Source organism: Dromiciops gliroides, chromosome 1 (genome assembly GCF_019393635.1).
Source record: "Dromiciops gliroides isolate mDroGli1 chromosome 1, mDroGli1.pri, whole genome shotgun sequence".
Taxonomy (NCBI): Eukaryota; Metazoa; Chordata; class Mammalia; order Microbiotheria; family Microbiotheriidae; genus Dromiciops; species Dromiciops gliroides.
The window spans coordinates 326,065,419-326,353,776 of NC_057861.1; the positions used below are offsets into that span (position 1 = coordinate 326,065,419).

The following is a 288,358-nucleotide window of genomic DNA, read 5'->3' on the forward strand; positions in this document are numbered from 1 at the left end:
GCTTTTGAGTTTAACATATTGTAGTGGTATTAGTATTATTTTCCATCTTTAAGTAAATGGTTATATTTGAAATCAAAAGCATTATTGTGAGTTCCTAGCTATGTAAATAGAAATGCATTAATGAACCCTCAAGAACTAAGATGGTAAAGGAGGGGAGTATGTTGCTCCTCAACAAAGTTACCTCCTGAGAGAATTTTAGTGTGGCGGGGCTTTCTCTGGGAAGCTAAACCTGCCAGTGTCACATACAGCAGGTTGGAGTGAACAAGTCAATCCAGAGAGTAGGTGGGTGTCTACAAGTCCCAGGCACAGAGGTGGAAGACAGAACATCATGTAGGGGAAACAGAAGTAATCTCATTTTCCCTCGAATGTAGAGTGCATGAGAGTATATGAAATTAGTATGGAAAGAAGGGTTGGAGGCAGGAATGATAGAGACTTCATAAAGCTTTCTGGGAAAGAATCTTGCTCTTCTGACACCTACTAGTGAAAGGCTGCATCCCAGGGGCCTATTTAGAGTGGCCATTCTTCCTCCTTGGCAATTCACATTACAAACTCAACAGTCTCTGACCAGACAGTAGTAGATTAAGCCATGTCCATTTGAAACTGAGTCCAGTCCCCCTGTCTCAAATGGTTTCTCCCCCTACCCCTTGTCCTGCTTCTAACTGACTTCTCAAAGTTTCTTTAGAACTGTAATCCAGCACTTACTTCCAGACAGAGAAATTTAAATATAAAGATCATAGAGCTAGAGCTAGACTGGAAGATAAAGGTCACGGAGTCCAGCCCCTCAGTTTACAGAGGAGGAGAAACCAAGGTCTCAGTTTTTTCAATGATTTGGCCCAAAGTCATACAGGTAATAAGTAGCAGCAGGCCAGGATTCAAAAGCAGGTCCCCTGACTCCAAATCTCAATGTTCTTTCCTCTGTACCACACTTCTCTAACCTTGTAGCAAAGGAGGCACTAAGCTTCTTGAGAGGAAGAGTAACATGGTCAGGCTTGTGCCTTGGGAAGCATTAATTTGTAAATCTGTTTGGATGATGGATTGAAGAATGGAGAGACTATTGGCGAGAAAACATTGGGAGGCTATTGTAATAGTCTGAGTAAGATGAGATGAGAGTGCTAAGAAGAGGGTTCTGTGAATTGAGAGGAGGAGATGATGTGAAAATGTTGTGGAAGAAGAATCAATAGGATTGGCAACAATTTAAATAGGGGTAGGGGATGAAAAAGAGAGTAGAGTTGGGCTTGACTCCAAAGTTGTAAACCTTGGTGAGCTGGAAGGACAGAGTGCCCTGAGTGAGTGATTTATGGACTCTGCACAGAGGTCCTCACATGGCTACCTGTCCTAGCTGATCCCTCATCTGGTCTACAGCCATTTGTTTAAGGCAATATATTACAAAAAAGTCAGCATTCATTAAGCCTTTATCATATGGCAAGCAAAGTGCTAAATGTTGGAGATAAAATGACAAAGAATGAAATAACCTCTACTCTTAAACACTTATATTCTTTTTTGAAAAAAGTATTTTGTTTAATCTGCTAAGATCTACTATCTCATCACAAAACAAAAACAATTGAATGTAGAAAACAGATCAAGGAGAAAAACAAAAACAATTGAATGTAGAAAACAGATCAAGGAAAAAAACAAAAAACAAACACCCCCCTCCCAAGTGGGAACATACACACACTAAATAAATGAAAAATAAAAACAATTTCAAACAAACTATAGTCAATTTCCACATTGATTATATATATTAAAAAATTGTCTCATTCTGTACTATGATTTGCTCATCTCTCTACCAATGATAGTGTGTTTCATCGTTGACTATCTGGAATATGTTGGTTATTACACTGGTAATGATGTAGGAGGCAAAAAAAGGGTTATAGAAAACCTAAGACCTAAACTCTGATTCAGATATTAGACTCTAAAAGGGAGTCAGACCCCAGTTAATGGATAACTTACAAGTCAAATATGCTAGGTTCTCATGCCCACAGTGATCAGCACTCCATAACGCACAAAAACGGGTCAGTGTCAAAGAAACAATAAGGGATAAAGACAGGGCTATAGAAATTATAATGAAAAATGATTATATTTTGAAACTAACCATGGGAATCAGAGACATGTGCAGAAAAGGCCAAATTTGTCCCCAGATTCACCTTATGATGTGTAAACCCCCAAAACACACTTCCACTGAAAAAGGTACCCACCTTGAGGGTTGGCTTAGGACCCCAGGAACTCCAAATTAGGATAAGCCCTCCCCTGAAACACCCCTAGGTGGAGAATATTATAATGAGAAGGACAGGCCCTCCCCTGTTACCATCCCTAAGGTGGAGGATTATTATAATGAGAGCTGATAATCAATTTATCTATACTATAATATAACTGTCTTTCCTTTCCTAATTTTGAGAGATACCTTTCCACTATTCTGGTTCTCTCCCTGTGGTCACCCACAGTATTGCAATAAAACTTGGGAAACTGAGTCACCACTGAGTCTTGTAAATTCTTTTGGGACGACTCACTATTATTTGACCCAAATTCCATCCACATCAGTAAGAGCTCAGTACAATAGTATTTCATTCATATTTATATACCATAATTTGTTCATCCATTCCCCAGTTTATGAGCACTCCTTCAGATTCCCATTCTTTGGCAATAAAAAAAAAGTAATTAATATTTTTGTACATTTTTAGAAGCGGTTTTCTTTAGAACTATCCCTCCCTTGATCTACACTCCCTCTAATTCCTACTCCTCCTTTCTCTCCAACTCCTATTTTCCTGTTCAGTGAAATATATTTCTGTACCCAACACTATGTGTGCTTAATCTTCCTTCTTTTGGCAGATTCAGATGATAGAGGTTCAAGTGTTAGCTATTCTCTCCCATTCCTTCCTCCTTGTTTGTAGAGATGGCTACTTGTACACTATCATGTGAAATTCTTTTCCTAACCTTCCTTGCCTCCCCATCCTGTAAATCCACCCCCTCACAGTGAATTTCCTCTTCCTTTCTCTTTCTGTTCTTAATATCTTCAAGACACACAGAACCACTCCCAGGCTTTGTCTGACTGGACAAAGGGAATTTTGAAGGAAGGGCATGTTGGGGTGTGGGGATAAAATTATGAGTTCAGTTTTGGACAATCATGAATTTCTATATTCTCTTTAACATCCATTTTGAAATGTCCAGTAGACAGTTGGCAATATGGAAGAGAAGCTAAGGGGAGAAACCCAAGATGGATATATAAGTTTTTGAATCATATAAAAAAAGATGATAATTATACAGGACAGAGCTTTCAGAAACACCCACTACTATGTATAAAATGGGTTTGTGTTCTCCAGTATATAAGTAGTCAAAAGATATAAACATCTAGTTTTCAAAAGAATTAACTCTCAAGCACTGGCCCTGGACTCAGGAGGACCTGAGTTCAAATCTGACCTCAGACACTTGACACTTACTAGCTGTGTGACCCTGGGTAAGTCACTTAACTAACCTTCTTTGTCCTGCCCCCCCCAAAAAAGAATTAACTCTCTATAACCATATGAAAAAATGTTCCAAATCACTAAGAAGAGAAATACAACTTAAAACAATTCTGATGTTTCACTTCACACCTATCAAATTGGTAAATATAAAGTCAGTCTTAGATTGTGAGAAAATAGATAAAATTACATTTTTAAGCAAGCTATGAATTAATCCAACCATGTTTTGACCCAAGGAGACCATTCCTAGGCACATACCCATATGAAGCCAAAGAAAAATACCATATATAGCAAAATATTAACAGAGAACACTTTTCACAGAAGAAAAAAAGACAGAAACAAAATGGAAGCCAATTAATTATAGAATAAAAGCTGTGAAATAGAAAAAATAGTGAAATATTAACATCCATGAAAAAGAATAAGTCATGAATTCAAAGAGAGGAGGATGTATATGAACTGATACAGATTGAATAAGAAAAAACAAAGTAAGCTAACAAGGAGAACAACAGAACATTATGACTGATAATATTAACAAAAATACTCTAAGGAAGCCAAAATTAAAGCAATTATAAAATTAATTTTTCTCATCACTGGGAACAGAGAGCTAAACATACTCCCCTCCTCTCTTTAGAAAAGTGAGGAGACAACAGATATGAAATAGTACTCTGTCAGATGTGGTCATTGTGTACTGATTTTGTGCCTAATTGTTTTAGTTTTTGACAAGGGAGGAGCCAGTGGCATCAGGGTTTTATCTGAAAATATAATGTAAAAAGAAATTATGTCAAATAACTTTTAAAAAATAAAAACCGGGCTTGGGGAATACATTTTGACCACATGCCAAATGTTCAATATGGACCTTTTAGTTTGACTTGCGTGAGGGGTCACCTTTAATGAAAATGTTTATAGGTGGGCCAACAGTTCTCAACCTGGGAATTAGGCTACCCAGGGTTTTGCCAATCTTTGCAAGGGGGTTTGCAGAACTCTAATAATTTCTTTAAAAAGAAACATAAATATCTGACAACTGTCATTTTAGAAAGGGAGCATGTGCTGAAAATACTGACAATCTCTAGGATTGTCAAGTATCTTGACATTCTCTGCCACCACTTACTGTCACTAAGCAAATCCTAGTAATCCAAGCAAAATACCTCATCCTCTGGAAAAGTTTAGGAAAATATCTCAAACCAAGATAGGAATGCTTTAAATCAAGGATTGTTAACCTTTTAGGGGTAGGATGGGGACATCATGGACTCTTTTGGAAGTCGATAAAATCTATCTAATGATCCCTTCTTAGTACCATGTTTTTAAATGAAAATAAAATAGGGTTATGAAGGAAATAAGTTATATTGGAAATCATCAAAAGAAATTCACAGATCACAAGCTACAAACCCCTACCTAAAAGGTATTTAATAGTTTATAAATCTGGTACTATGCAGAAGAGCTACTTTCTTTTTTTTTCTTTTTTTTTTGCAGGGCAATGGGGTTTAAGTGACTTGCCCAGGGTCACACAGCTAGTAAGTGTCTGAGGCTGGGTTTGAACTTGGGTCCTCCTGAATCCAAGGCTAGTGCCTTATCCATTGCGCCACCTAGCTGCCCCCGAAGAGCTACTTTCTAAACACTTGCTGAGTATAATAGAACTGGCTGCTCTGGATAATCACAGAATTAAAGGTTTAGGTCTGGAAGGAGCCTTAGATAGATAGACAGCCAACCCAATAATGCATTTATTAAGTGCTCACTATGTACCAGACAGTGTCTTCAGTGCTGGGTATATGAATAAAAAAGTGAAACCATTCTTGCCCCCAAGAAGCTTAAGTGTTAATGGGAAATGTCAGTGCATAAAGGAAAAACAGAAAGGGAAAGGTCCCAACACTTTCAGAAAGGATGACAGATTCGGAATGAAAGGACCAGGTTTCAAATCCCTTCTCTGTCACATAGCTTTCATTGTGTCACACTACTTGTGTGAAGTAGTAAGTGACAGAGAAGGAACTTGAACCCACGTCCTTTGATTCCAAATCTATCAGCCTCTGAAAGTCAGACTTTGCAAAAGAGAATAAAGCTCTCAGGACCAAGCAATGCTTAGTTAGAGACTTGGCTGCACAGAGTTTGACATTACTTATAGAAGTGATGAATCAACTCAGTGTTGTCTGAAAGCTATAATCCCTGTAATTTATGTTAATATGAGTCTATGTGGATTTCCTAATTAGCAGTATTTTGTGCCTGGGGTAATGGATATGGAACATCTCTTCAATCAGACCCTTTATGATCCCTCTTTCCAGGTCTGAATAGCTAATTTCCTACTGCAGGACTATAAGTCACCTTAAAGCTACAGGCATTAAAAAAAAATTAATACTAAGGGCAGCTGTCTAACAACTGTGGAACTCTCAACTGTTGGGTATGTACACTGAATGGAAAATTTTACAAATAAATTTAAAACTTCCTTATCTAAAGGTGACTGGAAAGCAAAGTTATATAGGTGCCTTTGTTTACTCCAAAAGCCAAAAGGAAAAATAATGCAACAGATAAAAAAAAAAAATTGCAACAGAAGAAAATGCTATCCAGTCCATTTGAGAACCCTACTATGTCATAGCTTGTGAGGACCTCAGAGATAATTTAATCTAAAGCCCCATTTTACAAATGAGGAAACTGAGATCCAAAGTGTAATGATTGGAATGACGCCACCTGCTGGAGAGCTACTGTAGGAAAGCTCCGCCATGAGAAAGCGTCTGAGGGCAAGCCATACGGTTTTCCTTGGCGTCAGGAAGTGACATTTGCTCATGGGTACTGTCTATAAAAGAGGCAAGGCTTGCTCTCTCGGGCTTTTTCTGGAGGACCTCAGGGGGGAGAGGAGCTGGAGACATTGGCTCCCTAAGATAGACAGCTGAATCTAGGCTTCTCTCTCTCTTCACCAAATTCTTATTCTCCTTAATAAATGCTTAAAAGTCTAACTCTTGCTAAAGCTTATAATTTATTAGCGACCACTCATTAGATATTTTAGACAGACTAGCTAGAATTTTAGCCCCTTACAAAAGAGAGAAAAGACTAGCCCCACATCTCACTTCAAAATAATGGTAGAAGCAAGACTTTAACTCAGGTGTTTCAACTACCATTCCACTTCCTGTGGAAAGTGGTCTTCCCACTGAATCAGCTTGGCTGCCCCACTGCTCATCCTACTGATCCTATTAAAGGATGTTCCATTCTGAGACAAAGAAATAAATCTGTGGAGGGAACTCATAAAATACAGAAATACCATACCAAATACAGGAAGTATACATACTTCTCAACAAGGCCCTCCACAATCTGGAGCCACCTTGCCTTCCCAGACATTTCTTGGTATGACCTCATTCTATATTCTTTTTATTCCTAGATCAAACACTTCCAAGATATGCAGCTCTGAGTGTACTCATCTGTAAGAAGGAATAAGAATACCTGTATGTATAATGCCTGTCATTAGGATATGCCATTGGAATTCTATTTTGTAAGGTGAATATTTATTGAATACTCTATCACAAAAACATTATTTTTATTCAAACTAAAGAAGCTAAAACTTAGCTAACTTATATTTAAATTAATAACTACACCGTACTTTAAAAATAAAAAGGTTAAAATAAGACAAAACACTAATTTTTAAGAGATGTGGTGCTGTTTCTGGACACACTTAACATGACCTGTACCTACCATCCTTTTAAGGGGTTGTGATGAAAGTGCTTTCTAAGCCTTAAATTTCTTTAGAAATAAGATCAATTCCTTTCCAGCTACACTGTAAAACTCCATCATTCCTTATAAACATACTGCCCTTGTTTGTTAGTCTGGCCTCATCCCCAACTTTCCAGTTGCAATCCTAAACTTCTTCAAAAATCAGCTCAAAGTTGTTTGTTGTTGTTTTTTTCCACCCCCTCTGAAGTCTGCCTTTGTGTTCCACCAGTCAGATGTTTCCCTCAAATTTTTCTTAGAACTTTCAATCAATTAACAAGTCACTGTCTTACACCCTACTGTGTACAAGGGACTTGTGCTGACTGGAGATACAAAGACAAAAAAAAATCATATCCTTGCCTCAGGCAAGTTTTATATTCCACTGGCTTTGTAAGGATAGGGAATTATTTATCTAAGTAAATGAAGAAGATAAGGAAATGATTTACTGGGATGGGTAAAATGAAAGAAAATTTGATGAAAGATATTGAGATTTATTGACTGAGTAAGATCAGAGAAAGTTTTATGGAGAAGGTAGCCACTCGCGAGCTAAGTCTTGAAAAAAGATAAGGAAAAGGCTGAGATGGAAAGAACAGCTAGAGGGGTTTAGTGAATAGAGAGTTGTTCTTGGAGTCAGAAGACTTGAGTTCGAATCCTGACTTATTATCTTACTAGTTGACTTAAGTCCCATAAATGGGCAAGTCACTTAATCTCTCAAAGCACCCGTTACAGAAAGCTGCTTGGTTCCAATTTAGAGTGCATGAAAGAGAATAATAGAAAATAGATCCAGGAAAATAAGGTATAGGGATCTAAATGCTGAGCTGAGGAGTTTATTGGGGGGGGGGGGGAGGGGTGCAGTGAAGGTTAAGTGATTTGCCCAGAGTCACACAGCTAGTAAGTGTCAAGTGTCTGAGGCTGGATTTGAACTCAGGTCCTCCTGAATCTAGGGCTGGTGCTTTATCCACAGTGCCACCTAGCTGCTCCCTAAGGAGTTTAATTTTAATGTAAAGGAAAGATGAAGTCATTAAAAATTCTTAAGCAAGAGGAGTACATAATCAATGAAGAGTATTCTTTAAGCCCTTACTATGTGCCAGCAGTTATGTTCTCTTGGTCAACTTTTTTTTTTTTTTTTTTATATTAGGATCATGAATGGAGAGTTCTAAGGGACCTCAGAAGTAATATTGATCTCCAACCTCATATTTGCAAATGAGGAGGTTGTGACTTAACCAAAGTCAGTACAGGGTATCCAGAGGTGGAACTCTTGTATATCACCTCTCATCCCTAGGGCCAGGTGTGACTTTGGGTAATTTTTTTGTCAGGGGAGGGGGGGAAAGGGGGATGGAGAGGGTGAGGGGTGCTGCCCATTTAAAACAATTTGATTACAAAAAATAAAAACAGGTAAGTGTAATAGATAACATACTGGACCTGGAGTCAGGAACTCCCAAGTTCAAATCCAGCTTCAGATACTTAGTAGTCATAGGATTATATTATGTGAAAAGTCACTCAATCTGTACTGCCTTGGTATCTTCATCTATAAAATGGGAGATAATAGCACCCTACCTCCCAGGGTTATGAAGATTAAATGAAAAAATATTTGTAAAGGTACTTTAGAAACCTTAAAGCACAATAAAACCTCTAGTATTATTATAAAATTCTTAGGCCCTTTTGAGGTAAATTGATTTATCAGTGTTAAGACTAAAATTCTAGCTAGTCTGTCTAAAATCTAATGAGTGGTCGCCAATAAATGATAAGATTTAGCAAGAGCTAGACTTTTAAGCATTTATTAAGGAGAATAAGAATTTGGTAAAAAGAGAGAGAAAGGCCTACATTCATCTATCTATTAAAGGGAGAGCGCATTTCTAGCTCCCTTCTCTACTGGAGTCCTCAGGAAAGAGTGAGAGTCAGAGTGCCAGGCTACCCCTTCTTCTCCCACCAGCAAACATCACTTCCTGATGCCAAAGAAAAGACACATGGTCTTGCCCTCAGAGGACCTTCACCTCATGGCGGAGCTTTTCTACAGTAAGTCTCCAGCAGGTGGCGTCATTCCAATCGTTACATCAGTTCCTGAGAGTTAAAGAGTAAATCCCCCTACTTACCTATTTCCCTTTCTGTAATTCGTCAGATATTTCAGGAAAAACTGGATTATATACCTGAATGGGCTACCTTCCTCCTATGCAGCTCTCAGTCCCTTCAAACATGCCAGAAAATCCATACCTTCATTTTCAGAAAGTGTTTTCAATAACATTTGATACCTGATATTTGAAAGCTGATACATCAAACAGCTCCCTCCTCAATAATACACATTCTGAGAAAAACTTTAAATGTTTTCCATTTTATAATAGCATATGTCAAAGAATAAAACAGTGAATAAAACCTTATCATAGATCAGAAATCTGTTTCCACACCTTTCACATGAAAAAAGACCCTTCATAGAAGGACCTCATGATATTCATTTTTATGAAATAGATAATTTTAAAGATAAATTTTATATCTTACACTAAAGTTTAATTTTTTAAGTATTATTCTTTGGATTGACAAATAAATGAGAATGGAATATTGGCACTGTATACCTTATACTGCCCTGTTTTTTTGAAACCTGAGATACAATAACAATTTTTCTTTACATTAAAAAATAATTTTCCTTTAAATATACAAAACACATCAAAATTGTAATTTATTGTTGAAACCAAGTGGAACTTACATTTCAATTGTTGATACAAATATGTAACACAACGAGAGTTTGTGGGAATTGAGGAAATCATATTAAGTCCATTTTGTAACTCAATTCTGCATCTAGTTCAGTTCCCTTTCTTTTCAACTATGGGTCTAGCCCACCTTCTGATTGTGAGAAATACTAATTCAATATGTTACTTTGAGACCCTTAAGTAAGGACCTAGATTATGTTGACCAGAAACCAAGTGAGATCTGAAGATTGATGCAAGGAGTTAATCACAATTATACATCTCAAGCAACCCATTTGTCTTATCAGAAAACCAGCTCTTTATTGATCAATTGGTTACTGCTTCTTTGACTGAAAACAAACACTTGAGAGGAATGGGACACCTTTTTTTCTGATTTCAGGGAATTAGCCTGCTCAATCTTCCCTTCCCCTCCCCTTCCCAACTTGGAAAGTCCCTAATCTGTCCTCCAATTAGAAATCAAATTACCTAATTGTGTATCCTGGTTTATACCCTTTTAATTATTTTCTTTTAGTTAATTGGTCTTATTTGATTGCTTTTAATGCATAAAGTCTGTCCCCACCCCCATTTGGGGTCCAGCACCAAGGCTGAGGAGGCCTGGTCCATAGTTATTATGCAATTAGCATGTATTGCTTAATAAATAGATATGCACAGAAGCTCAAACCATTGTTTCCTTAGTCATTTTCATCTTTTACCCATAACACATATTAAAAATTTCACTACAGCTCATTTTTGCACAGTTGCTTACAATAATTTAAACACATACAAATATGAAAAGTAAAACTGAAAATATTCCAATCTATACAAAAAAGTATCTAGTCTCAAAATATACCACAGCTTACAGAAGATATCATCCTATGCAATATGATGAGCTAGTGCATATAGAGGACATCAAAATCAGCTATCTGCTCAGAACATAAAGAGTATGCTACTAATATCAATATTTAAAGATTAAAAATTAATATTTCAGTGAGAAGAAAAAGGTTTCTGAATCATTAATAAAATAAAATTTTAAAAATCATTTCTTTGACCTTTATCTCCTTTTTGATGTCTTTTTGAGTATGTTTCATAATGTAACATACAAATAAGGTGGTATCTGAATAAAATTTGGAAAAAAATTTAACTAATGGGATTCACTGTCAAAATACTTTGGAGAACCAAGAGTTTGGGTGACTTACCTATCATTTAGAGTATGTGTTAGGAGCCAGTCTGCTCTAAGCCAAGTTGCCTCAACTTCTTACATTGAGCTGAAATCTGCCTCATTGCAGATTATATCTGCTATTTTTAATTGCCTCTATCCCTCAAAAATCAAAAGAGAAAGAAAAATGTATTCACAAATTTAAATTTAATCTGGAGAAACAAAAGGTCAAGAATATCAAAGGAATCAATGGGGAAAAAATGAGAAAGAAGAGTGGTATTGTATAGTAGTCCCAGATATAAAACAAAACTACAAATCTGTAATCATCAAAACAATTTGGCCCTGGATGAGAAATACAATGGTTTATCAACTGAATAGATAAAGGACTAAATGAGCACAGTAATCTAGTGTTTGATAAACCCCAAAATCCCAGAAAACCTGGTAAAACTTCTATGAACTGATGCGAATTGAAGTAAGTAAAACCAGGAGAATGACATATAGTAATAGCAATATTTTAATCAATTGTGAAAACCTTACTAATTCTGATCAAAATAATGACTAACCACAATTCTAATGGATTCATGATGAAAAATACTATATACCTCGAGACAGAGAACTAATAGAATCAGAGTATAGATTGAAACATTTTTTCCTCTTTGTTTTTCTTGCTTTTTACTTTTTTTCAGAAAATGACTAGGGGTGGCTAGGTGGTGCAGTGGATAAAGCACCGGTCCTGGATTCAGGAGTACCTGAGTTCAAATCCGGCCTCAGACACTTAACACTTACTAGCTGTGTGACCCTGGGCAAGTCACTTAATCCCAATTGCCTCACTAAAAAAAAAAAAAAAGAAAAAAAAAAGAAAATGACTAAATCAGAAATTTATTTTGCAAGCTTTTTCAATGACTGAAGAGAAGGAGAAAATTTGGAACTGACCATTTAAAAATAAAATAAACTGAATTAATAAAAAAATAAAATAAAAAGTCAGAATTCATCCCAAAAAAGATAAAATAAAAAGTACAACTACAAATTAATTCTTTCCCAGATTTCAAAGATAGTATGGAAATGTCTAGTCTAGGTAATATAGTAGAGAGAACACAAGCCTTCAGGTCAGGAAGACTTAAATTGATTTTTGTTTCAGGCTAGACAAGTCACTTAACCTTTCTCTCATAAGTAAAAATGGGGGCAGTGATAGCACCTACCTCCCAGGGTTGTCAATGAGGATTAAGTGAGATAACATGAATATGTAAATGATATGTAGTGATTAAAATTTTTATGGGATGCCCTATCTATGTGTCAAGTATTAGGGAAATTAGCTGTGATTTCTGATATATTGTTGCTTAGAAATTAGAGGCTATAGCACCAGTTTGGGGCATTAAGCATTAAAGCATATTAAATATCAGTAAAGATAGAGCACATGGCCCCAAAAGTTTAGAAGGCCTATGTAGGATTGAGAGGGAGAAAAAAATAGAAAGTCTTGTCCTGCCCCTTTGAGCGTACCCGCCAAGAGTGTGAGAGTAGGCTGCGTGGCTCAGAAAGGAGTGAGAACTCAGCATGGCTGTCTCCTCTGACTTCCAGTGGGAAGAGAGAGCCTGTGAGCATACTCACTGTGGTCAGGAGAGCAGCCCTTCCACACTGCTCAAAGCTAATTGGCTAGCATCATTCAAATCCATTGGTTTATTGGACTTGAGGATGGTTTAGAGCAGTACTTGCTGATGTCAGAGTACAGAGGGAGAAGGCTTTCAGGTAGATGTGGTTTGAATCTCTAATTGTCTCTATCCACAATCCAAGGTCCAACTACATTTCCTTTGGAATTCTCCAGACTTTCAGCTGGCCCCAAGAAGTCAGGCAAGGCTCTTTGGGTTTGGCCCTCCAGTGGTGGCCTCTGGGAGACCCAAAAGCCCATTATTTTCTCCCAAATACCTGACATGTTCTTATTGTTTTTGTCATTATTGTTGTTTCAATAATGAGGATGATGATCTTGTCTCCACTATACACTTAATTTTAGTCCCATCCCATTGCATTTGGGGGTAGGAAGGAAAGAAGTACTTAGAACAGTAGCATGACATTGATGAGTCATTCCTTCACTTATCTACCTCATTATTCTGATAGAAGATCCCATATTCCTTTGCCCTCTTGACTTTACTCTGCCACACAGAGGACTTTGTGAATCCCATGAAAGGGTACCTCTAGAGCAAGGCTTTTTAAACTTTTTCCACTTGTGACCCTTTTTTGCCCTAGAAATTCTTATGCAATCCTAGGTATATAGGTATATGTAATAGGTACACATAATCTTTTGCTGTCGTCAAATTTTTTGTGACCCCACCACATTCAGTTATGTGACCCTGTGTGGGATCTCAACCCACAGTTTAAGAATCAAAGCTCTATAGCATCCTGGAATGGGATTGGGAGGGGGTGAGGATAACTCCTTTTTTTTGGGGGGGGGGCAAAGTAATGAGGGTTAAGTGACTTGCCCAAGGTCACACAGCTAGTAAGTGTCACATGTCTGAAGCTGGATTTGAACTCAAGTCCTCCTGAATCCAGGGCCAGTACTTTATCCACTGCACCACCTGGCTGCCCCCAAGGATAACTCTTTAGTCAAGACAGTCTTTCCTCCCTCAACCAAGTCACCATGCATAGTCCTTCTCCTTGGCCAAGTGCTTCCCATAATACTGATTTTTTTTTTCCCCAAGCCAGGATGATGGTACTCCCTCCAGTGATGCAGGTCACTCTGGTGTAACTTTCTATTTACTAAAAATACTAATTAAATACTTTAATGTTAAAAGCCTTTTGCCAGATTCTAGGCTTCAAGAATCGGCAAGCAGAAAATCAGTGAATCAACAATTATCTAATAACATGCATATGCTTGGTTTTTGTCCTAGACACTGTTAGGATAAACAAAGTTTTAAAAGGTCCCCACTCCCAAAATGCTAATAGTCTAAATGAGAACCTGAGAGTAATCAGTGTGAACCCACACTGTTCCTCAATCATAAAATCATAGATTTAGCAAGCTAGCAGGAACTTTTAGGAGTCTTTTAGTTAAATCCCCTGGCTATACAGGTGATGAAAGAGAAGCTAGAACAGAGAAGTGGTACACCATAGATCGTGAATATAGTATCTGGTATTAAATTGTGTGGTGCAGATTATAACTTCACAGGGGTTACAAGAAGATGAGAACAATGACGGTCAAGAAAGGATTAAGGGGGGCAGCTAGGTGGCGCAGTGGATAGAGCACCAGCCCTGGATTCAGGAGGACCTGAGTTCAAATCCAGCCTTAGACACTTAATACTTACTAGCTGTGTGACCCTGGGCAAGTCACTTAAACCCAATTGCCTAAAAAAAATAAAAATTAAAAAAAAAAAAAAGAAAGGATTAAGGGGAAAAAGTGAAACTTGCCGAACTTCTTAAGCAGAAGAATAATATTGGTTCCCAATCTATATATAAACCAAGACCTCAGCAAAAGATCGAGCTGCCCTATTTGTTGAAAAATTCAGCCCAGGCCTTTGGCACACAGGGAAAGAAGAGAGGCAGAGAGTTTGTCAGGCCAGAAGTCTACCTCTCTGATAACTGAGACAACACTGTAATTCTGCACCCCCAACCCCAACAAACACAGACACACATATTTACCAGTGATGTGAACTTGCACCTGCTTGCCCCGCTTGATTTCAACTCCAAAGGAGAGATCCCTCCCAGGGATACCTACATTTACCATCAGGCTGCTAATTCAAGCTTTGATTGACACCACCTGCCTCAGCCTCTGCTCCCCTCAGCTTCTCCAAGTGCCTGCTTTTATAGAGGGCTAGAATTGGACTCTAAACTCCCTCATTCCACTTTGCAGCTGCTTTCCTGTTTGGTTTCAATTCCACAGAACAAGATGTCCCTTGGTGCCCCCCACCCTCTGCTTTCCTGCCCCTTCAGACTATAAGCTCCTTGAAGGCAAGAACTGTCTTTTTTTATTAGTTGTATCCCCAGTGCTTAGCACAGTACCTGGCACATAATATGGATAGAATAGGCTTATTGGATTGGATTAGATTTGTATTCTTTCCCCCAAATTCCTTTCTCCCTTCTTCCCATTATCCCAAGAGGATTTTGTTTTAGTCCTGAGCCTTGAGTGAATCAAAGCAGTTAAAATAAAAAACTTTAATCATTTTTAAAAGAAAAGGTGGCGAATCATACCAACAAAAGAATTGTTATGGATGATGCTTCCTTATGTTGCCATGAATTGAAAAGATTTGCCACAAGTATGACAAATTAGGGTCTGACATCTTGCATTCTCAATCACATGTGATGATTTTGTTGGTCAATTTTGCTTAGCTGCATTTATTTTTACAAGGGGGAATCCAATGGAGATGGATAAGTACAAGGCAATTACTTTTAGGTAAAAAACAAAACAAAACAAAAATTTCAATAAACTTAAGTCTTCTGACTCCAGTAACAGCATTAGTAATACCTTATTTATTTATTTTACAGAATCTTGAAGTTTATAAACATACTTATCATAACAACTCTAAGTCAGTAATGCTTATGTGATATGTCACACATGGTTCTTTTGGGGGAAAAACAGGTTGTGTGATGACTTTTCTTCTCATTGAAGTTTGTATAAAAAACAATCAACTATGCAGATCTATCTCCTGTATGGAATCTACCAATAATTATAAAGAAGACTTAATTGGAAATTAGTACTATTAATGATCTTTTGAAGTGCTTAATAAATGCGTTTTAATTTGTTCATTCCATTGGAAATACAGAACTGGGAACTCTGGGGTGAGATCAGAGATTCATATATAATTTTGTTCCTAATCTACATAGAAGGGATAACTAAAGTCACAAGAGTGGATAGATCACCAAAGAAGAAAGAGTTAAAGAGGACCAAGGGCATAATATTGGGGAAGGTCCTCATTTAAGGGGTTTGAAAATAATAATAGCTAACATTACATAGTACTCACTGTGTGCTGAGCAATATGCTAAGTGCTTTATAATTTATTATCTCATTTGATCCTCTCAACAATCCTGAGAAGCATGTGCTATTATTATTCCTATTTCAGAAATGAGGAAAACAAGGCAAACAGAAGTTTGAGTGACATGCCAAGGTCACACAGTTGAAGTATCTGAGCACAGGTCTTCTGACTACAGGTCCTTTACTCTATCCATTGAGCTATCTAGCTGCCTAATGACGAGAAGCCAGCAAAAATAGATAGAAGGAAGAGTCAGACAGGTAGGAGATGCAGTAACATGGAAGAGAAGTTGAACCACATCATTAAATACCACAAGAATTCAAGGAGAGGGCAGTGCCAAAATGGTGGATCACAGGTAGCCACCCAGCAGAACTCTCTAAACATTTTCCTCCAACTTTAAAACAATGCCTCAAATCACATTTTGGAGCAACAGAGCCAAAAAAAAGGGGGGCAGGGTTGGCTGAGATATTTTTCTGACCTAAGAAAACTTAAGAGGTGGGCAAGAAAAGTCTATGCACCTGGGTAGAGGCTTGGCCAGCATTGCCCACAACCTACCTGGATAGTGAAAATCCTACCCAGCTAAAGGTGAGATGAAATAAAGTGGTTGCAAAAATCATTGTCCTTCCCTGCCATCACTCAGAAAAGGGTTCAATTGCATTTCAAATCTAGTTTTTATTTTCTCTCTGTAGAATTCAAAGAACTAAATGCCTCCATTGTTTTCTGATTCTGGCCTCTTATAAATATACATTTTCATCTCTCTGAAGGGCCTCTTCTCCCTGCTAACTTCAATGTAAAATTCAGGTGGACTCTGTCCACTCTTGGGGAACTTTGTAGCATCTTTAGAACAAGGTTTACTCAATCACTGACTGCAAAGGAAATTGATTCAAAGGCTGTTCCAATTGTTTTTTTTTTATCTCCCATGGAGAACTTGCTTGCCAAGACTTCAATTAAGCCTTCTGTCATCTGATTTCCCCTATTCCCCCCACTCCAGCTACCCTTGTTCAGATTCACTCCACAGAAACTCATCACTTCCACTTTCTCTTTCTTCTGTTTGAAACTCAAAAGTTGCAAGCTTGAGACATCTCTTCTTGTCTAGGCTTTTTTTTTTCCTATTCAGCACCATTAAGCTGCTTATTTAGATTCATACAATCTCCCTTAGCCCTTTGCTTTTTGATCCATTCCATCAGTCATATTAAAAGAGAAAAGCATCATCTCCAATAATCCTACTCATTTGTTTCAGTCTCTCCCTGAGATCTGTGAATTGATATCTGGTCTCCAAATGAATCTGTCGGCAGCCCTCTTCCCCCCTCCCCTGTCTCTTTCACTGCCACCCTCTGTTTTTTCTCCCCCTCTCATTATGGAGGCTGCCTTTCAAATTGCCACTCTGCTTTGCATTTTCTCAAAGTCGAGGAAAGCGTGATAAAAGCATCAGACCTGCCTGTTTTGAGAGATAAAACAATTCTGCCTGTGTTCATGAAACCCAAGCTCTCCTCCTCCAGGCTTGATTAAAATTTCAAGTCTCCCCTCCAAATATGCTGACCCTACCCAATAGTTATGAGGTGAAAAGCCACCTTGTATTTCCATCTAATGCTTGGTAGAGGTTAAGAAAAAGGAAAAGATAAAACTCTAATTTCAACCCAAGCTTTTCAACTATTTTCTCTCTCTAGACTAAGGCAGTTATCTTTCTTCTGATTTGGCCCTGTTTGTACTTTCCTTTCAAAATAGAGTTTGCTTTACTGTTAAAGTAAAGGAACATCAACATAGTTAGAATTAGAAAAAGTGTGTTTCCCCTGAATCCCCCCAATATGCCATGTGTTTTTGTTTGATCTTTTACTGGAAAGACCTTTTCCTCTCCACTCCACAATCCAGTTTCTTACTTTTTCCTGGTCTGTCTCAAGTCTAACCTTCTCCATAAAGCCATTCTTAATTTTCTCCAGGGCCACTCTGAAGTCCCACTTCTATCTCTACATGCTACTCATTTGAGCTTTGTGTTATTACTTGGGTCAGTATGTTTTGTTTCCCCCACCTAAACCTGTAAACACCTGGAGAAGAAGGCTACATTTCTTCAGTATCATATCCCAAGTACAGGGCTATGTATAGACAACCACTTCAAGTATTTTTTGAATGAATTGGTTATATTCCTTTTTTTTTTTGAAGTTTAGCCAAATCCACAGAAGTCTACTACAACTATTAGAGTCTTAACTAGGAATTCTGTTTGCTGGTTGAGATTGATCAACCAATCAACAAACACTAAATATCTGCCAAGGTCCCAAGTATTATGCTAAGAATTGAAGATATAATGAAAGAACATAAAGGAAGAAAAGTCCTTAGCCTCAAGTAGAGTACATTATAATAAGGAAGACCAAACATACATATCTTGAATATATGTAAAAGTAATACTAGGTAGTTTGGAAGAAAATGCGTTAGCAGGTAGGAAGATCAGGGCGAGTCTTCATGTAAAATGTGGTTTGTCAACTGAATCATGAAGGAAACCAGGGATTCCAAGGCAGAGGTGAGGACAGAGAGGATTGCAACACAGGGTAGGGGGGACAATGAAAAGCCACAGAGACAAAGAGATGGAGTATCTTGTTTATGGAGTAGGCAATTTGGCCAATGTGACTAGATCACATAGTGCATGGAAGAGAGTAATAGTGTAAGATTAGGAGAGGTAGAAAAAGATAAATTTGAAGTCCTTTATTGCCAGAGTTTATGTTTGATTCTAGAGGTAAAAAGGAAACACCAGAGTTTTGTCAGGTAGGTAGACGACATGGCTCTGTACCAACACTTTAGGGAAAATGATTTTGGCAGCTATGTGAAGGTAAATTTGGAGAGAACGCTTCCAATTGAATGATGAGATGAAAAGGCCAGATTGCAGATTTTTTTCCATTAACTCAGTTTGTTTAGTTTTCAGTTTTAAATTCTCTCTCTTCCCCCTCTCCCTCATCCATTGAGAAGGCAAAGAAGGACAAAGTCCATCACAGATAGTAAAGTCTTGCAAAACATTCCCACATTAGTCATGTCCAGAAAAAACAAAGAAAGAGGAAAAAAATATGCTTCAATCTGCACTTGAGTCCATCTGTTCTCTATCTGGAAGTGGATAGCATATTTTAGCATGAGTCCTTTGGAATTGTGGTGAGTAATTATATTGACCAGACTTACTAATTCTTTCAAAGTTGATTATCTTTACAATTTTGCTGTTATGGAATAAAATTGCTATGGTTCTGCTCACTTTACTTTGCATCAGTTCATATAAGTCTTTTCATTTTTTTCTGAACCCTTCTCTTCATCATTTCTTGCAGCATAATAGTATTCCATCTCATTCATATAGCATATTTGTTCAGTCATTCCCCAATTGATGGGCAGGCCCTGTAGTTTCAATTCTTTGTCACCACAAAAAAAAGCTGCTATAAATACTTTGTACATACGGATCTTTTTTGATCTCTTAGGGATACTGACCTAGTAATGGTATTGCTGGGTTAAAGGATATGCACAGTGTAATAGCTTTTTGGACATAGTTCCAAATATTGCAGAAGATTAGAAGAGAGTAAGAGGAGAAGAAATAGAGGCTTAGAATGTTGCTGGCTTTTTTAAAAGGAGTTTGACTGAGAAAGGGTAGAGAGATATAGGATTAGCTATCAGGCATAGTAGGATCTAGTGAGAATTTTTTTAAGGATGGATGAGACATAAGGGAAGGAAGGTAGTGTATAGGAAAAACTGAAAATTAGAGAGAGGGAGAGATAATCAGGTCAGCATACTGAAGAAGATGGGCATGAATGTAATCACTGGTACACTGATGGCCTCTGTAAGGAGAGGGGTCACTTCATTAAAAACTAAAGTAAATCCTTTTGAAGGGTTGAAATTGTGATTTAAGGTTAAGGGATTTTCCTACCAATCTGTCTATGTCATTCCCTTTCCCAATAAATTCAATGGCTCCCTATTGATTCTGGGATCAAACACAAACTTCTCTGTCGTTGCTAGCCCTTCACAATGCAGATCCAACCCATCTTCCCAGCCTTATTATATTTACTGCATGTTATGGACCAGTCAGACTTATGTTTTGCAAATGTGAATGAGAAAATATGGCCATTACTGGGTAAAGAAGAATGAGTGAATTTATACTGAAAACTTATAATGAGCTGAAATCAAATAAAATTAACCTTTGTTTATTTTTTCACCATTGTATAATGGTATCTATCTATACCAAAAGAAACAGGATTTCCCGAAAATCTGTTGTTTGCTAATTGTTAATGAGTTGATTGTTGTATATCTTTCAATAAAAATGTTAAAAAACAAAATTCACCTGCTTGGCTACCCACAGTGATTCAAATGAAATTGAATAATTAATTGTTAACAGTCAATTACTATTTAAGTCTGGAAATAATGAAGCATGTTTTTGTTGAGTCATTTAAGTGATGTCCAACTCTTTGCGACCCTATTTTTGGGTATTCTTAGCAAAGATATTAGAGTGGTTTGCCATTTCCTTCTCCAGCTCGATTTATGGATGAGGTACTGAGGCAAAGAGGGTTGAGTGATTTGATCAGGGTCACACAACTAGTAAGTGTTTAGATCAGATTTGAACTCATGAAGATGAGTCTTCCTGATTCTAAACCTATTGCTCTATCCACTGTGCCGTCTAGCTGTCCATTAATGTTTCATTAAACTAATATTATTAAAAATAATACTCTTGAGAGTAAAAGGGTTTTGTAATATGAATAAAACTAAGGATATTATTTATTTTATATTTATCTTTTAAATTTTCATTTTTACATTTAAAATGCTCATGATGTAGTAGTAAAATAGTACATTTTGTAATATGCCTATATTAGGATTTGTGCTCAAAATTTTTTTTACTGATGGGGTATCTGATTTAAAATTTTGGAAACTATTGGTTCAGGGGATTCCTAGCTCACTGTTTATCCTGGGCAACCCAAGATCTGTGTTACCCATCCCCAATCCTGTACAAAATATGGTACAGAAAAAGTACATATCCCACTCCCGAAAAATCTCAAACTTTTTCTTTTGATGGACCAGGACCCTGAAATGCTCCTTAATTCTAGGCAGCATATAAGTTTCCTGAAGTATATTCCCTCCCCCAGAGCCTGTAGGTCCCTGAAAAAAGTCCCCTTTATTTTGTCTACTACCACTACCATTCCCTACACCTTTGTCCATGGTCCCACAACCCTGAGCTGTGCAGGAACTTTGTCATCCCTCTGCCTGAAGCCATAAAACCTTATCTAAAGGAAAAGCATCTTTCATCAAATTCTAGCCCCATCAGCTTTTTATCAGGACTGATCCACTGGGAACCTAAAGTCTCCCTTCTCTTTTCTATGTTAAAACCCTCAGGGGGCAGCTAGGTGGCGCAGGGGATAGAGCACCGGCCTTGGAGTCAGGAGTACCTGAGTTCAAATCCGGCCTCAGACACTTAACACTTACTAGCTGTGTGACCCTGGGCAAGTCACTTAACCCCAATTGCCTCACTAAAAAAACAGAAAAAAAAAACCCTTGGGGAAAAGCCCAGAATGTCCTGTCCTAGCTGTGAATGGCTGTTACAATTTTTAAGTAATCTAGAGCATCCCCATTGGGAGTTAGAAAGGAGAGGAAACAGGTAGTTCTGCTGTGGGCATAAGGCAGTTTTCAATCCCTTGGGAGTAATCCTGACGTGCCCATGAGAGTGACAAGGCATGCATCAGGAATAAGAAAGTGATTGTTCCTGAGGAAAAAAGGTCATGGGCGAACCCTATAGATTGTCTACCCTAATGCATGGGATGCTGGGCAAAATACATTACTCATTCACTAAGTCTTTCTTATATGAATGGTTGTCAGACCAAACTCTTTTAGTGGTTATCATACTTCTAAATCACCTAAATTGTCTTCATATTCATTACAATGTTAATTCCCCTAATATTCTTATGAGGAAAGGTGGATCTAATTTTGGCAGCTAGGGAGTGCAGTGGATAGAGTGCCAGTCCTGAATTTAGAAAAATATGAGTTCAAATCTAGCTTCAGGCACTTACTAGCTATGTAAGCCTGATTGCCTCAATTTCCTCCACTTTAAAAGGGGGATCATAATAACACCTACCTTCTAGGCTTATTGTGACGATCAAATGAGATACTATTTGTAAAGAGCTTGGCACATAGTAGGTGCTTTATAAATATCATCTGTGATGATGATGATATTTGGAGGCAGCATGGTGTAGCAGCTCTGAAAGGAGGGAGGGGACCTGGAGAGGAAAGTAGTGGACTGTTAGAATAGAAAGAACTCTGCTCAGAGTATCTGGGTTCAAGTTCTGGCTGTGATACTAGCTGTATGACCCTGGGTATGTCAGTTAACCTTCCTTGGAACCTCAGCTTCCTCATTTGCAAAATAGAGATGACAATATTTGTACTAGCAATCGCACAGGGTTGTTGTGAGAGAGAGAGCACTATAAATGGGAGTTATTATTGATAAGAGAAGTATCTCTTGTCTTGATGTGTATCCATGGTCTGCTCAAAGCAGAAGAACAACATTCTACCAAGTCAGTGAAAGTGCCCTGGAGTCTCCAAATAATAGAGACATAGAATGCAGGAGTTGAAAGGGACCTTAGAGACAATCAAGTTCAACCCAGTGTCTTTCACATCTGAGGAAACATCAGCTTTGAGGTGGAACAACTTGTCCAAACCAGTCAATAGAAGAGCTGGAACTAGTGCTGAGATCTCCAGACTCCATAATCCAAAGCTCTTCCCACTGTCCCATGTTGCCTCTGGAAGCCATGCCACTAAATCACACTACAGTTAGAGAAAACTTTCTAATAGGAATTTTCTCACACACACACACAGACACACAGACACACACATGAGTGAGTGTCCCTGATTATACAGATGCAACCTCAACTTCTAAGGGAGTTTGCTTGACCTTCTGCCGGCTTTTATCACCAATGTTCTTAAAAAATCAGAGTGCCTGGCTAAAAAAAAAAAAAAAAAAAAGAGCCTTTTTTTTTGGTCTGGATATAATGTTTTCCATTCACCTTATAGTAAACAGCAGGATCTCCAGTTTTCCTATTTTTTTTACTGCAACATTTACTCTAGCTTTTGCTTTTAATCTCCTTCACTGAACTGTTGTGACTCCAAAAGACCTAGAATTCCACTGAGGCACCTGCTGATGCCACATAAGCCCTGAGTAGCAATATACCTGGAGACAATTTAAAAATGTGATACACTTCAGTGTTGGCTTTCATCCATGTGACTGCTGCCCAGCCATCTTCTTATTCTGCTAATGCCAGAGATGGATTTAATACAGCATAATGTAGGGGATGAATTTAAAGACTTAAGAGTCTTGACTCAAATTCCACCTCCACACTTAATAGTTGTGTGGCCACAGGTAAATCATTGAACCCATCTTAACCTCAGTTGGCTGAAGTGAGAGTCAAATGATAACATTTGTACACTGCTTTGCAAAACTTAAAACACTATACAAAAGCTAGCTATTATTAATATAATGATTATGATAGATATAGTAATGAGATAACATATCAAGCACTTTGCAAACATACACAATGTAGAGATCTTAAGTGTGGGACTTAAAAGATCTTTTGTCACTGGCATTAGGGGTACTATAGTGTAATGGAGCACTGAATTTGGGTCAGGAAGAGCTGGATTTAAATCTTGCCTCAGGGAGTTAGTGTGCTGGCCTTGGGAGTAAATCACTTAATCTCTTTGCCCTCAGTTTCTTCATCCATAAAATGAGGGGCTGGGGTGATATTACCTTCTAGCTCTAAATCTATGATAAAAGCCTTTCTATAGAAGTTATCTAACTAAAAGCCTTTCAAACATGGCTGGATTTAACAGAAATTGCAGCAGAACCTTTAAGAATGTAGGGTCACCTCCATGACACAGTGAGGCCTCATAATAGGACATCATTCCTAGAGGAATAATGGTGATAGCTCATATTTTAGTACCATTTTATAGCTTAACCAGCACTTTCCTCATGAAAACCCTGTGAGTTAGATAGTACACATATTATTGTCCCTTTATAAAGACTAGGAGCTAAATGTCAAGCCTATTAAGACACAGATCAGACCATGTTCCTTTCTTACTCAATAATCTTGAGTGGTTAAGGAAGGTAGGTGGGACAGTGGATAGAATGCTGGGTCTGAACTCAGGAAGGCTCATTGTCTTGTATTCAAATCTGGCCTTAGACACTTCCTAACTGTGTGAACCTGGGCAAGTCACTTGACCCTGCTTGCCTCAGTTTCATCATCTGTAAAATGATCTGGAGCAGGTAATGGCAAACCACTCCAGTATCTTTGCCAAGAAAATTTCAAATGGGGTCATGAAGAGTTGGACACAACTGAAATGACTAAACAACAACAATAAACCTGAGTGGTTCCCTATTGCCCCTGGGATTAAATAGAAACTCTTCAGGCTGGCATTTAAAGCGTTTAAGAGTCTAGCTCCAGACTATGGTTCCAGTACTGTTTGACATCCCTCCCTTTCATGCACTTAAAGGTTCAGCCAATTGAGCTTCCTTAGCAGTCTTGAAATTGGCATTGCATTTCCTGCCTCCTAAATGTCTGGAATGTAAATATCCTCCCTTCTTTCCAACACTTCCAATCACCACAAAACCTTTTCTGATGTTCTTCCATTCTCTCCGCCACCATAAGTTGTTTACAGCTAGTATTTATATACCTTTTTACAATTGGCAAAGCATTTTACAAATGTCATCTTATTTAATTCCAACAAAAAATCTGTGAAGCAGATGCTATTATTATCTCTAATATACAGATGAGGAAACTGAGGCTTGGAGCCATTGACATGCCCAAGGTCACACAACTAGTAAACACCTCTTGGCAACTCGCTAAGATTATACATTAATAAGAAGGTGCTGAATACATTGGCAGGGAGGATTTCTTTATTAGTTCTTTATACCTTTAAAAACACAGGTTAGATCCAATTTTTATGCCTAAGACCTGGATACACAGTGAATTTTGTAAAATGTTCAAGCATGTTTGTAACCCACAAAGGGAAAAAATAAACATGTTTTTCTGTTTCTAGTTCTGTTTTTACACTCATAGATGTAAATCTAAAAAAAGACCTCTGGAGGTTGTCTAGAGAGCAGGTGGGAACAATTCTTTCCAGTTGCTCTCCAAACTTGCTTCCCTAAAAGCCTCCCAACCTAGCTTTCAAGTAAAACAAACAGCTTCAACCTGTACTTTGTTACCTTTCTGAAATGCTTATAATAGCCATGAATACTTATCATCTTGAAATTTACACTTAAATCTTCTCAAGGATGACAAACATCTTCTTCCCAGAGAACTACAAAGTTCAGGAGAAAAAATAAAACAATTAAGGCAGAGTAAGAAAAAAAGTCTAACTTTGGCTCATCTCAAGAGAGTCCAAGAAAATATAGAAAACTCCTTAGAGTATTTTTTATGCAAAGGGAACTGTAAAGTATTTGAAGGGTTGCAATTAAGAGGGATTAGCTTTATTCTGTATATCTTAAGAAAACAGAACTGGAACCTACAGAGCATTAGAATTTGTTGTTGTTGAGTCATTTCAGTTGTGTCCAACTCTCTGTGACCCCATTTGGGATTTTCTTGGCAAAGATACTCCAGTGGTTTGCCATTTCCTTCTCCAGTTTATTTTACAGATGAGGAAAAATGAGGCAAATAGGATTAAGTAATTTCCTTAGAGTCACAGAGCTAGTGTCTATGGTTGGATTTGAACTTAGGTCCTCCTCACTCCAGGGGTGGTGCCCTATTCACTGTATCACCTAGCTGCCTGTAGCATTAAAAATAGACAAATATAATCAATTGTCTATTAGTAATATTTTTCTTCTTCTTCTTCTTCTTCTTCTTCTTCTTCTTCTTCTTCTTCTTCTTCTTCTTCTTCTTCTTCTTCTTCTTCTTCTTCTTCTTCTTCTTCTTCTTCTTCTTCTTCTTTGTCCAGACCATCAATTTGAGGAGCTCTACCCATATAAAATCCCACAAGACATACTCTGGTACAATTTAAGGTGTTGGAGAATAATCCAGGGTGCTAAAAACCAACTCGCCTTAAGTATATGGTGATAATAAAGTTAAGCCAGAAATTTTCTTATCATACAAGCTATTGATCATAGGGAACAAGAACAGAGCCTTTTGGCATTCCAACAAAAAATTTGTCTTCACACTGAAATCAATTAATTAACAATCATTTGGTCCAGTCATCTGACCTAACCCACATCTCTCCATCTTGTCCTTAAGAATATTATGGGGGGCAGCTAGGTGGTACAGTGGATAAAGCACTGGCCCTGGATTCAGGAGGACCTGAGTTCAAATCCAGCCTCAGACACTTGACACTTACTAGCTGTGTGATCCTGGGCAAGTCACTTAACCTTCATTACCCTAAAAAAATTGGGGCAGCTAGGTGGCGCAGTGGATAGAGCACTGGCCCTGGAGTCAGGAGTACTTGAGTTCAAATCCAGCCTCAGACACTTAACACTTACTAGCTGTGTGACCCTGGGCAAGTCACTTAACCCCAATTGCCTCACTAAAAAAAAAGAAAAAAAAAGAATATTATGAGTGGGGCAGCTAGGTGGCACAGTGGATAAAGCACCGTTCCTGGATTCAGGAGGACCTGAGTTTAAATCCAGCCTCAGACACTTGACACTTACTAGCTGTGTGACCCTGGGCAAGTCACTTAACCCTCATTGCCCTGAAAAAAAACCAAACAAACAATATTATGAGAGATTTTGTCAGATACTTTAATGAAGTCCAGGCAATTTATTTATATCATTCTATAATCTAGTTATGATATAACAGCAGCTCACATTTCCATAGTTACTTAAGGTTTGTAAATTTGTTCATTTTCCTTGAAATGTCTCTGTAAAGTATGTAGCTTGTACAAGTATTATTATTATTGTTGTCTCTTTATACATGGGAGGAAAGGCTATTAAAGGTTGTGATTGAACCAAAATCACAAGCAAGGGTTCCTGACTCCAAATTCAATAGGCTTTCTGTGCCACCATTCTACTTTTATAAGGTGCGTGCTACTAATATTGTAAATAACTTTGTCAAATAAGGAAAGGAGGTTATTATCATTTGACTTGCTCTTTGTTGACTTACAAGAAAATCATGCAGGTTAATAACAATCCCTGTGTTCTAAGTATCAACAAGCCTTTCCTATAATAATTTATTCTGAAATTTTATTGGGAATCACAAAGCAGTTGTTCATATAGAAACTTTATATCTATATCTGAAAAACACCTTAGAAGTCATCTAGTCCAGGGCTTTTTAAATTTTTTCCACTTGTGACCCCCTTTTGCCTGAGAAATGTTTATACAACCCCAGGTATATAAAATAGGTATACATAATCTTTTATTGTTACCAATTTTTTCACAACCCCCACATTCAATTATGTGACCCCATATAGGGTTTCAATCCACAGTTTAAGAAGCTTTGATCTATTCCAACCTCCTTATTTTATTTTATTTTGTTTTTTGTTTTTTGCAGGGCAGTGAGAATTAAGTGACTTGCCCAGGGTCACACAGCTAGTACGTGTCAAGTGTCTGCGGTCGGATTTCAACTCAGGTCCTCCTGAATCCAGGGCCAGTGCTTTATCCACTGTGCCACCAAAGCTTCCCCCCTCCTTATTTTACAGATAAGAAAACTGAGGCCCAGTGAATTTAAGTGATTTTCCCAAGGTATAAGTACTAAGTACCACACCCAGAAATCAAAATAAGGTCACCTGACTGGCTAATTATAAGTTGGCCATTGCACACCCTACCTTCTTACTCTTTTTGCAAATCAGGACACCTGCCAGATGTCAAATTCCTAACAATTAGAGCTATCCAAAAACAAATAAATTTATCTTGGGTTTCAGTTCTGCTTTCCATCATCAACCTTTTGTCATTTCCAGGTAGCAGACTAAGACTTCTTCTTCCTACTTCCAACACAGCTAAGAAGCCCCTTTTATTATCCTTAACATTTTTAATGGTAAATCTCAGCTGATTTTTTTTTTTTACTTTGTTGATTATTGTGGAACTTTAGTACCCTTTAGCATTTTACCTGTGATTAAATGCCGTATCACTCACCTTTTGTACATGCACTTGTAAAATCTGATTTCGGCAGAGAACTCTCTGTACCATCACATCATTCTCTTTAAATGTCTTTCCCCTTTTTCTTCCTCATTAGGATTATTCATGATTTTGTCATCAGGTGTCTGTCTTTGAAAGGTTCCATTGACTCTTGAGCAAGTATCTTTTCTATTCATTTTGAAAGCAACTTTCTAAAAGTCTAGGGTACATGTCAAACATACATGCAACAACATTTCTTACCTTAATCTTCCAACATAAGATAATAATCATATACATTTCAACATAGCACATTCAATTCAATTAAACAGTGCTATACTAAATAGCTACTATGTGCAAAGGTATAGGATAGGAATTGGGTATACAAAGATTTAATAAAAACAAACAAACAAACAAAAGAAATCCTTGACCCTGAACTAACTAGTCTCCCCTAGGGTCACATAGCATGTAGATGAATAAGTATAATACAAGGTAGAAAGTGAATGAGCCAAGGGAGAAAGTGTGCTGGGGATATCTGAGGAGTGAGAACATCATAATTAGAGAAGGAAAGACTTTACTAAAGAGGTAACACTTAAACTAAGGTTTAGGTAAGAGATTTAAAAGGTGATTAAATGGGAATTTATGCCAGATATGGGAGACAGGCTTATGTGTACTCATTAGAATGTAAGCTTCTTGAAGGCAAGGTCTATTTTATTTTTGTCTTTGTTTCCCTAAGGCTTACATGCCTTGGCACATAGTAGGCACTTTGAAATATTAGGATGGTGAAGGGTCTTTTAATCCATGTTATATAAGGATCCAGTAACAGCATGTTTAGCCTGGAATAAAGAAATCTCAAGTAGGACATGTTAGATTTCTTTCCTTCCTTCCTTCCTTCCTTCTTTCTTTCTTTTTCAGGACACTGAGGGTTAAGTGACTTCCCCAAAGTCACACAGATAGTAAGTGTCAAGTGTTTGAGGTAGGATTTGAACTCAGGTCCTTCTGAATGCAGGGCTGATGCTTTATCCATTGCACCACCTAGCTGCCCCTTAGATTTCTTTACCTATCTAAAGGTTGTCATATGGAAGTGGGATTAGATGTGTTCTGTTTGACTTAGAGGACAAAACCAACAACAATGGCTGGAAATTGTAAAAATTACAATTAAGGCTAAATGTGAGGGGGGGTAATTTCTAACAATAAGAGCTATCCAAAAACACATAGGTGGGCCCAAGAAGTGGTAAATTCTCCTTCCTTAGATGTCTTCAGGCAGAGACTGGAGGACCACTTGTTTTGTCTGTCATAGTGAGAATTCCTTTCTAATAGGTTTCTAGTTCTAGATTGCTATGAAGGTGCCTTTCAATTATCAAATTCTGTGATACTGTGAAATAAGGCAGCAGACCAGGTTTGGGGTGCATTGTACATTTAGCTGAACCAGTAAAAAACCTGAGGCACAGATAGAGAAAGGACAAGGATCTAAGCTGTTTTTGTAGACATGTAGCTAAGGCTTTTAGTGCCCTAGACTTGAGGACACTTAAGGAACTTCATTCAGTCTAATATTTACTGAGCACTTACATGAGAGACCCTATACTATGAGCTGAAGAGAATACTATTCCATCAATATCTTCTTACCAGCTACCTTGCCCACCCTGAATTAAAGACATTTACCCTTTCAACTCCCACCCTATTCCTACCTCCCTCATGATTGATGAATGCCTCATCTCACTCGGTATTTCAGCCATGTTTCATTTTACTCACTCTTCCCCAGACATCTTGCTGCCTACCCAACAGAGGGGCACACCTTCACTGGCATATACAAATATACACATACACACATATACACTTTCAGTCCTGGAATCATTTTCAAAACAGTCCTGCCATTTTTCTGGAAAGGATTTCTCATTCTACTCTTGTAGCGCTCCACTCACAATCCCTGTAACTTTCCAAATCAAAATGCCTTTCTTTGCCACTGTCTCATTACTGGTTTAGGGAAGGTTCAAGATGCCAATAGCCCAGTACAAAGAAACATGGGAGCACACAACAAGATACTACAACAAACTGAATTTTGAGGAAACAAACTTACAATAAAAAATGTCATCAGAAAGCAGTCCCAGTAGGAGAATTAGGTGTGCAAAGCCAGCAACCTCTTGTAGATTTTTATAGGGACCTTAATGTGATGAAACAAAACATGGAATTTGAGCGAGGAAGTGAGGAACCTAGACTTAGATACTGATGTTCATTCATGCTGGCAAGAGATTTCTGGAAGGTTGGAGCCTAAATGATATTCAAACCCCATGAGAGCAGGAAAGGGGATGTTAATGCTGACATCCTCTGACAAGATGACTTGGATTTTTAAGTCATCTGGGCCTCTTTATGTACCTGGGGAGAGAGGCTAGTAGAGTCATTATAGTATTCCTCTTTAGGGGTTGTCTCCCCCATTGAAATGTAAGTATCTTTAGACAGTTGGAACTCAGACAAGTAAGACAATTTTGAAAATAACAAATGAATTTGCTCTGTACATGGAGGGAGAATATGCATATGGTGCTAATGTGGGCAGTTATTTTCTGCTTTGCTTTGTATATGAAAGGGCTCATAATATTTTGTGGTTTTTTAGGTTCTGAATTTTAAAAATTAAATAAAAATGTTTAAAAGGATGTATAACATCTCGTTTTAATTTAATAACAACAAACATTTTTATTTTGAGTTCCAAATTCTATCCCTTCCCTCCTTCCTCTCCCCACTCCCCGAGGCAGTAAGCAATCAGATATGGATTACACATGTGCAATTATGTAAAACATAAGCATGTTGGTCATTTTGTATAAGAAAACTTGAATAAAAGAAAAATGAAAGAGAGCGAAAAACAGCATGTTTCAGTCTGTGTTCAATCGATATCATTTCTTTCTTTGGAGGTAGATAGTATACTTTATCATTAGTCCTTTGGGATTGTCTTGGATCATTGCGTTGCTGAAAATAGTTGTCGTTCACAGTTCTTCATCAAACAATATTGTTGTCACTGTGCACAATGTTCTCCTGGTTGTGCTCACTGTACTATACATTAATTCATACAGGTCTTTCTAGACCTTTCTGAAATCATCCTTTGTCATGTCCTATAGCACAATAATATTCCATCACAATCATATACCACAGCTTGTTTAGCTATTTCCCAAGTAGTGGGTATTCCTTTGATTTCCAATTCTTAGCCACTGCAAAAAGAGCTGCTTTAAATATTTTTGTACAGATAGATCTTTTTCTCTTTTTGGGGATGTCTTTGGGATATAAACCTAGCAGTGATATTGCTGGACCAATGGGTATGCACCATTATATAACCCTTTGGGCATAGTTCTAAATTGTTCTCCAGGATGGTTGAATCCATTCACAACTCCACCAACAGTGTATTAGCATCCTAGTTTTCCCACATCCCCTTCAAGGATGTTAAACATCTTGAAGGCACAGATTATCTTTGTAGTTGTATTTGTATCCAAAGCAGTTAGCTCAGTGTTTTGACACATAGGAAATCACAGATTCATAGAAAGATAGCTAGCTAGGGCTAGCTAGATGCTTAATAGATGCTTTTTAATTGATTAATTAAAAATCATTAATTCATTAATTAAATATATTTAAGCCTTTTTAATCTAAAGGGAGAGATAAGACACAAATAATGAAGCAACAAAGTTTAATATCAGAAAAAATACCAGTTTAATACACTGATAATGACATATACATTCTGTTGCCAAATGAATGGTTCAAAACAAAATTGATGTGTTTTTGTGGTTTATTCAAAGGACAGGTCAGGATGACATAGGAAGGCTTTTTGGAGAAAAGAAAAAATTATGTGTTGAAGGATGGGTAGGATTTAGAACATCAAAATGAAGTTGTTTAGGGGCCTTTAGAATTATAGGATTTAATTGGGAAAGGACCTCAAAGCTTATCTACTTCAACCTCTACCAGAAAAAGGATCCTCTCTATGATACTGCCAAGAAGTAACCATGCTGTTTCTGCTTAAAAACTTTCAGTCATGGAGAACTTATTCCCTATGGAGATAGTGTATCAGATTCTTGCATAGTTCTAATTATTAGGATGGTTTTCTTTACATTTTCATTGAGATGAAATCTGCCTTTCTGCAACTTCTGTGTATCATTCCTGGTTCTGCCTTCTGAACCAGGTAGGAATTCTATGAGCAAAGGCACTCAAGTTGGAAAACTCAAGAAATTGTTTTAAAAATCAATGAGTTTGGGGGGGGGGCAGCTAGGTGGCGCAGTGGATAAAGCACTGGCCCTGGATTCAGGAGTACCTTAGTTCAAATCCGACCTCAGACACTTGACACTTACTAGCTGTGTGAACCTGGGCAAGTCACTTAACCCCCATTGCCCCGCAGAAAGAAAGAAAGAAAGAAAGAAAGAAAGAAAGAAAGAAAGAAAGAAAGAAAGAAAGAAAGAAAGAAAGAAAGAAAGAAAGAAAGAAAGAAAGAAAGAAAGAAAGAAAGAAAGAAAGGAAGGAAGAAAGAAAGAAAGGAAGAAAGAAAGAAAGAAAGAAAGAAAAAGAAAAATCAATGAGTTTGGCTAGAGCAAAGGGTTTAGGAAAGTGAATACGAGGATAAATTTCATAAATATTAGTTGATGAAGCCAATAAGCTAGTCCAGGGACAGATCACACAAGGTAATGCCAAACTAAGGAGTTTTGACTATGCTAAGAGCAATAGGAAACCATTAAAGGTTTTGGATTAGGAGACTGACATCATCAAAGTTTTGTTTGGGTGAGGTGACTGGACGTATTGGTGTGTCAAAGAGCTCAAGGGGAGAGAAAATAGAAGGTTGTGACTACTTAGGAGAATATCACGGAAACTGAGGCAATACAGACTTTACTGAGTGTGTTAACAGAGAAAGTGAAAAACATGAATATGTGAAAATGGGAAGGATGAAACACTGTGGGGGATCAGCAAGATAAATGGGAAGGGATAAAGTACAAGAAGGATGTGGCAAGGGTCAGACACACACAAATAGTCCATCATTTAGGATGTGATTATGTATGTAACAAAGCCTGTGGTATTTTCTCCTTCCCTTTCCCATTTGAGTTTTTTAAAGAAATGAATGGTATCCATCTAATGGAATGCATAGTGAAGTGTGGCTTGGCAATTGGTGGAGATTAGAGAGAAAAAAAAAAGAGGAGAAAAAAATAATAATAACCTGAGAAAGTGACTTGCTGTAGTTCAGTGCAAAAGGAGGACTCTAGAGGCTATGTCCTTATTTTTCATGGGGAAGACAGTACTGAGAAATGGAGAAGACAAGAGACTGATATTTGCCTTGCCTAAGAAATTTTATGGACTTGGCAGCTGTACTGTTGAGCCAGGAAGAACAGAAAAATTAAACACAGATAAGAAAATTCACCTCTGGATGGTAGAAGGTAATAGGCAAAGGAAGGATTTGTAAGGGTGGAGGTCTCCAAAAGAGGAAATCTTATTCTAGGACTATAAGTGACTGAGCATTTAGATACATCTTTGGGGCTAATGGCTTCCCATTCCCATTCCCTTTTAGAGGTCTCTTTTTTCCTTCTAGGGCAAAATGTTCCCCATTCCAATATTGCAGTATATTCTCCCCAAAGTTCTATGTCCCTTGAGGGACAGTACATTATAACATATAGAGCCCAGACAGTTCATCCTCCCAGAGCTGTGTACTCACTGGAACATCCCATAGTACCATAAGTTTAAAGGTAAACTTTAGAGCTTAGCTAGGTCAACTTACTTGACAAATGAGATTTAAGGAGGTTCAGTAATGTTGCACAACATTACTTGGTAATAGTGGAAATTAATAAGTGGAAGATCTAGTATATGAACCGGGGTCCTCTGACTCACCATTAATTCTCTTCCTTACTACACCATGTTGCCTCCTCTACTTCTGAAGTTCATGCTGGATGTTTCCCTGATGAGCTGCTACCCTCTATTAGGATGCTTTCTGAAAGGACCATATGCTGATTTTCTGATGAGATCCTACTGCCATCTGCTGATTCTCTGCAGAAATGAAGCTGTTCTGTTAACTTCATATGGGGAATATTCAAAGTTCTTCTGAGTATAGTCAATAGCCTCGGGGCTATTTCAACTCTTTTGTGAAACAAACCCACTGTAACACCCACCCAGCCTGCATAAAAGGAGTCTCAGTTCAAATCTGTATTTCAAACTGCTTTGCTTACATTTCCTTGGTAATTCCCACAAACTCATCTGATATTTGTATTGTAGTGAGTAAATTCTTTCTAACTGTACATCCTGTCCCTGGCCTATACACTAGAAGACCAGAATGGAGTTGTTGACCTTTGTTCTGCATTCTTTTTTTTCTTTTTTTTTTTTTTAGTGAGGCAATTGGGGTTAAGTGACTTGCCCAGGGTCACACAGCTAGTAAGTGTCAAGTGTCTGAGGCTGGATTTGAACTCAGGTCCTCCTGACTCCAGGGCTGGTGCTCTATCCACTGTGCCACCTAGCTGCCCCTCTTTGTTTGTTTATTTATTTATTTGGTTTTTTTTGTGGGGCAATGAGGGTTAAGTGACTTGCCCAGGGTCACACAGCTAGTAAGTGTCAAGTGTTTGAGGCTGGATTTGAACTCAGGTCCTCCTGAATACAAGGCCAGTGTTTTAATCCACTGTGCCACCTAGCTGCCCTGTTCTGCATTCTTAAAACCAAATCCAAATTGTGGTTCTCCCTACATAATAAGACATTTTCATGTTGGAAAAAAAAATTTCATTGAATAATACCTGAAGTCTCTGCCTGATGGAAATCAGTATTCAGTGATAATGCTTTGCACTCTAACTTTGTTGTTGGGTGTTTGATCATTTACATTCTCCTTATTTATTTGTTTGTTTGTTTATCTATTCATTTATTTATTCATTTGTTTATTATTTATTTGCTTATTTACTCATTCATCTATTTATTCGCTTGCTTATTTATTTATCTTTTTATCTCTTTGTCTATTTATTTCTTTGCTCATTTATTTCTTTATTTATTCATTCATCATTTGTCCCTTCATTCTGTTTATTCATTCATTCATTCATTCATTTATCTATTTGTTTGCTTGTGGGGCAATGAGGGTTAAGTGACTTGTCCAAGGTCACACAGCTAGTAAGTGTCAAGTGTCTGAGTCTGGATTTGAACTGAGGTCCTCCTGAATCCAGGGCCAGTGCTTTATCTACTGCACTACCTAGCTGCCCCCTACATTCTCCTTCTTGCTGGGTAATACTACATCTCCTTTTCTTGATGAGTGAAGCATAGCTGACATGATAGGAGTTGAGTTCCCTATCATAGGAGGGATTTGTTAAGGGGAAAATAGGATAGGGGTTTGGGGTAAGAGATAGGGGTTTGGGGTAGGGGTCCTTAGGAATTCCTCTTTAAAGAATTATACCCTCTGGTACACAAAACCAATAGAATAAGATAATAGTTTATTTAGGGGCTGGGGAAGGGAAACCAAGAGAGAAATCCTTGGACTTCTTCTCATGGGAAGAAGGCATGGCACAGAGCTGGCTCTGAGATACCAAACTCCTTGAGCAGGAGACAGGCAGATACTTTTATAGAGGTCGGATGGTGGTCCATCTGACTGTGGAAAGTTCCCCTATTGAGAGAGGACCATCCTCCACTGGTGGTGTCTGGGGGAATTGGGTGAGGGGCGGCTGTGGATCTCTCAAGCCATCTCTCTCCTCCTCCCACCAAAAAGGCAGCAGCCATACCTAATCTAATCTCCCCAGGGGTGAGGGAGAATGGAATGAAGGGTGGTAGTCCCAGAGCTAGCTCAGTCCTTCTCTCTTTAGGTGTGTCTGTCCTTTGGTTTAGTTTCTTAAGGAGAAGGCTCTTTGATGTACCCCAGCGAACTTCTGGGGTGCTAGGCCCTATAACAGATTCAAACAGAAATATAATGGCTATCCAAGAGGAACATTATATATAGGATTCCTAAACTATAGGGAATATAGATTCAATGATTTCTAAGGTCTTTCAACCTAGATTTAACATATACAAGATTTCTGTTATTTCATTCAGTAAGCTTTATCTTACCTTAATAAGGTATCTCGAATTTCATTTAGTATATAAGTTGGTAAGCTGTATACTGAAGTTCACTTATAGAATTTTGGTTAATGGTAAGTGCTCTGTAACTCAAATTGTTCATTTAAAGGCTAGATGACTGCTTGTTGGGGGATATTGTCATGTCTGAGGTAGAGGCCTGTTGATCCTTCCAATGTTAAGATCTTATAGTCAATCATGATTTAACATTCATACTTGTTCAGTTTCTCTTACAGCACTCATGATGACCATAAGCAAAAAGAGTTCTAGGCAGGTCTTTAAAGTTTATGTACAAACATTTGTTGCACAGGGTGGAAAGATGGAGACACACTATAAGAAACCTGGGTCCTCCAAATCAATGGCAATTTTGATAGTTGGTGACTTCATTTCAAAGGTAGACACAGGAGATAATGATAAAAAGCATCATATAAAATATTGTTCTAGTTTAAGAAATAAAAAAGGCCAAAATCTTGTAGACTGCTCAGAAATCCCATAGCTACATATCACGAATAGTTCCTTTAAGAAAACAGACAGTATTGTATACTGTGAGCACTAAACATTATCAAAAAATGAAACTGACCATTTCTTAATTGGTAGGAAATGATCACTTACTAATGGAGGTAATTACATAATTCAATGTCTTTACAATTAGATCACTGATTAGTTATAATGAAAGTTAAAATTATATCAAAGAAAACATAAGAATGAGAAAAAGATACTGCTTCAACCTGACCTATTCACACAAGCTTTCAAAGTGGAAAAAAAAAAAGAAATAGAAAAAGACATAGATATGGGTCATGATTATGAACACATTCTATGAAAGATTAAGTGATATAAAGTAGTTGTCATAATGAGGAGACAAAAAAAGTCTCCAAACCACAATAACCAAGGAATCCTTGATCATATTACCCAATTGAAAGACATGGAAAGCAAAGGCAAAACCAGTTTAAAATACAAACTTATGTGCAAAACATAAAAGAAGATTGTGGTAGATTATGAGTACTAGCTACTTCATAAAACAGTAAAAAAAAAAAAAAATAGGGTGCCCGACCTGGAGTCAAGGAGGACCTGAGTTCAAATCTGACCTCAGACAGGACACTTACTAGCTGGGTGACCCTGGGCAAGTCACTTAACCCTGATTGCCTCACAAAAACAAAAACCAAAAAAGTTAAAAATAGTGGAGAAATAAACCAATCTGGAGACCACTAGGCATGGGACTCATGTAAGTCATTTCATTCCAAGAACATTCATAGATGAACCTGACAAAGCAGTGAATAAATATTTGCAAATGGAGCACATTTAAAAGCATTTCTATAATAGTCTTTTATCATCAATGACAATGAAGCTACTGAATTCAGACTCTGGCATCTCAGTCCCTAATGTGCTAAATTAATTAGGAAGTTAAAACAGTATTTAAGAACATGTTCAAAGAGTAATGGCTAGGCCAGACTAAGTACTCTGAAGAATTCTGGGCTGGATATAACTTAATGTTGTAAGTAACAAGGGATCATTTTATAAGATATCTCAAAAAGAGAAAATGCTAAAACAATGGGGAAAATCTAAGATAATATTAGTAGTAGGCCTCCACCAGTCGCGGACGACCATGGATCAGCGCCTTGAAGAGCCACAGGCCACAGTGTGGCTGTGCAGTCTGATACGGGAGCTGCAGCTCCTGAGTGACTTATAACCGGTAACTGCCACATCTCGTGTTGTATCTACTCCATAAGGAGTAGCTGGAGTGTCCTCTCCAGGGTGCTGGCCTGGGTGGATCAATATGGAGAACAAGCTGTTGCCCATGCAGCAGGTTTTCCCTCTCCACGACATTGATGGATCCAAAGGAGAGGCAGAGCCAGTACAGTTTGGCACCAGTGCTGCCACAGGAGTTGCCAGAGGAATGTGATGTCCAACATCCAACTGCCTAAGGGACTCCAACTCCTGATTTTTCCTCGGGGTTAACTCACGAAGCCTTTCCCATATATGGGTATAGCCGCAAGGCAGTGGAGGTTTAAAATCAGGGTTTCCTTCCCCTAGGCGGGTTGCCTGCCAAGGCTAACAAGCCCTAGTTGCGCCAGTGACTCGCCTTTGCCCCTTCTCCTGTTAGTGGAAACAGTTCCGCCAAGAGTAGGCCAGTAGTTGGGCTTCGATTGTCAGAGGCTATTTGAGATGCACGCTATTGGAGCATTTTATAGAGAGTGGGAACTTATCCCCACTTCCATCCCGGCATGACAAACTTTTGTAACCAAGATAATATTAATATCATCAAAAAGTGATTGAGAGATCCTCAATAACTTCTGATCCATATATGTACTTTTTCATCTTTATAAAATCTTTACAAGAATGATCTCTCTATATATTGAGAGTATCCTTCCAGGCAATATAAGAAGTGAATAGGAAAGCTCTTAAAAATGATTTTCTATAGCTAACTACATCTTTATAGTCATACAATTGACTCAAAAGTGCAAGGAATACAATAGCCTTCTGTGTTTATTGTTTTCTTTCTTTTTAAAAAATATTGGCACCAGAGAGCAAAATATACAGCCTTATCTCCTCTCCTACAGCCAATTTCTCCTGCATATGTTAAGATCTTGGAAAATGCTACTATACAGATGACTATTCAACAAACCACTGATTATTATCCTAAAAAGAGGCATCAAACATACAGATATATATGTACACCAAAGGCATATGCTATTGAGAATCCTGAGAAAGATATAAATGTGAAAAGAATTTTGTCTAGATGGTAAGATCCTCCTGATTTTTCTATTTGCAGATGATACTGTAATAATTACATTAAACATCCCAGAATATTACAGGGTCTACTCTATAAGATCCAAGATTGCTTAAAAGAAATTAACTTAACAATTCATACAGGAAAAATTCAATGGATAAAAATGCCTATTACCTAGACCACATTGGAATGGCCAGTCTCTTGAGTGAAACCATTAGTACATATATCTGGGACAAGCATTGCTGGTAAACAGAAGTTGAGCAAAGAATTGATTAAGAAAAAGAGAGTGGACTGGCTTTCATTTGATAAATTGAATAGGATTTTTAATGATCCCAAACTTCTCACGGTACAGACTCATTTTTAAAAATCATTGATATTTTTTGCTTTTTCTATCATCTTCATTTTCAATTGTAACTCTTGCCTCTCTCCTACACAGTAAGTCATCCCTTGATGGGAAACATGATTGCTATTTTCTAGTATTTGAAGGACCTTTCCACTCCAGGCCTCAGTTCTCTCATCTGTGAAATAAGTGGATAGGACAAGATGAGCTTTACCGTCCCTTCTAGCTTTAAATCCCATGATCCTATGGCTGTCAAGTGGAAGAAGGATTGGACTTAGTCTGCATAGTTCCAGAGGGCAGAATCAGGACCAAGGGGAGAAAATTACAGTGAAGTTATTTGGACTCAGTAAAGAGAAATTCAATATTCTACCACATGGATGTGATACAATGATCATTAGTATTTATTATTCATTCACCATTCAAAACATCATTATGAAAACAATGCAATTTCTATCTAATCTCCCTGCAGCAACAATTTCATGTATGCCACAAAACCCAATGTAAGACAGGACAGAATTCAGTTCTATTTTACCTCATTATATATTAACTCTCTTCTGCTAGCCAACTCACATGTTTTCCCTTTATTATACTATCAACTGCTCATTATTCAGGGCCTAAATATTTAGTGTATCATTATCATTGCCTCTTATTTTAGAGGTTTCACTGATATCTCCCCTTCCATGGGAGAGAAGTGTTATACTGAGAAAGTGACAGCCATATCAAAATCTAGTAAGAAACCTATTGAGGTGGGCGTAAGGGTCAAAAGGGGGCTTTCCTAAAGGCTTAAAACTTAAAATGAAGGTAGGGGCTTCTGTAGATTTCCATTAAAGTTAGTCTTGTTCCTACTTTACAGAACTCATCTTTACTCCCAACACCAACTTCTGAACTTTGTTATTCCTATTAAGGGAACCACTATGCTTTCATTCATCCAGTCGATCAATATTTATTTATTAAGTACCTACTATGTGCCGGGCACTGTGTTAAGTGTTGGGGATACAAAAAGAGGCAAAAGATCTTACAATCTAATGAAGGAGACAACCTGCAAACAAATATGTACAAAACAAGCTACATACAGAATAAATATGAAATAATTAAACGGGGTGGGGGGGCACACTAGAATGGTGGGAAAGGGTTCCTGTAAAAGACTGAATTTTAGATTACAACCTTGTTGTTATTTTCAACTCTTCACTTTTTCCCCTCTACATTCACATTGGTTGCCAAATTTCATATCTTCCTATATAGCATTTCTTAAATATGCCCCTTTTCCTCCACTCACATAGTTATCACCTTAGTACAGACCCACATCATCTCTCACCTGAACTATGTCAATAGCCTCACCTGGATTGCTTCAAGTGCCTCCTCTCTTCAATTTATACTCTGCATAATTGCAAAGTTATTTTCCTAAAACACAAGTCTGCCTATCACCTAAGAGATTCCAATGACCCACTAATACTTTTAGGATCAAATATAAACTCCTCTGTTTGGCATTTAAAGCTCCATCCTACCTTCCAGTTTTCTTGCCCATTTTCCTCCTTTGAGCACTCTTGGTTCTAGCAAGCTGGCTTATTTGTTCATCACACAGGATGCTTTCTCTTTTGTCTTTATGATTGAACTTGTTACCCCCCACGACTGGAATGTTATCTCTCCTCTGAGATTTTCTGGCTTCCTTTAAGACTAAGCTCAAGCACCATCTCCTGAAGGAGGCCTTTCATAGTCCCCTAGTTGCCAGTGCTCTCCCCTTAAAGGTTATACTTCTATCTGCTCTGTATCTTGTATGTCAAATTTTATGAATATGTTTCCACTTCAATTAGAATATAAGTTTGTTGAAGTCTGGGAGTGAGTGGGCTTTTTGTTTTGTATCACCTGAACTTAGTACATTATTGTTCACTCGCTTAGTCATTTCCAACTCTTCAGTAACCCTGTGCAGCATACTGCCCATGGGGTTTTCTTGGCAAAGATTTTGGAAAGGTTTGCCCTTTCCTTCTCCAGTGGATTAAGGCAAACAGAAGTTAAGTGACTCTTCTAAGGTCACACAGTTAGTAAGTGTCTGAGGCTGGATCTGAACTCAGGTCTTCCTGACTCCAGGCCCAGTGCTCTATCCACTGAGTGATGTAGGTGTCCTTAGCACTTAGCACAGTGCCTAACCATAGCAAGAGCTTCCCATCTTCTACAAGAAGTTTTCCCCAACTCTTCCAGTGCCTTCTCTCTGTTAATTCTTTCCTATTTATCCTGTCTATAGCTTGCTTTGCATGTATTTGTTTGCATGTTGTCTCCCCCATTAGATTGTAAGTTATTTGAGGGCAGGGACTGTCTTTTGCCTCTTTTTGTATCCCCAGCACTTAGCACAGTGACGGGCACATAGTAGGTGCTTAATAAATGTTTATTGATTAATCAATTGATTAAATGCCTGTTGATTTACTGACTGATTAAAAACTAAGAGGTACTTAAGCATATTCTTTTTTTCTCCTTATCAGATATGATTACCTACATGTGTTTATTCACTTCTTCCTGACGCCAATATATTTTTTTTTGCAGGGCAATGGGGGTTAAGTGACTTGCCCAAGGTCACACAGCTAGTAAGTATCAAGTGTCTGAGGCCGGATTTGAACGCAGGAACTCCTGAATCCAGGGCCGGTGCTTTATCCACTGTGCCACCTAGCCGCCCCAATGCCAATATTTTTAAAGAAGATTGTCTCAATACTCCAGGCACCAAGAGAGGCGATATATTCCATCTCTGAATAGCTGAGGACTCAAAAGTTCTGAAAAATTGCATTTTCTAACTGACAGAGCAAGAAATAATTTAGTGTAGCAGATAAAGAACCAGCCTGAGTTAAAAAGACTGAGGTTCAAATCCTGCTTCAAATATATAGTAACTGCATGACCTTTGGTAAGTCATTTAACCTCTGCAAGAAGATCTTGAACACTAAGTTACAGAGTAGTTGCTGATCGGCATTAATACAGAGAGTAAAATCACAAGTCCCGACAAACCTGAGCCTTAGTTTTCTCATCTGGAAAATGAAGACAGTGAACTAGAAGATTTCTGACATGTCTTCCAGTTCTAACTGCACATGACTATAGCTAAATAGGTGGATGTGACCAAAGTCCAGAAGCAGATAACTGAAAAAATAACTGCAATCCTGTATCCAGCCGCAACCAGAAGAAACAAGAAACTCAGGTGGAACCACTATAAGGCATACCCTTACACATCAATCATTCCAAACTCCCACCACAATTATGAAGCTATGATTGGCAGTAAGCCCCCTGTGTTTTGAACTGCCCAACAATTGAATATCTTATTTTTTTTTCTGTTGCTAACAATTGATCATACTTAGATAATGCCTTTAAGTTGACAATGTAACTTTCTCACAATAATCACAATAGGGAAATATATCCATTTTATCAGAGAGGTTCATGGTCACAGAGCAAAAACATGTTGGAGATGGAATTTGACCCCAGATCTCCTGACTCTCCAAGGGCAATGCTTTTTTTACAGCTACCCTGTACTAGTAAATAAAGCACATTATTTTTTTCTCTCATGTGAGAGTGAGAATTTAAGCAAAGTATCAGTATAGCTTCAATATGTGTTTAACTATGTTGATTATATCAAATAAACCTATGAAGGATTAGTATTGCCCCACAGGGAGAGCTAACATTTATCTAGTGACCTATGAAACAGCATATAACATTTATATAGTGCCTTAAGTTTTGCAAAGTACTTTACATATGTTATACCATTTGATCTTCACAAAAACCCTGAGAGGTACAGACTACTATTAACTCCATTTTACTTCTAAAGAAACTGAAGCTGGGAGAGGTTATGTGATTTGTCTAGTTTCACACAGTTAAGTAAACCAGGGGGGATTTGAACATGTCTTCTTCCTAACTCGTAATTCCTAACTTCCTAAGCATAGCATTACGTCTATTATCACATTGCTTCCACTTTTTGTATCTTTCTGGGGAGTGTTGTTTTGCTATGGCCAGATAATCTGCCTGAGAGCCTATATGCCTAGAACCTAGATCTGTCTGGTCAAAAAGTGATGCTTGCTCCATTTTGCCTATCATTCAATGCTTACTTCATTCAATATTTCAAGGATCCATAATTTATCATGGATACTTCATCCACTGATTTCAACCCCTTCATGCCTTAACAGACAGACTTGGTGAGTTACCAAGGCTAGAAAAATCAGTATCTAATGGCTAACCTTCAGCCATTCCAAATGCTGACTCTTTGATAATGAAGAGTCCATCACTGGACCTGTACTAAAAACCTTTGCAGATTAAAAGGCCCTGTTGGAGTTTGCACTGTCAGCATGACCCAGTAACCTCCATACTATGAAGAAGCACCGGAATGGGATTTTGGTGAATATGTCACGTAATATATGTTCTTCACACATAGCTAGAAAAATTAATATATCACAAAATAAGAAATTCAGAAGTGGAAAGAACCTCAGAGACCAGCTAGTCAACTTTGAGCTGAGTAAGAGTCCTTCTGACACCATCTCTGGCAAATAGTAATCTATAAAACCTCCTTCAACATGATAATCATTCATTGAAAAATTATAGAAGACAGCCCGCTATAGGAGAAAGATCCCTGGGCTTGGATTTGATCCTGGTTCTATCACTTTGCTGTGTGATATCTGGCAAGTCACTAATTCTCTCTGGGCATTATCTGTAAAATGAGGAAGTTGGATGAGATTATCTCTAAATCATCTTCTAGCCCCAAAGCCTATGATGCTAAAATAAGATACATTTTTTAAAAATTGTAAACTTCTGTGATGCAGCTTACAAACTTCAAAGTATACACAATTGAATCCCACAAAACAGTTAAGCTAAATAGGATAAGAGAATTGTTGTGACTCTAAAGAAGGTATATGCTAATAAATCAGATCTGATTTCATAGTAAGCATTGATTATGTGCCATGGACTTGACTATGCCATAGAGGAAAAATAGGGAAACAATCCTTACCCTCAGTGAGCTTATACTCTGTTGGGGGAAACAATATGTATACATATAAGAATACACAAATCTGTCTTTAAAATATAAAGGAATTTTGATGAGGTTGGCACTGAGCTATAGGATTCAAGGATTCTTGTAGAAGGTGAGATTTTGAAAGGAGCTTTAAAGGTAACTAGGCGGGGGCAACTAGGTGGCGCAGTGGATAAAGCACCGGTCCTGGATTCAGGAGTACCTGAGTTCAAATCCGGCCTCAGACACTTGACATTTACTAGCTGTGTGACCCTGGGGAAGTCACTTAACCCCCCATTACCCCGCCAAAAAAGAAAAAAAAAGGTAACTGGGGTGCTAAGTGGGAAGGACAGCCTGAGCAAAGGCATAGAGAGCAAAGATTGACTGTCAGCTGTGAAAAGTAGAAGAAAAAAGTCAGTTTGGAGCACAGGATGTATGAAGGAACAGGCACGATATGAGGGCTTTATATTACCAAACAAAGGAGTCTATATTTGATCTTAGAAGTACTGGGGAAAGGCAGCAGCTAGGTGGTGGAGTGGATAAAGCACCGGCCCTGGATTCAGAAGGACCTGAGTTTAAATCTGGCCTCAGACACTTGACACTAGCTGTGTGACACTGGGCAAGTCATTTAATCCTCATTGCTCCGCAAAAAGAAAAAAAAAAGAAGAAGAAGAAGAACTACTGGGGAGCTACTGGAATTTTTGGAACAGTGCAGTGATATGTTCAGACCTGTGATCTAGGAATACCTCTTTGGCAGCTGTATGGAGGATGGATCTGTTGGAGAGAGGCTTGAAGCAGGGAGACCAATTAGAAGCCCATTGTAATAATCCAGGAGAGGACTTGAACTTGGTGGTAACCATGTGAGTAAAGAGAACAGGCTGTGTGTGACAGATAATGTTGAGGAAAAATATCTCAAGATTTGGGAAATGATTGCAAATGTGGGGTGAGGGAGAGTGAGGAATCAAGAATGATTCTGAGGGGGCAGCTAGGTGGTGCAGTGGATAGAGCACCAGCCCTGGAGTCAGGAGTATCTGAGTTCAAATCCAGCCTCAGACAATTAACACTTACTAGCTGTGTGACCCTGGGCTAGTCACTTAACCCTAATTGCCTCACTAAAAAAAAAAGAAAAGAAAAGAATGATTCTGAGGTTGCAAATGTTAGTGAATATTAAAATTGTGGAGTCCTTGAAAAGAACAGGGAAGTTTGAAGGAGAAAAATAATGAGTTCCATTTTGGACATGTTGACTTTGAGATGCCTACAGGATAGCCAAGGTGAAATTCCCAATAGTCAATTGGTGTTGTGGAACTAGATTGATCTCAAGAGAATGATGAGGATTCGCTATTTAGACCTCAGCATCGTTTGCATGTAAATGAAATTGGAACTCATGAGAGCTGATGAAATTGCCAAGAACAGGATAGAGAAGAGGACCTAGGACACAGAACCCTGCAGTGCACCCTTGGTTAAGGGAATGAATGTATGGAAGATACTACAGAAAGGGAGATTGAAAAAGAACACTTAGATTAGAAGAGTCCCAAGCAAGAACAGAGTCACTGAACATAGGGGAGAGAATTCAGGAGAGGAGGGTTGTTAGGGCAAAAGGGGAAGAGTTCTTTCTTTAGAGTGGCACTGCCACAGAAGAAGGGCATTTAGGGGAGGAGATACCAATGGGAAACAACATAGGTGTGTATAGTATGACATTGTCCTTAACTCTGCGGACAGGCTGTTGGTTTAAACATGCTATGGGGTATATGCTCTGTTCCCAGGCCCACTCAAGACTCAAATTTATATTGAGTTTTAAGAGTTGATGTGGCACTAATAGGAGACTTCTTGTCACCAGTGAGTCAAAGTATTGGGGTGGTATGAACCACTGAAATGAGGGTATGCTCTGAACTGCCTAATAAAGAATGCAAAATGAGGGGCAAGAGGACAGGAAACACAACTCTAATTATGCTACAGCATAACAACATCTGGGACAGGGGAGAAGCTTGGTCTCCAAGATTAGTTAAGCCTTAGCATACATGCATGCATCCTGAGGGCTGAGGCTGAACAAGTCAAATCTGATAGGAAGGTGCTATTATTATGTCCACTTTTGAGGAAACTGACAGGGACAGAGGTTAAGTGACTTGCCCAGGGTCATACAGCAAGTCAATATCTGAGGCTGGATTTGAACTCAGGTCTTCCTGACTTGAGACTTAGCATTTCAGCCACTTTGATGTACCCAGTAAAGAGCAGAGTCATGATGCTTATGGAATAGCATGACACCATCATTAAAGAAGATTTACCACCTCACTAATTCTATTTTTTATATTTATTTTTTCCTGATTTTAGATGAATAAACACCCGGAGATGGGAGCGCCCAGGTGTTGTTCAGTGAGTTCATTAAAGCTGTCAGAGATCCCACTAGCAATTAGAGTCAACAGCAGCTTCTGCTGTAGGAGTTCTGGCAAACAACAGAGGAAGCACCTGAAGATGGAGATGAAAGACATTTCTCTGAGAATTACAAGAGCTTCAGGGATTATGACCCCTAGGATGGAGAGAAATGCTAAGGTACCAGTTCTCAGATCCCAGCACAGAACTATATCTCTGGGGAACTTCACGAGGACTTCATGGAAGGATAAAGGTGTTTTTATGGCTAAGAGTAGAAGGTATCCTTTATATACACATGTGCTTCACTCTCATTGTATTTATTTTTTTGATGGGGCAATGAGGGTTAAGTGACTTGCCCAGGGTCACACAGCTAGTAAGTGTGTCAAGTGTCTGAGGCTGGATGTGAACTCAGGTCCTCCTGAATCCAGGGCTGGTGCTTTATCCACTGTGACAACTAGCTGACCCCCACTCTCATTGTATTTTAAGCTTAAGTCCACTCTCCTGAGAGACCTCATGTGTACAAAGGGAGATATGCAACTGGGTTGGTAGTGGGAGTATTTTGTAAAAATTGTCCTTACTATGCCTCCTCAGCAAATTACCTTTTCTAGAAACCAATAGATTTCTACATATTGATTGACATTGGGGAGCACACTGGATGGGAATTTATGAATGACTATTAGATTCTATCACCCTTTAGTGTTGTTCCCTAGAACCCTAAGGGGAGAAGTATTAGTCTCCCCTCTGGAAATCTAACTTGTCAGTGCTACTGTGAGTTCCTTCCTTCCTTCTTCTTTCCTTCCTTCCTTTCTTTCATTTTCATTCTTCCTTTCTCTTTTTCTCCTTTCTTTCTCTGTCCTTCTTTATCTCTTTCTTCTTCCTTGTTCTCTCTTTTTCCCTTTCTCTCCTTCCTTCCTTTCTTCTTTCCTTCTCTTTCTTTCTCTCTCTTTCATTCTTCCTTTCTCTTTCTATCCCTCTCTGTCTTTATCTCTCTTCCTTGCTCTCTTTCTTTTTCCCTTTCTTTCTTTCCTTCTTCCCTTTCTCATTCCTTCCTTCCTTCTTTTCATCTTGTCACTGGACCCAAATGGCTCTGAAGGAGAGAGTGAGGCTAGTGACTTTGCACAGGCCTCGCTCACTTAAATCCAATTCACTGCAAGTCGTGTCATCCTGACCTACAGATGTCATGGACAAAACAACAGCTAATGTGAGTCATGGGAGTGAGCCCAGACAGGTTTTTACATCGTCTTTTACTCCTGGCCCCTAGCATAATGTTGGAAAAAATAATAGGTACTTTCTAAATGTTTGTTGGTTGATTTAAGAAGATTGGGGCATTTGTAATTTTGTTTGTTTTAAAAAAACATATGGATAGACTGCATCTGTGTAGTGCATACACACACATATACATATACACATACTGTTCTTGCTCAGATTCATCTACATGCTAATTAGAGACAATTCTCAGAGATCTTAGGAGCATAGTTAGCTTTGTACCCTTATAAACTACACAGAATTTCTAGGGGATTTTTTTGGACAGATAACCAAAACAGATGGGGGGGGGTGGTCAAGATATGTCACAGGGTACTCATAGGAGTTATAAGGAATTTTTAACCCTAAGGAAATAAATTAACCAACGAGTATTTATTAAGTACCTGCTAAGCTAGTCACTGGGGATACAAAGACAGGAATAGCTGTTCCTGTTTTTAGGGAGCTCATATTCTAATCCCACTTGTTCATTGTTAGGGTTTTGATGGCTCAGAGTGAGTGCAAACAGCAATTGTTTTCTATTATGTCCAGACACTCTGAGGATCTTCTCCTCTCAGACTGATTCTTTTATGAAGACAAACTAGGCCACCTTTTGTCTCAATTCTTACATAACCTTTAATCACTGAGTGGGCATTGCCTCAGACGAAGTGAGACCTGGGAAAGACCTTAGGTCAAAAAGGCCGAGGTCTCCCACTGGCCAGTCCTCTTGGCTTATGTCTTGCCACTGGACTCCGATGACCCTGGAGGAGAGACTGAGGCTGATGACTTTGCACACCTCTGCCTCACTTAAATCCAATTCCCTTGCAAGTCAAGACATCACTTTCCTGATGTCATTGGCCCTCTTCCAGAAGTTACATGCAGTGGTTCCACATTCATAATCTTTGTCTTCTGAGAAAAAAGGAAAGTGACTTCTCATATCTCTCCTGTGAGGTCAAGCTTGATCATAATAATTTCTCAGCTTTTAGCTATTCTGCTGTTCTGTTGTAATTTTATTTTCCTGGTCTACTCATGTAAGGGTTGGGGAATGATTGAAAAAATCAAATCACCCCATCTCGTTTGAAGCAATTGATAAGATGCTAAGCCCTATTCTCTTACCTGAGCTGGAAGACCTGCCTTGAATCAATCAGTCAACAGCTTTAGCCTAAGTGTCATTGATCAATTAAGAATACCTTGATAATCACTGGATGAAATGGAGTGAGGTCACTCAGAAAGTCTGTTAGGATTTGTTGACAGACTTGGTGATGGCCTATAAAGCTTTTATAAAATCAAGAAGCTAGTTTAGAATAGAGGATGTGTGTGTCTGTCAGCAAAAAGGAGAATCCTTCTGAATAAGCCTTTAAGACAGAATTGCTGGAGGATGGGGAGGTGGGGGAAAGGAGATGGAGAGGATAAAAACCTCAGCCTCAGCCTTGGTCTCTTCCACAATCCACTGGACCAGAAGAGTATCTTATGAATTTCAGATGATTATGAGTTTGGGGGCTTCCCATTATAGTCCTGGCAGCATCCCTGAAAAAGCTAACATGGTGTCTGATTTGAGAATTGAGGACAAACTAAGCATACTGAATACAGATTGTTGTTTTGTGGTGGTGGTTGTTGTTTGTCCTTCATTCTTGATGAGAACCATGAGAGATGTCTTGTCTTGAAATGAATTGGATTTAAGTGAGGAAGGGTTGTGCAGTCAACAGCCTTACTCTCTCCTCCAGAGCCATTTGGGTCCAGTGGCAAGATATATCTCAGGACAACTGGAGATGGCCTGGATCCAGTGGGAGACCTTGGCCTTTTAAACTAAGGCCTTTCACAGGTTTCAATTTGCCTGGGGCAAGACCCACTCAGTAACTAAGGCTAGGTAAGAAATGAGACAAAGAAAGGCTTTTTTTTTTTTTTTTTTACCGACTTCAACTCTATAAGGTGCCCAACAGAGAAGAGAGGTTAGGCCTAAGAGGAACTTCACAAACAGTCCAAAAGGGACTTCTAGTATCCAGAACTTGACATATAATGTTCTCTTAGCCCACCTTCCCCTGGACTCATTATGTACTGGCAAGAAAGTGTGTCACAGACTTTTCGGGGATTTTTTTTAGGGAGGGTGGAATGAGGGTTAAGTAACTTGCCCAGGGTCACACAGCTAGTACGTGTTAAGTGTCTGAGGCTGGATTTGAACTCAGGTCCTCCTGAATCCAGGGCCAGTGCTTCACCCACTGAACCACCTAGCTGTCACTGTAGGGGGGAGGTTTTATATTAACTCTTCTTTACCACCACAGTTTAAGCTACCACCTCAGCAAATCCCCCCTTTCTAAAAGATAATTAAATCCAGCTAATTGATACTAACATAATCAGTAGAGAAACAAATTGTTGGAGGTCCATGAACTTAAAAAGACAACCCTAGTACATGATTTAGACATAAAAGTTGATACCATAGGCAAATCACGAGAGGAAGGAAAAGCTTATCTGTCAGATCTATGGAGAGGGGAAGGATTTATGACCAAAGAAGAGATAGAGAACATTATGAAATGCAAAATGGATCATTTTGATTGCATTAAATTAAAAAATTTTTGCAAAACCCAAACCAGTGCAACCAAGGTTAGAAAGAAAGCAGAAAGCTGGGAAACAATTTTTACAGCCAGTGTTTCCAATAAAGGCCTCATTTCTCAAACATATAGAGAACTGAATAAAATTTATAAGAATACAAATCATTCCCCGATTGAGAAATTAAAGCTATCTATAGTCATGTGAAAAAATGTTCTCAATCACTATTGATTAGAGAATGCAAATTAAAACTACTCAGAGGTACCACCTCACACCTGTCAGATTGGCTAATATGACAAAAAAGGAAAACAATTAATGTTGGAGAGGATGTGGGAAAATTGGCACTAAGGTTTGTTAGCACTAATGTATTGTTGGTGGAGTTGTGAACTGATCTAACCATTCTGGAGAGCAACTTGGAACTATGCCCAAAAGGCTATGAAACTTTGACCCAGCAATACCACTAGTAGGTCTATATCCCAAAGAAATCATAGAAAAGAAAAAAAGGACCCACATGTACAAAAATATTTATAGCAGCTCTGTCTGTGGTGGCAAAGAATTGGAAATTGAGGAGATGCACATCAATTGGGGAATGGCTGAATAAGTTGTGGTATATGAATGTAGTGGAATACTACAATGATGAGCAGGCAGATTTCAGAAAAACCTGGAAAGACTTACATGAACTGATGCTGAGTGAAGTGAGCAGAAGCAGGAGAACATTATATAGTAACAACATTGTGCCATGATCAACTGTGATAGATTCAATTCTTCTCCGCAGTAGAATGATCCAGAGCTCTCCATTTCCAGAAAAAAGAACTATGGAGTCTGAATGCAGATTGAAGCATACTATTTTCACTTCTGTTGTATTTTGTTTGTTTCTTCTTTCTTCTGTTTTCCCCCTTTTCTGATTCTTCCCTTACGACATGGCTAATGTGGAAATATGTTTAACATGATTGTACTTTATAACCTATATAAGATTGTTTGCTGTCCTTGGGTAGTGGGGAGGGGAAGGAGAAAAATTTGATGCTCAAAATCTTACAAAAATGAATGTTGAAAACTATCTTTACATGTAATTGGAAAAAATAAAATAGAATATTATTTCAAAAAAGAGACAACTCCAGAGTCCCAAAGGGAGATTTGGCAGCCAGGCTCTGGGGACCCAGCCAGCTGAGAGGGTCCAAGTGTGGAGAGTAATTTCAGAGCATTTTAGCTTATTTGGGTCTTTCTAGTCTCTTCTTTATTCATCATATGTGTCATTTCTGACAGTATGGTACTATTCCACAACTTATTTAATGACAGTCAATTGGCACATAGTATGTTTATTCTTCCTTGCTACTATAAAAAGTGTTTCTACAAATATTTTTGATGTGTATGGGGCCTTTTAAAAATTATTGATCTCGGGGCGACTAGATAGCACAGTGGATAAAGCACCGGCCCTGGATTCAGGAGTACCTGAGTTCAAATCCGGCCTCAGACACTTGACACTTACTAGCTGTGTGACCCTGGGCAAGTCACTTAACCCCTGTTGCCCCGCAAAAAAAAAAAAAATTATTGATCTCTCTGGGATATGCCTTGAATTCTAAGGTTTATTAGAATATAACTGTATGTAGAAAGTTGTGGCAACCATATCCTTGATCCCATTATGAACAACCAGAAGGTCCAAGCCAAAGCTGGTATCAATCAGGACATCCTTCTTCCTCACTGTAGGACACCATAGACTCTATGAGGGATGTTTGGAAGATCTAGCCCTAGCTAAAACCAAGCAAGACTGCCTTTTCCCTCATCTACCCCCTTAGACCACTCCCAGTTTTCCTGTTTATCATCCCTTTCCTGATCTTGGCCAGACACTCACCCTCCCCCCACCCCATTTCCACACTTGCCAAAAGGAACTCAGAACCCTTTCTATGGTGGGCTCATTTTTATGAGGTACACACTAGAATAAACCCTCAGGAACTCAACCTTTCTGTTATTCCAGCAGCTGAATTTATGAAGACATGTATTGCCTTCCCCAGCTAAATTGTGTCTTCATTTTCTATTTGTATCCCGAGTGCTTAGCACATTCTTTCTCACTTTATTAAGGGACAAAAGACAATGCTTTTTCATTCATTCCTTCATCATTCAGGGCCTTAGTATTCCCCTTCAATATGAAGAATAATTTTTTAACAAATTTTTCGGGGCAGCCAGGTGGCGCAGTGGATAAAGCACTGGCCCTGGATTCAGGAGTACTTGAGTTCAAATCCGGCCTCTGACACTTGACACTTACTAACCCCCATTGCCCCATAAACCAAACCAAAACCAAAACAAACAAAATTTTTTTTTCTCTTCTAGTATGGAAATACAAGTTTTAGAGAAGTACATCAGAAATAGGATCATAAGCCTTTAGAGTTGAAAGGGTACCTGGAGAACATCTAAGCTGAGTAGCTGATAATTACTTGATTTGTCTTAACAAAAATTTCATGTTTCAAAAGTTAGAGAAATTTCCTCCAAGAGGAAATTTGATTTGATTTTCACTGACTAGGAGACACTGGTTGCTAGGGTAGAAATGATGGGAACCTAGTGAGCCAGTAATTACTCCTTCTGAGAATTTATGATAGAGGCCAGGAAAGCTGAGAACAGTCTGAAATATGTCCTAGTTTTGTGGAAAAGAAGTCGGAAGGTTCAGAGAAAGGATAGGTAGGATGGTAAGGACTAATTATACAGGGGAAGTCTGCTCAAAAGGGATGAGAAGGGATGGCAAGACAAAGATGCCTACTTTTTCCTTTTCCAAGGGGAATGATCTTTGGACAGAGAGAACAAAAATGATAAATATGAAGTTGACAGTCAAGATAACTAAGAAGAAAGAAAACATGGTGCTGTCCAGGATGATTTCAAATGACTTAACCCAGATGAATTACATGCTAGAATAATGAAAGAATTGCTAATGGAATTATAGAGTTGTTATCCTGGATCTCTGAAAGTTTGGAGAGATAGTATGGGGCTGGATAAAGACAAATGTTCTAATTTTCAAAAAAAAGGGAAGAAAATAGTCTTCAAACCATAGGCCAGTAAGCTTGACTTCAATTTCTTGCAAATTCTAGAACATATTATTAAAAGGAAGGCCAATGAATGTATTAAAAAAAAATGAAGTAATCATAAAAAGTCAGGGTTACCCAATGAACCCGTTAGTCATATGACCTGAAGAAAACAATGATAAAAAGATCCCCAAATATACCAATATATTTATAGCCTCACTTTGAATTGTAGCAAAGAAGTTCAAAAAAGATTTGAAATTCTAATGACCAAAGTTGCCTCCCACCCCAAGATATGAAAAGACATTTGAGACATTTTTTTCTTTGCAGAAGTGGGGATCATGGGTGTGTGTGGAATATTGACTATATTGCTAGACTTTATCAATGTGTTGGATAGTTTTGCTGTGAACTGATTCCCTTTCCCTCCCCCCATTCATTCTTTGTTATAACTGAGGGCTCTCTGTAAGGGGGAGAGATATATTAGGATGAACTGACATAAAAGCAAACCATATCAATAAAATGTATTAAAAATGGAACACTTCTTTTCTGACAGAAGTATTAGATTGATAGAACAGAGGAATTCTTTAGGTATAATTCACATAAATTTTAGCAAAGCATTTGACTATTCTTTGTAAAAGATGAAGAGGAATATATTAGACAATAGCACACTTTGGTGTATTTGGAACTGCTTGAATAGCCAGACTCAAAGAAAAGTCATTAATGATTTGATGTCAAATTGGAAGGTCTCTGTGTTTTGATTCTGTACTGTTGAACATTTTTAATCATTAACTTTATCACATACTGAGATGTGTCAGGATTCAGAAAGACTCTTATCAAGCTAGGGCTCTCTTGTCAACTGTAAACTTTTTTTCAATAACTGCATTTCAATATAATTGGTTTCCTTTGTAATACTTTATATTTTATTTTATATATTTAAAAATATCACTCTGAGATGGAGTCCACAGGTTTTACCAGATTGGCAAAGGGGTCCATCAGACAAAAAGGTTTAGAACTTAGAATATTGAACCCAAACCAATAAAATTTGACATAAGTATAAAGTCTTATTTTGGGGCAAAAAAGCCCATCAATTTCACAAGAATATACAGCAGGACAACTAAAAATAACCCTAGTTTTAATGAATGATAATGAATGATAAGCTTGATATGAGTCAGAAGTATAATATGGCAGCCAAAAAAATTTTCAAGGCAAAGTGTCAAGGACTAGGGAGGTGATGGTTCCACTTAACTCTGACCTGGTAGGATCATGTCTAGACTTTTGGGTTCGCTTTTGGGAATCACATTTTTTTTTTTTTGCAGGACAATGAGGGTTAAGTGCCTTGCCCGGGGTCACACAACTACTAAGTGTCAAGTGTGAGGCCAGATTTGAACTCAGGTCCTCCTGAATCCAGGGCCGATGCTTTATCCACTGGGCCACCTAGCTGCCCCTGGGAATCACATTTCTAAAGGCAATTGATTAGCAAGAGGGCCTCCAGAGAAGGATGAATGGGGTGAAGTGATTTAAATTCATGCTATGAAGCAAGTTAAAGGAATGAGATGCTTAGTCTGGAGAAAATTAGTAGAGTATATGAATGCTCCCTTCAAGTATCTGAAGGGGTGGCATGTGGAAAAAGAATTAGATTAGTTTGATTCCTGAAAGCAGAACTAGGAGCAATAGAGAGAAGTTGAGAAGAAAGAAATTTCTTTAATTGTTGTGGGCAGGGCAGAGAATCCCAATTGTGAATATTTGTACCCACAATTGGAGTAAGTTGCTTTGGATAATAGTCAGTTTCCTCTCACTAGAGTCTTCAAGCAAAGGCTGATGACCACTTGTTGAGTATCATCTAAATGGAATGCTTGTTCCACTGTGGGTTGCATTAGATGGCCTCTCGGGTCATAAAACTGTGTTCCAGTTCAACTCCTTATTTTATATCTAAGAAAAAAAGACTCAAAAGACAAAGGGATTTCTCCAAAGTCACATACGTAGCTAGTTTGTAACAGTAGTAAGAACAAAGTTCATGTTTCCTTATTCCCAAACCAGGAATTACATTATACTAAGATATAGTGAAGAATTAAATTGACATGGGATATATCAATCAACCAACTTGCAATTTATTAAGCATTGTATCAAGCACTATGTTAAGTGCTAGGGATACAAAGACTAAAGTGAAATGACCCCTGCCCTCAAGTAACTTACATTCTGTTAAAGAATGTAGGGGCAGCTAGGTGGTGCAGTGGATAGAGCACCGGCCCTGGAGTCAGGAGTATCTGAGTTTAAACCCGGCCTCAGACACTTAGCACTTACCAGCTGTGTGACCCTGGGCAAGTCACTTAACCCCCATTGCCTCACTAAAAAAAAAAAAGAAAAAAAAAGTATCATGTACATCTATGAGTATAAACAACATATATAGAGACTAATAAATACAAGTTTTATGTACAAAGTTGCAAATAAATTAAGCTTTGAAGGAATCCAAAAGGTGGAGAAGGTGAGGAGGGAGGGTTTTTCAAGAAATGGAGGGGAGGCAGGGGAAGAAACAAGAAAAAGTTACAGCAAAAAGGCACAAAGGCAGAAAAATGTAGTATCATTTTTGAAGATGGCAACTGGGTGAAGGCCGCCCCTAAAAATGCAGAAGAATCCCAGCTGAGTTGAAAGCATAAAAGCTTTATTAGAAGGTAAATCAGACACTAGTGCCAAGGCACTCCAATTCAATGCAGAAAGGAGCCCCTGGCTCAGGAGAGGCAGGGGAGACTTCTGTTTGAAAACCACAAAGGGGAGCTTCTGGGAGGGGTTGGGGAAAAGATTATCTTTCCCAGGTGCAACACAGAAGCAGAATGTTTTACTGGAACAGTTGTCTGCACAGTTGGTTTGTACTAATTTGGGGATGGGAGTAGTTCAGCAACGTCAGTCAGTTAACACCAGCAAAGATGTCTGGGAGTGAGCAAGGCTTTGGCTCACTACAGTCTTCTGATTGGGTCCTTTCAGCAAACAGGCTTACTTGGTGTCCAGTGCACCTGCCTGGTAAGATAACTCATAGAAAACAGACATAATAATCTCGGGAGTACGTTTATATTCTCCCTTTTTGGTCAAGGTAGACTAGGGCCCACTGCTGACCAAGGAAGCATGATCTGTTGCTAAGCCGTGGTTTTCTTCTGCAGATCTAATAAGATGTGAGGTTGCCAATTTTTTCTAGGGCCTGAAGCAGACTCTTGAGGGGGTATTGGGTTCCCTCCCCTCCCTTAGCAATGGGCAAAGCAGAAAGGAAGAAGAAAGAAGGGGGGTGGGGAGAGTCATGAGAGAGTTAATAGGGTCCAATTTGACTGGATCAGAGTGTGTGAAGGGTAGAAATGTAAGATAAAGCTGACAAGGTAGGTTAGGGGCAGGCTGTAAAAAACTTTAAATTACAAAGAAAGGAATTGCTATTTACTATTAGTGGATAAAGCACCAGTCCTGGATTCAGGAGGATCTGAGTTCAAATCCTGCCTCAGACACTTGACACTTACTAGCTGTGTGACCCTGGACAAGTCAAGTCACTTAACCCTCATTGCCCCACCAAAAAAAAAAAAAAAAAAGAGAGATTATTGACCAGAAGAGTGACATGATCAGAATGTCACTAATGATCTTGGGCAAGTTTACTTCAATTGTCAGAGCAGGTCTTTCATTTTTAAAATGAGAGGGTTGAGACAAATAATCTTCAAGTCTCTTCCATCTCTAAATCTTCTATGATCCTTTCTCAACTTCAGATCCATCATCAATGAAAATAAGGGGGATGGATCAGACAGCCTCTAAGAGCTCTTAATAGGACTGAAATTCTGTGAATCACAGATATTCTATCATTGAATCACTGTTATCTTTTTCTGTCACCCAATCTTTTCAGAAGGTTGCTTTTTATTAATATTTATCAAACATCACTTGTGTGAAGTGTCATTTTTTTCCTCTTTAAAGGTAAGTCAAGTGATTATGTTAAGTGGGTGTCATCTTTAGAAATTTACATTTATGTGTACGTGGTTATTTTGTTTTACACCTGAGGTCGAAGAATTGGCCAGAAGATTGTGAATTAATAACATTTAAGTAGCTCTTTTGGGTTTACAAAGTCTCTTTCTTTATAAATAAGGCGGTATATTAAAGACTCCATTTTATAGAAAACTGAGGTTCAGAAAAGTTAACTGACTTTATACAACAATTAAGTGTCAAGAGCCAGAATCTAAACCCAGAGCCCCTAAGTTCTTTCTACCATATCATGTTGCATGTAGCATTAAAACATGAAAGACATGATTAACCTTAAATCTATGAGTAAACATAATTTCATTTCACAAGTACAAAGGATACAATTGAGAGCTTATGGATGCAAAGTTTACGTCAAAAAAGTTTATTGAAATCACAGAATTTATGTTTATATTTATACATAAAAATATTTTAAGCTCGATACTGAAAACTACTACAATATTGCCATTTGTCTGGTTAGCCAGTTAAATTATTTTTTTTTTCTCTTCTACTTTACATACTTACAACTTAGCCGATCAATGATCTATATTTTTCAAAATATTTCTTTATAAGCAGGAGGAAATGATTGTCTTTTCCAAATGAAAACATTTCCTGACCTGGGAAGGAGTCATTCATAAATTGTGAAATACTAATTTTAGGTGCAAAATAAAAAGAACAATTTACCTTTTCCCCTTAAAGATGTACAGCCCTATCCCATCCCAACCCTGAATCAAACAAAAACCAAGCATAATCAACCCATACCATTATTTATAAGGCCTTAAAGAAGTGAAGGTGGCACTGGATCATCCTAGGCCCTTAAGAATAAAAAGTTCCTCATCAGCCACATAATTCCTTTGAAAGTTAATAAGAGGTTATAAACAACAAAACTTATTTCTCATATTAACAATGTGTACAGTTGAAAATAAATATACAGAGTATTTCAAAACAAATCTTCTGGAACACTTAAAGCAATGATTTCCCAGGAAACCATACTCAAGCCCCTGGCATTTCAGAGAACACTGTACGTAGCTCAAAGATGAAGTTTTCTTTTCCAATTAGCTGTTATCCGAGTCTTCATTCTGTTAAGTTTCTTCTAAGGTATTTTGTTTTTTTTTTAAACACGGGACACGACTTGACATTCCATTATACTGACAGTAAAACTCAGTTTCATTTTCTCCAGTACTAGAAAAAATTAAAAACAAACAAAAGAAGGAAAGCACTTAGTTTAAGTGTTCACATACAATTATAAGATGTGAGGTTTAGAGTTCTAAAATATGCTTTCAGGTCTTTATAGGTCTTTAATAATTATAGTTTATATTATATACTCATCCACTCACACACCTACCTATACATACACATACACACACGCCCTGAAAAGAGTGTGCATTTGCTATGGCATATTAGTTGGCATGGATGAGTTCCTTTTCAAATACCTATGTTATGCTATGTGATGACAAATAATTTGACTTTTTTTTTTTTGCTTCATGTAGAAAAACTTTAGCACTGAAGCTAAAGAATGCGCTATTTTCATAAGTTTATCAACTAAATAGGGAAATGAAGAGAGAGACCAGACTTAATTTTTATGTGTTATCTTTTATATACAAAGTTGATACCTTAGTGCCTTTGTTTGATGAACTAAAATGAAGTAGCAGTTCATACAGAAAAGCCTTGGGAGCTCTGTGTCCCTTTAAACTAGTCAAAAACCTAATAAATAACTTTCCAGAGGGAAGAGGAAACTAGTTTGTATCATAAGAAGAACCAACCTGTCCTGGACCCTACCTCAATTTTCATTTCCTTTGAAAAAGTGGAGAGTGATACCTCCTTCTAACCATTACCTTCCTCGACCCTTCTGAATCAGACCTATTGCATAGCTAGGGATTGGAGCAAAGCTTCTCAAACTGTGGGTCACGACCCCCTAAGGGGTCCTGTAACTGAATGTGGTGGTCTTGAAAATTTGGCAACAGTAAAAGGCTATGTATACCGATTTTATATACCCATATACCTGGGGTTGCATAAACATTTCTTGGGCAAAAAGGTGTCATGAGTGGAAAAAGTTTAAGAAGCCCTGGGTTAGAGTATGATTTGAAGGCAGCTGCCTTCCCTTTCTACCCAAAAACATGTGGCTGAGAAAAACTGATAGATCTGAAAAGTCATCATTAAAATTTTTATGTCAACCAGGAAGGCTTCCAGTATGGTGTCTCCAGGATATGTTCTTGGCCCTGTGATCTTCATCAGTGACTTGGACAAAAACATGGAGAGCATACTTATCAAACTTGCATTTAAATCAAATCAACAGAAATGAGGCCATTTGGTTGGATCAGAAATTATGAGGAGGGAGGAGTTCAGTTGTTTTCCAGTCGTATCCAACTCTTTATGACTCCATCTGAAGTTTTCTTGGCAAAAATATTGGAGTTCTTTGCCATTTCCTTCTCCAGCTCATTTTACAAATGCAGAAACTGAGGCAAACAGGGTTAAGTGACTTGCCCAGGGTCAGTGAGCTATTAAGTGTCTGAGGCCAGATTTGAACTCTAGTCTTTCTGACTCTAGGCCTGGTGCTTTGGGCACACAAGCACGCACACACACACACACACACACACACACACACACACACACACACACACACACACACACACACTTGCAGGGCAATGAGGATTAAGTGACTTGCCCAGGATCACACAGCTATTAAGTGTCAAGTGTCTTAGCCAAATTTGAACTCAGGTCCTCCTGAATCCAGGTCTGGTACTTTATCTGCTGTACTACCTAGCTGCCCCTGGGGCATAGAATATTAAAAGAGGGCATTGTGAGATGATTTTGGAGAGTTGTAGCCTGTAAATACTTGTATATGTTAGGGACTGTAGATAAAAAATTAATTTCATGGATGGATTTGGTTAATTTTCTGATATACAATTTACATATGTTTCCTTTCCAATAAAAACAGATTGGTGAGAAAAGCAACAGAAAGAAAATAAATAAATACTTGGCAGTTTTAGGACATTACAAATTCAATATGAACCACTGATAGTGAGGTAGCATGATTGCCAGAAGTAAAAATTTACATTACACTAAAAGAAGTACTATGGGCATCCCAATAGTTCCATTGTACTACATTTGACATATGTTTAGTCTTACCCTGACAGGATTCTCATGAAGCCCAAATCATATAACAACATGTATGAAATAATGCTAAATATTATTTTTATCTAGGGTACTAATCTTTTTGGTTTTTTGTTTGTTTTTTTGGTGAGGCAATTGGGGTTAAGTGACTTGCCCAGGGTCACACAGCTAGTAAGTGTTAAGTGTCTGAGGTCGGATTTGAACTCAGGTCCTCCTGACTCCAAGGCTGGTGCTCTATCCACTGCTCCATCTAACTGCCCCATGGGTATTAATCTTAAGAGACATACAGATTATATATATATGTATGTGTGTGTGTGTGTGTGTGTGTGTGTAACCTATATCAGATGACCTGCTATCTAGGGGAGGGGGGAAGGAGGGGAGGGAGGGAGAAAAATCTGAAATTGGAAGGCTTGTATAAACAAAGGTTGAGAACTATCTTGACATGTAGCGGAAAAATAAATTAATTAATTAAAAAAAAAAGAGAGAGACATACAGATGACTGAAGCCTTTTTGGGGAAAAGATGATGAGTTCCGGACATCCAATTTTCGATGCCTGAAAGGCATTTGGAGATATGTGATTGGAGGTCAGCAAAGAGGTTTAAGCAGGATAAGTAGATCTGAGAATACTTAACATAGATTTGGTAAATAAATCTATGGGAGCTGATGGAATCACCAAGTGAAGTAGAATAGAGGGAGAAGAGGTCCTAAGACAAAATCATGTGGGACACCTATGGTTAGAGGGAGTGATCTGGAGGAGGATCCAGCAAAGGAGACTAAGAAGGAACATCCTATATATCTAGTCAGTTGTCAAATTCTGGTATTTCTACTCTTTACCTGACCTCCCTGTTCACACAGATATCATTTCAGTTCTAGTCTTCATCACTTCTCACTTAGACTATCAATTATTGTCAGACTGTGGAAAGACCTGAATGCTAAGTTAAGAGTTCTTGGTAGCATTTTCCTAACTAAAACATCCTGGTCTGTTAAAATACCTAAATTTTTTAATTTTGGGATACTTTGTTCTCCATAGCTTCAGAGTGGTAATTCAGAGGACAAGGACCAAAATAACAGAAAAGTTGAGAGTCAAGTGTGATGAGCAGAAGAAAAAAGAGAAATCAGGATTTTAAATTTTTAAATTTAAGAAGGATTACTGGTAGCACGTTTTACAGAAGGGTAAAAATTTGGTTAATCAATGGGAAATAGTGATATGGACAACAGGAAGCAACTACAGGTTTATGACCAAAGAAATAGTCAAATACACCTGTTCTGTGGCAGCGTGCTATAGCATAGAGTATGCTGGGTTTTCAGAGAACCCAGTTTCACATCTTGGAGATGTTATTTCCTACTTGTGTGATCTTGGTCAAGTCTTTTTACCTCTCTGGGACTTTACTTCTTTATCCCTAAGGAAATGAAAGGATGAACTAAATGACTATTAACTTTCTTTTCAGCTCTACATCTGTTGTTGTTTGTTCTTCATTCTCCAAGAGGAACATAACATCGGGGTGATGTCACGACTTGCAATGAATTGGATTTAAGTGAGGCAGGGCTGTGCAGAGTTACCAACTTCATTCTCTCTTCCAGAGCCAGCTGGGTCCAGTGGCAAGAGAGATATCAGGGTGATTGGAGATGTCCCTAGATGTTTAAGGCATAAGTGTCTGAGGTCAAATTTGAACTCAGGTTCTCCCCCAACTTTAGGGCCAGTGCTCTATCCACTGTGCCACCTAGCTGTGCTACATCTATGATCCTATGAACCCATGATTTCAAGGTGTGGCACACACACAAATCAAATAAAAATATACACAAATAAGATATATACATAAAAGGAGACTCCTAACGTTCACACAAGTGAATTATAAGTTCACTAAAGATCAAATATGTCTTTGACAATTTCTGTGATGATTCCTAACTAGTAGATGTATTAAAACTTTGAAATGTCTGAAGAAAATACTTAGAAAAGTGAAATCTGTGCTTTTCTGTAGCTGAGAAAACCCCTACTACTATATTCACTTTCTAACTTCTAACAGCTTTGATAAGAACCATACATGCACAGAACTCTGAAATACAACAGATACTGTAATAACTGACCATAATAAAAACTGTTAACTAAGCAGGTGCAAGCCTCCTTGATAATTATGTTCAAAGGTTTGCAAGTCTTCTTTAAGGAAGATAAAGAAAATAAATGTACGCGGATGGATAATAAACTGAAGGGCATTTTAGCTAAAATTGCAGGGCATTCTGCCGACTACTGCTGTTCCAATAATCAACTAACCATACGGCCTCAACATATTTGTCATGTAACAAATGCCTGTTTAAAAAAAAAAAAAGAAAGAAAAGAAAACATTGTGGGTTTAATTGCTGTTTTTGCAGCAGTACTGATTGCAGAGCACTGAGAGAATACATATGGGCAAAATGAAATTCAAGATTGGTTTTGGCCAATGGGCAAAACAAACATGATACTGCATATTCATGTAGTATTAATTGCTCCCAGTGACCCCTCTATCCACCAACTTTTCTCAGCTGCTTATGTAGCTGATGGATATCTTTACTGGGTGGTCAGATGAAAGGGAGGGAAGAGAAACATTAAAATGTCATTTATAACAAACCACAAGCGCATTTAAAACCTGCCTGCTTGTACTCAAGAATATTAATGTATGATAAACTGCAGCTTAGATCTATGATTTAAAAAAAAGAAAAAGAAATCAGTCCAAACTCAAATGGCTTATGAGTAGAATGGCTGCTAAATTATACAAATTGATTTTTACATAATCCTTTGGTGTTACCCCCCAATTTTTTAAAAACATGCTATTGAAAAAAAAATTCCCTTGGCTATATAGTAAACTGGCACAAAATACAAGTGATATGAGAGGTTGAGGAATTGAATTACTGACCTAGTACCAACCTGACCTTAGAGCCAAGCTGTTCCTGCACAGCCTTTGAACACAGTGTTCTGTTTAATAAAATACTGTAAAACACCTGCTGCCTTTCATTTCTACACGATTCAAACCTGTATGAGACTTACAGGATTTATGGCCCAAACCAGTACTCAATCCTCTCATCAGGGTATCATTTTCAAATCTGAAGTGGCTATAATCTTACCAATTAACGTGATGCGGTAAAAAAAAAAAAAAAGTGATGTGATATTTGGACAAAGGAATAGATGCTGTAGAAACCAATACAAGGAGGGATGGTTTTAGGAGAATACTAAGTATGGGCCCTACCAAAAGAATATAAATATTTGCTTTTTCACATGGCAATTAGAGTAAATGTTATTCACAGTAAGGAAATCTGCCACTGGTCACCAAGGTTTAAAACCAGAGGGAGGTTCCATGTTGACTCTAGACAGAACAAAAGTGAAGGAGAAAAAAAAGAGGTTAAATTTGCAAAAGGAATACAATTATACATGGATACTACAGGATAGGCCAAAAGTCACAAAGGGGTTGCAGTATTCAATAACTCCTTTATTTTTTGTTTTTAATTTACATTACCATAGCATCATACACAGTATATATAGGAAGTGAACTGACATTACATGTGAAAAATCTTATATACGACAAAAAATAAAGAAAAACAATTTTCAAAAAGTTATTAAAATATCGTGATTTTTGGCTCACCCTATAGTATCAAAATGGGCTTTCAGAAAGACAAAACATTAATACATGACTTGATTTGGGAAAAAAATGAGCAAAAAGCTGCTAACTAGATACTCTCAAGAAGCAAATAAGAATCCAATTAAACTTGGACATTTGAAACTTTAGGAAATAATGTATCATAAATGAGTTAACATCTTGCATGTATATATTCATACATTAAATACACATTCCACCAGTATATGCCACATCTAAAAAAGTCAAATAAAAGCATCAAGGAATAGCAGCATAATGTTTAATTGTGATTGTAATAGCATCCGTGTTCTCAAAGACTGTTAAAATTAAGAGTGTCCCTTGATTAATGTGAAAAAGTACCTGTATTTTTCACAAATTTGGTATTTTACATCAGAGACCGTAAACATGGCACTAGCTGACTTTGCTCAGGAAAGGAATATGGCCTTATTGAAATTGATAATAACTGAATTGCTATTAATAATAATAGCAACTTATACTTTTATATCTTGCAGATTACAATGTGATTTCTATATTCAATCTAATTTTATTCTCATAAAATCATGTGAAATTGGTAATATAAATGTTATTATTCTTGCCCTACAGATGAAAAAGCAGACATTCAGGAGGAGCGACTTGTTTATGGCCCCATAGCTGTTGAGGCAACAATGGGATTCCATTCCAGATCCTCTGATTCCCAATTCTGTGCCATGATGAGCTACATGATTCATGCTGCTGTTATTGATTTCCCTACTAAAGAGTATTTGATAATTTTTTTTATCTTTAGCAGTGCTATAGCATAGGTTACTAGGACAGACTGTTAGCTGATGTTCAGACATAATCTACACAAATATATTTTATGGCTACTATAAAAAACTGGTAAACATCCAGTAATCATAAACAAAAAGATTGTAAATTGAAATTTCTACTTTCAACATGTAAGGGACCTCAGAATCCATTCAGTCTCACTCATACTTAAGAAACTCTTTTATGAGATCAATCAACAAGAATTTATTAAGCATCTACAATGAGCTGGGTGATGGTGATACAGAAAAGATCAAACAGTCCCTGCCCTGAGATAGTCTGTTTTACAATCTACCACTACTCAGCAAGTAGTCATGAAATCTTTGCTTGAAGATCTACAGTGTGGGAGACATTTCAGCTTCTGAGAAAGGTCTAATTCAATAGGAAATGGAAAACAGAAATTAAAACAGCACTGACTATAATAATGATCTCCAGAAGTTAGGTCAACACCAATTAACTGGCACAAGGAGAACAATATACCTTTTTTTTTTCTTTTCTTTTGGGGGCAATGAGGGTTAAGTGACTTGCCCAGGGTCACACAGCTAGTGTCAAGTGTCTGAGGCTGGATTTGAACTCAGGTCCTCCTGAATCCAGGGCCAGTGCTTTATCCACTGCACCACCTAGCTGTCCCCAAGAACAATATATCTTCAAAATCAATTTAGCCAGCAAATATTTGATATACTTGCCAAACTGAGGGATGAATGCCTTTAGGCAACACCTTAGACCATAAATTCTTTTGTAAAATCTTACAAAGAAACTTATGGGTGAGTAGGAGCAGTAATGTTTTATGAAGAACAGAGAAGCAGTGGTGGGTAAAACTACTTTAAAGAAAGCTTGGCAAGATGCCAAATGAAAAGAAAATTACCCCAAGGGCATTAAAAGGTGAAAATGGAAAGAGAACTACAAACAGATGAAGATGTACAAAAGGCATTTCAACAAACTTTTACTCCATTAAGAACAGTAGAATCTCCACACTTGGATTCCAACATTACAGTCCCTGAGTTGCTTAAAAAATTTAAACATTTTATTTAAAATTCTAGGTTTGAAATTCTATCTATCCCTCCCCACCCCCCCTTCCCTGAGGTGATAAGCAATCAGATATAGGTTACACAAGTACAATCATGTAAATAATTTACATATTAATAATTTTGTATAAAAACTATAATAAAAGAAAAAAAGAAAGAAATAAAAAAGATCTAATTCATATTTTTACCTATACCTGATTCTTTGCAACCTTCACCCACTACTTCTAGTTTTGCCCCCTAGAGCCAAGCACTGTAAAACTAATCACTCTTACTATAGCTATTAAGTGTTTCCTTTTCTTTTTTTTAGGCAAATCTCTTTTTAGGCCATCTCTTAGGCAAAACATCTCTGGTTCCTTCAGTCCATTTTTCACATATGATCTTTCCCATCCTGGTTTCTCTGCTTTAAATGTTCTCCAACTTGCCAACCTTGTCAAAATGTGGTACCTTGTCCAGAAATGAACATAATACTCAAAGTACTGGCTGACTATGGCATAATTATACTGGACATTATATTCATTTCTCACCCAGCTTCTTTCTTGGATTTCCTATTCTATAGAAATCATCACTCTGAAAGATGAAATCAACTCTGAAATTCACTTCTCCTCAGCACCCCGTGCCCCTGTGATCCTTCCCTCCTTTCTAATGGGACAGAATAAGGGTAGAAAATAAAGACATCTTCACTGATGCTCCACCATATAAGGAGGACTCTCGAGGAATTCACCTCATCATTTCCAACCCAGCTTTTTTCCTAGACTTCATGATCTTCAGAAACTCATCAGTCTGCAAGATGAAATCAATTCTGAATCTTTCACCTCCTCAGATCATCTATAGGACTTCATCATATCCCTGTATCAACTTTAAAACCTTCCCTACTCCCTGCCAACTCAATCTTTCTAATAATGGTCAGAAGAATGGAACCTAGAAGAATTTAATTTTAAAAAGCAAGGAAAAGGGTCTTTGGGGGAAAAAAAATTGAAGATATTGTTAAATTAATTTCAGGATTCATTTGTAGTCTGTCCTTAAAGGTTAGCTAGAAAACAGACTTTGGGAACTATTTCTCTAGGAGAGAGTTCTAGGTTATGCAATTTCAAGACCCACAAACCTAAAGAAGAACATTTTGCAAATATGTTAACGAGGTATTAACAAGGTAGAAATCTACATCTTAAACACACAGATTTGTTGCTAAGCAACAAAATGTGGTACTTAGTCATCACTTTACCTAGGGAATAACTTGGTGTAAGAATCTTTCAGCATTTCACTCTAACAAAATCCTTCAAGCCACTAGGAAGTTGTCTGTCTTTAGGGGGAAAAATCTTTTTAAAGTCAGAATTTGAGAATTATAAGAGATCTCTCTCAGGGGTCATCTAGTTCATATAAGAGAAGAATATCCAATGGGAAATAACCAAAAAGTAGTTATCCACTCTCTGCCTTTAAAGTCAGCCCATTCCATTTTTGGACAATTCCAATTATTAGAAACTTTTTCCTAACATCAAGCCTAAATCTGTCTCTTTGTAACTTCTACCCACCGAGCCTATTTCTATTTTCTGGAGTCAAACAGAATGAATCTAATAACTTTTTCTCAAGACATCCCTTCAACTACTTAAAGTCACTTGTCATGTCCCTCCTGAGTCTTCTTTAGTCAATAATATAATTAGATGGATTGGAATGATTGACTGGCTACATTGGTCTCAAAGAATAGCTGTTAATGATTCAATGTCAACTTGGCAAGAAGTCTTCAGAAGTCTCCCAAGGTCTGTGCTGTTGAATATTTTTTATTGGTATTCTAGATAAAGGCATAAATGGTATGCTCATCAAGGCTGTGTGTGCCATATAGCTGTGAAGGATAGTCACCACAAAAGATAATAGAGTTAAGACAATCTTAAAAGACTAGAACACTGAGAAAGATCTTGGAAAATAAAATTCACAAGTATTTGTGAAGTTGTTTCAATTTTCTCTGAGTATATGTGTTAATTTGATTATTGAGTTCTTTGTGCATATTAGTTAGATTCTTCAGACAAATGCCAGTTTTCCTTTTCATTGAAATTGTTTCCATTTGTATCTAAAGAATTTTATTCTTGAGCACCTTCCCTCTTTACTGAGCTGACTTACCCAGTGGCACTTTTGTTCAATGGGATCATAACTATTTTTCCTCTCAACTCTTTGAAATCGCCTTTCAAAAAATCTAGGTTATATGTCAGACTATGCTGAGATTTTCTCTTTTTTTTTTAATTACAAAACTCTAGGAGACACTGGTCATTTCCTTCCAATATTCCCATCACTTCCAAGCCAGCAACAAGTTCCTGATAGTAAGAATCAAATACAGAACAGAATTTAGCCTAGTTGATTCCTCTGATTTTTTTTTTTAATGAGGCAATTGGGGTTAAGTGACTTGCCCAGGGTCACACAGCTAGTAAGTGTTAAGTGTCTGAGGCCGGATTTGAACTCAGGTCCTCCTGACTCCAGGGCTGGTGCTCTATCCGCTGCAACACCTAGCTGCCTGGTTCCTCTAATTTTTGAAGGATGAATTATTACTAATGTAAGTCAGGAAGTTATTAGCTGCTGTGCTTCCTGACAGACAAGAGAGCAAACTAGCAGATGTCTGGCGTCAGTAATAAAAACCTATATATTTTGTTTATAGTAGACTACATTGCTTCTAAAAATTTTGTTTTGATGAACTGTCACAGATTGTCCCTTTAAATTTACCTGAAGCAAATTTTAAAAATCCATCAATAAACATCCACTAACTGCCTGGCTGCTATGTGTACAGTTATGATCATTATGTCATGAGAAAAGTTTTAAAAAATGATTTTAAGGGACTTAAAAACTGCTCTCTCTTTTATAGCTGCAGGTATGCTATACTAAAGTAAGTGAGAGGAAAATGAGGAAGCATGCATATTAGCTTTGACTACATAAATGGATGGCCAACATCAAAATTCAAGAGTATGTGATTTATTAGTATCACTGCTTAGCAAATATATTAACTAAATGTAGGACTGATAGTGTGGCAGTCATCAAAGAAAAATGAACTTCCTCTCAACAGATTAGTCAAGAACCAACTAATGTTACATTCTTTAGTGGAAAAGATTAATGTGCAGCTAGGATCCTATTTAGTATCCCTGGGCCACAGGATCTAAGCAAAGTTTCACTTAATTTAATATCTTCCTGGGATAGTCATGTTTATTTCCACTTTTAGGTACACATTCCGATGGACAAAATGAAAATGATGAAGGAAGTGGGAAAATGGCATATTTCTCCCCTCCCCCCATACATCTCTTTTGAGAATACATTTATCTCTAAGGCTGTATTTACCATGGCAAAACAAAGAACTAAGTTCTAAAACAGTGAAGTTGATCAACCAAGAGCTGAGTTGCATATTCCATTTCAATTCAATTCAAATCAACATTTACTAGTTAAGCATCTAAATGGCACAAGGTGTTATAATTAAGGCTAAGGATAAAGAAATGAGCCATGATACATGATAGTTCCTGACCAAATGGAACTTACACTTTAGCAGGCAATAAGTTGTGTGCAAATAATGATATCACAAGATGGATTTTTTAAGTGTCACCTCGTCAGAGAGGCACATGTAGTTAAGAGATAGATTGAATACTTTTAGTTGGGGTTGGTGAGGGAATAGAGAATCAAGGACAAATTCGTGGAAGAGGTGTCACCAGAACTGGGTCTTATAGAGAAGGGAAGAAACAAAAGAAAAAGAAATATGAAAGACATAAGGTCCTGGCATAGAGGGCAATATATAAAAGTAAGGAAGTATAGGAGAATACAAACTGAGCTTGAAGAAAGATAAGTAGACCAGTTTTGCTGGAATATAGCATATTACAAAGTGTAACATGAAATTAAGTCTACAAAGGTAGGCTAGAACAAGATTGCAGAGAGCCTTGGCTAAGGCAAACACACACACACACACACACTTTTTATTGTTCTTTTTTTGTTTAAAGATACACTGGGAGAAAAGGAGACAATGAAAGAAGGGTTAGAACTACTACTGCTCAGTGTAAATAGAATGGTGATAAAAGATGACAGAATTACTTTAGTTCTATTTTACTTCTGATTAAAAAAAAAAAATAATCCAAGGAGACTAACTATTGAATGAGAAAGGACAGAACAAAAATGGCTAAAAGGGAACTAAAACCCAAGATAAGAAGGTAGCAAAAGAACACCTAACTTTCCTTGCTAAATTAATATTACCAAGCCTAGATAAGCTGCAATTCAAGGTACTTAAACAACTAGCAGATGGGACTGATTGCTGAGCAGTTAGATGCTGAAGAAAGGGTCTGGTATAACAGGAATGCAGAAAGGTAATGTTGCCTCTACCAACTTGCCACCAAATTTTTTAATAAGGGAAGAGAATAAAAGTACATATTAGAAGTCTGACTTAGAAGGTGAAACTTAAGCTGATACTTGACATGGATAATCTTTGACTAGGGATTCTAAAAAGTAGAGATGAGGAAGGGGTGCATTGCAGACATGGGGGACAGTCAGGGCAAAGCTACAGAAATGGGAGATAGGGGCAGCTACGTGGCACATTGGATATAGCACCGGCCCTGGATTGAGGAAGACCTGAGTTCAAATCTGGCCTCAGACACTTAAAACTTACTAGCTGTGTGACCCTGAGCAAGTCACTTAATCCTCATTGCCCCTTAAAAAAAAGGGAAAAGAAAAGAAATAGGAGATATTCTTGTATAAGGTATACTAAGAGAGTCACTTCAAGTAATTAAAGTAAGTATGAAGGGGAATAATCTGTAATAAGGATGGAAAGGTAGGTGGTTATGGGCTTTAAATGCCCTAAAAAAAGTTTATATTCTAAAAGCAAAAGGGAGTCCCCACTGAGGTTTGTTGGTGACTAACATGTTAGACCTATGTTTTTGGAAATTTTGTTAGCTTTAATATAGAATGAAATGGAGACTTGAAACAAAGAGACCAATTAGCAGACCTGCAATAAAACCATTAAAAGGTGATGAAGGCCTGAACTAGGATAGTAGATCTCTAAGTGGAGAGAAAAATGACATGAGAGATGTTGACAGAAGAAATGACAAGATTCAGCAACTGTTTGGATATATAAGATATGGGGGAATAAGGAGCTGAGGAACCTAGATGACTAAAAGGATGTTGGTGCCCTGAATATATATAGGAATATCTGAAAGAGGGGGCAGTTACAAAGAGATCATTAAAAAAAAGGAAAAGGAACCGCATGTACAAAAATATTTATTTATAGCAGCTTTTTCTGTGGTAGCAAAGAACTTTAAGTTGAGGAAATTTCCCATCAATTGGGAAATGGCTGAATTTAAGCTGTGTTTATGAATGTAATGGAATACTACTGTGCTATAAGAAATGATGAGCAGAAAAACCTGGAAAGAATTAAGTGGACTGATGCTGAGTGAAGTGAGGAGAACCAAGAGAACATCGTACACAGGAACAGCAACACTGTGATGATCAGTTGTGACAGACTTGGCTCTTCTCAGCAATACAATGATCCAAGATAATCCCAAAGGACTCATGATGGAAAATCCTCTCCACATCCAGAAAAAAAGAAATGTGGAATCTGAATGCAGATTGAACCATACTATTTTCACTTTTTTTTTCTTTCTTGAGGTTTTTCCCTATTGTTCTAATTATTCTTTCACAACATGACTAATGTGGAAATATGTTTAATATGATTGTACAAAAACATAGACTGGTTGCTGTCTTATGGAGGGGGCAGGAAAGGAAAGGAGGGAAACAAATTTGGAACTCAAAATCTTATCAAAACAAATGCTGAAAACTATACATGTAACTGGAAAAAAATCAAATACTTAATAGTATTTGATTAAAAAAAGAAAATGAATGATCAACAAAAAAAAAAAAAAGAAAGAAGGGTAGCTAGATTTTAGGAGAAAGATGATGTGTGCAGTTTTGTATAAGCTGAATTTGGTATGAGTAGAGGACCACAAGTATGAAACGTTCAACAGGCAGTACAGGTATAAGACTGGAGCTCAGGAGAGAGGTTAAAGCTAAATACATAGATATGTAGTAAATTAAAAGCATGGAAAAAGGGTGATAAGAGAAGGAAAAAAGGTCAAGACAGAACACTGAGGTACACCCACAATTAGAAAATGTATATAGATGATGATCAAGTAAATAAGCCTGAAAAGCAGAAGACAAGTAAGGGGAGAATCAAGAGAGAATGGTGTCATAAAACTCTTAAAGAGGAAAGAGGATGGTCAAGGTTGTAAATGTTGCATTATGGGTCAATAAGGATGAAGAATAACAAATGGACATCAGATTTGACAACTGAGAGATCACTGAAAACTTTGGAGAGAGCAGCTTCTCTCGGAGAGGCAGGATGTCAGATTACAAAGGGTTTAGAACAGTGAAAGGAGAGGAAGTAGAGTCATTGAGGGTAAAACCTTTTTCTAGGAGTTTGGCTGAGAAAGGGAAGAAAGACATAGGATGAAAACTAATGATGATGGTATGGTATAGAACTTTTTTTTTTTTTGCGATAAGAAAGATGTGGATATATTTTTAAATAGGAGGCATAGAGCCTGTAGATAGAAGAAACTGAAAATAAGAAATAAAGAGGGATCCATCATGGGAGCAAACTGTTGAAAAATGGAGGAGAAAGGATCAAAGATACCTGTGGAAGGGATAGGCTGTACAAAGCCAGGGGCCACTTCATTATCAGAAAACGCGAAGAAAATGGGGGAATGATATTGAGTATAAGAGAATAAGGACCTCAAAGTGAATGGCCTCTTTTCTTAGTAGTGTATGATGCAAAATCCTAAGTATAAAAGGTGGGAGTCAAGGGTTGTATGGAAGTTTTGAAGAGAAAACAGAAGGTTTGGAACAGTTGCCTTGGGGAATATGATACAAAATCAATTAAGCAGATAAAGAGACAGCCTTGCTGCAGCAAGGGCCCCACTGGGATTAGGCAACATAAGTTTGTAGTAAAACCAGTTGGTAAGGTTGTATGACTTCCTTCCAATTCCATTCAGCAATAAGAATAGGGGGGTAGACGATGGGTATAATCAAGAAGTGATATTTGGCAAGGCATGAGCCTCAAGAGGAAGGGAGCAAGGGACCTGAGAAGAGAAGACAGCATATTGTTAAACTATTTAAATAAAGTAAACAGGTTGGGAAGAGAAGCAAATAAGGGTAGGGCAGGGGTGATAACCTGGGAAAGTACTGAGGAGTAGAAGGACTAGAAGTCACGGTGAGTATGAAAAAGAGACTTAGAATGAGTAAGGTATAGGGACAGTGGGACTGAAAGGAATTTATACTCAAAAAATAATTTCAGAGTTATCAGATCATGGAAGTAGAAAAAACTGGAAAACAAGATCATGGATGTAACCATTGCAGTGTGTAGCAAAGAGTAAGTCGTGAGAGTTGAATACTTGAGCAACTAGGAAGTAAGGCTGCTTGAGGAAACATTAACACGTATGCAGATGTCCCCTAGTACAAGGACCATAATTTTGGTAGAGAGAAAGACTATGAATTAGATACTGAACTTCTTGAGAAAGGTAATAGTTACAAAGATCTTGACTGGATGATAAATATGGGTAAATGGAACCTCAAAAGTAGAAAGGTTATTGACTAATGGCACTGATGACAGTGGTGGCGATGATGATATCTGAGGGTGGTTCATCTGATAGTAGTATATTGGATGGATCAAAGAGTAAAGACAAAAGACAATTGAGGACAATTATGAGGCTACTGTAATTTTCCAGACATTATAATTGCAGCAGTACATACAGATGTAGAAAAGAACTAATAAATCTGAGTAACACTGTAAAGAAGTGAGTGCTCTTGAACTGTAATACTTTAAAATGACAAGAAGTGCTAATTTAAGCCATGAATACTTCTTACTCATCATTACCTTCATTCTATTGAGGGTTATTCTCAATGGGAATTAATCTCTGATTTTATAACATAAGTCAAACACGAAAGATTTCCTTAAAAGAAATGTATTTTATACCCAAACTTGCTAATAAGAATCTATTTATTTCACAAATTAAAAGACATCTGTATCATGCAAAGATGCATGTATGTATATATACACTGTGATAAAGTAATGGGATTTGGCAGATGCCCAGGGGCCCCACCTGAAGATTGATTTGGAATTGATTGAATTGGGTGTAACTGAGAAACTGACTGAGAACCTACTTAAGAATGATTAAACTGAGACCACACCTGGCTGGCCCTGAGTAGGGTGTTGTTCTCAGAGGCTGTGGACTACAACATCAACAGGATACTACCCTCAACCAATCAGCTTGAAGGACCCCCCCCTTTTGGGGAGGGAGACAGGAAGTAGGAAGGTGAGGATGGCTCACTGGATCTTCCTCTTTTTTGTTCAGACTTCAGCTTGGCAGCAGAGAGACAGAGAAAAAGAGAGGGCCTCTTTTCGTCCAGGACATCGGCTTGGTGGGAGAACTTCATGTGGGTTGCTAAGAAAAGCAAGGGTTTCTCTTTGGCTATACCAAATAGATCTAAGCTAGGGTTTTCCATTCTCTCTCTTCACTAACTTCTAATACACTTTAATAAATACTTAAAAGCCTAAACTTGCTGAATTTATCAGTAATCTTAGGCAGTTTCCCCCCCCAAAACTGGAAGAACAGGTTAGGACCCACATTAGATTTTAAACATCACAAGACACATACATAAATACAAATACACACACATACAAAATACACAAATAATTTAACTTACTAAACAAATTTCTGAAAGTTACTTTTTGTATGTTGTAGGGTCTTGTTGGTGGGAGTTGATTTTTTTCTTAATCTTTCCATCTTTATGAATTAACTTCACTTGGGTTATCCATTCTATTTTTCTTAATTCTTCTATAGAAGAATAGCATATTATTAAACCATTGAACCAAAGTGTCCAGTTGGGAAAAGAAGTCTAGAGACTCCCTTACAGTATCTATCAAAAAAGTTACTTCTCAGTTCATGACATGAAATGTTTTTATTTCATCAACCTTACCTGTCACCCTTCCTAAACTACTCTGAAGAAAACAAAGTTCTATAAACTTTGACTCCTACTATTAAGCCTTTTATCAATTTTCTATGATTCTAACTGCACAAAGAACAATAAAGAATCTTTCCTTTAGGCCATGAAGTTGATAAGGCACAAGGACAACAAAAAATATATATTGTCTCTATTTTCAAGATAACTATCACAGTCATCCACAAGCAAAGTCAGGGTGTTGAAAGCTTCTGAAAGATACATATTTGTACCTCTCCGTGCTTCTGGAGATGATGATAAAGTTCCTTGAGGTAGGGGTAGAGCTCTCAATAAATAACATACACAAATTCCTGGTATCACATAGCTTTGGGTCTAATTACTGTTCAAAGCTGGTGGTAGACAAATGAGTCTGGGCCAGAATTCCCCACCGCCTCCCCAATCACTCAAGGCTGAGCTATATCTACTTCAGTTTTCATTATTCTCTTACTTCAATGATGATACTTTTTGAGTATTATTAATGTAAGTAGTAGAAATAATTACCACTGCATACTTCTGTGCCATTGTACAGATGACTTGGCTAGTATAAAACAAGACAGTACATTATCAGTGGTACTAAGTTTTCAGAGGCAGCTAGATGGTTCAGTGGATAGAGCACTGACCAGGACGTAGGAAGAAGCGATTTCAAATCTGGCTTCAGACACTTAGTAGCTGTGTGACCCTGGGTATGGCACTTAATCTTTGTTTGACATAATCCCCAGGAAAAGAAAATGGCAAACCATTCTGGTATCTTTGCCAAGAAGAGTCAGACATGACTGAACAACAACAGTAAGTTTTTATTCCTTCAACTAAATATTTATTTAATGTGTGTGTATGTGTGTAAAAGTGGGAGGAATGATAATGATAACAATAGCTAGTATTTATATAACACCTACTATGTACCAAGCACTATGCTAAGTGCTTTACAAATATTTTCCCATTTGATCTTTGTAACAACCCTAAGAAGTAGTTATTGTTATTACTCCCAATTTACATGTGAGGAAACTGAGGCAAAGAAAGGTTAAATGGCTTGGAAAGGCCAGAAGATTAGGGATTTGAGGCTGGATTTGAATTCAGGTCTTTCTGATTTTAGGCCTAGGGCTCTGTGCCAGCAGAGAGAACGGGGAAGGAGAAGAAGGGACTAAATACAAATGCGACATTGTGGAACAGCTCATTGAAAATCCTACCACCCAGGGCAGCTAGGTGGCGCAGTGGATAAAGCAACCAGCCCAGGATTCAGGAGGACCTGAGTTCAAATTCATCCTCAGACACTTGACACTTACTAGCTTTGTGACCCTGGGCAAGTCACTTAACCCCTACTGCCTCACCAAAAAAAAAAAAAAAAGAAAAAGAAAATCCTACCATTGATACATAACAGCTGTGTAAACATTAGCAAGACACTTAATTCCTCAATGCTACAGACAACTCAAGACTAAGTTACAGAAAGCTGTCAATATGCACGAGAGTAAGGAGTTTCCATACTTGGTCTTTATGTTAATGAAGTAATAGATGAGAACAATCTTTTAAAACTCATAACTAAGTCTGGAAAAGGAGTTATTTAGGAAGGAAGGGGATTTATTTCTTAGATTCCTCTAACACTTTTGCCAATTATTTCTATTAAGGCCACATTTAAAATAGGATTCAGTTTTACTTCTAAAGATTATCCATACAAATACACTGGGAAAAAAACCAAAAACCTTTTAATCTCCTAATGACTTTAATTGGGATAGATACACAGGATCACCACAGGTTGTGTGTAAGTAGTGTTGAGCCTGTGAATTCTTTAGCCTCCCAACTTCTCTAGCACCACACACACCTAGGGCACTGATGAATTGTTCAACACTGAAACTGGACAAATGGCAAAGCCATAATTGCCACAACTTCATGATGTGGGCTAATATAAAAAAGATATTTATATTCACCACTGAAAACAAAGTACATAGTTGCACATAATGCTTCTTCCTTTATGGAGAAGAGTGTGGAAGAGTAATGGAATGCATGGATCAAAGGCAGTTCATCAGGCTGTGAGGCTTTGAGAAGTGTTTGATGTTGCCGGAACAATGTGGTTTAAGTGAAGGGAAGTAGGCCCAGTCTAAGCCTGTTAAGTAGAAAGTAGTGAGGATGAGTTGACATACCTGAGCAAACTTGTGGATCTGTTCCACCACTGCGGCAAAAAGAGCATGGACACTTTCATCAATCAGGCTCTGCATATAATGTACTGCTTCTTCATCAGACAAGTCTAAACGGAACTTATCCTGCACCTAGAAAAGAATTTTATAGCTTCTTTTATGATGAAAAACAAACACAGATTTCTCTAGTAACAGAACCAAACTAATGAAGGTATTGTTATAATATACAGCAAGTTATTTCCATGGAGGAGTAATTACCTATAACTCATAAGATACAATTCTGAATTAATTGTAAGGCTCTTCCTTTGAATATGGCCATTTACTGTATGATAATGCTTAATGTGTTATATATTCTTTATATAACACTGCGTACATAATTACTTGTTTTATGCTAAGCTGAAAACATTTACATAAAAAGTTAATAAAAATAAGATTCTGTTAGACCCTTCTAACTTAAAAGTGAATAAAGCAGATTAAAACTATTCTTTCTAATACATATTTAAAGAGCTTGTAAAACTTGTTTCCCCTTCCCCACATAAGGAGAATTTCAAGTTGTAGATTATATTTGCTCATATTCCCCTTCCTTTTCCGTCTGATATTTTTATTATGAAACTATACAAGAGTGGGAAAATTGCCCGGTGTCTAGCTCTTGGTCCTCAAGAATCTTCGGAGGCTATGCATGAATATATTTATGGCAGCAGTTTTTGATAACAAAAACTAGCAAGGAATTTGAAATAAAGTGGGTACCCATCAACTGGGGATAACAGCAGAACAAACTGAAGAGATTCGGCAAAGGAATAAATATGTGGAGTAAGGGTTAGGAGGTGAGGATGACATCAAGGGCCTGGATGAATGAGAGGATTTGGGGAGAAAAATCATGAGTTCGGTTTTGGAAATGTTTAGTTTAAGATGGCAACAGGATACCCAGTTTAAGATGTCCTAGAAGGAGGTGGTAATTGTGATTTTAGCTCAGGAGAAACTAAGGCAGGACATAGAGATCAAGGAACTATCTTCATAGAAATACTGAATTTAAGGGTTCTGATCTCACTAGGTAAAATAGCATAGAGGGAGATGATCAGAACATGAGTGAATAACCAGCAAATAGGACTAAGGGGTGTTCAGGAGAACAGGGATAGAAAGTAGTGCCATGAAAACTGAGAGAAAAAACTGTAATACAGGGAGATTAACAGCAAAATCCTGCAGAGAGGTCAAGGAAGACATCAAGGGGAAACTGTAGAACATAATGGTACATGCCCTTATGCAATCCCTGAAACTGGAGAGGCAGGGGCTGAAGATGGTTTGTGCTTAGGCGTTTTGAGCTGCAACAGATTAATCTTATTGGGTTTCTTCACTATTTCTGCATCAATATTGTAAGCCCCTGGGAGCCAAGGACCAACTAGACTGCCAAAGAGGAGTGAATAGGCCCAGGTTGGAAAAATGGAACAAATAAAAGGTCCCTTGATAAACTCTAGTAGTTGCTATTTTTCCAGCCTGAGCAATATAGGGAGACCTAGTCACAAAAACAACCAAACATATGTGTGTGTGTGTGTGTGTGTGTGTGTGTATGCACATGTATATATGAAAAGGTCATTGGATTTGGCAATTAAGTGATCATTTGGAACTCTGGAGAGGGCAGTTTTAGTTTGATGAGGCTGGAAGGATTTAGAAGACAGTGAGAGAAAAGGAAGAAGGGGAATTGATAATTACACGGCCATCTATCAGTGCCTCTACTTCCTTTATTCTAACTCCCTTCTAGATCCTCTGTAAACTGGCTCCCATGCTCTGGGCATTTTCTCTTGCTGTCTTCTTCCATGCCTCGACTGCTCTCCTTCCTCACCTCCACTTCCTGGCTTCCCTGGTTTTTTTGAAGTCCCAGCTAAAAATCTAACCTCCTACAGAAAGCATATTCCCCTTAATTCTAGTGCCTTCCTTCTTATGATGAATATTTCCTCTATAAAATTTATTTATCCTGTATATAACTTGAGTATAGGTATTTGCACGTTGTCGCCTCCATTAGAATGAACTACTGCAAAGCACAGACTGTCTTTTACCTTTTCTTTACATAATTCCCGTTTAGCACAGTGCCTGGCACATAGTAGGTGCTTAATGTTTACTGACCGATTCCCATTATTATCCCCACTCTGTTCAATCTTTTCTTATCTGGTTCCTTCCCTCCTGCCTACAAACATACTTAGGTGTCCCCATCTTAAGAAGCCCTCACGTAAACAACCATCCCCTCTAGCTATCAACCTATAGTGCAGGTTATGAGGTGACGAGGGCCTGCACTGGTGTGGTGGCAGAGAGAAGGGGGTGTATATATAAGGTGACAGGAAGATAAAATCAACAGACCTTGACAAGTGGTTGGATATGAGGAGAACCTTTGGTGACTAGGAGAATGGTGATGCCCTCAACAATAAAATGGAAGTTAAGAAGAGATGCAGAGGGGCAGCTAGGTGGCGCTGTGGATAGAGTACCGGCCCTGGAGTCAGGAGTACCTAAGTTCAAATCCGGCCTCAAACACTTAGCACTTACTGGCTGTGTGACCCTGGGCAAGTCACTTAACCCCAATTGCCTCACTAAAAAAAACCAAAACACACAGACACACACACACACACAGACACACACACACACACACACACACACACACACACACACAGAGGGATATTTTCTTCAAAATGTACAACATCTGAAGGGGGGAAAACCGAAGGTCAGGTGACAGGACAGAGATAGCTAAGTAGATCTGATAGTCATCAGCATAGAGATAATTGAATCTATGGAAAACAAATAAAACTAAAAATTAAAAACAATAATAGGGTGCAATTCAGTGGGTAGAAATAACTAACTACTTGGAAAATAATAAAGAGGCCAAAAAAAAATCCTAGAGCCTCCAAAACCCTTCTTTTTTTAAATACCATTTTGGCCTGTGTGGGAAACTTCCCCCACTTTTGAGTGTTTCTTTACCTGTCCTATAGTTTGAGTCTAGGATGGCCTGGGTAGGGGAATATGATATGAAACTCCAGTTATATGTATCTTCTCAAACACCATGCCAGCAACAATACAAGCTTATAGGTCTTGCCAAGGAAGAAAAGTGTTTCATATGATGCCAGTGGCCATTCTAGTTATTACCAGGCTTGGAATAATGATGAATCTTTTGGTAATTCTTAAAAGACTAGAAAAAATTATAAAGGGATTGTGATCTATTAGTACAGGGAGTATCTGTAATGACAAAGTCATAGATCCTTTAAGCATTTAAGTTATACTGATTAACAGAACTGGCTGCTAAATCAAACTCATTATTTCCTGGGTAGGTAAATCACCTACTCTGTCTAGCTTCAGTTTCATATCCATAAAAATTCAATGGTGATGTAAGAAATTCAACAGATGTTTCAATTGCTGTAAGAAAAAACAAAGATGCAAAGGCTTTCTCTCAAGAGGATGTAATGAACAAAAACTTGAAACACTGTAATAACAATGGTTCTGAACATTTGTCATTTAATTTGAATGATACTAGAAAGGATATAATTAATGATAAACACAATTGCTACTCAACTGATGACAGCTCCACTTTGAGACGTTCAAATCCTACTTAGGGTGCCAATTTTATACATAATGGCTCTTTTAACTTGAAAGGAGAGAACATTCTTTTGACGAGTTCTGCACTTCCTGCTTGAAGAAATCTTCACTAAAAACATGGCCTAGATAGCATGGCATCTTACACTAGAAGAATATACTGTAATCAGTGGACATTCCTATACCTAACCTTAGGTAATGAGAACAGTGTGCTCTTCAATACTTGCCGAATTATTTGTGTATCAATGAATCACTGGTTTCTGGTGTTGTCTAATTTAAAGGCCATATTTATAACAAAAGATAGATGCAATTTTTTTTTGGTGTTTAAATTCCAAATGAAACTCTGCCTTCTTTTTATCAAATCTTTGAAGTGTTCCTGTTAAATCTAGAGAACCTATCCTCTTTGCATCTAATTTTGAATTTGACCACTCATTTGAAATTCTAATTCTTTGATTCATAGTTTCAACTTGTAAAGAAATGAAAATTATTGTAGTTATTGAAAAAATGAGGGGGGAGGGCTATTCTTTTTCTAAAAATTTATTTTAGTTCTATCAACCTTTTAAAATATATTCAACTGAATCTCAACTGAACTATTCACCAAAACAGCTAAATCCCAATTATTTGTATTAGTAGATTAAAAAAAAATACATTCTCACACATACATACACATGCATTTGCATATATAGTTGCATATCTATTTGTACTTATATATGTGAGGTAGCCTGGCACAGGGAACAGAGGCTCAGCCTTTAAGTAAGGAAGGTATGGATTAAAGTTCTATCTCTCATACATAGTAGTTATACATCTCTGGTTAGACAAGGCACCAAACCTTTCAATACCTTAAGGAAATTCAACTATGATTATAATTTGCAGAGCAGTTGTTGATCTACATTTGAAGACAGTGCTTGCTACCTGGAGCTCCCTCTATTGATAAAAACACATATCCAGATTACTTGACCACATTCCAGGGCCCCATGTTATCACATAACAGAAGGTTTGAGTCATTATAGTAACACATGTGACTAATCATAAAATGAATGAGTAATATTCTAGGACAAAAGGGACCCAGGGGACTAAAGAAGAATATACTATATTATCACTGCATAAATATTACATTGGATTAATTTGGTATCATCATCACTAATTAACATTTAGTGCACAAAATGCTATGAGAAACTACTACTACTATATGGACCACAGTAGTATTTGAGAATCCAGAATCCAGATGAGATAAAGATGTCTTAAGGAGATTGATATATCTCCCTCCCAAACTGCAAATATACATTTAATAAATAAGCATACTGATGGGTTCAGATGCAACTTTTGGCAATAATCGGACATTTTAAAATAACATCCAATCCTTAACTTTTTTTTTTTTTAGTGAGGCAATTGGGGTTAAGTGACTTGCCCAGGGTCACACAGCTAGTAAGTGTTAAGTGTCTGAGGCCGGATTTGAACTCAGGTACTCCTGACTCCAGGGCCGGTGCTCTATCCACTGCGCCATCTAGCTGCCCCCAATCCTTAACTTTTACAGGGGTAAAGTCTCTAAAAAATGGTGCAGTCGGGGGCAGTTAGGTGGTAGAGCACCAGCCCTGGAGTCAGGAGGACTTGAGTTCAAATCTGGCCTCAGACATTTAATAACACTTATTAGCTGTGTGACCCTAGGCAAGTCACTTAACCCCAACTGCCTCACAAAAAAAAAAAAAAAAAAAAAAGTGCAGTCAAAAAAGCAAATGTTGATACACTGAACCTGTGCGTGTGTGCGTGCGTGTGTGTGTGTGTGTGGGGGGGTTAAGTTTGCATGACAACCAAAACTGTACTATTTTGCTAGAGATTGCTGAACACTTTTCTCCACACAATCTTTAAAACAAAACATTAATTTTGATAATAATGTGCTTTTCCTAACAGTATAACCATGAAATAATTCATAAAATACAGTACAAAAAATGGTAACATGTAAAGTATTTTTTCTTGCCAATAATCCTCTAGAATTCTGTGACCTTTGGTGCTAACTGAATTTTTTTCAAAAATTTCAGACACTATTCATTTTTCATAATATATGATATCTATACTACCATAAATACTATATAGCAAATAAAATCTTAAAACTAAAACATTTTTTAACCCAAATCTTAATTTTCACTGTATCACTTGTCAGTCTGAGTGTTAAACTGTATAACATGGACTGTTGTCAACTTTTCTACTTCAACCACTCTCTTAAAATCAAGGAAGAGTTTGCTTGGATTTTAGTTGCTGTTGGAAGATGCCAAGACTGGCAAGGTCTTGACATCACTTCTGAACTCTGTCCTTCATAGTGCTGGAGAAGGTGAAGGACAGATCAGCTTGAAATAATACATCAGCGACATCTGCTTTATGTGCAGTTTGACATTAAGGATCTTAGGGGTATGGGAGCACAGTGGAGGTAAGATGACATTTAACCTTGAGGCTGTGGATTGATGATGGGATCAGCAGCCTCAATATCTTTAGCCAGCTGGTTGATTATGCCAAGCTACCCTTCAAATTTGGTAACTGTGAGTGGCACAATCTTGGGAGCTTGTTCATACTTGTATTGCACATAGCTGCAAATGTGCACAGTTGTCAAATGTGAAAATGAAAATGAGGTTACTAATAAAATCATACAAATGCTTAGAGTTGCACAAGCAAGAATGTTGAGGACTGATTATATCTCTAATTATCTTAGATAAAAATAAAGGTAGAGCAGTAGAAAAGAATAGATATAAAATTTATAGAAGCAAATAAATACAATAACCTTTTCTTTGACAAGTGTAAAGTTTTGTAGATAATTCATTATTTGGTAAAAATTATTGGAAAAACTGGAAAGCAGTCTGGCAGAAATGGGGAATAGACCACATCTTACACCAATTACCAAGATAAGGTCAAAATGAATACATGACAAGTATAAAGAGAAATATTACAAGAAAATTCAAAGAACATGGAACATATTACCTGGCAGACTTTTGGATAGGTAAACAATTTATGAATAAACAAGAGATAGAGCAGTGTGAGATATAAAATGGATAATTTTGACTACATTAAATTAAAAAGGTTTTGTACAAATAAAACAAATGTAACCAAGATAAGAAAGAAAGGAACATTGGGGAAAACATTTATGGACAGTTTCTCAGGTAAATGTCTCATATCTCAGATATATAAACAACTCTGTAAAATCTATAACAATATGAGTCATTCTCCAATTGATAAATGGTCAAAGGATATGAACAGGCAGTTTTCCAATGAAGAAATCAAAACAATTGAGTCATATGAAAAAACATTCTAAATCATTATTGATTAGAGAAATACAAATTAAAACAACCTTCAGATATCATTTTATAACAATCAGATTGGCTAAAATGATTGAAGCAAAAGCAACAAACGTTGGAGGGGATGTGGAAGAACTGGGATGCTAATTCACTGTTGGTGGAACTGTGAACTGATCCAACCATTTGGGAGAGCAATTTGGGATTATGTCCAAAGAGTTATTAAACTGCTTATACCCTTTTGCTCAGCAATCTACTAGATCTATTTCCAAAGAGGATTAAGGAAAAAGGAAAAGAACCTATATGGTCTTTTTTTTTTTTTAGTGAGGCAACTGGGGTTAAGTGACTTGCCCAGGGTCACACAGCTAGTAAGTGTTAAGTGTCTGAGGCCCAATTTGAACTCAGGTACTCCTGACTCCAGGGCCAGTGCTTTATCCACTGCACCACCTAGCTGCCCCAACCTATATGTTCTAAACTACTTATTTATAGCAGCTCTCTTTGTGGTGGAAATTGCAGGAATGCCTGTCAATTGAGAAATGGCTGAACAAGTTGTGGTACATGATTGTGATGGAATACTACTGTGCTATAAGAAATAATGAGCTTGGGGGCGGCTAGGTGTCGCATTGGATAAAGCACCGGCCCTGGATTCAGGAGTTCCTAAGTTCAAATTCGGCCTCAGACACTTGATACTTACTGGCTGTGTGACCCTGGGCAAGTCACTTAACCCCCATTGCCCCGCAAAAGAAAAGAAAAGAAATAATGAGCTTGTTGACTTTAGAAAAATATGTATAGACTTACATGAAAAAATGAAAAGCAAAATTAGTAGAACCAAGAGAGCATTGTAGGGGCAGCTAGGTAACTCAGTGGATAAAGCACCAGCCCTGGATTCAGGAGGACCTGAGTTCAAATCCAGCCTCAGACACTTGACACTTACTAGCTGTGTGACCCTGGGAAAGTCACTTAACCCCAATTGCCCCATTTAAAAAAAAAGAGAGAGAGAGAACATTGTATACAGTAACAGCAATATTGTTTTAAGAACAACTTTAAGCGACTAAATAATTTTGACTATTATAAATACTCAACTACAAAAGACCCATGAAAGAAGATGCTATTTGCATTCAAAGAACCGATAAATACAAGTACGTATGGAATGATTTTACATATACATACATATTTGTGTCTAATGGTAGTTTGGGGGGGTTTGAAGAAAAAAAATTATATGATAACTTTATTATATATTTAAAAGGAATAGCAAATTCTCTATAATAGATTTGCAGTTTTATATGCAATCAACTTTAAAAAATTAGTCTACTATGTTAAAATATGTTTGTTTTATTTAATAAATTAAAAAAAAAATTAAAAAATAAATGTTAGACAAATGTAGATTACTACTTCAAATCACTTGGTACGTTCCTCATATACTACTGTATTATTTCTTAAAAGCTTGATTTGAGCTGGTCATGCACATTCCAAAGGTTTGATTCTCAAAGAGTTTGGGATAAACAAGATTACCTTTTTCCATGGACAATTTGCATGACCAAAGATACTATACAAATACAAAGAACAGATGGTATACTACATGTCAGCTTTTCCATTTTTCTTAATCATGAGCTTGATTTTTCCTTATTTTGAAAAATTTCAAGTTTAACAATATGGGGCATGGAATGAAGTCTTTAAAACAGCATATTTCATGCACCATTTATATTACTGGAGTTATGCATGAAATTTATTTTTGAAAATAAGTTTTACATCCCAAATAAGATTGAGACCATCAGATGTGAAGTCTGATATGGTGTGTACAAACATACACACATATGCCCACTCTTCCCAAAAAGTAATACCCCTACTTGTGTCCTTGATCCTATTCCTCTAATCTTCTTCAGGAGTTTGTCCTCCTCATGCCCTTTCATGATCCTCAATGTCTCTGTTTACTACTGGCCTACACATATACTCAGGTCTCCCTAATTCTAAAAACTAAACAAAATCAAACACCTTCCATTTGACTTTACTTCCCTTTTGACATACCCATCCATACCCACCCTTTTCCTTCATGGTTAAACTTCTTGGGACAAGCTGACTTAATTGCTCTCTGTCCTCAGTACCCATTCCCTACTTAACCCCTTTAATACTCTATTTCACTTTGGCTAGTTCCCTTCTCCAACCAAGTATCTCATACTGAAGCTTTAAGCCCAAGAAAACCCTTTGATTGGTTGGCTCGTCTTTTCTTGAAATCTTTTTTTCTTTATCTACATTCTATCCTTCCATGATCTCTCCAGTAGTGTAAACTTACCACTACACGAATGACTCCTCAATTTATTTCTCCAGTCTTAACTTTTCTTCTGAGTCCCAGACTCATATCTTCAACTGCCTATAGGGCAAAGCCACATAGATATCCCACCAACATCTCAAACGCAAATGTACATGATAGACCTTATCTATCTCTAAATCCTCTCCCTCTAAACCCATTCCTCCACATTGATTTCACTATTACAGTACGTGGAATTATCATTCACCAAGGGTCTATTTGTCTCTCTCTTCTCCCTTACTTCTGGTATACAATTACTTACATTCTGTCATTTATGTTTTGGAAACATCTCCCAAGCTACCCCATATTAGCAACCACCATCTTAGTTCAGATTTTATCACCAACATGGACTATGCTATAGCATCCTAGCTAATTTGTCTTTCTACTTCCACTCTTTCCATATTCAAATTATCATAACTTTGCTTATGATTAAAGGTTGTCATTTAATGCCTTTGCTCAGTGTCCCCAGGGGCTCACAAACAAAATTCAAACTCCTCTGTCTGCCATTCGAAGTACTCTAGAATATGGCATTATATTACATTCTCAGCTGTCTCTCATTTCTTTTTATGTACCTTACCCAGCAACCAAAATGGCTTACTCTGCCCTCAAAATACTGTGTACTCTTTTTTTGTTGTTGTTGTTTTTTGGTGAGGCAATTGGGGTTAAGTGAGTTGCTCAGGGTCACACAGCTAGTGTTAAGTGTCTGAGGCTGGATTTGAACTCAGGTCCTGAATCCAGGGCCGGTGTTCTATCAACTGTGCCACCTAGCTGCCCCAAAATACTGTATACTCTTAACACTCTGCCTCTATTTATACTTTCCCCATGCCAGGAATGACCTCCTTCCCTCTCTTTACCTGTTGAATGTCTACAAATACTTTAAAGCCCAACCCCAATTCCTCTTTATCCAAGACTTCCCGATTTCCCTAGCCAGTAATTACCAGCTCTGAGCCTCATTTTAGTCATCTATAAGATGGCGATAATTTTACTTGTTGTGCAAAAATCAGAGTTGTTGTGAAACTCAAATGAGATAATGCATGAACAGCATTTTGCACACCTAAAAAGCACCATATGGATGTCAGTTATTGTTATTATCATTATCATTTCATTCTTATTTTTAATGGGGTTCAGACAGAAACCTTCAAAGAAATGTCATTCTCTTGCCATTATTTTTATATGTAATGTTCTATAGACTTTCACAAATCTATAAAATAAGCGCTATTTGTCAGTGAATAAAAACATTAGGACATAAACTCATTTTCTGAAGGTTCACGGTGGGCTTCCTTATTACAATTCCAGCAACAGAGAGGAAAAAAGGAATGATGTATACCTCACCCAGTTCCCACAGAATTTTGATTTCCCCTGCTAGGTTTTTGAAACTTTTTCAATCCACATAGCTTAAATACTATGAATATTTGTTGCGAAAATATTTATTTAAAATGTTGCTCACAAGGTTTATGGATCAATATTATGTCTGAGTAACTACGAGCAACAGTTTTGTCTGTGATAATGGCTGAGTTCTGGCACAATTTCTAGTTGAGTTCTTGAGGGTATTTTGAGGTCTGTTCTTCTAGTGTGGGGATCTGCCATCTGCAAATCCATGAAAGACAGCAAGCCTGATGTCCACCAGGTCTTATCATATTACAAAGTATTTGGTAGGTGCTAAATTTTTACAGCTTGAACTCGCGTTACATACAGTCTCTACTACTTTCTTGAATAGTATATGTTGGTAATTAAATCTGGGCTCCTAAAGAATAATAAGTCTTATGTAATTTCTGGCAGGAATGACATAGATACCTGCCACCATGAACCTCTCCAATACCATAAAGAAATGCACATGATTCAGCCATTTGTTTGATTCCTCTTTGTTGACATAATGTCCATGGAGTTTATGTGGATATTGTCCGTGGCCCTTGGAGGTCTTTTTATCTACTGTTTCATTGCTATCAGAAGTGGTAGCCACTTTTGGTTATATTCTGCAAATTCAATGGTATATATTTAGCATTAGCCTTTACTTTTCCTTGTTCAAAAAGTATTTCTGATGGTTTCTGAATCTACCTTGTGCTCTGAAATTATGCTAATTTTCTTCCTTTCTTTAGCTGTCATAGGGTGAGTTGATGGATCCTATGTTTCATTAATATTGCATGGGACTGTATCAGGATACTTTCACATCTGTTAAGTCTCTATTGTACAGCTCCAAAAGCATATATTAAGATTTGTATCATGTAGGTGTTTATTAGCTTCCATTTTAGGATGCATTTAATGTCAATACATTTGAGCCATAGACTTTTTTTTTGGTGGGGCAATGAAGGTTAAGTGACTTGCCCAGGGTCACACAGTTAGTGTCAAGTGTCTGAGGTAGGAATTGAACTTAGGTCCTCCTGAACCCCAGGGCCAGTGCTTCATCCATTGGGCCACCTAGCTGCCCCAAGTCATAGAGTTCCTTAAAAGCTATGTGTACTGGGGCAGCTAGGTGGCACAGTGGATAGAGCACCGGCCCTGGGGTCAGGAGTACCTGAGTTCAGATCCGGCCTCGGACACTTGACACTTGCTAGCTGTGTGACCCTGGGCAAGTCACTTAACCCCCGTTGCCTCACAAAAAAAAAAAAAAAAAAAAAAAAAAAAAGCTATGTGTACTGTGTCACTTGCCAAGAGGAGACACCAAGGTATTTTTGGGTATTTCTTAAATCCACTGGTTCAATGTGATATCTGAATTTAAGCTCAAAACTTCAGTTTCTTTCTTCTCTTAGCATATATTAAGAATTTTACACTTGCCATGTCCAAATGACATTTTGATATCATTAAACAAAGATTACATGAGATGAAGGAGATATTATTGTCATTATTATAAGGGCAAGAATCATGTCTGTTTAACTAAACTTCAGCTCAGGTTTAGTGCTTACTGGAGTACTCTGCACACTGCATTTTGTTCACAGATATTTAATGTTTGTTGCTACCATTAAATATGCATGGGGAACTTTTAAAAAGAATTCTGAACTGATCTTTTTAAATGAAAAACCTTTTTGTAATGTAATTTTGTTTAAGCATCAACAGACATTTCTAATCTGTTCAAAAAGTTTGAATTTTCCTGGACTGAGTTTTCCCAGAGAAGCTAGACAGCAGAGAGGTCTGGGACATTAACCAAGTAAAAAAAAAAAAATTATCCAGCAAAATGCTATCCATCCCCAGAGAAACAAGTGATGATATCTGAATACAGACTGAAACATACTTTAAAAAATAAATAGTGTGTGTGTGTGTGTGTGTGTATACATTCAGCACCTATTTGAACCCAGCACTTACACTTTTGTTTCTGGCTTTATAAACTGGAATTTAGATGCTGTCCACATTATGGAAGATTGATTTATTCTATTTCCTTATATTTCACTTTACATCTCATAAGTTATATAAGCCACACTTCTACAATGAAGACATGATAAGAAAAGGATCAGCTACACAATCCTGTTGGTCTTTATTCTTTCTAAACTTACTTCATTATCTTTCCTGAAAAGCAGTCATTTCAATGTTTAATCCCAATTTTTACCATTTTGTCAACAAGGCTCAAAATATAGTATTTGTAAACACTATTTAACATCCATCAATACAAGAAGTATTACTTTCACTTGAAATAATTTAATGTTTTCTATCTCTTAAGTAATAGTGCCTTTTATTAAAACAATTAAAGCAGAACATTTTCCATTAAAGCCCCTTTACTCAAAAGATTAGAGACCTACCTCCATATTAACAAAAATTCCTTTCTTGTACACATTTCCTATTGGTTTAATCACAAAAGTAATTACAACAACAACAACAAAACACTTGTGATTCATCAGGCTAAAAGGAAGAATTTTAATCTAAACACTATTTTCTTGCTGAGTTCACATGATTACTTTAGCTGAACTAGATAATTTTTTTCTCCTGTCTCGAATAGAGCCTGGAATTAAAAACACAGAGCATTTTAAAAAAGAAACAAATATGACTATGATTGAAGCTTTAACTACTTAAAAAAAAAAAAAAAGAAAAGAAGGGGGCAGCTAGATGGGGCAATGGATAGAGCACCGGTCCTAGATTCAGAAGGACCTGAGTTCAAATCTAGCCTCAGACACTTGACACTAGCTGTGTGACCCTGGGCAAGTCACTTAACCCTCACTGCCCCGCCCAAAAAAAAAAAAAAAAAAAAAAAGCAAATGCAATCTCTCCCCTTTAACATGATACAACTACTGGTGAAACAAAAAAAGAAATATATTTCTAAGCTTTCTGTGAATGTTATATTATGATCTGAATGGCTATTGACTAAAGACAGACACCAAAAGTAATTTAATTTTATAGGTCAGTCCAAAAGGGATCTATCTTTAACTAATTCGGAATTGCTTGAAAAAAAAAATACACACACACACACACACACACACACACATTTGTTTAAAGCTCAGAAGTATCAATTCAGAAACTGAAACATCTATTTAATTCTTCTACAAAAAGATACAGTATTATATCATTGAATGACTTTGAACAAGCTTGTCATCCATCAAGGCTGAAAGGTTCATTCCTTAAGATTTAAATATCATAACCTATGTTCCATCTTACCATTTCTATATGAAGCCATCATAAGTATTTTTTTTTAAATCAGAGGAAAATTTAAGCACACTGAGGGCAGTCTGTTTTCAAAACATCATTTTGTTATACACCAATTGATTTTGTTTTCTTCAGTAATTCTTTGAATACCAATACTCCATGTATAGTCTAATAACAGGAATATCTGATTCCCTTAATGTTATCATTTACCAATCATACAAGATAATAGCACAGCACCATTACCTAATGCATTAGTGACACCTTTTATTTCTATATTTTTTACTACATGGGAAAAAATATGGATATGTTTCATAAGGTAGATGGCATAGATAGGTTGAGATTTATATCAAATCAGTGAACTATTTGTATCAGTGAGGTTACAGGTTTATTGGGGACGTTGGGGGGGGGGGGAGTATAACAAGTTTATCTGTTTAAGACTCCTTCCTTAGCTCATCTTATTCTCCTTCTTGTCAAATGCCTAGAACCTTCTTTGTTCAAACCATACTGCTATGATGTCTCTTGGCCATTCAATTCATCTTAGAAAGTGATCTCCTAGATTAAGAGGAAACTTGATAGTTTCTCACCTTGCACCTTACTACGTTTGGAATACTTTCGCTTCTCAAATTACTTTCCAGTTTTATAAACTATGCTCTTATTTCTGATCTGGGATCAACAAAGGCAAATAGTTAAAGTTCATTAACTGGTATATCCATCAAGGACCTGTAAATCAATAGACTACACGCTTGTCCAAAACTCTCTTTTCAATCTAACGGTTGGTTTTATTTAGGTGCGGCCCTCCCCATCCCCCCTTAGAATAAACAGATAAGTCAAAGGGTGTAGGGAGAAATCTCATATAAAGTATAGCATATCACTTTGCTCAGTTCAATAAGTATTGTTTTGCTGTGCTCATAATAAGTGCTGTGGACAGCATTAGAACAGTTAAATAATGATATAAAAGAGAACAGAAGGATAGTCTCCAAAAAATTTACTAATTTGCAAGTTAATCAGATATAAACTACATAATGAACATTAGTTTTAAACACAAACTACTTGTTGTGTATTAATTTTTTAAAAAAATAGATTATCTGTATATCTTTTCTCATGATAGTATTCTATCACTTAAATTATACACGTTAAGAAAAGGTAGGGAATTATTTCTTGGTTAGAAAAAAACCCTGTCATTTGTATGACCTGAAAGGGATTACCTAAAGTTGGATGGAGTAAAGATTCTCCTAAACAATTTGTTGAATATTAGGTTTATAGCTTACCACCAGTGGCCCACCGGTTTGGGGCACTCAAATGTTAGATAAGATATGATGTGCTAAATGCCTGATATTGTGACTTAATTTGGGGTTGGGGAAGAGGATATGCTAATTAGAGTTGTTCTATTACATACCACATAGCATAAATATGAATTACCAAATTTATAAGAATTAGAATAGGAGGAAAAAATCACATATAGAAAAAATTAGTATCAATAACTTAAAAGGGCAAACAATCTTGATATCCTTATAGTCAAACCTGAAAATTTCCTAAACTGATAATGGTCTCTTACAGCTATATATTTATCTATAGTTTATCAAGCACTTCTTATTTGATGCTCACAACAACCCGAATGAAAGAAACAAGGTAGTTCTGAATTATTAGTTCTCATTCTATATCTGAGGAAAGTGAAGTTCACAGGTTAAATGACTTTTACAAGGCAATACTGACCAAGTGAATTTATGTTACTCAAGGAAGAACTCTCAAATAAACTTGGTCATGTTACTTCAAGTGATATAAGTAATGTGCGGTTTTAAAAAGATATTATTACAAAACTTAGTATTTTGCTCCTACATCCCTGAGAACAATTAATGAAATTTAAAAGTAGCCAACAAGGGATGTCACATTATAAATCCAACCCAATCATGAGGCCAAAGCAAAGCTGAGCCAAATAGCATGGGCTTGCTTGAGGCAAACATTACTGATAGAAACTGTAGTCTATTGGTAATATTATTAGAAAAATTGGGTTCTGTGAAGAATGCTGATGAGTTCATTTCATCAAAAAAAAAAAAAGGAGCCATTTCTATTTATTGTTAAAGCACTCGTTTTGTTAATACAATAAATTTTAAAATATTCTGTCACATTTTCTATATCATTATGTTTTTATAAAAAATATTATGGGATTTTAGTTATCAATAAAATATATGTAGTAGAAAACAAGTCTTTTTGAAATGCCCTTTTTGCAAATAGAAATTATGCTTTAAAATCTATTTAACTGTGGAGCAGCTAGATGGCGCAGTGGAGAGAGCACTGGCCCTGGAGTCAGGAGTACCTGAGTTCAAATCCTGCCTCAGACACTTAACACTTACTAGCTGTGTGACCCTGGGAAAGTCACTTAACCCCAATTGCCTCACTAAAAAAAAAAAACCACAAAAAAACCCAACAACAACAAAAAAACTGAACCAGAAACACAGAGATAGATAGCAAAAGTACTAAATCACATGCTTCTTTTATAAACTGCTAAATTAAAAACAAAACAAAACAGAATTTCATAGTAAATCACATTACTATTCAAATAATTGGGGGGAAAAAGAGTATTTCCACATTTAGAAATGAACAGATTTTTTTTTCCAAATGGAAACAAATATGAAACTAATAAGGAAGAATACAGTATCTTAATTGGCAGAAGAAATTGGGAGATTTCACTTGACAAATATTGTCAAGACTCTCATAAAAGACCTCAAAACAAAAATGAATAAAATCAATTCAAGGAACAGAGAAGCCATGACAGAGATGAATGAGATGAAAATAAGCAGTAAGATAGACCATGAAGGCAGCAGGTGCCAAAAGGACAGAAACTTCTGAAATCTGGTGTAACAGCTGAGTATAGCAAAGGAAATTTATATCAGCCAATTATACTTTTTGATGGATGAGCTATAGTCAATGACACAAAATAAAATTATAGAAAACAAAACATGTCAAAAGCCAGTGTCATGAATAGTTTATTTGCTGTTGGCAGAAACACATTTCTCTACTTAAACACCTACAAGCTGAATAAAAGAATTTGTGGGATTCTGAATCACAATACAACTAAAACAAGAGAGGAATAAAAAAAATACTTCCAAAGTTAATTTCTGTAGCAATAAAAATGAGTGTTAAAATAAATGAGATATTAAAATGATATATAACATATAGGCAGAGTAAACCACATATATTTGTTTGGGTTAATGGAAGAGAAAATGACTTATTCTAGTAGTGTCTAATATTTAAGTTGTCACATTAGGTAGGACTCAGTGCTTCCTTGTGACATGTTCCACAATCAGTCCACCGAGACTTTATATGTCAATATTGTTTGAGGAAAGAAGCTTCACAATTACCTTTTTTACAGTCTTATCTGGTTCAAGAGCAATATCTGGAATGTTGGCATCCACCATAAGGGAAAACAAGTTCAAAATCAGGTTGGAATACCTAAAAGGATCAGGGGGAAGGGAAGGGTGGAATAAAATCGTGAAGTCAGTATTCTGCATTTTTCTCATAATAACAACTCAGGGTATAGAGGGAAAGGGGACAACTTCTTTTCTGTGGCAGCCATCATTTCAAATAAAGAAGGACATTAAATGAGAAAATATACATAAAGAACTTTGCAAATCTCAAAGTACAATATAAATGTTAGATAGCAGTATATTATTAAGATATTGAGATTATTCTTAAACTGCCTTTACTCCCTGACAGCCTGGTACAGAATAATTAGTGCTAATCCCTAGACCTCTAGTGAACCAGTAATTAAACTCCTTGGAAGGAGTCTTAGACCAAAACATTACCTGGATAACTCCTCTCCATTATGAAAATAGTGGTTCTGGATAAGCTCACTATAAAAAAAGGAGCATAACTAGTATGTTCTTATAGGGACAATATTTCATTCCAAATGCTTACTTATGTTACAGGTGGGGCACAGTATCACTTATTCCCATCAAACAGTACCTTCTATAATGCCTAGCTTTTACCCATACAGATGGCTGAAAATATGTGCTTGATAAATGCTTACTGACTGACAGACTGGTGGAGGGGAGAAAAAGCAGTATGAAAAGTGGGGACAGAAAAAAGTTGAATTGATATCTAACCAGTACAACTATAAATTAGAAAAATTAGGAAACTGAAACTGAAGCTGGGAATTTCTGGGAGGAAGAAAGAGAAGAGAGAAAGGAAGAGTCTGGTTTTGTAAAGTCAAATTAGACAATTATTTTCTTTTGTGTGTGTGTGTGTGGGGGGGCAATTGGGGTTAAGTGACTTGCCCAGGGTCACACAGCTAGTAAGTGTCAAGTGTCTGAGGTTGGATTTAAACTCAGGACCTCCTGAATCCAGGGCCGGTGCTCTATTCACTGTACCACCTAGCTGCCCCAAGACAATGTGTTTTTACATAAACCCTTGGGGAAGAAAGGATATATCTTTATACATGTGCTTCACATGAATATTTGACATTAGTAAAGTGTTTTGATCCCCATATGAAAGTCCCTGTGCATTTTAATTTATTTTTCATTTCACTAACTAGATGGAGGTGATCATTTGGAGGATCATTCAGATGTCTATTATGTTGGCATTTTTCATTTGGAAACTCAAATGTTTTAATAGTAGATTTGTATTGAACTTAAAAAAAAATAAACGAGAAATTTTAAATATTCACAGTATGGCAGGTATATGATATATTGAACAAAAGAATAGGACTCCATCATAAACTAGTACTATAGAAGAAAATCACTAAAGTGAAAGATAATGATACTTGGAATAATGTTAATGGATAATGTAACTTCTATTGACAAAATGACCATCTAAATCTTAAATTTTCCATTTTATCATCATTTCCAAAATTTACGTTACCCATGAAAATCAAAAAGGGCTATAATAAAAACTTTTATCTTGATGAAGTCTTTTAATCTTCATTAAAAGTCAACGTTAAGGGGCAGCTAGGTGGCTCAGTGGATAGAGCACTGGTCCTGGAGTCAGGAGTACCTGAGTTCAAATCCTGCCTCAGACACTTAACACTTACTAGCTGTGTGACCCTGGGCAAGTCACTTAACCCCAATTGCCTCACTAAAAAAAAAAAGTCAACGTTAAGCCAGTTTACCCTTCTCTCACAAAAGAAAGCACAATTTAGTAAATCAGATGTAGCCTAGAGAACTGGGAGCTCATAAACTGCATTTAAGACTGACTAATGATTTCTGTATAAGCCTGGAAAAATCATGGGGTTACTCTGGACTTCAACTTACTCTTTTAAATATAAGAATGGCCACAGCAAGTGTATTTTTTAAAAAAAGGTATATTTCCATCATTTCTCCTTTTAAAAAAGAATAATTTCTAGTAGATGAAATGTTTGGACTAAAGGTGTATAAAGATAATCCTTAATTTTTCACGATGGATTATGGATAGCATCCTTATACTTCTAAGTAAATGGCAGAAGGGAGGTGGGCAGGGGCTAGAATAAAGGGAATGAGAATTATGTCTATTAAAACTTATTCATTTATATGTCAGTTCAACCAGAACTTCCAAGCAGAGGTCTTTTGGGATCCCCATGATTCTTAGCCCTGTTTATTGTTATTGTGTACGTATGTGCATATGTGTGTATATATCTTTGTATCACCAGCACATATTGCCTCCCTTGTACTAAGGAGATGATTAATAAATGATTGTTGAATTGAACTGAGTAGAGTTTGGAGGGAGTGGATGACTAAAAAAATTATTGTTTGTTATGTGCTTAAATTAATATATTTAAATACAAATAGCTGTAAAGCAAATCTAAATGGCTATTTAGATCTATAATATTAAAGTGGCTGCTGTGACTCATATTTAAGAAGTGAATATATGGAAAGACATTAAAACCCTCACATCATTTCATGTTCAAAATTTCCCAACTTTATATCTACGATAAAAGCAGTCAAATCACTTACTTTTAAAATTCAATCTATCCCCTTCCCTTTTCACATCTGTGCCTACACTTTTCTGCCACTGTGCATGCATCCCACTATGTCTAAACCTAACTTTTATCTCCTAGAATTGCTCTATGTTGATAATGGCTTCAAAGATTTCTAATAACCTTTAAATCTGTTTTTCTGGCCAGCAGGCTGCATGGCTGCTCCATTTAATATGTACTTTCTATTTTGGTTCACTGCCCTCTGACTTAATGCTTTTACATCTGTCAGCATTAACCTGCACTTTCCATTTACTGGTCCAGTCACCAGTGCAATCCCCAGTGAATCTGTTGGTCACACTGTCTTTCATCATTAAGTATAGGTTTTTTTTTTTTTTAAGTTAGTGTATGGTTATTAAATGGATGCTTTTGTATTGGATTTAATCCTTATCTCAGGCACATTAAAAAAAAAAAAAAAACGAAGAGGACAGAGAAAATATCCTTTCAGACAATCCACTGAGGAACTCAGTATAATTGAATGAATATATATAGGGAGTTTTTACTGCCTTTTTCTTTTTTCCTTCATTTTCCAATATATTTTAGGATGAAGTTTACATAAAACATTTTGTTAATTGAAAAAAAAATCATACCCTCTCATCCTTAATAAACAAGGCTTTATGGGCACAAAGAGACATACACAGGTGTACACATGCTCACACACACCCACAGATTTGTCTATGAAGGGACAGTATTATTATGTGTGTGCACACAAACACACATTTGTTAACCTTGTTGTGTTTTTTAAAGTCAATTAATTCTTGGTCCTTTGTGTTAATTTTTAGAAACATAATATTTTACACAATAGTAAATAATAAATAAATGCCCAACTAAATTCAACTGAATTAAAAAAAATTTTTTTTAAGTTAGAATAAAGATTTTAAAGGCCACTATCCACTTCTAAAATTCTTTTCTACATGAGTCAATGCAGAAATCCACTTATGTGGACATCACTGACTTAGGAGCTTTTAGTTAACAAAGCCTATGAAAACGATATGAAAAATTTGGGAAAAGGAGGAAAAAAAAAGATGCTCCACAAAACAGAAAAACAACAAAAGCAAATTAATATCATACATTTTACTTAAAAGATTTGTTCCCAAGAAGTATTTTAAATAATTTTAATAACTTCTTGCCTGGTAATAAAATAAATTTCTTAAACTTAATTTGAGACATCTTGTATATATTTAAAATTCCTTTCTCAATAATCATAATATATGTCAACAATTAGTTTGTTCAATTATCATATTTAATGTGGGTTGAAAGAATAAACAAAATGCCTTCTCTTCAAGACAGTATATCAGTTAATTTTAAAGTTGTAGTTAGCTCCCAGTTATGTAAATAGTTAAAAGATCATTCACGTTTGTATTTTGCAAGTTTTTGAACTTATGTTTAAACATAAAGGTCTGAGTTACTGGAGTCAAAATATTTTAAATAATTGAAAAGCACACAACTCAAAAGGAGTTTCCCAACTTCTCTATATTGAAAAATATTGTCCAAGTTGTGGAAGAGTGAGGGTGGGTGTGTGTGTGTGTGTGTGTGTGTGTGTGTGTGTGTGTATGTGTTCTTCATCGACTTAGTTTTTCTTGTATGGATTATTAAGCCTAGCTCTCTCTAATGACCATGGATCTCACTGAGGGGGACCAATATTGTTCTAGAGCTTGATACAATAAGCACAATATCACACACAAAGGAAATGTGGAGAATTTCACCATTAAAAGGAATCACTCGGGGGCAGCTAGGTGGAACAGTGGATAAAGCACTGGCCTTGGAATCAGGAGGACCTGAGTTCAAATCCAGCCTCAGACACTTGACACTTAACTAGCTGTGTGACCCTGGGCAAGTCACTTAACCCTCACTGCCCTGCAAAAAACAACAAACAACAAACAAAAAAAGGGAATCACTCTTCTATTTGGACTATGTGAAGGGCATTCTCCATGACATTTGTTAACATCTTTGTTACACATCTCCCTGGTTTTTTTTCCCTCATTTGATAGTGATGATCAGAGGACAGCTGAACATAGTTAAGACTTCAAGAGATACTGAAGGATAGAAGAGTTCAGCATGCTGTAGTCCCAGGGGTCATAAAGAGTCAGACATGACTGAACTATTGAAAAATCATAAGGTATTTTTTCCTGATCAATGATTTAAATATTCCAGAGATATTTTATCTTCATTTGGTAGTAGAATGTGTTAGTTTTAATTTCCTCTATCACATATGTCAAACAATAGTGATCAATAAACATTTAATTAGGAAAGCTTCTGATCACATTTATAAGAATGATCGAATTTATAAGAATGCAAGCCATTGGGGCAGCTAGGTGGCGCAGTGGATAGAGCACAGGCCCTGGAGTCAGGAGTACTTGAGTTCAAATCCGGCCTCAGACACATAACACTTACTAGCTGTGTGACCCTGGGCAAGTCACTTAACCCCAATTGCCTCACAGAAAGAAAGAAAGAAAGAAAGAAAGAAAGAAAGAAAGAAAGAAAGAAAGAAAGAAAGAAAGAAAGAAAGAAAGAAAGAAAGAAAGAAAGAAAGAAAGGTCAAAGGATAAGAACTGGCAGTTTTCAAATAAAGAAATCAAAGCTATCTATTACCACATGAAAAAATGCTCTACATCATTACTGGTTAGAGAAATGCAAATTAAAACAACTGTGAGGGGTTGGCTAGGTGGCGCAGTGGATAAAGCACTGGCCCTGGATTCAGGAGTTCCTGAGTTCAAATCCGGCCTCAGACACTTGACACTTACTGGCTGTGTGACCTTGGGCAAGTCACTTAACCCCCATTGCCCCGCAAAAAAACCAAAACAACAACAACAACAACAAAAAACCAACTGTGAGGTACCACCTCACACCTATCAAATTGGCTAATATGACAAAAAAGGAAAATAATAAATGTTGGAGAAGCTGTGTAAAAATTGGAACACTAATGCAGTGTTGGTGGAGTTGTGAACTGATTCCAACCATTCTGGAGACCAATTTGAAAGTATACCCAAAGGGCTATGGTGCTATGCATAACCTTTGACCCAGTAATGCCACTACTAGGTCTGTATTCCAAAGAGATCACAAAAAATGGAAAAGGACCCACATGTACAAAAATATTGATAGCATCTCTCTTTGTGGTGGCAAAGAATTGGAAATCAAGGAAAGGCCCACCAATTGGGGAATGGCTGAATAAATTGTGGTATAGCAATGTAATGGAATACTATTTTGCTATAAGAAATGATGAGCAGGCAGATTTCAGAAAAACCTAGAAAAACTTAAGTGGACTGATGCTGAGTAAAGTGAGCAGAATCAGGAGAACACTGTATAGAATAACACCAACACTGTTGTCATGATCAACTGTGACAGACTTAGCTTTTCTCATCTAAAACAATTCCAAAGGACTCATGATGGAAAATGCTCTCCAAATTCATTAAAAGGAACTAGAGGATATGAATGTAGATCGAACCCTACTGTTTCTACTTTTTTTTTGTTTTTTGAGGTTTTTCCCTTTGGTTCTGATTCTTCTTTCACAACATGACTGATGCAGAAATATGTTTAATGTGAATGTACATATATAACCTATATCATATTGCATTCTGTCTTGGGGAGAGGGAAAGGAAGGGAGGAAGGGAGAAAAATTTGGAACTCAAAATCTTATAAAAACAAGTGTTGAAAACTATCTTTACATGTAACTAGAAAATAATAAAATAATTTTATGATTAAAAAAAATAACTGGTAATCTAAATAACCATCTCACATTTGCCTCTTTTATAAGGATTGGTTTTCCAAAGTGGAATATGTCTATATTATGATCTAAGAATATACTACTTGATGTTCTAATTTATCCTAAACTGCCAGGGCTAAATCAGCAGATTATAATAGTCCAATACAATTTCAAATAAAATAGCATCATTTCATTTGTTAAAAAAAGATAAAAGGAAAATTTAAAATATCCCAATAATTCTGGTGACAGCATCAACTGGCCAATGTATGGTAAGGATTTTTTTTTAACAATACGATTTTCTTTTAGTTTCTACGTGAGGCATCTAATGTATTTGCATTTATGATGGAGTCCATGAACAACTATATAACAAGTTACAATAGTTCCCTCAAACGTGTTTCACCTAACATATTTGCATATTGCAGGTACACAATATTTTTCAAAACCCTATTATATGAATTATTATATCATTTAATTTGGAAGGATGTATGGTGTCAAGTACTGAGAACTTAACTTGGAAGTCACAGGACTTGAATTTGAATCCCTGTTTTGCTACTAATGTATTGTGTGATCTGGGCAAAGTACAAATCCATTCAGGACCTGATTATCCTCATCTAAAAATATCAGGATCATTGGACTAGATGACCAATAAGGTCCCTTACAATTCTCAATCTATTATCTTACTGTTGTTTCAACAACTTCCTGAATACTGTCCACCAAGTACTAAGAAAACTTACAAGGGAAAAAGTCATGGTTCAAAATAGAACCACTTTATTTTTAATTTTTCTAGATTTGCAAAAGCACATCTGTTATGCATATTAAAAATGTAAATTGAGAAAGAAGAAAGGGGCTCATTGTTTTATAGCTATATATCACTGACAATCAAATAACCCACACATTTATTTTGTACTCAATTATCAGATTAATATTCAACAAAAACCTAAAAATAATGTCTAACAGACCAATCTACAATATGACATCACAGATATTCTAAAATTTTGAAGGATAAATTTTTCTACCAACATATTTGTAAAGTAATGTAAATAATACTGCAACCTAACTTTAATTTGAATTTAAAAGCAGCAGCTTTTTGTAATAAACTCTATACCTTAAAGAAGGCTTAAAATATAGACTACTGAGGTTATCTTCAGGATTATACTCGATAATTGGAGGTGTTAAGTGAGTTCTCAGTTAATAACTTTTTTTTTCCCCTCACCCTGATAAACTGCTGCCAATCGATAATCAATGAGAGTTTCTATGGCACTGGTTTGTTTCTGTTTTTAGTAAAAGAGAATACCTTTGGGGCGGCTAGGTGGCGCAGTGGATAAAGCACCGGCCCTGGATTCAGGAGTACCTGAGTTCAAATCCGGCCTCAGACACTTGACACTTACTAGCTGTGTGACCCTGGGCAAGTCACTTAACCCCCATTGCCCCGCAAAAAAAAAAAAAAAAAAAGAGAATACCTTTGACATCTCTCTAGCTATGAATTCATATTATCTTGTTTACCTCTTTTCTAAGATCACTACTTTTCAATACAGTTTTCTGTAATGTTTCATTTATTAAAAAATCCATACACTAAAGAACTTTCATATGTGTAAAGTGCTTCTGCATCAGTTGGCAAATCCAAAGAACGTTGATCTACTTCTCACTCTCTTAGGAGATCTACAAAGTTACGTATACTGATACACATAGCCACTCTAAGGACAAACAAGGCAGCATTTTGTAAAATAAAGAGTTTGTAAAATGTGTCATATGGAAAGGGTTACAAAATGCACATTTATTTATGGAAAATAAAACATGATTAATAAGACATAAATGTTTGTACACCTGTCCCATAGGCATACTTCAAAGAATATATTCTTTAAAAAATCTTGGCAGAGAGCGTGTGATTTTCACGTGTGGTTATTACTAATGACAATACCAAGCCTATCTAATATGCTACTTTTTTATTGTACTTTTCCCTGATAATACAAACCTTACCTGTGAGAAGTCAGGCTAAGACCATACTCATTTGTATAGTTAACATGAAAAGACAGTCAGAGGCAAATGGTCCTGTCATTTCTGATTAATCACTGGAGTTATATATTATATACCCTTTATTTAAGCAAACATTCTTGTTACTGATTTAGTAACAATCAACCCTAAATAACAAACTTGGAGGAAGACATGAGGTACATTGACATTGAGAAAAGAAGGGAGGGTGAATGACAAATCAACTACTTTCTAGAAAAGACCAAGGAGGTGTTAAAACAGGAGACAAAACCATGCATCATGGTCTCTTTTGATTCCCATTAGACCTTTAAGTTAGAATAATGGCAGAGAAGACAAGAATGAAGATGATGAGGGCACTACCAGGGTAAAGATAAGTGATATAATATCACTTCAAATAAGCTAAAAGCTTTGTTATTAGATAGCAAAAAGGGAAACTAATTGAAGTAAGGAAAGGATTCCCCGTAATCCTCCCAATAACTAGCTATAGACAACAGAATCATTACAGGGAATAGATCTTTTACCTTGGTTCCCTCTGTTCTTCCCAGTTTTATAAAAGTACAAAGATTAGAATTTAAAGGGATGCCAGTATGCTGATCTTACTCTGAAGAAGTCATGTCTTGCTTCATTTCTAGCTGAGCTCGTTTGTCTTTTTGAGGCTTGACAATCCTAACAATCAGAGAGTTGGATGCCTTTTTCTTTCATGGGATTTCAAGGTGAAAGGAACCTTGGAGACCACCTTGTCTAATCCTTAATTTTACCCATAAGGAAAGAGGAATAATGTGCTCTTGGTTAGGGATGGACTGTACCTACTGAGGACTGGTGAAAATAAATATTTTGTAAAGTCTTTCATAGCTTATCAAAAGGTTTTAAAATGAAAAGTGATAAGGAAGAAAAAAAAACATATCTTTATAACAAGCTAGATATTATAGACAATAATTAAAATGTAACATGTTCAGAAAATCACAGAAAACAATTTTTTTTTAAAGCCAGAAGAAAAAAATCCTCAGATTTGTCTAGCCTCAGATGGCTAAACAGAAATGTGCAAAACTAAGAGTAATAAGCAAGTTGAATTAGAGATCTTAGGGTAAGGAAACAAACTGACACAAGTATGACCAAGAAATGGTAAAGTGGGAGCCATGATTAAAATATAGCTTTGGATATATCTCCAAAAGAACAAAATAGGTAAAAGCAAAAGGAGAATAGCACTGTAAACTAAGAAGATATACTTTGCTATTACTACATGACTGACTTATCTCCTTTCTCTCTGGTAACATTTTTTCTTTTGATTTGGCAGCTGATGTAAAAAACAAACAAACAAAACAAAACAAAAAAACCCCACAAAATACTTTGTAAATGACAATTACACTTTAAAAATTTTATTTTTATATGAAACATACTAGAAATTGGAGACATTTCAAAAAGGAGGTAAAATTAATATGAAATTACAACAATAGCTAATGTTTTTATAGCACTTTAAGGTTTGCTAAGCATCAGTTATCTCATTTTAACCTCAAAACTCTCTGATAGTGGCTATTATAATCCACATTTTGTTTTGAGCTTTATCTGGAGATTTAGATATATAGATGGATAGATAGCTAGATAGATATGTATGTATGTCTATATATTTGCAGATATATACACTATATGTATTTGGAGATATGTTCATGTGTATATATGTATACACACATATGTATTGTGATAACACAATAGATCTATCATTTTACTGATGTGGGTATACCTCCCATCAGTTCAGATTGCAACCAATTCTTTGCATTCAAGTCACCAAATATGAATTAACATGTTGCTTTGGTTTGGAGGATCTTGTCAAAATTTTAATAGGATTTCTCTACCTCTTTATTGCCTGTAACAGATGTTAGTATATAAGCTATAATTATCCTTAGGTTAATCTCTTTGCTTATGTTCACTGTGAGCATTGCACAGCAAGATAACCAAGTGCTCCATGAAATGTTTCTTATTGCTTTGGGGCATATAATGAAAAATTAACTCTGCCAATTTGTTTGTCTATCTGAGGAGAAGCTAAGAGACATCCTTGCATTTAGTTGCAACTTCCTTTTATCTTCTAAATTCACTTAATGTACAAATAAATGAAAATATTGATGTGGTTCAGTTCTTTCAATAGTACATAAATCTGTTGGTCACTGGATAAAGAGCTCTCATTTAGATTATAATAGTAATGTTTATAAACAATCTAAAACTTGTGGTTATTAATATTTGCACCCTTCTCAACAATATTTCAACACCACTGAGGAAGAAGAGTCTGGCAAGGGCTATGGGGCATTTTGCATTTTTCTTTTTCTTAAGCATTTCCATCCAGATAGATTAATGAACCATCTTACTGGTATAGTGTCTTTCTATCCTTAGCTAGGCTTGTTCTTGTACAACTGGTAAGACTGTTGTTGTGATGGTAACTCAAAGCCTCCCCAACATGGTAGAAGTTGTCAGATTTTCTTTTAAGCAAATCCAGAGTTGGTTAAATGACTGGAGCCAAATGGTAGGTATAAATAATCAATGTCCACCCGTAGGAAGATTTGTAGTTAACTGGCCCTAGCAAAAGTGATCTCTGAGAGATAATGTAAAAGTACTAAAAGAATGGAGAAGGGGAATTAATATCCTAGTTTTCAAAAAAGAAAAAAAAAGTTGTACATAACACTGTGACTCTGATTCAATTCCTGACCAAATTTTAGTTTTTTTGTTAGTTTCTGGAGAGTATGTCTATCTTGCCCAGGCTGGAAGTTAATGACCAATCGTGGGTTTGATCCCACTAATGACAGATATGGAAATCTCAACCTGCTCCATTTCCCGCCTGTGCCAGTTCCCCCCCCCCCCCAGGCAGTCTGGTTGCCCTTTTTCCAGGGCTTTCCATATCTGTGTTGGGCTTAGTGAGGATACCTGATCAACTGTAGCCCAAATGTAGCTCAGAGCTCCCAAGCTCAAGAAATCCCCTAGTCTCATTCCCCGCATTAGTACAAATTGTAGGCATGCACCAACATATAAAGCCTAGAATGATTTATCTAAAAGCATAGTTAGTGACATCTAAAAAAGGTAGTGTAATTATGGAGAGCCAGAATGACTTAAAACCAGGTCTAGAGGGATAGACTAACCTCATTTCCTTTTTGTAGTGTTATAAAACTGCAAGAGACCAGGGATTGCTGTAGATATCATTTGCCTAGACTTTGCCAAAGTATTTGAAATAGTCTCATGCTATCTATATGAAAATGCTGGAGAGATGGGGAAAGACAACACCATAATCAGGAAGATCTGGAAGTAGTTTAATGACAAAACCCCCCAAAATACTAATGGTTTAATAACAACTTTGAAGGGGATCTCTAGTGTAATGTAGCAGGGTCTGTGCTTGGCTCTGTTGTAGAAAGGTTTTATCCAAACAAAAAACAAAATAATAATAAAATTAAAAAGGTTTTATCAATGATTTGGATAAAGGCAGACATGACATGCTTATGAAATCTGAAGAAGGCACAAAGCTTGAAGGTACCATGAACAAATAGATGACAAAGTTAAATATAAGCTCCATGAAGACAGAGACTCTCATTTTTATTTTTGCCTCCACAGTGCCTAGTACACAGTAAGTACTTAATGAATGCTTACTGAATTTAACTGAAAAAGAAAGATGAGCAATAGTATGTCTAGGTATGTGGGACAGCTAGGTGATGCAGTGGCTAAAGCACCAGCCCTGGATTCAGGAGGACCTGAGTTCAAATCTGGCCTCAGACACTTGACACTAGCTGTGTGACCTTGGGCAACTCACTTAACCCTAATTGCCCTGTTTAAAAAAAGAAAAAGATCTAGGTATTAAAATGGCTTGCAACCAAAATATGAGTCAACAACATCATACTCAAGTAGAAAAAACTAGTAAAATCTTAGGTTATATTAAAAAGAATAGGGGGCAGCTAGGTGGCGCAGTGGATGGAGCACTGGCCCTGGATTCAGGAGTACCTGGGTTCAAATCCGGCCTCAGACACTTGACACTTACTAGCTGTGTGACCCTGGGCAAGTCACTTAACCCCCATGGCCCCGCAAAAAAAAAATTTAAATTTAAATTAAAAAAAAAAAAAAAGAAGAATAGTGTTTAGAAGTAAAGAGGTATGTCCTGTGTTCTGTTTATTATTTAGATCATATTTAGCATACTGTGCTCAGTCTAGACACCATATTTTAAGAAGATCATTGAAAAAATAAGTGCAACCAGAATGGTCAAAAATCTAAAAATTATGGCGTAGAAGAACTGGTTAAAGGAACTAGATATGTTTAGTCTGGATAAGAAAATGCAGGGGGTTGTCTGATGTCTTCACGTATTTGTAGGGCTCCTACATCCAAGACGGAATAGATGTTTTCCTTTTATGCAGAGGGCAGAATTAGGAGCAATTGGAGCCAGAGGACAGAATTAGAGTCAAAGTTATAAAGAAGAAGCTTTAGCCTCTATGTAAAGAAAAATCTCTGAACAATTTAAACTATCTAAAATAGAATGGGCTGCCTTGGGAGGTACTAGGTTGTCCTTCAACAGGGGTCTTCAAATGAAGAAAGGATAGATGAACAACAGTTGGAGATATTATAGAGGGTGATTCTCAGTTAGGAATGGGTTAGACTAGATGGTATCTAAGGTTTCTTCCAGCTTTGAGAATTTATGAAATTCAGGCCTATAGATTTCAAGAAGTGATTTTTTTCAAGGTTATGCTGGAAGTATAAAGTAAAGCCATGTTTGGAATCAGATCTTTTGACTCTAAATCCCGTACTCTGCATATTATTATTCAAACATTTTCTTTTTTTTTTCTTCCCCCAGGGCAATGAGGGTTAAGTGACTTGCCCAGAGTCACACAGCTAGTAAGTGTCAAGTGTCTGAGGCTGGATTTGAACTCAGGTACTCCTGAATCCAGGGCTGGTGCTTTATCCACTGTGCCATCTAGCTGCCCCCTCAAACATTCTCAATAAGATAATAAATATTGTCACTTATATCATTCTGGAAAAGAAGACTGAAGACACTGCATGTAGGAAATTCCCTTGACCTCCATATGAAGGAGGTCATATTACATATCACGAAATATGCAAAGGATATGAGATTTCTAAAACCATCAATAGCATGTAGCTAATTTTACCTTCGCAGGTGGAGAAAAGCTGTATAACACTGTTTACGAAACTCTTGATACTGCTCACTTTGTGTTCCTCCCATGCCTTCCACCATTTCTTTATTCAGCTTCATTGGAGGAGGGAGAGGCTTCGGATCTCGACCCAAAATATATCCAAAGTCTATATGGAAAAGTTTACCTACATTTGGAAAAGAGGTAAGATTTATTTCTAGTCAGTTCTCGGAAATTAAGAATTAGAAACTTAATTCATACTTAATTCATGTGAATAGAACTCATACTCTTCTTTTTAATAAGGCATACTAGCTCATGATAAAGTACATAGAAATGTATTACCAGTCATGAGGTTATGAATGATCTTCAAAATTTCCATACCCCCAACCTTTCGAGGCCACTACCATACCATATGAGATAAGTGACTACCTTTTGAGACAAAATCAACAACCTAGCTCAGTATTTAAGACATAGCTGGGGTTTCATTCTTTTTATATAACAAATCTCTTAAGGTGTAGATTAAACTTACTCTGATTCATTCAGTCTCCAATAGAAATAGGGAATGTCATTACTGTTTAAAATACAAGAAAAATGTTTTATTAAATCATTTCTCAGATTACTCTTCTCCATGCTGAGTAACCCCTTGTTACTTTAACTCTTCTGTTATTTTTCTTTAGAAATCATCTTTCAAATATATAATTGCTCTGATAATTCTCTACTGAACCATTTCTAGTATGACAGTTGGTTTTTTGTTTGTGTTTCGTTTTCTAGGGAAAAGATCTGGGTGTTTTACTGGATTTCAAGCTTGATGAGTCAGCAATGTGATATGGCAGCCAAAAAAACTAATGTGAGCTTGGGCTGCATTAAGACAGGGCACAGCTTCCAAAAATAGGGAGCTGAAAATTCCACTGTATCATCAGAACTCATCTGAAGTATTGCCTTCAATCCTGGACACCATAGTTTAAGAAGAGCAATGACAAGCTGGAGAGTGTCAAGAGTATGTCAACCAGGATAGTGAAGTATCTTGAGTCCATGCCATAAGAGGATCTAATGAAGAAACTGGGCATGTTTAACCTGGAAACTTTTTTTTTTCCACAGGGGTGGGGACAGGGAGGTTATGACAGCTATCTTCCAGTATCTTAAAGGTTGTCATGAGAATAATAGACTAGGGGGCAGCTAGGTAGCCCAGTGGATAAAGCACCAGCCTTGGATTCCGGAGGACCTGAGTTCAAATCTGTCCTCAGACACTTGACACTTTCTAGCTGTGTGACCCTGGGCAAGTCACTTAACCCTCACTGCCCCACCAAAAAAAAAAAAAAAGAGAGATAACTTATTCTATTTGTCTGCTGATGGCAGAAACAGAAACAATAGGTAAAAGTCAAAAGACAGAACTTCCATTTAAAATAACTGTGGATAATATAAAATACTTGGGAGTCTACCTGCCAAAACAAGCCCAGGAACTATATGACCAGAACTATAAAACATTTTCATGCAAATAAAGTCAGATCTAAACGACTGGAAAAATATTAATTGCTCATGGGTAGGCTGAGCCAATATAATAAAAATGACAATCCTACATAAGTTAATTTATTTATTTAATGCTATACCGAACTATCAAAAAATACTTTATAGATCTAGGAAAAATAACAAAATTCATCTGGAAGAACAAAAGCTCAAGGATATCAAGGGAATCAATGAAAAATTACAAAAGAAGGTGATCTAGCAATATTAGATTTCAAACTATATTATAAAGCAGTGATTATTAAAACAATCTGATACTGGCTAAGAAATAGAGAGGTGGATCAATGGAACAGACTAGATACAAATTACACTATTGTAAATGACTATTGTATTCTAGCATATGATAAACCCAAAGATCCAAGCTTTTGGAACAGAAACTCGTTATTTGACAAAAACTACTGGGAAAGGGCAGCTAGGTGGCGCAGTGGATAGAGCACCGGCCCTGGATTCAGGAGTACCTGAGTTCAAATCCAGCCTCAGACACTTAACACTTACTAGCTGTGTGACCCTGGGCAAGTCACTTAACCCCAATTGCCTCACCAAAAAACAAACAAACAAACAAACAAAAAAAAACTACTGGGAAAACAGTATGGCAGAAACTAGGTATAGACCAACATCTCACACTATATACTAAAATAAAGTCAAAAATGAGTACATGAATTACACATAAAGGGTATTACCATAAGCAAAATCAAAGAGCTTGGAACAGTTTATCTGTCAGATTTATGAACAGAGGAAGAATTTAGGACCAAAGAAGATATAGAGAGCATATACAACGTATAAAAGAGATAATTTTGATTATATAAAATTTAAAAGCTCTTACATAAACAAAGCTAATGTAGCCAAGATTATAAGGGAGGCAGAACATTGGGAAAGAATTTTTGAAACAAATATCTCTGATAAAGGCCTCATTTCTCAAGTATATGGAGAACTGAGTCAAATTTATAAAAATACAAGTCATTCCCCAATTGATAAGTGGTCAAAGGATATCAACAGGCAGTTTTCAGACAAAGAAATCAAAGCTATCTATACTCATATATGAAAATTTTTTCTAGATCACTACTAATTAGAGAAATGCAAATTAAAATAACTCTGAGATATTACTTCACATCTGTCAGAGTGGCAAATATAACAAAAAAGGAAAATATTAGATGTTGAAGTGGATGTGGGAAAACTGGGACGTTAACCTACTGTTGGTGGAGTTATGAAAAGATCCAACCATTCTGGGGAGCAATTTGGAATTATGCCCAAAGGGGCAATAGAACTGTACATACCCTTTGACCCAGCAATACCACTGCTAGGTTTATATCCCAAAGACATCCTAAAAAAGAGAAAAAGACCTATTTGTACAAAAATCTTTATAGCAACTCTGTGGTGGCTGAGGATTGGAAATCAAAGGAATGTCCATCAATTGGGGAATGGCTAAACAAGCTGTGGTATATGATGGCGATGGAATGTTATTGTGCTGTAAGAAACGAGAAGCAGAATGATTTCAGAAAGGCCTGGAAAGATTTGTATGAACTGATGTATAGTGAAGTGAGCAGAGCCAGGAGAAGCCAGTGACAGCAATATTGTTTGATGAAGAACTATGAATGGCAACTATTCTCAGCAATACAATGATCCAAAGGACTAATGATGAAGCATACTATCTACCGCTAAAGAAAGAACTGATATTGACTGAACACAGAATTAAAAATACTATGTTTCACTTTCTTTTATTTTTTAATCCAAGTTTTCTTGTGCAAAATTACTAATATGGTAATGTTTTACATAATTGCACATGTGTAACCTATATCTGATTGCTTGCCGCCTCAGGGAGGGGGGAGAGGGCATGGGATAAAGGGATAAAATTTGGAATTCAAAATTTTGAATAAAAATGTTTATTATTGAAAAAAAAACACAAACCTCTCCTAATGAAAACAAGTCAAGAGAGGCAAATTGGTTTGATGTCAGGAAAAACTTCCTAACAACAAAGCTGTCTAAAGGTGAATAGTAATTATTATTATAATGATAGCTGGCATATGTATGTATATATGTATCTGGGTCTAAATATGTATCACTTTAAAATTTGTAAAGTACTTTACAAGCATTATCCCATTTGAACCTCATAGCCTAGTGAGGCAGTTACTATAGGTGGTATATCTATTCTGCATAAGAGGAAACAAAGGAATCATAAAAGTTAAATAACTTATGAATAGTCTCCCAGCAATTTTGGAGGCAGAATTCAAATCCAGGTCTCTCTGACTCTAATATTTGGGGCAACTCCCTAAAACTATGAGATGCCAAGAAAGTATGAAATGTGTTGCTAGACAAAGTTTCTTCACCTGACAAATCCTTCTACAAAAGAAATAAACAGCTCAGCCCCTTCCCAGAGGCTGGACCTCTGCTTGGGGTAGATGGGATGATGTTAATAGCCAAGAGAGAGAGGGTAAAATTGTTCAATCTTTATCTTGCTTCTGTTTTCTCTATCAAGAAGGATAACTTTAGCACTGGAAATGATAGGATAAAAAAGGCTAACAGGAAGATAATATCCAATATAAAAAGGGCCATCAAAAAAGAGCCTTAGCTTTTCTTGATGAATTCAAGGTATTTGGTTCAGAAGAACTACATGCCTGAGCACTGAAAGAACAGATATATGCATCTAATGAGCCTATCAGTAATACTTGGAAGATCAAAGAAAATCAGAGGAATTCAAGAAGACTGGAAAAGAGCAAATATATTTTTTTCTTAATGAAGAGAGCCTACAAACCTCTAGTCAATAATCTGACTTCAATTCCTGGGAAAATTTGAAAATGGATCATTAAAGACATGGTTAAGTGAATGTCTCAAATGCAGTCAAACATCGGTAACATGCTACATCACAGGGATCCCAGACAAGTGCCCCCTGGGAACCATTCCCCAGCAAGAGCCCCAGGAACCATCTGTGTTGCTTAACTGCTCACACTGGTGGATAAGATGGGAGTCACAATTATTCTCCTTCTAATCTGTAGACCTTTGGCACTGTTATCTGACCAACTATAGCCTAAGGACTCCTGGGATATCTGCTCTGATCTTGAACTTCTTGGACTTACAAGCCTTTATATTTGCCTTGGAGCTGATCTCTTTCATGTGTTGCAACCCTCAATTGGAGTGTAAACTCTTTGAAAGTATGATTATCTAGCCTTTTCTTTTTGTATTCCTAGTGCTTAGTTCAATGCTTAGCACACAGTAAAACTCTAAATGAATTAATTTTTCATTGCTAGACAATCTAGTATCTTCTTGATCTTAAATTCTGTTATATTAATCATATTAAATGAAAAATCTTCACAAACCACTATTTTATCAATTTGTCAGTATTGACATTTACATTTATGAGCTAAGGCTTTGTAAAATGCTCTTTTTCAAAGGCAGAAATATATTGCTTTTCATATTCTATCCTCAAATGTCTTGTGAATATTCTGTTTTAGTAAAGTTTCAATGTTTCAACAAATTTAATTTTATTCTATTATTCAAAATTAGTAATATGTAGACAACGTGAAGAGTGATTACCCAGATAGCCCATTTCCCAACTATACCTACCCTTCCTCTGTCCATACACACAACACACACACACACACACACACACACACACACACACACACACACACACACACGCACTCCCCCCCCCAAAAAAAAGATACAACTCAAGTATCATCATTGGTATAGCTAGATGGCGCAGGGGATAAAGCACTGGCCTTGGATTCAGAAGGACCTGAGTTCAAATCTGGCCTCAGACACTTGACACTTACTAGCTGTGTGACCTTGGACAGACAAGTCATTTAACCCTCATGCCCCCCCCCCAAAAGATACAACTCATATATACACACACACACACACACACACACACACACCATGACACTGAAAATTGGACAGGATTAATAAGACTATAAGAGAAATTGGATTCTGATTCTAAAATAATATTCTACATGAGCCATATTGTAGGATAGAGACACAGGCTTATAATCTCACATTTGGGGTTTAACTGGAAGTTCGTAAGGAAAGAGATGAGCCAGGAATGAGATAATCCTAAAGTAGAGGCATGGGAATTTAAGATATACATATCAGTTTCTGTTCCCTATGAAGAAGAATACCAGCTGGAAAGGGACCTCATTATGACAATCATTAGATGCTTAAATCCAGTTATCAACTCACCATTTCTCTAGATAAATTAATCCCAACCACTATAACTGTTCTTCTTAGGAGAATTTTCCAATTTCATATCTGTCGCTTTTCTCTGGATTAGGTCCAATTTAAAAACATTTTTCTTAAAATGTGGAGAATAAAATGATCAAAGCCTTGAAAGAATTGCTTAAAAAACACGCAAATTAAAATAACTGTATAGTAAATGCCAATTGAATGTTGAAGTGGGATATATGATAATTAGTTTATAAATTAGCTTAGAGCACACATAGCAAGGAGAAAATGGGCTTCTGATCCTCATAAGAACATAAGAATTACCATAATTGGCTACACTTATAAGGTCTACCAAACCAGTATTTTTTTTTTTTTGCAGTGTCAATGCCTTGTGAGAAATAACTATTGCCCTTTTAAAACTATTAGGAACATAACACCAAAGTTAATATTTACTATGGAGGACTACCAGGGTGGAGCCAACATGGCAGAGGAAAGGCAGTGAGCTCCCGAACTCATGACACAATCGCTCCAAAAAACATCCAAATAACACCATAGGAAAATGCCCAGAGCAGCAAAACTCACAGAAGAATGTGCTGAAATCATCTTCTAACCAAGAACGGCTTAGAAGGTCAGAAGGAGGGAGCTGCTGTGCTGATACAGGAGTTGAGCCCAACCCCACAGTCACCCCGACACAGATCCAGTCTCAGGAAGTCCTCACCAGAGAAGGAGACCCCCAGAGCCTCTGAATCAGCTGAAGCACCAGTGTCATCTGGAACTAAACTCACAGTCTGGTGAGTGGGCTGAGCCCTGGGCAGGGGGGAGACTACAGGGGTCTATGCTGGTGCTAAGGCAGAACTTGGGTTTTATACCCCTGCTGAGAACCAGGAGGTAGGCTCGAGTAGCAGGCTGGGGAGGAGCACAGGCTCATCAGAACTGACAATCACAGCATACAAAGCTGGTTGATTTGCAAGTTGGTCTGGGGTCATCTAAGGACCAGGGAAAAGATCGGGCCAGTGAAGACCCTGATTCTCCTTAAATCATACCACCTGGGACTTCTGAAGCTTGGGATACTGCAGCCTGGAAACAGTGCCCCACTTTAAAGAGCTAAAAGTCAAATAAAAGAAAGGCAAGATGAGCAGACAAAGAAAGGTGAGGACCATAGAAAGTTTCTTCAGTAACAAGGAAAGACGAAGGGGCACCTTCAGAGGAAGATGTCAACATGAAGGGCCCTGTATCTAAAGCTTCCAAGATAAATATGAATTGGTCTCAGGCCATAGAGGTACTCAAAAAGGACTTTGAAGATAAAGTTAGAGAGGGAGAAGAAAAAATAGAAAGAGAAATGAGGGTGATGCAGGAAAGACATGAGAAAAAAGTAAGCAGCTTGAAAAGTCAAATTGGCCAAATGGAAAAGGAAGTACAAAACCTCTCTGATGAAAATAATTGCCTAAGAATTAAGATTGAACAAATGGAAGCCAGTGACTTTATGAGAACCAAGATACAATAAAGCAAATCCAAATGAAGAAAAAAATAGAAGGCAATGTGAAATATCTTCTGGGAAAAACTGCTGACCTGGAAAATAGGTACAGGAGAGATAATCTGAAAATTATTGGTCTACCTGAAAACCATGATGAAGAAAAGAGCTTAGATACCATCTTCCAAGATATTCTCAGGGAAAATTGCCCTGAAATTCTAGAAGAAGCTAAAATAGAAATTGAAAGAATCCACCAATCACCTCTAGAAAGAGATTCCCAAAAGGAAAACTCCTAGGAATATTATAGCCAAATTCCAGAGCTCTCAGGTCAAGGAGAAAATATTGCAAGCTGCCAAAAAGAAAGAATTCAAGTACTGTGGAGCCCCAGTCAGGAAAGCACAAGATCTAGCAGCTTCTACAGTAAAGGACCGGAGGGTATAGAATATAATATTCCAGAGGGGAAAGGAAATGGGATTACAACCAAGAATCACCTACCCAGAAAAACTCATCATAATCTTTCAGCGGAAAAAATGGGACTTTAATGAAAAAGAAGACTTTCAGGTATGTGTGGTGAAAAGACCTGAACTGAATGGCAAATTTGACTTTCAAATACAAGACCCTAGAGAACCATAAAAAACTGGAGCTGGGGGACATACCTGGGGTCGTAGAGCAGGCTACTGTCTTGTGTCTGAGGCCAGGTTTTGGCTGGGATCCCCCTAGGGTCCAAGGGGTGATGCTTTGTCCACTTGTCACTTAGCTAGGTAATGACATCTTGAGGGTTAAAGTGAGGGTGAAGGGAATTCACTGGAGAGAGGGAAGGGCAGAGGGTGAAATCCTACCATGAAAGGAAACAGGAAAAGGGCTTATGGAGTGGGGGAAGAGATGGGAGAGGATCAGGGCAGTAAATGAATTTTACACTCATCAGAAAAGGCTCAAAGACCTTAAACTCATCAGAGCTGCCACAAGGAGGGACTAACAGACACACCCAACTGGGTGGAGTAATCTATTTAATCTGGGCAGTGAATGAGCCTAAAGTCTTCAGAATTGGCTCAAAGACCTCAATCTCATTAGAATTGGCTCAAGGAGGGAATAATGCACATACTCAATTGGGTGGAGAAAATAGGAGGGGAAGGGGATAAAGAGAAAGGGGCAAAAGAAGGAAGGGCAGAGTGGGGGAGTAGACAGACAGAAGCAAATCCCTTTTGAAGAGTGATAGAATGAAAGAAGATGGATAATAGAATAAATTATCATAGGGAAGGGAATAGGATGGAAGGGAAACAGTTAACAAAAGTAATCATGAAAAAGAGAGAAGGGGGAAAAAATTGAACAAAAATATTTATAGCAACTCTTGGCGGAGGCTAAGAATGGAGAATCAAGGGAATGTCCATCAATTGAATGATGGAAAAAGCTGTGCTATATGATTGTAGTGGAATGGTCTTGTGCTACAGGAAATGACAGACAGTATGATCCCCAAAAAACCTAGAAAGATTAATGAACATTGATGTATAGGGAAGTGAGTAGAACTGGGAGAACGCTGTGCGTAGTGACAGCAGTATTGTTCAATGAGCAATTGTGAATGACTTAAATACTCTCAGCAATGCAATTATCCAAGACAATCCCAAGGAACTAATGAGGAAGCTTACTATGCACCCCTACAGAAAGAACTGATAAAAAAGAACACTTGTGGATTGTACATATATAACCTGGTTGCAATCTTGTGGAGGGGGAAGGAAAGGGAAGGAAACAAATTTGGAACTCTAAATCTTATGAAAATGAATGTTGAAAAGTATCCTTACATGTAAGTGGAAAATAAAATAAATGTTTGTTGCTGAAAAAAAAATAATTTACTATGGGTTTACCATGTATTCATTTATCTAAGCCATAACTTGAATGTTTTCAGCATATATCATACTCTTGTACTAATCACTATAACAAATTTAATATTAACTATGTAAAATGGTACACTTCCAGTCATTGTTGCCCTAAATATGGCCCTCTTAATGTTCCAGGCATTATTCTTTGTTATAGCTGCTAAGTGTTTGAGTCAGAATTTGAACTCTGTTCAGCCTGACTCCATGTCCAACAACAATGTTGAACTGTGCCATCTAGCTGCCTCCCATGTTATTTTTTTGATCATTATAGTTCTTTGACTAGTTCCATATTGCTTTTCTTGAGGAAGAGTGACCAAACCCATTTTCAATGTCCTTCCTAATAATTCCCAGAACTATCGGCTCTCCTAGCTACAGCAATGTATTAGGCCAATTTCTATACAGTAGGCTATGTTGATCCTTGGGTCCTTTGTAGCCTAGTACAGTACTAGGAGCAGTGACCTAGAAGCTTGAAGATCTAGCTTCTGATCCTTGCTCTATCATTTACTAGTAAAATCAATATCCACTAGAATAATAATTAACAAAATCACAGAATCTGAGTTGAAGATTATTCTTATAGGAAAAGAGTCCTCTTTGCAACAAACCCAAAAAGAGGTCACATTCTGAAATAGCCTGTTTTAAGTATTATGAAATTTTTCTTACATCAGGTCTAATTTGCCTCTTACAACTTCTACTCATTGTTTCAAGTTCTGTCCTATGGAGTTAAGTAGAACAAGAGTAATCCATTTTGTATGATAGACTTTCAAATACCTGAAGCCCAGTATCATGTCTTGCCTGTGGCTCCTCTGCCCTCCAAACTCCCACATCACCATGCTCCAAGATTTTATTTCTTGAGGTTAAGAACAGAGTTAACTGATCCTCAAATGGCATGATTTTCTGTCCCTTTACTGTCTTGGCTATTCTGTCCTACAGCCTCTCCTGTTTATTAAAACTCTGATATTTCAATCAATCAACTGCATAATGGAGAATGTGGAATAAACCTTGATGAAATCTCTAAATGAACAATGAAAGGAAAATCATTCCTATAGTTTCTCAACAAGAAAAGGGGAGAAATTGTCCATTTTACGCCTGATTTTGGTCTCTATCTTTTGTTTACTCATGCATTGTTCATGTATCCATAAATGTGATAAGTAATATGTTCCAGCTTCTTCTAATTTTCTTGTAGAATATCTCTTTATATCTAGGCCATGTACCTACTTTGACCGTATCTCTGGTGAATGGTATGAGATACTGCCACAGTTTCTGCCCAGTTTCTGCCATACTGCTTTCTAGTTTCCCCAACAAAGTTTTGTTTACCAAATAATGAATTCTTATTCTATAACCTTGTCTGGACACTTGTAAACTATAATGGTATTATATGTATTTGCTGCTGTAAAATGTATGTCTACTCTATTCCATTAATCTGTTTTTCTATTTCTTAGCCAATACAAGATAATTTTGATAATTACTGCCTTATAATAAAGTTTAAGATCTGGTACTGCTAAAACTCATTCCTTTAACACTTTTATTTCCTTATTTCCTAGACTTCCATAAAATAATGGATAAAATGAGAAGAACCAAGAGAACACTGCATATTGTAACAAGAATATTGGCTTAAGCATGACTTTAAACAACTAATACAAATAGTCAAATTAACTATAAAGTAGAAGACAGTACCTGCAGTCACAGAAAAAACTGATAAAAAGTATGTATAGAACAATTTTACATATCTATACATATTTGTTTCTAATGGTAGCTATGAGGGGAGAAGGGGGAAAATCTCATGATAATTTTGTTGTATATTTGAAAGGAATAGCATATTGTGTATAGCAGACTTGCAGTTTCATGTACAATGACCTTTTTTATTGTGCTATATTATGAATAAATTAAAAATAAAATTTTAAAACAATTAGATGGTTGAGATAATAGAAGGAAGGTATTAAAATGGTGAGAATGAAAGGAAAGGTATCATGGGAAAAGAGGTATATGTCTGTAAAGGGGGGGGAAACCTCTAATGGGCCTAATCTGGGGGGGAGTTGATACACAGGGAAACTACTTCCTGAGAGTGGTATGCCTCCAAAGACAACATTCTGCTTCAGAAAAAGGAAAACTGAACCTCTTCAGGGGCACCAGCACCTAGAAGGGTGGGAAGATAAGGACCCAAAGAGGATATTTCACTGAAAACAGGAAGGAGAGGGCTGGGGGGAGAAGTGGGCCACATGATTTGGGACAAAGTAATTTCCAATATGGGGCAATCTTTCTTTCTATCCTCATTACCTCCCTCATGAATTGGTGGACTTCTTTTTTTTTTTTTAAAGGTCATTTTACTCCTTGATTCCTAGTGGGTTTTTGTTTTTTTTGTGTGTGTTTTTTTTTGTTGTTGCTTTTGCAGGGCAATGAGGGTTAAGTGACTTGCCCAGGGTCACACAGCTAGTTAAGTGTCAAGTGTCTGAGGCTGGATTTGAACTCAAGTCCTCCTGAATCCAAGGCCAGTGCTTTATCCACTGAGCCACCTAGCTGCCCCCAATTGGTAGACTTCTAATACTGAGATACAACAGAAAAAAAAGGAATATTGGGACAAATCTGCAAAGGCAAAGATACAGAAATTAAGAGGGAATTAAAGCTTGGTAATTCAGAAGCTTTAATTGAAATTAAAGAAATTAAAGACATAATAAGTATATAAGCAATGAATATAAAATCTCAATAAAAAAGGTCTAAGAACTAATGAAAACAACAAAGAAATCCTTAGAAAAAAGCACAGAAGAAAAAAATCTAATAAAAAAGTTAGAGGGAAAGAAAGAAGAGCTTTTGAACTAAATAGCTGAAGTGGGAAAAAATAAAAAAGGAAGGAAAGAATTAGATAAATAAAAGAAAGAAAAAGGAATTAATAAATTAAATGAAATGCCAAATCTATGGAAAGGGCTGACGAATGGGAGGGAATTTTGCAGAGAGTAAGGATGTGGGGGAGGGATACAGGAGAATAGAACCTTTAGTAATAGTGTTGCTTCAAAATATGTTAAATAAAAACTAATCACGGCTTACTGACTTTAAAGAGGAATGAAACAAAATAAAATTTTTCCCAACAATAATTTCTGGGGTCCTCATTGTTTAAACCTCTCCATTCAAAGACATTCCAATTTATCCCTGGAACTTTTATTTTCTGTTATATGCATTACCCATGAGCAAACACAATTCAAAATTCATGGAAACATTATTATTAATAACAAAAAATAACAATAGTCTTCAGCATGGAAATTTGTCAAATGCTTTTTGAAACTTTCTCTCTTGTCTGCCCATGACACTTAGGCAGGATGATATTATATACATAATTATAATTTTAAACACAAAATTTCTGATTTGAACAGTATGTTTAACTCTCTAAAAGTAAAGCTAATTGTTTTCATGTATTAAATAGTACTCTAATGTTCTGAGTTTAATGCATTTTGAAGACTGAGAAATTCACTAAAAATATCCAATTAACTCATTGTGGTCAACGCATGCTTTAATGGAATTCAGAAGATGACAATTCATTGCTGGCTCCAAGCTAGGAACGAAAAATTCCCATTCCACCACAGGCTGATTTCTTATAACAGTATCCACAAAGATCAAGATTACTGCCTAATTATAAGACATAAAAGAATCAGTGCTTGATAATGGAACAACTATTAAGCTTAGCAAGTTCAGAGTCAGTGTTTGTAAAGAGGCCATTAACATTTCAAGAAAATTCATCTTCATACATACCAAAGAGAATGTCTTTTTAAAAGTCAGTTTCTCTAAATGAAACTAATAGGGCTTTAAAAATATACTTCATTAAGTTGAAAAATGTTTAATTAAGAAGTTTGGGGAGTTTATTCAAATCCATCACCTTGTATAGTCAAAAGCTAAAGTGTACATAAAACAGAGTAACTGGCGACTGTAATTACATCCTCTTGAATCAGATGCTCAATACACAGGAAATAAGAAGTGCTAATTAATTTTTCTATTATTTACATAAGAGACAGGGAGAAATTTCTAAAATTTAGTTCAAAATAGTTTAGCACACTTAGAAAACAAAGGGAATGATGACTTGAAACTGATGACATCTAATAGTGGAGGTTTTTTTTTTAAATGGTGGAATATTAAAAACTCACTTTGTTAGATGAATTCATTGTTTACTTAAAGTTTAAAATATATCAGTCTGGGAATTATGCTTATTCCACTTTCATAACTGAGCTATTCACCTCATTTGTTGCAGATCTAAATCCTAAGTCTTTCAAGTTAGTTCAATTTCGTCATCCTCAACTAAGTCTTTTTTTTAATGACTACACCAATTCAAACTGATCTTCCCATTCCTTTGAATAGTGCTTGCAGTCTGCACCATATAATGTAGTACCTTATATTTTCTAGTTTAAGTGAATTCTGTGAGCATACATTAAGTGCCTCCTGTGTGTAGAGCAGTGGTAGGAGCTGCAGGAATACAAAGTTTAGCCATAATGAGGTAATTGATATTGTCAAGTATAGATCTCGTTTGTAATACAAAATAAAAAGTCCACAAGAAAGGTTCAAATGTTAAGTTCTATTTGTTCCATTTTTATACATTTGGTCTTCCTTGTGAATTTTCCACACTAATAGAATGCCAAACAGGTATTAACAATGTGGTCAGATTTTTATAAACTAAGAGCTGACTTCACAATTAAGATTAGAGATACTGTCACTTAAATGTTCTGTAACTGCTAGAGTAATGGACCCAGAGTCAGGAAAACTTAGGTTCGAGTCCTGCCTCTGATACTTAACGATAAATATCCTTTATTAAGAGACTATCATGTGCCAGACACTGTGGTAAGCACTGGGGATACAAAGAAAGACAAAGGACAGTCTCAATTTTCAACAAGTTCACAATCTACTGGGAAGACAACATGAAAAAAACCTATGCTCAAACAAGCCACATATAATCAACAGATAGAAGGCACTAGAATTAAGAGGAATCAGGAATGGTTTCCTACAGAAGGGAAGATTTTAGCTGAGAATCAAAGGAAGCCACTGAATCCAGGTCATGACTGGAGCAGTGGATAGAGAGATGGTCATGGAGTCAGGAAGATCTGAGTTCAAAGCCGGCCTCTGACACTTACAAGTTAAGCAAGTCGCTTAACCCTTATTTGTCTCAGTTCTTCATCTGTAAAATGGGGACATAAATGGCAAACCACTCCAGTATCTTTGCCAAAAAAATCATGAGGTTACATAGAGTCAGACATAACTAATAACTAAACAACAACAACACTACCACATGAAGCCAGGAGGCAAAAATGAAGGAGAGAATTCTAGGCATAGGGACATTCAGTGACAATGTATAGAATTAGGAGATGAAGTGTCTTCTCTGAAAAACAGCAAGGAGGCCAGTGTCACTGGATCGCAGAGTATGTGTTTGTGTGTGTTTATGTGTATGTGAGTGGGTGGGGGGTGGGGGGTTAAGAACAGAAAGGTGGGGAGCAGGGAGGGAAGTTATGAAAGCCTTAGTTATCACTTTGCATCTGAATGAAGGATGACCTCGAAGTGGGGAGAGACCTGTGGAATGTAGCCTAAGCAAGCAACAGTTCAGGTGTGAGGTGATGAAGTCCTGTATTATGGTAGTGGCAATGTCTGAGAAGAGATAGGAGAGTATGCAAGAGATACTACAAAGAGAAAACTGACAGGCCTTGGCAAGAGATTGGGTATGGGGAGTTGGGGGGGGGGGGCCGGGCGGGGAGGAGGTAATGAGGAAATGGGTGTGACACCTAGGCTACAAATCGAGGTAAATGGGAGGAATGCTATAACTTTTGACAGTAATAGGAAAACTATGAATAGGAAAGAATCTGAAGATAAAGATAGTCAAGGACTTCTGGAGTTAAGATGAAAGAGCAAGGCAGGAACTTGCCTGAAACCACCAAATTCCCATCAAAACAACCTTGGTATAATACCTCAAAACCAAATTTAGAGCAGTGAAGCTGTTTTCCAGCCCAGGACAGTTGGTGGGTCAGCAACAAAGGCCTACTTCATTGAAGTGGGAGGAGAGCGGTTGGTACAGGCGGTTGTCCTAGTTAAACAAGTCAGTGGTAGGCCACATCTCAGAGGATCAGCAACTAAACCCCTGGGGAAACCAACAGCAAGGCCCCAACCAAAAGCTACCTACTAACAAAGTCCCATCCCCAGTGCAACCCACCAGATAGGCCTGAGTCTTGGCACAAGAAGGTTGGGACAGTGTCCTGTTCACTCCAGGAGTGGAGCCCAACTTTAACATAAAGTGAAAAGTCATGAAATAGGCTGGGAAATAAGCAAAAAAAAAAAATTTTAAATAAAGAAAATGACTATAAAAAGCTACTACGCAGATGGAGAATCAAGATACAAACTTAGGACAACAATGTCCAGTTGTTCTGAACAGTTATAATTTCAAAGAAGTTTTCCCTTTCAGGCCTATATTTTTCCAATTTCTTTTCTGTTCTATTCCTCTAAAACACAACAGCTTTCCAGATTTTTCATAGATGTTCATATCACAAAATATTTTTTGAGAATACATGTTAGGAGGCTGAAAATTGTTGTGGATGCAGGCAGGAAGCTGGTTCAGTGAAAATGCAGCACAAATACACCTCTAAGTATCTCTTAGCTATTTGTTTCTGTCAACTTAATAAACTAGAGCATTCCCTCCAAGGGGGCTCCTCAATGCATTACTTGTTTGAAATTTGTCAGACTCTCAACAGAGACATGACAAATCATGAAAAATAACCTCTCCTGAAAATCAGAGCAGCAAAAAATGTGAAGTTGTTGAGGGAGGGGAAGCAATATCCTGCGTCAGCGGCTGTCAAGCTTTTCTGAAACATTCTATAAACACTTATTCAAAAAGTTGCTAGAAGTTAGGTAATTGAGTTAGAAAGGAACTTAATCTCCAGAGTCATGTCAGAGTTTGGCAATGCCATCTATTTATGTGAAGACAGATAAATCCCTAGATGGCCAATGTTACTTACTCTATCTTATTTCATAATCATAAAGATGCAAGTATAGTTTCAGATTTTATCACTGTTATATGCTGATGGGGAAAAATGCAAAATAAAGACTGAAAAGATACACAGCTATTTCAGAAATAGAGGCTAAAAATTGATGCAGAGAGCAAATGGTACAAAAACCATGAAAATTCACTGAATTTCATCAATTACAATTTTTCACTAAAATTGTATTCTGATATCCCATTGTAACATGAAGAAGATAGAAGATAGAAACGAACCTGGATTCTCAACAGCACTGAAAGCAGATTATACACCTGTATAGTTTTATAAAGGTCAAAATATTCTGAGTATATATGCCTGGTGATGCCATATGTCCACCATTTGAGGACCAACCAGTTAAACTCAGAGAAGCTTATCATCATTTTGGTTTCACAAAATGATAAATATTTGAACCACAGCAATTCTAGAAAACATCTACTAAATTTTAGAAAGGTTATAATCGGTGTCAGTGGAAGCATATAAAAGTGAAATCAACAGCTCTCTGATGTACAGAAATGTTTATCTTTTTTATATTAGTTGAATTTTAGTTTCAGATATTTCTACTGACGATGCTTCAATGTTTTATTGGTCACTCAGCAATATTATGTGCTAGGTAAAAGTTAACTTTTTATGGTCAAGTATTGTGGACACAAAAACAAAATAGACCCTGCCCTCAAGGAACTTACATCTCTCTCATAGAGAGAAGCAACATATACACATTTAAAGAAATTAAAAACATATACAAAGGAATGTATGCAGCAGGGAGGATTTGGAAAGGCCTCACCTGAAGTGAATTCTGAAAGTATCTAGGGATTCTAGGAGGTGAAGAAGGGGAGGGAATACATTCTAAGAACTGGAAGAAGGGCTGGGGAGGGGGGCAGGGTGTGTGACCTATATAAGGCACAGACCTGGGAGATGAAATGTGTGTGTTTTGAGTAAATAAGCCAGTTTGAATGGACTGTAGAGTATGTGAAACAGAGAACTGTGCAGAAAGTCAAGAAAGGTAGTCTGGAACCAGATTGTTCAGGGTCTAATTGTGAAGCAGAGTAGTTTGCATCTTGCCCTAAAGGCATATAAAAATAGAGCAACACTGGAGCTTTCTGAGCCAGGAAGAAACAAGGTCAGATTTCTTTAAATGTGTTATGGAAGATGGACAGGAAAGAGGCTGAAAGTAGCGAGACCAATTAGCAAGCTCTTTCCATGAAAAGTTATATCATGTTTTGAAATATAGAATAGGAAAAAAGAGAGAGAATAGAGAGATCTCAGGGGATACTGACTATCCTTTCTATAAAGTATAAGGCAAGGTGCTTTGATGAGAGGTAAGGTGTAGAAGTATGATATAGATAAGCTGGTGACAAGTATTTGAATGTTGGCTGTGGCCCTGAGAAATGAGGTGGCTTACAAAGGGTTAATAGCCACAATTTCAGAGGCTGGACTTAAATCTAGGCTTTTAAGGTTGTGAGGCTGGCACTCTATCCACTACTATGACAATTCTCTCTTATACATGCAGACAACTACATAATATCAATATACTCATATCATATACTCATTTGGAGAAGAGAGCAATGGCAGTGACCCAGCAGACTGGGTGCTAGATGGACTCAGAAAAGACCTGAATTCAAAGACTGCCTCTGAAACTTACTTGTTAGTTATGTGTTTGTGGGTAAGAAAACGAAATTCTCTGGATTTCAGGAAACTGTGCCCACAAATTATCATCAGATCATAGCCTACATAGATGGAAGGAGTTCTCAATCCAAAGAAATTATAAATCTTGGACACACTGGGATATACACATGCATTTAACATCAACAGTGCCTGGCACATAGTAGGAATTTACTAAATCCCAGTTGATTGACTCCCTTCTCCTTCACATATACCTATTCAGTGAATATACAGGCAAGGTTCATTGAGGCACATCATCATCTTGTCTGATGGATGGTGAAGACTTCTGTTATGACAATTCTCTAAGACTATCTACTAAATCATAGGGAGATTGCGATCTATGTAGGTGAAGGGAGTACTAATACCAGTGTCACCACAGATCTTAAGAACTTAAGTATAGTATGCAATGATTAGTATGGATCCTTCATACTTTAATATGGATAGGTATAAAGATTTAGATATATACAAAAATTAGGAAAGGAGGAGCCTGGTCCTGAATTGACATTAATGTTTTTAACTTCCTCAAGTTTCCAAGAGAGGCTTTGGAGACATTAAAAGAGATGCTTAAGGGGGCAGCTAGGTGGCGCAGTGTGTAAAGCACCAGCCCTGGATTCAGGAGGACCTGAATTCAAATCCGGCCTCAGATACTTGACACTCACTAGCTGTGTGACCCTGGGCAAATCACTTAACCCTCATTGCCCTGCCAAAAAGAGAGAGAGAGATGCTTAAAACAATTATCTTTGGGGACAAAATAAACAAACTCTCCCTCTCCACCCGCAATTGCCAGAAATCTAAATCACATTGCTGGGCCTGTTTTTGAAGGGACAAATCTATAATGGGTTTGTTTTTGTTGTTGTCATTTTTAATTTTTAGAATGGTTTTTATTTTTCTGAAAAGCAAAACAAAAACAAAAAAAAGTAGCTATTTTCTTCATTTACCTGCACAACAGCCATATAATTCATTCTATTCTGCCTACATTCAAAGAATACTATCTAAGGTTACCTATATTATGTAAAGTTTTTATTGGATATTTCACCAAGAAAGGCATTTATTTGAGAGAAGAATTAACCAATATTCTTTTGAAGAGTACAGGATAAAGAGGATTATAAAAGCTTTGGGAAAAGGTACATAAGGCTCCAAAGTGTCCTCTGTAGGAAACAAAACAAAAAAAAAGGTAATAGCTTGTATTTAAGAGGCCTTATGGTTTGCAAAGTATTTCACAAACATTATCTCATTTTATCTCCTCAACAATTACTGAGAGGTAGGTGCTGTAATCATTCCCGTTTTACAGATGAAAAAATTGATGCAGATAAAAATGACTAGTCCAAGATCACATAGCTAGAAATTGTCTGAGGCTGGATTTTGAACTCAGATCCTTCTGTCTTCAGGTCCAGCACTCTATCCATTTTATCCAATGTGCTATCTAGTTGACTCAAATAAAGTAAACTATGCTTTATTTTGATGATCAAAACAGAATGCATATCTAAGTCTGAAAATTAAGTATTTGGTGGAAAAAACCTCATTTTTAAATCCAGTATTCATTAATCTTCACAAATTAAGAATCAGAAATGAGAAACTCTTACAGTAAATACATCAATGGTAAAATAATACTTTTTTATTCTTAGGGGGAAAAAACCCAGTGCCTTGCTCATATTAAGTTATCAGTCAGTTAACCAACAAGTATTTTTAAAGCTCTTACTATGTGGCATAATAGAGTGTTCTAAGACAGAAGGATCTGGGTTCAAGTACTGCCCATGAAACATAATGGCTATATAGTCCTGGATATTTCTTTACGTTAATGCTTTGGGCAACTCTCTAAGATCATTAGTTGCGAAGAAAGTGCTGACCTGTACTGGTAGAGTGAGTTTTTTCATTCAAGATTTCCTTATATAAATGAAATCACATCCTTCCAACCAACTCATGTACACCAGACAGCCCTTTAAGACTATAAATTGCAGAAAAGTTGTCAAAGTCTTGCACTGGAAGAGGGGTTTCCTATAACAATTAAATCATAGGTATACAACAACAACAACAACAACAACAAATGGGGGAAGACAAAGACTGAAATTAGTATTGCCACTTACCTTGGTCAAGTTCCACATTATATGGATGATAATAAAACTAGTCCAAAGCAATGAAGTGGCTTGCCTAGGGACACAAGCCCATTTAAAAGCACTGGTTTAATGTATATAAGTTGATGAAAAATCTACTTGCACAATGATTAACTGGTGTGAAGATTATGTGTCCTAAAAAGTGGTTTCGGTCACAATGATGGAAACTTTTAAAAATAAACCAAGAGGGGGAGACAGCTAGGTGGCGCAGTGGATAAAGCATTGGCCCTGGATTCAGGAGTACCTGAGTTCAAATCCGGCCTCAGACACTTGACACATACTAGCTGTGTGACCCTGGGCAAGTCACTTAACCCCCATTGCCCCACCACAAAAAAAAAAAAAAAACCCAAAAAACAAAACAAAAACAAAAAAAACAAGAGGAAGGTATCTCCCTTTCAAAGCCTTCTATCATATGGTGCCAACTTATTTCTCCCTCCTTTCTATACAGACCCTCTGCTCTAACTAGGCCAACCTTTTGGATGTCTGACACAAAACTAATATTCACTCTTGCTTTTAAGTTTTTGCTCATTGTTCCCTCTGGAATGTTCACCTTTTCCCCTTTACACTTACCTAGATAACCCAAAGGTCCCTTTTATCCCTAAGTCTAAATTCTAAATCTTAGCCATATAGACAATTTACATTTCTTTGAAAAAGGCTTTTCCAATTACTCCAATTCAAACTTATCTCTATTCTCTATACATAATTAGCTTTTACCTTCTTTACTGGAGAAGTTTTGTATTCCCAACCACTATAAGCTATAAGGATTTGGGCTAAGCCTTTGACCTACTTCAAGACAGGAGGTATTTTCTTTATCTCCAACATAGAACAGTAACAACAGTGCCAACAGTGCTTGTTGACTGACAGACAGTGAAGTGAAAATTCAAGACATTTATAATATGTAGTATCCTACTTATCTGACAGAAAGCTATTCATAGATGAGACAATTATGCTTGAAAGTTTTAAAATATTTAAAAGGAGTACTGGGGGCAGCTAGGTGGAGCAATGGATAAAGCACAGGCCCTGGATTCAGGAGGACCTGAGTTCAAATGCGGCCTCAAACACTTGACACTAGCTGTATGACCCTGGGCAAGTCACTTAAAACCCTCATCGCCGCCCCCCCCCAATTTAAGTAAATACATAGAAAGGTAGATAGATAATGATATAATAAAAGGAGTACTTAAATTCACTAAATGAATGAAGCCTTAAAGTATTTGTGGCTGAAATGGAAAATCACCTGTGGAATATTATTTTATGTGTTTTAGGTTTTTGCAGATTCACCTTCATTCAGAGCAGGTTAAAATTGTTTTAAAAAATTCTCACTTTTTCTATGTGATCTGTTAGAAATGTTATAAAATCTTGTTAAAGTATTTAAGCAAATAATGTAGCTAACACACCTGAAAAACTTTTTTTTCCTATGAACTCCCACCACAGAATTCCTTAAGAGCCACACAGAGGCTAATTCAAATAGGAAACTATATAAATGCCTACAATACAATTCTGGATGGAATGTAAAGCTAGGTTTAGAAATCTGCTAAACCCTAAGGGCAGGTAAGCCTGAAAATGAAAAACCTATATCATCTATTCATTTAATAGGCATTCATTGGGCACCTACTGAGTATAAAACACTATTTGACTCACCTGTGTATACATGGGAATAAACAAATACATTAAAAAGGCAAGTCTGAGGCATTAGGTTTTCTGTGAGAATATTATATACCATAATATATACACTTAAATGCAAATATCTGATTTACTCTTGCTATCAAGACATTTATTAGTAGTAGATTAACTCCTTATACACAACACAAGTACTTTGGACACAAAAGTAAAATTGTGCCTGAGGGAAAAAAAAAAAGTACAATTGAGCTACAATTTATTTTTAAAAACACTGCTATTTAGCTTTTAGTGTATAAAAGATAAAACTAAGGTAAGGAACAAATGAGCAGCTTCTTTTGTTATCTTTTTTCCCATTATACGGAAGTAAAGGGTTACTTATAAAATGTCCAACAATATCTTAAAACAGTTTGTCACACAAGCCAATGTAGGACAAACTGGATAACAATGTAACTGGGATCATTAAACAGGCCCAGTTTCTATTTGAATTTGACAATGCAGCTTAAAAAGATTTAAAATATTCCTTTTTTCATCCTCTTAAGCCTAATAACTTTTTTTTTGATGAACAGTACAAGAAGGGGATGATGAAACATAAAAACTGTTTCTCTATCTCTATAACTAGAAACAACTATTGTTCATTTAGCTTATGGTAAACCATCTGAACTAATTCAAGAAAACTGAAATGATCAGACTTCTGTCCTCTCTTCCAAAAGATTCAAAGAAATTAAACATACAGTACTATTTTAATCTCCACTGTAGAGTCCTGAGACAAAGAGCTTTCTTTTCATTTCAAAGATACAGTAACTGACAACTAGAGGCTAAGTAGCCTCAGGCTACTGGGTCAATCAGTTCCACCTCACTCCAAGATCCATGTCTGAGTCCTAACTCAGAGCCCAATTCCCTGGGTATGTATGTTTCATTACTTCACATTTTATCAGAGATCCACATACTAATTACACTATAAGCTTCACAAACAATGAGAATTAAACAGTTTTTACAAACACAGTAGGTACTAGATTGAATTCCTTCCCAGTTCTGTATTTTCCCTCATGAATACTTAATAATAACCTAGATACCTTTTCAAAAAAAGAAAAAATCCAAATACAATTAAGTTGTGCTCCAGATGAACTAAACCATAATATATCTTCCTGAAAGCTCTAAAACGGCCTCTAAAGGCTCCCTCACTAAAACTCTGCTTTTTCTCCCATCTTGGGGATATGCCTTGAATTTGTAAGATTTCTCCTACAAAGATACCACATTAGAAGGAAAGCAAGTTCAATTAATAATTGACGTATTACTTTCCTCAAATTTACCTCCAAGACCACAATGTTCAAAATGAATGCATATACATTACAGTCTACTGACAAAGGAATTTACAATCTTTGAATTCTTAGTGGACATACAGTGCCATCTGTTGTACCAGCTGATACTTTCTTAAGAAATTTTCCAAGATATGTCAGCTTAAAATGACCAAAATAAATGAACTAGGAAAAAACAGACTTGAAAATCCAATAGCAAACACTTCTTCTTGCTTAGCTTTTTTGCATTATATTTTGGGAAAATATGTTACAATTGTGGAAATTTAGTGGCTACCTGTATAGTGAAGTATATTTCTAATATTCAGTTCCTATTATCGGGTTGTTTAATCTATTGTTCTTAGATTGATCCCTCTGTCTGTACCACCTAGATATACATAGTAAAAGAGGAAGAGTCTGGACATGAGCTCTCATCAATCCACACCACCCCCCAACAACAACCCCCAAAAAAGAACCAGAAGTAGACCCTAATTTGCATGTGTTCCAAGTCCTCCCAAATTGGTACTTTTTTCTCTCCTGTTCATTACTAGTTGTAAGGAACTGGAAGTTAATAATCTTACCATAATTTGGGATCATATTTTAAACTTTAAAAAGCATTTTCACGTACGTTATTTCACAAAAGTTCTTTCATTTCAAGATTCGTAAATAAAACTGATGACCAGAAGAAGCAGAGGTTAATGTAGTAGGGTGAGCCTTGAGTTCTAATTGGAAAGAAAAGTAATTGTGGAAGAAACAGAACAGGCCATGCCCTCAAAAATGCTTAGACAGCAGGAGAATAAAAAGAACCTATGCTTTTTAAATTCTTAATCTAGTAGAGTATTAGTGTCACTAGAATTGGGACATAACTAATCTAAAATGCATGCCAAAGCAACAAACACGTGAGGCTTAAAGTATTTAAAATTAAACAGGTACTAACATGTATTTTCTATGATAGAATACATTTGGAATTCTGTTTAAATGTCTGTCAGAATTGTACAAAGCCTTTGTACAACAGATATCTAATTAATAAATCTTGAAATTGCTTTGAGATAAAAGTTGTCAATAAAAAACTAAATATCATTTTTAAATGAATCATTAAGAATTTTCAGAAGCTCCAAAATGTATTTTAATCACCACTGCTCTAGAAATTACCAATCTTTTTCTACATATTCTAATTCCATTCAAGTTAAACTTGAAAATGGGGGAAAAAAAATCTTCATGCTAGTGATCAAGTCTTAAAATGTCTGCCTTCATGATTGCAAGAAACAATTAGGAAGCAGCGAGGAAAATGTAACTCAAATTGCACTGCTTTAAAAAAGAAAAAGGAAACGTGGTACTTATTTACAAGTACATCTGAACACATTGTAATTTCTTTGTCTTTAAAAACAAAATCAGAGCTCCCTCTAGTGGTCAACTATTCTTGGATAATGAAACATTAAAGTTAAAGCTTCTATTTGGTATATTAAAAACATTTTCAATAAGATAATCAAAATAAAATCTTGCCTCAGGTTAGTCCATCAAAATATATTAAATAATATCCACTTTACAAATCTTAGAACTATAACCCAACTCTCATTCTCCTTCCCGGATAGCCATATATCAGTCACAAGACCATAGATTAAAAGATACTATTCATAAAAATACTAATTATGTATTTATTAAATGCCTACTATATGTGGGGCACAGTACTAGGCCCTAGGAACACAAATGCAAAAGAGATAAGCCCTGCCCTTAAATAGCAGAACCATACAGCAGAAAAAAAGCTAGGAATTTCTGGTAGAAGGCTGAAAAAGTAGTAACTTCCAAATATTTACTTTATACAAAATACTCCTGATAGTGTTCATTAAAGCTATAATTTCAATTATCTGTATATGTATACACATATACACAGTACCTATACATACATGTTTATACACACACACATATATTATATATATATATATATATATATATATATATGTATGTATGTGTGTATATCTATGAATGTATGTGAGGAAATAATTATTAATAATCAATTTCTTGGGGGACCCAGGGATCAGTCCTTCCCCTCTACCCCCCCTCACAACTCCAGAAAGTAAGTTCTCCTTCCAAGATTTCATCAAATCTCATCTGGCACAAACCTAAGGGAACAAAAGAAATAGAGATAGATTCTTTGGTCTAGACTGCAGAAGGACAGATGAGATTAAACCATACTTAGATGATGGACTTTGCTTTGAGCAACTTGAGGGAGGGATTTTTGCATTTCTTTCCCTGATGTCATCCCTAGAGTTCACTTTAATATAGACCACTTTCAAGTCATGTCAAGCCATATATTTAAATAATGATAACCAATTATATTTGTTTAATGTATAATGATACAATTAAATTTGACTGATGTATAATGACCAGCCTTTTATCAAAAAGGATAAAAAAAATCTGCCATGTCTCTCTTGGTACTCAGCTCTCTGGGACCACATGGTCTCTGTCTCTTTTGCACAAAGACAAAGTACTTACCCTGAAGGAGCTCACAGTCCAATGAGGAAGATAATATACAAACAAATATAGGCAAAGCAAATTTTATACAGGATAAATAGGAAACAATTAAAAGGGAATGCATTGGGATTAAGTGAGGAGCACATGCTGTCTCTCTGGGAGACCACATGAGTTTCTTGGGGCCTTTTCTCCTGCTCAGGCTAACTGGCATGCTGAAGCTTTCTCTAGTTTCTCTACCACATGGCCTGGGACCATGAGAAATTAGGGAGACATGTGGTCAATCTTTTACTGGTATAACATTGATAAATTAATATCCTTACCCAAAACTTGTGTCTATAGTAATTATTTTCAATATCACATGTATACACACATAGATGCACAATTATACGTATGTACTGTGTATTATGTATATGTGTGTATGTATATATGTGTATGTGTGTGTTTGTGTATGTATGTAAAAGTGGATCTGTGATCTCATCAATACTGTGGTTATTCCTGCCATACTATTCTGAACTAATTCTGACAAAGAGGAAAAAGAGGTTGCTGATGAAGAAATACCAGAAGCCTTGGGCTAAGTAGCTATTCCATTTTAGAATTTTGATAGAGGAAAAATAAGTTATGCATAATCTAACAATCACTCTAGATTTTGAGAGCAATGACCTGTAGAATAACCTAAACATCTTAGAGGAAATCAGTCCAGGAAGAAGGGCAAACGTTCAAAAATGAAATATGAAAACATAATGATACCAATGATATTCAATCAAGAATATCAAGAATAAGCGGGGGATGAATTCTAAAAACAGCAACAAAAAAAGCTTTTTTAAGGCACATACATAGATTTCTGTGATCTCATTATCAAGGGTATATCTTTTGTCAATATAGATTGTAAGTTATCTCCACCTTCCTTCTTCTTCTTTTCCTTTTTTTTTTTTGGGGGGGGAGGGCAGGGCATTGAGGGTTAAGTGACTTGCCCAGGGTCACACAGCTAGTTAAGTGTCAAGTGTCTGAGGCCTGACTTGACCTCAGGTCTTCCTGAATCCAGGGACGGTGCTTTATCCACTGTGCCACCTAGCTGTCCCCCACCTTCCTTCTTTTTTTTTTTTTTTTTTTTTTTTTTAGTGAGGCAATTGGGGTTAAGTGACTTGCCCAGGGTCACACAGCTAGTAAGTATTAAGTGTCTGAGGCCGGATTTGAACTCAGGTACTCCTGACTCCAGGGCCGGTGCTCTATCCACTGCGCCACCTAGCTGCCCCCCACCTTCCTTCTTAATGAAAGTTCCAGGAGGATCTATCCCTACCCCCAGTACCGAAGGCCTCACCCTAAGTCTTCCTAGATTTCAAAGGTATCAATATAGCACTTGAGCAGTCTAATGGCTCTTCTTTGTTCTTAAAACAACAAACATATTTCATAAAGTATTATAGTATGTTTCTTTCTATAAAGAGGTAGTTACTGCTTGTTCTCTCTCTTCTTTGCTGGATCTTCCTCTTCTCTTTTTCCTCTATACTACTTCACTTGATGATCTCATCAGCTCCCAAGGATTTAATTTCCATCGCTATGCTGGCAATTCTTAAATCTACCTTTTCCGGTCTCAATCTCTCTGCTGACCTCCAATCTTTCATCTCCAACATCTCAAAATCAATGTCCAGTAGACATCTTAAAACTTAATATGTTCAAAACAGAACTCATTATCTTTCTCTCCAAAATATCCCTGACACTCTGGTTTCTCTTCACATTGCATAAAACTTTCACCTTTTACAAAACATCCCTGACATCATCCCCCCAGCTGCTCAGGGTTACAGTCTATGAGTCATCCTGGATTCTTCACTATCCCCATATTCAAGCTGTTGCCAAGGTCTGTAGATTTCACCTTTACACCATCTTCTGAATATGCCCCCTTCTCTCCTTTCACACTGCCACCCCTTTGGTGCAACTGCTCAACACCTCAAATCTTGATCACTGCAATAGCCTGCAGGTGGGTGTACCTGCCTCATAGCTTCCTAAAATAAATGTCCAATCATGTCACACACACCCTACTCCCCACTCAATGAGTGGTTTCCTATTGTCTCCTCTGGTTGGCATTCAAAATCCTTCATAACCTAAGTCCCTCCTACCTTTCTAATCTTATATCTTACGCCCCAAAATGTACTGATCCAGTGATTTTGGCTCCTAACAGTTCCATGAACAAGAAACTCCATCTCTTGACTCTGGGTATTTTCTCTTTCAGGCTTGGGATGCTCAACTTTCATCCTCTCCCTGACTACTGACCTCCCTGGCTTCCTTTAAATCTCACCTTCTATAAGAAACCTTCCCTAACCCCACTTAATCCCAATGCTTTCCCTCTTTTAATTGTTTCCTATTTATCCTTTGCTTGATTTGCAAATACTTGTTTGCATGTAGTTTTCCCCACTGGATTGTGAGCTCCCTCCCGGCAGATACTGTCTTTTGCCTCTTTTTGTATTCCTAGCGCTTACTACAATGCCTAGCACATATGGGTACTAGTTAATGTTTCTGAATATATATTTACTATGGCTGACTGCAGGTTGCATATTCAATTTATAGGAAATCACTTTGGCATGCTTAATCTCTCAGTTGACTGACTACATTTATAGTGCTGAGCTGCTACTCACTTTCAAGAGAAGTTTTTCACCAGCATAATTCTTGCCAGTGTTAATTTTGTGTATGCCAAGTTTTTTTAATGTTTTTTTCTTTTTTAGAAATTATATTAATTAGCCAAGATCTACCATCCCACACCAATACCCTCCCCATAAATGAGAATATAAGAAAAAGAAACTTCCACATTGTTCACGTCCAAAAAAATACATCTCAATTCTGTAATCTGGTCCTACATTTCTCTGTTGGGAGGTGGGTGGCATGTTTCATCATTAGTCCTCTGAAAACCTGGTTGGTCATTATGCTGGTAAGAGTTCAGCACAATAGTATTCTATCAAATTCATACACAATAACTTGTTCATCTACGGCTCAATTTATGGGTACCCCCTCAGGTTCCCATTCTTTGCCACATCAAAAAGAGCTATAAACACTTTTGTGCATCTTTAAAGTTTGTTTTGCTCAAGACTAATCCCTTCCTTAATTTGCTTTCCTTCTAATTTTCCCTCCCCCTTTTGCCCTTTCCCTCTTATTTTCCTATTGAATAAAATGGATTTTTATGACCAACCGTGTGTATATTTCTTTCTTCTGATCTGTGGAGATGACAGTGGGGTCCAAGGGTCAGCTCTGCCCCTCCATCCCCTCTCCTACTTGTTTGTACAGATGACTACTTGTGCACCTTCATTATGTAAGGATAATTTCCCTTAACAACTTTTTCTTCTCTTTCAGTGTATTCCTCTTCTCTCTCTCCACTCTTTTCTTAAGATCATTAAAACATAACAGAACCACTCCCAGCCCCTGACTAAATGGTCTTCCTCTATGAACCCTGAAAATAGAATTCAGAGGAAACAATCTTCTCCCCATATCTGAATGCAACCAGCTAATTCTTTAGTTCTTTAATTATTGTTCATACATGTCTACCTTTTTGTTTCTCTTTTCTCCTACATTTGAACTTCAAAGTTTTTCCACAGCACAGGCTTTTTTTTTTTTTAAATCAAGAATGCTCCGAAGTCCTTTATTTCATGAAAAATGCATTTTTCCCTTTAGAATTATGCTGTTTTGTTGGTTGTTATTCTTGTCTATAAACTCATAGCCTGTGTTTCTGGAATGATAACCCAAGTTCTCTTCTTTTTAGTTGTGACTGATAAATTGTGAGGATCTTTACTGTAGCTCTTTGTGATTTGAATTCCTTTTCTCTTGCTGTTTGCTGTATTTTTACTTTGACCTGGAAACTCTGGATTCTGGGTATGATGTTCCTGGGAATTCTCATTTTCAGGTTTCTTTTAGGAGGTCTAGTAGGTTCTTTCTATATCAACTGTGCCCTCTGGTTCTAAGAGATCTGTGCATCTAAGATTTTTTGAAATATGACATCTAAGTTTTTATCCTTTTGTTCATGGCATTCAGGTAGTTCAATGATTCTTAACTATTTTTCTCCAAGATCTTGTAAAGAATTCATTGTGGGGGCAGCTAGGTGGTGCAATGGATAGAGCACCGGCCCTGGATTCAGGAGGACCTGAGTTCAAATTCGGCCTCAGACACTTTACACACTTACTAGTTATGTAACCCTGGGCAAGTCACAACCCCAATTGCCTTACAAAAAAAATCACCACTTGCCAACGCCTACATGGGCCTGACCAAATTACCACAATTAGAAGCCTGGTGAGGGCAGTCAGGTGAACTTCACATGCAGAAGTTGGGGAGGCTGACAGCTCTACAGCCACCTATTAATTCTATCAATCAGGGCTGTGTGCGGACGGTTTTGGGGGGGGGGAAGGTTCTGGGAAGGAGAAGGGAAGAGAGATTCATTCTGGCATGAGAGAGGGAGAAAGACGGGACGCAGCTGTTTGTTCTTTGGGAACTGCTGAGCCCAGGCAGTGGTGTGATTGCAGGTCATATAATTTTCCTTCTCCTATTCCCTTTTTCTTTGTCCCTATTTTTATTAACCTTACTTGTGTTTTAAATTTGTTCCTATCAATAAACCCTGCTTTGTTTTTTTCTGAAAGAGGCTGTTAATCTCCTTTCTTACCCCAATATTATGGCGAGCTGCCCAATTAATTCCCCCGTATTAAATTTGGCCCTAAGTCAGTTCTATTCACTATGAGTTCCATTTTCTTCTCTATGTTCAGCCTTTTGACTTTGTTATATAATATTTCTATGGCTTTATGAAGTCATCACTTCTATTTGGTCTATTCCCATTTTCAGGAAGTTTGTTACTTAGGCAAAGTTTTGTACCTCATATGCCAAGCTATTAATTCCCTTTCCAATTCTTTCTTACAAAGTTTTCATTTCTTTTTTTCCATTTTCCCGTCAAGTACTATCATTCCATTCATGAAAATAATAATTACAAATGTTTAACTCTTATTTTAAACTCTTGCTTCACCTCTTCCAGGAATTCTAGTTGAGGTTCTGATGTTCTGCCCAAGCCCATGTTTTACTCTGAGGCTTTTGCTTGTAGATGATTTGAAGTCATTCTCTTCTTTTATGTTTGTGTCTTGAGCATCCCTGTCTCCATAACAGCTCATTATGGTGAGGTTTATTTTTTGTTTGCCTATTCTTTCAGCCTATTTGCTGACTCTGGACTTTATATATATTAGGCCAGGCTCTGTCATATTTCTGGAAGGAAGGTCTGGGCTGGTCCTGTTGATCCTTTCTTGGGGTATTGAGTGTTGTGTTGTTTCAGGATCTCAGAGACAGACTAGGGACCTGCAAGCTTTCAGAACCACAAAGTGGTCTCACTAACGACAATGACTAATTGCTATCCCCCAGTCTGAGCTCTCCAAGTTTGTAACTGGGGTTTGGGTCTGCAAAAGAGTAGACTGCTGCTAGACTCTTCCCCTTTCAGTCAGCTGAGGAGTTCTGTCTGTTCAAAGGGGCAGAATTTGTAGCCTTCCCTTTCATCTGGGATTCCTGCCCTGGTTACTCTTCTGTAGGCTGGGCTAGATGCTAGAAGTGAGACCCTGTTCTAAGCTGGGATCTAAGCCACACTTCTACTACTAGCTTTTGAACTTTCTACAATTTCTGGGGCCTCCTTACTTGGGAATGTAAATACCCATCCACTTTCAGTTTGCTTTGGGTCTCTGACCTGGAACTGGGTAGCTGGTGACAGAGATGCCAGTTCACACTTGTCCCTTTATTGGGGGCTTAGGATGAAACCCTGTTATGGATGTGGGACCTCCTCTTATCTTGATGCACAGCCTCTCCTATGCACTGAAAGGCTTTGTACACAGCGTGCTCCTGCCACAAACCAGATCCTTGTGTCCCCAGACCTCCCTGTTTCCTTCACTGTGCTCAGCTGGGTTAGACAAATGACTGTTATTTTTATTCTGAATTTCTCCATCAGGATTTTTTAGATGTGTGTGGAGGAGACTGTATATAGGAACTCAATACATCGCTTCCTATCATTCTACCACTTTGGTTCTAAGTTCTACATCCTCTTGCAAATTTTTTAAATTAGCCTTTGCCATATTAGCAAGGCCAGAGTCCACAACACTATAACGATAACATTGTACTCTCTTGGTACCTTTAGTTCTTTGGTCTTTTTTTGTTTTAAGATAGTACTAACATGAGTATGGCGCACAAGCTCATAAGTAGAATAAAAGTAATTTTTATTGATAACATGATTTTCAGTGTCAGATACTGATTTAGAAGGATAGTTCATGGAAATAAACACTCTTTCCATACTTATGCTGGTTAGACACTATTGTGTCAAGGTGTCTAGGTATCATAATTTAAGAGGGACGATGAAAAAACTGTGTTCAGAGCAAGACAAATGGGAGGGGATGGTTCTTTTCTTCCCATAATTTACAAATCTATAATCCTATACACTTTGGAAATGAAGAATAGTTAAGGGGATTAGTTTAGCCACTAGTAAAAGAGACTCCAATGAGGCATACATATGTTTAAAAAGGAAGAAGTTTTGTTCTTTTATACTAGAAAGAAAAAACCCAGGAAAAATGGGTTAAACTCAATGTTATATAGGAACAAATTCGTTAACAACCGGTGCCATTCATAACATTAGAGTAAGTTGCTTTATGATGTAGCGAACTTGAAGGATAACAAAATTTAATAGATTTGAGATTTTTCTATTAGATGGGAGGCTGAACTAGAAAGCCATTAAAGCTTTAGTTATTAGGGTTTTGCTTTAAATAAGCTGTGACCCCATTAAACAAAATTAGTGATTCTGTAAAGGAATACTTCCTCTATACACCTTATACAAATTTGTTTTTTTCCTAAATTAAATCACAAATCTATCAACAGCTATGATTCATTACCTGTTTTTGTTAGTAAAAGGTTATCCAAATGCCTGTCTCCAACTCCAAGGATATATGTAATCACACAATAGCCAGCTGCAATGACAATTCAAAAAGGAAAATTACTAAAAACAAAGTCAGAATTTGTAAATGCAATTTGTACTATTATAATAACAATATATTTGCCACTATCCTGCCTCCAACACTTACTGTGTAACCATAGGCAAGTCGTTTATTTTTTAATCTTAGTTTACCCAGTTGTAAATACAATGATTATAATATGTATAATACATACCTTGCCAGGTTATTCTGGGGACAAAATTATATAATGTATGTAAAGTATTTGAAAACTAAAAATACTACATGAATGCCAGTAATTTTTATTATTACTACTGTAGTTTTTTAATACCACTAACAAGTGTACCATTTGGAAACAAACAGAATTTCCTAGATTTGCAAGAAAGACATAATTTTACAAAACTATAGAATTGATCAAAGGTTAAATCGCATATTGGGAAATTTAATTATAAAGTATGCTGGTGTTATATTTCAATTTGGATACCAATTTAAAGTTCATCCTGAAAAGCAAAAAGTATCTGTAGAAACACAAAAGATAAAGTTACCATCCTGATAAGATGAGAGGGAACTGAGAGGGAATCTGCCAAGATTATAGAGATGGATGAAGAGCTTTTTCTTTAAATTGTGAATGTTCTGAACTGACAGCAGGTGGGAAAATAGATGCACTTATTTTAGTGGTAATGGCTTTTAAGCACCAATGCTATGAACTCCTTCTAGCCCATTAAGAAAAGTGATATGATGAGGGTTAGGGTGCAAAAAATCTTTGGATATAGCTTTTTTCTTTGTTTTTTCTGACTTTCTTTTGTGCTTTTGCGTTTCTTCTACTGCTAAAAAAGAATCTCAAAAAGTAGAATTTGAGACAGACAGAGAATTAAAGACGTAACTCATTACCTTTTGTGGCTGTTTTATGATCTATATCAGTTACCCCACTACTAAAATAACAATAATTACAAGCCATTATCAGACTCCCCTAACAATATTCCTGCAAATGGCCAGATCAGCTCTGTCCAAACACAAGAAACACTGAAAATGAACTGATGTGTCAGTATGCTTTATGAAAAGGTCTACTGAAAAATTCAAGTAATGATAAAGTAGAATAATATGCCCTTTCCCTCACATGAAACTCATTAAATGATAATATTTGTTAGATATCAGCTTTGCAAACTTAGAAAAGGAATCAGTTCAAACTAGTTTGCATGCAAACAGTGGTTTGTATAGTCCTTTTTCTTATCTGAAAGTGGATACAAAAATAACGTTATCTCCCTTTTATATGGAATTTTGCAGTTCCTAAAGAACATTTAGAAGCATGATTTCACACACCTTACAATTATTCCTGGGGTAGGCAGGGTAATGACTGTTACCTACTCTAGTTGGAAAGGAAAAGGAAACTGGACCAAGAAAAGGAAAGGATATTACCCCAAAGTCACAAAGATCCTATGTCTTGGAATACTGTTTTTTCTACTACACTACTACTAATGGCGTTAAATACCTTGTTGTATGTGAGAGGATTTTCCCACAGAGAGAGGTGTCATTATTTGAAAACAAAAAAACCCAAAACATTTTGTCATCTGGTAAATCTATAAATATTGCCTACTGGCATATTCTATACATATATATACATGTACATAAACACAGACAGACAGATATTTATCTCTATCTCTGTCTCTATAGCTAAGTGTTACGTACAGTGGATAAAGTGCTAGGCTTGGAGTCAGGAAGACTCATCTTCCTGAGTTCAAATTTGGACTCTGACACTAGCTGTATGATGCTGGGCAAGTCACTTAACCTTGTCTGATTTGTTTTCCTTATCTATAAAATGAGATAGAGAAAAAAATGTCAAACTACTCTAGTTACTGTTACCAAGAAAATCCTAAAAGAGATCACAAAGAGTTAAACACAACTGAAATACAACTAAACAAGGACAAATATATAGATATCTCTATGTAGAAAGGTGTTCTATCTCTATAGAGACTTCCACATCTCTATAGAGAGAAAGACATAAAGCTTAATATACATGTATACCAATAAGGCAGTAAGAATGGGGATTTTTTTTTCGTTTTAAAGCATACATACCAATTGGGTCTTGGCCTTCAAAACAATCACTACAAAAGAAGAAAGGTTTCCAACAATACTTGCAAAGCTTAAAACATTTCTGAAACTCTTCTGTGGTTGTTTCCATAGACAGTTTATGAATTACACAAGAAAATTGGTCCCACTTCTTAGCAGTTACATTTTGTAACTTGTAGTTTGTTCAACTACCTTTTATTCAAGATCCTTAGATCAGACTTTTAGCTTTTTAGAAAGGTCAAATCAGACTCTAAGGATCTGTTACCATTGAGGTTATACAAGAGTAGGTATGCCAGGTTTTAAAACCAATTTCAAGTATAGACTTTCAAAAAACATTTTGAGCAATGATTACTGCCCTCCCAAACTAACTAGTTTGACTGAAAAAACACCCCTTAAATTATGTAAATCTGGGTATGTTTGTTAAAAAAAAAAGTCAATCACATTAATTTGATCACAACTCATACACTGAATAATTTACATATTTGTTATGTGTAAGGTAAAAAAGAAGTATATCTAATAGGGTAATAAAGAGTTTTGAAATTTTAAGTGGGAAAGAACAATGTCTTGATTTACCAGTAAAACCTTTGTAGCACAAGAGGGAATGTCTAGAACATTCCAAGAACAGAGTAGATATAGGCACAGACCCAAAGCAAGAGTTGAATGATTTAAAAGGGAGACAAGAGAGGAAGCAAGGAATACAAAGCATTTAAATTAGTCCTAGAAATTCTATTCGCCTACCACCAATATACTTTTTGTTCAGAGGGATTATTGTTTTTGTAAATGATTTGTCAATAAAATAATGCCTATAGTGTTGTTGTTTTTAATTAGTATTCCAAGTAGTTTGATTAAGGCTGGAAGATAGCCGTTAGTTAGATTTAGCATTTATTGAATGACTGGATACAAAGAATGGTGATTAATGAGTTGATGTCAAGTTAGAGGAAGATATCAAGCATAATGTGGCAAGACTCTTTCCTTGGCTCTTTTCTGCTATACATATATTTATTAGTGATGAGGATGAAGGCCTAGATGTCATGCTTATCCAGTATGGAAATGATACAAGGCTAGAAATAATAGACAGAACTGAGCTTCATGAAGTCTTCAAAAGGCTAATTTAACTTTTGAGATTTATGTTAACAAGACTGAAGTTAATAGAGATCAGAGTGATATCTAAGACTAGGATGCAAAAAAATAAGAATGGGAGAAATAAACAGTTTATGTTCAAAAGACCTGGGTGCTTCTGTAACAATAAATAATAATGCAGCCAAAAAAGCTACTGTAAAACTAGTTTCTCATAAGAGAAATATAGTATACAGAAGGTAGGAGTCAGTCCCATTACACAGTCCTGTTTAGACCACATGTGTACTGTGTTTAATACTGAATGCCTAAAACAAGGCTATAGGAGGAATATCATAATGATGAGAACAATTCATTGATGATGACAGGTAATGAGGATGTTTGGTCTAAAGAAAAGAGTATATTTTCATCTGAAGGAATTAAAATTGTTCTGGAATTGTTCTGCTTGGCCCAAGAGGAATGAATTAGGACCAATAAGTATGAGCTACAGGGAAGGAGATTTCTGTTCTACATGAGAAGAAAAAATTCAGAGCTGAACAAAAATGGAAAAGGTCCTTCCAGAGGTTCCTTGACACTGGCAATTTTCAGGTGTAGCCTGGATTAACCATTAATAGTATATTCCATAGAGGAAATCTGGTGTTCAGATAAGCAAATATTTCTAATATGGGGGTCCACAGACCCCCAAAGGGACTTTACAAAGGGGAAATATTTTGGGGGGGAGGAGGGAGAAGCTATGAATTTGAACAGGAAAAAATTTACATTTTTATTTCAATATTGTGAATTTCCTGTGTAACTGTAGGTATTTTATTTGCTTAAAAGTATTATTCTGACAATGGGTTCTTAAGTTTCACCAGTTTGCCAAAGGGGTCTGTGACACAAAAAACATTAAGAACCCCTAAAAAAGAAGTTTTACTCTTATGTTGCTTCTAATTCCAAGATTCTATGATTATAAATTCAATTGTTAGGGATTAATTTAAAATGACTAAGGTGGAGGAAAGGTTTCAATATAGAACAAGTTTGAAAATTAGGTGTTCTTAAGTAATCAGGAAATGTTTTTAAGATTGCTTGTTTCCTTTTTTTGTATCACACTTTTAAGGACACCAAACTAAAAGTTCAATTCTTTTATAAATGAAAAAAGCAAACAAAACAACAACAACAATCCCCCACTCTAGACCACTGTCATTATTCCCTTAAGCAGGTAGGTACATAGGTTTTTAATTGCCCTTGCCCACTATAAATTAGAAAAACTTATTCTTCTCATTTATATACAAAGGAGTCAGATTACTTCTATGATTATGTGAACTTTTCTTTTTGAATAAACCACTTACTAGACTGAATTTTGCATCACTACTTCAATGCCACCAACTCAGTCTGGTATACACTAGATTAGTTCATCCTACTGGAAGATATACTGAAAAGAGTACAAAGAGCTAAATAATAAGAAAAATAAAATTCCTATCACCGTAAATGTTATCCAGTGATAAGAAAATATATAATTTCACAGAAAAGAGAGGACTAAGTCCTAATCTGAATGCAACTGTCCACCAGGTTTAATAGTTTGAAGTATTACATTTTTACACTAAAAGGAATACAATTATATTTCCTATACATCTGGGGAGAAGGGGTCATTATGTTAAAACATAATAGTAAATGTCCAGAGTGTATGAATGGCATTCCATTCAAATTACTTTATTGAGGAAGATGTAATTTTAATTTTCAGCCAATATTTAGAAGGAATGATATGTTAAGAAAGAAAAGTCACATTTAGTTATTAAATATGTTTAAATTATAAGAATATTAGTAACTATTTTCAAAGTTAGGATAAGATAATTGCTTTCATGACAGCATATACTAGGATATGTGCCACGGTATTTTGAAACTTTTATTTTTCGGACCTATGATTTCAATGGTGTAGGTAACGCTCAGTGAGGATACTCTTTCATCCAATGCAGATCAATAATTGTTTTGTATATAAGAGTATTTGAGTTAACTGCACCACTGAGATTTTAAGAGACATACACAAAATAAGTATCAAAAAATAGAACTTGAACCCAGATCTTTCTGACCATAAGAGTAAAGTTTCTAAATCCTATGCATCTGAAACAAGGAAATACAATCTATCCAAATGATATTCTTCTTTTTTTTTTTTTTTTTGGCGGGGCAATGGAGGTTAAGTGACTTGCCCAGGGTCACACAGCTAGTATGTGTCAAGTGTCTGAGGCCAGATTTGAACTCAGGTACTCCTGAATCCAGGGCCAGTGCTCTATCCACTGCGCCACCTAGCTGCCCCCGATATTCTTCTACCATAAAAGATAATTTGCATTTAGGATTTACAATTCTGGGTTTTTTCTTAGCGAAGCCTAGAATTATTAACTTTTCAAAACTCATGAATTCTGTTTGCCATACAAGAATGCAGCCTGCAATAACACATCTAGAATTCTGAGATGAAGAGATGCAGATTCATAGAAAGCAACCTATTTACTAAACACTTATTCTAAAGTATTTTTGGAGCCCATTTGGAAAACATGTCTTTGTTACTAGGAGGCCTCAAGAATTCAAACTGAATCTTTTTTTTTTTTTTGTGGGGCAATGAGGGTTAAGTGACTTGCCCAGGCTCACACAGCCAGTGTCAAGTGTCTGAATCTAGATTTGAACTCAGGTCTTCCTGAATCCAGGGCCAGTGCTTTATTCACTGCGCCACCTAGCTGCCCCCCAAGCCAAATCTTAAAGAAGTAACAAAAACATTCAGTCCCAAGTGATATTTGCTGAATATGAAAATAATCTCATTTACCTAAGAGGTTTATGAGTCCCTTTTAGTTAAAAATTCCCAACCAGGAAGGCTTGTTTTCTTTCTTTTGGGTATAAATGTGTTTATTAAATTTGTTGCCATTATAAGTGGGTTCAAGTGATAGACTGCAAAATGGAATATCAGATCTGAGTTCTCTTCCCTGGAAGGTTTAATCTATTGGATAATCATATGAATTATGCTTCTATATAATAAATAAGTCTGCAGATAGATCCTTGACCATTTTCTTTAAAACAAAACAAAACAAAACAAAATTAAGGAGTAAAACCAAAGAGGGAAAAAAGTTGCATACCAGCCAATATCACATTATGTTAGTGTTGTGTTGTAATTATTTTGGCCACCTTTTAACTCAGGTCCTCCTGAATCCAGGGCCAGTGCTCTATCCACTACACCACCTAGCTGCCCCGACTTACCACAGCTTTTAACGTAAGTATCCATCACTTCAGCACTTATTCCATTAGGTCCATTCTCACTTGGTGCATATCTTCTAAAAAAGTTCTGAAAGAACATTATTTACATAATTATTTATTGAATGCAGTCCTGAAACAAATGAAAGATGCAACATCAGAATTGAAAAAATTTTTTAAATGAGCAAAGAATATTTGGTTTATAGCTTTGGGTAATCTACTATCATACCGAGACAACAGAATGGACATCCCTCAGGAGTTGGTCTTCCTACTGTCAAGACTGAATACAAGAACATATGCTAATACAACCATACTATGAGTATGGCAGAGTAAAGTAAATTATGTTTTAGTGCTACACTTCTCTTATTTTATATGTTTTGTTATTCTCTATAATATGAATATTCAATTTTCAAATTACCTTTTAAATAGAAATACACTAAACTATTTTTGTTAAAAAAATTGAGCTAAAATATTTTTAAAAAATGAAAGTTAAACATAAAAATAACCAAAATAATTGCTAAATTTTAGCAGTTACAAAACGCCTCAGCAAGAAGATTGAGAATTCCCCCAAAAAAATCACAAAACAGATTTCTAATCTGTTCATGCTTCCCACAATGCAGAATTCTTACACCATCTTTAATGTTCATCATCATCCACATATAAGATCTTCCACCTTGCCAATCTGTTCTAAATGCCACATTCTATACTTTTTCATTTTTCATGACAAATTTCTTAGCACAATTCATCAATTTAGGCTCTGCAGTTCCCATCATGTGAAAGAAACAGCTGATATTTTGAACTTGGGAACTCTCTTCACTAATGCACATCGCAATCCCATACACTTGAACTCAAGTCTTCTTGATTCCAAACCTAGCTCTCTTAATCACTATGACATGCTGCCTCCAGTCGCATCAACTAAGATTCCTTGCTTTAATCTGCCTCCTTTTCAATTTACAATGTGAAAAGAACAATGGACGAGGATCCAGCAAACCTGACTTCTAGTTTAGGCAAGTTATCCACTTGACCTTGAGTTTCCTTACCTATAAAATTAGAATATTGGAACAGGGGCAGCTAGGTGGTGCAGTGGATAGAGCACCGGCCCTGGAGTCAGGAGTACCTGAGTTCAAATCCGGTCTCAGACACTTAACACTTACTAGCTGTGTGACCCTGGGCAAGTCACTTAACCCCAATTGCCTCACTAAAAAAAAAAAGAATATTGGAATATAGGGTATCTAATGTCAGCAATCATAACTATGAAATTTGAGGTTTCTGGAACTACGATGTAAACTCCCTCATAATAATCTTTTTTAAAACAAATACAAAAGGAAAAAGAAAAAAACCTTTCCAAGTATACAAAACATAAGAGAGGATTCAACATGAAACAATAAATTTCCAAGGCAAGAAAACCTACACATTAGTTTTCAAAGATACAGTTTTTCTGTGCTTCCTCCTAGTTCTTCTTTTGTTCTTCGCTTTGCATTCTTTATTTTTATTCCTCCCTCTCCCTACCCCACATTAGAGAAAGCTATAATTATAAAGTACGAATACATATACATATGCTTACATATCTATACACACACACACACACACACACACACACACACACAAAATTATTTGATTCCATGGAGTGGGCCTGGAGGTATTCTTACTTCACTCAGACCGAACCTCCATCCCTGGAGGTAGAGTCTTTCCTGGAGTCCTCTCAGGTTGTTTTAGGAGGATGTCTCTTAGCTGAGTTTTGTTTACTTCTCCTGCTCTGCGATCACTTTGAGGCAATGTTCTGCCTTTTTTTTTTTGTAGAAGAAATTTGGAGAGCCTAAAATTTTCTGAACTTCTCTGCCATCTTCCCAGAATCCTCTCCATAATAATTTACTTGAATTATATCATTCCTTACAAGCCTTTAAAGTCTTCCATCTGATTTCAACATCTTGGGGGGGGGGGGGAACCTGCTTGGGTACTTAGAAACTTTTATTGACCTGCTCCATCTTCTCATTACTTGTTTAGTTTACCTCCTATGAGTGCTGAAATATAGTCCATTAATAATAAGTTGAAAGTGTTCATTCTACCTTTAATGGCATTACTACCACAATTCCTCTGACCATCTCTCCTCCCTGGCATGAACTTTTTGTGATTACACTTTGTAATTATTTTACTTTGTACTACAATTATTTGTGTACATGTCTGAAATCTCTTTACTTAAATAGAAAATTTCTCAAGGACTTTGTATCTCCAGTGTGAAGATTAAGACCTTAAATAGAGTTAGCATCAGTAAGTTAACTGTATGAATCAACAAATGCATGAAAATTAGGAATTTCTACTGAAATAGAAACATTCCTTTATTTTAAAGAGCCAAAATTATTTATAGACCTTAGTAAACATATCTTATCAACTTAAAGATAATTATTGAAGTACCTTTAATGTTCACAGCACTTAATGTACAAATAGACTAAGATAATTTCAAAATTGCTCAAGGAGTTTTCAGGCTAGGAGAGAAAAGACATGCATATAACAAGATAACTAATCAAAAATATTATACTAAAAGTGAGAAGGCTTGTATTTTAGTTCTAACTGTTCTCCTCACTAGCTGTGAAACACTGGGTAAATCACTCACCTCTTTTAAGAGAATGAAACATGAATTTTAGTAGAGTAGAGAATAAAAACTACAGTTATATAAAGAATTCTGAAAATCCAAACTAGGTCAGACCATAGTGATGTAGTGCCATCTACAGTTTCTTAAAGGTGGTACCAAAAGTCACTTTTTGAGGAGAGTCAGTAGTTGCCTTTTATAATCTCAACTTCAAAAAAGGTTGAATATACCAAAAATTTCCAATGATAATTCAATCGTGATGAATCAACGGAATAGTTTAACTTCTTAAACCAATTCATATTTTAGGCATGTTCGACCTTTTTCACGATAAATTACAACCTTATGTTTACTACTTGCTTTATAAAGTGACACATTATTTTATGTACATGAAAAGTCAAATCCACTGTCATATGTCGGTAGAGTGATCCTAAGTTTATGAAGGATCTGCCAGAAAAGTAAAAGCAAGTTGGAGCAGATTCTACCGGACTGAAATGGCCTAAAATAAATAATGCCCAATCCACATGCTTATTTTTTGTAAAAATTAAGAGATGCCTTTATCTTTCATCATATTAATCAGATGCTTTACAAAGAAACAGCACTAAATGAAATAGAGGTTGTACCTGAATGCTTCCTTCAGTATCAAGAACTTCAGCAACAGGAACTGACTGAATAAACTGCATGAAACCTATAAACATATAAATTACATTAAACACAGTTATCTATGGAATAACAGAAATGAAGATTTGGCCAAGAAAATACAATAAAGTACTTTTATGTGCACATATACTTATGACTAGTCTGCAGTCATTGGTAAATTCTTAGGATGAGTTTTCATGGCACAGTAGAAAAGTAATGACTAGATGAGAATACCTGGATGTGAGATAGAATAAGACAGATACTGTATAAAACAGCCAGTGTGGGAATCTGTTTTGCCTGTGTTTATCTGTTACCAGGGCTTTTCTTTCTTTACTTTTGTTCCCTCCAACTATCCTTGCTATATAGCTAAATAATGATGAACTTCTGTTGAAATATAGATAATCCCATCTGCATTATTAATATAAATAAAAACTAGCTACTTTTTAGTATAAAAAAACCTAAAGGTTTCTAGGTAATGAGAGGAAGAAAAGGTTGTCAGAAGTGTGAAAAATGATTATCAATACCAAATTGTCTGGGAAAGATTTGGGGTTCTCCCTTTTTTCTAAATTCCTCATTTAAAAAAAAAAAAGTCTCCTATGAGACTGTATTAACTCTCTACATCAGACCCCACCCAAATGTGCCAGGTATTTAATCTAGGGTGGGGAAGGTCATTGTAGTATTCTACTCAAACTTGGGTGGAGACAGATCCTTTTGTCTAGATAGGGAAGGCTTTTGGGAGGTTGGGGAATGGGGAGCTACTTCTCTGTCTCTATACAGAAGGTCCTTCTCAAAATCTTCAAATATATTTCGGACTTAATTATTCTTTCAGAATCTTTAGGTTCCCTCTAAATTGAGATATTGTGCTACCTCAAATGGGAAACCCTTCCTAATTCTCTAATTATTATGCTCTCCCTCCCTCCTGAAATTACTTTGGATTTACTTATTTGTGTAGACATGTAGTATTTCCCAAGTAGAAAGAAAGTTCCCTGAAGGCAGAAGTTTTTCATTTTTATCTATTCTTTTTTTTTTTTAAAGTGAGGCAATTGGGGTTAAGTGACTTGCCCAGGGTCACACAGCTAGTAAGTGTCAAGTGTCTGAGGATGAATTTGAACTCAGGTCCTCCTAACTCCAGGGCTGGTGCTCTATCCACTGCGCCACCTAGCTGCCCCCATTTTTATCTATTCTTATAGTATTACACATAATATTTAATAATAACAGGTGCTTAATAAATGTTTATTGAATGGAATATTTCCATTCTGTTGAATAGAATTTCCAAACCATTGAATGGTATATTTCCAGTGATTATAGAAAAATCTAGACCTTTTGATATTGACTATATATAATGTAAATGTTTCATGAAAGAAAGAAAATGTACTCAGTAAATATTAGAATATTAAGTTCTATCATGAGCATAATGTGAAATAAACTTACCATGTTTTGTACTAGTAGCTAACACCTTATAAGGTGTCAACTTCAAATCCAGATTCTCTTTCCGTAATAACTGCAAGGTAAGACAAATATATTAGCTAAATCTAAAAGAATTATTTTATGAACTACATTTATTTGACAGGCAATAGAAAAACTTCATATATGTGCCTTCTTTAGGCAAGCTTTAATCATTATAATAATCAAAATGAAATTAATCTTCCATATAACACTGCACTAAATGTTCTGACATCAATTTAAATCTAATACCTTTTTATGATCTGATTTCAGAACAAGTTTCAGGCAAGCCACAGGGATCCATACAAGGTTATGAAGGGTTCAATTTTGTTATGAGAAAACTTAAAAGAGAGAGAAGAGCAAGGTGTGGTGTTTAAAATTATATGTGGTTGGGCAGCTAGGTGGTGCAGTGGATAAAGCACCTGCCCTGGATTCAGGAAGACCTGAGTTCAAATCTGGCCTCAGACACTTGACACTAGCTGTGTGACCCTGGGCAAGTCACTTAACCCCAATTGCCTCACTAAAAAAAAAAAAAAATTATATGTGGTTGCCCTATTTCTGTCCCAAGTTTTTGGGAAAATTAACTGAGGTTCTAATATATTGCTACTGCACGAGTTTGGGGGCATTAAGCATTTATTAAAGCATATTAAATATTAGTAAATAAAGCACACATGGTTCTGAAAGATCAGAAGGCCTATCTAGGATAGAGGGGAGAGAGAATAATCTGCATCCTGACTCCTTGATCTTTAAAAGCCAAGACCTGGGGCATCTAGGTGGTGCAGTGGATAGAGTCCTGGATTCAGGAGGACCTGAGTTCAAATCCAGCCTCAGACACTTGACACTTACTAGCTGTGTGATCCTGGGCAAGTCACTTAACCCCAACTGTCTCACCAAAAAAAAAAAAAAAAAAGCCAAGACCCATGGCTGCTCCTTCAGTGTCCCAGGGAGGGCTAAAAAAAGAATTCCAGAGGGGAAGGCTCCTGCAGGTCTGGAAGAGAAGCAGCCCTTCCACACTACTCAAAGCTAATTGGCTAGCACTATTTAAATCTATTGGTTTAGTGGGCTTGAGGAGGGTGGTCCATGAGCTAACTTCCCTTAGGTAGTCAGGAAGTTCAACCTACATTTCCTTTGAAATTCTCTGGATCTCATAGAACCCCATTATTTTCTCACAAAGGTAAGTATTCTTCTTAGGAAACATGGCAATGTTAGGAATGAATGGTAGAGATTTAACGTGACTGAAGCAGAGGAAAGAGGGAAGGGAAAACCTAGGCATCAGCCATGAAAAAAAGCAAAAAAGATAAATCTGAAAATGGGCTCTGGGAAATCCAGATAACAAAAGGAACTATGAACAGGAAAAATTCAGAAGATATTATAACAATTCCTCATAGTGAATATCTGCAATTCTATTTAATATTGACCACAGGAACCATTCTGATGTGAACACAAATAACAGAAATATTCCTAGTTAGCATCTAAGTGAAGGTGGCTCAGCTAATATCTCATCTTGATATGACAAATTATTTTATTTGCAGCATCAACTTGTGTTCTAAATCTTAGGTTTGGGTTTTTGCTTTAAAGATGAAACTCGGTCCCCCCAAATTGGTTACAGTTACCTTATCCATGAGTGAAATGATTTGGAGAATAAGTTGGTCTTGCCGTAGATCATCTCCATGCTTAAATATAACAGGATATTTACCTCCATCTTCTGTTTTAAAGAACAACTGGGCAGGCATAAGAGCACTCTGAAAAAAAGAAGGGTTTTTGTTTTGTTTTCAATTTGGCTCTAAAGCAATGACTAATAAAAACAAAGAAACAGTGGGACAATGGAATACTGAGAAAACCTGGGGATTCATAAATGGCACTTAAACACTGGCAAATTGCATTGCTGAGCAGTTTTTGAGATATAAGAGTGGACCTTAAAGAAGTTCATGACAATTCACAAAGGAAAACTGTTTCCTTTTTGTTTTTGTTTTAAAGGATGCTAACTATAAATACATCTGGATCAGATTATTCTTAAATTTCAGGAAGATACCAGACCACATCATTAGGTGGTCAATTAGGAACCAACATGGCTTTTTTAAGGAGCATATAATACTAGATTGATATAATCTCTTCTTTGAGAAGAGTTACAAGTCATATAGATGAAAGAAATGGATAAAATATTGCAAGTGGCTAGAAAGAGAGCATCCATAATTTTAAAACAATACCTAACAAGATTGATTTAATACTAAGGGAATGATAAAGGGTCCCCCTTTTTAAAGACAGGGGGAGTCTATACTTTAAGGGTTTATACCCTCATATCTGGGGAGGGAGGGAACAGAAAAAGGGAAGGAGGAGGGAGAAAGAGAGGGAATGAGAGAGGGAAAGTGAGGGGAAGAGGAGTGAGGGAAGGGGATGGAAGCACACTGATTAGGCTCAAAAATTTGTGGTATATAAATAAACTTGATTATAAATATATTGATTACTGTGCCATAATATGTGACAAATAAAAGAAATTATGAGAACCCTGAGACTAAAGTTGTTCTTTGCAAAGCTTTTAATTATGTCTTTACTGTCAAATTTAATAGTCTTTTTTCAATCATTATTGTCTTAACCTCTCTGAGGCACTGAATGCTGTTGACCTCTCTTCCAGAACATGGATCTCTCAGTTCTCCTATTGGTCTAAACACTCCTTTTGGATCTCAATTTGCTCCTCCACCAACCCATTAAATGCAGATGGCCACATTTATTCATGAAAATTTATAGTGTTCATATATTTTAGAATGGATGGTCCTACCAAGAACAAATCGATAAAGTTCCAAAAGCATATATAATAATGACAAAATTGTCATACCTTATAATTAACTGAAGTAAATTGCTTACTTCCTTAGTTTTCTTTGAAGGAGTCATACAGTGCCATTTGACCCAGCTATACCACTACTAGCCACATACCACAAAATGACAAAAAATAAAGTGTAAGGACCCATGTGTAAAAAAATATTTTATCTACAGGAGCACTTTCTCTTATAGCAAAGAACTGGGAACAAAGTGGGAACCCAAAAAGTATGGAATCATTGAAACAGTAAGTCAATGTGGAAAGGTCCAGAAAGGAGGAAGTCTTGACAGGTAAGTTGAGGGTTAGGATAGGTTTAAGTGGACAGTTAACATCAGGTAGATGTCCTGGCAAAGCAACTGTAGTCTGTTGGTAAGGATCTATCAAAGGTCCAAGTAAGTGTTGCCTAAGTTTCAATAGTTTATGAGGAAGGGGTATGGAACAGAATCTTGAGAGTTTTAAACTCCTCAGTGTGGTGCAATGGAAAGGGAGAACAGATTCAAGTACTGGCTCTGCAACTGACTAGCTACATGATGGTAGCCATATAGCCCCTTCATTTGTGAAATGAGAGAAGAGGGTTGGATGAATTTTAAGGTCCCTTCCAAGTAAAAAATTTGCTTTTCTATGAACTAGCGAAGATTGATATGCCCTTTCTCTATGGTTGTTATTTTTTTTAACCACATAATCATTCTGTTTTATATTAATCTACAAAATCTTCTTAAATCCCTTAATTTTTTTCCTAAAAGAATAATTTTTTCTCCTTTAATCAAATCAGAGTTCTAATTTAGTTTTACAAACTAAATTTTAAGCATCAGAGCAAATATTTACTATACCAGGATGTTATAAAAAAAAATTCTCAAAATCAAACAGCAAAGGGGTAAATAAAATTCAATTATGCTTAAATAATGTGGGATCTCAAAAAAAATACTGACTATTGTATGGGGCTAAAATTCTAGCTAGTCTGTCTAAAATATCTAATGAGTGGTCACCAATAAATTATAAGCTTTAGCAAGAGCTAGACTTTTAATCATTTATTAAGGAGAATAAGAATTTTTGGTGAAGAGAAAGAGAAAGAGGCCTAGATTCATCTCTCTATCAAAGAGAGAGTGCATTTTATTTATTTATTTATTTTTGTTTTTGTTTTTGTTTTTTTCAAGTGAGGCAATTGGGGTTAAGTGACTTGCCCAGGGTCACACAGCTAGTAAGTGTTAGGTGTCTGAGGCCGGATTTGAACTCAGGTACTCCTGACTCCAGGGCTGGTGCTCTATCCACTACGTCACCTAGCTGTCCCAAGAGAGCGCATTTTAGCTCCACTCTCCAGGAGAGTCCTGACGAAAGAGCATGAGCCACACCTCCTTCATCCCACAAGCCTCCTGTGAAACTGGCAATATCCCATCCAAAGGCACATACATCTCTAAGCTAATTGGCTGGTAGCCTTGATTGACAGTACCCACGAGCAAACGTCCACCTAACCCAAACTCCACTCAGTTATAAAATAGATCTTTCCATAGTGCAGCTCTGATCATATCACCTCTTATTCAGTAAAGTCTTGTGGCTTTTTATTATCTCCAGGATCAAATATAAAACCCTCTCTTTAAAGGCCTTCAAAATCTGGTCCCTTTCCACCTTCTCAGCCTTCTTATATATTGGTACCCTCCATGTATTATGCAATCCAGTAATATTGGTATTTTTACTTTTCTTTGCACATGACATTCTGTCTTGACTCTGTGCATTTTCCCTTATTTTTCCCCACACCCTGAATGAATACACATATGCTCATTTAGATATATTGTCCACTTTCTAGATTTCTAAGCTTCTTCAAGTCTCATCTAACTTCCATCTTTTTCCCAGTCCTCTTTCATTTTAGTTTCTTCCTTTTAAGACTACCCTAAAATTATCCTGTATATCCTGATACATACATATAAGATATGTGTGTAGTGTGTGTATACATATGTGTGTATATATATGTATACATACGTGTGTATATATATATGTATACATACGTGTGTATATATATATACACACACACACACACATATACACACACACACATAGTTCTCCTCTATTAGACCATGAACTCCTTAAGAGTATGTTTTTAATGTTTAAAATGTTGTTATTTTAAAGGTGAAAACCAGAGGAATATTTCTAGGAATATAACCCTGTTATAACCCTGTTTCATTTGATCATTAAGAGAAATTATCTGACAGATGTAAATCTTAGAAAATTTATAATGATCCTGGAATTCAATTAAAGGAAATAAAGAAACCAGAAAAACAAAAAACATGAAGATCAAGAAAACTCACTTCGAAACAAACTTAGGGGGAGAAAAAAAATAATAAAAATTCAAGAGTTTCAAGTAACATAAGATAGGAACTACAAACTCTACTCTATGAGAAGACTGAATTTTAACATATCTTACATGACCTTTTGTGCTACCTCACCTCCAATTTTCTCAACCACTTTTGATTTTCCATTGGAATATATATGTGTATGAGTGATTCCCATAGCATTTCCTTTAAGCATTTAAACTGCTTGTTTTCCTCATCCTACAGCTGTCTAAATTTTTTTTTTTTTTTTGCGGGGCAATGGGGGTTAAGTGACTTGCCCAGGGTTCACACAGCTAGTAAGTGTCAGGTGTCTGAGGCCGGATTTGAACTCCGGTACTCCTGAATCCAGGGCCGGTGCTCTATCCACTGTGCCACCTAGCTGCCCCTGTCTAAATCTTTTACTCAGGAGGCAGCATCTTAAAAGCTGAGGTGGATGATATTGTCACCCCATTTGCCAACGCACCCATAACCTCCTCAGTCTTCAGCATACTAAAAAGCAATAACATTCTACACAAAAATAGAGAAAATTAGGAAAGGTGCTTATGGTGTTGGTACCAAAGGCACAAAACTACTGGTAAAGTGGTAGACCCACAAAGAAAATTAAATTAGAGAGCAAGGCAGAGGGAGTTCCAAGTACTGAAATTAGAGTAATTTCTCTGTTCAAAGAGCTTTGTTAACTTAACAAAATCAGTCTTCGATATATAGTCATGCAAAATGCTAGAGTATGCTTTGTTTTTTAATTCCTTTCTATGGATTTCAAGAAATACTTTGATTCTATATTGCTTAGCCAATATACAGTTTCTTCACTTGTTACAAGTTTTTTGTACCAAATCTTATAAGGCACTGCCTTTTGTCTCTGAAAAGTTCTTCACAGAAATTTAACACCTAAAAATCTGATCACTGATGATAAAGGAGTAGTTTAACTAGCTGACTTTGGACTTACAGGCGCCTTTGAAATACCTATATGGCAATTTACACACAAGGTATAAAAGTGCTATAGGTCTCCAGAAGTGTTGGTAGAATCTGCTGTATATTCCAATCTAGTAGATATGTGGAGTACAGGCACAATATATGCTGAATTAGCAACAAAGAAGCCACTTTTCTATAGAGATCTGAAAATGATCAACTCTTCAGAATCTTCTAGGCTTTGGGGATCCCCAATAATAAAGTATAGCTAGAAGGTGAACTGCAGGTATCATAAAATACATTTACCCAAGTGGAAATATGATGTCACATGTCAGAAACCTGGATGAAAGTAACATATTTACTATATTAAAGATTACTATATTAAAGATTCTGCTAAACAAATTTCTGACAAAATGTCATTGAACCATTTATATTTTAATAAATTGGACATTAAGAAACTCTAGTACTTCAGCTAAATGCTTCCAGCCATTTTGTATTAAGAATAAAATAGTTGAGGGCAGCTAGGTGGAGCAGTGGATAAAGCACTGGCCCTGGATTCAGGAGGACCTGAGTTCAAATCCAACCTTAGACACTTGACACTTACTAGCTGTATGACCCTGGGCAAGTCACTTAACTCTCACTGCCCCACCAAAAAAAAAAAGAAAGAATAGTCTTCTTTTATATTTCAAACTTGTCAACTCAGTCAATTTGCCTTTAACTATGTTTCCTTTCTTTGCTGCAAAACTAAAGTTGTCCTCTGTCTTCAAAGGTGTTGCTTAAAACTGCAAATATCATTTGAATGAATAATGCTCTAAATAGATCCCACCAATAAAACTTTTGCTTTCTATAAATAAAATTGCAAATCAAAAAAAAAAGGGGGCTTTACTTTTACAATTAAGCCCTGTCCCAGAGTTTTGGACTCATCTTGGAATTTCTGGGTAATAGATTACTTAGCTAGACCTCCATTCCCTATCACTGAACCCCAACCCTAACTAAACCATTCCCCTCAGATTAGGGGTCATCCTTATCTGTAGTGTCCAAGAAGTTCTAGAGAACTAAGGAAAAATGTGTTGTTTGTTTTTCAATTATTTCAGTCATTTCCAACTCTTTGGGATTTTCTTGTCAAAGATACTGGTTGTGCCATTTTCTTCTCCAGCTCATTTTATATGTGAGGAAATTGAGGCAAACATGGTTAAGTTACTCCCCCAGAGTCACAAAGCTGGTAAGTGTCTGAGACTCGATTTGAACTTACAAAGAGGAGTCTCCCTGCCTCCTAACTACCCTAGGGAAGAATTACTGTTCTTTAAATTGAGAGATTATCTAAGAGAGAAACTCACTACCTTCATCCAGTACTTCTGATAACAGTTGTATCTTTCTATAGAGAGCTTTATAAAGCTCTCTCTGCCAACCAGAAGTATAGGTTTGGGAATGTCTTAAGTTTTTGAATCCACTGAGTACTTAGAAAAGTACTGCCTCAGAACCTAGTATAGGAGAGAAGCATTGGTACATTGGACAGAGAAATAGACTCAAGAACTGGGGAGACCTGAGTTCAAATTCTGACTCAGATGCTTACTAGTTTTATGGCTCTGGGTAAGTTGTTATCTTTGTTACTGTCATCATTATTGTCACTGTCATCATCATGATCACTAATATTACAGTATTTCTATAGCATCTACTTGAATTCCAAATACTATGCTAAGCACTTTACAAATATTATTTCATTTGATATTCACAACACTTCCAAGTAGTGTTATCATTATGTGCTTTTTACAGTTGAGGAAACTGAGGAAGACAGAGGCTAAGTGACTTGACATGGTCACAAACCTAGTAAGTGTCTGAGACTAGATCCTGAGCTTAGGTCTTCCTGATTCCAGGCACAGCACTTTATTCAGTGAGCTATCTTAATCTTTTTCACCTTATAAGTTAAAACAAACAAAAAAAACCAAAAAACTGGGCATGCTGAACTTGGCAAAAGACAACTCAGGAAGGACATGGTCATTGTCTTTACATATATGAAAGGCTATTGTGTAGAGGATGGATTAGAATTTTTCTTTGGGGGTCCAGAATGCAGAAGAAGAAACAATAGGAAGAAGTTGCAGAGAGGCAAATTTCCTAACAATCAGAGCTATAAAAAAATGAAAGGAATGACTTCTTTGAGAGTGGAAGGTACCCTCTTCTTGAAATATCCCCACCCCCACCCCCAGGGCAGTGAGAGTTAAGTGACTTGCCCAGGGTCACACAGCTAGTAAGTGTCAAGTGTCTGATGCTGAATTTGAACTCAATTACTCCTGACTCCAGGGCCAATGCTCTATCCACTGTGCCACCTAGCTGCCCCATCTTATTGAAATCTTTAAGCAGAAGACAGAACCAGGAAAAACAAATTGTTCTTGAGTGGCAGTTGCCCAGGTTAATGAAGGTTTAATGTCAAAGCCAACTTCCTAAAGATGACAGCAGGAACCTTGTCAGGCATCTCCAAACACAGGTTAGGTGGACACTTCTTCTTCTTTTTTTTCTGGTGAGGCAATTGGGGTTAAGTGACTTGCCCAGGGTCACACAGCTAGTAAGTATCAAGTGTCTGAGGCCGGATTTGAACTCAGGTCCTCCTGACTCCAGGGCCAGTGCTCTATCCACTGCTCCATCTATCTGCCCACAGGTGGACACTTCTTAGGTGTGGTGTATGGGGATTCCTTTTGTGTAGCTGCTGAGGTCCCTTCTAACTCTCAAATTCTGTGCTTCTATGAAATAATTGTGCTTGAATCTGCTTCAACAAAAGAAAATAAGTTTGTCTTTTATAGATTACTTTTAAGTTGTTTCAATGACTTGGTTTCCATGTCAATCCTTGTGCTTTACCTATGTCCTTTTCTATACTCTTTCTAATCTCATATCCACTAAATCCTGAATTCAAACTTATTGTTTTGCCCCCTTTTACATCATACATCCTGGGGGCCATCGTATGATAGTGTGGTGACATTCACCACTTTGTTGCCTACCAAGCTACAATCTACATCCATTCACAAAGTCTGCTTTCCAGTACCAAATCAACTTGCAACCAGACAAAGAGTTGGGAACATGTGAGACTAAAGGCAACTACTACTCTGAAATATAAGGCATGGCACAGAGTTCATAGAACAAGTCTGGAGATAGCATGATATTAAAATGGTCAACTGGGACTCACATTCACACATTTAAAGATATGCACTGAATTCATTATGTACAATTTTTTGCAAATTTAAAGTAATTTTTAATGCCCTGTGTTACAGGGGCAAGTATGGCTTTGATTATTAATTAGCTCTGGGCATTTAAGGTTTTTAAATATGAAAACAAGGACACAAAAAGACATTTCACATACTATAAATATTACTGTAGAGACATGACAAAGATATAAAGACTAAAATGCATAAATAAAGTTTCCCTTATTCATTTTTAACTGCTGTTAAATTAAATTATATTATCAAATTAACTTAATTATTGATTGCTATTAATAATAATTAAATTACTAAATTATAGTCCCTATAATGTAGTAATTTTTCCAAAACTTTGTAGAACCAAATTAGTCTCACATAATACAAATTAAAGCCCATTCATCTATCATTACCTTAAATAGTGTAGCTGTCTCTGGGATTATTCCTTTAATTTTCACCTGTGGTTCTAAAGGCAATGGGATGAGTTCCACATCTGACAAATTCATCTTTTCATTGTCTCCCAGCAATGCCTGTAGCCTTTCATTCTAGGGGAACAAACCAATAAAAGCTTATTAGAAGAATATTTTTAAAATAGCTTAAACAATAAATGTCAAAAAATATTAAAATAAGTGCTATTAACTCTTCACTTTTAGCCCAAGTGACATTTTAACTTTGTGCAAAAATATACAAAGACAGGACTGCTAAGTGGCGCACTGTATAGAGCACTGGGCCTGTAGCCAGAAAGACTTGAATTCAAATCTGACCTAAGAAACTTTCTAGCCATATGACCCTGTGCCAAAGTCACTTAACCTAGTTTGCCTCATTTTACTCATCTGTAAAATGAGCTGGAGAAGGAAATGGCAAACCACTCCTGTATCTTTGCCAAGAAAACCCCAAATGAGGTCACAAAGAATCAAACACAACTGATACAACTAAACAGGATATACTAACAAAATATACAAAACAACAAAAAATAGACAGGATTAATATGTATATATGCATACCTGTGTGGCATATGGGGGACATACTGACTTAACTAACTTCAGGCCTATTTATGTGGCTTAACTCTCTTAAGAGATTAAAGTCTTAAGATCATAGCTGATGAGAAATATGTTTTGTAAGATCCAGGTATTGAATGATTATATCTCAATATGTTTTAAAAGGAAGGAAAAAAATCCTTGATATTTGCAAAAATTTCTTTAAGACTGAAATGAAATTTCTCTTGTTGAACTTAAAGATATAATCAGGGTGGGGCAGTTAGGTGAAGCAGTGGATAGAGCACCAGCCCTGGAGTCAAGAGGACCTGAGTTCAAATATGGCCTCAGATACTTAACACTTACTAGCTGTGTGACCCTGGGTAAGTCACTTAACCCCAATTGCCTCACCCCCCCCCCCAAAAAAGGTATAATCAGGGTCACACTTTGGCCCAAGTTAAAGAGTTAAATTTCTATTTCAAAGGATCTGTAAAGCAACTTGCCAAAGCTTCCCTTTTGGGATTCATTTCAAGTCTTGTCTTGGACTCTTAAATGCCACAAGACTGAGAATGTCATCAAGCTGCTTCTGTGCATTCTATGGAATTAAACTGTTACCATCTGACTTATTATCCCTGGTCCCTTAGGCATCCCTCCCCTTTACCTCATCACTCATCCTCTACTTGCCTCCATACCACTTAGTGTCCTCTTCCCAATTCCATTTTTAGATAAGGGGGAAGGTCAAGCTCTTATTATTTATGGAAAAGTTAAATCAATGATAGCTGGTAGCACTGCTCAAGAGCTCAGAAATAACATTCATTTCTTTTGATTGCTAGGTAACATGGAGAGTCACATAATGAATAAGTTTGAGAATAATTATTTTCAAAGAGACACAGAAAAAGTAATATCACTACACATAAATCAAACTAAGAAAAAGTAGCTCAGTAACATAGAATCAAAAATTTCCTAAGCAATTAAAGTCAAATAATGTTTGCAAAATGTAATTTCCAGAGCTGAAATAGAAAAAAAAAAGCCCATCGCTAAGTATACAGTTAAAGTCAGATGTTTGCAAAATGTAATTTCAAGAGCTGAATTTGAAATAGAAAAAATTCCCATTGAAACATATGCCCATTGAATAGAAACAATATGATACAGTGAAACTGGATCAAAAGTAAGGAGACTCAGTTTTTAGTCTCAATTTTGTTACTAACTTGTGTGAACTCCAGTAAGTCACTTGACCTATGTAAGCCTTAATCTCTTCATCTACAAATTGAGGTGATTTAACATTGGATATCCTAAGATCACATATGGTTAAGATTTTATCATTCTAAAGTGTGATATTTTAGTTTCACAACATATATAAGTCCGAGGAAATACTAGATAAAACTTAGTTCTTTGCCATAATGGGTCCTTAATTAGAAGAAGAAAAACTAAACAAAAGGTATACCTTTTTCTTACGATTTCCACTTTCACGTTGCACCGCCTTCATTAGACAAACCAGTCGATCGACAAAGGTCTGTTGTGCAGCCAGCAAAGAACGCATAACTCTAACAGACTTATCGCCCTGAGCAGATTAAAAGAAAAGGAAAATTACTTCTCTATAAAATAGTGATTCAAGTTTCTTTAGAAGCTTGGGTGATCTTTATTTATTTTCTAATAATCATAAACTTCAAGACAAAGGTGAATTGAAAAAGATTAATTATCATGATTCAAAGACAATGAGAAACACTGGCTCCAGTTAAAGTCCCTTCATCAAATCTAAAGTTGAAAATTACCTGATTTTTCAATGAAGATTAGTTTCTGTCAACAATAACACTTCTTATAGCGAACATTCATGTAACAAGATTTTATTTAGCATTCATTCAACTATACACAAGGAACTGGTTGCACTCTGAGAAACACAACCACTTAGACAAAAAAAGTTATCTGCCCTGAAGGAACTAATAATATGGTAGGAAAGATGACTATTATAAAAGAGATTCTAAAAGTCTAAGTCTAAAACTTCTGAAACAGCTTGTACATTTTGTACAATTAAAAGTAAGAGATGGGCGTGTGGAAGATGAAGAGATAATTTCCACCTGGGCTAAGAACAAAAGCCTGCTGGTTGAGCACATATTGAAGCTGAGCTTTTTATTTAAATAGGTGACAATGGTAGAGGAGTGAGAAGTGAATTAATCAAGAGGACAATTTGAAAATTAGCCAGGTCCTTCACCACCAGGAAGTGTCATACTACAACAGAAAGGTATAGTTTTAATTATCTTGAGATTTAAATTAAAATTAAATGTATTTAAAATATGAAGTGCTATACAATTTCATATGTATCTTCAAGCAAAGCTATAGATTTAAGCAGAAAAAAATTCTTTCCTGTTACTCTTACGCCCTCTACTGGCTAACCAGTGACATGAATTTAAGAATCAATGTCAACTACAAAAGGTAATCAAGTATTTTTGAAAAGTGTTTGAAGAAGTTAACACTGATGGTAAAGAATGAATTGGGAGAATCACACCTAGATGTCTGTAAATGACCTTAGTAAAAACAAGAAAAATAGGAATCAGAGATGGCACACAGGAAAGAATTTTTCTTTATTTTCTTATTTTCAAGCAAAGGCTCAACTTTATTAAAACTGTTACCTTCAGTAATGCCTGGCTGAATCTTCTCATTACATTCAGGTACATTTCATGTGTCTTTGGGTCTCTCTGTTGGGTATCTTGATCTTCACATTCAACTATAACATACCTTTAAAAAGTAGACATGTTTTTTATTGAATGAAATCCAAATGAAGTTGATATATCTCATATAACATAAGGAAGAGAATAAGCATTTAGCAAACCTTAGAGTAATATAATTGTTAGTACTCTTATTGCCAGTATCATCATACTTTTATAACTCTCTTTTTTCTCAAACACACCACAACTAAAATTCGCCAATGCAACAATGAAAGGCAATGTGGCAGAGCAAAGAGAAAGCCAAATCTCCAAATCAGGAAACTCTGATCTCAAGCCCTACCTCTTTACACATACTGACAGAGGGAGCCAGAAGTCATTAAACTTCTCAGTGCCCCAAGCAATTTTAATTTAAGAGTTGGAGAGTAGGTGTCCAGTTGCATTACTAAAAGTTCTCTTCTAATAGTCTCTCTCTCTCTCTCTCTCTCTCTCTCTCACACACACACACACACACACACACACAGTATCTTATAACAATGTTTAAACAAATAAGCAAATGAAAAAACCTAAGAAAACACTTTTTATCGATGAAAAATTAATTTGGTGACATGTAACTTTTGCTAAAAAGGACTTTAGGGATAGAGATACCTTAAATTTGTATACTATGCTTTTTGAAACATTTTCACACATATTACTTCACATGAAACTCCTAACAGTTCAGCAAGTACGGAGTACAAGGATTATCATTCCCATTTTACAGAAGAAAGTGAAAATAAAAGGTTAGTGACTTGCCCAGAGTAACAAAGTTATTGGAGGCAGAACTAGGACTGGAATCCATAATCTTCTAATTCAGAACTCTTACCAATATAACTCTTTTGTATTGTTTCTCAATGAAAAGATAACATTGCCTTCTGTTGTTTTGGATGATATATGAGACATCTTTCCTTAGAGTCAGCCCAAACCTCCAACTCCACAATATTCAGCTACTACTCCTCGCTTTACCCTCTTTCACCTACATGACAGCTTTCAGGTGCATAATCGACACCATCATGTTTCATGTCTCTCATATTGTCTCTTCTCCAGTTCATTCAACTGATTGTTGCATGGCTTGGTTCTCAGTCTTTTCACCAGAACTGAACTAAATATGCCAGAGGTGGTCTAACTACAACAGACTGTACTTTGTCATTATGACTCTCATTCTAGATATTATGCCTTTATTAATGCTGCTTGAAACCATTTGGCTTTTGTGCCTACCATTTGATGCTTTTGTCATTGAATGTGCAGACTACAACTCCAAGTTCTTTTTCACACTATTATTTAGCATTTCCTCCACTTTATACTTACATGATTGAATTTTTTTGTTGGTTTTTTTTTTGTTTGTTTTTTGCAGGGCAATGGGGGGTTAAGTGACTTGCCCAGGGTCACACAGCTAGCATGTGTCAAGTGTCTGGGGCCAGATTTGAACTCAGGTACTCCTGAATCCAGGGCAGGTGCTTTATCCACTGCACCACCTAGCTGCCCCCATGATTAAATTTTTAAAATCAAATATACAGCTTTATGTTTATCTCTATTAAATTTCAGCTTTTTAAATTCAGTCCATATGCTAACCTGTCAAAGTCTTTTGGGATACTAATTCTGAAATTGAACATCTTAGCAATAGCTTTCAGCTGTGTGTGATACTCAAATTTGATAGTTTGGCATCCAAGCCATTGATGAAAAAAAATGATGAATAAAACAAAACCAGGACCAAATGCCTGGAGCATTCCATTAAGACACCCCCCTCCCCCCAACCAATGACATACATCCACTAATCATCATTCTTTGGATCTAGTCATCCAATCAATTGTGAACTCACTTAACTGTATTATTATCCAATCCTCATCTCTCCATCTTGCCCACAAATCTGTCATGATAAACTCTGTTAAATGCCTTGCTAACATGCAGATCTACTTTGACTATATCACTCCGTGATCTACCAGCCTAGCAACCCTGTCAAAAAAAAAAAAAAGAAATGAAATTAGTCTAATGTGACCTCTTCTTGATGACCAAATCTTAGCTCCTAATGGTAACTGCCTCCTTTCTAAATGCTCTTAAACCATTCCTCTAATAACATATTTTAGAATTCTTCCAGAAAAAGTATCACAGGGATATGTGAGAAATAAAAGATTTTGCACTTTGTAATTGCATTATCTTCACTAAACTAGTTTCATCATTCTAATACACAATTCCCTAGTTTTTCTAGGCTTCAATGAACTGCAGCTCTAGATCTGGGGGTGAGGTTTTTGGGTTATGTATTTGATCCATGGGTCTGATCCACCCACTGATCCCAGTAAAGAAAGTACCTCTAATAAAGTAGATGACAATCTAGCCTACAATTTAGTCTTAGCAAGTTGCTAGGACACGAAGCAGTTAAGTGACTTGTCTAGGAGCAGAGAGAGAGACAGAGAGACAGAGGGGAAGGGGGGAAGGTATATATGTGTGGATGTGTGGATGTGTGTTTGTGTGTATCAGAGGCAGGACATGAAAGCACATTCATCTTGATTCAGAGTCATGGCTTTCTATCCTATTTACATGATATCTATAGGAGAACAGACACTTCTATATAGCTTAATAAATGTTGTATACCTCATTTCTACTCCCTCTATTTTTAGGAACTATAATCCTATAAGCAATTAAAATATTTACTTATGTAAATGGAAGACAATTTCATAGAGTAAGCTCTAGCAATTGGAGAAACTGAAGGACCCCTAAAAAGAAGGTGGGATTTGATTTGAGGCTAGAAAAGAGACAGTGAATCCAGAATGCAGAAGTGCATGGAGGTAGCCAATAGAAATGCATGGAATCAGAAGATGGAATGTCCTATGTGAGGAACAGCCAGAGACCAGTTTGCAGAGTTTGTGCAGGGGGCGGTAAAGTGTAAGAAGACTGGAGAGTTAGAAAGGGGTCAGGTTGTGAAGGAATTAAAATAGTTCCTTACATTTGATGCTGGATGTAAAAAGGAAGCACTAAAGACTAATAAGAAGGGAGGTGACATGTTCAAACTTGCACTTAAGGAAAATCATTTTGGCAGTTAAGTGAAAAATGAAACTGAGTGGGAGAGACTGGAGGCAGGAAGATTGTTAAAAGGTTATTGCAATAGTATAGGAGAGAAGTGGTGAGGGCCTGAACCAGGGTGGCAGCTGTGTGAATAATTAGGGAAGAAGAGGATATGGACCAGATACATCATGAATATAGAAACTAGGAGACATGATAAATTGCATTTATGGGGTTACTGGGAAAGAGGGTGTGAGGAGGACCCCAAAATTGTATGCCTGGGTGATTAGAAGAATAGTGGTGCCCTTAACAATAAAATAAGTGAGGAGGTTGGGAGGCTTTGGGAAGAAAGCTAATGAGTTATTTTAGATATGTTGAATCTGAGATACCGCCAGGACATTAAAGAAGTCCAAAAGTCAACTGGAAGTGAGAGAATCAAGCTTGGGAGAGAGAGATTAAGGTTGGATATATAGATCTGGGAATCATCTGGTCTGAGAACTGGAAAGTTCACCAAGACAGACAGGATAGAGGGTAAAGAGAAAAGGGGTAAGGAAGAATATTGGGAACAATGACACTTAAGGGACATGACCTGAATGAAGATCTCATAAAGGAGACTAATAATTAACAGTTGGACAGATAGAAGAACCAGGAGGGAGCAGTGTCAGAGAAATCTAGAGAGGAAAGAGCATGTAGGAAAATGAGTGTTCAACATTATGAAGAGGGAAACCATTGTATGTGCAGAGGTGAGGGCGGGGAAAAAGCCATTAAATATGGCAATTAACAAATCACTAGTAACTTTGGAGAGCATTTTCAATTGCATAATTGAGGGAATTAAAAACATTAAGAGGTAGTGGGAACTGCATGAACCACACTGACTTCATCTTGTGACTCAATTCTGGAGCTAGATCAGTTCTCTTTCTATTCAATTATCAGTGTAGTCCAATTTCTGTCTTGTGAGAAAATTTTATTCAGTTGTGGGAACTGTGATAAAACTTTATAGCATTGTTTGAGCTGAGCGCTATGTGGATGGGAAGCTAGACCACTTCTACCTGTTGCTTAGAGATCTTTAATTAAGGACTTGGGTTTTGTGGACCAGAGACCTGGTCAGACCCAAAGACTGATGCAAGAAGTTTTCTCATAATTATCCATCTCAAGTAACCCATATGTCTCATCTGAAAACTGGCCCTGTACTGGTTCATTAGTTATTGCTTCCATGTTCCTTTGATTGAAACAGACACTTGTGGGTAATGGGGGAAACCTTTTTTACTGAGAATTACAACTGTTTGTTCTCCTTCCCCCAACTTGGAAAGTCCCTAATCTTTCCTCCCATTAGAAATCAGATTCCCTAATTTTGTATGCTAGTTAATAGTTTTCTTTTCATGAACTGATCTCATATGATTATTTTTAATACATAAAAATGTCTCCCCCTGTATTTGGGCTCCAGTGCCAACATTGAGGGGGCTGGTCTCGATTTGTTAGGCAATTGGAAGCATTGCTTAATAAATTGATAAACTCGGAAGCTTGAATCTTTGTTTCCTCAGCCATTTCATATTTCACCTACCATATAAAGCCAATACCCAGAATTCAGTGGGTTTAAAATCAAGAGTGAGAGATGAAATGAAACCCCTATTCTTCCCACTATTCCCCACCCTCATCATTCCTTAAAGCTTTTCCTCCATCTTCTATTCTCTAAGTCTACCCCAATTCATTTTGGCATTTGGTTTTTCCTTTTCTAACCAGGTAAGACCTGCCAGAAGTTACATTCTATTGGCAAGGTACTGGAGAACCCAGAGTCATTTTCTAGGTAGAAGATAAGTGATCACTTTCATAGAGGCCTTTATGATTTACAAAGAGATTCACTGACATTTTTTAATGTGGTCTCCATAGCATCCTTACAAGACTGGTAGGGCAATGATTATTATTAATGACTTTTATAGAGGATGCTGAGAACCCAGAAGGGTTGTTCACATAATATAACTTCCCTTATTCTATTATCAACAAAAGTTAATTTTTTCCCTTCTAGTTCAGTTGATCAAGAGTCCTTGCCTTGTCTCTCTAAACAATCTTTTCTTTACATTCTCAAATCTTCAATTCTCACTAAAAAGCTGACTTCCAAAATACTCCTCCCTGATATAGACCATCCTAATTTTGAATATCTCTAAATTACCGAATCCCTCTCAAATTCTGAATGCTCTTTAACACCTCTCAAATTATTCTCAGATTTTTCACAGACTATAACAAAGTTGAATAAGTCTGATCTTATTCAACTTTGTCCTATAGAAAAAGACTAGGATCAACAGGTTGAAGTTAATGGGAATCAGACCAGCTTTATATATGGAAAATAAAGCTGATCTGCAGAACTGAGAGTGTGAAGGAACTTCAGAGGCAATCTAAACCAATGTATCCATGAAAGGAATCCCCACTATAACCTACCCAACAGGTGATATTTTAGCTTTAAGAGCAGCTAGGTGATACAGTGGATAAAACACCAGCCCTGGATTCAGGAGGACCTGAGTTCAAATCTGGCCTCAGACACTTGACACTTGTTAGCTGTGTGACCCTGGGCAAGTCACTTAACCCCCACTGCCCCACAAAAAAACAAAAACAAAGAGTGAATGTATGTGTGTGTGTGTGTGTGGGGGGGAATTATCATGGTTAAGAAGTGACTTACTATTATAATTATGAACTATGGAATTATTACTGATATCAATTTTTTCTCGATATCACATCTAAAGTGGCCTTTTCAAAACATTGCTCTTGGTTCGACCTCTGAAAAAATTGAATCCCTCTTCCATGGGAAAGTCCCTCAAATACTTCAAGACAGCTATCATATCCCCTTGTGTCTTCTCCTTTCCAGGTGAAACATGCCTAATTCCTTCAAACAATCTCTTCATGCGATATGGAATCAAACCCCTTTGCCATTCACATTGCCATCCTCTAGACACTTTCCAACTTATTACTATTTGGGAACCATGATGCCCAGAATTGAAAACAGTATTACATCTAGGTGGTACAGTGGATAAAGCACCAGGTCTGCAGTCAGGAAGATCTGAGTTCAAATCTGACCTCAGACACTTACTATCTGTATAACCCTGGGCAGGTCATTTAACCCTGCTTGCCTCAGTTTCCTCATCTATAAAATGAGCTAGAGAAGGAAATGGCAAAACACTCCAGTATCTTTGCCAAGAAAACACCAAATAAGGTCACAAAGTGCTGGACATAAAAACAACAACAAAAACTACAGATGAGGTTAAGTGAAGGTTGTTATCTCCCTCAATTCAGACCAAGCTCTCATTAAATTTTTTGGCTATCACATCATACTCTAATTCATACTGGGCTTACAGATAACTAAAACCCTGGTTTCTCTCCTGGCTCCACTGATAATTCTGAACTTTTTTACTTCCTCAACAGCAGCTTCTTTATCCTGCCTATACTTCTACCCCTACACCCTCCTCCTCTGACTGGTGAGTACCCTGCCTGGAACCATGAAGTGTTCAGGCTATTGCTGTTTTCTCCTCTCCCTGCTAAACTCAAATCTTTGGACCTCTTCTACTGTCACCTCTCACAAACACCTACACCTCATCCCCTTCCCCCACCTTCCAGCTCTTTTACAATATAAGCTCCTTAGGGGAAGGAATTGCTTTTATTTATTTATTTGGTGTTCCATTGTGCCTGGTACAGATTAAGTACTTAATACTCTATTACCCCAAGACCTTTTTCAGAACCACTGTTTATTCAAACGTCTCCCATCTTATATTGATAAAGTTTATATTTTTGTATGTAAAAGCAAGATTTTACATTTATCTCAACTGAATTTCTTATTAGTTTCAGTCCAATGTTCTTGCCAGAAAAGACTGTTTTTAGATCATGACTGTCTATATCCCTAATAAAGTGTTAAAGAGCATAAGGCCAAGGACAAATCTCTGGGATATTCTACTGGAGACATCTTGTCATGGTGACAATGAATCATTAATAGCTGCTCTGAATCCAGCAGTCCAACCAATTCTAAACACATCTGATTCTATTACTTTCTAATCCATGTTTTCATCTTTTCCACAAGAACATTAAAATACTTTATCAAAAGCTTTCCTAAAAATCTGTGTAAAGTTATCCCCAGCATTCTCCTTGTTTACTATTTAGTAATCCTGACAAAGGTAACCTGTCATAAGCTGTTCTTGATGAAGTCATGCTGGCCTCTAATTACTATTTCTCTTTCTAGATGAATTTTCCAAACATGTCTTTAAATGGAAGTCAAACCCAAAGGCTTAGAATTTGCAGACTTTTGTTTTTCCTCTTTCCTTTTTTAAATAATGAATTCATGTTTGTCCTCTAGTCTAGTAGTCCATCACTCACTTTTTTTCCCCAACTATCACTGATAAAACAAATACATATACACACACCCTCAATATATCCCTGACAGCTGCTCAGCAATCACACCTGCCAGTTCTTTTAGGACTCAAGGATAGAGTTCATCTGGGCCTTGAATTCATCAAGGGTAGCATGATGCTCTCTTACTATTTCTTTACTTATCATGTGTATCAACCCATATTAGTCATTTTTGTTTTGTCATTTTCAGTAGGTCATCTTCCTTTGCAGAGATAAAACCAAAATATTAATTGAGCCTTCTCTATGATCAGTTATGTTTGTCTTATCCTTTCTTTGATCCTTCTTTTTCTCCTAATACAGGTAGAGAGGGGTTGGTGGGGAAACTTTGTGTTGACTGTAGCCTCCCTTGTCAACCCTAATCCATGCTGTACTTATATCCATTCTCTGTTAGCAGGACTTGCTTCCATTTTCTGTACATTTCTTTTTAAAATCTGAGTTAGCTGGTGAATTCTCTGTACATCTTCAGGCAAATCCTATTTTCCTGCTTCATTAAAATTATTTCTCTTTTTTCCCCTAGAATGTACTTCTTGGGTATTTCTCATTCTTCACTCCATTCTATGAGATTCTACCTATCTTTCCTGCACACACTTTGAAATCTGCTTTTCTAAAATCTGGAGTAGATTTCAGAACATGCACAGATTATTTCTCTTCTATTACAAACTCCAAGATGTAGTGATCAATTCTCCCCAATATTCTCATCATCATTTAGAGCCCAGCAAACAGTTCCTCTTTTAATTAAGAATCAGATCTAGAGTCCCCTTGTTGGTGCCCTTACCTTTAGAAGGAATAAATTATCACTAAAGAAAATCAAGAAGTTATCAGGGGCTTCTGGAAAAAGAGAGATCTAAGAGACACTTAAATACTTGAAGTCTGCCATCAATAGTAGATCAAACTTCACTGCCAGGCTTGTGATCTATTCTCAAACTCATCAATTTCCTCTTTCTGACCAGACAGTCTAAAGTATATGCCAATGAAAATAGCCCTTCTGTCTCTCCCTCCTTTCACCTTCACCTAAATTCTCTCCATCATGCTTTTACTCTCTGGTTTCTGAATTTCCTCATATAATTCTTAATATATAATGCTATCTCTCACACCCTTTTAACCTGCCTTGTTTCTCATGAGTTATATTCATCCAGAACCACATGGGTTTCATCCTACCAAGTATTAGTGATACCAATAAGGTAAAATTTGCCTCCTCGCATTCCAAATTTCTCCTTGTTTGTTGCAGAAAGTCACTGGAGAAATTTAGGCAGAAGATGGGTCACTTCTTGCTGGTAGTGTTGTATCAAGAATTTGTACTTCAGGGAGGGATTGGACTAGATGACCTCTAAAGGTCCTTTCTAATCCTCAATGTCTATGATAATCTGGGGCAGCTAGGTGGCGCAGTGGATAGAGCACCGGCCCTGGAATCAGGAGGACCTGAGTTCAAATCTGGTCTCAGACACTTAACACTTAGGACTCAAGGATAGAGTTCATACTAGCTGTGTGACCCTGGGCAAGTGACTTTACCCCAGTTACCTCACCAAAAAAAAAAAAAGTCTATGATAATCTGAACTGAATTCACTGGTCATTCTGAGTAATGAGGGATATGTTATATCAAAGAGCTTTAAATGATTAAAGCGTCCTTGGCCTAAAGTAACCTGTTAGGGGACTCTCTTAGCTAAGATCCATCTATCTATCCAGCATAAGCAAAGTTGCCTAAGAACTGGTCCTGATTTGACCACAGGCAGTGGTTACAGCACTCTTTTAAATAGATATGGGTATATTGTTTCCCCATGTCCACTTTAACCCATTTCCTCCTTTACCTTGAGTTCTGAAACCTCTTTTTATTTTTTCTAAAGGTGTTTCTTTACATTGATACATATAAATCCCAAATCCCAAATTTCACTGTTTCTCAAAAGCTTTCCTCCAAGTACTGTAGCAATCATGCAATTCCTGCCAGCCATTATATATGTGCCTCATTACTGTTAGTTGGTTAAAATGAACAAAATATGGCCTTATAAAAATTTTAAGTCAATGTTATATGAGAAGAAAGTTCATCCTGGAAAATGATAGTCTTGTACATTCAGCTATGAATGGTGAGTTATATATTTGCTGTTGCTATTATTGTTCAATTGTTACATGTTCTGACTTTTTATGACCCCATTTGGGTTTTTCTTTGCAGAGATACTGGAATGGTTTGACATTTTCTTCTCCAGCTCATTTTACAGATGAGGAAACTAAAGCAAACAGGATTAAGTGACTTGCCGACAGACACACAGCTAGTGTCTCAGGTCAAACTTGAACTTAGGAAGATGATTCATCTTGACTCTAGGCCTAGTACTTTATCCACACTACCCTTAAGCTGCCCCAAGTTTATATATATCCCAAGACTCAGAACTGAATTGTTCATAATTCAGAGTTCTCAGTGCACTCTAATAAGACACACACTGAAAATTACTTTAAGGTATCCTCACGTTGGCTGTCAGCTGAAAAGAGCAATGTAGACAAAATTGATTGCAGTGTTTTAGTAAGATTACATCAGCAGGCCACCAGTTCCCTGGCAATTTGTTTTTTGGAGGCAAACACCCTGAATTACCTTGCAAGGCCTTAGAAGTTAGTTATAGAAAAAATGTCAAAATGTCTAAAGTTTACTTGCAATTTCAACAAACTAAAAGGACTATAAAAACTGAACCATTTAGAGATCTTGATGCCTAAGACTTTACAGACTGGAGGCTATGACTCTGCTCTGTAGCTTAAAAGGCTGACACTATTCATTTGAAAAGGATTGTCTGGATAACTCTACATCCCTAAGTATTTCAGCTTTAGCAGAAACTCTGATTAAATTATTTGGAAGGAGCAATATATGAGAAAACAAAAAATAATCTAGAGGAAAAAATACAACAGTCTACAATTTGGGGGGGGGGCGGGGCAATGAGGGTTAAGTGACTTGCCCAGGGTCACACAGCTAGTGTCAAAGTGTCTGAGGCTAGATTTGAATTCAGGTACTCCTGAATCCAGGACCGGTGCTTTATCTACTGCGCCACCTAGCTGCCCCATACAATGTATTTTTTAAAAATAATAGACTATGTTATGCTTAATATAGGTATAATCTTTGTCAATTATCTACAATATATTGTAAAAAAGGAGAACACGGCAATTTTGAAACAAAATTAAAATTATTTGCCCAAGTTTTATGTGCAACAACAGTCTAGTATTTATCAAAGGCAATAACCTAATATCAAGAGAATGATGAATTATTTGCTATTACTTAGGAATATTATATTGATTTTAAATAGAGCAAAAAAATCATTCTTTAGCAAACATCTGGTCTTGCTTCATGTTGTTTTCTTATTGCTAGAAGAGGGATTTGTAACCTTTTTTGTGTATCAGAGACTTCTTTGATGAGGTCTCTGGTACCTATCTGGGGTCTGGTAGGGCCTATGGAACGTTGAACTTATTCTTAGAAATATTATTGGAATTATAACCATTATTATTTAAGAATAATAATGTATTTAACTGCCTAAAATAAAATCTATAAGATTATCCAAAAAATCAATTATGCAGAAATACAGTTAACAAAATAGACCCTAGGTTAAGAATCCCTGTGCTAGAGTAAGAGCAAAAACAAAATCAATATGATGGAATGTATATAAAAAATAATAAGTGTAGCTTTGTCTATTTTAACCTATGTAGAAAAAAAATTACCATCTTGAAACAACAAGAAGACTCCAGTAGCCTTGTGGAGACTACATAATCTATGAGTTTACCTACTGTTTTTTTTTTTTTAAGTGAGGCAATTGGGGTTAAGTGACTTGCCCAGGGTCACACAGTTAGTAAGTGTTAAGTGTCTGAGGCCGGATTTGAACTCAGGTAACTCCTGATTCCAGGGCCGGTGCTCTATCCACTGCACCACCTAGCTGCTCTTACCTACTGTTTTTGGTTGCTTTCAGAGTAAATGGAAAGCTATCCATGCTTCAGGTAAGAAATGGAAGAGTCATAAAGCTTAAAAATATTGCAGAGGATGCTTCTGAAATAATTTCTGCGCAACATTCAATTAAAATATATTTAATTTCAAAAACATCATGTCATCTGTATAAGTAAAAACATGTAAAACTAAGCTCTAATGAAGTCTCTAATGAGCCACAAGGCATTGGGTTAAGACATGTATTGAGGTTATATGCTTTTAAAATTCAAGGTTGACATTGTCAGAGGGAACAGCTAATACAATTTAATACAGAATCAGGATCCCAAAAAGATCCAGATGATTAAAATTTTGCATCACATTCACTTTAATACTTCAGTACTTCCAACAAACATAAGAAAGTACAGATCTCACAAGAGAGAAATAACATTTGGTTATTAAATTATAACTGTTAAAGCAAGAATGAGAAACATTTTTGCTACAATGGGAGGTAGGAAAATAAAATTACTTAATGACTATATAGGAATGGAAAGCAAGTCAAATCGTGTATTTTTTGTAAAAGACATGAGAAGTTAAACTCAAATGTTATTTAGGAACAAGAAAACAAAACTTCACTAAATGCAGCAAATAATTTAAAATGTGCTTAAAGACAGTATTGTGACTTGCTTGAGTATATGAAATAGAAATAAAGATGCAGAAAGGGACTGTGAATAAGAACAAATGGAAGATGGGCAGAGAAGCAAGAAGGGAAGAAATGCACAGATTAGAAAGTTATAGAAAAAAGACAAAACATAAAAAAAGAAAACATTAAGTAAATGGAGAGAAGTAGGAAAATGCATGTTTGACAGATTCTAGCTAATAAATAAGTATCAAATGATTCTTTGTACTATAACAATCTCTCCCCCAAGCTGAGTCCCTTTATTCTCTCTCCCTCTCCATATCAAAACTTGCTCCTAAAAAAATATTAGTCATATGCAATCTGTTGTAAGTTTAAGCTATTGTATTCCCTTTCAAAGTGGTATTTGAAGTTAAAGTTCTCAAACTATGGAATGCTACCTCTGACAGGAATTTTACCATCAACAAGCAGAATGAATGAGAAGTTCGGCGAGAGTTTAAGGAGAATGTCTATTGGGCACTCCTAAAATCTAAAAACTCAGGCACCTGACCATGAATCTGACAATCCACCTGCGATACACACATTGGTGCTTTTGTTAGAGATAAGAAAACAGACAAAACAAAGGTCAGATTCTCTGGATGACAAATGATACAGCCTTAGGAAAGGCTTAGCTAAAATTGACATTTAGTCCTTTACTTGAGACAATAAGCCCATTTAGAGAAATCTAACATTTGCCTTGAGAAAAACAAAGAAAAAAACAAATAGTTCCATAAAACCCTAAAAGCCCTCCACTGGAGTGTCATGGGAAAGAGAGATTGAAAGAAGAAGGGAAAGGAAAAACAGGAAAACCTTTCTGGTTAAAAAAAAAAATTACACCTTCTCAATGAGTGAAGGAGGGAGGGAGGGAATCTGAACATGAAAATAACAATTTTTTTTTTTAAAACCTTACAACTTACATTCAGTTGTATAGAATCCAACTTAATTAGGACTAACCAATCATACTGATTTCAATATCATGTTACCTGAAATGCCACATTTCCCCTAAACCAAGAAAAAAATTCTGAAGTGATATTCTGTAAAATGCTTTAGATTTTTAATCTGTTAGAATATGCTATAGTTTATAAATTAGAAACAGGACTGAAAGTTGGGTGATCTGGTATCTAAACCTACTTCTGCCACTAATTAACCATGTGACCATAGGCAAATCTCAGTTTTGTTTTTTTTAATCTTTTAAAAGAATAAGACTATGTAGATGATCTCTAAAGATGATTCCATCTCTAATAGTCTCTAAATACATTTATTTACCAAATGTACAATATTTAAAATGTGAAGTCAGGTATCTGCCCCTAAATAGCTATTTAATTTTGGGCAAATCACTTAACCTCTGTGTGCCATGGAAAATTAAGAAATAGATTGTACTGTGATTTTTCCTACCCATAAAATTCTGTGACCTATAATTCAAGAGAATAAAGCATATTTTGGCAGGTGATAATTCAGACCTTGAAATATGCTATACACAACCAGTGCCACCTCTTTTAAAAGAGGGAAACCAAACTGCAGAAAGGAAACATTTCAGTGATACTGTCTATTCCTTAATGATGTCTATGCTTTTTAAAGTGAGGGACAAAGGATATAAAGTTGGACATATCCTTATGCACACAGGTGGCACATAGCTTTTAATGACTATATGTACCTTTTTTCACTTTATATTGCATTCACTTTCTAGTACGTGTATTCTGGGCCTATTTTATATCAAGCAGTGGGGGGGGGGAAATGACCCTAAGAAGTCACAATACGAAAAACACTGAACTTATTTTCACATACCAATATAAATAGTTAGCCAGTGTAGAATTTTTGCAGGCTCTTGATATCAAGAAAGTGCAGAGATCTTGCTGAAAGAAACAAAAAGAAAGAAACATGACTTCATCTTGCCATTTATTTTTGCTGCTAATTGGGGAATAAAAAGAGATACTCCGTGTTTACCTCAAAGTTTTCCTCTGCAGATATGACAGTACATTATAAAAACTTCACCATTAATAAAGAATGCATCCAACTTTTCAAGAGGACTATATTTTAAATATCCAGGCAAAACAAGTAAATAATCTCTGATCAAACGCAGAAATACAATCTAACAATGAATTTACATTGTTTCAAAGGATAATTTAAACTAAAATTAGACATAAATTTGTACCTGGAAACAATAGCAACATAGTAAAGACACTAAACTACAAATGGGATAATCCTGAGTTTACACAGAACTGAACAGATTCATGTGAATTTTGTTAAAGATACATGTTATCCACATTATAGTTAACTATTTTGATCCATATTTTTGTAAACACAGAAGCCTATCTATTCATAATGAAAGAATTTTAAGCTAGAAAATTAGCACGTATTGCCTTTTTATAATGTACATCTATAAATGCATGTATTTACAAAAATTTAAATAAGCATAAAACATACTTGGGAAGTATCCAAGAATAAGATTACATAATTTCCTTAGCAGTGAACAAAATGGTATGTCATAATAGAGAAAAAAACCCTCACAGACATGAAATTTCTGGAAGAGGATTCTGTACATTAATGGAATAGAATTTGCTTATTTAATGATCCTTTTGTAGGTGTTATCTTTTGGTAAAAGTGATTCTCCAACCAACTCCTGCCTGCTCTACACACACATGTGCACATGCACTTCAACATACACTCATACATACTCTCATGTCCCTTCAAACAATAGCTGTTAGTGAATAGTGTGTGCATTAAAAATAAATAAGGAAAGCCCCAATTGCCTCACCAAAAAAAACCCAAAAAACACAAACACACACAAAAAAACACAAACACAAACAATAGCTGTCATATACCAGTCAAAACATTATTTTCTTCTTTATTAAATATCGAAATCAATTGAAGGAAAAAATAATAACGATTGAATACTCTATAATTAGAGTTCTTTTAAAAAGTTACATGAAGTAGTTTTTACATGACCAAATTGGTTAATACTGTCAATCAGTCAAGAAGTCTTTATTAATCATTTAATAAGGGTTAGACATTATGATAAACACTGGGGATACAAAGAAAGGACATCGCTCCTGGACACAAGGAACTCACATTCAAATGGGAGAGACATGTAAACAATGATATCCTTACAAGACACACACACACACACACACACACACACACACACACACACACACACACAGAAGACAACAGCAGCAGAGGAAGGTCTTCTGCAAAAGGTAACATTTGACAAGGTGAGTCTTGAAGGAAGCCAGGAGTTGAAGGTGGGAAAGGAGAGCATTCCAAATACAGAAGTCAACCAGTGAAAAGGCCCAGAGTCAAAAGAAAGTATTTCATATGTAAGAACTACCAATAAGACTTGTGTTCTTGGATCCCAGAGTGCAAGGAGGGAGGTGAAGTATAAGAAGACTGGGAAGGTGGAAAGGGACCACAGCTTGAAGGCTTTTAAAAGCCACAAAGAGGTTTTGATATACTTGTGGATGAAAAAAATACAAGAAATCTTTTTTTCCAATGGCCACACAGTAAAAGCCATCCCAAAATGCCAAACAGATTATTCCATAAATTTCTTGTACTCATCTAGTTGGAACTTTCAAAGATATTTTCCCATAGAAACCTAGTTCTTAACTACTATATCCTGTGGCTTTTTAATCTGTCTTTATCCTACCCTGGTGACCTTAAAAGAAATAGGGACAGGTATAATGTGAAAAATATTGAATTCTGCACTGTACATAGAAATAGTAATAATGTAAGGATGATCAACTGTGAAAGACGTAGCTACTCTGACCAAGACAATAATCCAAGAGAATTCCAAACGACCCATGGTGAAAAATACTATCCACTTCCAAAAAAAGACTAATGAATTTTCTAAATGCAGACAGAAGCATATTTTAAAAATTACTTTCATTGTTTTGTGTCTTCTTTTTAACATGGATAATATGAAAATAAGTTTTGCATGATTTCACATGTATAATCGTTATCAAACTGCTTGCCTTCTAAGGAAGAGGGGGAAGATATGGAACTCAAACTTTTAAAAATTATTATTAAATATTTTTACATGTAATTGGGAAATATTTAAAGAAATAAATATACTGAGTTCTGTTTTGAACATAATAAGTTTAATACACTGATGGCACACCAGAAGGAGTTGTCTAAAAGACAGATGATGATGATGAAGATACACACACACACATACACACATACACACACACACACACACACACACACACACAGGAAAGACAATAGCAGCTGGGGGAACTGGGAAAGGTCTTCTGCAGAAGGTGACATTTGACAAGGTGAGTCTTGAAGGAAGAACTGGAGTTCTTAAGAGAGATTAGCACTAGATACATAGAGAGCTGATTAGCATCACTAAGAGACAAAAATGTAAAGAGCAAAGAGGAAATCAGGACAAGGCACAGAAGGACAACTATTATAAAAGAGTGGGAGCTAGCTGTGTGACACCTTGGGCAAGTCACTTAACCCTCATTGCCCCGCAAAAAACCAAAACCAAAACAAACCTAAAATAATTTAACATAAAATTATGTTTTATCCTAAAAACAGGAAAAACTAGCATGATATCCCTTATACAAGATTTAGTACGTAAGAAATACTTGACTTTCAGTGATTTTTCAGGATAATTCATAAAAATCCATTTCAGAAATAATACTTTAAGTGTAGTAATGATAATAATAAAATAGAACCTAACCACCATTTGTAGACAGTTTCAAAGGCAGCTCAAGTTCAAACTAAGAAAGCCAGGAACTCATCTTTGATACAACCCTAGCAATGTAGTAAAAGCCACTCCTTCCTTGCCTAATATATCAGTCTCAGCACTGGGTGTGGGACTGGAGATATCAGAGTAATGGGAGATATAACGATTGGAATGACGCCACCTGCTGGAGACTTACTGTAGAAAAGCTCTGCCATGAGGTGAAGGTCTCTGAGGGCCAGACCATGCGTCTTTTCTTTGGCATCAGGAAGTGACGTTTGCTGGTGGGAGGAAGAAGGGGGCAGCCTGGCGCTCTGACTCTCTTTCCTGTGGACTCTGGCAGAGAGCGGAGCTAGAAATGTGCTCTCCCTTTAATAGATGAATGTAGGCCTTTCTCTCTTTCTTTACCAAATTCTTATTCTCCTTAATAAATGCTTAAAAGTCTAACTCTTGCAAAAGCTTATAATTTATTGGCGACCACTCATTAGATATTTTAGAAAGACTAGCTAGAATTTTAGCCCCTTAACAGAGAGTAATAAAATAAGTTGTTCATATTGATAACCTATATTAACCATAACTTACTACTATTATTTCAATAACTGTGTGTTCCTGATTTATCTAAGCCTAGAAACAATAAGTTCTCAGTCATTAGTTAGTTCTCAGGTCACTTTGGAAGAGCTTCTACAGGAGCTTCCAAATGTGTATACCCAACAATTACTACTGACAATGGCAACTGCTGAGAAAATTAGGATACGATGAATACTGCTTTGAACATAGGTATTTAATACATATTTAATGAACTAAATGGTCTACCAAAATGAGCTTAGTCATTGAATAGGACCTGGTCCAATATTCTGTGTGAGTTCTGCGAAGCTGCCATTTATTGTGGTTACTATAATTCTAAAATCATAGCTCTCTATAATGTAATCACAGGGCACTGACAACAATTACAGTAATATGCTGGATTTTCTTAATAAAATCTTTACATCCAGTTCATTTGTACATTGCTTATGAATCCATTTATATGCCCAAAGCTCCAGTAAAATGCCTTACACTGAGGTCTATCTGGCAGTTTATGCTGATGGGAAGAGTCATAAACAGGCGTCATAAAACAAGTTATTTAATGAACTTGTAATATTTAGTTTATTAATCAAAATCAGTGGTGTAAGGACCAACATTAAAATGTACATCTGTTAAGAACCTCTTAACATGACATCTTCATACAAGAAGCTATAAAATCTCTTAGCTCACCTCCAGATTTTCACCATCTGCAGATTCTTTTGTTTTTGATGCCGGAGGAGGAGAAGACACTGGAGGAAGAGGACTAGTTATGATTTGGGAACTAAAAAAATAAGAAAAGATATAAACTTAATACATAAATTAGAGTTCTGCTAAGTTATTTAGCATATAACAAATTCTGTCTGTAAAAGGAACTCATTTTTAGTACAATTAAAATCAGTCCTATCTGTTTAGAGATTCTATCCTTCAGAACATTACAGATAATACTAATATAATATTATGAGGCAGAATAATCTAGAGATGTGAAGATCTTCAAAGAGGAGAGGAAAACAAAAGACATAAAGGGATAATAAATCTGAGGTACTTAGAGCTTCCTCCCTTTCACTCCCTCAAAAATGTGAAAAAAATGAAGATTCCTCAGATCTCCCCAGTCAGTCCTCTTCTAATCCAAATAAAGAAGACACTAAAATATACAATTAAACAATTATTTATTGAATGTCTACTATATGCCAGGTACTGGGGATTCAAAGTAAAAAACAAAACAATGTTTTCTTCTCAAGAAGCTTACATTCTAATGATAAGAATCTAATCAAAAGGTAGTGGTAAAAAAAAAAAAAAAGAACACAAATAGCTGTTAAGAAACCTGTTTTCAGGGGCACCTAGGTGGCACAGTCGATAGAGCACCGGCCCTGGATTCAGGAGGACCTGAGTTCAAATCTGGCCTCAGACACTTGACACTTACTAGCTGTGTGACCCTGGGCAAGTCACTTAACCCTCACTGCCGAAAGGGAAGGGGAAAGGGAAGGGAAGGGAAGGGAACTGGCTTCTGATAACCTCTCTGCCACTATCCACTTGTGCAATGCTGGGCAAAGCATTACTTCACTTTCTGAGGCCATAGGGTTTTTTCTTTTCTTTTTTTTTTTTTTAAATGAATAAAATGAAGATGATGGTTTAGTTGACTTCTAAGTACCTTTCAGTATTAAAATCCAATGGTTCTAAGAATTCAATATTACCCCAAAATATCTCATATAGGGCAGAGACCTCAAAGAAGAAAAGAAATGCCTAGCTGCCAACAGTAAACACACAATCCATTAATTACTGCACATGCATAATGAACATTTTCATCCTTCTAATAACAGCAATGCCTAAACAGACTCAGTAAGTAGTCATCTGTGGGCATATTCATAATATGTACTGATAACATTTCAAACCCAAAACAGATTTTGAAGGAAAAGACAGAACAATACACACACACACACACACACACACACACACACACACACACACAAATAATAAAATGTGATCAGTTTTAAAATGTAATTTTGTTCCTGATAATATATACCTATCTATTTCTGTAGCATTTGTTCCAGAACTTGATACACTCTCAGACACAGACCCTTGACTGTCTTTCTTAGTAGGCTCCAAACCATTTTTTATGTCATCAAAATTTTCATACTTGAGGGCCTGAACCAACTGTAATAAGTACATCAACAAATCCTAGAAAATAAGGAAAAAGAAAAATAAAGAAACTTTAGCACAAGTTTTCACAAAGAACATGATGATTTAAATTCTATGGGTACAACAGTGTTTTAAATCCTGTTTTGTTTTGTTTTTAAAGAGCAAGAATGAGAGCAAGCAAGTGAGCACAGAAAGAGAGAGAGAACTATATTAATTACCAAATTAAGCAATCTGGGATGGATATTAGTTTCAAGACTAAGTTAAATAATCTTGTGTCTTTTCACAATACCTTATAAACACAAAATGCAACAGCAGCCTTTAGTATTCAGGGCATTTATATCTCTCACTCTCTTTTCTGCTTGGAGACAAAACCCTAAGTTCTCAAAACTCTACTTCTGCAGAACTGGGACAGACTAGTGACTTCAAAAGCTCAGGGAATAATGGACATTTTAAGATTCACGGCCATTTGGTTTTTTTCCAGTCAGCTTCCAAGAAAGTCTAGATGAAATATTCCTAGGCAGCCACAAAGAACTTTTTTTTTTAATCACCCTAATGATTAACAAGCCCATTAGAACAGAAAAAAATTCAATAAAGTAATTTTGGCTACTATGAACACACCATTACTGTGACAAGATGTTGGTAAATTTAGTGTTTAAAATGTGTTTGCTTCCTGTATTTCACAACATTAAAATAGCTCTCAGTTCTTTATATCATTAAGGAGGTTTTGACAATATTACTTTGAAAAACCCTTTCAGACAAAAGCTTTTAATATTCAGGAAATAAATGGTTCTCTTTTATCTCTCACTATCTCCCCATTTCCACTACAAGGACCATAGCACAGATACTCATCTCACTTACTGGTTCTTTTATTACCATCCCAGCTAGATTCTCTTAAAGTCTCCTGCTATTTCACCAATTCTAAACACCACTGCCTATCTAAACTTCTTAGTTTAAAACACTGTTAACACCTCTCCCTTTTCTTAAAATAATTTCAGTTATCCCAATTCCTACTGAATTCTGGTTTTTAAGAACCTCTAAAAATCTAACTGCACTTTACTAATCTGGTCTTTGGGGCTAATTCACAGCTGTGGTACCATGGAAAGATTATGGCATGTAGAAATATAACCCTGGGCAAGTCAATCAATGTATCTTACTCTCCTCATTTCTACCCATCTACTTATGGAAAAGGTAGCATGGTATGCTGGAAAGAGTGCTAGATTTGGAATCCTCTATCTGAATCCTGCCCACTATACTCTCTAGCTTCATAACCCTGAGCAGACCATTAACCTCTTACAGCTTGTTTCTTCCACTATAAATGGGGATATTAACAGTAGTCAGTCAACAAGCATTTATTAAGTGCTTTCTAAATAACAGGGACTGTATTAAGTACTGGGGATATAAAGACAAACAAACACATGGACCCTGACCTCAAGGACCTCACATTCTAATAGGAAAGACAACACGTAAATAATTATGGAAGGCACTGTGGGAGTAGGGGGCAGGAAGACTTCTTTACAATAGGTGAGATCTGAATTAGGTCTTGAAGGGGGTCAGGGAAACTAAAAAATCCAAGTGAGGAGGCAGAACACTACAGGCATGGGGTAGCCAGTGTGCAAAGGTAATCAGAAGATGGAGTACCATGTATGAGTAACACCAAGTGGGCCAATATAGCGAAAGCTCAGAGTTCACAGAAATAAGTACAAGATGACTGGAAAGGTAGAAAGAAATCAGCTTGTGAAAGGCTTTAAATGTCAAACAAAGACCCTAGAGATAAAAGGAAGTCACTGGGGGTGACTCCATGGTAGGGAGTGGGGATGACAAGGTCAAACCTGAGCTTTAAGAAAATCAATTTGACAGCTGAATAACGAATGAACAAGAATGAAGAGAGACTATTGGACTAAGCTAGGAGAGAGGTGATGTAGGCCTGTTCTAGAGTGGTGGCTTTAAGAGTAGAGAGAAGGGGGTATATAGGAGACACGTTGTGAAGGAAATAAAAAATATATGAATGGACAATAGACTGAATACGTGAGAATGAGAAAACAAGCAAGACACCAAGTTTGCAAGCCTTCATTACAGAGAAGATGTTGGTGCCCTGGTTAGTAATAGGAAAGCTGGAAAAAAAGAAGGTATTGAGGGAACAATAATGAATCCTATGGAAGCTCAGTGGTGTAGGCAGCTAGTTGGCTCAGTGAATAGAGTGCTAGGTCTGTAGTCAGTAAGACCTGAGTTCAAATCCAGTCTCACTAGCTGTGTGACCCTAAGCAAGTCACTTAACCCAATTTACCTCAGTTTCTTTATCTGTAAAATGATTTGGAGAAAGAAATTGTGAGAAATAATTCATTTGGACACCTACTCTATTTCAATCAGTATTAATCAATGTGATATGATTCCAAAGGGGTAGTGATTATAGGTTCTATATATTTGGTCCCAAAGCTGTGAGCTGCAGGTTATAATTTCACTTATTTAATCATAGGAACCTAACTAGAGCCTTCTCAGCTCAGTCTGATCAGCCACAGATGGATACAATGTACCTTGACCCCAACATAGTGATGTCATTTTGGTCCTCTTTGAGAATGAAGAACAAATATTTAGGCAGCAGAGAAGGGTGCAATATATAGGGAGAGATGAAATATTAGAGAAAGTAGAAATGCGAGAGGGAGCAATATGCAGAAGATAGGAGGCAATGGAATCAAGGATATAGAGTGGAGTTGACCATAGCAAGGTCAACTTTGTCAGAGATCACTGAAGAAGGAAATAATGGGGAAAGATTGAATGATATGAGAGAGGGAAAGAGGATTTCTTAGCAATTCATCTCAATTTTTCAATGAAGTATGAAGCAAGGTCCTCAGCTGAGAGGGTAGGGATACAGAATGCTATGAGAGGCTTGAGGAGGCATAAAAAAGTTTTGAATACCTGCTATGGTGAGTAGAATCATGAATCAATTAGGGAAGTGTAAAAAGACTGCCTTACTTCACAGAAGCCTAGTTGAAATTACATAATATAAATCTGTAGTGGATCCAATCAGTATGGTTTTATGATTTTCTGCAGCTCTGTTCAGTGGCAAGGGACTAACTAGAGAGTAATCCAGGGCTAGAGTTTGGTAAAGTAAAATAGAACAGGAATTCAAAAGTAGTGGACAGAGTTCAATGTTGACTCTAGATGGGAAAAAAGGAGAGAGTACAACAAGCATTGAGGCAATGGCGTGGGAAAGAACTGAGGGTATAGGCAATGGAGATTATGGTGTAGACAAAGACCTGGGGAAGTTATCATGAGGCACAGAAAGTGAGAATGATAAAAATTTATGATTAGATACAAGAATTTTGGAGCTCATGACATGCAAGTTCTAAGTAATGGCAGGGCAGCTAGGTAGCCCAGTGGATAAGGCACTGGCCCTGGATTCAGGAGGACCTGAGTTCAAATCTGGCCTCAGACACTTGACACTTACTAGCTGTGTAACCCTGGGCAAGTCACTTAACCCTCACTGCCCTGCAAAAAACAAAAACAAAAACTAAGTAATGTCAATAGCATATCTATGAATTCACAGCTGAAATGAAATGAAGAGGTAGGTCATGGGAACTAAGCTGACTGAAGAATTAGGAAGCTAATAATATTTGAGGAAGCATCGATAGTTATGCTGAAGTCCACCAGTGTGAGGGTGGGAGTTAGTGTCAGGAGTCAGGCAGTAATTTATTCAGAAAGCATGGCAAATATCCTGGAGGTTCCATAGATAGCAGTTACAAGGATCTACACTGACTGCTAAATTTGGATTGAATGAACTTCAAAGGAGGCAAAGTTGAAGAGTGAGTGGTAGAGGGGGAGACTAACACTGAGGAGCAAGGAATATTCCAAGTCAAGCATTGAGGATTTTAGAGGAGAAGAGGATATGGGCAAAAATGCAATTAGTATCAATAAAGATGGCCAGGGAAACAGTGCTGTCAGTAGGGAACCAGGCCTCAGTGCATACCAAAAGAGGGAGAGGGAAAGAAGGGGAAAAGGTTTAGAATGAAAGGAATTTAGTTAATTGTACAAGTGTTCCATAAAGAACAGTGGAAGGGGGAATGCAAATCTTGAGTGGGACATTGGAGATTGCAGTGAAAGGATGAGAGTAAGAGTGAAGGCAGTTGGGAAATGGGGTTTGTATGTTCAGGCAGCCAAAGGTTCTGAATTATTGGGATGGGGAAAACATAGGAGAGCACATGCTAATATCTGAGAAATTATTCCACGCTCAGGGTTCTGTACATTTAAAATACTACATAAATATTAGTTATTATCATTCCAAAGACTCTGAAACCTTATTGATGTATTTCTTCTACAGTGCAAACCACAAACCATCTATGCCTTCTAATTCTATGTTCTTCCACAGGTCCTACACAAAGAATCTAGGCTTCAAGCCTTCATTCTAGGTCGTCTGCACATTTCATAGTTACCAATCAAGCTGTGAATCTGTTACTCCTTGCTTACTACATGATCCTAGACCCTCTCTATTCGAAGGCTCACTCTCTATCCACTATACCACACTGTCTCTACACATGCACAGGAATATATCAAATTCCAACTCACATTCTTAGATATTGAAGCATATTAATGTGCCATATTTTTTGTATTGTTTTAAATTATAAAAGAGAACAAAAACAGTTTTAACAATTGAAAACAGCATGTATCTTTTATTACCTGTAATGTTTACAATTCTCAATAAATGTGTATGAATCACATTAGTAGGTAAAAAGTTCATCTCAAAATACTAAAGTGATCAATACATTTATTGAATACAGTTACTCTTCCTATGTCATCTTTACTGCTAGCCTACATTACTTTTTTTTTTTTTTTTGTGGGGCAATGGGGGTTAAGTGACTTGCCCAGGGTCACACAGCTAGTAAGTGTTAAGTGTCTGAGGCTGGATTTGAACTCAGGTACTCCTGAATCCAGGGCCAGCGCTTTAACCACTGCGCCATCTAGCTGCCCCCCCTACATTACTTTTAAACGCATTATATATACTTTACTGCTAAATCCATGATCTGGGATTTTCCTGACTAATGATGAAGTTTATTCATATCAAACATTCAAAACAACTACATGACTGTGTTCTTCAGAAAAGGAATTCGCTAGACCACCTTTTTCAATTTAAGTCCTTTATTGTCATCTCATTTGTAGATTTTATTTGATAGTCAATCTATGTCCAAGGGACTCTCTCCTTCACTTGTATGAAAATATATTTACTACAACAATAGTTGATGGTTCAAATTTTTTCCATTACATAGCCCAATTTGGAAAAATTTTATTTCATTAAGCATGAAGCTTAGTCATTAAAACATAAGATTTCAATCACAAGTAATTTAAGTAAAAATTCCCCCTACTAGTTTTAAAATTATCCACAGGAATGAATATAGTGCATCAAAATTGCCTTAAAATAGCAGTATATGTAAATATATCTTAGATAAAACAACAGCATTCACAACAAATTTGTAGATGACACAAATCTGGAACAAAGAGCTAATATAAGAGATGACAAAAAGTATTCAAAATGGCTAGAATATTGGGAAATGTGCCATGGCAGAAAAAGCACCAGTCCTGGAGTGAAAAAACCATGATTTCAGTAACAACTATACTTGCATTTTGCTACATTATTAAAGGCAAGTCTCTTACCCTCTCCTTTTACTGAATAAAGATAATTGTATTCACTACCTTATAGGACTTTCGTGAGAAAAGTGACTTATGAATTCTAAAGTATGCTATAAATATGAACTATCTATGTTTAATATCATGAGTCTTTCCCGACTGTTAATGAAACTTGCATAAGGTTATTACATTGTATGTATATGTATACTGTGCCTATGGTATCATAAATTTATAAAGAGTTTTCCCTGAACACTTCTTTAGTGAGCCACATTTCATCCCTTGAACTCAGAGAAGTGAAATCTTATATGTGAAAAAAGATTAACAATGCCTAGAAACAATGATTCCAGAAATGTATGAAGAGTCAAAAGGAATGTTGGCTTCAGAAAAAAAAAAAGAAGGGGGTTATGATATATGCAAAAACTATTGTCAGCTGATCACAGGTCGGGGTCAAATCTATTGTTCAGTTGTGTTTGATTCTTTGTGATCCTATGGACTTTGGTGATGGGGTTTTCTTGGCAAAGATACTGGAGTAGTTTTACAGATGAAGAACTGAGGCAAATATGGGTTAAGCGACTTGCCCAGAATCATACAACTAGCAAATGTCTGAGGCTGCACTTGAACTCAAATCTTCCTGACCCCATGCATCACCTAGGTGCCCCACGGTCAAATCTTTAGATTTATTAAATAGAAATAAGGCTTATAGCAATGTCATTCATCAACTTTTCCTGAATAAGATCTGGGGGTTTTGAAAACAGTGGGCATGACAGGAGGCAACACTGGTTGACTTAAAAGTTACTGTATTGGGGCAGCTAGGTGGTGCAGTAGATAGAGCACTGGCCCTGGATTCAGGAGGACCTGAGTTCAAATCCAGTCTCAGACACTTGACACTTACTAGCTGTGTGACCCTGGGAAAGTCACTTAATCCCAATTGCCTTACGCCACCCCCCCCAAAGTTACTGTATCTTTGTACTGCACTAAGAGAATTGTGGCTTCCAAAAATAAGAGTTGATAAGTCTCACTTGGCTCAGGACCACATTTGGGGTATTGTGTTCAGTTCTGTATTCCACATTTTAAGGAAAACACTAAAAGACAAAAATAGAATTCTGAGAGTCCTTGGGTCCCTGCCATAAGGATCTGTTGAAGAAAGTGGGGATGTTTAGTCTGGAAAAGAGAAGACTTAAGCAAATCAAGTATCTGAAAAGGTGTCAGGCAGAAGAGGGACTAGTCACTTCTTGTTTGGCTCTACAGGACAGAACTAGAAGGAAAAGGGGGAACTCACAAAAAAATTGGACAATGTCAAGAAACCAACTTCCTAGCAAACCCAATAATGGAATGGGTTGCCTAAGGAAGCAGTGAGGCCCCTTTCACTGGAGGTCTTCAAGCAGAGGCTATATGATGCCCTGTATGATATGTTAGAGAAGAGATTATTTTTCTGGGTAAGGAATGGGCAATATAGCCACTGAGTTTCCTTATAACTCTAAAATGCTGCTTTAATCTGTGTGAATTTTAGGGTACGCCTGTAGTGATTTGTATCACATCAGTGCTATTCGGTCTAAATTTGGAGCGTTTTGTCTGTTTTGCTGTTGTTGTTGTTGTTTACGTTAAGTTACTGCTAAAATTCTGGGGGGGAAAAATCTATATTCAATGAACAATGGTGATTATAGGAGAAATCCATATCAAGCCTTAAAGGCAAACTGGAAATTATTTGTGGAAAAGACTAGTGGCAACAGTAGTAAGACAGGTGCTGCCATCTTGCCATACTCCTTCCACCCCCATCACACCCTCTATAAGCTCAATGATACAGGTACAGTACATGAAAATCAAACCACAGCATTTCAGAGTTTTCTGGTACCTAAGAGGCTACATAGTACAATTTGTATCTAAGAATTTGTTTTTGGGTGGGGCAATGAGGGTTAAGCAACTTGCCCAGGGTCACATAGCTAGTAAGTGTTAAGTGTCTGAGGCCAAATTTGAACTCAGGTACTCCTGAATCCAGGGCCGGTGCTTTATGCTACCTAGCTGCCCCTCTAAGAAATGTTAGTCTCCTCTACAAAACACCTAAAAAGCAGTCAACAACTTTTGCTTAAAGATCTTTAGTTGCATGAAAAGAGGAGATTCCTGCCTCCTGAGTCAGTATATGCTCCCTTCTGATAGCTTTACTTACTGGGAAGTATTTCCTTACACTGAGCCTATCTCTACCTCTTCACAAAATTCACATGCTGGTCCTAGTTTTGTTTTCTTGAATAAACATTAAGAAGGCTAATTCCTCTTCTACATAATAGTTCTTCAAATACTGAAAGAGAACTATTATACCTCCCCTCTCTCAAGACTAAACTAAGCTATTCAATTAACCCTATTGGGTCTTCTTAGCAAAGATATTACACTGATTTGCCATTTACTACTCCAGCTCATTTTACAGATGAGGAAACTGAGGCAAACAGGATTAAGTGACTTGCCCAGGGTCACAAAGCTAGTGAGTATCTGGGCCGTATTTGATACTGATTCTAGGCCTGGCACTATATCCAATGTGCCATCTAGCTGCCCATTCAATCAACAATTATCACTGTCCGTAGAAAAGGTATATGTTTCCTCAGTGGGTTAACAGCATAATCTCCTAAATGCTATTTCCCTAAAGACAATATATCTGAAGGACATGAAACAATCAAAGCATTTTGCTCTATCCAAGAAACCCCAATAGGCTAGCAAGGACTTGGGAACACAGTCACAGTGGAAAAATGAAGAGAGAAGAATTGCTGAGTAAGCCAACATTATTGGGAACTCCTAAAATTTGAAAGCTAGCAATGACCTGTGTCAACAGAAGAAGAAACAGTCCTTCCCCAGTGGCCTTGTAATCTACATAAATAGCGATCGTAAAGTTTGATGTCTTTGCTTTCCAGAAGGATTTAGAACTACTTTGAGGAAACCCACACATATACATAATGGTGAGCTACTCTAAGATTAAAGAGACAGGGTTGAAGGAGGGGGTTGTAGGCAGCATGACCACGCAGCAATGTGCTTTAAGGACCCTGGAGGCTTTTCAAGGCTACAATTAAATGTGGCTTGTTGTATTCTGACTGATCGAGGGGACCTGAATTATTCCCTAGCTGGCACTACATTAAAGCATTTTTCATTAGAATTCCTTTTTCCAGACATTGCAGTACAAGTTGTGCTGCCAGGTAAATGTCCTGGGAGGAATTGTCATGTCAGGTAACAGTTCAGGGAGTAAATTTTCATTTCACTGAAGAGTCCTTGGAGGAATATTTTAATTTACTTCTGATAGCACCCCCACTCTACACACACCCTGCTGAATCTGTCTCTTTCTGTCAGTTTCTCTTTCCCCTCTTTCTCCCTATTTCTGTGTTTCTTTATCTCTTTCTCTTCTCAGTCTTCTTTCCTCTCTTTCTGTGTCTCTCCTCTCTGTCTGCCTCTCCCACCCCATCACCCCAAAATCATGATCAGTGTCTAGGGAAGTATACCAAGAAAATAGAAGTAAGCCATACCTCATCATCTGCTTGCTGCAATCGAGCAACAGCATAGCGCCTCACTGTTGGATTAGTAAAATGTGAAGATAATAACTCCAAGGAATCTTCCACATCCATTGGCTTCCATTTTCCCAGTAGTTCCAATGCTTGCTTGGCCTCCTGAGGAAGATCCCAGTTGACACATTTTAGGAACTTTGTCAAAGCCTAAAAACAAAACAACAATAACAATAAGAAAACAGAAATGAAAACAACAGTTGTTATGGCTAAACAACAACCATTTCCCATAATTGATCATTTGAAACTCCAAGACAATTTGCATACTACAGACTGATTTACTGATTTGATTCCCCACCCCTCCCCCCTGCCCAATAAGTACATCTGTTTCTAGATAACTGGATTAAGATGAATATGCCCACATCTTGTATCTAAATATAAGACTAGGCATTCAAATAACTACTTTAAAAGAGAGAACATAAACACACAAATACATGTCTTCATTTGAAAGCATAAAAGTATCATTAAAGTAAATAAATATTACTAAGTGTCTTAAAATTTAGTTTATTTTTATTCTGATTCATCTTTTGACAGGTAATAAAACACTCAGCAAGATCACTGTGTAAGTATAAAGCACCTAGAAGAACATTATTTGTGAATGGCTACTTAAGGAATGAATGAAATAATACAGATGTCAGAAAGAGCACTACCTACTGGAGTACTAGCATTCGGTGTCCTTTGGACCCAATAATCTTTGCTGCCCTATCTTACATAGCACTTAATCTGAGTTGGAAGGGACCTTGGAGACCTAAAAACAAATTTCCTCTAAAATGTACCCAATAAGTGGTCATGAAACCTTTGTTTTAAGACCCCACAAGGCAATGAGTCTCACTCATGGACACTTCTAATTGCTGAATTATCCTAGATTAAGTTTATATTCCTCACTATGCAACTTCCAACCAATCTTCTTAGTTTGCCCTCTGGACTCAAGAAGAACAAACCTCATCCATCTTTTCTGCATCTATCATATCCCCAAGAAGTCTTCTATCTTCGGGCTAAACATAACCTGAATTCCTTCAATTGATCTTCATCTTCCCTGGTTCAGGACTATACTCTGTAATCTGACTTCTTTAGCTAACTATCTATTCATTATTACCTCAACATTACTTCCAAGATTACTTCCCAAATAGTAATTCTTGTCCTGACTTCAGTTCCCTTTTCCAGTACTTTGATTATCGTAATGCAAACAAAGATCTAGGTACCTAAAAATTTGAAATATAAAAAACTAAACTCTTCTTCCAGCCAACCATTCGCACTTTTCCTTTACCATTAACCACACCACTATACTCTATCACTCTAGGTTTGCAACCTTGGAGTCACTTAAGCTTATCCCTTCATAGTAAATCCAACAATGATTCCTGCAAATTCTTTAGGATCTCTCTCTTCATCATTCAATATGCACATTTCCACTGTTAGATCAAGCCTATGTCACCTCCTATAACATTGAATAATTCCACAGTCTCCCTGACTAAAGACTGTTAAATTATGTTAGCTATACAAGAGTTCAATAAATGCTGCCAACTGATACTCAATGCATGTATTTTCATTTCCAAAATGGATTCCTAAGTTTCACTGGGAAACAAAACAATACTTCATAAATAAATAGAGGAAAAACTCCCTTATTTCATAAAAATTAAAGTTTTAATAGAAATATATTGTCGTACTTTTTTAAAGTAACTCCTTCAGCAGGCCAACATAGCTAACTCACTAACTGAAAAAACGTAACTCCCCATATTTGCAGATTTCTAGATTTATTAGTAAGATATATATAGGGCTTTGTTGGCAAAGTACTCAAAATACTACTACTTTACATTAAATTTTACAATGTAAACAAGGAATGGACAAGGGAAAAGGATGGATAGGAAAGGGGAAAGATGTATGAGAAAGAAAACAGAACAATTAAAAGTTATGAGAAAATATTTAATAATAATAATTAATCTCCAGACTTTATCTTTATTGGGTGTCTAGTACAGGGCAAAGACACAATATGATTAGAATTCAGTTTTGCTTCAAGTTGTACCATTGGTTTAAAAAAATGGTTTTTTTTATTTTTATTTTTTTTTAGTGAGGCAATTGGGGTTAAGTGACTTGCCCAGGGTCACACAGCTAGTAAGTGTCAAGTGTCTGAGGCCAGATTTGAACTCGGGTCCTCCTGACTCCAGGGCTGGTGCTCTATCCACTGCGCCACCTAGCTGCCCCCAAAATGGGGTTTTTTAAATGTTTTTTAAAAAGCAAGCTTTTTAAACTGGGATCAATGGACCCCTAATCTGTGGATAGATTTCAGGGGGTCTATAAACTGTGGGATCTATTTTTAAGATAACTGAGAGTAAGATACTAAAATGGAAAAAAAAACACTACTATTTGTAATCTTCAAAGGGTGAGCCATAAAACTCCTTGCTCATCTCTATAAAGTTTATCAGAATATTCTTCACACAAAGAGAATTATCCATGATGAAAATATGAGAAAGTGACAGGCTGGCTTTTGCAAGCAATTTTGCACAGAAAAACTTATCTTCATTCACAGAAATGACTGAAAAGTTTAGAAAATACAAGATTTCCATTCTTTTTAATGTCTGTTAGTTACAAAAAGAACAATGAACTGAAAAACTTTTCTCCAACAAGGTGTCTTCTCATGTATTTTTGAAATGTCCAAGATTCTGATATACATTTTTTTTTTTGGTAAGGCAATTGTGGTTAAGTGACTTACGCAGGGTCACACAGCTAGTAAGTGTCAATGTTCTAAGGCCGGATTTGAACTCAGGTACTCCTGACTCCACGGCCGGTGCTCTATCTACTGTGCCACCTAGCTGCCCCTCTGATATACATTTAACCACAAAGGAAAAATTCTATTACTATCAAGGCATAAAACAGGGAAGTTATATATTACCTTAAGGGGCTTGCCTTCCTCGGGGAGAATGTTCTCCAGGATACAAATAGAAGGCAAATTTCATTAATTAATGGTATAAGAGGCAGAAGTATGCAAATATAATTTTGCTTCTTTTTTTCTTTGCAATGGAGAAGAATCTTTGGCTTGCATAGGACAGAACAAAAATGGCTATTTCAGAGTTGGAACAATTTAAGCAGAGAAATAGCAATCAAGTACCTAGGTATCTGGAACAACTTTAAGTCACTACATGGAGGGTTACTGGGAGAACAAGCAGATATAACTGCTGATTCTACAATCTGAAAAATATTGAGAAAGTGTTAAGAACTACAGAAATGGAATTCTATTCCCTACCCCCACAAAGAAGTGGGTGAGAAGGGGAAGAGAAGACTCTGAATTATAAGTCCATGAGCTTGGTTTTAATTCCTGGCAAAATTTTACAATGAAGAATGAATATGGTGTCATTAAGAAAAGGGACTGACAGAATAACTCCTTTCTTTTTTACTAAACTATAAGTACAAATGCATACATAATTTACCCAGATTTTATCAAAGCATTTAACAAGGTTATTCTTATGGAAAAAATAGGGATGGGGGCTAGACAAAGTGCTACAGTAGATAGTATATTAGACTTATAGTCAGGAAGAGCTGAGTTCAAATTCTGCCTCAGACACATACTAGCTGTATGACCCTGGACAAATCCCTTAACCTCTCCAGACCACAGGTGCCTCATCTGGAAAACAAGGGTGCTGGACTCCAAGGTCTGTTCAGCTCTAAATCTATGACCCTGTAAGAAGTGCTTCAATGGCTAGACTCAAAGAGGGGTCATTAAACAACTGATTATCACCTTGTAAGAACTCTAGTGGAATGCCCTCAAAATGTGTTTAGTATTATATGGTCTGATATTTTTACCAATGACTTATATGAAGTCAGAGACTGTGCATACATCAAATTTAGATATGACATGAAGCCTGAGTGGAAAACTAACACTTAGATAATAAATTTAGGATCCAAAAAAAAAATCTTGACAGGCTGGAACACTGGACCAAATATAATATTAATTTATCCATACTAAATGTCAAGTCTTATACTTTGGTCTGAAAAAAATCAGCTTCACAAGTACAAAAGTGTCAAAGCATGGCTTAATGGCGTAACTTAATAGGAGTTCTTCTAAAAATAAACTCAGTATAAATTAAAATAGTTACATAGAAACAAAAAAATGCTAATGTAATTTTAGGCTATGTTTTTTTTTAAAAAGGCATAGTTTGGGGTAGCTAGGTGGCACAGTGGATAAAGCACCAATCCTGGATTCAGGAGGACCTGAGTTCAAATCTGGCCTCATATATGTGACACTTACTAGCTGTGTGACCCTGGGCAAGTCACTTAATCCCAACTGCCCCGCAAAGAAAAAAAAAAAAAGGCATAGTTTGAAGGAATTGGCAAGTTATTGTTTCACTGCATTTGATCCCTGTCAGATCACATCAAGACTACTGTGTTCAATTGTGGGTGCTTCATTTTTTAGACATTTATAAGGTAGAGAATATCCAGAGGACGGCAACCAAGATTGTAAAGAGCCTCAAATTCATGGATGAACTGAAGGAGTTAGGAATGTAAGTCAAGAGAAGACTGGGGGTACACAAGAGAGAGTGAAGAACATGACAGCTATTTAAGTATTCAAAGGCTATCTTGTAGAAGAGGGATGAAACTTGTTCTGCTTAGCCCCTACAAGCAAAAAATAGAAGCTGAAGAGTGGGAAACATAAACTTGTTATTAGGAAAAATGCCCTCTGAAATGGGGCTGTCCAAAAGAGGAATGGACGATTTTGGAGGTAGTAGATTCTCCCTCACTAGTGGCCTCCAGATGAAGGCTGACTAATTCTTTAGCAGGAATATTGTAGAAGGGCTCTAGAGTCCTTGAGGTCCTTCCCAACCCTTAGATTCTATAATTCCTTATAGAATTCCAGGTCTTCCAAATCTTCTCATAAAGATAATACAGTGATTGCATCAAACCCCAGAGTAATACAAGATGATCTCAATGAAATCAGTGCCACTCAAAAGATGAAAATTTATCTATAAAAAAGCTAAATCAAGGATGAATGCCTCCTGCCTAGTCTATGACAAAGCAGGAAAGGCAGAGCATTGAGTTAGTCCCTTAATATATTTCTACAGACATGTAGCATAGACTCTCAAAAAACTTGGCTAGGACTGAATAAGGAGGAAGAAGACAGGCTCAGTTGTATTTGGTAAAGCATCCAATTCTTTTAACAGTCCCAAACTATTACAATCATAAAAATCACCAATGTTAACACTTTTCCCCCATGATATTTTATATGGCTATGAATTATGGAATATCACAATCTCAAAACAATTTGAATTACAGGTTGCCCAATGGACAACACATGGTGGGTATAAAGGGTTGCAATACATTACCTATCATGATTATGTCACCTAGGAAATAATATGACTAGAAAAGGCGAAATTTATGTATTAAGAGCAAAAGTTAACAGCCTGAGTGATGATCTGGATGGTATTCCTGTTAAGTTAAAACACCTAAAAGATAGGTTCTGGTTTAGACTCTCTATTAAGGCTTTATGGGTAACATTGATCAGGTAACGAATAAACAAGTTAAGATACATGAATGAAATGGAAAATAATTATTCCATAAGAAACAACGAATATTATGACAACAGAAAAGAAATCCTTTCCAGGCTGCACTCCTGATTTTCCCAGACTTTCACTACAAAGCTACAGAAAACTTCTACACTGTGGAAGCATATTCTCTACCTGGATTTTATCTGCCTCTATGGCCCCTCCCTCTGATTGGCTGGTTCTTTTATTTTAAGGACGATGACCAGGACAGCCAGGCCTTAAAACGTCTCTTGGCTGTACTGCTAACTTTGCTGGAGTTTCTCTACAATGCTGCCATGCTAGGTGCCTTTATCTCTTCTCTCTCTCCTATTTCAGCTACCTTTTATGTATTGTCTTACCTTATTAGAATGTAAGTTCTGGGGGCAGTTAGGTGGCACAGTGGATAAAGCACTGGCCCTGGATTCAGTACCTGAGTTCAAATTTGACCTCAGACACTTGACATTTACTAGCTCTGTGACCCTAGGCAAGTCACTTACCCCTCATCTCCCCCCAAAAATAAATAAACAAACAAACAAATAAATATAAATTAATGAAAGAAAGAAACATTTTTCTTTCTCTTTGTATTTGTATTCCCAGTGCCTACTAAGACAGTGCGTGGAACATAGTAAGTGCTTAATAAATACTTGTTGACCTTACTTTGCATGAGTAAAAACAACCAGGAAAACAATATAAACAATGACTGCAAATGAAATGAATGATAAAAAAAAAAACACCAAAAAACAATTAAAACTGAATCCTAAGAAATTATAAGGACCAAGCTTGGCTCCAAGAGATATGAGAAGATACCTACTCCCACTTTTTGGCAGAGATGTATCTTTTTGTTCAATCATTTCAGTAGTGTCCAACTCTTCGTGACCCCATTTGGGGTTTTCTTGGTAAAAATACTAGAGGAAGGGGTGGCTAGGTGGCGCAGTGGATAAAGCACTGGCCCTGGATTCAGGAGTTCCTGAGTTCAAATCCGGCCTCAGACACTTGACACTTACTAGCTGTGTGACCCTGGGAAAGTCACTTAACCCCATTGCCCCGTAAAAAAAAAAAAAATACTAGAGGAGTTTGCCCTTTCCTTCTCCAGCTCATTTTAAAGATGAGGAAACTAAGGCAACCAGTTGCTGAGGGTAACACAGCTAGTAAATGTCTGAGGCCATAGCTGAACTCAGGTCTTCCTGACTCCAGGTCCAGTGCTCCATCCACTGTGCCACCTAGCTGCCCTAGATGTGGAATATTGCTTGTAATGTGAGAATTTTATTTAGTATGTTGTCTAGTTTTGCTGAACTCTTTTTTCCTCTCCTTTTTTTTCTTCTTTGTAGTAATAGATGACTTCCTAGTAGAACATGGGAGTAGGTGATAAAAAACAAAACAAAACACAGCAATACAATTTGATTTTCACAAGATTCATGAGGAGGAATGGAAATGTATCAAGTGGAATGAAAAAGCATTTGGTGGGCTGTGATCTGAGTGACCACACTGAAAAGATCACAGATCCTCTGATGTATTCTAAGTAATGTTAGTTGTTCTGCAAAAATCATAGTTTTCTGCTATTTCTTGACCATAATATATATAACAAAACTATTGTCAATCTAGAAAATAACTGAAAGCACTTCATAGATATTATACCAATGCTCCTTTCAACAGTCTTACTTCTCTTGTTGGAAGTTGGCAGTTCCCCAAAAAAATTTTTATGGGAAAACTAGTCCCAGTAGTGGAGTAACCAATATGTTATGAGAGTATATGCAAAAAACCATGATCTTCTGTTATTTTGTATTCAAGAAATCAGATTACCTTAAAAAAACAAACAAAAAAAGCCCACCCACACCCACCCCCACACACAGAGACCTAAAGCTTGATAGAAAACTACTGGGGGGGGGGGGGAAGAAATGCAGAGATAAGATGGCTCACCTGAACTCTCCCCCAAAACCCTCCAAATACCTTGAAATAATGGTGTAAGACAATTCCTGGAGCAACAGAACACCCAAAAGGACATGGTGAAATAATTTTCCAGCCAAAGACAACTTAGAAGGTCAGCAAAAAAGGTCTGTTGTACCAGGGTGAGTGTGCAGTCCAGTGCAGGCTGTGCCAGCACAGGAGCAGGCCCCAACAAACCAGAAACAGGCCTGGGGAAGCACTGAATCAGCAGGAGTAGTAACTGCTTCTCGAACTCTCAGCCCAGGGAACAATTCAGAACTCTGCCCAAAGGGCCATAAGACCATGCATACTCTTTGACTTAGGTCTGTATAAGAAAAGAGATTAAAAAACAAAAGAGAAAAGGATCTACAGGTACAAAAATATTTATATAACAACTCTTTTCTGGTGGCAAAGAACTGGAAAATGAAAAGTTGCCCATCAATTGGGGAATGGCCAAATAGATTGTGATATTTGTATGTGATTATGATGGAATAATACTATTGTACTATAAGAAATGATGAGCAAGATGCTATCAGAAAGACCTGAAAGACTTACATAAGCTGATGCAAAGTAAAATGTACTGTGTACAAAGTAACAGCAATACTGTTAGATGATCAGCTGTGAATGACTTAACTATTCTCAGCAATACAATGATCCAAGACAACTGAGGGATTTATGATGAAAAAATGCTATGCATCCCTAGAGAAAGAAGTGATGATATCTGAATACAGATTGAAGCATCATGGGTTTTTTTTTTTAATTATTCTTGAGGGGTTTTTTGTGTTTTCTTTCAAAACATGACTAATATGAACACGTTTTGCATGACTACACATGTATAACCTATATCAAATTGCTTGCCTTCTCAAAGAGGGTGGAGGGAGAAAATTTGGAACTCAAAAGTTTTACAAATGGATGTTAAAATTTGTTTTTACATGTAACTGGGGAAAAATACAATATAAAATAAGAGAATGAAGGATGAACAACGGGAAGGGAAGGGAAGAGAAGGGGAGAGGAGGGGAGTGGGAGAGGGAGGGGAAGGAAACAAAACAAAACAAAACAAAACAAAACTACTACTACTGAAAAATAAATCAATACCAGTTTGTTTTCCAAACTAACCTCTCTCCCAAGAAATCCTAGGCTGGCTTTTTTTTTTTCTCCCTAAAATAAACTATTTTGCTTCAGTGGCTGAACACTAGATGTCCTAAATCACACGTTTCTAAGAACCTGGAACTGCAGAAAAGAGAACAAGAAATAAGGGTGTGAGGAAGGAGGCAAATGGGGAAAAGAGACAGGGAGAGGGAGAAGAGGGAAAAGGCGGTGTGGGGGGGGAAGAGTGTGGGGAGGGAGGTAGAGAGAAAAGGAGGAAAAGAGGGAGAGGAAATGGGGGGAGAGAGGGGAGGTATGGGGAGGTGAGAGAATATGACAGGAGAGAATGTTTTTTTTTTTTTTAAAGCCTCATTTTAAACGATCAAAGCATAAAAATGTGGCTGTATAAATAATTCTTCTGGACATTTCAAGGCCAATGTTTATTTAGCTTACTCAGAAGGGTTTCTAGAGTATTAGGAAATATAGTTTGCCCTGCACTAGTCATCATAAGAATCTTGTAATATGTACTGAGACTTGATGTTTCATTGCCCACCTTTCCAAAATGTGAAAGCAACTGGTTAAACGAAACATATAACACACTTTCTATCACTTGAACATTTTATTTCTCACATTTCTGGGTGTAATTGAATTTCAGCAAGAAGTGACTACTTGTTTAAACAAACACTTCTTTTACGAGACTTTCTGCATGTGGCAGTTCTGTCCTGTAAATCTGTTCTGAGTTCTTGAGTCTGTACATTCTAGCTGGCTTAATTCAATATCTTGTAGTTCTATTTGGATTAGATTATAATTGCATTCAATACATTATTTCTTGAAACCTAGCTTATATGAAACTCTGTGACCAAGGTCATTGTTTTGATAAAACATTTCCAAGTCCTTTGGATATAAGATTCTGACTACAGACTTCAAACCTCTCCAGAAATTCGTCTCAACAACACCATTCATTTCAGTAAGCCTATTTTTCTTGCTGATTTCTTTGCTTCCTCACCCCCTTCTAGTACATTATAAATTGTCTCATTCCTGGTGCAGTGATATGAGATGGATAAAAGGTATGTTGACAGAAATCTATGCCGAATACTTGGCCATCCAGATAAGAGGTGCATATCCTGAGTTTTCATTACACATCAATCCCTCTTTCTTCTAGAGAGTTTCTACACAAACACTATCAAAAAAGGGAGCAGGACCATATCTGAAAGTCCTCATGCCTAATCTGCCAATTATAAAATTATTCTTCCCTTGAAGTTAAAAACAAAGCCTTAATTAAGGAAAGCATCAAGGACTAGACGAAGGCCTAAAATACAAACCTAAACAGAATGGGCCTGGGATAGAAGTGAGAGGGATCTATAAATATTTTTGCTAAAACCACTCATTCTAAGCCCGAGTGTATTTCAGCTCAAATACCTCTCATTTTAATTCCTGGATTCTACTCAAGTCTCTCACATTTTGCCTCTTGAAATGAAGAGCATTGGGACCTAAGCAGCAGACATTAGTGAGGCCCCAAGTGCCAGCACCCAATGTGGCACCTGTGCCCTATAAATTTTAAAAGAACTAACTTCTACCATTCACAGGACTACTGGAGTTTGGAGCTCCCCCCCCCAATGGAACTACATCCTCTTTACTTAGCAAAACAAGCAACCAAAGTGGGTGCCTTGCATAATCACTTCTTAAACCTGCCAGACCCAATCCTATAATCAGAAAGATTAATCCAAGAATAAAAGGAGACCAAAGGGATTGGAACTAGTTAAAAGGCTATTATAATAGTTTAAGCAAAATGTCATTATTTAACATAATTGCAGTGAAATGGAAACAAGGGAAAAACAGGAAAGGAAGGAAGAAAGATGAATAAATAGAACTGGCCACAAATTAAAGATGATTTTCGTCAGACAACAAAAATTTAATTAAGCGCCTACTATATACCAGACATTGTGATAAGCTTTGGGGATGCAGGAAAAAAAAAGGCAAAAGACAATCCTTGCTCTTGCGGTGCTCAGAATGTTATGTGAGAGACAAAATGAAAGTAACTATATAAAAACAAGCTATATGCAGGATAAATCAGGAATACTCAACAGCGGTAGGCACTGGAATTAAGAGGAATCAAGAAAAGCTTCCTGTAGAAGGTGAAATTTTAACAGACATAAAAGAAGACAGGGAAGAGGAGGCAGAGATAAACAGGGAGAGCATTCAAGGCATGGGGGACAGTCAATGAAAATACCTAAGTCTAGAAATGAAGTATCTTATTCAAGGAATAGCAAGAAGGGGAGTGTCACTGGATGAAAGAGTATTTTGGTAGTAGGAGGGTGAAGGGGAAGAACTGTGTAAGGTTTAAGAAGCCTGAAATCTTGGGAGCTGTTAATGAAGAGAGCTATGTTATAAAGGGTCTTGAACAACAAATGGAGGATTTTATATTTGATGCTGTAGGTCAGAGCCCCTGGAGTGTATTAAGTAGGGGAGGGTAACATGGTCAGACCTGCACTTAAGAAAATCATTTTGATAGCAGTGTGGAAAATAGATTGTAGTGGACAGAGACTTGTGGCAGACCAACCAAAGCCTACTGAAAGAGTCCAGGCACAAGGTGATGAGGGCCTGCACAAGGACAGTGGCAGTATCAGAGGAAAAAAGGGAACATATTCAAAAGAAGGTACAAAGGTGAAATTGAACTGTGTGACCCTGGTCAAGTCACTTAACCCCAATTCCCTCACCCAAAAAAAAAAAGTGAAACTGACAGGTCAGATATTGGGGAAGAGAGTGAGGAGTCAAAGATGACACCTAGGTTGTGAGTCTGGGGGAATGGAAAGATGGCAAATGCCCTTGACAAAGACAGGAAAGTTTGGAGGGGGGTAGGGTTTGAGGAAAAAAAAATGAGTTCACTTTTGAACATGCTGAGTTTAAGATGTCTAGAGGTCAGCCATTTAGAGATGTCTATATCAGGTGGAGATGTGAGACTGGGGGTCAGCAGGGAAGTCAGGACTGGATAAGCATATTTGAGAATCATCAGCATAGAGATGATAATTGAATCTATTAGAATAGATAAGATCACCAAGTAAAAACTACAAAGGGAAAAGAGAAGAGGACCCAATTTCAAGGTTTAGGATCTGGGTGACAGAGAGAATACTAACATAAGGAGAAATAGCTAGTAGGCATGTGAAGTGGATACAGTTAGTACAATTTATTAGTACAAATAATTTATTCAGCCCTTTCTTTAAAATCTTTCTTAAAAGCCCAGCTCTTAATTACTGGTACTTAACTTTATATTAAGTATAACTGTAATACAACTCAATAGTTAGTATACTGAATTTTGATTTTACCTTATATGAAACCGTGTTCCACAGAAGTTTTGTTTGTTTGAATATTTATTTGTTTGTTTTTGCAGGGCAATGAGGGCCGTGACTTGCCCAGGGTCACACAGCTAATGTCAAGTGTCTTATGCCAGATTTGAACTCATTTTCTCCTGAATGCTGGTCAGGTGGCTTTATCCACTGTGCCACCTAGCTGCCCAACTCCACAGATGTTTTAACAATTTTTATATTACTTGGTACAGAAACAAATAGACATGAAGCTTACCTTTTCTTGATTAGTAAGGTAGTATCTAAACTTCCAAACGAGATCTTGTTCTTCATACGTAAGCTGCTTTGTTGGTGGATAACTTACTATGATCTATTAAAAATAACAATTTATTTTATTTGTTAAAAGCTGGATTTCAGATTTTTTTAACTTAATGATAAACTCTTTGAATGAATACCTCCCAAAATAGGGAAGATGTATTAGCAACTAAGCTTCAAATCTGTACCTCACATTTAAGAGAATCAGAGATTAATATAGAGCTAGAAGGAACAACAGAGATTATTTAGTTCAACCTCATTTTACAAATCAGTAAATTAAAGCCTAAAGAGGTGAAATGACTAACCTGGGTAATAGAGGCAGGATTTAAACCTGATCCCACAGACCCTAGACCAGTAGTAATTTAACTATATCAAAATGTCTCTTTGGTTTCACAAAGTTAATGTGTAAGATAAACAAGTACAGCTGGGAAACAATTTTTATGGCCAGTACCTCTGATAAAGGCCTCATTTCTAAAATATATAGGGAACTAAATCAAATTTATATGAGTCCAAGTCATTCCCCAATTGAGAAATGGTCAAAGGATATGAACAGGCAGTTTTCTGATGAAGAAATCAAAGCTATCTATTGCCATATGAAAAAATGCTCTAAATCACTATTGATTAGAGAGATGCAAATTAAAACAACTCTAAGGTACCACCTGACACCTATCAGATTGGCTAATATGACAAAAAAGGAAAATAATAAATGTTGGAGAAGCTGTGGAAAAACTGGAACACTAATGCATTGTTGGTGGAGCTGTGAACTGATCCAACCATTCTGGAGAGGAATTTGGAATTATGTCCAAAGGGCTATAAGGCTGTGCATACCCTTTGACCCAGCAATACCACTCTTGGGTCTTTTTCCCAAAGAGATCAAAAAAAAAAGGGAAAAGGACCCACATGTACAAAAATATTTATAGCTGCTCTTTTTGTGGTGGCAAGGAATTGGAAATTGAGGAGATGTCCATTGTAACGATTGGAATGACGGCACCTGCTGGATACTTACTGTAGAAGAGTTCTGCCCATGAAGCGAAGGTCTTTGAGGGCAAGACCAGGAGTCTTTTCTTTGGGAGGAAGTGACGCGGACTAGTGGGAGGAGGAAGGAAGAGACTGGCGCTGACTCTGGGGCTTTTTCCTGAGGACGCTGGCGGAGAAGGGAGCTAGAAATGTGCTCTCCCTTTAATAGACAGGAATCTAGGCCTTTCTCTCTCTTTACCAAATTCTTATTCTCCTTAATAAATGCTTAAAAGTCTAACTCTTGCTAAAGCTTATAATTTATTGGCGACCACTCATTAGATATTTTAGACAGACTAGCTAGAATTTTAACCCTTAACACCATCAATTGGGGAATGGCTGAATAAGTTGTGGTATATGAATGTAATGGAATTCTATTGCGCTGTAAGAAACGATGTGGAGTTCAGAGAAACCTGGAAGGACTTGCATCAACTGATGATGAGTGAGATGAGCAGAACCAAAAGAACATTATACACAGTATCATCAACACTATGTGTTGATCAACTGTGATAGACTAGATTCTTCTCACCAATCCAACGGAACAAGAATGTTCCAAAGGACTCATGATGGAAAAGGCTCTCCAAGTCCAGGGAAGAAAAAAAGGAACTGTGGAATATGGATGCTGATTGGACCATACTATTTCCTTTGTTTTTGATGCTGCTGGTTTTCTGATTTGAGGTTTTTCCTTTGTGCTCTGATCCTTCTTGTATAACATGACTAATGCAGAAATATGTTTAATGTTATTATGTGTATATAACAATATATAACCTATATCAGATTACCTGCTGTCTAGAGGAGGGTGGGAGGGAGGGTAGAGAGGGAGAAAAACTGGAAATTGGAAATCTTATATAAACAAATGTTGAAAACTATTTCTACATGTAACTGGAAAATAATAAAAGACTTTTATTTAAAAATCAATTAATTAATTAAAAAAAAAAAGATAAACAGTACAGGTAGCCCCTGATTTCTGCTGCTTGGAATATATGCCACTACTCTGGTCATTAGAGGCTATCAATCCATTCATTCAACAGATTACATATGCATGCTTCAGAATGATCCACAGAAAAAAAAAGGGCCTATTTTTTCATAATGAGGCAAAATATTCAGTAATATTTTTCAGTATAAGAGAAAGAACAAACTATAGGCTCCATCTTCATGGACATTCAATTCAATGGACCTTCAAAAATGATCTAGGAGGCAGAGAAAAAAATAAAAGAAAAACTAAAAAAGTTTAAGTAGGCTATGATACTAAAATTACAATTAACATGAGAAATTGTAAAGAATCACTTTCATTTCTTAGATTCTCTGTAAAAAGTTCATATATTTATAACAAGAGTTATAAAATGGTAAGAAAAATAAGAACCTAAGAAAATCAACATTAACTTACATTTAGCTGATCTCTAGTGGCAGCATTAGGTTTGAGATCATGGTCAGATGGTCCACTTCTTAAACTTCGGGCAAGCTTGTGATGTTTGCTTTCAACTAAATTCTCCTACGAATAAATTTAAATTATTATTAAGAATGTATAAATTCTAATAACCAAGTTGTAAAGAGAATAGCAACAGTTTATCAAGAGTATGACAATTATAGAGGAATACAGTATTTTACATTAGATACTCCTTTACTCTTTAAGGTACTCATTAAATATGTATTATATCAACTTGAAAATAGGGAAAACTGAGGATGAAAATAATAATATAGCTAAAAGGAAACTTAAAGATCATCCAGTCTTGGGGGCAGCTAGGTGGCGCAGTGGATAGAGCACTGGCCCTGGAGTCAGGAGTACCTGACTTCAAATCTGGCCTCAGACACTTAACATTTACTAGCTGTGTGACCCTGGGCAAGTCACTTAACCCCAATTGCCTCACTTAAAAAAAAAAAAAAAGATCATCCAGTCTAAACATATTTTACAGATGAGAGACCTGAAGTTAAAGGAGATTAAATTACCTAGCCAAATTCACATGGCTAATAAACAGATCTGGGATTTGAACCAATGTTTCCTCTTATCCCAAAGACAATGGAGAGAACAAACCTCCACACGACGGTCAGATTTACAGTGGCACAGAATTTTATAACTGAAGGGACTTCAGGGTTCATCTAGTCCAAACAATACACAAAAAAAATTCCCCCCTATAACAAACCCAATTCAGCTTCTGCCTGAAGACCTCCAAGGAGGCGGAAGCCACTACTTCTCAAAGCAGTTCATTTCTCTTTTAGACAGCTCTAACTAATAAGAAAGTTTTCCTGATATTGAGGCTAAATTACAAATTTGGGCTTTTTGTAATTTCTACCTGCTGGTCCAAGTACTGCCCTCTGGGGAAATAAAACAATTCTAGTCCTTCCTCCACATAACAGCCTTTCAAATATTTGAATGAGTCAGTCAACAAGCACTTATTAAGCACCTAATATGTGCCAAGCACTATGATAAGTTCTGGATGTACAAAGATTAGTAAAAAAACAAAACAAAACAAAACAAAAAACAGTCCTCGCCCTCAAGAAGCTTGCAGTCCAGTGAGGCCTCAAAACTACAATGAGGCATCAGAATATAACTTTGTGTGAGTATTTCTCTAGTCAATGACTTTCATTATCAATGATAAGAAGTATATTTCTAGCCTAAGAAACCAAGAGTTCAAACACTCGTTCTTGTTCTCAATATACCCATATATATTGCCTCTTATTTTAAATGATTCAATTCCTGAAACACCCATAATTGTAATCACCTGCTGGAAGATTTATTTCTCTGTTAATCCACTGACCTTTATTATGAACTGAATTAACATTCAAAAATGTTAGTGCTATTAGAGCTTAAAAGTACATCAAGACTCTTGGGACAGTGTTTTAAAAATCCAAAAGGAAATCACTAAAAATATCCAACAGGAGATATTCTCTAAGGTGGGAAGAGTGGAGGATAAACAACACATACTTCTAATTCAAAAACTGATAGTAACTTAATGTGAAGACCTAACTGCTACTTTGGAAACATGACAGAAAATATCAAAAGGACAGACACGGAGACACACACACACACACACACACACACACACACACACACACAGAGTGAAACTGCATTGTCTAGCACAGTTATGAAAGAGGCTGCACATAAGTAAATTATAGTTTTCCCCTTTAAATGTCAGATCTTATTTTCTTTTAAACATTTTGGATAGCAATTTTTCTAATATAGATTACACACTTCCCTGCCTCCCTAAGCAGAGTATACTGAATATAATTTAACCTTTTTTTTTTGATGACTCAGGGTCATTATTATGAACATCAATTATTGTACTGTGCTGTAATACAGTTATACCCAGAGGGGCTATTGAAATATATTGGGTAGTTTGCTTCTACATTAAATGGCCCCAAGAGGGTTATTCTTTTTTAGTTCATGTCTGCTTTTTATAGTTTTGGGGGCTTTTTTTTTTTTGGTCTTCAATATTACTGTCAAGTTGTCAGTTGTGATTTCTTGCTCCTGCAAATGTGCCTGCCTATAGCTGTCCCGCCTACTCCTTTATAATTTGCTGCTTATAAGCAAACCAGCTCTGAATAAGGGCCTGTCCTATGACAAAAGTATATGAGGTTTAGTGTATGGACTTTGTGATATCTGTATGTTGGCTGCTGCTAAGAGACTTTTTTCCCTCCTTAGAATCAGAGAGACTTAGAATTGACAGGATTCTCTAAAACCATCTAATTCTCCATCCAAAGCAAGAATCCTCTCTAAAATATTTGTAACTGATCCAAACCTCTGAATAAAATTTCTAACAGGCAGTTTTACTACCTTATGAAGAAGCTCATTTCATCCCTGGAAGACTCTAATTTCTAGTCAATTTTCCTTCTGTAGAGTGAAAATCTTCTACATGTTGGTTTGCTTCTCCTGGACTGGATTGAATTCTGCTCTTAACACTATAAAGAATAAAGTCAATTCCTATTTCTTACGGCCCTTCAAATATTTGAAAAGAGATTATAGGTCCCAGTTAAGTTTCTCTTATCCTCCCTAGTTTCTTTAATCATTTGAGCATTCTAATATAGTTGAGTTTTCCAGCTAAGTGGACTCAAGGTAAGAGTGATATAGCTATATATTTTGAAAACAGCATAAGGAAAAAAAGGATATTCCTTGGAAATATAGCTGCATTGTAACTCACCATAGACATCTGGGGGTCGGGCACTTTCACTATATCAAAACTCGTTAAAATTGGGGATGACTCATCACCATCCTAGATGCCAAAGGAAGGAGAAAGAAAATACAAAAATGAAGAAAAGAAAAAAAACAACAACAGAACTTTAAAATGTTGTAGAAATAGTAAAAAACAATAAATGGGTTTTGGCCCAATTATGTCATTATATTTCTTGTTGATGACAATGAAAATTCCTATATTCCAATAAGAAGCCTTATAAGAAAAAGATCCAATATATTTCTTACTCCCCCTTTGGGGGGCACAGGAACATGGTAATGATTTAAGGAAAAATCAAAGCCTCTGAATGAAAATGTGTAACAGATTTTAGAGATTTGAGAATCATAAACAATGGTTTTTATTTCTGAAAGTTTCATAAAGACAAAAAGGACTATTAAAAAAGAAAGAGAAACACATGATGACTATGAGATATTTAAAAGGAAGAACTATAATTTAAATGATATACTAGTTTCATTATATTTATCTGCAGAAATCACCAAGTAAATATGGTGAGTTCAAGGAATGGGAAAAAGAAAGTGGGACACCACATAAGGATCATTTGAGGAGTAAGGCTTTCTTACAGGGTGGCTGATTTCACATTGTTCCCAATGGACACACAGTTCAAGTTTCAGGAGCATTACTCCTCAGGGTAACAGTAGCTCAGGAGCATGTAAATCTTAATAATAAGAATTTATGAATTAATTCTGAAGAAAAATATTATCTTTAACACACAATACTCTTTGCTTTTTAATCCTCAAGACCATGCAGGTAATGCCACATAATAAACACTATGTCCACATAAAGGATCAATGGTATTAAGATCAGAGTCATTTGTGAACAATTCTGAAGTTTGTGCCAAGCTATTAAGATTAAGTTTCCAAACACTGATATATTTTAAAGTAAACAGCCTGCAATAAAATCGGGAAAAGCTGAAAAAGAGAACTATTCTAGTTTAACTTCACTACAGTAATTGAGTCTTACAGAAAGCCACAAATTCTTGTAGCCATTGTTTAACAGGTTGGTTTTCAGTCACAACATAAGAAAACACATTTATCAACCCAACTGTGACAAGTAATCTTCACTTAGACTATCTGTCACAAAAGACAGGTGACAAGAAAGTCTATTTCCATTAGATTCAATACACTGGACCAGCAATCTTTACACTAAGTGGAAGTATGACAGGTTGGGTAGACAGCCACTAATTTATGAACAATTTTTCAGGGAGTAGGAGAAAGGGGTCAAGAACTTGTTGAAGTACGCTTTCAAAAAAAAAAAAACCCCGAAACTCTAGAAATTCTATTAACTTATTCTTTATCTATCTATTATCAATTATTAAATTATTTTAAGGAAATGTAAAACTTTACCCCTGTTTCTCCATATATGTGTTAGCATATTATTCTCATTATCTTTGCTTGGACTGCAAGCCCAATGAGAACAAGAAATTTATTTTTCAACTCTAATTTATATAGAGTATAAAAAGTACATGGGGGCAGCTAGGTGGCGCAGTGGATAAAGCACCGGCCTGGGATTCAGGAGGACCTGAGTTCAAATCTGGCCTCAGACACTTGACACTTACTAGCTGTGTGACCCTGGGCAAGTCACTTAACCCTCACTGCCCCACCAAAAAAAAAAGTACATAGGTACGTAACATTATTATGTAATGCTGATAAGTTAGTTTCTTCTTAATATTTTACTCTTTGGTAAAGAATTTGTTTATTAAAACATTAATCATTAACCACTCTATCTTATTTTATCGCAAGTGTCATTTACAAAAGGATTCAAAGGGGTCCATTACTCAGAATCTTTAAGTTAAAAGCAGAAACACACAATACTAAAATAAACCACAAAACAGAAGGAAGAGAAAAACAAAAAGTATGATTTTATTTTAAATCACCAAAAATGGTCATGAGCTAGAAACAACAACACCCTCCTGGATTTACGTCACAAACATCTATTAAAGAATTTGGAAAAGAACACTATCATTCATAACAGCTTAAATAAAAATATTAAAACATACAGTTAAGTTATTATTTCTAACACAGAATACATTGCAATGTTTTCTGCATTTTTTTCATAACTGTAGCAATACAATATTAACACTATGTTAGCTATTTCAAAAGTTTGGACACATTTCCATAGAGATACAGATTTTGTATAGTACATAAAGCTGTATCAATAAAACTCACTAAAAAGTGAAGAAAAATATTTTCCATATCAGAAAGAAATAAAATTATAAATAGCTCCTTATTATCATTAAAATTTTCCATTAAAAAAACTATGTATTGTTCTTTATAATTTTACTTACTCATTAGTATTAAATTTTATGACTATTACTGATGTCCTCCTTGTCAATTTGAAGAACAATAAATCAAAAAGTTTTAATCACTTGCATTCTTATTGAATTCTGTAATCTAGAACTGCATTACATGAATGATTGGCTTTTGTAATCTTGTTGTAGCTATACTATTTGATTTGTATGTACATAAACAGCTGTTGCTGACAGCTGTCTGCTGCTATCTTGCAACCAAATAATTCATCTCAGCAGGAATGTCAGTAATTTTTTTAATGCTTTCCCCCTATCTGATTTAAAGAGGCCATAAATAGGTCTTAGGCACATACCTTCTCATAGTAAACTATACCATATTCCTTATCTTCACATTTGACACATCGAAACTCAACCATTAGGTACATAAAATTAGAACTTCGTTTTTCACTCTGTAAAAAAAGAGAAATGATATAAAATAAAGGTTGATAGTTTTATAATTTGTATTAATATACAGTATGGATCAAGATATCCAGTTTTAAAAAAACTACTTCCTGATAAGATTACAATTTTTATTTATATTACCATAATCATCAAAACATCAAGTGTCTGTTTTTTAACAACTTCTTTCTCAAATCTCACTTTGGAGGTATTTTATATAAATACTGACACAGCAGACTTGTTTTTCCTATAATAAAAACCTCTTATGACTAGTCACTTAAAGCAAAGATATTTAACATTTCAATCACAGGGATAATTTCAAACGTGAAAATGAGTATTAGTTTAGGAAAGCCTACTGAGTTAAAGCTATTCATAAAATAGTATTTTTAGGTAAGCATCTTGAATAAAGAAAAATAAGAAAAAAGGAATTCCTAAATTCAGTGTTTAAAAACACATGTAGAGGGGCAGCTAGGTATTGCAGTGGATAAAGCACCGGCCCTGGATTCAGGAGGACCTGAGTTCAAATCCAGCCTCAGACACTTGACACTTACTAGCTGTGTGACCCTGGGCACTTAACCCTCATTGTCCCACAATGTCTCTAGTATAAAATACAAACTCTTCTACTTTACATTAAAGGCCTTAAGCTCCCTGACTCCAATTTGCTTTTCTATTCTTATAGTACATTAATCCGTCCCTACCACCTACCTAGAATGCATTCCCTTGTCACCTACTCCTCTTAGAAATCTTAGTTTCCTTCAAAACTCAGCTCAGGTGTAGCTTCCTCTGTGATGTCTTTCAATAATCCCCCAGTTACTAATGCTTTCTTATTCCTTTGTGTTTGCTTTGCATATACCCTGTATTTACTTATCTGTACCCTACCTGGTAAAATGTAAGCTTCCTGAGGGAACTATTTACATTTTCATCATTATATCCATATCCCAGGCATAGTACACGTGGTAGGCACCTACTATGATGAATTTTATTGTATCACATTGAGTTGAATTGTGTAGCCCAGAGTTTTCAAATATGTAGCCCAAGCACTGATGTGGCCCATAATATTCCTGAGTGAGCCTGAATCAGATTAAAAAGTAATTGAAGGGGCAGCTAGGTGGTGCAGTGGATAGAGCACCAGCCCTGGAGTCAGGAGTACCTGAGTTCAAATCCAGCCTCAGACACTTGACACTTACTAGCTGTGTGACCCTGGGCACTTAACCCTCATTGTCCCACAAAAAAAAAAAAATGTAGAAAACTGAAAACAAATAATTTTACAAATGGGAACAGTACTTAAGAAGAATGCAAACAGTAATCCCAATTTAGTTTTTATAAAAGGTCTATTGTTAATAAATTTTCAAAATGGTTAGCAAAGAGAATTCCCTATTCATAAATTCCAAATAAATAACATCTAAAACCAGTTACTTTAAAAAATTTAGAATAGTGACCTTGGAGTAAAACAGAGCACTGAATCTGTAAACAGAAAAAAAACTAACCTTTATAAAAGTTCATTGTAAGAAAAAGAGCACTTAGAGCCACTACCTTCTTTTTCCATGTGATGATCTAACTGCTCGGAGACTCTAAATTAAGTCTGCCTGTACCCTGTGGTGCTCATTATAGATTGGGCCATATTACAAAACTGATATTCCTCCCTCCTAATTTGATTAATATAATTGTTATTTCCATTCTCCAGACACAAAATGTTAGGCTTAACATCTGGTACATGGAGACACCATATTCAAAAGTAAATCAGTTAAAAAAAAAAAACCAACAACAACAAAAAAAACCTTTGAAAAGACCTGTACTAATTCCATCCTTTGATAAGACTTTTCCATTCCATTTCCATGTACACACAGTCAAGAACAAATGCCCAAGTTACTTTATAATAATCCAAGGATTGCTAGATTTCTGTAAAAAGTATAGAAAATGGAGATTGGTATCTCAGAGCCACCCTCTGTGCCATGCCTTTCTCCCCATCAGAAGTCCAAAGATTTCTTTCATGGTTTCCCTTCCCTTCCCTTCCCTTGCCCCTAAATAAACGACTATCTTATTCTAAAAAAAAAAGAAAACAGGCAGCATCTTATTTGAGCAGAAAGTATTCTAAAGTTGGATCAGTGTTTGAAAACAAAGATCACAAAGACAGAGAGACTAATTTCTCTGACAATGGTAATCTGAGTTTATTAAGAATGAAAACAAGTAAACAAGGTATAAATACTAAACTTTATAGACATCATTTCTGTGATGTAAGATACCTATGACATACCCTATAGCCTTCCAGGTTGTAAAGTCAACTAGAGAAGCCACAGGTGTCCTAAAAAAATTTCTAGGTACCAAATCCTAAAAGGACAACACAGGACATCCTCATGTATTCAGGATACCTAGCTACCCAAGACCCCCACACTATTATGAATGCCCCAATTTTTCATGAAAAGATGTGCAAATACAAAAAAAGTTATGTGTACATGTATGTATATGCACACATCGACATGTGTATACATGCATCTATATACATATAACCATATATATTTTAAATGTAAGTAATAAAGTTTAATTGGTTTTGCGATTTAAGATTTAATAAGTTACTTATTCATAAGAATATAAGGAGGATGACCCACCTCATTTATCATTTCTATTTCTCTAAATGTCAATCTGTCGAGCCAATCCACTTTTACCATATGACCCTGTCGATGAGCCTTGGTGAGCTATAAAAGAAAAAGAAAGCACTTTAAAAGAAATGTGATTTTTTTTAAATGAAGTATTTTTAAATGAAGATTCTTGGAGAAAATAAGCTTATACATTTTGGAAAGGAATTAGGAATTATGCAAATAAAGTAACTAAAACGTCCAGAGTATCTGGCTCATAGATTCCACTACTAGACATATATCTCAAGGAAGTCATTGATAAAGAGGAAAAAACTCATGCACCAGAATAGTTCTAGCAGTAGTTTTGGTGGTAGCAAAAAACTAGAAACAAAGCAGATGCCCACTGACTGAGGAATGACTAACAAACTGTGGTACACACATATAATGAAGTGTTACTGAGACTTAAGAAATAACAAATATGAATACAGAAAAATATGCAAAGACTTTAACAAACTGTTTCAAAGTGAGCAAATCTAAGAAAACAATATAATCAATGACTACAGTAATGAAAATTGTGAAGAACAGTAGCTACAAACAATGAATGTTGCCAAATTACAAGGAACAAGCATAGCCTCAAAGGAGATGAGAAGATACTTCCTCCCACTCCTCTGAAGATAAAGGAGATCAATGGCTGCTGAAAATTGCATTGGTTTTAAGAAGTTTTCAATGTATCAATCAGTTCTTCTGCGTGATTTTTTTTCTCTTCTTTCTCTTTTTTCTTTTATTTTTCTTTAAAGTTAATGTGCTTTATGGGAGCAGCTAGGTGGCGCAGTGAATAGAGCACTGGCCCTGGATTCAGTAGGATCTGAATTCAAATCTGGCCTCATACACTTGACACTAGCTGTGTGACCCTGGGCAAGTCACTTAACCCTCGTTGCCCCACAAACCCCCCAAAAAAACAAAAAACAAAACAAACAAAAAGTTAATGTGCTTTATATAATAGTTCTCTGAGAAGTAGGGAAGGAAAGGAACATAGAAAAATTTAGGGAATGCAAAAATAAAGGATATAAATAAAATTTTATGTAAAACCTTTGTAAATAAAAATCTATTTTAAGAAAAACCTTTATATCAAAGGCCCTCCACAATATGACCTTTTTTCCCCTCTTCACATACAAGCCATTCCAACTGGATTCCAATCAAACTGGATTAAGTCACTGCCCTGATCTTCCCAGCCAGAAGCATTTCCTTGTGCTGTTCCCCTGCAAGTTTACCTACTATGGAACTTATTATATTCTATCCTATACTAAAATTATGCATGTATTTATCTTACAACCCATAAGATACTATAAGTTCTCTAAGTAAAGGGATTATTTTACTCATCTCTATCATGCTTAACATGGTAACTTACATACAGGAGGCAATCAATAAATACTAAAATAAATTGAATCAAGAAAAGAACAATGGACCAGGGGTCAAGACTTATACTGCTGGCTTCACCAATGACTATGAGATTTTGAGGGCAAGTCACTTAACCTCTATCTGCATTAGTTTTCCAATAAGTAAAATGAATATAAAAATACTTCCCCTACTTCACAGAATTGTTGTGAAATTCAAATCAAACGAGATAAGGGAAACTTAAAATACTTACTTGAAAAACCTACCTCACTGACCTCACTGCACATGTTGCCAAGCTTGCCCAAGAGTTTGGATAAAGATGAAAACATTTTGTTTCATTCAAATTTGGAATAGGTCCTGGTCATCTCCAGGCCAGTCATCTTTCCATGAAAACTAAAGGCTACTACCAAATGTAAAACTCATGAAAGAATGTTGATATGTAATTTATTCCTGTCATGATAACTTGTATTTCTTTATAAGCTGAAATGTCAGTGACCTAGATCTTTCCAGACAGAAAATCTGCATTCTGTTAAACAGCAGGGTAATGGCACTACAATCTGTTTTGAAATTGGTTCTAAAGAAGTAATCCGCACTAGGGTGCCTATCCCAAGAAAGAGATAGGTCAAGAAAGTAGCAAATGCCTCATTCTTTTCTTTCTGGGCCCAGGGATTTATTTCTATGGAATTCACAAACAGTCATAATATAAAGCACTGAAGGGCAGCATACTGTCACAGAAATAATGGCATAATTATTGAGCCTCCATCCCTGAAGTCTCCAAGAATTAAACAGTATGGGGTTTGAAAAGCTATTAAATCGAAAGAATCCCTAAGAACCAAATAATAACATGTCCACAAAATTGCTTGGGGAACTAATCATGTATTATCAGATTTAATGGGAGGGCAGATGCATTTTCAAGGGGCAGGGGGAGGGAGGGAAAGAGTATCAAATCTTTATTCTACAAAGGGCCAAAAAGGTGCCTACAAAAACAAGCATATATTGGAAAAGTAGAGTAGTGGAGGATGACAAAGACAAAAATACAAAAGGGAAGAGTTTTAATGGATAAATAATCCCATATATTCATAGACGTTTTAAAATTTTGAAGGAATTTTCAAATATTTCCATTACTTTACTTAACCCTCACAATCAGTATTTGTAGTGTGGTATAAAAAAGCATAGGATTTGAAGCCAGAGGAACCGGACTACATGTGACTCTGGTCAAGTCGTAACTACTCTGGGCCTCAGTTTCCTTATCTGTAAAATAGGAGAGTTGTATGGCTTCTGAAGTCCCATCCCTTCCATCTCTACATCTATAACAATGAAGAAATACAGGCTCCAAATGGTTAAACCACTTGCTCAAGATTAAAGAATCAGCTGTTAATGGTGCAAGCACCAGAACCTAGATATCCCAATCTCTAGATTAGTGCTATTTCTAGTATACCACATCTTTTCTTATCAGACAAGTATTTGATAAGTGTCTAAAAAATGAATGAAAAAGTATGAAGAAAGAAAATAGTGCTTATTGACATCTGTAATTATGACTGTATCACTAAATTAAAAAAATATTTTCTCTTAAGTTTGGTCCCTTTTTGACAAGTTTTGATCCCTCCTCTGTAAGGGAGGAATGTGCAAGAATTCTACATGAAATACTGAGATGACCATTCTTTTTTTTTTTTTAGTGAGGCAATTGGGGTTAAGTGACTTGCCCAGGGTCACATAGCTAGTAAGTGTTAAGTGTCTGATGCCGGATTTGAACTCAGGTCCTCCTGACTCCAGGGCCAGTGCTCAATCCACTGCACTACCTAGCTGCCCCTGAGATGACCATTCTTTATTCCCCCACACACACACACACACACACTCTGTCTCTCTCAAAACTACTACTCAGTAGGCTTACAACCTAAACCTTCAACTGCACAAAACAATGTTTCGTATAGCCCCCAAAACCCATTATTATGTGATTCAGAAAATTTGTTTCTTATTCCTGTCCCCGTCTTTCCAAAAGCATTTTAACTATAGGTTCATGAAAGTGAAGATGTCAGGGTCAGCCCTATAGACAGATGTTGTTGTTGGTTCATCTAATAAGATTAGAAGGCAAAAGATAATGCCGCCTCAAAAATTTTCTCTATTGACAAGTATGAGTGCCAAAAAATCATACATATAAGCATATGTTGAAAGGACTAGTGATGTTTAGCCTAGAAAAGCCCAAAACAGTTATAAAATATTTGAAGGACTGTAAATGAAGACAGATTATATTTATTTTGCTTGGTTTCAGAGCATAGAATTTATACTAGTCATTGGAAGTCATGAAACAGGGTGGGGGTGGGGGGGGAAGACTGGTTTAAGATGATGGAGAATTAGAACCATTCAAACAATGGAATGGGCTGCTTGGGGAGGCAGTGAGGTCACTGAAGGTATTCAATGAGAGGATCTTAGAGAAAGAATTCATACTTCAGTTTAGATTGGACCATATAATCTCTATGGCTCCCATCTAACTCTAAGATTCAAATTCTATCAATTCTCTGGTGGAATCATGTCACAGAATTCCTATATGGAAAGTCTGTACCAAATTCCCCATGTCCCAAACACCCCAATACCAGTACATTGTTGGTGTTGAAAAATAATTATTACAAAATAATAGCTCGTATTTACATGGTACCCATGTGGCTGTTTAGTCATTTTCAGTTGTGGCCAACTCTCTGTAACCCCTTTTGGGGTTTGTTTGGTTTTTTTTGGCAAAGCCACTGGAGAGGTTTGTCATTTCCTTCTCTAGCTCATTTTACAGATGAGGAAATTGAGGCAAACAAGGTTAAGTGATTTGCCCAGGGTCACACAGATATTAAGTGTCTGTGGCTGACTTTGAATTCAAGTCTTGCTGACTCCAGGTCCAGAGCCTCATTTACCACTGTAAGAAAATAAAGGGTTTTGGGGGTCCCAGAGGCCTCCCCACCACTTGAGGGAGCCTTGCCCAACCTCTTTTAAGGCCAGTCCAGAATCAGGAGAATTGCAAAGGAAATACAGATAAACCTTTCTGACTACCTAAAGGAAGTTAACTCACCTGGGTGACCACCCTCAAGTCATGCCAATCAATGGACTTGAATATTACCCGCCAATTAGCTTGGATCAATGTCCAGTGACCCACCTCTATCTGCGAGAGGATAAAAACCCTTGGGGGGGGGGGGCGGTTTCTCTCTCTTGGTGCTCTCTTTTCTCTCCCACGCTGCGCTCTGGCACTCGCTCTCTATCCTAGGTATGTAGGGCTTCTGAACTTTCAGAGCCATGTGCTCTCTCTTTACTAACATTTAATATGCTTTAATAAATGTTTAATGCCAAATACTGATGCTATAGCCTCTAATTTAAGTAGCGATATATTAGAAACCCCAGCTAAGTTTCCCTAAAACCTAGAGCAGAGACAGGCACTCCCATATAATTTCAAATGACATACCACCTAGCTGCTCCTACTTCCCAATCTCTAGCACTTAATTTTTTTCAACAAACACACATTATGGCTTTGGGGATGGAACGTAAATTTTGTAAACAAGAATCAGCCAAACTAAATTTCAAGAGGTAGATTCATCATCAGGCTGGCAAAAGGATGAATTCCTTTTCAGTCACAGTAATTGCCAAAGATGATCTTGCAAGGTATTAAGGGGTTGCAATCTGAATCAGTTCAGGAGAATACTAATATGAGCAAAATCACTGACTTTTGAATCTGAAGAATGAAATAAAATAAGCAGGGTTCTTATATTCAAGCAATTCTCTATGCACTAAAAACTTTGAGCTGCTGAAGCTAAAGGAATTTTATTTCAACAGATACAGTATTTTTGTTTCATCTTTTCCTAAATGATGAAGTCTTGGTCATAATTCTTCTTCCTGAGTTTCAAACTTTGCTTTATTTAGGAAAAGCACTGTTTGCCTAAGTAAAGTTATATTTTCTTTTTTTCTGGAAGTAATCAGGGATAAGGGACTTGCCCAGGGTCAAACAGCTAGTAAGTATCTGAGGCCAAATTTGAACTCAGGTCCTCCTGACTCCAGGGCTGGTGCTCTATCCACTGCATCACCTAACTGCCTCTGAAAGTTTTCTTTCCTTAAATCTTTTTCAAAGATGAGTCTGGAAAATCTGCTTCTCACTATTTTTTTTTCTTTTTGGGCAAAGAGAGACTATAGATTTACAGAACATAAAGCAATAGGCTTTTAGGGCTCAATCTGAAACTGCAAAAACTCATTTAGTCCACTTGTGATAGCAGGTCGCAAGACAGAACTAAAAGTTTTTGACAGCTTTAGACAACAGTAAGCAATTCAAAAGTTACTGATAAAGATTAGACCATCTAGCATTAGGTAAAAACTGCATCCAAAGGATTCTCCATTCTCCATCTTTATTCAAATAGCAAGCAGAAATGGAATCAAATGGTCCAAATTAATAAAGAATTTACATAGTTTAAAATGGGGGGGGGGGCAGCTAGATGGCGCAGTGGATAGAGTACCGGCCCTGGAGTCAGGAGTACCTGAGTTCAAATCCAGCCTCAGACACTTAACACTTACTAGCTGAATGACCCTGGGCAAATCACTTAACCCCAATTGCCTCACTAAAAAAAAAACCGAACAAACAAAAAAACATAGTTTAAAATGTAGGCAATCCTATAGCTCTATGGTGCTTTTTTGATTAAGATAATGATGCCACTTCCTTTTTATTGAACCTAAACTTCCCAAGAAAGCAAAGGCCCATCCATCTTTTCAATACTAACATTTTACTAGTGTTGCCTATGGCAGAAAATGTGAAATGCCACACCACTGCCGCCAAGGTCCTCAAGAGCAGCTGCAATGTTACCAAAGGGAACTCTAAAGAAGAATAGGCATTAAGGTTACTATCAAGGAATTGTATGCTGGGAAGAAAAGATGGTCTGGTCATGTGACAAGAGTAAGGAATTATATCTGAATGATCTACTAGTACTGTCAATATCCCCAAGATAAACTTGGGAAAACATGGGCAAGAGTCACCCAAGTCAGGCCAAAATGGCTGGGTTTTGATTTGCATCCTGGAGGGAACTCCCAAAGCAATGAGAACACTTTGAGTTTGATCTGAGTTATCTGATTAGCACTTTCTACATACAGACCAAATTCTGTAGTACATAAATGTTCTGGTTAGAAAGAGAAAAATGACACTACAAAAATAGTTTTGCCACAGATAATAGACAAGTGATGCTCCCCAAACAAATAATCAAGATCTGGCTGTATGGTAGAACAATTCTACTGCTCTTCCACACAAAGCCATTATCTACATCAAAACAAAAGGTCACAATGAAGGGCATTTTTCCCAGAAAAAACTCCCAAGTTACTGAGTTAACTGAAACAACTTTAATATACCAATGTACTCTAAAAATGTAATTGTATTCATTAGAGCTAGAGACTAAAATAAACTAATGTAAACTATAATGTAATCCACCTAATGAGTCAGATTCTCCCTGATGTAAATACTAAAAATTTTTATAAAAAGAAAAATCACAAATCTGCAAAAAGGAAGACAAAAACATTCTAAGAAATTTAATTAAAAGTCTCGAAGGGGCAGCTAGGTGGCGCAGTGGATAGAGCACCAGCCCTGGAGTCAGGAGGACCTGAGTTCAAATTCTACCTCAGACACTTAATACTTACTAGCTGTGTGACCCTGGGCAAGTCACTTAACCCCAATTGCCTCACCAAAAAAAAAGAAAAAAAAGTCCCTGAAAAGGGGTACAGACTATATGAATGAAGAGAAGAGAATGGTTGAGAGGGTGTGGTGGTAGAAACAATAAGATCTGGCCAATCGTATATTTGAGCTTAGGGAGAAAAACTCAAAGTTGACTCAAAACTTTTGAATCTGAATTACTAGAATGACCGACCATACTATCAAAAGAAATAGGCAAGGGGCAGCTAGGTGGCGCAGTGGATAGAGCACCGGCCCTGGAGTCAGGAGTACCTGAGTTCAAATCCGGTCTCAGACACTTAACACTTACTAGCTGTGTGACCCTGGGCAAGTCACTTAACCCCAATTGCCTCACTAAAAAAAAAAAAAGAAAGAAATAGGTAAAACCCAGCCTCAGACACTTAACACTTACTAGCTGTGTGACCCTAGACAAGTAAGTCACTTAACCCAACTGCCTCACCAAAAAAAAAAAAAAAAAAAAGAAATGAGTAAAAAAAAAGAAACGAGGAAGGCTGGAAAAGGGATAAATTTGGTGGCAAATTTGGACATGTTGAGTTTAATATCCAGGAAAAGGTTCTGATAAACATTATCAGAAAAAATGGTCTTTTAGTGGAAAATTATACAGAGCTAAAAGCATAAAGAGAGCTATTAAACCATATTTACCAGCAAGCAAAAGCCCTTTTCAACAGATAAAAATTGGCAATAGGAAATAATGGCAGAATTCAAGGATGACTACCTGAGTTTTCTTTTTCCTCTCTCAGTAAATTTATTTTTTAAGTATCAGAGTAATTTTCCAATGACACCTCTCCTCCACTGAATCGTCTCTTGTAACATAAAAATCTTAGCAAAACCCAAATGAAAAAGTGACTTCAAATCATTTCACACCCACAGAGCCTACCACTCTACCAAGAAAATGAAGGTATGATTCCCCCTCCTCCTCTCCCTGGAACCAAAACTGGTCACTGCAATTATTTTGAGTTTGTATGTTAGTGGTGGTTCTGTTTTTTAACAATACAATGATACTTTATGAGTCATATACTACATTTTATTTAGCCATTCCCCAATTGATGGGTATTCCCTGTATTTCCAGTTTTTGTCTCCCACAATATTTTGTCATGTGTTGGACTTTTCTTTCTTGTGATTGCTTTCCTTGGGATATACGCACTATATGGTTGGGTCAAAGGATATGGTGACTTTTCTTGTATATTGCCAAACTTTTTTAATATGGTTAGAGCAATTCATAAAACCACCAAAAGTATGAACTTACCTACTTCCTGATTCACTCTCTAACACTTTTATGAAAGGAAAATTGGAGACAAAGAGATCATAGGTTAGAGTTAGAAGGGGCCTTACAAGTTATCTCATTCTGCCCTGGCATTTTCCAGATAAAGAAACTGAGGTTCTGAGAAGTGATTTATTAGTAATAGCTGACATTTACATAGGACTTCAATGTTCAATAAGAGCCCTATATACATTATCTCATTTGAGTTCACAACAACTCTGTGAGGTAAATGATATGATTATTACCACTCTTTTTGTAAATATGAGGAAAATAAAGATAAAAAACATTTAAAAAGTTGTGATTTACCAGAGTTACATTGATAGTAAATGTCTTAGAGGAGATTCAAAAGAGGCAGCTAGATGGCAAAGTGAAAGAAAGGTGAGGGGAGAAGCTGAAGTTAAGGAAGACCTCAGTTCAAATTCAGCCTCAAACACTTAATAGCATCTACTTCCTAGGGTTCTGGAGAGGATCAAAAGAGATAATATTTGTAAAGCACTTATTAGCACATGGTCCATTGTAGGTGCTATCTAAATGTTAACTATTACAAGTGTCTAGGCAGCACAATAGATAGAGTATTTATTGTACCTGGAGTTAGGAAGTTGTTGTTCAATCATTTCAATTCTTTGTAATCCCATTTGGGATTTTCTTGGCAAAGATACTAGAGTAGTTTGCCTTCCTTCTCCTGTTCATTGTACAGATGAGGAAACTGAGGCAAATAGGGTTAAATAACTGGCCTACGGTTACACAGCTAGTAAGTGTCTGAGGCCAGATTTGAACTCCAAGCCCAGAACTCTGTACCAGAGTTAGCAAGACCTGAGTTCAAATCCAGCCTCAGATAATAACCAGCGGTGTGACCCTGGGCAAATCACTTTGCCTCTGATAACCTCAGTTTCCCCATCTGCAAAATGGGGATAATAATAGCACCTATTTCTCAAGATTGTTGTGAGGCATGTACAAAAATATTTATAGCTGCTCTTTACGTGGTGGCAAGGAATTGGAAGTTGAGGGGGTGCCCATCAATTGGGGAATGGCTGGACAAGTTGTGGTCTATGAATACAATGGAATACTATTGTGCTATAAGAAACGAAGAGCAGGAGGAGTTCAGAGAAACCTGGAGGGTCTTGCGTGGGCTGATGATGAGTGAGATGAGCAGAACTAGAAGAACATTGTACACAGTATCATCAACATTGAGTGTTGATCTACTATGATGGACTATATTCTTCTCACCAATGCAATGGCACAGAAGAGTTCCAGGGAACTCGTGATGGAAGAGGATCTCCAAATCCAGGAAAAAAAAAAAAAAGAACTGCGGAGTGTAGATGCTGAATGAACCATACTATTTCTTTTGTTTTTGATGCTGTTGTTTTTTTTCTATTTTGAGGTTTTTCATCGTTGCTCCGATTTTTTTCTCTTGTAACATGACTAATGCAGAAGTAGGATTAATGTTATTATGTGTGTGTATATATATATATATATATAACCTATATCAGATTGCCTGCTGTCTAGGGGAGGGGGGAGGGAGAAAAATCTGAAATTGTAAAGCTTGTATAAACAAAAGTTGAGAACTATCTTTACATGTAACGGAAAAAAATAAAATACTTTATTAATTTAAAAAAAAAAAGATTGTTGTGAGGACAGAAAGAGATAAGGTGCTTCATAAACTTTAAAAACACTTTGAAAGTGCTCGCTATAATGGTAGTAGTAGTGGCACTAAATGCAAGTCTAGTACTAATACTTGCCTGACAGGTTTATTGTGAAATCAAAGCATAGTGAAAACTGTGAATAAAGCATTGATTTAATCATATATAGAAAATAATTTTTGCAAATTTTTTCTCTGAAAGGAGAAATTTTAGTCTCTCCAAAACCTCAGAGAGCATAATCAACTCATGTGTAAGAATCAATGAAGCAGTTGGTCAAATATACCAAGAAATATTCCTCAAAGAGAAAAGAGCAAGCCCTTCAGCAGTGTCGCATTCATGAATTATTTTTTCCTAAAAAAGTAATTACTGGTTTTGATAGATTCAATTTAGTGTCTAGAGCACATCACTCAACAGTAATGAAGGGTATAATAGCACAGCATGATCTAAAGTCTTCAATCAGTTTAGACATTTTTAAAAAGCATACTACAGGAAGGGATAAGGTATATTGGCAAGTGCATGACTCCAATCATCACCAGAAATTCTGTGTGTGTGTGTATGTGTGTGTTCATTCCCACTTTATAGACTGGGAAAAAGAGGTATAAGAATTATTACCAGGGGCAGCTAGAGGGTGCAGTGGTTAAAGCGTTGGCCCTGGATTCAGGAATACCTGAGTTCAAATTTGGCCTCAGACACTTGACACTTACTAGCTGTGTGACCCTTGGCAAGTCACTTAATCCCCATTGCCCCGCCAAAAAAAAAAAGAAAAAGAATTATTTCCTAATGATTATCAAAGCACTATGAGACATTTAAGAGTATTAATTCAAGGTATTAAATATGTTCACTTACAACACTGGCACTTGACAATGTCCAATATAAAATTTAAACTAATACTAATTAAAGAAACATGGGTAGACTTCCCACATGTCTCCAGTAGCTAGTCAGTTCTTATTTTTTTTTATAAATCATTTCTAAGAACTTTAATGCACTGATATATTATAAGTATTAACCAAACTACTATAGAAACTTTAGAAGGAGAGTCAAAGAGGGCAGCAAGGTGGCACAGTGGATAAAGCACTGGCCCTGGATTCAGGAGTACCTGAGTTCAAATCTGGCCTCAGACACTTGACACTTACTAGCTGTGTGGCCCTGGGCAAGCCACTTAACCCTCATTGCCCTGCCCCCGCCCCCCCCCCCCAAAAGGAGAGTCAAAATTTTGAAGTCTGATCTTATTTTGGAAAGAGAGGGGAGGAAGGAAGAGAAAGAGGAAGGAAGGAAGGAAGGAAGGAAGGAAGGAAGGAAGGAAGGAAGGAAGGAAGGAAGGAAGGAAGGAAGGAAGGAAGGAAGGAAGGAAGGAAGGAAGGAAGGAAGGAAGGAAGGAAGGAAGGAAGGAAGGAAGGAAGGAAGGAAGGAAGGAAGGAAGGAAGGAAGGAAGGAAGGAAGGAAGGAAGGAAGGAAGGAAGGAAGGAAGGAAGGAAGGAAGGAAGGAAGGAAGGAAGGAAGGAAGGAAGGAAGGAAGGAAGGAAGCAAGCAAGCAAGCAAGCAAGCAAGCACACAATAGTTCTGTGCCAGAAACATAAACACTTGTACTCTGTAAACAGACATGGGGAGGGGGGGGAGTCACATTGCTGGGTTGTTATAATAAATTAATACAGATCATTTCATCAAAAATAATTAGGAACATTTTGTGCAAGAGCCTAAATAATTCTTTTAATGTAGAAACAAAGTGGATTAATAGGGCAATTACAGAACAGTCTATTTCTCTTCCTTGTCCTTTCCCCTCAAAGACCTGAGATTTAGAACTTTGCCCATAACATGAATCATAGTGCTGATCTCTAGAAACAATTTAAGAGATTTTGTTTCAACATACACTATACTCTTATTGTACTTGAGATTCAACCTTGTTCACATTATAGTAGCTGAAGGCAATAAATGAGCTGATTCTAATGAGTTTTCTATTAGAAACTCAAGGTTAGCTAGCTTGATAAAAGATACACAGAGTAGCTTGAACAAAAAGTTAGTTTATCACCATGATAAATCTCTACAAGAGAAGATGGACATGTTTATAGCTTCAGAAATTTCTACACCCTCTTGTTCAAGAAAGAACAAAATCTCAAAATGCTTGCCTTGAACAGGTAAGCTGACGGCCAAATTTTTAAATCTGACAACAGTATATTAAATAAAATGTCCAATCATTACGTGGCTATGGTATCATTTTCCATAAAAGAGAAATGCAATTAAGTGAAGTAGTCAACAAAAATTTCAAGATGAAGCACAAATACTAAACAATTCAAGATCTCGTTCTTCATGATTAAGGCTTCTTCTATATGAACCTTGAAGTACCAGGCTGAAAAACTACTTTAACAACTCCTAGTGTAGAAGCTTTCTCTAGACAAAAAGTCATCCATACCCATGACAGGATGTAAAAGTAACATACTAGCAGATTAGCCTGTGGAGATTTTCTTCCCAAACAAAAGTGAAAAGGGTCTTAAACAGGGGCAGCTAGGTGGCACAGTGGATAGAGCACCGGCCCTGGAGTCAGGAGTACCTGAGTTCAAATCCAGCCTCAGACACTTAACACTTACTAGCTGTGTGACCCTGGGCAAGTCACTTAACCCCAACTGCCTCACTAAAAAAATAAAATAAAATAAAAAATAAAAAGGGTCTTAAACAGCACCTAGTTCATAGTGCCTTGCATAAATGGAGTAAACACTAAATACTTATTCAATTTGTTTGATTTAAATTCATTTCATCAAGTAATATAAATTTCTACTATGTACAAGACATTGTACCAGATGCTAGAGAGAGATATACTTAGAATCTAGAATCTCAGATCTGGAAGGGACTTAGAAGTACCCTCCCTTTAATTTTACAGAGGAATTAAAAAATAGCAATTATGAGATGCAGTATTAAGTATACAACTCACTATAAGTAATTTAGAATCTAACTATTGGTTTAAGGAAATATATCTTTGGAAGAGAAAAGGGAGTATATTTCTTAAACTTCTGAAAACAAAATGGGTATCCAATTTGTAACACTTTATAACACTTACACCCTTAAAGCTACAGTAAGGACCCTAATATTTAACTCTTTATTACCAAGAGTTTTCCCACATTTACCCACATTTTCAAGTCTGTCTTAGAATTAATAATATTCCTTGAAGCAAGACATAGTAAAGAGCTTCCCACCTGTTCTAATTATTTCTTCTTTACCTTAGCTAATCGACTCATCTGGTCCTCTGAGAGAGTGCTGCTTGTCCTGCCAGGAGTTTTTGTAGGTTCAGATCCATCTGCTTCAACATTAGGCCAGACTTTCAAGTCGTGCATTCCCTGGCGGAACATGCTAAGGGAAAGGGGCATGTATCAGTAAAGGAAATAAATGAATGCAGCTGATTATGGCAAAGCTTAGATTCCTAAGCACGGAGAAGAAATGAGTGTCTCTACTGCCAAGCTTTTAGGTCCATAGTGAGTTGTAAAGCAATTAACAGAGCAATCACAAATCATGTAACAGCCATAGTTTTTCACATGCCATTTTCCCCCTCTATGGGCACTGGTATTTCATTTAAAAACCAAAGGCTTGGATAATACTAAAGAGAATACATATGAATATGTGACAGAAGGGGCAGCTATATGTATTTTATCATAGAGAAATTTTCTACTATAGTTGTCTAACCTCCTCTTTTTAAAAAAAAGATAAATTAAGGCCCGAAGAAGATAAGTGCTTTGCCCTAGGTCATATAAGTAACACACCTGGAATTCAAACCAGATGCCCTGACTCCAAACCCAGTTCTTCCTTACAATTACAGCACCTTAGAGTGGGAAGGGACTTCAAGGGTCATCTACTTCAACATGTAAAAATACTATTTATATTTGGTTTTTTGTTTTGTTTTGTTTTTGTTGGGCAATGACTTACCCTGGGTCACACAGTTAAAAAGAACTATTTTTAAAGGAGATGAAACAAAAATTGAAAATAGTTGCACATTGGCTACATTCTTGGGAATTTCATGAGAATAAATGTCATCTAATTTTTGCAATTCAACTAGGAAATAACAGTGCTCTGAAAATATTAGGTGTTTAATGTGTAGCTGTTTATGAAAAATAAATTCTTTTCACTTCCTTTTATCAAGGAAGTATTCGCCAAGGCAGACCACCAGGTGATGATTTTTTTAGCTACAACTGATAAAAAAATGTACTACTAAGAGGTAAAGGTTTTGTGATCTTTGAGAGCAGAGGAAAAATCTACTCAGATGAAATCATGGACCTTTTTGAAATATCATGGTGAGGGGCGGCTAGGTGGCACAGTGGATAGAGCACCAGCCCTGGAGTCAGGAGTACCTGAGTTCAAATCCAGCCTCAGACACTTAACACTTACTAGCTGTGTGACCCTGGGCAAGTCACTTAACCCCAATTGCCTCACTAAAAAAAAAAAATCATGGCGGTAACATTTTGAAGGAAATAAATATGTAATTGGGTTTAAATAAAGAGATTTCTTCCAACTCCCAAAACAAATGATGTATATTATCAAAATTTACCCTAAATCCAGTGGTGGACACATATGACTAGAAAAGCCTATTGACCAGTCATGTGTCAAGACTGAAGGATAATAAACAAACCAAGTATTAATACTAATATGTACAAAATATTAAAAAATCCAAAGGAAGGCTTGCAGTGTATCATTCCATAAATGCTCAAAGGATATGATAATGGACAAGAATCAAGGGATGAAGAAGCTATATATGATTTGTATTCTACACCTACAAAAAGAATGCCCAGAGATGAGGCTATAATTCTAATATAATGATGAAGTACTAAACTCAGAATGCTTATTCTAAAATGAAATAAATCTATTCCCTTCTAATTATCATTTTTCCATTTGGGAAGCTACTCCAAAACTAGGTTATAACAATGGAATAAGCTGGTTAACAGAACTTAAAGGATTTCAGATGATCAGGCTGCTACCTTATACTGACTTAATATCAGTTAGCTTTCCCTTTCAACCATGATAGCTTACAAATGTATCCCAATTTAAAGTTCTAAGTTACCTTAAATAAGGACAAGAAAAATTTTTTTCTGGGACATATATGATTCCTCTTCCACAAAATACTTGTAAATGCAATGCTAGGTAGGTTGAACAATGGCATCTTGTAGACTATCACATTTTTGTACTTTTGAAAAATGATACACTCCCCAAAATGAGATATATTACATACTATTAAATAATTTATTTTTGTCTTACTTCCAATGGAGTGTCTACTATGTACTATTCCTACAAGAAAAATGATTTTTTATACAGTGGTTTCCAACAACTCAGTGATTCGTTCACAGGTGTTATCTTATCCCCATTTTATAACTCAGAATACTGAGCCTCAGCAAAACTAACTGACTTGTACACAACTAATAGGTGGCAAAGCTGAGATTCTAATCTAGGTTTTCTGACTTTAAATGCAGTGTTCTTTCCACTAAACCATGTTGTCTCTTTCAAAAAGACACTGCCATGCATATAAACATATGTGCTTTGCATTTTAACTATCATTATAATAGTTTCCTTATGGATTTTCCTAAGAGGACTAAAATGATTTCCTTGGAATCTTGTATATGTGAAAATGTGTTCAAGTCATAATTCCCCTGGGTAGCAAGTTCTAAAACCAAATAGGCACCTAGCATGTGATTTCCAGAAGAGCCATATCTAGGCCTATAAAAACTTCTGTGTAGTGACTATCTCAGGGAGTGTAAAGCTCCAACATAAAAAGTAGTGATAGTGAGGATTCTAACCTTTGGATTTTTAACTTTAGGTAAAATCCGAAAAAAAGGGAAAAAATAAGAACTGTGATTGACCTAAGATACTTCCTTGATGTTTTGCAACAGACTACAATAAATATGATTCTCTATTCTACCTGAAAATTAGAGCTTAATAATGCCACATAAAACAGTCTTGAAGATACAATGATGGCAACAATCACCTCATTTGAAATCACTAATACTAATAAATATGTGCATAATAACAAAGAACTCCCAACACAGAGTACTTTGAAACTAGCTAAACTAAAGGGAACAAGAAATAAGCATATTTGGCAGCAAACTGATTTACCAAGTGATTTAAGGGTCACCTATATGGGAGGAGGGGGGAAGGGGTTATGCCAAGCGAATGAAAATGATCAACTCAAATCACCTCCATTCTTGTGACACTAATGGAGCCTCAGCTCAGAGCTTCCCAGCTTCCAGGTGGCATGCCAGAAGAAGAACACAGCAATGTGACCATTTGGGAAATTAAGTTTACCAGGCAGGACAGAAAAACGGGCACAGCAGGCAGGCTCTCCTCCAGACTCAGGCCCAGCCTCCAGCAACAGCTGCTGCTGCTGCTCCAGCTCTTAGTGCCAAGTTGTCCTATGTTAGCAACTGCTCTAACTTCAAAATTCACATTTGGAAGCAACATCTGCAGGAGAAATCTTCTGCAGATTGCCTCTGGTCCTAGGCCAACTCAACTGAAAGATCAATCTATTCTTTGGCTGCTTAGAGATATTCCAAGCTATCATTTCACATTCAGAGCATAGAAGTTATCCTGGCCTTATCTTGATAAATTAGACTTCTAATTCTTAAGCTGTTCACTGAGAAGCTCTGGTTCAGATTGGACACAGCCATGGAAAAGAAACGGCTAAAGTCTAAGTGGCTGAACTGTGAAGAAATAAGTGTTAATAATGGAAACCAGCTTTTAAAAAAGAAAAACAATCTATCACGCAGACACATAAATGTAACACTGATATTGGCAAACAACACATTTCTAAATTCTTTAAGTGTCCAATTGTTTCTATATCTTTAAGTGTCCTACATGTCTTAGTAACAACTTTTGAAAGAAATTTAAAAGAAACTGTGCTACCCAAACCTGCACAAGATACTGTAATTAAGTACCAATCCCAGTTTAGCACTGGGTCATGAGATAGCACCCACACTATGGGGACAAGGTCACACTGGAGCATTCCAGTCCTACTAGGTCAGGAATGAAAGGAATGGAAATATGATGTAGATATTTCAAAACTAAAAGGTATCATTTGCATCTAAAGCTTGATGCATTCATGACTACTTGTGGGAAGGGAACATTAGGAACAGTTCATACTGACTCTGCCAGTCAAGGGAAAAGGCAATTGACTTAGAGAGCCTCAAAAACTTAATTTACTTAACACTGTAATGGATACTTTGCCTTATAGTACCTTCTATCTTGTCTTTAAAAATTCTTGCGGCTGAGTTACATTTCTATGAAAAACAAATAATGCATTCTCTTATTTCAGACACATCTTGAAATGGGATAGCAAAATGCTTTTGCTTAATTAGTTGGAAGATAAAGTAGTTTTGGGGGTTTTTTTCAATAAAATGTTAACAGAGGAACCAATGAATTGAGGTATGGAGAAGGATACACAGAAAAAAAAAAATCACATAATATTTCACATCCAGGTAAGTGAATTATGATAAAAAGCTCAATGAATTAAAAATATGGCCATACCTGTCTAAGTCCAGTTAAATTACAGGAGGCTGAGCTTTACTCAAGTCCAGCAGATGAACTAGACTTTTAAAAACTTAGCTCTACCTCAGTATGTCCTAGTGGAAGTCCCATAAACATTAACAGAATAAATGATAAAGGGTTTAATTGGTGACTATGAGCAGGTCATTTCACTTCCCCATATTTCTCTTTTCTCTGTCTAAAAAATGAAAATATCATTTGTCCCATACCATCAAGGTCACTTTGACACTGAATAAATATGAATAAATCTTGAAACAAAGTACTAATACTGCTAAAAATAAAATGAAAGAACTCTAAAATTGTGTCCTTGTGCAAGAACCACAGGATGATATAGGTAGCTTACTGATTACACCCAGATTGAAAAAGGCAAAATGTTTTATCTCTAAAAAGTTAAGGTGGGGAAAATATAGAGAAGTGGTTACTACTGCTGCCAAAATCTCTTCAGCCTGCTCTAAAGGACTGTTTATCAGTTTCTCAAGGGCTGTCAGTCAATAAGATACCGAAGGTAATATAGGGTTTTGCATTTGTTTTTCCATGGCAACCAAAGCCCTCCTGAGTAGGAGAAAATGGGAAACAATGACACTCTGGAGGAGGCATACCTCTGGCACAGTAATTTCTCATTCTAGTGAATAACAAGGAAATGCACTGAGCCTGAATCCACTTCCCAGCATGCATACAACTAAAGCACATGCTGGGCCTTAAAGCACCATTCCTCTCCAAAGACAATGACAAGGGAGCCAAAACTCTGAGAGAGGGTGAGGCAAAGAAAGTACTTACCCATATTTTCCAAAGAGTGAGACAGTTGTCCCTCCTACAGGGACTGCTTTTCCAGGTCCATATACATCCCATATTGTCAGAGCCACCTGAGCATTCCTAGGCAGGTCAGGATATTTCACTGGCAACTTTAACCATTCATTCCAACTATAAAATGGAATTGAACATTGTTAGTTATATGAGTTTTCTCTTAACTGAGTATAAAAAGGAACAGATCCACAGAAGCAGGCCTTAAAAAAGTAGGCCACGGCTAAAAAGGAATCAAACTGAAAGCAAGTTAATCTAAATACAAAACAAAACCAAAAACAGAGAGAAAATTTAAACTACAATAAAAATATTATCTTTCTTGAGGTAAGTAATTTTTCATCAGCAGGATATTTTATGATTCATAGTGCTTCCACAAAGGTGTATGAAACACTACAAAAGGGAAAAAGATCTTTCTCCTTCATAACATGTAGGGTATTGTTATAGTAATTACTGAAATATTACAGATGGACGTCCTATTCCTTTAACTGAGTCATGTTCATTTCCACCACAGATCACTTATATAACTTTAGATATCTTTTCTTTTCAAGCACTCTCACATATATTACTCTCACCAGGGATGCTTATTCCTAAAAATGCAAAAAAAGTTAAGACTTTTCTTGCCTTCTATTCTTTCCCTTTAATAGCTGACATTTCTATGGTGCTTTATAATTTACAGAGTGCTTTACATACATTATCTCATTTGCCTTTTACAACAGCCCCATCAGTCATGGCAGGCACTATGATTGCCAATTTAAAGATAAGAAAATGGACATTAGAGAAGGTAGTAAGAGGCTTGCCCCAGGTTGCAGGTCTTCTGACTCCAAAATTTAATGCTCTTTCTGACAGCTTCCTCTTACATTAAAACTCCACACTGGAATCATTTGATAATTAGAACTGTCCTAATCAGCAGAAGCTTTCCACAGTCCCAAAAGGACACCATGCAAGTGATTACTATAATCACAAAGTAATACACAGAAGACACACTCAATGATTTGGGAAAAAAGCTTCTGTTCACACAGAATTATTCTCATAGGGGCATATCCCAATGCTATGCAATGAATACAAAGGAAATTTGGCTCACAGTGAGCACTGGTAAGAAAAGAAAATATCCTGCAATTTGTTTAAATGCAAATGGAATTTAAAAAAACAACAACAAACTACTAACTGCTGTATTACCAAGAGCCTTTCAAGAACATCAGAGATAATTATAGGTAGCTGTCAATTTTATGGAGAATTCTAAAAGTTGCTAAATACCTTAAAAGGTCTCTGAGCGGTTCTTAAAAAATAAGGCACATACCTTTAGAAAATCATTCAAAGTTACAGATAAGCTTAAGTAATTAAATGAATTCATTTAATTTCTACCTACACAGTAAGCCAGGCTGAAAATGTAATAATAGACATTATTCTCTTTTTCCAATGAGACAAACTGCAGAGAGGTTAATTAACTAGAGTCAAAGAACACATCAGCAACAAAGCCAAGAAGTGAAACCTCCTTTTTCAACTCATAGGTTATAGCCATTAAAAACTATAGAACAGGGCTTCTGGAAATCAGATGCGCAGATGATTATAAATATACAATCTACTATATTTAATCACACAGAAAACTTGGGAAGTTTTGATGCTCTCAAATTAAATATTACCTCCTAATGGGAAAAAGCATAAAGAAAGTATATGTAATATGTTTTATTTTGTTTTTTTAATCTCTCCTCATAGAGTATGCATTGACTACAAATGGCATCGTGCAGTGGAAAGATTGTTAAGATTTCATTTCTGGCTCTGTCACAAATTGCCCTTGAGACCTTAGGCAAATTTCCTCATTTGTAAAATGCAAGGAGGGGTTGACATAGAGCACAGGTATCAAAGATGCTACTCAGTGTAGACCACAAAAAGATTAGATTGTAATTGGGAAATATTTAACAAAATAAATAAAAATTCAATAAAATATAATGTTAAAATGTGGTTTTCTAAGGCAACATGCAACCTATAAGGATCCTTATGTAGCTGAATGGCCTGTTTCTATTTGAGTTTGATAGCATTGATCTAAATGGTTTCTAAGGTCCTTTGCAGCTCAAATTCTATAATCCTATGTGAAAAAGATAACATCATTTATTTGACTGTCAGTTACAAATATGTTCAATTCAAGTATTTCATAATAATTTTAAGACACTAAATATTAAGGTGTTAAGAACCTAGAGATGTCTTCTCATGGCTCAGGAAAGTATTTCAAAGGACTGAATGAATTTTGAAAGAAAAAAATAAATTTTAAAAATTCATTTCAGCCTGCAAAAATATTTATTGCCCCTTAATAATTTAAAGGACAGTGATTCTAAGGGTATGCAGTTTTACCCTGACTACAGTTATGTCACATAAAATATTCTACTCTCAGATAACTAGACTAAGCCCCATTAATTGCTCATTATTTCCTAAATTGTTATCCTAATTTGCTTATTACTACATTTTAAATAGGAAGATAGGGCAGATAAAAAATTTTCACTATCTTTCCTTAATCCTTCTCAAAGCCAAACAAGGAATCTCTTGCCTTCTGGACCACATATTTCGTACCAGTGAATTTTCAAAAGTACTCATTCAACCTACTGTAAAGTGAACCTTTTTTTCACTTTCTTTTTGCTCAAGTGTGAGGCAGAATCACAAAAACAGGAGCAGGTTACAGGATCATAGATTTAAGGTGCCATCATATCCCACCCTAACATTTTACAGATGAGGAAACTGAGGCACGGAGAGGTTAAGTGACTCACCAAAGCTCACACAGCTAGTATTTGAGGTACTACTTGATCCCAAGTCTTCCTGAATCTAAATCCAGTGTACCATCCACTCACTATACCATCATCTTACTGTTTCTACAACCACCTTCTTACACATAAGAACTGGCACCTTTCAGGATGATAAAAGTCCTTAAACTTAAGCAAAAGAGAACAGTAACCAAAATGGATAGAAAGACAAAAAGACCTATCGCCACCTATATAAACACCTAACACCTGACTGAGAGGGATAAATACTACATTCTTGCTGATCTTAATTTTTGTTTGGCAATATGGAATAGGTGCAAAAAAAATCTGAAGGATGGATGCTTTTGAATTTTTTTCAACTAAATCCAAAGTGCTTATGAGAGTATTTTAATATACTGAAGACTAAGTACATTTGAACTTCAACTCTTAACACAGTTATAATATGACTAAAATATTATCCTATCATGGTAGGATCTTGTTTGAATTTCTAGACTATAAAAAAGTCAATGGATATCCAATTAAGAATTTTCTAATTATAGGCCTGCTAAAAAACATAGTAAGTAAAAGAAAAATGGGACTCCAAGATATTACAACATATAAGAAAACAGATACTTACTTCCATCTTGTACTAAAAGCCTTATAGGAGGTTCTCACTGGCAAAGCTAAAGGTTTCCCTTCAGCAAAAACTTGACAAGTAACATAAAGATCAGAACATGTCTCCTGGTATAATCCTGAAAACTTCAACATAGGGTCTTCTAAGACAGCTTTGTAACTCTTTTGTTCTCTCTTCCCTTCCAGGCTTCCTCTGAAAGCAAAAGAATCATAACAATGCATTAGGAAGATCATTAAAAAAAAAAAAAAACCCAACCCTAACATTCAGGAGAGAGGACTTGGATCAAAAGGACTTTTTATTAAAACTACATGTGGGCGGGGCAGCTGGGTGGCGCAGTGGATAGAGCACCGGCCCTGGATTCAGGAGGACCTGAGTTCAAATCCAGCCTCAGACACTTGACACTTACTAGCTGTGTGACCCTGGGCAAGTCACTTAACCCCAATTGCCTCACTAAAAAAAAAAAAAAAAAAAAAACTACATGTGGGGACAGTTAGGTGGCGCAGTGGATAGAGCACCAGCCCTGGAATGAGGAGGACCTGAGTTCAAATTCAATGTCAGACACTTGACACTTACTAGCTGTGAGACCCTGAGCAAGTCACTTAACCCTCACTGCCCTGCCCCCCCCCAAAAAAAAAACTACATGTGAAGTTGGTTTAATAAAAATTCCTCTCCTACACAGCTGCCATACTGATATGCTTAAAACACATATCTGACCATGTCACTCCCCTACTCAAGTGGTTCCAGTGACTCCCTATTGCCATTAGGATAAAATACAAATTACTCTTTTTCGCATTTAAGGACCTTCACACAGACTATGTTCCAAGCAAGACTGCTGTCTACCCACATAGCTTTTCTCTCCTGCCTTGCTACCTTTGCACAGGCTGTCCCCCATCATAGAATGTTCCTGGTCTTCACAACTCCTACTCAGAATCCCTAGTTTCCTAAAAGGCTCAGTTCCTGATAAAACACAAGATCTATTTTGATTCATTCCCTTTCCCCCCTAACTACTAATGCCCTCCTTGAAAATTATTTTGCATGAATTATGTATTTATTTTACACTTATTTATTTGCATACATGCTGTACACATGCTGTTTTTCTCTAAAACAAGTACTTGGGGGGAAGGGGGGGTGCCCTAAGGTAGGAAGAGGGTTTGTGTTCTCAGTGCCTTTCTCATACAGAGTAGATGTTTAATAAATGTTTGCCAGGTGAACCGAGTTAAAGTCATTTTTACTTCTAACAAGAGAAAAGAATTTAAGTTACTTAAAGGCAGAGTTTTGTTGTTTCTCTGGCTCCTCACTGCATAGGACTGACAGTTCCTCAAACACTGTTGTCAAATGCTTAAGGAATAAATCAAGTTTTAAAAGTTTGTTTGTTTGTAATTTCTAATTACATATCTTCAAATCCCAACACTCCCAACATGTCACTTTTCAAGGCCCAGAAGATTTTTACATTTCATGTGACCTGTTACTTCTTCCAATGATAATGGTCATTAAATCATTGTTATACTGAATAAGTCATTTGACTTATCTGAACTTTGGGTTTCTCAACTGCAAAACAAAGTAGTATGACTGATTAATAAAGTCCAGTCCAACTCCATAATTAAATAATCTTGTTACTTCAAGATCTTTATTCATCATTAGAAATGTTTTCAGAGAAAAACCCTGAAACATCTTGTTAGCTTAGGCAGGGCTCCTAAACAAAAAATCTCTGGTCAATTCACTCACTTCCAAATACCACAAAAAGTAAGGGAAAACATATGGTGAAAAACATTTAGAAACTACAAAAGATAATATGTGCACTGTACTTGACAGCATTTACTTGGTATTGAAGGTCGAATAGGAAGGAGGACAAAGGCTACTTTAAACTATGTATACTAAAATTATTTTGAGTGTTTCCTGAAAAAGAGTAGGAAATATGTATTAAGAACATAACAGGAAGGAAGAGGTAGATAAATTATATGTGTGCTGCCCAAGCAGTGTTTTACAAATATCTGGCTTAATGTTAAGAGATAATAATAGACCACATGATTAATAATGTGACACTTTACTACAGTATCTCAAAATGCATCGGGAAAAACATTCTCAATTCAGTGACATCAAACTTCCAAACTAATCTTACATATTCTCATCTTGTAAATTCAAATCCTTTACTTCTACTTCAATTCAACATACATTTATTAAATGTTTACTCTCCACTAGGCAGCTGTGTATAGTGGACAGAAAGCTGGTCTCATATCAGGAAGACCTGGGTTCAGGTCCAAACTTAATAAAACTCCAGTGGCTTCCCAATTACCTCTAGGATTAAACATAAGCTCCCATGCGTCATTTAAAATTCTTCCCAAATTGACCCCATGCTACCTTTCCAGCCTCATTACACACTATTTCCCTTTACAATCTCAATAATCCAGCAAAACTTGCCTTTTTTTTTGTTGGTGAGGCAATTGGGGTTAAGTGACTTGCCCAGGGTCACACAGCTATAGTGTTAAGTGTGTGAGGCCGAATTTGAACTCAGGTACTCCTGACTCCAGGTTCGGTACTCTATCCACTGCGCCACCTAGCGGCCCAAAACTTGCCTTCTTACTGTTTTTCATATACCACGCTCAATCTCCCATCTTTGTCTTTGAGCTAGCTATTCCTAATGCTTGGAGTGCACTCCCTCCTCAACTCTGCCTATTGAAATCCCTGATCTCCTATAAGAATCAGCTCAAATGACATAGGATTCCAGCCTCCTCCGTTTCTCTTATGTTTATCTGTTTTGTATGTACCTATATTTGAAGAGGTTCCTTGAGGACAGTGACTATTTTTTGTATCCCCAGCACTTTAGCAGAGTGTTTTGGTGCCCACAGGCACTTAATAAATTCAAGTTTATTAATTTTGTTTTGTTTTGTTTTTGCTCTGTGACCCTGGGCAAGTGTCTTAACCTCTCAGAGTACCCAGACAATTCTACAAATTGATTTTCAAAGTAGTAACTTATTTGCATTGGCTGAGGGAGTATCTTCTCTGTTAGAGTCCTACACCAATTAATTAAATCACAGTCTATCATTAAGGAAAAATGTACAAAGCACTATACTAAGTACTGGAAATACAAAGACAAAAAAGCCATCCCCAGTCATCAAGGATGACGAGAGTCATTCTACTTGGTGGGGGGTGGGGGTGGTTTAATATGAAGACAAATAAATCTAAACTAACACAAAGTAATAGTCAAAGTGCTGCTGAGCCAAAGTGCTGCTGGGGATCACAAAAGGCCTCCATTAGGAAATGGTAGCAAAGCCTTGCTCTGAAGAAAGCTAGGGATTCAAGACCACAGATCCTGAGGTTTTGTTTTTTAACAATACCCTTATTTCACTTAAAAGGCAGCTAGGTGACACGGTGAACGAAGTGGCGTTAGGGAAGACCTGAGTTCAATTTTGCCTCGGACATTTCTTAGCTGTGTGATGCTGCACAAGACACTTGAACTCTCTCACCCTCGGATTCCCCGTCTGTCAAGGCGGTTAATAAGCACCTTTCTCCTAGGGCTGCTCTGAGTCAGACGAGATGACCCATGCACAGCCCTTGGAGAACAGCAACTGACGGTGATGACGATGACCCCCCCTCCCCCCGTCGGCCCCTCAGACCACCAGGACAGGCGCTTCCTCCGCGTCTACGGAAGTCAGTCTCACCTCCTCCCCCAAGGGAGGCTCGAGAGGCCTGCACCTTCCCGGCCTGAAAGCCTCGAGACTCGGAGGTGACATCCTGGCCGCCGGCTCCCTGGGTCTGCCCCGCTCCTCCCTTGGGCTCCCGGACTGTGCTCACCCCAGCCCCGCCACCCAGGCCTTTCCCAAGCCCTGCCCGCGGCCGCCCTCACATCTTGAGCTGCACGTTGATGTCCAGCTCACAGCTGTAGATGTAGTAAAACTTCTCCGCCTCCCCCATGGCGCCGAACCACAGCCCCGGGCCTGCCGGGACCGGAGGACCGAACAGGCCGCCGTACCACAACACAGACGGCTCTTCCGGTTCCGCCCCCTGAGTCCCACTCCGACCAATCGTAGCTCAGAGATCCCGAGCACCGCCGCGGGGTCATGCGTGTGGAGCCGAGGTACGCATGCGCGTATTTTCTGCGTTCATCTGGCTTAAGGGAAAGCATCCCGGAAGTGGAGCCGTGCTGGATTCCTTTGTTGACCTCTGGGCCAGTGAGGCTTGATTCTGCCTTCCCAGATATGAAGGGAACTACGGTTTTGCTCCGCTTTGTCAGTCTGCAAGCGTTTATGAAGCGCCTACTATATGCCAGGCACCCTGCTTAGCAGTAGGAGTACAAAGAAAGGCAAAAGACACCTGCTCTCGGGGAGCTCACAGTCAAAGGGGGGAGACGACATGCAAACGGCTATGCACCAACAAGGATATATTGCAAATATTCAGCAGCGGGCAGCGTGAACACACTTGCATTATGGAGGAATCGGAAAAGGATTTGTGTAGAAGGAGGGTTTTTAGCTGAGACATGAAGGAAGCCGGTGGAGCCAGGAGGCAGAGAGGTGGAAGGAGAGCATCCGAAGCCTAGAGCACAGCCGAAGAAAATGCCTAAAGTCAGGAGAAACTCTAGGAGGCGGGGTCACTACATCTACGCGGTGTAGGTGGGTAGGGACGTAAAATGCAAGCAGTCTGGAGGGCAGGAAGTGGTTTAGGTTATGAAGTATTTCAAAAACAAAAAACAATGAATTTGGATTTGATCCCCAGAGCAATAGGAAACTTGGAGTTGATTGGGGATTGAGGGTAGGGGAGTTCACATAGTCAAACTTTCCTATTAGGAAGATCCCTTTGACATCTGAGTGAGGGTGGACTATAGTGGGGAGAAATGAGGCAGGTAGACCAACCAGCAGGTTATAGCAATAGCCCAAGAGATGAGTTCCTGCACCACAATAGTGGCAGTGTCAGAGGAGATGCAAGAGCTGTTACCAAAATAAAATGCACAGGCATTGGCAACAGATTGGTTATGGAGGGAGGGAGGGGAGACTGGGAGACTAGGGGGATGGTGGTGCCCTTAGTAATAGGGAAGTCAGGAAGAGGGGAGAGTTCGAGAGGAAAGATGATGAGTTCAGTTTAGGATATGTTGAGTTTAAGATAGTCGTGTGTTACCAGCTGTTTTCCCTAACTGAAAGCTAAAATCTTCATTTGCCTACCCATATATCAAACAGGAAGCCAAGTAGGATTGATTTTCAGAGATTACAGGTTTGACCTCTGACTTTGTAACCACTCCCCGCAAAAGATCCTTTCACCTTTTTAGAAACAGAGGATAGACATGGGACTAAGAATATGGTGTCTTAGGTTTGAGTCTGGGCTTTACCATTTGCTAACTGCATAGGTTCATTAAATAACTGAACCTGGAGAATCCTTAGAGATCGTCTATCCCAACTTCCACTCATTTTACAGATGAGAAACTGAAGTCCGGATATGGGAAATGATTTTCCCCAAGTTTACATAGATAGTTGGTAGCGAAATGAAGTTCAAACTTAGAACTTCTGATCCCAAGTTCAGTACCATAAGCTCCCAGATAGACCAGGCATAGAAAACTAGGGGAAAGTTATTTAAATACTCTGGTCCTCAGTTTTACCATTTGTAAAATGGTAATAATAATACTCTGCTAATATGCTGGGGTTGTTGTGAGGCTCAGACTGGCACTTTTAAAAACCTAATGTAGGGGCAGCTAGATGGCACAGTGGATAGAGCACTGGCCCTGGATTCAGGAGTACCTGAGTTCAAATCTGGCCTCAGACACTTAACACTTACTAGCTGTGTGACCCTGGGCAAGTCACTTAACCCCAATTGCCTCACTAAAAACAAAACAAAAAAAACCCTAATGTAATGCAATAATCTATTATAGTGTACACATTTTGCTTCTAGAAGACCTTCCTTTTATTGATTGTAATCTCCATGGACAAAATGAGTTCTTTGACTCATCTAGTTAATTAACCTCTCTGCAGTTTGTCTCATTAGAAAAAGAGAATAATGCATATTATTTGATACTCTCAAACTAAAAATTATGTATAAATGTATATATTAGTTATGACTACATTTCCCATCCCATAGGACTGGAATATACCTCTTTTTCCCTTACTTCCCCTCCATAGAGTCCCTCTCTTCTTTAAGATGCAACTCAGAGGGGCAGCTAGGTGGCACAGTGGATAAAGCACTGGCCCTGGATTCAGGAGGACCTGGGTTCAAATCTAGCCTCAGATACTTGACACTTACAAGCTGTGTGATCCTGGGCAAGTCACTTAATGCTCACTGTACCCCCCCCCAAAAAAAAAGCCACTCAGAGTTAAATAAAAGGATAGAGGCAGCATAGTACAGTGGAAAGAGTGCTAGATTTTGAATCAGAGAAACAGTTCAAATCCAAATTTTGTCACTTATATGATCTTGAGTAAGTCATTTAAAGGGCCCTCAGTTTCTTCATTTGTTGAGGGGATTGGACTAGATGACTTCTGAAATGGAGCTCTAAGTCAAAGAACCTTTGATTGATTGTGGTGCAAACATGAGGGCCCTGAGATCATATAATGTGAATTTTTAGTGGGTTTAACTTGTGTGATCTCATGACTTCCTCCAGCCTTCAGTGATTAGGAAGAGTAAAGAAGGTAGATAGTGGGAGTGACTCAGGGTTAAGAATCTATTAAACTTGAACAATGGAAGACCAGGGGATGTATTATGGTATTGAAATCACAGTGAGGATGAAGAACAAATTTTAAAAGGAGTATCGCATTTGCAGATATGGAAGAAGAGAAGATTGTGATCAGGGAGGACAATTTCAGAATTCAAAATTTCAGAAGTAGAATAGTTTTGAGTGGATGGTGATAGCTAAGATGATCACTTTCCTAAATGGGTGGCTGAAGTGAAGTGAAAAGAAAAATGTGGAATAGAGAAAAATTGAGAATTTGGAAAGCTGGGTTACTCAAACTATGAACATTGAAGTTACCAAGATTGAGGGTAAGGGATAGAATAGAAAGGAATTCAATTTAACAAGAACCTATTAGAGAGGTAAACAACTATGCAGAATATGACTTTTTTTTTGTACATGGATAATATGGGAATTTGTTTTGCTTGATTAGGCATATTAGTTACAAGGGTTTTGTTTTTCTTTTTTTCATTGCGGGGCAATAGGAAGGAGAGGAAAAAAAAGTTAATTTTTTTTTAGATCATAAAAGTATTTTATTATTTTTCCAGTTGCATGCAAAGATATTTTTCAAAATTTGTTTTCATAAGATTTTTAATTCTGAATTTTTCTCTCTTCCTCCCTTCCTTCCCCCCTCCCCAAGACAGAAAGCAATCTGACATAGGTTATATATGTACAGTCACATTAAACACATTTCTGCATTAGTCATGTTATGTAAGAATCAGAGCAAAAGGGAAAAACCTCAAAAAAGAAAAAAAAAACAGATAAAAAGTACAAACAGTATGGTTCGATCTGCATTCAGAATCCACAGTTCTTTTTTCTGAATGTGGAGAACATTTCCCATCATGAGTCTTTTGGAATTGTCTTGGATCATTGTATTGCTGAGAGGAGCTAAGTCTATCACAGTTGATCATCATACAATATTTCTGTTACTGTGTATAATGTTCTGATTCTGCTCACTTCACTCAGTATCAGTGTTTCTGAAATTGGCCTGCTAATCATTTCTTATGGCACAATAGTATTACATTACATTCATATATCACAACTTGTTCAGCCATTCCCCAATTGATGGGTATTCCCTTAGTTTCCAATTCTTTGCCACCACAAAGAGAGCTGCTATAAGTATTGTTGTACATGTGGGATCCTATCCCTTTTTTGTGATCTCTTTGGGATACAGACCTATTAGTGGTATTACTGAGTCAAAGGGTATGCATAGTCTTATAGCCCTTTGGGCATAGTTCCAAACTGCTCTTCAGAATGGTTGGATCAGTTCATAGCTCCACCAACACTGCATTAGTGTTCCAGTTTTTCCACAGCTTCTTCAATATTTATTATTTTCCTTTTTTGTCATATTAGCCAATCTGGTAGGTGTGAAGTGGTACCTCATAGTTGTTTTAATTTGCATTTCTCTAATCAATAGTGATTTAGAGCATTTTTCCATATGGCAATAGATAGCTTTGATTTCTTCATCTGAAAACTGCCTATTCATATCCTTTGACCATTTCTCAATTGGGGATTGACTTGCATTCTTATAAATGTGATTTAGTTCTTTTGAGATATATATATATATTTAGAAATGAAGCCTTTATCAGAAATACTGACTGTCAAAACTGTTTCCCAGCTTTCTTCTTCCCTTCTAATTTTGGCTTCATTGCTTCTGTTTGTACAAAAACTTTTTATTTAATGTAATCAAAATCATCCATTTTGCAATAAATGTTAATTTTTAAAAATCCATTTAAAAAAAGAGTATTATTTACTATATGTAAGACTTTGGTACTAAAATATTTTTTAAAAAGAGGGGTTCTCCATTTATGTTCTACTGGGGAATGCACCATATATGCAAATAAGTATAAATTAAAATGCAGGACAGAGGATGAAGAACTAAGAATCAGGAAAAGTTTTTTGTTTTTGTTTTTTGCAGGGCAATGAGGGTTAAGTGAGCTGCCCAGGGTCACACAGCTAATAAGTGTCAAGTGTCCTAGGCCGGACTTGAACTCGGGTCCTCCTGAATGCAAGGCCGGTGCTTTATCCACTGCACCACCTAGCTGCCCCCCAGGAAAAGTTTTAAAATTGATCTTTCTGTTTTCAAAGCTGATCTTTAAGCAAAGCTAAAGATTCTGAGAGACAGATAAGATGTAGGAGTATATTTCAAATATTAGGGGGAAGCCTGTGAAAAGGCACCCTAGCTGGAAATGAAATAATGAGTAAGTGGAATGGCAAGGTTAATTTGCTTGGTACTTAGAGTATGCAAGGGAGAAAAATATTTATTTTAAGTATGGAAGTGTAGGCAGACACCTTTGACCATCAGGTGAAGCCTATAGACCCTTCCCAAAATTTAAAAAGTGCATAAAATAAATATATAAATATATAGGATTATAAAAGTAACCATATTGAAATATAGTTCTATCTTTTTTTTTTCAAGTTCACAGACCTCAAATTAAGACTTCTGCTTTCAGAGGAAAGATAATGAAATCAATTTTAAATATATTGAATTTAAGAGACTCCTAGACATAGAGTTTGAAATGTTTAGTAGTAGATTGATGACATGGAACTGAAGCTCAGGTGAGAGACTGAGCTGAATATATAGCTCTAAGAGTCATCTGAATAGAGGTGATAGTTAAAATGATAGGATCTGATAAAGATACAAAAGAGAAAGAATAGAGGAAAAAGAGAAGAGGGCCTATGGTAAAACCTTGGGGAATACCCCACAGATAGGAGTAGTAATGTGGGTGATGTGTCACCAAAGGAACCTGAAAAGGAGTGATCAGATGGGAAAAAAACAACAGAAAAAGTAGTGTCAGAAAACCCAGAGAAGGAGAAGGTGGTCAACAGAGTCAAATATTGTAGGGAGGTTGAGAAGGATGAAGATTAAGGAAAACAAACAAAGAAATAAAAAGTCAGATTTGGTTATTAAGAAGTCATTGGGGGTGGCTAGGTGGCACAGTGGATAAAGCACCGGCCCGGGATTCAGGAGTACCTGAGTTCAAATCTGGCCTCAGACACTTGACACTTACTAGCTGTGTGACCCTGGGCAAGTCACTTAACCCTCATTGCCCCCCCCCCAAAAAAGAAGTCATTGGTAACTTTGGAGAGATCAATTTCAATTGAATGATGAGGTCAGAAACCATATTGAGGAGTGAAAGGAGGAAGTAGAGGCAGCAAGTATAGGCAATTTTTTCAACAAGTTTGGCTAAAAAGAGAGGAGAAAAGTCATTAAAACTTGAAGGAGACTAGTTTTTAATGAAGGTTTTTTGAAGATGGGGGAAACATGGACATTTTTGAAATCAGTAGGGAACAATTGATAGAGGTTGAAGATTTGAAAAGGTAGGGGAGATTATGGACATCTAAACCTTTAATTGGCTCCCAGCTCATAATGTTAGCTCTTGTTGAACTTGCTGCCTACTAAAGTCCTCAGATCCCTCTCATACAATTATTTAGCCACACTTTTGCACCCATGTAGGATTTTACATTTATCCTTATTAAATTTCGTCTTATAATGTTTAGCTTGATAAAACCTATTTGGAACCTGACTGTTTTGTCCAACTGTCCCTTCCAGGTTCAGGTGATCTGCACATTTGATGAGTAAGCTATAATACAGGGGTATTCTATTGAAGCTGACCTCAATCCGCTGATGACTACCCTTCGAGTCCAGTCATTGAACCAGTTCAATATCCATTTAATTGAACTGTAATGTAGCCCACATCTCTCTAACTTTTCCATAAGGTTAGCAATGAGAGACTTTGTCAAATAATCTACTTAACTCTAGATGTGACAATCTGCCATAGCCTTCCTTTACAGAGTGGAATGACCTATTTTCCCCTACAAGTTTTCCTGATCTTTAAGCACCAAAGAGAGACGGAAGTGCAGAGAGAAAAAAGACTCAGGGCTGATGTAAAAGGCATCTGTCAAAGGTCATTCTGTCATCATTATAGGACTTTTAATAGGGCAAACCCCAGTACTTTGTGACTGTCTCCCACTCTTCTGGCATTTGATCTGGCATCAGCAACCATCAAGTTTTCACTTGTCCTGAATAGGACCTCCTGCAAAGCAGAAGACTCAGGAACTGATACTAAGTAATAGAAACAGGATTTGGACCCATGTCCTCTAACTCCACATCTGGTGTTCTTTCCACTGTATTGTGTAGTAAGTGAGCAGCTACGCTAAGCATTTAAAGCTTCACTTGGTGACTTTTCCAGACATAGCACCCTGAACCACACTTCTTCCCAGCCTTCTTCACTCTTCACCCCTGTCTAAGTCCCCTCCCTATGAAATATTGTCCCTGAGTATGCAGAAAGGCTAATGGTTTATAGACAGATTTTTTTTTTAGGTAAAAGTCCTCTTAGCCTCTTCTGATCGGCCTGTGTAATAATAACCCAATCAAAAAAGGGAAATGAAAATAATTTCATTTGTTAGTGTTGGGGAAAATCCCTCAACCAGAAAGTGCTAAGATTCTCAGAGGTAATTTCTTCCACCATGGTCCATTTGCCTAGACATCAATAAATCAAAAGGCTACCATAGAAGGTAAAAAGTTTAATTAGTGTGAGCTGATGGGCAGTTGTTGAAAGGACCAAAGGAAGATATATAGTAGATATAGATTTATGCAGATATAGACATAGTTATATGTTTATATATGTATGTATGTATGCATTTCACTAGTATGCTCTGTGCGTGTGCGTGTATGTGTACAGTCCAGTCTTACAACATACAGGCAGCAAAAGAACCTATCAGGTGAGGCTATTCAGCCACTTTCCTTTTGGGGAGGTGGAATAATAGGGAGAGGATGTTGGGTGATTTGGGGGAAAATGTGTTAGCCTTGGAATTAGAACCGTGTTTTTTTAAGCTTAGGATTTCAAGAGTTGCCAAAAATCAGATTTGTTCCAGTGAGAATGTTCTTTCTGTAGTTAATGTCATCAGAATATCCTGGTAGGGCAGGAAATCTCCCTCCTTCAATTTAGAAAGCAAAAAAGGCTAATCTAGCCCTTCCCAGCCTGAGGCTTTTTATTTACACAGCCAGGTAGCTCTATTACTTCAACTTCTAAAGTGAGTTTTTCTCACAAGACGGTTTCCCTAAACACACAGGTCTCTTCTTCTATATTATCATCATCCCATCCACTTTAAATAATGGCCCTATCACTTTTTTCCCCATCTGCCTTTCACACGCCCTCCCCTAACATAACCAAAAAATCCTTTATTTATTTTCCCAGTTTCAAAGAAAAATAGTATTGCTGTACTTCATAATATAGGATCCTTTCCTGGCTCCTCCTCCAGGTCACACCTTCTAACCCTAGGTACCCTTCAGGCCCCAAAACCCTCTTCTCTCTTTATAGTACTTCATTTGGTGATTTCATCTTCTGTAAATTGAATCACCATTTCTATGCTGATGATTCTCAAATCTGCCTATTCTGCTCTGCTGACCTCTAATCTTGCATCTCCAACTGCCTTTCAGACATCTGAAACTGGATATCAATAGACATCTTAACTTCAATATGTTCAAAACAGAACTCGTTATTTTTCCTCCTAAACCTTCCCCACCTCCTACCTTCTCTATTATTGTAGGGGACAACACCATCCTCCTAGTCCCTCAGCCTCCCAACCGAGCAGTCATTCTGGATTCCTTACTCTCTCACCTCCCATATCCAATTTGTTGCCATGGCCTGCCTATTTCACCTTTACATCTCTTGAATATGTCCCCTTCACTCCTCTGACACTGATACCACTCTAGTATCCTCAACCTGCATTACTGCAATACCCTGCTGCTGGGTCTGCTGGTCTCAAGTCTTTCCTCATTCCAATCCATTCTTCATTAAGCTACTAAAGTGATTTTCCTAAAACATAGGTCTAATCTCTACTCAATAAACTCCAGTGATTACCTATTGCCTCCAAAAACAAATACAAAATCCCCTACTTGGTATCCAACGCTTTTCATAACCTACTCTCCTCCTACCTTTCCAGTCTCTTTACATCTTTTTTTTTGGTCCTTACATCTTACACTCCAAATAACTCTGGCCCTCTTTGAGTGGCCAACAAGAGGTCCCAGTCCAGGACTCATTTTGCCACTGTTTGGCCTCTTGGTGACTCTGGAGTGGGTGTAAATAACAATTTTTTTTTTCCTTTTGGCCAGAGACTCTGATACTCTCCCCTTCCCTTTTGTTTGTTTATTTTCTTTTTGACTGCATAAAAGAAGCCTTTCTTTGCTTCCTTTCTTACCTAGCCTTTATCACCCAATAGACATTGCCTCAGGCTCAAAAGGCCAAGGTCTCCCACTGCATACATGGCCATCTCCAGTTGTCCTCATATATACCTTGCCAGTGGACAAAGATGGCTCTGGAGGAGAGAGTGAGGGTGGTGACTTTGCACAGCTTGCTTCACTTAAATCCAGTTCACTGCAAGCCATGACATCACCTCCCCTATGACATAGTCCTATTCGAGAATGAAGGACAAACAACAACAACTCTTCTCTCCAGCGACACTGGCCTCCTAGCTATTTCTGGAATCAGACACTGCATCTCTCTGCTCTGGGTATTTTTTCTGGCTCTCCTCCATGCCTAGAATACTTTCCCTCCTCTACCTCAACTACTGACTCCCCTGGCTTCCTTTAAGTCAAAATTAAAATCCACCTTCTATAGGAAGCTTTCCCTAACCCCTCTTAATTCCCCTGCTTTCCCTCTTTTAATGTATGTATGTGTTTTCATGTTGTCTCTTCCTTTAGACTGTAAGCTCCTTGAGGGCAGGGACTGTTTTTTAGCAATTTTGTATCCCCAGCACTTACCATAGTGCCTGGTACATACAAAGTGCTTAATAAATGTTTATTGATTTATTGACTGATCAAGAACTTATTAACTACTTTTCTGATGCTTGTTTTCCACAACAGGGTTGGGACTATTAAAGTTTAAACTGGCCTACTAGCTAAAGAACAGACACACCTAAGAAGGGAGATAAGTCCATTAGGCATGGCTGCTGCCTGATAGGGCCAGGGGACAGAGATAACTCCAGAAGTAAGGACCACTACCTCTTATTCAAGCCTTTCCCCACCCCCAAAGGGAATTTTCCATAGTCAGGTGGTCACCCCATGCTACTCCTCCATTATCAGGTGGTGGCCACTCCATCTCCTGGCTATAAAAGCTTTTGCCTTTCTTCTGTTTGAGAAAAGTATCTCAGAGAATCATGTCTCTGAACCATCTCCCCTTCAGGGAAGTGTTTGACTTTACTCTTGGTCACTTTCTCTAAGCCCCCAAATACAAGACTATTTTATTCTAATTGAATTGTGTTTGATAATTCTTTAAAGAGGAATACCTAAGGACCCCCACCACCTATTTCCCCATGACAATACTCATTGCTTTTCAGAATTCGTTTTTTCTTCGCTAAGAAACAGAGGAGATATGGAGGTGCCTTTCATGGTATAACCTAGGGAGCTAGGTGGCACAATGGTTATAGTGCTAGATTGTGAGTCAGGAAGGGCCCAATTCGAAACTAGCCTCAGATATTAACTAGCTACAGTGACCCTGGGAAAGTCAATAAAATTTTGTTTGCTTTAGTTTCCTCATCTGTAAAATGGTGATAAGTAATTTAGTACCTACCTTCTAGAGTCATTGAGAGGCTAAATAAGGTAATTGTAAAGAGCTTTGCAAACATTAAAATGCTATATAAATGCTATTATTGTTATTATTATTCTTATTCTGAGTTCTCTCAATACGCATATTACAAAATGCTGAAATCCTATAAATACCAGTAACATGAATATTGCCCACTTACATTTTTATTATCTATCATCTATCTATTTTGTGTGGGGCAATGAGGAGTAAGTGACTTGCCCAGGATCACACAGCTAGTAAGTGTCAAGGGTATGAGGCCAGATTTGAACTCAGGTCCTCCTGAATCCAGGGCTGGTGCTTTATCTACTGGGCTACCTAGCTGCCCAAATTTTTATTATTTATTTATAAAGACTTAAAACTCTGATCAAATGTTTTTGCCTTCATAGTATTTCTTTTCAGAGCTAGTCCAGAAAATTATGAAGTTAGGGAAGTTGTTGTTGTTTGTTTGTTTGAATCTCGCCTACCCTCTCCAATTAAAGTTTCAGTCCCCTAAACCTCCAGGGGCCCATCTCTGGTATCCCATCATCCTGTCCCTATCTACTCTGACCTATTGCCCTCATGAACTCTCCCCAAATCATCTCTTATAATCACTTAGAGTTATCTGCACTGTCTTCTCTAAAGGACCTAGCATGTCAAACAAACTAATCATCCAGTGTGAGGACCAATTTTTAATTGGGGAGTGTTAGCTAAGCAGCTTGCCACAATATTGGGGCAAGGAAGGAGACCGGCAGCTTCCCTCAAAACAGAGCAGGATTTATTTAACAAGAATGAACTTTAAAAAAAAAAAAAACCACAAACAGGATCAAGGGAAAGGAAAAAAAATGGGGGAAAGGGAAATTATACAACCTGAATAACATCACTGCCCAGGAATCAGCTGAGAACACACAGCAGTGTCCTGTCGCCTTCCAGCTTCAAGCTAGAATAGTGAATCTCCTCCCTTCTTCCCAGCAGACCCCAGACAGCCCCCAGCCAATTGGCTGGCCACTCTGACAGTCACATGACTGCCCTCACTAGGCTTCCAATCATTATAATTTTTCCAGGCCCCTGATGACCAACGGCTACAACCAGTAGGTAGAGCACCGTGCTGTTTGCAGAGCCCCAGAGGCCAGTGCATGTGCTGAGGTTTTTTTAAAAAATTCTAGCCAAAAGATGGGGTCATAAAAACCTCAGATAACAATTAATTCTTTACGCAGTGTAATGATTGGAATGACACCACCTGCTGGAGAGTTTCTGTAGGAAAGCTCCGCTGTGAGGAGAAGGTGTCTGAGGGCAAGCCATACGGCTTTCCTTGGCATCAGGAAGTGATGTTTGCTCGTGGGTACTGTCAATCAAGGCTACCAGCCAATTAGCTTAGAGATGTGTGTGCATGTGGATGGGATGTTCCCGGTTTCACAGGAGGCTTGTGGGATGAAGAAGGGGTACTTCTCTTTCTTTCGTGTGGAGAGTGGAGCTAAAATGCACACTCCCTAATATAGATAGATGTAGGCATCTAGGCCTCTTTCTCCCTCTCTCACCAACTTCTTATTCTCCTTGTTAAATGCTTAAAAGTCTAATTCTTGTTATAGCTTATAATTTGTTGGTGACCACTCGTTGGATATTTTAGACAGACTAGCTAGAAATTTAGCCCCTTACACCAGGAAAATATAGTTATAGGGGACCACCTTGGAACATATGCATGTTTTCACAGCAAACTTCTGCAGACTTCTATCACATAAAAATAAATAACTCCAATAGGAACTCCTCTTCATCTGCTAACACTCCCCTCTTCCTCATTCCCATCTATCCTAGCCCTATATTTCCCAAGTCTTTATCCTGCTCTGCCTCCCAGTTCCATTGTGTCTTCTGGAGCTCATGTTCTGTTATTAATGACCCTCCTTCTCACTCAGTTCATCTTTTTTGTACTCACCAAAACCCCCAAAACACTGCATTCCAATTCACCATTTCCAGGACTAGGAAATCCTCCTCTCAAGATTCAGATAAATTGGATCTAGAAGAGGAGTAGGCATATTCCTTACACTTCACTGCCACCTTCAGATCCTTATACTTTTGTTAATAGTGAGCTCCCAGGAGCCAAGATGGCGGAGGAAAGGCAGTAAGCTCTCGAACTCATGACACGGTTGCTCCAAAAAACATCCAAATAACACCATAGGAAAATGCCTGGAGCAGCAAAACTCACAGAAGAATGTGCAGAAATCATCTTCTAACCAAGAATGACTTGGAAGGTCAGAAGGAGGGAGCTGCTGTGCTGATACAGGAGTCAAGCCCAACCCCACAGTCACCCTGACACAGATCCAGTCCCAGGAAGGCCTCACCAGAGAAGCAGACCCCCAGAGCCTCTGAATCAGCTGAAGCACCAGTGTCATCTGGAACTAAACTCACAGTCTGGTGAGAGGGCTAAGCCCTGGGCAGCGGGGAGACTACAGGGGTCTATGCTGGTGCTAAGGCAGAACTTGGATTTTTCAGCCCTGCTGAGAACCAGGAGGTAGGCTTGAGTAGCAGTGACCCAGGTGGGGGAGAGGCACAGGCTCGTTGGAGCTAACAACCACAACACACAAAGCTGGTTGATTAGCAAGTTGGTCTGGGGTCATCTATGGACCAGGGAACAGACCAGGCGAGTGAAGAACCTGATCCTTCTTAAATCATACCACCTGGGACTTCTGAAGCTTTGGATACTGCAGCCTGGAAACAGTGCCCCACTTTAAAGAGCTAAAAGTCAAATAAAAGAAAGGCAAGATGAGCAGACAGAGAAAGGTGAGGACCATAGAAAGTTTCTTCAGTAGCAAGGAAGACCAAGGTGCATCCTCAGAGGAAGATGTCAACAACAGGGCCCCTATATCTAAAGCTTCCAAGAAAAATATGAATTGGTCTCAGGCCATAGAGGTGCTCAAAAAGGACTTTGAAGATAAAGTTAGAGAGGTAGAGGAAAAAATGGAAAGAGAAATGGGAGTGATGCAGGAAAGACACGAGAACAAAGTCAACAGCTTGAAAAGTCAAATTGGCCAAATGGAGAAGGAGGTACATAAGCTCTCTGATGAAAATAATTGCCTAAGAATGAGGATTGAACAAACGGAAGCCAGTGACTTTATGAGAAACCAAGACACAATAAAGCAAATCCAAATGAAGAAAAAAATAGAAGGCAATGTGAAATATCTTCTGGGAAAAACTGCTGACCTGGAAAATAGGTCCAGGAGAGATAATTTGAAAATTATTGGTCTACCTGAAAACCATGATGAAGGAAAGAGCTTAGACATCATCTTCCAAGATATTCTCAGGGAAAATTGTCCTGAAATTCTAGAAGAAGAAGCTAAAATAGAAATTGAAAGAATCCACCAATCACCGCCAGAAAGAGATTCCAAAAGGAAAATCCTAGGAATATTATAGCCAAATTCCAGAGCTCTCAGGTCAAGGAGAAAATATTGCAAGCTGCCAAAAAGAAAGAATTCAAGTACTGTGGAACCTCAGTCAGGATAGCACAAGATCTAGCAGCTTCTACATTAAAGGACCGGAGGGCATGGAATATGATATTCCAGAGGGCAAAGGAAATGGGATTACAACCAAGAATCACCTACCCAGAAAAACTCATCATAATCTTTTAGCAGAAAAAAAATGGGACTTTAATGAAAAAGAAGACTTTCAGATATTTGTGATGAAAAGACCTGAACTGAATGGCAAATTTGGCTTTCTAATATAAGACCCTAGAGAACCATAAAAAAATTGGAGCTGGGGGACATACCTGGGGTCATAGAGTGGGCAACTGTCTTGTGTCTGAGGCCAGGTTTTGGCTGGGATCTCTCTGGGTCCAGGGGTAGTGCTTTGTCCACTGTATCACCTAGCAAGGTGATGACATCTTTAGGGTTAAATTGAGGGGTGAGGGGAATGCACTGGGGGAGGAGGAAGGGCAGAGGTGAAATCCTACATGAAAGAAACAGGAAAAGGCTTATGGAGTGGGGGAAGAGATAGGAAAGGATCAGGGCAGTAAATGAATTTTACACTCATCAGAAAAGGCTCAAAGACCTTAAACTCATCAGAGCTGCCTCTAGGAGGGACTAACACACACACCCAACTGGGTGGAGTAATCTATTTAATCTGGGCAGTAAATGAGCCTAACACTCATCAGAATTGACTCAAAGACCTCAATCTCATTAGAATTGGCTCAGGGAGGGAATAATGTACACACTCAATTGGGTGGAGTGATCTCTCTAACCCAGCAAGAAAATAGATGGGGAAGGGGATAAAGAGGGAGGGGACAGACAGAAGCAAATCCCTTTTGAAGAGTGATAGGATAAAAGAAGATGGATAATAGAATAAATATCATGGGGAAGGAAATAGGATGGAAGGGAAACAGTTAATAGTAATCATGAAAAAGAGAAAAGGGGGAAAAATTGTACAAAAAAAATTTATAGCAACTCTTGGTGGAGGCTAAGAATGGAGAATCAAGGGAATGTCCATCAATTGAGGAATGATGGAAAAAGCTGTGCTATATGATTGTAGTGGAATGGTCTTGTACTATAGGAAATAACAAACAGGATGATCCGCGAAAAACCTGGAAAGACTAATGAACATCGATGTATAGTGAAGTGAGCAGAGCTGGGAGGACATTGTGCATAGTGACAGCAGTATTCAATGAGCAATTGTGAATGACTTAACTACTCTCAGCAATGCAATGATCCAAGACAATCTCAAGGAACTAATGAGGAAGCTTACTATGTACCCCCATAGATAAAAAGAACACTTGTGTATTGTACATATATAACCTGGTTGTGATCTTGTGGAGGGGGGAGGAAAGGGAGAGAGGGAGGGAGAAAATTTTGGAACTCTAATCTTATGAAAATGAATGTTGAAAACTACCCTTACATGTAACTGGAAAAAATAAAATAAATGTTTGTTGCTAAGAAAAAAAAATAGTGAGCTCCCTCTTATCCTTTGAGGTTCACCACATTCATCTACCCACCCCTATCCTGATCCTGGATGCAGTTATCTATGGGGTTCCCTGTCATTCATTCTTAAGGGGTTCAATACATGATTCATACAACATGATTTCTTCTTTACTTCAACCACAGTCCAAATACTTGGGAACTTTAATATATGTGTTGATGAACTCATTAAAGGACTGACTTCTCAGTTCATCAACCTCCTTAACTCCCATGACCTGCACCAGAACTCCTCCTTAGGCACACACAGGAATGGCCAAATCCTTGATCTCACCCTCATCCATAAATGCTTTACTTGCATGATCCCAAAATGAAATTCCTTTCTGACTACATTTTCCCATCCTTCCATCTCACTTTCTGCCTCACTCCTTCAGAACCTATTCTGTATCCTCATAGTGCACTGGAGTTACACCACAAATGTTTACTTTTCCAGCTTGTCATTCCTACTCTGGTCTTACCTTTTTGTGAAGCCTTGATCCAGTAGTTAATCAGTTCTCTTATACACTATCTTCTGCCTTTTATTACTTTTCCCCTTGTTCTCTCACCTCTTTGTATCTTGCCTGTCCCAACCCAGGCTCACCTCTTCTATACCTTTTCTTTCAGCTGAACAATGCTGGAGGAAATCATGCAGCTATGCCAACTAGGTTCCTTATATGTGTATGTTCTCTAAGAACCATTCTTTGCTGGATAAATGATCAAAGAATATGGCCAATTTTCAAAGCAATAAACAGAAACTGTCAATAGCCATATAAAAATGCTCCAGATTAATTATAGATAGGTGCAAATAATTAATAATTGATCAAATATTTAATAAAAACGCAAACTAAAAATCTGAGGTTCCACTTCATACTAATTTAATTAGCAAAATTTTTTTTAAAAGATGGAAAGGAGAAAATGACAAATGTTAGTGGAGCTGCAGGAAAGCAGATATATTACTGTACTATTTGTGAAGTTGTGAATTGGTACAGACATTTTGGAAAGCAATTTGCAACTGCACTCAAAGAGTCACTAAGCTATATATGCCCTTTGTCCCAGAAACAAGGTCTTTAGCAAAAAAAAATATATATATATATATATATACATATATCACAGAAGAAAGAAAAAGATACATATGTACAAAAAAATTGCTTTTCACTTTGTAATTGCTAAGGGACTAAAAATCAGTTGTGGAATGACTAAACAAATTCTGGTATATGAATATGATGGAATAGTATTATGCTGTAAGAAATTATAGAAAGAATTATTTAAGTGAAACCTGGGGAGACTTATATGAACTAATGCACAGCAAATGAGCAAAAATAGTACAATTTATATAATAACAACAAAACTATAAAAATAATTAATTTTGCATGATTTAGAACTCTGATTAATTCAATGACCAAACATGACTCCAGAAGACCAATGATAAGGCATGCTGCCTCCCACCTTTTCATAAAAAAGTTTATAGACTCAAAAAAAAAGGAGACATATTTTTGGACATGGCTAATGTAGGAATTTGTTTTGCTTTACTCTGCACATTTGTTACAGGGGTTTGGGGTTGGTTTTTTTTTCCTCTTTTCAATGATTGGAGAGGAAAGGGAAAAGAAAAAAAATCAATTTTTATTAAATGAATAAAACAAAATTGTATTTGACGAAACAAAAACAAATTTATATTCTCTAATCTGGACCCACTGCTGCATGACAAACCTTCCATTCTTTTCTGATTTTCCCTGTTTTGTAAATTTCCTATTCTTTCCTGATCTCTACCATAAAACTCTTCAAGAACAACCCCATTCTCTCCATTACTCCAGCCTCTGACAAAGAGATGCCCTGCTCTACTTATGTCCTTGATCCTATCCCCTCTTACCTTTTCTAGAAATTTACCCTTTTGACCATGCTTCCTCTTGCTCTCATTTTCAGTATCTCCCAATTATCTACTTTGTTTCCTTTCCTGGAGCCCATACACACATCCAGGTCTCTCCTATGCTTAAAAACCTTTACTTCATTGTCATCTGTAAGGTATTATATAAATTTGGTTGTGAAATCTATATATCTATCTATAACTCCCCTTTCACTATGAAATTTCTCAGAACGACTCATTTTTTCCATTACCTTGCCTTCTAGTTACTTCTTAACTCTTTGTAATCTAGCTTCTGACCTTCATGTTACCAAACATCTACTGGACATCTCTAAATGTCCTATAGTTGCCACAAACTCAGCATATCCAGAATAGAAGTCATCATCTTTCCCTTTAAATCTGCCCTTCCTAACTTCTATATTTTTGTCAACATCACTACCATTCTTCCAGCCTTTCATTTTCATAAACTGCAAAAGTATCTTTCTAAAGCACACAACTGAACATTTCACTTCCTTGTTGAAGAAAGTTCAGTTGTCTCTAGTATAAAATACAAACTCTTCTACTTTACATTAAAGGCCTTAAGCTCCCTGACTCCAATTTGCTTTTCTATTCTTATAGTACATTAATCTGTCCCTACCACCTACCTAGAATGCATTCCCTTGTCACCTACTCCTCTTAGAAATCTTAGTTTCCTTCAAAACTCAGCTCAGGTGTAGCTTCCTCTGTGATGTCTTTCAATAATCCCCCAGTTACTAATGCTTTCTTATTCCTTTGTGTTTGCTTTGCATATACCCTGTGTTTACTTATCTGTACCCTACCTGGTAAAATGTAAGCTTCCTGAGGGAACTATTTACATTTTCATCATTATATCCATATCCCAGGCATAGTACACGTGGTAGGCACCTACTATGATGAATTTTATTGTATCACATTGAGTTGAATTGTGTAGCCCAGAGTTTTCAAATATGTAGCCCAAGCACTGATGTGGCCCATAATATTCCTGAGTGAGCCTGAATCAGATTAAAAAGTAATTGAAGGGGCAGCTAGGTGGTGCAGTGGATAGAGCACCAGCCCTGGAGTCAGGAGTACCTGAGTTCAAATCCAGCCTCAGACACTTGACACTTACTAGCTGTGTGACCCTGGGCAAGTCACTTAACTCCCATTGCCTGCAAAAAAACAAACAAAAAAAGAAATCGATACAGATTCAGAATGGAATTCCCCTGAGGACCTAGTATGTAGTGGGTGCTTAATAAATACTTATTAAAAAAAAAAGTAATTGAGAAGGGGCAGCTAGTTGGTGCAGTGGATAGAGCACTGGCCCTGGATTCAGGAGGACTGGAGTTCAAAGCTGGCCTCAGACACTTAACACTTACTAGCTGTGTGACCCTGGGCAAGTCACTTAACCCCCATTGCCTCTCAAAAAAAAAGTAATTGGGAAATATTTAATAAAATAAACAAAAATATAATAGATAATATATAATGTTAAAATGTGATTTTCTAAGTCAATATGTGGACCTTCAGGGATCCTTATATAGATTTAGTGACTCCTGTTTCAATTTGAGTTTGATGCCACTGGTCTAGCCCTTGTAAGTTCTAAGGATCCTTATCCCAACTCCCACTTATAAGTTGAGTCCACAGACCTTGGCTCATCTACCACTCAGGTTTCTAGGGGATACTCCTGAGGAGGTGAGGAAGAGTGATTTTTTAATGTCATTGGCTCAAACCTGTAAGCTTTTCCCAAAAATTATCGGTTGAGAATCAATTTAATTAGTCATTTTAAGTAGCTTTTGAAAAGATGCATCCACTAAGGTGCTATAATAAGTATAAAACATATATAAGTGGTAATAATCATCTTCCATTCCCAAAGTCTATGATACATTCTGCCACAAGTATAGACAGAGTTCAAGGAAGACTGCAATCAAACTTAGAAAGCCCATGTGTCATTTGCAGTTCCTGGTTGCCTAAGAAGTTCATTCTTTTTGGTTTTTGTTTTGTTTTTTTTGGCAGGGCAATGGGGGTTAAGTGACTTGCCCAGGGTCACACAGCTAGTAAGTATCAAGTATCTGAGGCCGGATTTGAACTCAGGTACTCCTGAATCCAGGGCTGGTGCTTTATTCACTGTGCCACCTAGCCGCCCCAAAAAGTTTATTCTTTTAGGCATAGTGTACTTTTTTGTTGTTTTTCTCAGGTTGTTTGTAGAGCTATGAATCTATGTCCATTCTGCTCTTGGCTCTCAATGCAGACACCACTAATAGAAGATCCAGGGAACTCACTAGGATAATAATGGGAAGATGAAAAACCCAACATCCTCCAGACCCTGGAGGATGAAACTTAAAAGATCCACTTCAGGCCAAAAGAAGAAGAGGGAGCAGAAGGAGACATGGCTGAGACCAAAGCAGAAGCCTCTCCTTCCAGGGCACTACCTTCTCAGGGAAACTCTGCATTTGCTCCAAATTCTAGAATCAGTCCCTTTATAATTTGCTTGCTAATATATAGACAATCCCTGAGGTGAGACTAAGTTTCCTTGGCTTATTCAAACATGATTTTTTATTTTTTTGGAGAGGCAGTGAGGGTTAAGTGACTTGCCCAGGGTCACACAGCTGCTAAGTGTCAAGTGTCTCAGGCCGGATTTGAACTCAGGTCCTCCTGAATCCAGGGCTGGTGCTTTATTCACTGCTCCACCTAGCTGCCCCCCAAACATGATTGTTAGATGCAAAGTCATTCCAGTTCAAAGGATTTTTCACCATTAGTCTATGCCTATGTTCCTACCTAGTTGAAGTATCACAGATAAAATGGGAGGGGGTTGTGTGTGATTTTAACCACATCCTTAAAATTGCATTGAATAGAATAGTATGTATTTTAAATCAGCTGGTAACATACTATTCAGCAAAAAGGTTTTTTTGCCTGTACATCAAATCACTCCAATAGATTTGCCTACTCCATTTCAGCAAGCTTTTCTATCATCATGTATTTTTCTATATGAGATTACATGAACACATGTTTAATTGTTCTATATTACTATAGGATCATGATGATTATTTTTTTTTTGGTAAGGCAATTGGGGTTAAGTGACTTGCCCAGGGTCACACAGCTAGTAAATGTCAAGGGTCTGAGGCCAGATTTGAACTCAGGTCCTCCTGAATCCAGGGCCAGTGCTCTATCCACTGCACTACCTAGCTGCCCCATGATGATTACTTCTTAAGAAATCTTATGAGAACCCACTTTCCTAGAATGTATTCCAATTAATGCCTCTCCAGCTCATTCATTTTTTGTGGGATCCATAATTTTGGTCAGCATATACTCTCTGCTTAAATTTCTCAACTTTCCAAAGATAGTATTATTTCTTTAGAGCAGTTTCTTGCATGCTACCATGCACATTTATGATTGTGTATAAATATTTAATCATAGAAGTATTTCTGATCTGACATTTAGACATACAGATCCCTGACAAAAGAAGAAGGCATCAAACTGAGTCTGTGAGTCCTCTGGCAGTAATTACTGACACAGATAATTCCTTGCCATGCACAGTATCATTCTTAATCCTTCTTTTCACTTCTCCCAGTGTTGCCAGAGAAGTGAATATTTTTATGATGTTATTTGAGTGAGAAACAAAACAAAAACAAAAACAAAACCCTATAAAATTTTATGCAAAGATTAAATGAATAAGCCTAGGAAAACTAAGGTAGATTGCTGATTTGAGGGTTTGCTCAGATGTAGTTAGAACATTGGATTAAGAGTTTGGAAAGGTAACAGACCCTCTGAGAAAAGGGTACTGTTTATCCATTTAACTCCCCTACCAATCATAGTGCCCAATTAGAAAAATGCCACAGAAATGCCTTTCTTTTGTATCTCTATGTGTTTTGAAATTTATTTTCATAAATCAACCAAATCCAGCACTTTAAATATCACAAATTCAACTCATTTTCCAACATCCTTCCACCCATACCAACCACCCCCCTCAAAAAAAAAGCAACCTTCCTCTTCTTTTACTATCTTTATTTTTGTTGATGGTGCCATCTGCCTCCCAATCTCTTAGGTTGAGATCATCAGGACTTGATAATTGCTTGTGTGTGGGGTGTGAAAGAAAGCAAAGAATCAAGGACTCATGAGTTATAAACTTGGATGAAGGAAGGTTTTTAAGATGGGAAGAACTTAGGTTGTTTATAGGTAACAGGAAAGAGAGAAAGAAGATCCTAGAGAGAGAATATAGATAGATGATCAATGGAGATTCCAGAGGAGACAGGAAGTCAGTGAGTCAATAAACATTTGCTGAGCATCTACTATTTGCAAGGGCACTGTGCTAAGCACTAGGAATATAAAAAAAGTCAAAGGACAGTCCTTTCCTTCAAGGAGCTTACAAAGTAATGGGGAAGGAAACATACAAACAAATATGCACAAACAAGCTATGTACAGGAAAAATAGGAAATAAAAGATGGACAGCACTAGAATTAAGTGGGGTTGAGAAAGGCTTCCTATAGAATATGCAATTTTGGTTGGAATTTGAAGGAAGTGAGGGAAGCCAGTAGGGGGATAAAAGTAAGGAGAACATTCTAGGCATGGAGTACAGCTAGAGAAAATAAGTGGAACTGAGAGTGGCTTGTTCCAGGAACACGAAAGTCATTGTCATTGGATCAAAGAGGACATTGTAGTAAGATGTAAGAAGACTGAAAAGGTGTGAGGAGTGTGTGTGTGTGTGTGTGTGTGTGTAGTTGAAGGGTTTTGATGTTAAATAGAGGATTTTGTATTTGATCCTAGAGATGATAGGGAGTACTGAAGTTTATTGAGTAGGGGTTTGACATAGTTGGATCTGTGCTTTAGGAAAATCACTTTAGTAGCTAAATGGAGGATGGATCGAAGTGAAGAGAGACTTGAAGCAGGGAAATTCACCATCGGGTTCTTGCAATAGTCCAAGAGGGAGGTAATGAGGACCTGTATCAGGGTGATAGCAATGTCAGAAGAGACAGATATTGCAAATTCAAGAGATAGTGTGAAGGTGAAATTGACAGGCTTTAAGAACAGATTGCATGGGGGGGGGTGAGAGATAGTAAGTAGTTAAGGATAATAGATATATAGTGAGCCTGAGGGGGTTTGGGAGTATGATTTTGCCCTTGACGGGAATTATAATGTTAGGAGAGGATGAAGGATTCAGGGGGAAAGTTCTATTTTTCACTTGGTGAGTTTAAGATGTCTTCTGGACATCTGGTTTGAGCTATCTGAAAAGCAATTAGAGATGTGAGATTGGAGATCAGCAGAGAGGGTAGGGAAAGGATAGGTAGATTTGAGAATCATCAGGATAGAAATAGTAATTATATTCATAGAAGCTGATGAGATCACCAAAGAAAAGTAGTTTAGAGAGAGCAGAGGGCCCAAGACAGACAGAGGTGACAGAATCAAGGGCACAGATGGATCTGTTAGCCTTGGCAAAGAGGAGGGACATTTCATACTGTGAAACAGGGCAAAATTGTAGAGTGAAGGCACTGAGTGACTGAGAAGATGAGGGAGCTCAGAGCAGATTGTCTTGATCTCAGTAAAGTAAAAAGCAAGGTCTTTGCTAAGGAGAGTCAGGATCATAAAATGTTCAAGTCGGAAGGAGCTTCAGTGTTAATCTAATACATATTATTCATACATTAACACATATCTCTCATTATACATATGAGAATTATTATATTTAGGATCTTTGACCCTCCCATTTCATGTTACACACTTCTGATGAATTAATTAACCTTCTTCAAATACAGCTCTGATCATGAAAAACCTTCCAGGATCCTTATTGCTCACTGAATAAACTTCTTCATCTAGAATTCAAGTCTTTGGATACTGTATTTTCAGTCTGTGCCTACCTACCTTCATGTTTTGTAATATTCCAGCCAAATTGTACTGCTCACCAATCCACAAACTTTTCCTTCTCTCATCTGCCTCCATATATACTTAGAATGTGATTTTCCCATACTCGACATCTTTTCAAGAAATAATAAATATTTATTCAGTGTCTTCTGTTTGCAAAGTGCTCCTACATAGATACAAAGACAAAATCAAAGGTCTCTGACTTCAAGGAGGTTATGTTCTACTGGAGGATTAGACTTTTAAGCAGAAAAGCAAATATAAGATAATATAAAGTGAGGAAGAATACTTATTTCTACTGGGGAATCAGAGAATGCTTCTTGAAGATGATGTAGGAGGCAAAAAAGGGTTAATAGAAAAACCTAAGACCCAAGCTCTAGTACAGATATTACCTCTAAAAGGGAGTCAGATCCCAGTTAATGGATAACTTATGTTAGGTTCTCATACCCATAGTGATCAACATCCAGAACAGACCAAAATAGGTCAGGTCAAAATAACAATAAAGGAAAAAGACAACCTATAGAAGTTCTAATGAAAAATGATTATATTTTGAAGCTAGCCATGGGAATAAGAAAGAGACATGCGCAGAAAAGGCCAAATTTGTCTCCAGATTCACCTTATGACGTGTAAACCCCCAAAACACACCTCCACTGAAAAAGGTACTCACCTCAGGGATTGGCTTAGGACCCCCAGGAACTCCAAATTAGGATAACCCCTCCCCTGAAACACCCCTAGGTGGAGAATAGTATAATGAGTAGAACAGGCCCTCCCCTGTACCTCCCCAAGGTGGAGATTATTATAATGAGACTGATAATCAATTTATCTATACTATAAATATAACTGTCTTTTCTTTCACTATTCAAGAGATACCTTTCCACTATTCTGGTTTTCTCCCTGTGGTCACCCACAGCATTGCAATAAAACTTGGAAAACTTAGTCATTGAGTCTTGTAATTCTTTTGGGACGACTCACTATCAATTGGACCCCAAATTCCAGCCCACATCAAAGATAGTAGCTGGGTTGATTCTTAAAGGAAGCTAAGAATTTTAAGAGATGGAGTTGAAAAAGGAGTTCATTCCTAGAATGTAGTACAGTCTGTGTAAAGGTAAAGAGGGGAGGGGAATGCAAATTTTGGAACACAGAGAGGAGGACAATTTGACTTGAACATAAAGTGCATGAAGGGAAGTAATGGGAAAAAATCTGGAAAAGGAGGATGGAGCCAGATTATGAAAGTCTTTAAATAACAATCCAAGGAGTTCACATTTTATTTTAGGGCCAATAGGGAGCCATGGAAGATTGATATAATCCTACTCAATCAAGTACCACTTTCTCCATGTATACTCCCCTAATAACCCCAGCCAGAAGCAGTCTTTTCCTTCTCCAAAATATTGAAGCCCTTTTTTGTAATCTCATTCCTATAGCTCCTTCCTGCAGACCAATGAGAATGTTGGAGGTATGGGAGCCAAATGAATTCTACTGGGGGCCTGTGGACATTTTTGGTCTTAAGCTAATTTCTAGGTGTGCACTGGTTTTGGGAGAAACTTGGTAAGACTTCATTGGCCTTGACCTCGAAGACAGTGAAGAATGGCAGAGAGAGACAGTGCAGTGCCCCCAAAAAGGTCTTATGGTGTGTGTTGAGTTGTGTCCTGAGCAGCTTTGTGACAAGGGCACTGAAAAAGAATCTTAAGACCTGGGGACAATCCAGACCCTGCTTGTATCCAGCTGACCTGCAGGAATACCTGTTGGTGAGACTGAGTTGGAAATTCTCCTCTGTGCTCCTCTGTCAGCAGGGACCAGTTCCCCAGGACCTGCTCTCATTTCCTTTTTCATTCCAAGTCCTTGCCATGGAGCCTGGGATCAAAGGGGAAGCAGCTATAGTGCTTCTTTTCCCAACCAATTGCCATGCTTGAGAGGAGTGGCCAGCCTCTTTAGAACTCTTATCTCTTGTAGTAGTATTGATTTAGGTTTTCTCATTATATGTGTGACACTCTGTTAAAAGCCAGATAGCTATCCGGATTTGTGCCAATTCTGTTTACTTGAGTGCATCCAGGAGATTGGGAAGAGAGGAAACTCAAAGTGGAACAGACTTAAATTACTGAGGATTTATAAATCTGAGGCAACTAGGTGGCTTAATGTACAGATTGCTGGGTTTGGAGTCAGTATTTTAACGGAGTTGAAACCCTACCTCAGACACTTACTTGCTATATGACCCTGAACAAGTCATTTAACTTCTTTCAGACTTAGTTTCCTCATTTGTAAAATGAGGGGCTCAGTGGCCTCTAAGCTCTAAATCTATAATTCTAATGTATGTAATGAGGCCATACTGTAGTGGGGATAGATTTAATTAATCAAATTGATCATGAGGTGTCCCAAAGAATTACAAGACTCAGTGACTTGGGTTCCCAAATTTTAATAAAATACTGTGAGGCCACAGGTAGACACCAAGGAGAAAAGTGTCTCAGTTAGGGAGATGAAAATGGTTATATTTATAGTGAGAAAAAGTAGGTTATTTCCTCATTATTTTACTCTTCTCCTTAGGTTCATATCCTAATTTGGACTTCCTGGGGTCCTAAGACATCCTCCAAAGTGGGTATCTTTCTCACTAGGGGTGTGTTTTGGGGGTTTAAATATAACAAGGTGAACCTAAGGATACATTTGGTCTTTCTGTGCACGTTCATAAAGACAAGCTTAGACTTGTCAGAGCCAGAGGATCTCTGTTTATGGTGATATTAGAGGCAAAAAAAAGGGTTAATAGAAAAACCCAAGACCCAAGCTTTAATTCAGATATTAGCTCCAAAAAGGATTCAGACCCCAGTTAATGGATAACTTACAAGCCAGGGTACTAGGTTCTCTTACCCACGGAAATCAATATCCATAATGGGACCATAAAGGGTCAGGTCAAATAACAATAAGACATAAGACAAGGCTATAGAAATTCTCATGAAAAATGGAGATATTTTGAAACTAGCCATGGGAATCAGAAAGAGACATGCACAGAAAAGGCCAAATTTGTCCCCAGATTCACCTTATGATGTGTAAACCCCAAAAACACACCTCCACAGAAAAACATACCCACCTCAGGGGTTAGCTTAGGACCCCAGGAACTCCAAATTAGGATAAGCCCTCCCCTGTACCTCCCCAACATGGAGATTATTATGAGACTGATAAATCAATTTATCCATACTATATATATAACTGTCTTTCCTTATTTGAGAGATACCTTTCTACTATTCTGATTCTCTTCCTGTGGTCACCCACAGTAATTCAATAAAACTTTTGGGACGACTCACAATCAATTTGACCCCTAATTCCATCCCACATCAATGGTGTCTCTTTACTTTAAGATCTGGTTTCTAGGTGTCCTGTCATCTAAGAATATTAATAGCTATTAATGGTTAATGGTCCCTCATTACCTTCCCTAAGCTTCTGTTGATATTGTTGGTTGATAGGGACTGGAACCCTCTAGTTACAGTTGATAAAAACTCAAACCTTGGGGCAGTTAGGTGGTGCAGTGGATAAAGCACTGGCCCTGGATTTAGGAGTACCTGAGTTCAAATATGACCTCAGATGCTTGGCACTTACTAGCTGTGTGATCCTGGGCAAGTCACTTAACCCCCATTGCCCTGTAAAAAAGGAAAACAAAAAACAAAACCTAAAACCTTAGTTTCTCTGTTAACGCTTTTAGCTACTATTGATCAAGTCTTAGGTTATCTGTTAACCCCTTTTTAGCTACAGTTGATAGGTGATCTGTTAACCCTTTTATCTTCCTCCATCAATACCATAACAAATTTGAGTCAGAGCTATCAGAGCTATATGTTTGCGAGTTTACAAGCCATATATTTAACTAAGATGAAAATGCACTTGTAAACCAATGCAAACCTCTCAGTGGAGGGACTGGAGAATGCAAAGGGCCAGTTCTTCAGAGAGGCCAGTTCTCAAGATTTAAATCCTCTTCTTCCTAAAAGGGAAATCAGAGAAAAACAATGCCTGCAAAAATTAAAGAAAAGTGGGGGCAGCTAGGTGGTGCAGTGGATTAGAGCACTGGCTCTGAAGTCAGGAGGGCCTGAGTTCGAATCCAGCCTCAGACACTTGATACTAGCTGTGTGACCCTGGGCAAGTCACTTAACCCTCATTGCACCACAGAAAAACAGGCAAAAAAAAAATTAAAGAAAAGTTTTATTAAACAGGGAAGAAAATTTAACAGATCACAAGTACTATTCAACCTAAGGCTGAATAGGATGCTAGGTAACAGATTGTAGGGGTTTATATACAATTTAAACAAAGTCAGGTAAAGATTTGGAAGGAATTATGGGCTATATTAAAGGCCTTTTATACCAGACCACCTTAGCCTTGGGCTATCAATTCCAAGAATGTATACCCTTTTTAATGGATGAATTGAGTGACTCCCTCAAAGAGGGAGAGGCCTTACTATCTAGACAAACTGATCTGTCTCCACCCAAGTTTGAGTATATCATAATGAGCTTCACCACTTTAGATTCCTTACAAGGTTCTGAAGAGCTGACCTAGATGAAAGGAGTTAATTTAATCTTATTAAGAAGAAAAAAAAAACCTGGAGAAGTAAGGGAGGTGCAGGGAGTCAGGACTTTCAAAGAAGGAGGAAAACTGTATCTCCCCAAGATATTAGTTATTGAATATAATTTCTCACACACTAAAGGTGTGCGGGGGGAACAATACTGGAGACTACATTCCTTTGAGATGCAAGCCAGGAAAAAAACAAAACAATAACAAAACACCCCAGAGGTGATTAAGCAAGCACTAGGAGGTAGTCATGTAGGCACAACATCAGGTTTGAAGGGAAAGCCATACCCTGTAAGGGAAGTGAGCTTCTAAGAAATCTCTACTCCTTGAAAGGAGGGAGTAATGATTTTCTGAAAAAAAAAAAAAGCCAGCTTTTATGAAGAAAAGAGGAGTTGAGTTCCTGCCCACCCCAAAGGAGTGATTGACAGACAGCTCAGCAGGCCTTGCTTAACCAGTATCACCTAGTCTATCATGTTCACTTAGTGTTTGCCCTTAGTTTCCTTTGCTACAAAATGAGGAGGTTTAACTGGATGATCTCCACAATCCTTTACATCTCTAAAATTCTCCTTTGCTCTTCTATAGAAGCTGACATATAGGTGAAAGAACTTGTTTTGGAGTCAGAGGATCTTAACCTTCCTGAGCCTCATTTTCCTCAGTCAGCTCAAGAGTTTGGGCAAGATGACCCTGAAGTCACTTACAGCCGTAAATCTATGATCCTGTACACTTATGTATGTGTATGTAATATTTATTGTATTGTATTGTATTATATATTGTATTTATATTATAGTTTGCTGTGTACAAGTCAAAACTAATTATGTACTACCCTAGCCTTCCTCCAATGAGGCAGGGGCTTTATAATTTATCTATCTATCTATCTATCCATTCATTTATTTTACTATCTATCCATCTATTCATTCATTCATCTATCTATCTATCTATCTATCTATTGTAGGGCAGTGAGAGTTAAGTGACTTGCCCAGGGTCACACAGTTAGTAAGTGTCAAGTGTCTGAGGCTGGATTTGAACTCAGGTCCTTCTGTATCCAGGGCCGGTGCTTTATCCACTGCACCACCTAGCTGCTCTTTGTAATTTATTTTTTATCTCTTCAGTGCTTTGCACTGTGCTTTTCATATGGTATATAATCAATAAATATGTGTTGACATGTATAACATATTGAATTGCTTGTCTTCTTAAAGGGGGTAGTGGGAGGGAGGAAGAAAGAGAATTGGGAACACAAAGTTTTAAAAATGGATATTAAGAGGGCGGCTAGGTGGTGCAGTGGAAAAAAGCATTGGCCCTGGATTCAGGAGGACCTGAGTTCAAATCCGACCCCAGATACTTGACACTTGCTAGCTGTGTGACCCTGGGCAAGTCACTTAACCCCCATTACCCTGCCAAAAAAAAATGGATGTTAAAATTGTTTTTACATGTACTTGGAGAAAAATAAAATTCTAAATAAATAAATAAATGAAAATGTGTTGAATTTGAATTAGGCTATGCTATTCACTCCTACAAAAAGAATTTTCCACTCAGGGAATCCACAGAGAGCATGGTCCATGTTTAATATTCTCTTCCCAATGTGCCCCCCTTCTTATGTCTCTGGCTACAGTGCCTTGGCCTTCCTCTAGTTCAGTCCTTGTGCTGGATAGCACCCACACTTCCTCCATATACTAGAATGAAACTTTCAGGAAAAGTTGTCTCAGGCTATATAATATACTTGCTTTCTATGGCATCAACATCCTCCTCTTCCGTATCATCATCATCACCACTACCCTTATCACCGTTGCCATCATCAATAATTATCCTAAAGTACCTATTTTTCCTCCAATATGTGACATTTTAAGCAATCCTTATTTCCTACTGAATAAAATACAAATTTATTAGCCCGGTGCTTAAGGCCTTCCATAATCTCACCCCAACCTACTTTTCCTTGCCTTGTATTTTTTCTCACAGTTCTTTTGCTTATGCTGTTCCCTGTAGTTTACCTAATCATTAGAATGTTAGCCCCTTGAGAGCAAGGGCTGTGTTTTTCTTTTCCTTTTTAAAAAAAACTATTAGTGCTTAGGAACAGTGACTCATATATAGCAAGCCCTTAATGAATACTTGTTAACTGCCTGACTGGACCACCCTTTATTAGACAGAATCTGTCCTAAAATCCTACTCATTCTTCAATGTTTCACTGATGTGAATGGAATTTTCTATGAAGAATTCCCTGATCATAGGATTTAGAATTGTAAAGAAACTTAAAGATGGAGCCTGACCTCTTGTCTTGTAGATGAGAAAACAGAGACCCACAAAGATGAATGGATTTGCCAAAGATCATACAAGTAATAAATGGCCAAGAGCCAAGATTTGGACCCAGAATTTGAAGTCTCCTAATTCCAAACTACATGTTCTCTCCATTACTCTAGCACTAGAGTTCTGAGATTTTACAACTCTTTGTGATACTCCTTTCGCTTGTTACCATGAATTGTGCCATTTGTTTTTAAAATGTCCCACTTTATTTGTAAATAAAACCAGAATATGTCTGTGTGAGGAAGATGAAAATAATTCATGAATAAAATTTAGTGGATGATAAAATTATAAGAATCTAATTTAAATGCTATTTTATGTTAAAACACATCATAATAATATCTTTAGGTACATTTTAGCCTGTTTGATCCCCAAAGACTTTTGGGTTACTGAGTTTATCTCACATTGTAAACTAGGGAATATATTTTTCCAAAAGAAAATCTTTTGGCTAACATCAGCTTTCAATTATTAGAATTTTTCTAAGCCCATAGAAGTTCTCATAGTGCTCTAAGGTACAGCATAGCTGCCCCATCTCAACTCCTCTACTGTCTCTGTAGGGTCTTATTAACCACACACACACACACACACACACACACACACACACACACACACACACACACACTTCAAAATGGAATGAAAGAAATTTCTGATCTTTTCTGATTGTAGCTGGGTCAGTGCTTTTTCAATCAGATTGTATGAATAATGGTCCAGTATTTCCTTGGTTTATTTAAAACCAAGTATTCTAAGTAGTTGAGATGATTAAAGATCATGATATATTTTCTGATATATATATACATTTATACAATAGATACTTTCATCTATTCATTATTTCAGTCAATAAATGCTTATTATGCAAAATTCTGAGGATCTTCTAGGGTCAATACCAAACATTTCTAATATGGCTCATGGTTTGAAGAAATTTACTGAAAAAATTTTTGGTGCCTTTTGTTTTTATGTAAGGTGGAGGTAGGCTTAAAGAGCCATGAGGCAAAATAGTTAATTCTAGTGTTTCCTCCCCTATCCTTCTCTAAAGGAGACTTTGATTCCTGGTGGGAGGGGAAGCAGGATTTGGGGGCCAGAGGCTAACTACTCTGCTTTCCTCAGAGAAAGAGTACTGGGATAGGGGCAGCTAGGTGGCGCAGTGGATAGAGCACCAGCCCTGGAGTCAGGAGTACCTGAGTTCAAATCCGACCTCAGACACTTAACACTTACTAGCTGTGTGACCCTGGGCAAGTCACTTAACCCCAATTGCCTCACCAAAAAAAAAAAAGAGTCCTGGGATAGAAAGATTTATATCTATCAGTTTCCTTAAATATTGTTAGTCCGGGAGAAATTTTTAGATTCAAGTTCTGCCCTTGATTACTATTCCTTAATGTGGAAAAAGTATCCCAACCTCTATATTCAAGGCTTGACACCCTTTCTACCAAATGCCAGTTCCATAGTGAACCCATGTAATGAAAAATGAATAAACCCAATCATCCAAGTCAATAGCAAAGTAGAACTCAGAGAATATGTGTATATGTGTGTATGTGTATATATGTGTGAATGTATATATGCATTTATGTATACCAGATGATACATAGTAAATGAACTTTCACATTAAGAGCAAGATAATACAGCTCAACTGAGAGTCCCAGATCTTCCAAGAGAAAATCTCCCATAGTCTCTAGTGCAGTAAACATGATTAAGGTGCCAGATCTTCTATATTCTGCTTTTTTTGAAAGTCTCTCTCTTTCTCTCTCTGTCTGTCTGTCTCTGTCTCTGTCTCTGTCTCTCTCTCCTCTCTCCCTCCCTGCCTCCCTGCCTCCCTGCCTCTTCCCCTTCAGGGACCTGAAGACAGTTTGGAATTATATGTCTTCTCTCTTGAAGCTGTAAGCAAGATGACCAGTCTCTCTCTCCTCCCAAACTCTTGCCAACTCCATCCCTATTGAAGGAGAATCTTATGCAAATGGATTTTGAGACACAGGTTACATTCACATAACATTCAGTTCCAAATTTGCCCCTCTAGCCAAGAAACCCTGCCTTTGTAACAAAAATTAAAAGAAAGAAAACAAATGCAACTCATCAAAACCAATGTACATAATAACTGCATGTAATAGTATATACAATGTTTTGCACCCACCTTCCCACTTCTGCAAAAAAACAGAGAGGAGGTGCATTTTCACGACTTTTCTTCAGGTCCAGGCTTGGTCGTTATAATTACACTATGTTCCATTTTAGGGTTTATTTGTTTTTTTGTTATTAGTGTTCTTTCCATTTACATTGTCATATTTATTATGTACATTGTTTTTTCCTGGTTCTATTTGTCTTATCAGTTCATATGACTTCCCAGGTTTCTTTGGATTCTTAAAATGTGTTATTTCTCATGGTGCAATAATTTTGCATTGCATCCACAGACTCCACCATGATTTGTTTAGATTTTCCTCAATAAATAGATACTTGTTTTGTTTCTACTTCTTTGCTACTGTGAGAATTGGAATGGCACCCCTGCTGGAAAGATACTGTAGGGAAGCTCCACCATGAGGAGAAAGCATGTGATTTAGAGACCATGTGACTTTAGCTTCCAGAAGTTACATCTATAGAACTACCTGTGGGACTTGTCAATCAGAACTACCAGCCAATTAGCTTGGAGCTGTGTGTGTGTACAGCCCTGCTTCCTGATTCATAGATGGCTTCTGGGAGAAGCCTTTGAGGATCGGCCTTTTTTTGTCCGGGAAATGAGCGTGGCAGCAGATGGAGAATGGGGGGCAGGGTAGGGAGCCTCTCTTAGTCGTTCAGACACCGGCTTGGTGGTGAGATATTTCATGTGGGCTGCTAAGAAAGGAAATTGCTTTCTTTCTCTCTGGCTATACCGAATTAGATCTGAGCTAAGATTTCCATACTATAAGGAATCTGTTCTCAATCTCTCTCTCTCTCTTTTCACTAATTTATAATCTATATTTTAAATAAATCTTTAAAAGCCTAAACTCTTGCTGAATTTATCAGTGATTTTAGCCAGCTTTCCCCCAAGACTGGGTGGGGGCAGATTATAACCCACAATTTAGATTTTAAATAACATACTACCACAAAAAGAGTTCTGCTCTAAATACTTTCAAATGTGGAAACTTTCTCTCACAGCTTATTTCATATGCCTAGTAGTGGAATCTCTGAATCTCAAAGTATGGAGGTTTTTGTCATTCTTTCTTGCTCCCTCCTCTCCTCCCCACCCCCCACTTTTAAACATAATTCCAAAATCCTTTCCAGGATGCTTAGACCAATTCACAGCCCTACCAACATTGTATTAGTCTGCCTATCTAGAAAACATCAGAACATTCAAGTAAATGGCTATACATGTGGTTACACACGCAGTCTTGTTCTGAAGTAAACAGAATTGTCCAGAACTCCAAATAAGATGCAGAGATTTCTTCCAATTAGTGCTTTCCTTTTTTTATCCTTGCTACCATGATTTTGTTGGTTCAAAAGATATTTTTTTGGCGGGGGCAATGGGGGTTAACTGACTTGCCCAGGGTCACACAGCTAGTAAGTGTCAAGTGTCTGAGGCCACATTTGAGCTCAGGTCTTCCTGAATCTAGGGCCAGTGTTTTATCTACTGCGCCACCTAGCTGCCCCAGTGCAAAAGATTTTCAATTCATTTCATGTAAAATATCTATTTTATGTCTTTTGATAACCTCTAACTTTTGTTTCTTTAAGAAAACCCCTATTCTCAACTATAGTGGTGAAAGATACCTGATCTTATTATCTTCTGTTTTTTTTAATGGTGTAATCTTTTATATTTGATACCTTTTTATGTTAAACATATTGTGGTATGTAGTGCAAGATGTAGTTTAAATATAATTTCTGCTAAAATGCTTTGACAAGAACAGTATTTCTTGTCAAACAGGGAGTTCTTCAAGTAATTTACTTGGGTTACTGAACACTGATTATTGAGTGTAATTGATTCTGATTTTTCCTTATTTAGTCTATTCAGCTGATCTATTCTTTTCTTTTTAAAAAAAATGTCAAATAGTTTTGTTGGTTACTGCTTTAAAAATAGCACAATCTGTAAGTTTTATATTCTTCCTTCATTTCTTCTTCATTATTATTCCCTTTGAGATTTCAGATATTTATTCCTCCAAATAAATGTTATTATTTTTCCAGCCCTATAAAGTGCCTCTTTAGTTGTTTAATTAACATAGCACTAAATTTATAAATTAATTTCAGAAAATTATAATTGTTGTCATATTTTCCCAACCATGAGCAATGAATATACCTCCATTTAAATCATTCTTTATTTCTTTAAAAAAGTATTTTGTGATTATATTTACATGTCTTGAGTGTGCCTTAGTAGATTGACTCTAATCTTTTATTTGTTTTGTAGTAATTTTGAGTTGTGTTTCAGATTGCTACCATTTCCTCTTAAATTTTGCTATTGCCATTGTTTCACAACTTTTTTTTTTTTTTTAGTGAGGCAATTGGGGTTAAGTGACTTGCCCAAGGTCACACAGCTGGTAAGTGTTAAGTGTCTGAGGCCGGATTTGAACTCAGGTCCTCCTGACTCCAGGGCCGGTGCTCTATCTACTGCATCACTGAGCTGCCCCATTTCACAACTTTTTAATTTTTTAATTTTTTTTTTTTAGTAAGGCAACTGGGGCTAAGTGGCTTGCCCAAGGTCACACAGCTAGTAAGTGTTAAGTGTCTGAGGCCGGATTTGAACTCAGGTACTCCTGAATCCAGGGCCAGTGCTCTATCCACTGCGCCATCTAGCTGCCTCCATTTCACAACTTTTTAAATGAAGTAATGGCATTCCTATCTTTTCTTTTTTAAATTGATGCAGCATTAATTACTATAGATTTGATGCATTTATTCTTCTTTTGAGGTTGCTGAGGTAGGGAAGTTATTATTTCCCCTGTCTTGTGCTTGTGAAGTGGATTATTTGACCTGAATATAAAATGTAGAATTTTATCTTAATCCTTATTGTATTTCATTGTATAGTCTACTATAGAATATTGTTTATTAAAGCTAGCCCATATTTCTTCAAGGATGCCATCGATATGTGTGTACATTATTCTCATAAAATTTCTGTGGAAGTGGCACCCACTTGCTGTTCAAATGACTACATTGCATTTTTCTTTTCTTCTTTTGAATTTTTTTATTCTTACTTTAACAAATATCCCTTAAAATAAAATGTGTTTTCACATACTAAGTAGAATATAGACATTGAAATGTAAATGAAATCATGAATCTCTATTCTATACCCTTTGCTTCTGAAAAACATATATAATAAATTTAAACCATTACTTTCAAATATGTCTTGCTTCTCTACTCTTTCTATGCTCCTGCATGTACCCTTAAAATGTTTCAGTGGCCCTATTCCTCCTCCTCTTTTTTCTTCCTCCTTCCTCCTCCTCCTCCTACAACTGCTTCCTTTTTTTTTTTTTTTTTTGGCATCACCATTGCTATGTCACCATGACTCAGTTACCTTTCTGACCTGGAACTTCCCTCAGTACCTAGGACCTTATCACCTTGGAATATTCCTCTGCCATGCCAGATCCTTTCATATTAATGATTCCATTGATGAATCCCCTCCATTTTAAGGATGGGTCCAGGGTGGCCATGCTTCATTCCCCTTCTAGTGCTTCTGATTCTCAAATCTTTGTCACCATGGTGCTATTTGAATACTACCTTTTCTTCTTTAAAAAAAAAAAATTCTTAACTTAGCAAACACCCCCCCCCCACCAAATAAAATGTACATTTTTACATATTAAGTAAAATACAAAAAAATGGATTTTGAAATCATGAATCTCTTTCCCCCCTTTTCATTTCCTTTTTGCTTTTGCTTTATTTGTATCCCAAGCATTTAGCATAGTGCCTGGTACAATCAGCACTTAATAAATGTTTTGATCCAGTGACCCCGGCCTCCTGTCTGTTCCATGAACAAAACACACCATCTCTTGGCTCTAGAATGTAGGAATCCACCACTGGGTGTCAGATGGAGGTTTTCAGTTCCTAGGATATACCAGATTGGGCCAACTTGAGAACATATTTTCTTTTTTTCTTTTTTTTTTTTTTGCAGGCAATGGGGGTTAAGTGACTTGCCCAGGGTCACACAGCTAGTAAGTGTCAAGTGTCTGAGGCCGGATTTGAACTCAGGTACTCCTGAATCCAGGGCCGGTGCTTTAACCACTGCGCCATCTAGCTGCCCCCGAGAACATATTTTCAACACAGAGGGGTGGGGCCAATTGATCCACTGATGCTCATGGTTTTGTCTCCAATCTAATATAAAGGGTTCAATAACACCCCTTCTTCAGACTGGGATAAAAGGGGTGAGACTAAAACAGCTTCCCTCAGATGACCCAATATGGAACTAGACAAAAAGAATCACCAAGGTAAGTGTAGGATTTCTTATCAATAATGCTCACTTCTGTGAAAAAGCAGCAGACCAAAAGGGCAGCAAAAATGCAGAATGGAGAGAAGTACTTGGTGGGAAAGACAGCAGAAGTGGGAGAGAGAGAATGTGCATTCCTCCATCCAAAAGGTGGACACTCAAGATCAGAAGAAACAAGATGCAGATGAAAGAAACTCAAGTTACAGAGGACTGGAAGGAAGAAGAATTCACACTGTGTGACATTAGAGAAGAGCCTTCATTTATTAAGCATGGGGAGCAGTGGGCAGATGCCCACCACCTCTATCTAGCTGGATACATTGGGAGTGTATTGGATCCTAATGCCAATCCAATTCAAATGAGTGGGTATTGTAATGAAAGAGCCTTGGCAGAGAAAGATAGATGACTCACATAGTTCTGAGTCTCAAGTAGGGTCCACATGGGAAGAGAATGCTTGGGGCAGCTGGATTGAGAGGTTGTGGGCATGATGAAAAGATGGAAGAAAGGGAACCTGTGTCTTTTATTATCAGTTCTAAGAAGAAACTGAGGATTATGAGAATTTGTGGAGTTTTGCCAGAGATCTGTGGACCAAATCCCTTAACAAGCCTGATGGAGAATGCTTGTCATGGAACATGACATCCTGGTAACGTCTACCTTCCCAGTTTAATTGGAACCATTTTAAAGGGTCTTCTCAACTTTGTTTCCCACAGCACTTAGCACAATGGGGCTCCACAGACCATAGGCACTCAAACTGATTGAACTAAATTAAATTGAAAGTAATGACTTTTTAATGTTTTCTTCCAAGCAGTTAGCAGTGTTTGTAGCCCCTATTTATTTTAATATACTAATATATTCTTTTATTCATTGCAAGCATTTTTAAAATTATTTAATTAAACAATCTTGGAACATATCATGGAAGGAACTTGGGAGAAAGTAGGCAAATAAGTCCAGTTTTAGCTGTGGCTCAGTAGAGTGGCAGTGATAAAAAAAGGCCAAGATTTACATTTCTCTGTTGCTTTATGTCACAGAATTTTAAAAAAGGTGTGTGTGTGTGGGGGGGGGAGTAGTCAGATTTTGCAAGTTCAGTAGGTTGTTAACAGGGTAAGCATAGAGATGATGAAAAGAGTAAGCAACTGAAACATCAACAAATATAGTGCCTATCTCTATCTAGTCCAATTTTATGCCTAAGGAGACTAGCAGAGCCCCTGTTGTGATTTGAATCTTATGGCAAATTCATAAACTCTCTTTCCTCTCTCTCTCTCTCTCTCTCTCTCTCTCTCTCTCTCTCTCTCTCTCTCTCTCTCTCTCTCCTTCCCTCTCTATGTCCCATCAATCAGAGATCACATCTACACAAAGGATGGATACATCGTTAAGAAGCTGGCCTGAATCCTGATATAAACCTGGACTTCAAAAGAGAGAGCCAGAGAGTTGCCTTGGGGCAGGGTCATTCTCTGACCCCAGGCAATTTTCCACCCCATTCCAGCCCTCTCCTCACTTCACAAAACCACATTTAAAATAAACACATCTCCCTGAATAAGCTACAAACTTTTCTGCTGCTTTTTTGAAGAAGTATCTTACTTCCTGCTTCTCTGCCCAACTAGTGCTGGCTGCCACTCTCAGGATGTCTTTTAAAATGTGAGCAGCTCCTCTGCATGATTTGAGCTTCTTTGTCTATTTTGCACTTCAAGAGCTCAAAAAGCTTCAGGGGAAATAAAGATTCAGGATTTTTCCCCATTTTGATGAGCATTTCCTTTCCCCACAGAATATGCTGAAGCACCTTGAAAATTAGCAGGTGGCTTTTGGGGAAATAGTGAGCTCAGAGGAAGTTGTATTGGCTGTGTTCTGCCTAGACTTCCAGACAAGTCAAACTAGGAATTACCCAGAGAGGTTGGCATATGAATTGAGGGTCCCTCCCTCCTCTTTATATCCCTCTCTATTGCCTACTCCCCAACGTACCCAAAAGAGCCATGAGTGGCCAGTGATACTGTATGGAAGAGAGTAGGCTCTGTTGAGGCAAATGACAACTGAAAAACTGAAAATGCCCCAGCTTCCCAGTGTCATCACACTGCTCCTTGACTAGCATTTAATTTTTTCCTATTATGTGTGAAAATAATTTTTAGCATTCAATTTTTTTTTTTTCAGGCAATGGGGGTTAAGTGACTTGCCCAGGGTCACACAGCTAGTAAGTGTCAAGTGTCTGAGGCCGGATTTGAACTCAGGTACTCCTGAATCCAGGGCCGGTGCTTTAACCACTACGCCATCTAGCTGCCCCCAAGCATTCAATTTAAAAAATTTTTGAGTTCCAGATTTTCTCCTTCCTTCCCACCCCCCCCCCTTTTGTTTTTTTATCTCTTTGGGATACAGACCTAGTAGTGGTATTTCTGGGTCAAAGAAAATGCACAGTTTTATATCCCCCTGGACATAGTTCCAAATTGCTCTCCAGAATGGTTGGATCAGTGTACAAATGCCCCAACAATGCCTGAATGCCTTAGTTTTCCCATATTCCCGCCAACATTTATTGTTTTCCTTTTCTGTCATATTAGCCAATCTGATAGGTGTGAAGTGGTACTTCAGAGATATTTTAATTTGCATTTCTCTAATCAACAGAGATTTAGAACATTTTTACATGACTATAGATAGCTTGTACAAAAATATTTATGGCAGCTCAATCTATAGTGGCAAAGAATTGGAATGCCCATCAATTGTGGAATGGCTGAACAAGTTGTGGTATATGATTATAATGGAATATTACTTTGCTATAAAAAAAAATAATGAGTCGGCTGATTTCTGAAAAACCTGGAAAGACTTACATGAACTGATGCAGAGGGAAGTGAGCAGAACCAGGAAAATACTGTACATAGTAATAGCAATACTGTACCATGATCAACTGTGTATAACTTAGTTATTCTCAATAATACAAGGATCCAAGACAATTCCAAAGGACTCATGATGAAAAATGCAATCTACCTCCAGAGAAAAAAACTGTTAAAGTCTGAATGCAGATCGATGTAGTTTCCCCCAGGGGTCCATGGGGCCAACAGAATACATCTGATTCCTCTTCCAGGTGACAGCTCTCCAATATTTTAAGACAAATATTATACATCCCCTAAGTTTTATCTTCTATAGGTTAAATAGACCCAGTTCCTTCACCCGATCCCTTTAGGCATGGTTTCCAATCCCCTCACTTTTCCAGTCATCCTTCTTTAGAAGGTTTTTTAGCTTATTAATGTACTTCCTAAAAAATGGCAACTGGAACTAGACACAATATTGAATATATGGTCTGATTAGGGAAGAGATAAGGGAGAGTATTCCACTTCACTATTAACAATCTGCTTCTCAATATAGCTTCAACTTGAATTAGCTTTTTGGCAGCTATATCATGCGTTTTGATGTTGAAGTCTGGTAAAAGCCACTTGTGCATAAGCATGTATATAGTGTGTGAAGGGAAAGGATTCATGTAGCTATTTCCCACCTTCCTCCTATACCAGGTGTGCCAGCATACCCGGCCCATGCACACCTATGTATATCCCTCAGAAAGGACAATATTGTCCAGCCAGGACTTTCCTATTTCATCCTTGTGCGATTTATTCTTTCGAACCCATTTGAAGGAATTTACATTTTCTCCCACTAAATATCTATTCCTAAATTCAATACATTATTATTTCTTTCAAGGCATTTTTGTATCCTGTCTGTCATTCAACATATTAGCAAAGACAGATCTGTGAAAACCTTTCTGTAAAGTGTTGCTTGCATTCATGTTCTTAATAAATGCTTCATGATGATTGTGGTGGCGTCTTAATGATATGGAATAGATAATATGTGACCTCAAGGCCAGGTTGAATTTTAGAGGGAAAGGGAACAGCTTGCAAAAATCTTCACTGAGGATTACCTAATCAGAATTGTGAATAGAATGAATTTGTCTCTAATATATTGAAGTATTAAAATATTGAAATTTATCACCTTGTTTTCTTTGCTCCCTTCTCTATTCAAGGTCCTTTCCCTGCTTTGAAGCATATAGGGCTCTCATATCCATTCTCCTGCTGTCATAGAAGCAAGTAATCTCATAGAACAGAGATAGACAAACATTCTTAACTTGTGGCTGTACAAAAACGAATGGCAAGCTGGATTTGGCCCAGAGGCCATATTTCGACCGACTAATTCACATTAAAGTGTGAACGACAACCTCATTCTTTGAGGAATTTGTGCTTTTAAACATGGCATTTAGAAAGGCACATTTTAATCAAAAGTAATGAGTCTTGAATAGTTCAACTTCAGGGAATGTGTCAGACTAGAAGGGAGAAGATTAGCAAGGCAGGTGACTTTCTTAGGACCACTTTCTTAGGATCACTGTACATAGGCAACTGTATTTTTTTCTTTTCTTTGAAACTGCATTTTCCTTCTGACTTATTATTTCTAATCGATTTGAACATCTTGCATCTTAAACATTTTAAACTATGAAAATGTTGAAAACTTCAAAGAACGTTTTAGGTAATCTTCTATTTTAGGTTTCAGAAAAATGGGGAAATTCAAAACAGGAAAAAATTTAGGAGAATAGCTATTTAGATAGTCATGAATAAAGAGAAATTGATGTAGGAAATAATATCAGGCTGGTAGGTACTGAACAAAACATTGAATAAAAGACTCAGACAGAACATTAAACAACTCCTTTTTATACCAAGAAAGAATATGCCCAAGACAAAGGGATTTTTGTATGTTACCCAGCTTCTGACATAAAGGTGATGGGTTCAAGATTAACATTGAAACGTTTTTTTTTACATGGCCAATAAGGAAAGTTATTTTGCTTAACTCTGCATATTTGTTATGAAGTTTTCAAAGGGAGGAGGGTGAGTGGGAAAAGAATAAAATACAACTTTTTAATTAAAAAAATTAAATTTTAAAAAGCCGTATGTGTGTTTGTCTTATGTCTATTTAATCCAAGTAAAAGATGAAATCAAAGAAAAATTATGATCATTTTTAGGAAAAAAAATTCACTGTTGGATGTTTGATGTTCATTTTTTAAAATGATGTGATGTAAATGTATACAAGAAGAGACAGATCATATAGACTATTATTGAGACTGAGATTATTGTTCAAAGCAAGTTTATTTATACATAGATGGATGTGTGTATATGTGTGTGGATAATGTAATAGCATATTTTTCAATTCAGTTACAAAATTAATGTAATGTAAAACCATTTCATTGAAAACTAGACAATCTCCCAGAACTCTTTCACATGACTCTATGCACTTTAAAAGATTTCAAGGCACTTGGGGGTCTTTATATTTTATCTGCTTAGGCAACTGCTTTGGACATTTGCAATATTCCAATTGAATCCAAAACTTAGCTGAAGTGTTTGATGAATAGTTTGGTTGGCCTAAATACTCTCTCCTCTCCATTTATCAAAACCTTAGCTGTCCTCCAACATACCCCTCAGCTCCTACTTCCTCAAATGAAGTCTTCTTCAACTACCTAGCCCATACCAGAGGACTACTCTTGTTGAATTACACTAATCACCTAGATCATACAGTTTAGAAATTATTATTTCCCTAATGGTTTTCTGGTGGCATTTTGTCTGCTTATCTATACCATAAACTCCACTAAGGCAAAGACCATTTAAAAAACAAACAAACTTCCCTTATAGTTCTTAGCACAGGACGTTTTTTTGTCCTTTGCTCTAAAAGAGGTCCATGACATGGGAGAGGTGATATCATGTGGACAGACTGCAAAGCCACCAACCTCACTCTCTTTTCCAGAGCCATGTGGGTCCAGTGACAAGATATATATCAAGACAACTGAATGTAGCTAGTCACAGCAGCCAGGAGATGTATAGAGAGGTGTGGCAATAGTTGTTTCAATAGATACCTAAGAGCTTCTGCTACATTTTAAGCCTGAGAAGCTCAGGCCTACATGTTCTGCCTCTCCTTTTCTGACCAACTCCTCTGAATCTTGCTTTCTAAGTAGGCTCCTTCCTACAGCTAGGTGGTGCAATGGATAGAGCACTGGCCCAGAAGTTGGAAGGATCTGAGTTCAAATCTCACCTCAGATACTTATTACCTGTATAACCCTGGGCAAGTTACTTAAACATCTGGGGCCATCTCCAGTTGTCTGATAATGTATCTTGCCACTGGAAACATGGCTCTGGAGGAGAAAATGAGACTGGTGTCTTTGCACAGCCCCTCCTCACTTAAATCCAATTCGCTGCAAGTCATGACATCTGTCATAGTCCTCCTTGAGAACGAAGGACAAACAACAACAAGTAGACTCCTTATCATTACTCTCTGTCAGGGGTACCTCCATAGGAAAGATAGAGAAACCTAGAGTAAGAACAACAGTAAATGTCTTCAGGCATTACATTCAGGCCCCAAACTTTTATTCTTCCCTTCTCCTTACCATTTCTGCCACCTTCTAATGGTTGAGTATAGACCTTTATCTTATTGATGCATGAGGCCCTGAGGAAAAAAAATATTAAGTCAGGTAGTTTTTTTCCTCCTGAAAAGTAGAGATAGTGTACCCCTAGACACTAGACATACAAGGAAAGGGGATTGTTTATAATATTGGTTGCAGTGATTTTTTTTTTGGTCCTTTCTCAACTATTAGAGGTCTTTCTACAATGCTGATGCTCAGTTTTCAGCTATGTTTGCTTTCTAATGTTAGTTCTGAATGTTTTCATAATATTCCCCTGGTAGTTAGAAGCAGAGAAAGATTTATTTAAAAGAGAAAAAAAGATCATTATTTCAGCCAGAGTCACACATTAAGCAAGAAAAGTTGGAGATTGTAAATGCAGTACTCTGTTCAAAACCCCAAACTACCTCTGGTTTTGCCCAGTCCCATCTATTTATCATTTCAATTACCAGAAGACATTTAGCTTTATGGTGCTCCCTGGTAGTTTCCCCTTCTAAAAGAAGAAAAAACTAAACAAAGGTACAATTTCATCTTTGAACTAGTCTATCATGTTATTTCTCTGTAGTTTTCTCTCCTTTTCATTTATTTTTAAGACATGCAGGACTTCACTTGCAAAAAAAAAAAATTCGCTCCAGTTTAATTATGGTCTAGACTCACCCAATTTCTGTTTTTCAACCTGATTTGTAATAGCCCATGTACTTCCACTGGACTGCAACTGATTACAAAGATAAACAGGAATACTTCAACGCATAACCAAATGCAAGTGTTGATTTAAAAGTTTCACATGGATGCACTTTCAAATAAATGATGTGGCTATCAGTATTTTCCTATACACTTGCCAAGACCAGCTCACAGATGAGCACTTTCCCTCCTGGCATCCCTAACACCTTAAACCATGCAAAAAACATGGTGTGGGTTCTTTTCAGGTATTTGTGATGCTGTCAACTATTTCAAAGTGAAGCAGATTCCTAAAACTTCGTTTGGGAAGAAGCCAAGAGACACAGAATTAAGAGTTTATATTTACTTGTTTAAAGAGTTGGAAGAAGAGCAAGGAGGCAAAATAATTGAACACCCTAATAGTCTGCATTTCTTACATACTCATATCTCAAACTCACCCACAATTCACTAATTCAGATTAATTGGGAAGGTTATTATTATTATTGTTATTATTTTACTACTTATAGTAACTCAATAAGAGGCTAACCATTGCTCAACAGAAATTCTACTTAGAGAAAAAGTAATTTATATTTGTAATGAAGTACCAGCTTAAAAAGTGTTGACCTCTGCTTATTAGTTGTTATCTGTGTATATAAATGGATACTAATTTTGTTCTTTTAACTATATAAACTTTCTCCTTTAACTAGTAGACATTGTGACTTTGTTTACACTATTTTCAGAGCATTTTCTTTTCAGATTTAGTAAAACAATACAATTTAACGCAGCCTCTCTCCAGAGTCTTACACATTACAAATTAATAAGATGGGTTTTTTTGTCTTGTAACAAGTATTATAAACTCTTAAGAGCTTTTAAAATTTTTTTAAAATCATAATAAACATTTTTATTTAAAGTTTTGAGTTCCAAATTCTATCCCTCCTTCCTTCCCTCCCCTCTCCCTTCCCTGAGGCAGTAAGCAATCAGATACAGTTTATATATGTGCAATTATGTAAAACATTGAAAATCTTTTTTAAAAGTTATATTCTGGTACAAGCTTGAATTGGCAACTGAAAACTCTGCAAAAGAAGGGAGTCTAAGGCAGTTTGACAAATGTGCTTTGAAGCTACCTGTTGCTAAGGGCAACTCTGAAAGTACTGATGTATTTAAATTTAGGCAATCCTGCCTCAACATTTATTACTGAATATAATCCTTCCTGTAGAGAGGAACAATGTTCCTGTAATCTTTAAGAGATTGTAAAATTGTTCCCTTCTGGTTGGGAATAGACAATCATATGGTTTTTGTCTATGTGTAGGTACAATTACATGGTGGTAGGTACTCTTTTCTTTAGGATATGGATAGAAGCCCAGAAATCAAATGGTACAGCAAACCTAGGGATTTTGAAGACTAGAAAGAAATCTAAGGCTTCTCCTTTAAATAGCTTTAATTAAATTAATCTCAACAAATATTTATGTGGAAGCCCCAGAGAGGTTAAGAAACTAGTCCAAAGTCACAGAGTACGTTAATGGCATCTCTTACCAGTACTTAGTAATTAAGTCATTGTTTTATTCTGCTTATCACAGCTCAGTTAACTTGGCTTTTGCCTTGCTTTCAAAGTTTATTGATTCAAGTTGGTTTTGAATGTCTTTCAACATTGGTATAATATTGCAATTTACCAGTGGGCTAGTATCATAAAGTTGTCATCTTTTGGATGATATTAAGTTTCAGGCCAGAAGTAATTTTTTTTTCTCCTCCCTGAAGTATAGCCACTCTCTCAATTTAGGTACCTTCTAACCAGGAGGTGATAATAGTTGTTAGTTTAATGTATTTGAAAAGTAGTTTTAATCTATGATATAAGTTCATTAGAGTAAGGAAAGAGAATTAGCTTGCATTTAAGATATTTTCATATTTATGTGTTATTTTTGTTATTGTGTAAAGTAAATAAATTTTGCACACATATTAAATTAGAGAATATAGTGAGACAATAGAAATCAAATTATACATAGAGGTGTTTTTGTTTAATTCAAAGCTTCTTAAACTGTGGGTTATGACTTTCATGCAACTCAATGTGGGCTCACGAAAAATTTGGCAACAGTGAAAAGTTATGTATACCTATTTTATATACCTATACACCTGGGGTCATGAGTGGAAAAAGTTTAAGAAATCCTGGTTTAACTGACTTTTAACTAGTCTTATTTTGAGGCTTTTTCCTAATTTGAAACCTGTAGATGACATTACATGGAGACTTCCTCTTCTCATATTCATTTACTTAGGTTCGGTATTAAATACCCCAATAAGTTTGTTACGGACTGAGTTCTGACTTATTTCTTTATATTAGCATCTTTTCCCCCTCAATAGAGTTTAAGATCCATAAGTGCAGGAACCTCTATGTTAAAATTTTAAACTAGCAACTTGTATAGTACTCTACATGCAATAAGCACTTAAGAAATATTATTCTGCTTTCTGGAATATCATCTCCATACTGATGTGTCCTGCCATAAGCATCTCCCCGCTGATCTTTCTGATTTTTTTTTTCCTCTCAGACAAAAATGTCTGAATTTTTCTGTTTCTCCCTTCCAGTACCTTTTACTCCATTAATTGAGGACATAGGACATCTGCGACAGCCACAAGAGTGATAATATCACTAGCTTTTGTAATCCTTTGGCCCACTGAACTTTGGCAAAGCTGAAAGACAGGAGAAAAATAGATACTGAAATACAAAGGGGAAGTCCTTTCATACATACAGGAAACATTCCACTCTGTAGATAGAGTCTGAGACTTTGGCAGTTCAGCTGCATTTAAAGAAGCCAAGGAAATAATGAATTTGTCCCAGGGCACAAATAGTTCCTTTGTCCTAACTATTTATCTTTAAAAGACCTAACTGGAGTCTATAAGTGGGTAGATCACAATAAGTAAAGTAAAAGTATAATTCCTCACTGAGGAAAGCCACATCTGATCAAGTAGGAGTTTTGAAATGGAGGGGACTGAGATGGAGCTCTGAAGGAAGTGAGAACAAGAGCTGCCATAGTGCACAGAACAATGGGCCTGGAGTCAGGAAGACTTGAGTTCAAATTCATCCTCAGACACTTACAACTGTGTGACCCTGGGCAAGTTACTCCACCTCTGTTTGACTCAATTTTCTCATCTGTAAAATGGGAATAATAATAGTACCTACCTCACAGGGCTATCATGGGGATTAAATGAAATAATAATTATAAAGTGCTTAGCTCTGTGCCTGGAAGATAGTAAGCACTATATAACTGTTATTATTATCAGTCCTACGCTAAGCATTATTATCCCTTCTGAGAAAAGCAAAGTGACATTATAGCTAAAAAAGTTCTGTAATATGCAGCTGAGCCAGAGTCTGGAGGTTGATGAAGACAGCAACTGCCAACTGAAGAGGCAGCCCAAGGAGTCCACAGGACTGGCACATCCAACAGAGACTCTGCATCTTGTGTAAAGGCCAGGGGAGGAATAATTTGCCTGGTAGTAGCTTTTCAATGCTAGAATAACTTGCCTGGCCCAATCCAATAGTGATGGTCTGAAAACAAGAATGACCTGCCCAGCCCCATATTGGGCAACAATGCCCAAGACCTGCTTCATCCCAGCCCAGCAACAACTGAACCTACTGATGAGCCACCTCTGCAGTCTAGTGATTAGCTTGACCCAGGCCAATAGCTGATCGACCCATCCATGGAAACAATATTCTTTGAGGAGCCAGCCTGGCTGAGCAGTGGAAGGACACATACATATATTACCTACGTTATACACTAAAAATCCATGTAGCCTATTTTATGCATTGAATGGATCTTTTGCCCATGCATGATTTTGAATTGGTAAATGAAAATGGATCTTTCATACATGCATCATGCACTGGTCATTTGGAAAATGTTGGTTCACTGAGTTATTCAGAGTTTCCGAAAGTTGACACATTTCATTATACAATTTCAAAAAATATATATATATCACATTTGTTAATATCACCACCCACATCATGAGGAAAGTTTTTAAGTATTGGGGAGCTGTCAGACTCATGGTGGCAGATACAAATTTTCCAAAATTCTAATTTTTGCTTGAAAGCTCGAATCTTATCATTGGCAGAAAATACTGTCAGTTGTTTTTCTTGAAGCGACAGGCTCACTTTGTTCATTTCCAAGAAAATGTCTGCTAGATACCCAAGTCTGAATAACCATAGTGTGTCTGTCAGTCTTTTTTTTTCAAGTAAAAACGGTGCTTCTTGAGAAAAGCAATGAGTATGGCTCACAACTCAATCACATAAGTGCTTTTCCTCAAGACAACCACTGTACTTTTAAGTATAGAGCAGAAGTGCTTTGGGTATACTTTTCATTTTGTTACTGATTATTATTATTATTATTATTATTATTTTTGCAGGGCAATGAGGATTAAGTGACTTGCCCAGGGTCACACAGCTAGTAAGTGTCAAGTGTCTGAGGCTGGATTTGAACTCAGGTTCTCTTGAATCCAGGGCTGGTGCTATATGCACTGCCACCTAGCTGCCCCCTTGTTACTGAATATTAAAAACATAGGCCAACTAGGTGGTTCAGTGGATAGCTAGGATGCCAGCTTGGCGTCAGGAAGATTCATTTTCCTGAGTTCAAATCTGGCCTCAGACAAGTTACTAGCTATGTGACCCTGGGCAAGTCACTTGACCTCTGCCTCAGTTTTCTCAATTGTAAATGGGGATCATAATAGCATCTACCTCAAAGGGTTGTTGTGAGATCAAATAAGATAATATTGTAAGGCAGTTAGCACAGTGTCTGGTTCACATTAGGCACTTAATAAATGCTATTTCCTTGCTCCCTAGTATACTTTGATGACTCTGCCTTGATTTGTATCAAGGCACCAGCAATTTTACCCACCATTACTTTTTTTTTTTTTTTTTAGTGAGGCAATTGGGGTTAAGTGACTTGCCCAGGGTCACACAGTTAGTAAGTGTTAAGTGTCTGAGGCCGGATTTGAACTTCCTGACTCCAGAGCCAGTGCTCTATCCACTGTGCCACCTAGCTGCCCCCCACCATTACTTTTGTACCATCAGAGCAAATGTCAACTGTTGTTCTAGGATAAACTGTAAGATTCAAAAAAGTTATTCTATACTATGAATATTTCAACGTCACTTCTGTTTGTTACCAAGCACTCTCTCTCTACACAATACATACATGTATGTATAGGATAAATGCATGTGTATATATGTATGTACTATATATATATCATGTACATGTAGATATACCAACTGATCATATA

At 37.1% G+C, this 288,358-nt stretch overlaps 1 protein-coding gene and 1 pseudogene across 1 annotated transcript; one reads left to right on the forward strand and one right to left on the reverse strand.

The window, feature by feature from the left end:
• Positions 1–57,503: 57,503 nt before the first annotated feature.
• PIK3C3 (phosphatidylinositol 3-kinase catalytic subunit type 3) lies at positions 57,504–240,000 on the reverse strand. Its single transcript, XM_043978483.1, has 25 exons — positions 239,854–240,000; positions 236,013–236,201; positions 232,626–232,769; positions 227,549–227,678; positions 214,382–214,468; positions 211,691–211,786; positions 209,042–209,113; positions 206,293–206,397; positions 203,854–203,946; positions 191,720–191,905; positions 182,488–182,642; positions 181,158–181,248; positions 177,008–177,075; positions 163,212–163,317; positions 162,029–162,145; positions 160,024–160,155; positions 151,997–152,125; positions 150,372–150,441; positions 148,925–148,989; positions 145,724–145,808; positions 139,307–139,381; positions 107,289–107,457; positions 93,886–93,976; positions 76,814–76,939; positions 57,504–58,327 (listed from the first exon to the last, which is right to left on the reverse strand). The coding sequence occupies exons 1-25, from the start codon at positions 239,919–239,921 to the stop codon at positions 58,313–58,315; spliced, it is 2,664 nt and encodes an 887-aa protein (XP_043834418.1). The 5' UTR covers positions 239,922–240,000; the 3' UTR covers positions 57,504–58,312.
• LOC122737045 lies at positions 153,632–156,892 on the forward strand (annotated as a pseudogene).
• Positions 240,001–288,358: the final 48,358 nt, after the last annotated feature.

Bases quoted from the DNA above. Each gene is read 5' to 3' on its own strand.
- PIK3C3 (XM_043978483.1), bottom strand. From the start codon at position 239,921: ATGGGGGAGGCGGAGAAGTTTTACTACATCTACAGCTGTGAGCTGGAC. The intron at 182,643-191,719 runs GTATGGCTTACT...CTTATTTTCTAG, and splicing joins TGCAGCAAGCAGATGATGAG to GATTTGTTGATGTACTTATT. The intron at 93,977-107,288 runs GTAAAATTAGCT...TGATCCTTTTAG, and splicing joins GCTTTTCTCCACCTGCGAAG to GTATTCCAACCTGATTTTGA.